Source organism: Saccopteryx bilineata, chromosome 2 (genome assembly GCF_036850765.1).
Source record: "Saccopteryx bilineata isolate mSacBil1 chromosome 2, mSacBil1_pri_phased_curated, whole genome shotgun sequence".
Classification (NCBI taxonomy): Eukaryota; Metazoa; Chordata; class Mammalia; order Chiroptera; family Emballonuridae; genus Saccopteryx; species Saccopteryx bilineata.
In genome coordinates, this window is record NC_089491.1 from 1,154,478 (window position 1) to 1,426,108 (window position 271,631).

The 271,631-nt window shown below is 60.7% G+C and overlaps 9 protein-coding genes and 2 non-coding genes across 21 annotated transcripts; 5 read left to right on the forward strand and 6 right to left on the reverse strand.

Moving 5' to 3' along the window:
- Window positions 1–3,520: 3,520 nt before the first annotated feature.
- LOC136322707 (lipocalin-1-like) lies at window positions 3,521–7,679 on the forward strand. The gene is made up of 7 exons (XM_066254599.1): window positions 3,521–3,658; window positions 4,019–4,149; window positions 4,489–4,559; window positions 5,957–6,067; window positions 6,645–6,746; window positions 6,907–6,933; window positions 7,554–7,679. Exons 1-6 carry the CDS (start codon window positions 3,575–3,577, stop codon window positions 6,930–6,932), a joined length of 525 nt encoding a protein of 174 aa, XP_066110696.1. The 5' UTR covers window positions 3,521–3,574; the 3' UTR covers window position 6,933; window positions 7,554–7,679.
- A 10,292-nt stretch (window positions 7,680–17,971) lies between these two features.
- PAEP (progestagen associated endometrial protein) lies at window positions 17,972–23,115 on the forward strand. 2 transcript variants are annotated; one of them, XM_066254600.1, is made up of 7 exons: window positions 17,972–18,089; window positions 18,880–19,019; window positions 19,643–19,716; window positions 20,628–20,738; window positions 22,196–22,300; window positions 22,517–22,561; window positions 22,962–23,115. In XM_066254600.1, exons 1-6 carry the CDS (start codon window positions 17,994–17,996, stop codon window positions 22,531–22,533), a joined length of 543 nt encoding a protein of 180 aa, XP_066110697.1. In that variant the 5' UTR covers window positions 17,972–17,993; the 3' UTR covers window positions 22,534–22,561; window positions 22,962–23,115. The 2 variants fall into 2 exon arrangements, with proteins under 2 accessions (XP_066110697.1, XP_066110698.1); XM_066254601.1 differs by having other exon boundaries at window positions 22,517–22,533.
- A 2,261-nt stretch (window positions 23,116–25,376) lies between these two features.
- Window positions 25,377–30,792, forward strand: LOC136322709 (uterocalin). Of its 2 annotated transcripts, none has more exons than XM_066254602.1 (6): window positions 25,377–25,763; window positions 26,769–26,902; window positions 27,671–27,744; window positions 27,962–28,078; window positions 28,817–28,862; window positions 29,724–30,792. In XM_066254602.1, the coding sequence occupies exons 1-6, from the start codon at window positions 25,653–25,655 to the stop codon at window positions 29,899–29,901; spliced, it is 660 nt and encodes a 219-aa protein (XP_066110699.1). In that variant the 5' UTR covers window positions 25,377–25,652; the 3' UTR covers window positions 29,902–30,792. The 2 variants fall into 2 exon arrangements, with proteins under 2 accessions (XP_066110699.1, XP_066110700.1); XM_066254603.1 differs by having other exon boundaries at window positions 28,817–28,912; window positions 29,724–29,887.
- Window positions 30,793–34,775: 3,983 nt separating this feature from the next.
- GLT6D1 (glycosyltransferase 6 domain containing 1) lies at window positions 34,776–43,076 on the reverse strand. The gene is given in 10 exon segments (XM_066259988.1): window positions 34,776–35,318; window positions 35,320–35,549; window positions 35,612–35,907; window positions 36,387–36,430; window positions 36,432–36,528; window positions 38,199–38,240; window positions 38,441–38,507; window positions 39,538–39,602; window positions 41,801–41,876; window positions 43,016–43,076. Coding segments are annotated over 10 exon segments (1,521 nt in total).
- Window positions 43,077–44,412: 1,336 nt separating this feature from the next.
- Window positions 44,413–47,097, forward strand: LCN9 (lipocalin 9). Of its 2 annotated transcripts, XM_066254604.1 has the most exons (7): window positions 44,413–44,545; window positions 44,843–44,979; window positions 45,211–45,284; window positions 45,653–45,763; window positions 46,182–46,283; window positions 46,422–46,472; window positions 46,962–47,097. In XM_066254604.1, exons 1-6 carry the CDS (start codon window positions 44,435–44,437, stop codon window positions 46,445–46,447), a joined length of 561 nt encoding a protein of 186 aa, XP_066110701.1. In that variant the 5' UTR covers window positions 44,413–44,434; the 3' UTR covers window positions 46,448–46,472; window positions 46,962–47,097. The 2 variants fall into 2 exon arrangements, with proteins under 2 accessions (XP_066110701.1, XP_066110702.1); XM_066254605.1 differs by lacking the exons at window positions 46,422–46,472; window positions 46,962–47,097 and having other exon boundaries at window positions 46,219–46,274.
- Window positions 47,098–55,500: 8,403 nt separating this feature from the next.
- On the reverse strand, window positions 55,501–55,576 carry TRNAG-GCC (transfer RNA glycine (anticodon GCC)). Its single transcript has one exon. It is a non-coding gene; the product is annotated as a tRNA-Gly (tRNA).
- Window positions 55,577–69,167: 13,591 nt separating this feature from the next.
- Window positions 69,168–75,068, reverse strand: SOHLH1 (spermatogenesis and oogenesis specific basic helix-loop-helix 1). Its single transcript, XM_066260163.1, has 9 exons — window positions 74,996–75,068; window positions 73,594–73,877; window positions 73,081–73,221; window positions 72,544–72,694; window positions 71,994–72,115; window positions 71,809–71,906; window positions 70,793–70,967; window positions 70,309–70,379; window positions 69,168–69,458 (listed from the first exon to the last, which is right to left on the reverse strand). The coding sequence occupies exons 2-9, from the start codon at window positions 73,728–73,730 to the stop codon at window positions 69,241–69,243; spliced, it is 1,113 nt and encodes a 370-aa protein (XP_066116260.1). The 5' UTR covers window positions 73,731–73,877; window positions 74,996–75,068; the 3' UTR covers window positions 69,168–69,240.
- On the forward strand, window positions 74,702–135,641 carry KCNT1 (potassium sodium-activated channel subfamily T member 1). 6 transcript variants are annotated; one of them, XM_066255697.1, is made up of 32 exons: window positions 74,702–74,848; window positions 86,567–86,725; window positions 109,640–109,719; window positions 110,262–110,361; window positions 112,428–112,484; window positions 113,226–113,274; window positions 113,372–113,431; window positions 113,588–113,662; window positions 113,734–113,817; window positions 114,239–114,333; window positions 115,390–115,570; window positions 116,750–116,914; window positions 117,305–117,441; window positions 118,137–118,200; window positions 118,275–118,383; window positions 119,116–119,224; window positions 120,344–120,493; window positions 120,872–121,104; window positions 121,455–121,680; window positions 122,253–122,358; window positions 123,717–123,889; window positions 124,266–124,337; window positions 124,464–124,598; window positions 125,076–125,187; window positions 127,877–127,978; window positions 128,417–128,500; window positions 128,637–128,765; window positions 129,249–129,269; window positions 129,970–130,318; window positions 131,695–131,757; window positions 134,416–134,500; window positions 134,615–135,641. In XM_066255697.1, the coding sequence occupies exons 1-32, from the start codon at window positions 74,727–74,729 to the stop codon at window positions 134,733–134,735; spliced, it is 3,807 nt and encodes a 1,268-aa protein (XP_066111794.1). In that variant the 5' UTR covers window positions 74,702–74,726; the 3' UTR covers window positions 134,736–135,641. The 6 variants fall into 6 exon arrangements, with proteins under 6 accessions (XP_066111794.1, XP_066111795.1, XP_066111799.1 ...); XM_066255700.1 differs by lacking the exon at window positions 74,702–74,848 and adding an exon at window positions 76,287–76,331; XM_066255698.1 differs by lacking the exon at window positions 131,695–131,757.
- Window positions 135,642–140,238: 4,597 nt separating this feature from the next.
- CAMSAP1 (calmodulin regulated spectrin associated protein 1) lies at window positions 140,239–203,313 on the reverse strand. Of its 3 annotated transcripts, none has more exons than XM_066255705.1 (18): window positions 203,129–203,313; window positions 175,520–175,782; window positions 173,272–173,433; window positions 166,886–166,966; window positions 166,009–166,041; window positions 163,502–163,643; window positions 156,871–157,010; window positions 156,687–156,783; window positions 153,306–153,483; window positions 152,771–152,862; window positions 152,325–152,409; window positions 149,263–151,579; window positions 148,422–148,558; window positions 147,967–148,175; window positions 147,585–147,687; window positions 146,270–146,385; window positions 145,694–145,812; window positions 140,239–141,936 (listed from the first exon to the last, which is right to left on the reverse strand). In XM_066255705.1, exons 2-18 carry the CDS (start codon window positions 175,577–175,579, stop codon window positions 141,634–141,636), a joined length of 4,374 nt encoding a protein of 1,457 aa, XP_066111802.1. In that variant the 5' UTR covers window positions 175,580–175,782; window positions 203,129–203,313; the 3' UTR covers window positions 140,239–141,633. The 3 variants fall into 3 exon arrangements, with proteins under 3 accessions (XP_066111802.1, XP_066111800.1, XP_066111801.1); XM_066255703.1 differs by lacking the exon at window positions 203,129–203,313 and adding an exon at window positions 202,791–203,116; XM_066255704.1 differs by lacking the exons at window positions 166,009–166,041; window positions 203,129–203,313 and adding an exon at window positions 202,791–203,116.
- A 7,355-nt stretch (window positions 203,314–210,668) lies between these two features.
- UBAC1 (UBA domain containing 1) lies at window positions 210,669–233,406 on the reverse strand. The gene is made up of 10 exons (XM_066255707.1): window positions 233,099–233,406; window positions 227,655–227,775; window positions 226,728–226,801; window positions 223,142–223,249; window positions 221,587–221,689; window positions 221,180–221,288; window positions 220,284–220,503; window positions 218,050–218,136; window positions 216,951–217,089; window positions 210,669–211,232 (listed from the first exon to the last, which is right to left on the reverse strand). Exons 1-10 carry the CDS (start codon window positions 233,234–233,236, stop codon window positions 211,117–211,119), a joined length of 1,215 nt encoding a protein of 404 aa, XP_066111804.1. The 5' UTR covers window positions 233,237–233,406; the 3' UTR covers window positions 210,669–211,116.
- On the reverse strand, window positions 218,821–218,896 carry TRNAI-GAU (transfer RNA isoleucine (anticodon GAU)). Its single transcript has one exon. It is a non-coding gene; the product is annotated as a tRNA-Ile (tRNA).
- Window positions 233,407–271,631: the final 38,225 nt, after the last annotated feature.

Here is a 271,631-nt window from a genome sequence, read left to right on the forward strand (position 1 = left end):
GGAGCTCCAGGAGAAGAAAGAGCCGGAACACAAACACGGCTCGACCTTTCCCGCATCAGCACCCCCCACCCCGCCTCCTGCCCCCAGACAGACAAGGCAAACAAGGCCTGTGGCCACTTCCGCAGTCAAGGGCAGGTCAGCTGGGTCTGTGATTGGGTTTCGCTGGCTAGGCTAAGGCTAAGGAGCCTTTGTGAGCCCTGCCCTGGCGGAGCCTCTGAGCCCAGGGGCAGCGGGGAGGTGGGGACCTGAGGACCCAGGGACAAAGGGCGAGGGCTCCTCCAGGGCACACGCCACCAGCTGTGACACTGGCCATGCAGGGAGGTGCGTGCAGCTGGCCCCTGTGGGCCGGGCCGGGCGGGCAGACCCCGCTCCCACCTGGAGGTGGCGGTTGTGCTGGGCTTGGAAGGACGCAGAGCCCGTGGGATGCTGGGGAGGGAGATGGAGGCACACGCCCAGCCCAGGCCAACTCGCTGAGGGCGTCAGGGGACAGGGAGGCTGGACAGGAGCAGAAGCAGTAACCATGACGGGTCCAACTTAGATATGAAAACACATGTTTGGAGAGAGAAAAATAATCGCAAAACTCATACAGGAAAAAGGCGCTCAGGACTCTCGAACAGCGCCAGATCCCGGGGAAACCGTGCGATGTGATTGGCTACTGCCGGGTACCCCCCCCCCCCAGTCCTCCCATTCTTAGTGGCCATTCTGATGGGTGTCTGCTTCCTCCGGGATGGACTTGTTACTACTGTATTTCCTGTTAAGAGGATACAAAGACAGTGGACCCTGCTTTACTCTGAGGGTCCAAACTCCTTGTCGTTACCGGCCGTGGGGGTGTCTGGGCGTGACTCCCGACAGACTGCTCAGGGTTTGTTAGTACCCCGACTCTCCTGTCTATGCGGGGTACGGCGTCTGTATTTCCATGACGACGGTGCCTTCAGACTCATGAACGCTGAATTTTATCGGTGGATCGCTCCTCGAATCACCTTTACGCTGGTTCCCTCTTCACCCCCACTGACGCTTTTTGCCTTAAATGATGTTTTCTCTCATTGGTTCTTTATTTGTTGTAAAAATGTCTGTATTGTACTCTTGCCCCAGCCCCCTTTCCCCATAACCCACTGTTCTCACGGGCTCAATGTGCGTTTTTCGTTTGTACAAACTCATGCAGATGGGTATAATTTTTTTTTATTTTATGTATTTAGTTTTCTTCAAATATCCACCGAAGACAGAACTTTCCTTCCCTCCTCATTTTGGAAGCGGGCGATCGTGTCGTTGCCCTCAGCAGGCCAGCAGCTTTGCCCGGCACACGTGAGCTGCCGTGCCCATGCCCGTCACAGCTGCGGGCATCTGTGCAGCCCTCTGGGTGCACGGCATTCCTGCCGCACTCCCTCCTGCCACAGTTCCGGCCGTGAGGGGTCGGTGAAGCCAACCCTCGCTTTCCCTGGGCCTGTGTCTGAGCTGTTCGTACGTTTCCCTCCGTGTTCTGTGACGAGGGCTCAGGTGTGCTTCCTGTCGCCTCCTTCTGCGACGCCTTCGCCCTCTGTCTCCGGGATCCGTGCTGCTGCTAAGGAGTCGGCCGTGGGTCTGTTTTCATCGACTTCCTCAGTGCTGTCTTCCAGTGCTTCGAGTTCTGACTTTACCTTCTCTTTGAAGTTATCTGTAGAGTTTTTAATGTACTATATTATTCACCTTCAGTATTTATAATTATTTCTCTTTCATATCTCCTTATGGTTTATGTCCTGGCTAGTTCTCATTTTATAATTTCCTGTTTTGTTTTGTTTTTTATTAAGTGAGAGGTGGGGAGGTAGGGAGACAGACTCCCACATGTGCCTGACCGGGATCCACCCAGCATGCTCACCAGGGGGCGATGCTCTGCCTATCTGGGGTGTTGCTCTGTTGCAACCAGAGACATCCTAGCACCTGAGGTGGAGGCCACGGAGCCATCCTCAGCACCCGGGCAAACTTTGCTCCAATGGAGCCTTGGCTGCGGGAGGGGAAGAGAGAGACAGAGAGGAAGGAGAGGAGGAGGGTGGAGAAGCAAATGGGTGCTCCTCCTGTGTGCCCTGGCCGGGAATCAAACCTGGGACTTCCTCACGCCAGGCCGATGCTCTACCACTGAGCCAACCGGCCAGGGCTAGTTTGCATTTTATCAATATAATCTCCTGTTCTTTTTCATCTTTAGGCATCTTCATCACACAATAGCACTTATAAAGCATTTGTCACAGTTGCCACTATCTGGAATATCTGGAAGAAGTCCCCACACTGATTATATTCACTTTTGATGTTTTTATTCAGATGACACTCTTGTGGACAATCTGGAACGCTGTGGCACTGGCTCATTTTCAGGCGAGGGAATGGAGCCGATGGGCTTTTGCCCTTCTCTGTCACTTTGCTGTCATCGCTCCCTGTCCTGAAGCTTTGTCATAGCCTCTGCCTCCCACCTCCCACCCCCACCCCATGCCCAGCTCTGTTCTGCTGAGACGTAGAGTGACCACAGGCAAAGTCATCTCGTTAGAGGGAGGCTTGTCTCCAGCCTGCCTCCACTTTCCCGGGTCAGGCTTCAGCCGTTCTCCAGGTGTATATGTGTGATGTATATATTATACGTATATATCCATCCATCCATCTTGGTTTCCCTTTGTTTTATCTGCTCTGTGTGTAGAGCAGGGGTCCCCAAACTGCGGCCCTCTGAGGCCGTTTATCCGGCCCCTGCCGCACTTCCAGAAGGGGCACCTCTTTCATTGGTGGTCAGTGAGAGGAGCACATTGACCATCTCATTAGCCAAAGGCAGGCCCATAGTTCCCACTGAAATACTGGTCAGTTTGATTTAAATTTACTTGTTCTTTATTTTAAATATTGTATTTGTTCCCATTTTGTTTTTTTACTTTAAAATAAGATATGTGCAGTGTGCACAGGGATTTGTTCATAGTTTTTTTTTATAGTCCGGCCCTCCAATGGTCTGAGGGACAGTGAACTGGCCCCCTGTGTAAAAAGTTTGGGGACCCCTGGTGTAGAGCAATGACAGGTTCTTACTGCAGCTCTTGTCCGGAGTGCAGACATCCTCTTCAAACACACTCACTGTTATGTTCACACTGTCAGTCTCTGCCCAGGGACACCAGAGGCTCAGTTGAGACCCCACCGAGCCCATGGCTGTCTGACCTGGCCTGCCCCCTCCCTGGCGGTGAGCCCAGCAGCCCAGCAGCCCAGCAGGGGGATGGGCGGGAGGGTGGCCCCTGGCACTCATTGTGCGTCTCCCCTCGGTGGCTTCCCTCCCGGGAGGCTCCTCTCCCCACGCTCAGTCTCTCCCCTCCCGGGTCCCCCCTGCGGACCTGTCCTCTGGACACGCGCTGCCCTGACGATCCTTCGTGGTCAGCGAGAGCTGTTCAGCGGCGTCCAACAATCACAGACATGACATTTAATCTGCTCCCTGCAGAATTGGACACGGTTGATGGCGGGAAGGCATTGGTGGATCATCTGGGCCAACTTCCCCAGGGGACCCTGGGCTGAGCGGTATAAAAGGGGCAGCTGTGTGAGGGGCCGCACAGCCTCTCTGCGCCCCAGCGAGTGACTGCAGACCCCCAAGATGAGGGCCCTGTTCCTGATGGTCAGCCTCGTTGCGGCCCTCCAGGCCCACGACCCCTCCGTCTCGGGCGAGGAGACTCTGGATGTGAGGCTCAGGGGGGTCAGGGTGGGCTGCTGGGGGCGCAGGAAGAGACAGACGTTCATCGTAGGGTCAGGCGTTAACCCCCGCCCTGCGGGAATGACCACACAGAGGGAAAAGGTGCAGAATGACCGCTGAGCCTGGTGCAGAAGGCCCAGGAGTGAGGGCGCCCAGGGTCCCTCCCAGCTGACCGGCAGGGGCCCGAGCCAGCGTCTGGGACCTGGGGGGGGTCTGGAGAGGGTGGTGGGCATGTGCGGGTGGAGTGAGCCCCACTCCAGCCCTGGGGTGGGGAAGCGTCTGGGGCTGAAGATGGGGAGGGGGTGCTGTGGGGTCAACCTGGGCCCTGACCGGCGGGACTTTCTCCAGGTGTCCGGTAAATGGTATTTGAAGGCCATGACCTCAGACCAGGAGGTGTCCAGGAAAGAGATGGAGGTGGCACATGCCATCGCTCTGAAGGTCCTGGAAGGGGGCGACCTGGAAGCCAAAACCACCGTGGTGTGAGTGTCGCTGTCGGGCGGCCTTGCCCTCCCCGCGCCCAGACCCAGGCAGCTTCGAGGGGACACCCCACGGAGGTGCCTCACTGGCTGGGGGGGCACCATGCCGGGAGGGGCCCCCGATGGGAGCCAGGGGCAGCGCTGGCTGGGTGTGGGAGACACAGGGAGCTGCCGCGATAACACCAGGGCCCCCATGGTGCCAGGGCATCCGGTGGAGGAAGCCTGTTTCCCCGTAGGCCCCCCGGGACCTCGGCCGCCATCCCAGGGCGCTGCTCCCCGGCCGCGAGGGGGGTGCCACCGGGGCTGGGCTGGGTTTCACCACACACGGCTTCTGTGTTTTAGGGTCAACGGTCAGTGTCGGGAGATGACCCTGGTCCTGCAGAAAACCAAGGAGCCTGGCAAATATGTGTCCTGTGAGTCCACTCCTTTGTGACCCTGTTAACGCCCACCCTCCCCTCCTGCTGAGAGCAGCTCGGCTGTGGGCGGGCGTGAAAAGCAGGCGCTGCAGGACTTAGGAAAACACACACAGGACACAACGCAGAGAAAAGGTGGGTCCAGGGGACTCCCGGCCTCCAGGACCGAGAGCCCAGATCTCTGCAGCCTCAGCGTGTTTATTCAGGTCTCTGCTCATCAAGCAGATTAGCAGAGCCCAGGGGTAGTCAACCTTTTTATGCCTACCGCCCACTTCTGTATCTCTGTCAGTAGTAAAATTTTCTAACTGCCTAGCGGTTCCACAGTCATGGTGATTTATAAAGTAGGGAAGTAACTTTACTTTATAAAATTGATAAAGCAGAGTTACAGCAAGTTAAAGCATATAATAACAATTACTTACCAAGTATTTTATGTCAGATTTTCGCTAAGTTTGGCAGAATAAATCTTTATAAAACACCTTACTATAGTTAAATCTATCTTTTTATTTATACTTTGGTTGCTGTGCTACCGCCCACTATGAAAGCTGGAACGCCCACTAGTGGGAGGTAGGGACTAGTTTGACTTCCACTGCAACAATCTTATCAGCCTGACCAGGTGGTGGCGCAGTGGATAGAGCGTCACACTGGGACACAGAGGACCCAGGTCTGAAACTCCGAGGTTGCCGGCTTGAACGCAGGCTCATCTGCCTTGAGCAAGGCTCACCAGCTGGACACACACACACACACACACACCCGCCCCCCCGCCCCGTCAACGCACATATGAGAAAGCAATCAATGAACAACTAAGGTGCCACAACAAAGAAGTGATGCTTCTCATCTCTCTCCCTTCCTGTCTGTCTGTCGTTATCTGTCCCTCTCTCTGTCTCTGTCTCAGTCACAAAGAAAAAAAAGCAACAATTTTATCAGTGTTGCCGGGCAGCGTTCTGCCCCCGCAGGACTTGGCTTCCAATGTCCGCACCAAAGACTTGTTTCAGGGCAGCATCTGATCTCCGGCCATTTTCCTACACCGTCCCACTGGTCAGTTTGCTTTAAAGATACGAACCCCTGAAACCAAGTACCAGGTGTGACAGATTTGTCCCGAGGGACCTGGGCTGGTCACCGCTGTGCCACGCCCGGGGGGGCGGGGCAGAGTTGTATTCGGTTGTCCGCGGAGCATCCCATGAGCTAACCTCTTGGAGCTTTTGTCCCAGGTCCCTTCTGTGACCCGCAGGCGGGCGTGTGAACACCTCTCCTGCATGGGGCTCTCGGTGCCTTGGGTCCTCGGGACGTGGGGGGTTGGGCCTGGGGGGCGGAGCTCTGGGCCGCGGGAGCCCGTGGGAGCTGAGGGACTGGGCGGGCTCCGTGGCTGATTCAGGACTCGTGTCGCCGTCTGTCCACAGCCGGGCTCAAGGATTCGATCCACTTCACGCAGTCGCATGTGCAGGACCACTACGTGCTCGACTGCGAGGGCGAGATCCACGGGGAGAAGGTCCGCATGATGAAGCTGATGGGTGAGGGTCCTGCGTCCCGCCCACGCTGCCACCGTCTCCCCCTCCCCCCGCCCCCCCCAGTCCCGGGGTCCCGCCCACGCCGCCGCCGCCGCCGTCTCCCCCTCCCCCCTCCGCCCCCCCAGTCCAGGAGCCGGGGTCCCGCCTGGGTCTCCGTGGCGGCGGCGGCAACACAGGGAGAGCAGAGACCGGCTGTGGGCTCAGGGATCCGAATGTCACAACGTCACCGGGCGGGCGGGCCACGCTTTCCCGGGGTGGGGGCAGCGCCGCTCCTTTGGGGTCTCCTGGGGTACAGGAGCGGTGTGTGCGTGGGACCCGCACGGGAGGGAATTCCAGCTCGGGGTCACGATTCTGGGGGGAGAGCCAGTACCCCCCTGCCTGAAGACAAGACCCCCGGGAAGATCTCCTGAGCCCAGGAGCTACGAATGCCGGTCCAGTGGGGACATCCTGGGACCCAGGGACGTCCAGGTCCCCAATGTGTTCCCACACGGTGCCGCAGCCCCTGCGCCCCCAGGCTGGGATGAAGACCCGGCCGCCTCCCGGTCCCCCTCACCCTTGTGTCCCCTGGTTTCACCGACAGGAAGGGACCCGGAGGAGAACCGGGAGGCCTTGGAGGATTTTAAGAACGCGGTGGAGGCTAGAGGGTTTGACCCCGAGAAGATCGTCATCCCCACGCAGACCGGTAGGAGGGACGGCTCTGCCTGGGTGCCCCCGGCAGGACAGTCAGCTGGGCGCCCGTGTCTCAGGGCGGCTTTGTCCTCTCTGGGGTCGTGTGACCTGTCGGCCCTGCTAGTGGGGGGGGAGGGGAGTCGTCTGAATCGTGTGTTTTCTTTTCTCTACAGAAGCCTGCTCTCTAGACACCGCCTAGGGTAAGCGAGCAGTCCTAGGGGGCACTTGGAACAGAGTCCTGGGGTCAGTGTGACCTCAAGAGGTTGCATGGTCTTCCCCCCGCCCCTGTTCCACCGGGCAGGAGACCCCACCTGGGCCAGGCCTGTGGAGTGTCTGCAGACTCTGTCTCGGTGTGAGTCCCCGGGCCACTGGGAAACCCTTGCTCAGAGAGCTCTCCGCGCTGGGGGACAGGGGGGACACGGTCTGTGCTCCGGTGTGCCTGCTCACCAGGCTGGGCTGAGCTCCCTCCTCACCCCAACCCAGTGCTCACGACTCTGTTTACCCAACGAGCAGCTTAACAGACTCAGAAACAGGAGCCCCGTGCGGCTCCTCCAGCTCTCGGGTCCCTCCCGGCCGTGTGCCCTTTTTGGGAACGGGAGTTTCTGCAGCTGGCCCAAGATCCCCTGCCCAGGTGTCGGCAGAGCCAGAACCCGGAGCAGCATGCCTGCTCCCTCGCCAGCCAGCGTTGGCCTGAAGTCACCCTGTCACACCTGCACACCCGTGGGAAGGTCCCCCTCTGTCTGCTCAGCTCCGCCTGTCTGCTGAGCCCCTTTCCACGATCCCCTGTCCCGGCCTCACCCACCCTCCCCTTCCTTTCCAGGGCAGGAGGCACCACACGCCACGGCGTCCTGGGGTGGTGCCCCCAGGAACCCTCTGTCTGGCAGGACGTGGAAGGACCCTGTGACTCGGACCTGTTCTCCGGCCCCTCCATCCTAGCTCCCCGTCGCCCCCAGCCCCGGATCCACCTCCTCACTCCCCACATAAAGAACTTCTGCAGTTCCTGGTGACTCTGCCTGTCTGTGGGGCCCCTCAACTAGGCTGGGAACGGGGAAGGGGAGAGGAGGGCAGGGTGGGGAGGACAGGGGACCCAGTGATGTCCCGGTTCTCCGTGGTGGGCATCACAGTCCCCCGGGCATGAGGGTCAGGGCAGAGGGCCGGGCGCGGCGTCTCTGCCCGAGGCCCTGGGGGGTGCTGTCTGCAGGTTCTGGGTGTCACGTGGTTGGGGATGTGAGATAACAGGGTTGGCTCGAGTCACGAGGTGAGGACATGTGTGCCGCTAGGTCACCTGGCCCCCTCTCTCGTTCTCCTTTGGCGGGGAGCCGTGGCGGGAGTGAGGGGGGAGCTTGCAGCTGGGGGTTCATCCCAGTGGGTGTGACTCTGCTCCTGCGGCCCCCCCCCTCCAGGCTTGGCTGGACACAGGCGCTGCCCCAGGGGAGGGAAGCACTTGGGAGTGACCATGTGGAAATCTTCCGGTGTCATCGCTCCAGTTTCCTAAACATGCCTTGGGGTTCTGCCCTGGGCGGCCTGACAACTGCCCGCTGGGGTCAGGGTCCCTTCCTCGTGGTGGTGGTGGTGGGGTGACCCCAGCCCAGCTTCCTGGAGACACGGGGCTTGGAGGCTTCCTCCTCGCAGAGTCTGTACAACTTCCCACATCCCAGGCCCATGGTCCCTGATGGGGCACGGACAGTACCCTCGGGCCTGGCCACGGATGGCCGGCCCCTGACCCATCAGGCGGCGCCAGGTTTTGGGGTACGTCGGCTTTCTGTAATGATAATCCTCCTTATCCCCATGGCCCCTGCCGTGGTGTGAGGCCGTCAAGCTGGGTGCCGGGCAGGAGGGCCCTGGTGGCCACCCCCTGGCCCGCAGGCCCCTGTCTCGAGGGCTCCCGGGCACCGTTTCTCTACTTGGTGCTGACCTGCCCCTGAGCAGTGGCTCCCTCTGACCGGGCTTCCCCAGGGGCTGCGCGGAGAAGGGGCTGTAAGCTGTCGGCCGAGTCCGTAAGGGTCAGGAAGCGAAGACGCAGGGAGGGTGCACTAAGAGCAGACAGGTGATGGCCCCGGCTGGGTGTCTGGGTGGATAGAGCGTCCTCCCAGTGCACCACGGTTGCGGGTTTGAGCCCCGGTGTCGGAGCACATCCCAGAAGTAGTCAACGAGTGCACAACGAGACGGAACAACTGAGTGAAACAATGAGTTGGTGCTTCTCTCTTCCCTCCCTCCCTCCCTCTCTCTCTCTCTCTCTCTCTCCCTCTCAAATCAATGGAAAAATTTCAAAAAACAAATCATACAGGTGACGATTCTGCCCCAGGAGTGCGGTGGGCAGAGCCAGGAAGTCCCCACGTTCAGCTCCTGGGATGTAACGGAGAGAGCCTGGTTTCGGGGTCTGTCTTCCTAAGGAGGGGGCAGCAGAAGACGCTGTCTTCTGTCGGGAATCCAGGCCGAGGGCCTTCCGCCAGCACCGTCCACTTCCCAACAATCCAGCCCTGCTGAAGGTTGTCCCGGGGCTGCTCTGTGCCGGACAGTGGCCTGCAGCGGACGGGGCGGGACCTGGACCCTGGAGGGCCTGCAGGATCCCATCCCACAGGAGTGTGTGTGTGTGTGTGTGTGGGGGGGGGTGCCCCGGCCATTCGGTCAACGAGGACACCGGTCATTACACATTCGCTCCATGTCAAGTCCAGAACCTTCACACGACTCCCCTTCTTCCTTCTTCCTTCCTCCGGGTGCAGCCAGCTGCCCCTCCCAGCCAGCCCTGGCCTCTGCCCCGCCCCTCCCTGCCCGCCCCCACACCCTGTCCCTGGGGCACCTTCAGGCCTTTAATGGGGGCTCCTCTCTACTTTGTCAGCTGCTCTGATTGTCCCCAGGGGCAAGTTGTCCAGTGACCTGCTCCCCCCACCCCTGTGATTCAATGGCTGCCCCCCCCCCCCGGCCCCATCCAGCAGAGGAATTTGTTTCCTAATCTTTTATTGTGGTCAAATTCACATCCCATAAAATTGACCATTTTCAAGTGAATACTTCAGGGGTATTTTTTGTACATTCAGGGGCATCGCAACCACCACCTCTATCTCATTCTGAATGTGACACACACATACACACATACACACACACACACACAGGGAACCCCCCCCCTCATTAGCGGTCTTGCTGTCCCCCCCCAGCTTCCCTGCATCTGCACGTGCTCTGAGGGGACCCAGCGCTGTGGCCTCTGTCCGGCTTCCCCCACTCAGCTGGTTTCCAGGCCACCCCACCGTAGCCTGTGGGCGGAGTGAGCACCCAGAGTCTCCTAACAGAACAAGGCAAGTGCCAAAGATGCCATTGAAAATCACCCGCCCCACCCAACCCGGGGAAAGCGTGATTTAAGGATGAAAAAAAAAAAATGAGCCAATAGCAAGATGCATCGATTGCTGGAGGGTTACCTGACCCGACAAGGATTTTACAGCAGGCTTCGTGAAAACGCTTCCGCCAGTCATGACAGCACTCTCTACACGCATGAAAACACCTCTGAGACTCTCAGCCGGGCATAAAAGTTATATAAAAGAGCCAAATGGGAATGTTAGAACTGAAAAATACAACAGCAGCTCAGAGTTTGTGGTAGAGCACAGAGGACAAGTTCAAAGACACAGGTAGATTGCAGGGAAAGGCTGGGAAGCTAATGCCAGGCCAACACTAGTGAGAAGGAAGCAGGAGTGGGTGTAACTTTTTTTTTTTGTATTTTTCTGAAGTTGGAAACGGGGAGACAGACAGACTCCCGCATGCGCCTGACCCGACTGGGATCCACCCAGCATGCCCACCAGGGGGCGATGCTCTGCCCATCTGGGGCGTCACTCTGTTGAGACCAGAGCCACTCTAGCGCCTGGGGCAGAGGCCACGGAGCCATCCTCAGCGCCCAGGCCAACTTTGCTCCAATGGAGCCTCAGCTGCAGGAGGGGAAGAGAGAGACAGAGAGGAAGGAGAGGGGGAGGGGTGGAGAAGCAGATGGGCGCTTCTCCTGTGTGCCCTGGCCGGGAATGACAGTGTCTTCTGCTGCCCCCTCCTTAGAAACACAGACCCCGAAACCAGGCTCGCTCTGTTACAGCCCAGGAGCTGAACGTGGGGACTTCCTGGCTCTGCCCACCGCTCTCCTGGGGCAGAATCGTTACCTGTATGATTTGGGTTCTGCTGGAGGCTTCCTTGCATAGTCGTAACCGACCAAATCACTGGCCATTGGTCACTGAACTCAGCCTCCAGCCCCTTTCCCCTCCTCAGAGGTGGGGGCGGGACAATCCTTTAATAGTAGGGTTTGCTCCCATAATAATCGACCCCCTGGCCCTGGCCGGTTGGCTCAGCAGTAGAGTGTCAGCCCGACGTGTAGAAGTCCCAGGTTCGATTCCAGGTCAGGGCACACAGGAGAAGTGACCATCTGCTTCTCTACTCCTTCTCTTTCTCTCTGTCTCTCTCCTGCTCCTGCAGCCATGGCTTGACTGGTTTGAGCAAGTGGCCCCAGGTGCTGAGGATGGCGCCATGGCCTCCCCTCAGGTGCTAAAATAGTTAGGTTGCTGAGCAATGGAGCAACAGCCCCAGACAGGGGTTGTCAGTGAATCCCAGTCAGGGCGTAAGCGGGGGTCTGTCTCTCTGCCTCTCCACCTCTCACTTAATAAAAAACAACAGAACCCCAACCAACCCCTTCCTTAGGGTCTTTCCATGTCACTCATTAACACAAGCCCACTGTGGTTAAGAGGGGCTCGTTAGGAATCCTTCTTATCCCTCAGGAAATGCCCACGGCTGCAGAATCTCTGTGCCAGGGATGGGAAGAAGCCCGTGGGCAAAAGTGGGGTTCCAGTTGTGAGTGTGCAAAACACTATACGAGCTTATTCTTGTGTCCCAGGTACCAATACTTACGGCATTACAACGCTCCCTGTCTGTTGCGGGTTTTCAGTTCCAGAACCCCCCCGCGACAGGCGAAAATCCGCGAAGTAGCGACCTGGTGTTTCTTTTATTCTATATATGATATTTTAAGGCTTTATAAACCCTCCCCACACTCCTACAGACCATTCCCACACTCTTATAAGCACTTCCTGTGTGTTTTCCACGAGCAAGCCTCTGTCCATTCACCTGCTGTACACTACGTGTTCTGTTTCGACTGAATATTCACATTTTCATGAATATTTTTATATTGTTTTCAATTTCTTTAGGCTAGAAAATGCTTATTTTACCGCAAAAAATAATTAAAAGGATAAATACATAAAAATTCCTATATCCTGCCAAATCCCGTGATCCGGCGAAACACCTGCGATAAGAAATTAGATACAAACAATTTAAAAATCCTCGATACTATGGTGAGGCCGCGAGGAGTGAACCGCGACACGGCGAGGGACGGCTGTACTTCTGCACGGACAGTGAACGGCCAGCCCACTTTAGTCCACGTCCTGTGTCCTTCTCCCTGCAAATCACAGCACCGTTTCCCTTGGTAGCTGCTCCCCTCCTCGGGCTCCCTGTTACATTCCTGGCTGGTCTTTGCTCCTCCCCAGCTGGGACCAGTGGCTGGGGTGTGTGTGTGTGTGTGTGACTGTGTGTGTGTATGTGTGAGACTGTGTGTGTGTGTGTGACTGTGTGTGTGTCTGTGTGAGTGTGTGTGAGACTGTGTGTGTGAGACTGTGTGAGTCTGTGTGTGAGACTGTGTATGTGTGTGACTGTGTGTGTGAGTGTGTGACTGTGTGTGAGTCTGTGTGTGTATGACTGTGTGTGACTGAGTGTGTGTGACTGTGTGTGTATGTGTGAGACTGTGTGTGAGTGTGTGACTGTGTGTGTCTGTGTGAGTGTGAGTGTGTGAGTGTGTGAGACTGTGTGTGTGTGAGTGTGAGACTGGATGAGAGTGTGTGTGAGACTGTGTGTGTGAGACTGTGTGAGTCTGTGTGTGAGACTGTGTATGAGTGTGTGTGAGACTATGTGTGTATGTGTGAGACTGAATGTGTGAGTGTGTGTGAGTGTGTGACTGTGTGTATGAGTGTGTGTGTGACTGTGTGTGTATGTGTGTGTGTGACTGTGTGTGTATGTGTGAGTGTGTGAGACTGTGTGTGTATGTGCGTGACTGTGTGAGTCTGTGTGAGTGTGAGTGTGTGAGTGTGTGAGACTGTGTGTGTGTGAGTGTGAGACTGTGTGTGAGACTGTGTGTATGAGTGTGTGTGTGACTGTATGTATGTGTGAGACTGTGTGTGTATGTGTGAGACTGTGTGAGAGTGTGTGTATGTGTGAGACTGTGTGTGTGTGTGACTGTGTGTGTATGTGTGAGTGTGTGTGAGACTGTGTGAGTCTGTGTGTGAGACTGTATGTGTGTGACTGTGTGTGTGAGTGTGTGACTGTGTGTGAGTCTGTGTGAGTGTGTATGACTGTGTGTGTGACTGTATGAGTGTGTGTGACTGTGTGTGTGTGTGTGTGAGTGTGTGAGTGTGTGAGACTGTGTGTGTGTGAGTGTGAGACTGTGGATGAGAGTGTGTGTGAGACTGTGTGTAAGTGTGTGAGTGTGAGACTGTGTGTGTATGAGAGTGTGTGTGTGTGACTGTGTGTGTGAGTGTGTGTGTGTGTGTGGCTTTGCCCTATTGTTCCCTGTACAGCTCACCCCTGCAAGACCAGGAAAAAAACCCAAATTGTTTCCAGCTGGTGTCACAGGGTCCCTGGACAAGGTCAATAATATCTATGGGGACGCAGTGCTTGTTATCCGGAACCCACGAAGGCTAGCTGACAACGTCCGGTGTCGCTGGAGGATTCCTGGGCACGGGCGGAGTGGCGAAAACACAGCCCTCCTGGACAGAGACCACCCACCCCACAGCCCGGAGGTCAGAACCTCCAAGCAGCAGCACCATAACCTTTGTTCCAACTTTAGTCCACATAAGTGGAGGCACAAAAAAACGAGCGAAAGACCCCACACCCAGAGGCTGGACATGGAAACGTCGACCTCTGTCTCCGAGGACCCGATTCCCCCAGGGACCTCGTGAAGGGGCGCCTGCAGAGTGGGTCCCTCTGTGACTGGCTTCCTTCCCTCAGCGCAGTGACTTCTGGGTTCAGCCACTGCGGGAGACGGCAAGTGGCAAAAAGCCTTTGTGAGTTCGAGGCTTAGCAAAAGGCTAAGTTCTCCCCCACACACACCTCCATATTGGCTGTGAAGCTGAGTATTTGCACTCATCCCATCCTCCCACTTTACTGGCTTGCTCAAGTTACTAGAAGCAACTTACACGCCCTTCCTCTTACCCTTTGTTCAGATGTTGGTTGATTTCAGTTATGCATGGTGGGGGATTCCTGTTTACGCCTTAAATGGATTCCTGTTTATGCCTTAAGATAAGGTGACCAACTTTTTTACAATGAAAAGGAGGACAAAAATAAATGGAAGAAAACAAAATCGTCAATAAAAGAAACATTTTATTAATTGCAACAATAATACACTATAATATGATAAAGGCATAATAAAAACATTTGTAATATATATATATTTTACAGGGACAGAGAGAGATTCAGAGAGAGGGATAGACAGACAGGAACAGAGAGAGATGAGAAGCATCAATCATCAGTTTTTTGTTGCGACACCTTAGTTGTTCATCGATTGCTTTCTCATATGTGCCTTGACCACTGGCTTTCAACAGACCGAGTAACCCCTTGCTCAAGCCAGCGACCTTGGGTCCAAGCTGGTGAGCTTTTTTTTTTTGCTCAAGCTAGATGAGCCTGCGCTCAAACTGGCGACCTAGGGGTCTCGAACCTGGGTCCTTTCGCATCCCAGTCTGATGCTCTATCCACTGTACCACCACCTGGTCAGGCCATGCCTATTAATTTTTTTTATTTTTTTATTTTTCTGAAGTTGGAAACGGGGAGGCAGTCAGACAGACTCCCGCATGCGCCTGACCGGGATCTACCCAGCATGCCCACCAGGGGGTGATGCTCTGCCCATCTGGGGCGTCGCTCTGTTGCAACCAGAGCCATTCTAGAGCCTGAGGCAGAGGCCACAGAGCCATCCTCAGCGCCTGGGCCAACTTTGCTCCAATGGAGCCTTGGCTGCGGGAGGGGAAGAGACAGACAGAGAGGAAGGAGAGGGGGAGGGGTGGAGAAGCAGATGAGCACTTCTCCTGTGTGCCCTGGCCAGGTATCAAACCTGGGACTCCTGCACGCCAGGCTGATGCTCTACCACTGAGCCAGCCGGCCAGGGCCCCTATTAATTTTTAATAATCATTGTAAGAGAAAAGTACACAAATTAGACACATCACATCACATGCAATGAATCGACTCTGCATCGATTGAATATGAACACTGACAGATCAGTCTCCCAGTATCAAAAAGGAGGACACTTTTCGAGGGAGGACAGAACTTGCAGAAGAAGGACTGTCCTCCCTAAAGTAGAACGATTGCTCACCTTACTTAAGAGAATTCCTGAGTTTGCCTCAGAAGTGTGACTTTGTATCGGAGACTTCCTTATTTGCATACGGCTCTGCACTAGATAATAAAGCAGACTGGGGGCTATTTCACTCTGTCTTGCCATCAGCTGGCAGAGGCCTCCCGCTCCCATCCTGTTTCTCTTTAGGCCTATTTTCTTCATTCTGCATCATTCTCCCCCAGGACCTGGAATTACTAGCTGCGCTGGTTCCGGGCACGCCACGTTGTGGCAGGTGGCAGGTGGCAGGGTCCCCTTCCTTTTTGAGGCTGAGGACAACGTCCATTGTGTGCATGGACCCCATCTGGTCTTCCCGCCCACCCATCGGTGGACACGGCGCTGTGCCCGCCTTTTGGCTTTTGTCAATAACGCTTCCACGAACGTGGGTGTGTGAGTGCCTCTTCCAGACCCGCCCTCAGTCCTTTGGGGTGCCCACCCCAGGGGTGGGGTTGCTGGGTCTCATGGTCATTCTGTTTGCTGTTTGGGGGAACGACCACCACCCCCCAGCTTCCTTGGCAGCAGGAACGTGGCAGAGAAGGGGCGCTCTGTTTGGAGGCGTCCTGGGGAGTGCTGGCACATCCACCTCTCATTCTGTTTGCAGCGATAGGGTGCTCCTGGGGCGTGGGGCGCAGTGTTGGCATGGGGAAGAGTTTGGGGATGATTTCCTGAGGGGGACAGAGCCCCCTCCCTGCTGGGGAGAAGTATGCTTCCTTGGTGGACAGTAACCGTGATGTTGCATGCTTGGGGGGCCCCTGGAGCTGGGGGCACACTGTCATGACCCCAAAACAGACTAGTACTCATGAACCCACACTGCCGCCCAGTGTCCTGGCCTCACGGCGGCAGAGAACAGGCCTGGGTGGACTGTCCCCGCTGAGTCAGCGCCCATTGAGGCATCCCAGCCCTAGAAGAGTAACTGCCCACTTCCGCAGTGACAAGCCGGGCTCCCACCCAGCTCTAAGGCGCGAGGGGTCCTGAGGGCGAGGGGACGGGTCCTGCGGGTGAGGGGACGGGTCCGTGTGCCCGCTGGGCCGGGGCTCCGCCCGGGTCCCCTCCCTGGGCCTGGACCTGGGGGAGGCCGTGTCCCCCGGGGCTCAGTGTCCCTTCTACGCCTCGTGACGCCCCAGGTCACTCGTTGTCCTTTGTTGCTCAGGTATTCTGTGGAATCGCCTTCCTGGAAATGGTGGCTGACAGCGTGCTGGCTCCGCGGGCACCGGGCACCGGGCACCAGGCAGCTGCCCAGCAGGACCTCTGAGAACACCTGCAGGAAGTGCCTGTCCTTGGGGACAGCCAGCACCTCCCAAGCTCACCAGGAACCAGGATGCCTTTTTTTTTTCCTGGCAGACACCCCTCTACCCCCTGCTCTGTGTGACCCTGCTGGGCAGTCTCAGGGTGTGGGGGGTCTCTGACAGCTGGCTCACTGTGGACGCTGTCTAGGAAGCCTGTGGTGGTATTCTGGGGTCACTGCGGCAAAGGACCACACCAGGGTAGGGGGTGGGCACTGCTGACAACAGGAAGTCATTCTCCCCTGGTTCTGAAGCCCAGAATCCACAGTCACGGTGTCCCAGGGCCGTGTGCTCCCTGCAGGCTCCGGGGGACAGTCCTTCCTGCCTCTCCAGCCTCTGGTGGTTTTTGGGCACTCTGGCTCACACCTCTACCTCACACCTCTGTCCCTGTTTTGTCTTAATAAGGACACCAGACGTTAGACCAGTGCCCACGCTCCTGCCGTGTGGCCTCCTCTGAATTAACAGCCACACCCTGAGGCCCCGGGTGGATGTGAGTTTTTGGGGGGACACCAGCCTGCAGTCTGTCCTCCGTAAACACGGAAACCGGGAAGACTGGGCTGAGACGAGACAGTGCGGATAGGGGACCCAGAGGGCCACCGTGTCCAGCACCTGCGGATAGCCGGCCCCTGCCGGGCGGCAAGTTCATCTCATCGGGTCATCTTAGATCTTCTGAGTGTCAAGTTCATCTCATCGGGTCATCTTAGATCTTCTGAGTGTCAGATAAGTTCACTTCCTCGTCCGCCCTCGCCCGGCCTGGCTTCCTCTTCCCGCAAAGTGTCACCCGACTCAGGGACGGCCTCCCTGGTGATTCTGTGACTGTCCCCGTCGCTGTTGACATCCTTATCATTACTCTTAGCAGCAAGCACATTCGGGGCGCTCACCTGCAGCTCACTTTCCCCTCCCCCCTCCGACTGTGGGTGGGGTGACCACCCAAGGCCACAGCCACACGGCCACACGTGCAGCAGCCCCCCCCCCCCCCGTGCCTGAGCAGGACAGAACAGCAGGAGGAGGAGGAGACTGAGAAGGGGCCACAGTCCTTCAAGGAGAGCCTTCTAGCTGGGCGGGAGGGGGGCAGGCAGATGGGTCCACCGACTAGACGGCCAGGGATTCTAGGGTCTGGCACGGGTCTCTTGAATCATGGGGCCCACCTTCCGGGACACAGCTGTCCTCGGTGCCGGTTCTGCGCTGCCCGACCCAGGAGGTGTTCCTGGCCCTGTCCAGAGCCCGACCCAGGAAGTGTTCGTGTTCCTGGCCCTGGTGGCCGGCCTGGGCCTGCACCCCCCACCCCCCGACCTTTCTCTTCTGGGTTGTACCAGGAACTTTCCTGGTGCCGGGACACAGACAGCCTTCTTGTTCTGACTCGGGGGAAGAAGGCCTCTGATTGTCCCAGTCCAGGAAGCCCCCCGGGGGCTGAGGATGCTGAGCCTCGGGGATTCGGGGATTCGGGGAACCGGTGGCAGGGGGCCCTCTGGCAGGGGGCCCTCACGGGGCCGCCCCGCAGGCCCTGGCCAGCCCTCTCATATAAGGCCCCGAGCCCGCTGCCTCGGCCTTCTCGCCCCTGTGCTCAGAAGTGTCTCCTACGGCTGCAGCCATGAAGTGTCTCCTGCTCGCCCTGAGCGTGGCCCTCGTGTGTGGCACCCAGGATGTCTTTGTCCGCCAGACTGGGGAGGACCTAGACATCCAAAAGGTTTGGGGACAGGGGGTGTTTCGCTGTGGGAGGGCTGGGGCGGGCAGGGCTGCTGGGGCCTAGGACAGAGAAGGCTGTGATGTCCGGGGTCCGCAACCAGGCACCGCGGTGGGTGGCGTCAACAGCAGACGTCCATTGTCTCGCGTCCTGGAGGCTGGAGGTCCGAGGTCCAGGGGTGGGCAGGTCCGGTTCCTCCTGAGGCCTCTCTCCTGGGCTGGCGGACGGCTGTCTTCTCTCTGTGTCCCTCACATGGCTTTTTCTCTGTTCCCACCTGGGTCCCCACCTCCTCCTCCTGTCAGGTCACCAGTCAGGGGGGATCAGGCTGCACCCCGGAGACCCCATGGTGACTTCCTCACCTCGTTAAAGACCCCGTTTCTATGCAGATAACTCTGGTCTCAGGTGCTGGGATCAGGACTTCAACGTGGGAGTTTTGGGTGGGGACACAGTTCAGCCTCTCACAAGTTACAGCCCCTCTGCTCCCACCTTTCCATCCTCTGACCACACGTCTCCCCAAGATTCAAGCCCTCCTCCCTCACTGGTGGAAAGGGGCTCTCTCCTCTAGGTCCTTCTCTGGGCTCAGATGAGTTTCGAAAGAACATCCCTCAGCTCAGCAGAGAGGGGTCCCATGGCTGGCCCAGGCAGGCAGGCAGGGAGTGCCCCCAGAACCCAGCCCCCTCCTCCCTCGGTGGCGTGAGGAGGAAGCCGGGAGCAGCTGGGACTCAGCCGGGCCTGGGTGGGGAAGGGTGTGGAGCGCCCAGCCCCAGAGCCCAGCTCCAGCCTCCTTCCCCAGATGGCTGGGACGTGGTTCTCCATGGCCATGGCGGCAGGAGACAGGGCCCCGCTGGAGGCCGCAGACGCACAGCTGAGAATGCACATCCGGGAGCTGAGGCCCACCCCCGAGGACGACCTGGAGATCACCATGCACAGACGGTGGGTGCGCCTCGGCTGCAGACCAGCGGGGACCCGGCCCCAGGCCGGGCTCCTGATGGCACCCAGCTTTCCCCGGGAGGCCGCCTGGAACCCCAGGGCAAGGGGCAGAGTTCAGAGGCTCCGGGTCTTTTTGGGGTCCCTGCCCAGGGCTCTGGGGCCTACAGGTGGACCACACAGAGGGGCCTCGAGGTCAGAAGAGGCTCATGGGCTGCTGGCCAGCTGCAGTTGGGGGTCAGGACCTGGGGGCACTTCTGCGATAGTCCTGTCTGCCTCTGAAGTGGAGGTGGGGATGCCAGAGAGCGGGGCGGGGGGGAGTGTGTGGAGATGAGACCCAGACCCTGTAACCACCAGCAAAACGCAGGTCAGTGCCCCCCCCCAGCCACAGCTGGTCCCCTGTGGCTGTCAGAGGTTAGAGTGAGTGCCACTCGGGCAGGCGACCGGCCTCAGGAGCCCATGCACCCTCTCCCTGGACGCCCTCGAGCCTGGGGTCTCTCCCTGGATGCCCTCGAGCCTGGGGTCTCTCCCTGGATGCCCTCGAGCCTGGGGTCTCTCCCTGTCCCTCGGCTCAGCTCTATCGCAGCAGTGGAGTCTGTGCAGGTGGCTCATGGGTCGCTGTCTTCCAGGGAGGACGACATGTGTGTTGAGAGGAAGATGACCGCAAGGAAAACTGGGAACCCCACTGAGTTCCAGATGGAAGGTATGTGCGGGCTCCGGCCGCTGCCCGGCAGACGGGACCGGGTCTCTCTCTCGAGATCAGCCTGGAAACCCCACTTCTCGGGTCGGGGTGGGACCTTCCGGAGTGATGACCGACCCCGAGTCCGGCAGGTGTCAGACGTCCCAGGCCCCCTGTACCCGGGACCACTCTAGAGGGAAAGACTGTGCTGTGTCAGGGTGTGGGAGCTGCTCCCTGGTCCGGTCCCAGCCTGGTGTGTGTATGTGTGTATGCGTGTGTGCGTGCGCATGTGTGCGTGTGTGTGTGTGCATGTGTGTGTGCGTGTGTGCGTGTGTGTGGTGTGTGTGCATGTGTGTGTATGTGTGCGTGTGTGTATGTGTGTGTGTGCATGTGTGTATATGTGTGCGTGTGTGCGTGTGTGTGTGCATGTGTGTGTGTGGTGTGTGTGCATGTGTGTGTGTGTGCATGTGTGTGTATGTGTGCGTGTGTGTATGTGTGTGTGTGCATGTGTGTATATGTATGCGTGTGTGCGTGCGCATGTGTGCGTGTGTGTGTGTGCATGTGTGTGTGTGCGTGTGTGTGCGCATGTGTGTGTGCGTGTGTGTGGTGTGTGTGCATGTGTGTGTATGTGTGCGTGTGTGTGTGTGCGTGTGTGTATGTGTGTGTGTGCATGTGTGTGTATGTGTGTGTGCATGTGTGTATGTGTGTGTGCATGTGTGTGTGCGTGTGTGTGGTGTGTGTGCATGTGTGTGTATGTGTGCGTGTGTGTGTGCATGTGTGTGTATGTGTGCGTGTGTGTGTGTGCATGTGTGTGTGTGTGCATGTGTGTGTATGTGTGTGTGTGTGTGTTTGGGGAGGGGGTGCCGACCAGCATTCTGCCCCCCGCGGGAGAGAAGAACCCAGACCTACCTTGTCCCGTCTGGTCCCTCTTCCAGACATGCAGGACATCAAGGTCCACGTGCTGGACACCGACTACGAGAATTACGCGTTCCTGTGCCTGGAGAACACCGCCAACGCCAAGCTGAGCCCGGCCTGCCAGTACCTGGGTGCGCGCCCGCCCCAGGCTCCCCGAGCGAGGACTGGAGGGCGGTCCTCACTCTGACGGGGACTGTGAGCCCCGAGGGGGGGAAGGGAAGGGCCCGGGGGTCCCATGGTGGGGGCTGTGAGCCCCGAGGGGGGAAGGGCCTGGGGTCCCATGATGGGGGCTGTAAGCCCCGGGGGGGGGAAGGGAAGGGCCCGGGGGTCCCATGATGGGGACTGTGAGCCCCGAGGGGGGGAAGGGCCCCAGGGTCCCATGACGGGGACTATGAGCCCTGGGGGGAAGGGAAGGGCCCGGGGGTCCCATGGTGGGGGCTGTGAGCCCCGAGGGGGGGAAGGGCCCGGGGGTCCCATGGGGAGAGGGCTGTCGAATGCAGGGGACGAGGGGTGGCTGGTGACGGGGACAGATGCGCAGGCTGGAGGACAGGTGGACGGCGAGCTCCTGTGATTGTCTTGGCCGACAGGAGTAGCCGACAGGTTACTATGGATCCTACGGGTCTTGGCTAACAGAGAGTTTCTCTGATTTCACCAAGTAAGAAGTCAGCTACAAAAATGTCTTTTTATAAAAAAAATTATTTATTCATTTTTAGAGAAGAGAGAGAGAGAGAGAGAGAAAGGGGGGGGAGGAACAGGAAGCATCAACTCCCATATGTGCCTTGACCAGGCAAACCCAGGGTTTTGAACCAGCGACCTCAGTATTCCAGGTCAACGCCTGATCCACTGCCAAAAATGTCTTTTTTTTTTTTTTTGTATTTTTCTGAAGCTGGAAGCGGGGAGAGACAGTCAGACAGACTCCGCATGCCCACCAGGGGGCGATGCTCTGCCCCTCCGGGGCGTCGCTCTGTTGCGACCAGAGCCACTCTAGCGCCTGGGGCAGAGGCCACAGAGCCATCCTCAGCACCCGGGCCAACTTTGCTCCAATGGAGCCTTGGCTGCGGGAGAGGAAGAGAGAGACAGAGAGGAAGGAGAAGGGGAGGGGTGGAGAAGCAGATGGGCGCTTCTCTTGTGTGCCCTGGCTGGGAATCAAACCCGGGACTCCTGCATGCCAGGCTGATGCTCTACCACTGAGCCAACCGGCCAGGGCCCAAAAATGTCTTTTAATCTATACTGTCCTGGAAAGAAATGCAAGGTGACGTTTTCACTGTCACAGAGGCTGTGGCCTTGGGCCTCCCAGGGCTCCCGAATTGAGCACGGGATCACAGGGGCTGTGGGCCGTTGCTGTCCTGTGACTGTGTAGACCCCCCCCCCCAGTACTGCCTGGGAGGAGGGGACTGAACCCAGAGGGGGCAGGACCTTGGAGGACAGGTGGGCTGAACTCTGGAGACTGCTCCTGGGAAGCTGGGCCAGGCCAAGCTCTGTTGACCTCAGGAGGTCGGCGTGTCCTTCCTGAGCAGGGTCTCTGGGGTCTGAGCTCTCATCAAAGCTCTCGCAGTCCAGGGACTGACCCTGTGCCTCCCCTCCACAGCCAGGACGCCGACCGTCGACGAGATGGCCGTGGAACAATTCAAAAGGGCCCTGAATGTGCTGTCCATACATGTCCAGATCATCTTTGCCCCCCGCCAGATGACAGGTGAGTGCCCCAGACCTCACGTCCGCACGCTCCCAGCCGGAAAGCCCCGTGCAGCTGGGAACATCTTTCACCCCCGGGGGGGGGGTCTTCCCCATTCCCCCCCCCAGGCCTCCCGGGACACCAGTGGGGGTGCTGAGCTCCGCAGGTGGGGCCCCCCCAGACCCTCTGGTACTGTGGCCGACCTGTGACCTCACTATCTTCCCCCTCCTCCGACAGAGAGGTGCTACGCCTAGGTGAGCTCCAGCAGCTCCGCCTCCCGGGGTAACGTACCAGCCCTGCCCCCCTGCTGTCCTACTCACGGGTACGGGAGTCTCAGAGGGCCCCAGACCGCCCCCACGGGACCTGGGGGTCTCAGGAATGGGGACTGGCCGCGTGTCCACTCTCTGGAATGGCTTTGAACTGCCGGGATGCCTTTCCTTGTGTCCGGGCCGCCCTGGCGTGCTCATGTCCCACTGCTCCTTCTGGACCCTGGTGTGGGCGGAAATGGGGGGCTGGGAAGGACTAGCGTGGGGGGCAGGCACTCAGCCTGAGGCAGGTGTGGGGCAGAGCTCCGTCCCCCCAATAGGAGGGGCCATCTGCAACCCCAGTGGGGGGGGGGGGCTGGCGAAGCTCCAGCCGACAGGGTCCCAGGACTCACAGAGGAGCCACTTGTCCCTTTCAGGAGCCTGGCCCCTCTGCAGAGACAATGCCACCCCTCCCACAGTGTCAGTGTCAGAAGACTCAGAGGCTGGACATTGCTCCTCCTGGGCCCCCCCAGGCACCTCTGGGCCCCAGCCTGGGACCCGCTGCTCTGAGCCTTCCCCCTTCAGCAATAAAGAAACTCACCAGCGAGCCTGTCGCCCGAGTCTTTCCTGGCGATGGTGTGGGAGGGGGTGACTCTGGGGCACAGGGCCTCGGGTCATTTGGGGTTGGCCCACATGACCGGCTCTTACGCTCTCAGGACCCGATGAGCCTCAGAGGCAGCTTTCCGGTTAATGCCGCACCCTGGCCAACACCAGGGCTTCACAGGGGACGAGGAAATACATACACGCTCACACAAAAACTTAATCTAAGCTGCTTGCAAATCAAACTCTGTGCTCTTTTAAAAATGCCGCCCCAGGGCCCTCAGGGCCACTGTTCAGACACACAAAGGCAAGCGCTCCGAGGGACACTTCATACCCAACTCCCTGCGCTTATAAACGCGTCAGTCTTTTCCGGGCTGAAAGGAAAAAAATGGGGTTTCCCCTGGATGGTGGAGGCCGGCACAAGAGGCCAGTGGCCATGACGCCTGGTCAGGAAGCTGCTCCCGCAGAAATCCTGCAGCCCAGCTTCTCGGCCGGGGACTGGGGGGCCGTGGCCGTGGAACATGTCGCTCCAGACGCCCCTTCCTGTGACTCTCAGACAGCCCTGTTGCTGCACCTTTCACGATCCTAAAAAAAATTTTAGCCTAGTGGCACAGTGGATAGAGTGTCGACCTGGGATGCTGAGGTCCGAGGTTCGAGACCCCAAGGTCGCTGGCTTGAGCAAGGGGACACTGGCTTGGCTGGAGCCCCCCCCCCCAGTCAAGGCACATATGAGAAAGCAATCAATGAACAGCTATGGTGTCACAACTATGAGTTGATGCTTCTCATCTCTCTCCCTCCCCCCCTCCCTCACTTGCTCACTGAAGAAAAAAAAAAGAAAAAGAAAAAAATAATTGAAGACTATTTTGTGTCTTAAAAGCTGCCCTGCGCTAGGGGCTGTCTCTGTGTCAGAACTTGGGGGCCGTGTGGCCCTGAACCTCCGTCTGGCGATGGCTCGATGTCTGGGGCCTTCCTAGTCGCGCCTGCTGGGGACAGGGCTCCCGCACGCTCTCCCCGTTGTTCCTGTCCCAGAACTCAGTGACGTATTAGAAGCCATCGGACACCCAGAGGGCACTGAAGAGACTGAGCTGATTGAAGCTTGTGCATAATCCCTGCTTTTGAACCCGGAGGGGAGGAGCCAGGTGATGGCCAGGCAGACCATCGGCCCCGTGGGCGGCCCCTCCGCAGCCCCGCAGGGCTCAGCTCACCCGCATCTGTCCCTACAGAAGGGAAAGGTCGTGGCTGCCCCCACACAGCACAGGGCGTCGAGGTCCCCAGGCTGGCCACTGGGTGGCCTCCGCGTCCTCTTGGGACGTGACACCACTGGGCTAAATGGTCCGACCTGTGTGGAGTTATCGGAAGAACAATCGACCCACGGGGCCGGCCAGCCTGCTGTCTCCTGTCTGCAGCTTAACCCAGGAAACTGGACTTGGAGGCGAGACTCGGGACCTCCGACCCGAAGGGCCATGTGGACTTTCACAAACGAATCTCAACAGCATCTGTGGGTGACCCCTGCAGTGGGGAGGGGGTGCTCACTCTCTGGTCAGTGAGGACATGTCAGCCACGTGTCTCACCCGCCAGAGCCTGCTGAGTTAGCCTCTGACATTGCAGTGACTGTGTTGGGTGTCCTGAGGCCGGGGGAGCAGAGGACCGTTGCGTGGGAGCCATGCAGGTGGAGCCCAGCTCAGAGTCACACCGTGCAGGCACCCGCCACACCTGTCCCTGTCACCAGGACCCACTGCCAAGACACTCAGACGCTGGACCCCTCCCAGGGCTGAGGAAGTCCCAGAGGCGAGGCGAGGGCTGTCGTCAGAGATCCCAGAATCCACCCTGGCCGCCCACAGGGACACCCCTGGTTGAAGGGCTCTGGTGACCTCTCTGTGGCCAGGCTCATCATGGGAGAATGTTTCTGGGAGTTGGTCTTCCCGCTACCACAGGTGATGTTGGGTCCCAGAAAGGCAAGGCCAGATGGCACTTTAGCTTTGGACACAGGTGGGCACTGTGATGACCTGGCATCCTGCCCCCCCCCAGGGGGAGTGGCTGGAGTCCCAGGGGCTTCCAGGGCAAGAGAGGTGGTGGCCATAGGAAGGGTGCCGGTGTGATGAGCTCCAGCCCAAGGGTGTGTGTCCCTCGTGACCTTAACCCCCTCCTCCTCCTGGGCAGCAGGAGGTGAGGAGGGAGCACAGGGTCCTCGCCTGGTGGCTTGGGAGAAGGGCTGGGTGCTCCCAGGAGGACCTCAGGCTGGGAGGCAGAAGCTGAGGTTGAGGGACAGGCAGGCACACCTCTCGTCCTCCGCTCCCTCCCCTGGCACCCGGGACAGACGCACAATGTGGCCCAACTGCCCCGACAGCATTCAGCGCCTCCGGCCAGCGACACCCTACACACCATTGAGACACAGGCTGGCAGCATTATTCCTGTGGGCATAATTCCGGAACCTTGAGGGAGTCCAGGCGGGACCAGTCGCTGCCGGAGGACTGTGTAAAGAGAGGACGCGAGCTGCCCGGCCTCTCCTCCCTCTGGGCCCTGCCATCATGGCCCTGGCGAGAGGGCCCCTCCTGCTGCTGACCCTCGGCCTGGGCCTGGCCAGCGCCCAGAGGACTCCAGAAGAGGTGCCCGTGCAGCCAGGCTTTGACGCCCGGAAGGTAACGGCGCTGGCTCAGGTCCCAGACTCGGCCCTAGGACGAGGACATGGGTGCCGTGTCTCCGGGAGGCCCCACTCGTGAGGCGCGGGCAGCTGGGTAAGAGCAGTGCAGGACACAGGGAGAGAGACGGGTTGAGGTCACGGGGCACTGCAGCCCAGACGTTGACCCCCTAGGTGCTCCTGGGGCAGCTGTCCCACCCAGGCCGGAGGGGTCTTCCTGCTGAGCCCACCGCTGGCTCTGGGCAGGGAGGGACCCCGACTCACTCCTGCCCTGTGTGACCCATCACTGTGGGGGGCATAGAAGGTGCTGGGGGGGTCAGTGAGAGCAAATTCAGGACTCGGCTGCTGATCCAGGGTGTCTCTCTCACTCTCTCTGGACTCGGTCAGGGTGTATGACCCAGCAGGGGACAGGGCCTGGACCAGAGAGAGGACAGGCTGAAGGAAAGAGCGGGAGGGAGAGAGAGCGGAAAGCGAGGGAATGGGGGGCAAAGTCCGCCTGAGAAAGGAGTGCTCACAGGAAGGAGGCCCCTGTGGCCCCTGCCCCCCTGCCCCCCGGCAGCGCTCAACGCGGGTATGGGGCCTGAGAGCCCAGCCTGGAGGCCCCGGGACCCCCACCCACCCCTGCGCCTGCACCCCCTGTCCCCCGGCAGTGCTCAATGCGGGTGTGGGGCCTGAGAGCCCAGCCTGGAGGCTCCGGGACCCCCACCCACCCCTGCGCCTGCACCCCCTGTCCCCCGGCAGTGCTCAATGCGGGTGTGGGGCCTGAGAGCCCAGCCTGGAGGCTCCGGGACCCCCACCCACCCCTGCGCCTGCACCCCCTGTCCCCCGGCAGTGCTCAACGCGGGTGTGGGGGCCTGAGAGCCCAGTCTGGAGGCCCCGGGACCCCCACCCACCCCTGCGCCTGCGCCCCCTGCTCCCCGGCAGTGCTCAACGCGGGTGTGGGGCCTGAGAGCCCAGTCTGGAGGCCCCGGGACCCCCACCCACCCCTGCGCCTGCACCCCCGCAGGTGGAGGGACGCTGGCTGACCGCCCAGCTGGCCGCGAGCCAGGCACGCCTGGTCTCCCCAGCCGACCCCTTGAGGATGGCTCTCCACTCCATCAGGACCCGGGACGGCGACCTGGAGTTCGTGTTGTTCTGGAGGTAAGCGCAGACCGGCAGGTCTTGGCGGGGTGCCCGTGCTCTGCTCAACGGTCCCCTGAGGGACGGTGACCAGCGGTCGGAACCAGAGGACCCATGGCCCTGACCCGGGGCAGGAGATGCTGCCCTTGAGACGTCTGGAATGTCACTTGGGCTCCAGAGCTTTGAGACAAAGGGTGGCTAGAGGAATGACACATCCACCCGTTGCTCACAGCTCAGCCCCCTCCCTGCCCATTAGCCCGGGTCCAGTGTGGGCTGTGACCGGGAGGAAGATGTGGTGACAAGTTCGGCTGACTCAGTGATACTTACACAGTCTGCACGGCGGGGTCAAAGACAGTGATGGCCACATCCTTGCCAGGTTCAGCTACAGACACTACAGTCTGTTGGCATACAGCCCCCCACCCCACCGTGAGAAACTGAAGACCCAGGACGAGGGACATGGGGTAGGGGCCAAAAGGCATGGTTTGTGATGAAGCCCAGGTGATCAGGGAAACCAGAACTGGTCCCCCACGGACACACTGGGTCCAACTCCTCCCAGGCGGTCTGGTTCCATTCTTCACTGCAGCCTTCCAGCCCCTCGAGCGCCCCAGGGGATGGCCTTCCTGTCCTGGCTGGGTGACCCTCTGAAGGCTGCCCAGGGAGCCAAGAGCCTCAGGTGGACGCTGGGGCCTGAGCAGGGGGCAAAGTCTGAGCTGGCACCATGCTGGGGGTGCCGGGGGACAGGGACAGACAAGAGGGCCATCACCTGTAAGTTCCTTTCTTTTCTCCCAGGGGAGAGGGGGTGTGCAAGGGAGTCAATGTCACCGTCCACCCAGCTGGGCTCCAAGGCCAGTACCAAGGCTCCTGTGAGTAGCCCAGCCCTCTGTCCTGGGTCGCACTGTGGGGGGAGGGGATGCCCGATGCCCTAACGCGGCCGTGGGGGACATGCCGGTGCTGGAAGGAGACGTCCCTGTCCTCCCTCTTCCTCCCTGTGTGGATGCGCTGCCCCCAGGGCGGGTTCAGGCCTGGAGGGAGCGGAGGAGAGAGGCATCCTCTGTCACGGGCAGGGGTCTGTCCCCACAGTGGAGGGCGGTGGCCGCATTCTCGTCCACATCGTCAGCACGGACTACAGCAGCCTCATTCTTTACGTCCGCGTGGAGGACGGCGGCGGCGAGGTCACCAACCTGTGGGCGCTGCTGGGTAGGTGGGGTCTCTCCCCAGCGCCAGGCACTGCCCAAGACATGTGTTTAGTGCCTGCCCAAGACACGTGTTTAGTGCCTGTCCCTGTGAGGGTGCACGTGCCAGCCCGAGCTGCTCAGTGACACACGCTCGTGCCCCTCCGCCGGCTGGGTAGCCGGGCCCCGCCCACCCGTCCACGCCCATCCGTCCATCACAGCTGTGCTGCGTGCTGGGCGTGTCCTGGGCCCTCCCTATCCTCCCAGGGGGGCACGGGGGAGACAGTCACACCCCTGAACACAGCAGTCCCTCAGTCACGTGGGGGAGGAGACAGAGGAGGGGGCACATGGTCCTGAAAGACTAGACACAGAAGTGAGGGAGGGGCTGGGGCACATCAGGGGTGGGGGCCCCATTACCAGGGGCCCCCGCGGGCTGGGATGGGTCAGCGGGGTGGGGTGGGGTGCCAGGTCACAGGGCAGTGGCCTTGTGTGTGCAGGGAGGATCTCTGGTTGTCCTCGCCCGCCCACCAGGCCTCCCGAGGGGATAGGGGCTGACCTGCCCCTTCCAGGGGCGCGGAGCGTACTCTGTTTCTGGGGGCTCAGGCAGAGCAGGGGGCGGAGAAGGCATGAGGGCTGTGGCCAGGGCACCAATCTGGCTGACGGGCAGCCGGCTGGGGCCTGGCAGGGAACCGGGGGACGGACCACGTCTGTGCAAAGCCGCTGGGTTTCCGGGGCCCCTTGCCACCAGCGCCTCTGATTTCAGCCAGAAGAATGCCCGGGGACCCTGAATGGCTGGGGAGATACCTGAGGTACGTGAGGGAGTTTCATCTGCAGACGGCGCCCGTCTTTAACCTAGATGGTACGTGCTGCTCCCCTCCCCTCTCCCGTTCTCCCCCCCCCCCCACCTGGCGGGGTCTGGGGCCTCATCTCCGGGGCCTGGGACCCCACTAGCAGTAACAAGCGCAGGACCAGAGCAATCAGAGATGTGGCTAGCCTCTATGGGCACCGATGTGGTCAGGCCCTGTGCTGGGCACCTGAGCTCACGGAGCCCCTGTAATGTAGTGACAAGGGCACCAATGTGTCTCCATCCAACGGGTCTGGACACTGAGGCTCAAGAAGGTTCAGAGACAATGCCAAGGTCACACAGCCAGGAGGAGGAGCCAGGGGTGCCACCTTTTCCCTGCACCCCCTTCCTTGGAGAACATTCAATTGATCAACAAACACACAGGCCAGGCCGGGTTATGGGAGCTTGGGATGCCTGTGGAACGAGACAGACACATTCTCCAGCCCTTGTGCAGGTCACAGACAGGGGCGATAACTCTGTCATTAATTCGTTAGAGACCAGTGCTTCAGGCGTGAGGGTGTAGGGGGACCACAGCTGTGCTGCAGGGTCAGGAGATGAGACAAGGGAGCAGGCAAGGGGGGCTGCCTGGAGGAGGAAACTGTGGGCTTGTGGCAGCAGCAGAGGGACCAGGGAGGGAGGGTCTTGGAGGTCATCAAGAGGGCACAGGGGCTGTGACAGGACAGGGTGCCTCAGGGACAAATGGCAAGGTGGCCTCAGGGAGGGACAGTGGCCGAGTGCTGTGTGCATGATGGATTGACTGACTGATTGATTTCAAGATGGATGAAGGACGACCACTGAATGCCCACCTGTTCTTTTCCCTCCACAGCCCAGTGCCCCCCGCCCAAAGCCTAGGGCAGGGCCGCCCCCAAGTCTTCCTGCCTCCCGCCCCCCCTTGCCCAGGTGCCTTCCAACCCAACCCCTCTACCACCCAGGAGCCCTCTCAGCCGGGGCACACCCACCTTCTTTGTCCCTTTCCTGGCCTCTCCCTCACTGTGGGTCACTAGGTCCTGCCAGCCGATGACAGGGGAGGCGCACAGCCTCTCCCAGCCCGGCCCACGGGCTTGAGGACACTCTGGGTGGGGAGGAGAGGCTGGTGGCCTGGAGCATAGCATTGCAGTCTGGGGAATGGAGCCATGGGGACCCCGCGAGGGGCCGGGTTGGCACTCCTCTGCCCTGTCTCCACCGGTCCCTGCTCTGGGACAGTCCCTGCATGGGTCAGAGGGGCACTTAGTTACCTGACCATGCTCCCCGGAAGGGCGAGGGGAACAGAAGCCCACACACCTGCACACAGGTGAGCCGAGACAGCTGGCCCGCCCTCTCCGGAGAGTCAGGGGACCTATGACAGTGGAGCCCGGATGAAGGGCACCCACCTCTCTGCTCGGGAGGGAGAGCCAGGGTCCACCCACCAGCCGGGAAGGCTCTTAGGAAACTGGGTCAGGACCTCAATACTTATGTCTGGGAAGGCCGGGGAAACAGGTAGGACCAGCTCCTGCCCCAGAAACGCCCTCAGCAGGTCCAGGCCCCCTCAGGAGGTCAGCAGGGCGGCCACCTGCCTGGGTTCTGCCCTCGCTGACGTCCAGCTGTGGTGAGCAGCGGCTGGAAGCACAGCACCGTCCCCTGAACCGGCAGACCCACGAGGAACAGCGTGACGGACACACGGATGCACAAAGGACAGGCTCAGACGCTTAGCTAAAGATCTGCAGAAGTTTCACGGAAGAGTTTTGTAAATCCTGCCTCTGGGACACAAGAAACACGCCTTGAATACGTAGGTGTGTGACATCCCTGCGCCGTCTTCAGCATCCTAAATATTTAATAGTCCTCGTGTTGACCTGTCCATGTGATGCAATCCTAGCCACAGTCTAAGGGGATGTCTCCCCCAAAAGGGCAAACCTGAATCTGAGGTCCACATGAAGGAATAAAAATTTTGAAGTGCTTTAGAGGGGAGTCATGCCTGCGGATCTGTTGCCAGCCGTTAGGCATGAGCGGAGCGGGAACTGTGGACCAGGTGCGCGGGGCCGCCGGGGGCGAGAGCCCTGGGTGCCTAGCAACCGGCAGGACTCCAAGTCCTTCCGCAGCCATTAACCCCTGGAGATGACAGCCGGGTTTCGGCTCCAGACCCCGCGAGGCCACGAGGCCAGGGGAGCCAAGCCCAGGGCTGACATCAGAGCCCACTGCAATGACTAACGACCACGGTGCTGACCAGTCAGTGGAGGCCACGACCCTGAAGGGCCACCAGCCCCGGCAAGCTGGTCAGTAGTCTACGGAGATCCTCCCTGAGACCTGCGGATGGAGCCCCGAATAAGGGGGACCTTGTGCGGCTCTCTCTGTACGGAGCACCCCCCCGGGCTTCCCCATCCCCTTCCTTTCCCGGGGGGCTCCCCACCACGCCTCTTCCAGAGCCCACCCAAACCTCTCCTTCCCCTTTCGTCTCTCTAACCTGTTTCCTGAGCCCGTTTCTTCGACGGCTCACTTCTCCTGCCTCTGTGACTTTTTCTTTTATTTTCTTTTCATTTTTCTTTTTGTTGTGTGTGGCTTTCTAACTAAACTTTCTCTTATAGCTGGAGTCTTGCCTCTGAGTTCTTTCCTCGGCCAGAACTCCAGTACCGAGGTCACTGAACTGAGGACCGACACCTGGGTCCGTCTCTGCCTCCAACAGACCCCCCCCCCCCCCCCCCCCCCCCCCGTTCCCAAGTCTTAGCATCACACAACAGAGATTAAAAGGGCGTGGCATTGGCTCAGGGACAGAAAGGGCGGTCACAGACACAAGGTGTTGTACCGGAACAGCGAGACAAGACGTCTTGCCACACAATCAATCAATTAGCCAAAGTAAGAAATTAAGGAGTCTTTAACTAACCGCTACGTGACCGCATGGAGACCCAAGTCGTTCAAATCAGTGCAGCGGGGAACACAGTTTGGAATTAGGTTTTATAGGCAGAATTACATACTTGCCGGGGTCCAGCCCCGGGGGGAATCCAGGGGTCCCACAGGAAGAGACGGCGTCGGCATGAATCGAGTGAGAGAGCCGAATTCTTTTCTTTCTCTTTATTCTCTAGTTAGCATTTACTGCCAGGCATCTCTCTCAATTGCTGGTCTAGCTTTCCTTTTATGCACACACACTAAGTTACAATCACATGGTATTCAGAATACATTGATTAATCATTGTTTTTGTTTCACTATGGTTACATTTTCTAGGTAACAGTTAATTCATTTCTATAAATTGTAAGTCATTCAAAGTACAATTATACAATAACTTGAACAGCAATAACAATATTGATACAAACTTCCAAAAGGTCAGTACTGATTAATAACTCTACCTTGTCTAGGATACTATTGTCTAGTCAAATTTTATTTATTACTATATTCATACACTAATTAAGTTCTAACTTTACTTTTCTCAGAGTGTTCCACCACCTGCAGGTCAGGTATGCAAGAAGAATGGAAAGTTTCTTTACCACATGAGAAGGCTAGGGAGGAAAAGTGATGAATTAAGTGAAGGCTGAAAGGTGCTCTGTGTATAGTTACTGTTTCCTACCTATTCATAAGTCACAATCTATTCTTTCTAACACGATTAATAAGAAGAAGTTCTCCTACCAACTTAACCCTTTATGAGGGATATCATAGCCAGCCTCTTATGTCTATGAGCCCAGTTCAAGGGGCTTACAGGCTTTTCTGTGGAACTCTCACCCTCTGTCTCATTTCCAAAGATATTACTACGAATCTACAGGGAAAGTACGGTACTATTATCCCTGTGCCATAAATGATAGCACACACCCTGAAAAGGGGGGATATAAGGCCAGATTAATTCAAAAAGGTCAAAAGGGGGAAGTATCATTGTGCCTTTCCTTTGCAGTGACTTTGTCAACCCGCAGCTGTTAGTCTTCACTGAGGTGACTTTATTAATCAGCAGCCATAGGTCTTCTTCTGCTGTGACTTTGTCAACCAGCAGTTGTGGATCTTCTTCTGCTGTGACCTTGTTAGCCAGCACTAGTGGATCGGCTCCCGACACATACTGTCAGAGGAATGAGGAGGCGAGGGAGCATAGCAGTAAAACAAAGCAGTGACACAAACTTTCTTACAATGTTTATCTATTGAGTTAATTCCGGGAGAAACATTCTGAGAACACCTGCAACTTTGCAAAGCTAGCCCAAGGCCACAGTCTGGGAAGCCAGCCTCCAGGCCAAGAATAGGGAGTCTATTCAAAAAAAGGAAGTTCTGCTAAAAATCTCTTTGTTTCAAAGAAAGTTTTGCCAAAAAGTATTCATGTTAAGAGCCTCTTTTCCCCAAGGCATAAACAGGAATCCCCCCCACCATGCATAAGTGAAATCAACCAACATCTGAACAAACAAAGAGTAAGAGGAAGGGCATGTAAATTGCTTCCAGCAACTTAAGGAAGCAAGTGAAGTGGGTGCAAATCCTCAGCATCACAGCCAATATGGAGGTGGAGGGGGGAGAACTTAGCCTTTTGCTAAGCCTCGAATCGACAAAGGCTTTTTGCCATTTACGGTCCACAACACGTATATAAGTTATAGGACACAGATGGCCCATCTTTAAAAAGCATTATTTATTCAATAATAGTGTTCAGGGAAATAGCCAAGATATATGGAGGGGAAAAAAAATGAGGTTAGACATCTAACTCTGCACATTATCTTAAAATTAATTCCTGATTAATTCTGAATCAAAAGAAATCTTAAAAGCCCACACTATCCCTAACTGGCAATGGGTTTCCTAGGCCATGGATGTAAATATCAAGATGGCGAATCAGGTAATTTTGAAACTTGAAGCTTTGGCACCATCAAAAACGTCACCAACAACACTGAGATACCAACAACAGCTTGAAATGAATGTTCGCAACAAGTTTGGCAAAGGGTCCCTGTCCCATCTAGGAACACACAGAGTAAGTCCTCAATTAATATCGTGGGTAGGTCACGTGACCCGACGTACAACCGCCTCGGGTGACCGTGGGCTGGTGGCTGTGAACAAGAGTGGGTCCTGACATCATGTCATCGGCGCTATAAGGGGGCGACGCTGAAGGAATCGTTCCCCGAGGACGTGCCGTGTGGCAAAGCGCGTCGAAGCACAGGAGGGAGCACGTTAGAAAAACAGACAAAAGACAGGTCCTTCACACACACACACACACACACACACACACACACACGTGTGTCAAAGGCTGATGGTAGTTTAAAAGAAGGTTCAACCTTGTAAGTAATGTTTCATGACTGAGCTCATCATTGTTTTTCTTTTCTTTTTATTTATTTTTATTAAGTGAGAGGTGGGGACGTAGGGAAGCAGAAAGACAGACTCCCACATGCCCCCCAACTGGGATCCACCCAGCAAGCCCCCTACAGGGCGATGCATCTGGGGCTGCTGTTCTGTTACTCGAGCTATTTTAGCGCCTCAGGCGAGGCCACAGAGCCATCCTCAGTGCCTTGGGCCAACTTGCTCAAACCATTCGAGCCGTGGCTGCGGGAGGAGAAGAGGGAAAGAGTGAGGGTGGAGGGGTGGAGAAGTAAATGGTCACTTCTCCTGTGTGCCCTGGCCGGGAATTCAACCTGGGTCGGTGCTCTACCAGTGAGCTAACAGGCCAGGGCCAACTTTTTCTTTTATATATCATCGTTTGTCCTTTGTGTATATGTATGCATATTTCTAAACTAGAGTCTCCGTGAAAAAATAAGTTTATGTTACGCCTCCAAAATTATTTCCAGGCTATCCATGTAGAACATCAGATATTGCATTAAACATGAAATAATCATGCTTTTTTACTCTTGACCCAGCTTCTGGCCGCATTGCGCCCCAAAGAGGGAGGTTTCTGTTAGACAGGCGTGCATCTGTCTGCCCGAGGACTGGACGGTCAGTGGAGTCCCGTGTGAGGGGCTGAGGGTCACAGGCCCCTTCGGGTGAGCCGCAGCACCTTGAACATTCCGGACTGCAGGGGCGGGTGGGGCGCGGCATCCCAGTTGTATTCCGGCGACAGCAGCTTGGTGGGCTTATGCAGGAAGAAGTATCTGTTCAGGTGCCTTTCGTGGGTGCTGTACAGCTCGTGTCTCATGTCATGGATCACACCCCTCAGATACGCTTTGGCCAGGTTCAAGACCTGCTGGGGCGTGCCCCCCAGAAAGGCGCCGTCGTAGAAGAAATCCCCCTCTCCAAACGGGATGAAGGCTGCGGACCCGGGACTCTGCTCGTAAGGGAAATTCCTATGGTCTTGAAAGTACCACCGGGCGTGGAGCTGAGCCACAGCCGTGCCCCCGGCCTCCGCCCCGACCTCGCTCCGGAAGACCTAGTCCATGCTCATGCTGAAGAGAAAGTCCACTTCCCCCTGGATGCGACTGACCATGAATTTGCCCAAGTCCTTCATGCGCGAGAGGTGATGATCGGGCCACCAGGTGTCCCGTCTGACGATCAAGACCCTGAACGTGCGAAGGAGGCCCGGGCTCCAGGGGCAGCAGCTGGTACCAGTCGGGCACCATGATGTAGGTGACCACCCGGTACCCGGTCATGAAGTGTTTATTAGCCGATTTTAAGAAGAGCTCCAGGTCGGCGGTCTTGTAAAACGGGAGACGCGCAGTAAGACCCACTGTCCGGAGCACCTGCGCTGCCACGCGGGTTGTCTGCGTGCGCATGCGCGAGCCATTGGCGCTCGGGAGCACCCGCACTGCCACGCGAGTTGTCTGCCGTGCGCATGTGCGAGCCGTTGGCGCTTGGGAGCACCCGCACTGCCGCGCGGGTTGTCTGCCGTGCGCATGCGCGAGCCGTCGGCGATCGGGAGCACCCGCACTGCCACGCGGGTTGTCTGCCGTGCGCATGCGCGAGCCGTCGGCGCTCGGGAGCACCCGCACTGCCGCGCGGGTTGTCTGCCGTGCGCATGCGCGAGCCGTCGGCGCTCGGGAGCACCCGCACTGCCACGCGGGTTGTCTGCCGTGCGCATGCGCGAGCCATCGGCGATCGGGAGCACCCGCACTGCCACGCGGGTTGTCTGCCGTGCGCGCACACGCCATCGGCGCTCCGGCACCCTGGGGAGGTATGGGTGGAGAGGGTGGGAGAGGAGGGCGAGTCTCAGCTGCAGGCGAGTGAAGGGGCCTGCCGCCCGGGGCCGGGGCCTGAGAAAGGCCTTCAGAGCTCGGGGACAACAGTTGCAGAGAGAGAAAGATCGAGTGCTACGTGGAGGTTAGTGACACGTTGGTGACCCAGCGAAGGAAGGGGACCCGGGTGGCCAGGACCGCCGGAAACTGGTGACAGGTGCAGCTCTGTGCCTCCCGACCAGAGGAGGCCCGGGTCCGCGGCCTGGGTCCCTTTCGGAGAGGGGGGCTTCTTTTTTTACAGCAACGGCGGCGCCTCTGTGGGGGGCACGTCCTTGCAGATTCCCTGGTCAGGAGCACCGCCAGAAACAGTGGCTCTGGGCACGAGGAGCAGCTCTTTGGAGGCCAGCGGGCCGTGGGTGCTTCGCTGGATGTTTTGCAACGTGGAAAAGGGAACGGTGAGGGGCCCCTACCCGCCGGTGGCAAAGACAGCCAGGCCCACGGTGAGGTTCTTTCTGCCTCCTGTGGCGTCTCCGCAGGACCGCCCTGTCGAAAGTGCCTTCCCAGATGACGGGGGCCTGCCAGTCCGTGGTCGTCACGAGGTCGGGCCATTTCCTGGGAGACGGGGGAGGTGGGGGCGCAGGTCCCGCACGTGGGGTCACCGCAGCAGCGGAGGCCGCCAAGTCCAACGGCAAAGGCGTGCCACGCTCCATACCCTCCACCGGGCCCTGCACATCCAGTCTCGCTGTGCCCACTGCAGTGGGCACCATCGCGATCCTTGCTCTGCACGTGGGGAAACTGAGGCACAGATTGGCCCGGTGACTCGCCGGAGCTATTCCCTGCGAGTCAGGATGGGAAGACCCGGCCAGTCTGTGCCTTTGCCACCGCCCCACCTGCCCTTGGAGCCCAGGGCCCAGCTTCTTTGAGCTCTGGTTGGCTGTTTGGAAGCGGAACATTCTCGGATCATTGCTGGAAGCCGGCACCGTGAGCATCGCCACTGCCTCCCCTGCCCATCTACGTGCTGTTCCTCCCCTTCTCCTACGAGGCCAGGGAGGCCCCCCTTTTTTTTAACCTTCCCCACATGTATTAGGTCCGTCTGCAACGCAGCAGAAATGAACCAATCATTCCAAAAAGGGAGAGAGACATTCGATTTGCTTTCTTTTCTTTCCTCCCATCTTCCTTCCTTCCTTCCTCCCTCCCTCCCTCCCTTTTTCTTTTCTTTTCTTTTCTTTTCTTTTCTTTTCTTTTCTTTTCTTTTCTTTCTTCTTCCTCTCTCTCTCTCTCTTTCTCTCTCTCTCTCTCAGACAGGAACATTGACCTGCTCCTGTATGTGCCCTGACTGGGGAATCGAACCGGCGACCTCTGTGCTCGATTTGCTTTTAAAAACAAAATAACAGGATCTAAGATACATAAAACTAGGCTCTGGCCGGTTGGCCCGGTGATAGAGTGTCGGCCCAGTGTGTGAAAGTTCTGGGTTCGATTCCTGGTCAGGGCACACAGGAGAAGCGCCCATCTGCTTCTCCACCCTTCTCCCTCCCCTTCTCTTTCTCTCTCTCTCTCACCCCCCCTCTCCTGCAGCCATGATTCAATTGGTTTGAGCGAGTTGGCCTTGGGCACTGAGGATGGCTCTGTGGCCTTCACCTCAAGCGCTGGGGAAAAAAATAAATGCCTTGGTTGCTGAGCAACAAAACTGGCTCCAGATGGGCAGAGCTTCGCCCCCTGGTGGGCATGCCGGGTGGATCCCAGTTGGGGTGCATGTGGGAGTCTGTCTCTCTGTCTCCCCTTCTCTCAATAATAAAAAAAAGATAAAGCTGTTGCGACATTTGAAACCCCAAACTCCCATCCTAGGTCCATGTCAACTGGCACAGAAAAAAAAAATGCATTATACAAAGTCCAACACCCATTCATGTTAAAAAAAAAAAAAAAAAGGATAAACTCTCAGAAATACAGGAATTGAGGGGAATCACCTTCCCTTGGTATCTATCCTGCAGCCAGAGTCCCGCTCAAGGATGAACGACGGAATGCTTCTCCCTGCGATGGGGCACAAGGCAGGTGCCCGCTCTCACCAACCCACACTCGGCACAGAGTGTGATCTCCATGCCAATAAGACGAGAAAAGGGACCCTCGGGCATCTGACTGGAAAGGAGAAAAGTACCCCTGCCCCCCGTGTACGGACGACCCGATTGTCTACAGAGAGAATCCTAAGCCCTGGGCGGAGGTGGGGGGGCCGTCACCCCAAACCGAGCTGCGTCGTGTGTGTGCCCGTGCAGAGGTTTCCTTCTCACCTGGGATTAAACCCGTCCGAGAGCCGAAGTTCCTCCTGGTTCCTGGATGCGAAGAAAGAAACCAAGTCAGCCCGTAATCCATTTGTTCAGCACATGTTTGCCGGGGGAGGGGGGGGCGTGGCCTGGTGGGCTGTGCGCCCCCGTTTTTACAGAAGTCCCCTGCCCTGGGACGCCGGTGGCATGGAGGAGCCCAAATGGCCCCCGAGGTAGGTGCTCACGGGACAGGGGCGCTGGGAACCTACATGGCCACATTCCACCCAGATTTGGGGACCGGGGAAGCCACTTTGGAGGGGAGGTAGCCCCCCTGGTCTGGAAGGGAACAGGTGGTCAGGGAAGGGTTAGGGTGAGGAGGGGACAGCCAGAGGCCAGAGGGCAAGAGGGGGCGTGCTGGAAGGATTAAAACCCCCTAACTGGCAGCAGGGTCTGTGTCCAGACAAAATGCGGACTTGATTCACTCATTTGTCACCCGTGAGTGCTTTGTTATGTGTCCACCTGAAGGTGGTGTTAATTTTCATCTAAATACCAGATTCAAGCTGGAGTGTTATTGTGCCAGTAAGTTAATTATTCAATCAGCAAGCTCCTCAGGCAACTTCCTCCCATAAACCTGAGTTAGTTTGCAAATAGGAGAAGTAACTCAGAGGGGCCAGCGTTCTGGCAGTATCAGCAGTGTCCTCAGTCACCGTCAGATTCTCCAGGATGAGACTGTCAAAATCCGAATTGCAGCCCTGGCCGGTTGGTTCAGTGGTAGAGCGTTGGCCTGGCTTGTGGATGTCCCAGGTTCAATTCCCAGTCAGGGCACACAAGTGACCATCTGCTTTTCCTCTCCTCCCTTTCCCCCTTCTCTTTTTCTTCCCCTCCAGCAGCCATGGTTTGATTGGTTTGAATGCATTGGCCCCAGGCGCTGAGGATGGCTCCATTGAGCCTCTACCTCGGGCACTAAAAATAGCTCAGTTGTGAGCATCAGCCCCAGACGGGGTTTCCTGGATGGACCCCTGTCAGGGCACATGTGGGAGTCTGTCTATCTTCCCTCCTCTCCTTTGGAAAAGAAAAAATAAAATCTGAATTCCCCAACATTAATGTCCCTAAAAACATGAAGTGACAAGAGGAAAGCTTACTAAAAAGTCATCTGTTTTTAGAACTGTTGGGGTCCCACAAAAGGACGAATGGGAAGAATCATGGTTGGAGAAAGGGGGGTGCTGACCTAACGAGACATTAAACCACAGGAGAGTCAGCCTGGTCCTGGGTAAGGGTGGGGGGCCAGGCTAGAGAGACCAGAGGGGGACTGGCCCCCACAGGCCCATGCTGTCCATGGCTTCCATACTGTTCACGCCCCTCTCACCTGCCACAGGTCCGATTCTAAGCCCTAAACCACATTCTGAGATGTCCAGCGGCTTCCAGTCGGACCTAGTGAGTGAGAGGTCAGCTGCTTCACACAAAACTTTCCCTACATGGGCTCACCATGAGCCGTCCCCCTTTGAAGCTCTGACCCACAGCCAACCCCCTAACTGCTTGTGACATCAACCAGACCGGCAGGCAGCCCCGTCCGCCCTGTCTCCAGGGGGTGTGGTGGGGGTGGGGAGGTCTGCTATTCATTACAGCTTGGGCAATGCTGCCCTCTCGTGTCCTGTCTTTTCCCTGCTACACGGGCACACACAGACAGGGACACACACTTTGCACGCGTGCCTGACCTACTAGGTATGGACACGTGTAGACTCCCTGACCCACAGGCAGGAAGCCAACGCTGGGTGTCCCTGGGGTTCTGCCTTGACTTTTCGGTCCTTCCTGTTCCGTCCCCCCCGGAAACTATGCAAGTCCAACAGTTTTGCTTCCCGGCTGTGGGGCTTCACAGCACTGATTCCTGTAGAGACGGGACTCTGCTGGGGTGAGGATGGCCAGACACCACGGGAATCCCGTTCCTTGTGGGGTTAGGATAAGTGCATGTCGTGTCTCAGCCTGAGGATGTCCCGAACGGTGCCAGGCCATCGCTGCCTAAGAGGAGTCTCTGTTCATCGAAATTCAGCTGTAACTCAGCACTCTGTAGTTTTGGGACAGAGACAGAGAGAGACAGAGAGAGGGACAGATAGGGACAGGCAGACAGGAAGGGAGAGAGATGAGAAGCATCCATTCTTTGTTGTGGCACCTTAGTTGTTCGTGGATTGTTTTCTCATATGTGCCTTGACCGTGGGGCTACAGCAGAGTGACCCCTTGCTCAAGCGGGCGACCTCAGGTTCAAGCTGATGAGCTGTGCTCAAACCAGATGAGCCTGCACTCAAGCCAGTGACCTCGGGGTCTTGAACCTGGGTCCTCCAGGTCCCAGTCTGACGCTCTATCCACTGCGCCACCGCCTGGTCAGGCAGCATTCTACAGTCTTATTTGCTAAATTTGTCAACCCTGTCAGGAATGACATCCTTTACATGAGAAGCCATTTATGTCTTGATCTTGAACACGACCTATTGTAATTTGAATCACAAAAGTTCTAGAATTCAGTTTTATTTATTTATTTTTCAAGCCAATGATCAATGAGCAGCTCCACAGACCGGGAGGGGTGTTACCGGGTGGGCACATGACAGCCCGTCCCAGGGCTGCGTGTGGTCCAGGGCCGCCTTTCTGCTGGGGAGAGACCGTCACTGTCATTGAAGAGGTGACCTCAGCCCTGCCACAGCACAACCCCCCTCCTTTGGGTGAGGTCCCCAAGGGGAGATGGCAGCCTGTGACTCAGGCTGCTGAAGCTGCGAGGTCAGCATTTGCTTCTGTGATTTTGCATTACTAACTTATTTTACTTTCTTTCCCTTTTTTTTTTTAACACAGTTTATATTTAGAGAAATTTTACAGAAAAAAAAACCAACTGTAAAAATGGTCCCTGCCCTGGTCGGTTTACTCAATGGTAGCGTGTCTGCCAGGCATGTGGAAGTCCCGGGTTCGATTCCCGGCCAGGGCACACAGGAGAAGCGCCCATCTGCTTCTCCACCCCTCTCCCTCTTCTTCCTCTCTGTCTCTCTCTTCTCCTCCCACAGCCATGGCTCTATTGGAGCGAGTTGGCTCTGGGCACTGAGGATGGCTCCATGGCCTCCGTCTCAGGCTCTAAGAAGAGCTCAGTTGCTGAGCAACAGAGCAACGTCCCAGATGGGCAGAGCATACCCCCTAGTGGGCTTTCCAGGTGGAGCCTGGTCAGGCACATGTGGGAGTCTGTCTTTCAGTCTCTTCTCCTCTCACTGGAAAAAAAAAAAAAAAAAAAAAGACGGTCCCTGGCACGTCGGCGCCTGTTCCCACATAACCAACCATGTGTCTGACACGTGTCAGTCAACAAAGCACCAATGACAGCTGATGCAGGTCCAGCTCCCGGTGCCCCAGCCGACCCCTTTCCCGGGATCCTGTCTGGGACCCATCTGACGTTTAGTGACGGGGGTTTCCCTCGTCACCCGGACTAGAGCCTGGCACCTGGACAGCGCTCGCTGAGTAACTGTGGCCCGTTTACAAACGAGAGAATTCACGTTCGCGTGCTCTGTCCCAGAGAGAAGGTAACGTCTCGCCAAGGTCAAGAGTATTGCTAACATCTGCGGACAGAAGTCAGCGGCTAGAGCGTGCCGGCCCATCGGACAGACCATCGGTGTTTCCCGAGCAGGAGCGTGAGCAGGACCAAGAGCCACAGCAGCAGTTTTCTCTGAGACGCCTTCTCGTCTGGAGGGAGAGGAGAGAGCAGTCGGCCTCACCCAGCGAGGAGGGGCAGTCCTGCCGCCTTCTGACCAAGGGACTCTCCTGCAGGTGCTGCTGTCTGCTCCCCGACGCTCTGCCTGGGGGTCCGCCTCCTTACACAGAAGAAATGGAACGAATCTGTCTGTTGTACGGTGGGGGGGGCACGCCACGGGCTCACGACGAGGGTCCTCCTGAGTGTGTGTGTGTGTGTGTGACTGACCCCCAAGCTGGAGGGTCAACCCTTCCACCCTTCTATCATCTGACCCAGGACCACGTTGTCTGAGCACCTGTGGGTTCTCGGGAGGAGCTGCTTGCACCACTGGGCGTTAGTGTCTGAAGTCGGAGGCGTTACATTGTGTCACTGACTGGGTCCGGCCGGGCCCCTGCCTTGGGGGTTTTCCGTGGGCTCCTGATCCCAGGGGTGCAGGGACCAGGCCACAGGGTGGCCTGTGTGAGCTCCAGGCGGCTCACACCCCAGCACTCCGGTGACCAGAGAACTTCTTCCCTTTGTGCCCACCAGCCGCGGTGGCCACGGTGCGGCAGGCAGGGCTGCGCTGACCTGAGCCGCACTCCCGTCTATAACTTCACAGTGGTCAGTATGGAAACAGTGTGTCTGGATCTGCTGAACTAAACACAAACATAGTATGGAAATTAATTTGCCTGCTTTGTTTTTGTTTTTTGGGTTTTTTTTTGTTTTTAAGTGAGAGGAGGGGAGACAGTGAGGCTGACTCCCACCTGTGCCCGGACCACACGATCCCCCTGACAGCCCCCATCTGCTGCTGGTGCTCGAGTATGGGAGCTATTTTTATCTTCTGAGGCTGATAAACTCGGACCAACAGAGCTATCCTCAGTGCCTGAGCCACACTCAAACCAATCGAGCCACTGGCTGGGGAAGAGGAAGAGAGAGAGAGAGAAGGGGGAGAGGGAGGGGTGGAGAAGCAGATGAGCGCTTCTTCTGTGTGCCTTGACCAGGAATTGAACCCGGGACATCCACATGCCGGGCTGACGCTCTAGCCACAGAGGGAACCAGCCAGGGCTTTCTTTGTTATTTAAACCTCTTGTAAGGTGGCTCCTATGGAAAACGGGACATTATGAATGTGGCTCTTGTTATGATTCTACTGGACAGCTCTCGGACACGGCCACCTGGGCCAGCTTCCCCTGGGCAGTGCTCACACCCAGCAACATGAAGTTGAAGAGAAAGAACAGGCGTGGGGAAAGATGGGGTCTCTCCAGCAGCGTGGCTCAGTGAGATCACCCAGACTTCCCACATCCCTCTGACGGGCCCCTCTGCCTTGGTTAGAGTGACGCAGGAGACCCCCAATGAGGTCGTATGGGGACAGGCATTTCCGAGTGCTCTGTGTTTGGGTCCCACTGACCCCCGCTTCCGGGGTGGCTGGACCTTCTGCGGGCGGGTGTGTGTGTGTGTGTGTCAGCAGGCACGAGAAAGTCCGTCACAATGACGGCCAGCCAACAGGGGCTTCTTCTCCTGGTTGCCTGACAGCAGCCTTTGGCCATTTGAATAATTCAAGGATACTGTAAATGCTGTGTTTCCTCTGCTGTCCACCTGCTCCCTGGTGCCCGACCACCCCTGGCTCCCAGGGAGAAGTCATGCGTGGGGTGTGTTTGCGCACACGGCAGCCAGCCCGGGGCGGCGGCCTCCTGTCTCCGTCCCCCAGACAACGTCCAGTTTGCCCCCGGAGAGCACACCCCTCCTGCTTTTTAGAACGTCTTTTATATCCTCTCTCTCTGGTTATAGAAATAACACGCTGTGCGTTGAGACCTGTCAGATGCGTCAAGGCGGGTTCCCCCAGCCCTGGGGCGGGCGGGGGGTCCTCCGGTGGGTGTTGGAGGCTCAAATAAGTTGCAGGGAGAACTGAAGTCCCCCCAAGGGCCGGAGTGCCAACATCCCTGCAACTGGTGTTCCCACAAGCAGACTGTATCCCTCACGGGGGGGCCCGGGTCCCCAGTGAGTAAAGCGGGCTTCCAGTGAAGACGTGTCCCCCAGGAGCCGCTCTGGACATTGTCCCCGTCCCAACCGGACCCTCTGTAATGACAGAATTACCCGAGACCCAGCCCGAAGACAAGGCCGCCGTCTCAGGGAGGGGGTCCCGCTGCCTGGGGGTCCTGCACACGTGGCTTCACGGGGTGCTGAAATGCTCTCAAATGGGCACTCCCTGGCTGGGCAGGGCTGGAAGAGGCTGGATGGAGCCCCTGGGGGAGGGGGCTGTCCGTCCACTTGGAGAGGCCAGTGGGGCCGCAGAGTCATCCAGGACCTCAGCAATGGGGAAGGGGCTTGCCCTGCCTGTCTGTCCCCACTTCCCTTTGGGGCTTCTGACCCAGTCGGAGGCTCGGTCAAATGGGTCCCAGAGCGAGCCTGTTGCTGGCTGGACGTTGGCAAGTGGTGGGCGTGGCCCCCTGGCCTTTGGCTGTGTTCCCAGGGTGCGGAGGACGTGTGAGAGGCCAGGCAGAGCTGTGGACGCCAGGACCGGAAACCGCAGGGCAGAGGCATAAAGGGGCGGCTGGGTGAAGCACCCGCAGGGGAGATGGCACTGCTGCTGCTGCTGCCGCTGCTGCCCGGCCTGGGGCCCAGCCTGGTCTCCGCCCAGGAGCTCAACCTGCGGTCAGTGGTGCGCAGGAACTACAACATGGCCAAGGTGGGTCTGTGTCTGGGGGCCGGCCTCTGAGGGTGCCGGGGGGGGCACACCTGTGTTCTCTCGGCCTGGGTCTCTAACCTGTGACGAGGCGCTGTTCTCACGGGGGAGCCCACTTCTCCTTCCCCAGCTGGGAGCAGCAGCCTGGAAGGGTGGGCGGGGTCTCTGGAGGACGGAGTGTGGCCCCCCAGGAGGCCTGGCCCCCCCAGGAGGGAGGCACTGAGGAATCCCAGAGCCACCCTGCCTGCCCCCCACCCCGCCACACCCACCCCGCCACACCCACGACGCCTCTGCCGGCAGCTTTCGGGGGCCTGGTATTCCATCTCGATGGCTTCGGATGACATGAAGCGGATCGAAGAACACGGGGACCTGAGGGTCTTCATCCAAAACATAAAAAGCGTCAGTGACGGCAGCCTGGAGTTCTTCCTCCGGTTCCTGTGAGTGCGCCCAGATCTGCCCGGACGGGGGACACCGGGGCCCCCGCACCCCAGGGACACTGGTGATGTCCTTGGACTCCACCTCACTCACTGCAGACGCGTGCAGCCTCCTGGGGCCAGCGCCTGACCGGGTGCACTGCAGGGGGAGACCCGGGGGGGGGCGGGGACAGGAGAAGGGGTGCGGGCCGGGGGGGCGCAGGGCCAGCTCACCCAGCCCCAGCCGGTGTGCAGGCTGCAGGGGGAGTGCGCGGACGTGGCCATCGTCTGCGAGAAGACGGAGAAAGAGGGAGAATACACCCTGGTCTGTAAGTGGACGCCCCCTACCCTGGGGCCTCGGCCATTTCCCAGTGAGCTCGGAGTCCAGGCCTTTTATGGGGCCCCTGGAGGAGTTGAGTCTAAATGATATACGACCCAGCCTAGCACACCACAACTTCAGGACGCTTCAAGAGCCTCTCTGCTTGGGAAAGCCGCTGGCTCAGTCTTCTGGGGGGGCCGGTGAACACTTGCAGACTCCTGAGTGGGTAGTGTGTGCTCAAGCAGCCCCCCTCCTGCCATGACCCACCCGGCCCACCCTGTGCCCCCTCGGCCACACACAACACCCCAGCAGCTAACCGGTGGGTGCCAGCCGTGGTGTGGGCTGGGCCCGGCTGCTCTGAGCCTCACCTCCACACAGACGAGGGGGACAACAGGGTCCTGCTCCTGGAGACCGACTACAACCTGTACTCCACCTTCTACCTGCGCAACATCAGGAACGGCACCGAGACCCAAGTGCTCGCTCTTTATGGTACCGCCTCACCGGGGCCTCCGCCTGGGAGTGGCAGGGGGGTGCCTGAGGTCCTCTCCCCTGAAGACAGGGCTCGTCCTGTCGGGGCGGAGAGAGGGGGTCCACCACACCCCGAGGTTCCCACCACCCGTCTCCCCACAATCAAGTCCCATGCTGGGGTGAAGGAGGGTGGCCCGGGCCCAGGTGGCCACGCCCCTCCACCTCGGAGCTGCAGAGGGCACCGCCCCGGGGTTCCCACCACCCGTCTCCCCACAATCAAGTCCCATCCTGGGGTGAGGGGGGGTGGCCCCGGGCCCAGGTGGCCACGCCCTCAGCCTCAGAGCTGCAGAGCCCCCCCCCCGGGGGGGGGACCCTCCCCACACCTCCTCCCAAATGACCCATGAGGGAGGGACCCGCAGCCTGGCCGTGCTGCCCTCAGGACGGATAGCGGAACTGACGCCCAGCTTCCTGGAGAGGTTTGAGAGAGTCTGCAGAAAATACAGACTTGGTCAGCAGAACATCATCAACCTGAGCAGACAAGGTCGGGCCCGCGGCTTCCTTCCGGGGAGGAGCTCTGGGGGACAGCTGGTTCCGTGTGGCCCGGCACAAGGAGCTGCCCGAGGGTCTGGGGGTGGAGGCCCCAGAGAGGCCTGTCTGAGAGCCAGCGCTGTCTCCCCAGACCCATGCCTCCAGGACAAGAGGTAGAGGAGACCCCAGCTGCCGGCCGCTGGTGCGTGAGTTTGCTGGGGATGCAGGGCCCTAGGACAGCGGGAAGGCTGGTGGGACAGTTGGGGACACTTCTCCCAGCCCAGCCCTCACTGGACCTGCGTGGGTTTCCTGTGGGTGGCAGGGTCTGAGCAAACGGGAGACCTGCCCGGTATCATCACCGTCCTGGGGCTGCTGTCGCGAACGACCACACTCTGGGTGACTTAGAACAACAGACTTGTTCTCCCGCAGAGCTGGGCCCTACAATCCTGACATCAAGGTGTCCCAGGGCCACGTTCCCTCCGGAGTCTCGGGGGGGGGGAGGGTCCTTCCTGGTCTCTCTCAGCTTCTGGTGGCTCCAGGCGTCCCTGGGCCTGTGGCCACATCCCCCTGGTCTCTGCTTCTGGTGGCTCCAGGCGTCCCTGGGCCTGTGGCCACATCCCCCTGGTCTCTGCTTCTGGCTGACACGCCCTCTCCTCTGTGTCTGTGTCTCTCCCCTTCTCTCTCCCACAAGGACACTGGTCGCTGACGGAGGGCTGGATAACCCAGAATGGCCTCACCACCCTCCCCTTACATCTGCGAAGACCCTTTCCAGAGAGAGCCCCCTTCACAGATCGCCACGTTGAGTTTGGAGAGCGGACGCATCTGGGGGCCCCGTGCGGATGCCAGCACGGGGGGGGGGGGCGGGGATGGGGAGCTGGGGGACCTCTCTGTGTTAGTCCACACAACCTCGGGTGAGCTACTGTTATTTCCAAATACAAGGTGACGTGGAAAGTGTGTGTCCTTCCTTTGGGGTCCACCCAGGACGTGCTGACGGGCCACCTCCCTGTCACCCCTCCTGTCCCGTGCAACAGGGAGCTTCCCCGCGGGCTCTGGCCTCGCCACGGCCACCGACACAGGCTCGGGCTCAGTGCCCACCGCCACCGACACAGGCTCGGGCTCAGTGCCCACCGCCACTGACACAGGCTCGGGCTCAGTGCCCACCGCCACCGACACAGGCTCGGGCTCAGTGCCAACCGCCACCGACACAGGCTCGGGCTCAATGCCCACCGCCACCGACAGTGCCCTGCCTCCCGAAGCCTGGGTCGCCACCCAGGGTCGCCACCCAGGGTCCCCGCCACCTGCCCCCTTCCCTCAGAACAGGGACTAGACTTCCGCTCGAGCTCCCGCGCTCAGGGCCGGGCAGCCGGGCAGGGCAAGGAGGGGGCTCTGCTGTCCCTGGGCACCCCCCGTCCGAGGGGCAGCGGGCCCTGCCGGCCTCTCCCTCCACAGGTGGCACAGCCTGAGACCCTCCCTATGGTGTCTCCGGCATGGAGACACGGGCAAACAGCCTTGGCAGGGGTCAGCGCCAACCCCCAGGGGCTTCTCCCTCAGGGTTCACGCTCTCAGGGTGCTGAGGGGAACTTGCCCCCGCCCCCCAGCACCAGGGTCAGCTTGTCACCGCCGAGCCGGGCAGTGTTAGGACAAGGGCTCCAGGTACCAGTCCCCTCCCTTTGGGCTCTGGGCTCTGGGCGGTGGAGGGCTTTGTGTCCCTTCCAAAGGGGCCAGGTGCCAGGACAGAGCCTTTCATGTGGACAGGCCGGGGGCAGCAGGCACCCCCACAGGCAGCCCAGCCTCCAGCTCGTTGTCCGGATCCTCTGTCCAGCCAGCTGGGCTGTGGCAGGCACTGGAGGAAGCTGCCCACTCACCCGGGGCCCGCCGGTGCAGAAAGCTGGCTTCCGAGGGAGGGGGCAGAACGGGCCTGCCCAGGAGGGTGCCGGGGAGGAGCCGCCAACAGTGACCCCCGGGACCATGGCGATGCACTGTCCCCGCCCGCGAGGAAGTGCAGAGGGGAGCTGAGCCCAGAGCTGGGGTGGGGTGAGGGGGCCGGGGTGCCAGGCTGTGGAGCTCAGTGTGGGGCTGCGGCTGGCCTGAGGGCTCCTGCAGCCCAACCCAACCAGAGATCCCCTGGCGGACGGGTACCCGTGGTGGCAGGCAGGGGAGCTGGGCCCCCAGGGTCCGAGGCTCAGGACAGAACGAGACTGCAGTGGGCGTGAGGGGGGCGCCCAGACACTGCACTGCGCCCAGACCGCCCGTCTGTGTCATCCAAACCGAGAGCGCTCGCTTGAGCACAGGAAGTGGGAACGACACCCCGTGGGCACAGGGGGCCAGTGTGCGCGGTCACCGGTCACGCTCCAGTCCACCCCCCGTCTAACCTCACCCCCCCGTCTAACCCCCCCCGTCTAACCTCACCCCCCCGTCTAACCTCACCCCCCGTCTAACCTCCCCCCGTCTAACCTCACCCCCATCTAACCTCACCCCCCCATCTAAAACACCCCCCGTCTAACCTCACCCCCCCATCCACCCCCTGTCTAACCCCCCCACCGTCTAACCTCACCCCCGTCTAACCTCACCCCCCCATCCACCCCCTGTCTAACCCCCCCACCGTCTAACCTCACCCCCATCTAACCTCACCCCCCCATCTAAAACACCCCCCGTCTAACCTCACCCCCCCATCCACCTCCCGTCTAACCTCACCCCCCCACCATCTAACCTCACCCCCCCCCGTCTAACCTCAGCCCCCCCGGTCTAACCTCACCCCCCCATCCACCCCCCGTCTAACCTCACCCCCCCACCATCTAACCTCACCCCCCCCCGTCTAACCTCAGCCCCCCCCCCCCCGTCTAACCTCACCCTCCCTGCCACGATGAAAAACGATTGTATTGTCAGGTAAAGGAGGTACCGGGCACCCTAACAACCATGGCACATGCCACCCACCGGCTCTGTTCCTGTCGCTGCCATTTGATCAGGACGCACGGGGGGGGGGGGAGAGGGGGGGCGGGCAGGCTGTGGTGTGCCCGGGCACGGGCAAGGTGCCTCTGCTGAGGAAGCCAGGTCGAGCTGGGCACTGGGGGTCCAGCTGGCAGCGGTGGGGGCTTCGAGGTCTAAATTCCCGGCTGACCTAAGAGTGGGTCTTAGAAGGGGTCCCCAGGACCCCACCTCAGTGGCGTGAGTCTCCCCTGGGCCGGATCCCACCGGTCTAGCCAGAGCGTGGGAAGCCCAGGGGAAGGATGGGCCACTGCCTCCCGCCCTAGCCGGGCTAGAGGGCCAGAGAGCATGCGGGCGGGAGGCGTCCATGCATGCAGCGGCTTCCTCCCAGAAGGTGCTGCCTTCTCTCTTGGCCTCGGAGGACAGAGGGCAGGAGGAGGGCCCCTGATGGGTTTTATCCGGAAGAGTGACATGCGTGGGGACCCACTGGTGCATTCCCTTCTCCCCCAGGAGGCCTGGGCCGGAGACGGGTTCCGCTTTAGCAGGGGGGGTGTCTGAGAGCAGAGACTCCGTCCAGGCCAGCAGCCTGCCCACCAGTGGCACATCCTTCCTGTCACATGAAGCCCTGTGCGGGGATGGCCCAGTGCAGCCAGCGCCGAGGCGTGCGGACCCTGCTGCTGCCACATCTGCACAGGATGCTTGGCCACGGCCACGTGGGAGGGAAGCACGGGCCTGGCCGCAGACCCCACGGGCCAGCAAGGCATGTCCAGGGGAGCGGGTTCAGGAACAAGAAGAACCAAGAAGAGGAGTCTTGCAAGGCCCACACCTGCCGTGCATGGCACGGCCATTTTTTGTCCAGCTAAACCAAGCCGGCAGCACAGGGAGCTTGTCTGGGGAGGGGAGGGGAGGATGGGAGGCGTCTGGGCAAGGACGGCTCACCCGTAGGTCTCATCCTGTACCAGCCAGTGTCACCCCGGCCTGGCGCTGTCTCTACTCGAGGCAGGCTTCCGGGTTTCAGAGTTTGGGTGCAATATCCAGACCCTGGGGGACACTCAGAGCCCTGCAGACCTCCCTGAGTCCAGCCTCGGGAAACGCAGCCTACCCCTGCACCTGTGCACACCAGTACCTGTGCACACCTGTACACGCCTGAGCCTGTGCATCCTGAGCTTGTGCACACCTGCGCCTGTCCACACCTGAGCCTGTGCACACCTGAGCTTGTGCACACCTGAGCCTGTGCACCCTGCGCCTGTGCACACCTGAGCCTGTGCACCCTGCGCCTGTCCACACCTGAGCCTGTGCACACCTGCGCCTGTGCACCCTGCGCCTGTGCACCCTGCGCCTGTGCACACCTGAGCCTGTGCACCCTGAGCTTGTGCACACCTGCGCCTGTGCACCCTGCGCCTGTCCACACCTGAGCCTGTGCACACCTGCGCCTGTCCACACCTGAGCCTGTCCACACCTGCGCCTGTCCACACCTGCGCCTGTGCACCCTGCGCCTGTCCACACCTGAGCCTGTGCACACCTGCGCCTGTCCACACCTGAGCCTGTCCACACCTGCGCCTGTGCACCCCTGCGCCTGTCCACACCTGAGCCTGTGCACCCTGCGCCTGTCCACACCTGAGCCTGTGCACCCCTGCGCCTGTGCACCCTGCGCCTGTCCACACCTGAGCCTGTGCACCCTGCGCCTGTCCACACCTGAGCCTGTCCACACCTGCGCCTGTGCACCCCTGCGCCTGTCCATACCTGAGCCTGTGCACCCTGCGCCTGTCCACACCTGAGCCTGTCCACACCTGCGCCTGTGCACCCCTGCGCCTGTCCACACCTGAGCCTGTGCACCCTGCGCCTGTCCACACCTGAGCCTGTGCACACCTGAGCCTGTGCATCCTGAGCTTGTGCACACCTGCGCCTGTGCACCCTGCGCCTGTCCACACCTGAGCCTGTGCACCCTGCGCCTGTCCACACCTGAGCCTGTCCACACCTGCGCCTGTGCACGCCTGCGCCTGTCCACACCTGAGCCTGTGCACCCTGCGCCTGTCCACACCTGAGCCTGTGCACCCTGAGCCTGTGCACACCTGCGCCTGTGCACCCTGCGCCTGTCCACACCTGAGCCTGTCCACACCTGAGCCTGTGCACCCTGCGCCTGTGCACCCCTGCGCCTGTCCACACCTGAGCCTGTGCACACCTGCGCCTGTGCACGCCTGCGCCTGTCCACACCTGAGCCTGTGCACACCTGCGCCTGTGCACGCCTGAGCCTGTGCACGCCTGCGCCTGTCCACGCCTGAGCCTGTGCACGCCTGCGCCTGTCCACGCCTGAGCCTGTGCACGCCTGCGCCTGTCCACGCCTGAGCCTGTGCCTTTGTACGCCTGCGCCTGTCCACGCCTGAGCCTGTGCACGCCTGCGCCTGTCCACGCCTGAGCCTGTGCACGCCTGCGCCTGTCCACGCCTGAGCCTGTGCCTTTGCACGCCTGCGCCTGTCCACGCCTGAGCCTGTGCACACCTGCGCCTGTCCACGCCTGAGCCTGTGCACGCCTGCGCCTGTCCACGCCTGAGCCTGTGCACGCCTGCGCCTGTCCACGCCTGAACCTGTGCCTTTGCACGCCTGCGCCTGTCCACATCTGTCCACGTCTGAGCCTGTGCACGCCTGAGCCTGTGCACGTCTGAGCCTGTGCACGCCTGAGCCTGTGCACGCCTGAGCCTGTCCACACCAGTCCCCTGTGCTCACCTGGCTGTGACACCGGTGAGCCCCACTGTTTCCTCCTCTGGCAGCTGTCCCTTCAGACCCATTGCCCATTTTTTTAGTTTGTTTTCTCCCCCCCCCCACTTTGCACATCAATTCAACTCCTCCCCTTCCCCCATTGCAGATGTCCCCCCATCACACATCCCTCCTGTCACCCCCACAGGCTGGTCCCGGTGCACCTGTCACTCAGCCCCAGGCAGCCAGGCTCCCTGACTCACGGCAGCCTCTGCCCATAGGTGTCACCGAGCCTGCGATGGACCGGTGACCCCTGAGCTGCTGACATTGGGAAAACGCCCCGGGAGGAGGCGCCATGGGAAGAGGGGCTGTGGGAGGAGGGGCCATGGGAGGAGGGGCTGTGGGAGGAGGGGTCCTGGGAGGAGGGGTCATGGGAGGAGAGGGCCTGGGAGGAGGGGCTGTGGGAGAAGGGGTAGTGGGAGGAGGGGGCCGTGGGAGGAGGGGGCCATGGGAGGAGGGGGCCTGGGAGGAGGGCCATGGGAAGAGGGGGCCGTGGGAGGAGGGGGCATGGGAGGAGGGGCCGTGGGAGGAGGGGGCCGTGGGAGGAGGGGCATGGGAGGAGGGGGCCGTGGGAGGAGGGGGCCGTGGGAGGAGGGGCCGTGGGAGGAGGGGCAGTGGGAGAAGGGGCCGTGGGAGGAGGGGGCCGTGGGAGGAGGGGGCCGTGGGAGGAGGGGCATGGGAGGAGGGGCATGGGAGGAGGGGCCGTGGGAGGAGGGCCGTGGGAGGAGGGGGCCGTGGGAGGAGGGGCATGGGAGGAGGGGCCGTGGGAGGAGGGGGCTGTGAGAGGGGGGGCATGGGAGGAGGGGGCCGTGGGAGGAGGGGGCCGTGGGAGGAGGGGCATGGGAGGAGGGGGCCGTGGGAGGAGGGGCCGTGGGAGGAGGGGCCGTGGGAGGAGGGGCAGTGGGAGGAGGGGGCCATGGGAGGAGGGGCCATGGGAGGAGTCCCGGGAGGAGGGGCCCTGGCCACATTGCTCAGACCCCCACTTGGCTTGAAATGAGACTGAGGGCTCCCCTGAGTGTGCCTAAGTGATCCTAGGAACCCTGACCTGCACCTAGGGCATCAGGCCTCATAGGATGGACAGACGTGGGCGGGTTCCGTGCTCGTGAGCCCAGCAGTGGGTTTCCGAGCTCCAGGGGGGGGCAGGCTTGGCAAGTCAGCTGTGGGTGTCCCCTGTCCCACCAGGAGGCTGACAGCCGGGCTCACCTCATGACTGGGGGTCATGGGCAGGGGCCCAGCTCCAGGGAGAGGCCTGGCAACAAGTCTCCTCCACAGTGGGGACTCAGATTCACAGAGACAGGAAGTAGATGGTGGGGGGTGGGGCTGGGGGAGGGGACGGGAGTGTTTTACGGGGACGGAGGGTCAGTTTGGGAAGATGAGAAGGTCCAGAGAGGACGGTGGCGGCGGCCGCACAACAGTCTGAATGTGCCTCACGCTGCTAGCTGTGCGCTCAGACAGGGTAAGGGTGGTCAGTTGTGTTAGGTATGTTTCATCACTATAAAAACTAAAGTAATTGGCCCTGGCCAGTTGGCTCAGTGGTAGAGCGTCAGCCTGGAGTGCGGGAGTCCTGGGTTTGATTCCCGGCCAGGGCACACAGGAGAAGCGCCCATCTGCTTCTCCACCCCTCCCCCTCTCCTTCCTCTCTGTCTGTCTCTTCCCCTCCTGCAGCCAAGGCTCCATTGGAGCAAAGTTGGCCTGGGCGCTGAGGATGGCTCTGTGGCCTCTGCCTCAGGCGCTAGAATGACTCTGATTGTGGCAGAGCGACGCCCCAGATGGGCAGAGCGTCGCCCCTGGTGGGCGTGCCGGGTGGATCCCAGTCGGGCGCATGCGGGAGTCTGTCTGACTGCCTCCCCGTTTCCAACTTCGGAAAAATACAAAACAAAACAAAACAAAAAAAAAAACTAAAGTAATTTAAAAACTGACACAGGACCCTGGCCGGTTGGCTCAGCGGTAGAGCGTTGGCCTAGCGTGCGGAGGACCCGGGTTCGATTCCCGGCCAGGGCACACAGGAGAAGCGCCCATTTGCTTCTCCACCCCTCCGCCGCGCTTTCCCTCTCTGTCTCTCTCTTCCCCTCCCGCAGCCAAGGCTCCATTGGAGCAAAGATGGCCCGGGCGCTGGGCATGGCTCTGTGGCCTCTGCCCCAGGCGCTAGAGTGGCTCTGGTCGCAACATGGTGACGCCCAGGATGGGCAGAGCGTCGCCCCTGGTGGGCGTGCCGGGTGGATCCTGGTCGGGCGCATGCGGGAGCCTGTCTGACTGTCTCTCCCTGTTTCCAGCTTCAGAAAAATGAAAAAAATGAAAGAAAAAAAAAACAAAAAAAAAAAGCAAAAAACAAACTGACACGGATGGATCGTACAAACATATGGAATGGATAAAAGCTAGACACGAAAGGATATGCCCTGTAGGACAGCATTTATATAAACTTCAAAAACGGGCAGGGAGGTGCGGTGGTCAGACTAAGAATGAGGTGGTTTACAGTAAAGGTTATGTCCCGGGGGTTGTGATGGAGGTCAAGGACTTCTGGGCTGGTGATTCCAGACCAGCTTCAACCTGACCCCCAGTCCCAGGGTGGACTGGTCACTGAGTGACCACCAACCCCAGGTGTGGACCGGTCATTGTGTGGCCACCAGCCACAGGTGTGGACAATACCCAGAGGTGGACCAGCCTCAGCCTGACCACCAGCCCCAGGTGTGGACCAGTTGCTGAGTGACCACCAGCCCCAGGGGTGGACAGTACCCAGAGATGGACCAGCCTCAACCTGACCACCAGCCCCAGGTGTGGACCGGTCATTGTGTGACCACCAGCCCCAGGTGTGGACCAGTTGCTGAGTGACCACCAGCCCCAGGGGTGGACAATACCCAGAGGTGGACCAGCCTCAGCCTGACCACCAGTCCCAGGTGTGGACTGGTCGCTGAGTGACCACCAGTCCCAGATGTGGCTGCTTGCCACTGCAGAGCCGTGCTGTGGCCTCAGTAGCTGCTGACCGCCCCATGTGTTCGGTCCTGCCCTGACACGCGTGATCCCCAAGGAGGCTGGAAGGTAATGGAGCGAATGGACCACGTTGACACATAATTCACAGCAAGTGTCCACAGTTGGTTGAGGTCATCAGGGCCCGGGAACAAAGATGAGGACGTCAGTCCCCATGCAGGCCACCAGGGCAGGGCACACAGGCATGTGAGTTCTGGCCCCCGGCCAGAGGCCTTGGGGGGGAGGCTAGCTTTTCCAGGAAAGGGTGCCACTACCGCCGCCTTTGTTTTATTTTTTTTAATTTTTTCTGAAGCTGGAAATGGGGAGAGACAGACAGACTCCCGCATGCGCCTGACCAGGATCCACCGGGCACGCCCACCAGGGGCGATGCTCTGCCCACCAGGGGGCGATGCTCTGCCCCTCCGGGGCGTCGCTCTGCCAGAGCCACTCTAGCGCCTGGGACAAAGGCCAAGGAGCCATCCCCAGCGCCCGGGCCATCTTTGCTCCAATGGAGCCTTGGCTGCGGGAGGGGAAGAGAGAGACAGAGAGGAAGGGGGGGTGGAGAAGCAAATGGGCGCCTCTCCTATGTGCCCTGGCCGGGAATCGAACCCGGATCCCCCGCACGGCAGGCCGACGCTCTACCGCTGAGCCAACCGGCCAGGGCCCCGCCTTTGTTTTTGAAAACGCCATCTCAGGATACACTGTACTGTGGCTGCTACCTGGAGTCCTGGGTGATGGTCATTGCTGGGAGGTCGCTGAGGAAGGACCCATTCTGGGGGGCAGAGCACTCATGTGGGGTCCCCCATGAGGACAGCACCCGTGGACAGACTCAGGCAACTGGATGTTGGGGCTGTGCCATGCCACCTCTGAGAAGGGGGAAGTGTCCACACCCTCCTCGGGGGCCTTGTCAGTGGAGCACGAGACCTGGTCCGGAGATCTGCCCAGGAATGAGCCTGAAACAGAGGCTAGCTGCATCCCGGGGAGCCTCGGGTGACCGCAGCCCCTGGCCGCCTCCCAGGGGCGGGGGTGGGGAGGAGAGCTAAGCCAGGACCACATCCCTCCGACCCCTGCCTCCGCCATCACGTGGCTTACTCCCGTGTGCCTGTGTCTCCCTTTGTCTCATGAGGACATCCGCCATTGGATACAAAACCCACCTAATCCAGCGGGACCTCATCTCACCTTAACTATATCTGCAAAGACCTTTATTCCAAATACGGTCACAGGCTGAGGCTCTGGGTGGACGTGAACTGGCAGGTGAGTGTGTGTGGAGGGGATGGTGTGTGTGTGTGCGTGTGTGTGTGCGTGCGCGCGCGCGCGGGTGAGTGTGTGTGGAGGGATGGTGTGTGTGTGTGTGTGTGTGTGATGGTGTGTGAGTGTGTGTGGGGGGGGATGGTGTGTGTGTGTGTGAGTGTGTGTGTGTGGGGATGATGTGTGTGTGCACGCGCGCGGGTGAGTGTGTGTGGGGGGGATGGTGTGTGTGTGTGTGATGGTGTGTGAGTGTGTGTGTGTGGGGGGATGTGGTGTGTGTGTGTGGGGGATGTGGTGTGTGTGTGTGTGTGATGGTGTGTGAGTGTGTATGAGTGGGGAGATGGTGTGTGGTGTGTGTGTGTGGGGATGGTGTGTGTGTGTGTGGGGGATGGTGTGTGTGTGTGTGTGTGTGTGTGTCTATTCAGCCCACACCACCAGGAGATGCCGCCCTGTGGCGGCAGCAGGAAGGGCCAGTGCTCACCGGACAGGACCTGTGTTCTGGAGCCCGGGGTCCAGCACGGCACTCTGCCCGTGACCAGCAGCACACAGCTCTTCGCTGGGCTGACACTCACTCTTGCTCCTGGAGCTGTAGAAGTTCTAGGACCCAACCTGTGCCAGGAGGGGAGGAAGAACGGCCAAGAGGGGGCCCCACCCGCCACCTCCGCCGGGATCCCAGGGAGCACGAGAGAGGAGCTAACAGACGGCCCGGAGACCCTGGGCAGCCACTCCACGGGGTCTTCACACCCCAAGAAGGGAGGGGCCTGAAGGCACCAGCCATATCTTGCAAGAACGGGCCCCTAAAAAATGCTTTTCGCATTGAAACACAGAACCCAGGGCCCCGGACTTGCACACTCTTGACACCCTGAGCCTGTGGCCCTGTCTCCACAGCAAGCACCCCGGCCCCACCGTCTCCAGCTCTGGGTTCCAGGGTCCCCAGGTCACCCTGTGCAGGTGACATGCCCCGGCCCACTCAGTGGGAGCACGGGCACCACCAGGCAGAAGCCGGGGGTCCAAACGCGTACCACCATTCTCTCCTCTGCCACCACACCAGCTGGGTTCGGGGTGGCCGGGTCTCGGGACCGAGACCAGGAAGCAGGGTCCCCCGGTCCCCTGGCCAACAGCTATCTGTCCCCTGGATTTATTCCTAGTCACTTGATTTTTTTTTTCTTCTTCACTGAATTGCACGTGATGTCCCCTGGGATTGTACTTCCTCATCACGCATCGCTCGCTCACACACAGAAGCCGTTCATGTCTGTGTGCAGATCCCGTGAACTCAGCGACCCGGATACACGCCTCTGCGGGTGAACTTGGGGCCCTCTGCTTCACACACGCTCACTCACCCGTGCGCCTCTCCGACATACGCCGCCTGGCAGGTATCCCTCTACCTTCCCCTCCTTCACGCCCCCTACCGGAAGGACCCGTGCCCCCATCGACGGCAGAGGCGACAGTGGGCGCCTTGTTCCCAACCCTGCGGTGACGGTGACGACGGCTCTCGGCGGTTTTGTGACACCCTCAGTCAGATGGAGAAAAGCTGCCTTCTGTCGCTAGGGTGCTGTGGGAGACTGCACGCTGGCAAAGCCCTCGTAGTTTGAGGGTTCAGCCAAAGGCTAAGTTCTCCCCCCCCCCCACACCTCCGTATTGGCTGTGAAGCTGAGTATTTGCACTCGTCCCATCCCCCCACCTCACCTGCTTGATTAAGTTGCTAGAAGCAACTTACCGGCCCTTCCTCTCACCCTTTGTTTGTTCAGATGTTGGTTGATTTCAGTTATGTAGGGTGGGGGGATTCCTGCTTACGCCTTAAATGGATTCCTGTTTATGCCTTAAGATAAGGTGACCAACTTTTTTTACAATGAAAAAGAGGACAAAAATAAATGGGAGGAAACAATATCATCACTAAAAGAAACATTTTATTCATTGCAACAATAATGCACTCTAACATGATAAAGGCATAATAAAAACGTGTAATATTTTATAATGTCACTATGCTTACATGCCTATTCATTTTTAATAATTACTTGTAAGAGAAAAGTACTCATTTAATAAAACTAAATATGAAACAAAACCACTAATTTGGAGTGATAGTCGGGTGTATATATCATTTTCTAATTAAAAAAGGTTTTATGCAACTATTTAATCAAAGTGCATTATTATAGATATGGTTTGAGGTTAGATTTCCACTTTAAAACTCGAATTTCGGTGTTGGGCAGATAAAATATATTATGCTCACTTTGTAAAAGATAACGTTGCCCACGTGGAGGCTGTCGCCCAGGTGATATTAATGTGTGTTGGGGGCAGGCAGAATCGTTGTAGCCTGGGGCTTGGTTTTGGGATTAAGCCTTTCCTACCCTATTTTGATGTGGGGTGGTACAATCCAATCATGCCTCAGAGAAGTGACTTTGTATTAGAGACTTCCCTATTTTGTATATTGGATTAAGAGTTTGGATTTCTACACTATAAAATGGGGACGGAGCGGGAGCTTGCTCTCTTGGTTCCTGGGATGATTAGCATGAGGGAGCAGAGGGAGCAGAGCAGAGAGCAGAAAGAGGCCATGTGGCCAGGAGAAGCAGTCAAGATGGTGGAGTGCTGAGTGAGATGCCAGTTTGGGCAGAGTTTGTATCTGGGATAAGGAAGGAGATGGGGAACAGAGGTGAATAAGTCTGGTGAGCTAGAAACCTTTGATTCTAGGAAACTCGGATAAGTCAGTGGCTTTGTGAGCACTGAATGTGAGTGGGTTTTGGAGCCCAGTGTGTGTTTTTACTTGCCCGCCGGGTGCAAGCTAGAATTAAAGACTATGGTCCACCAGTTTGTGGCTCTGTTGTTTCTTTACCAACTGTCCGAATCCAATGCGAACCTGCATGGGCCAGAAGGCTGCTGTGATAGTGGCCGTGGCCATGGCTGCTGGCTTTACATTCGGGAAAATACTTGTAAACAAAATTATACATATTTGGAAATTATTAAATAGATAATGAATGAATAAAACGTGAGTTGTGCTTACCTGTCTATGATTGAGTATTCACTGAGAAAGAAATAATCGTGAGTCTACAATGTCGTATGTGCCGGGTCGTGTTTAAGTAAGAAGTACACAAAGCCGTTTGCACGCTCGGTATATCGTGCGCTCTCTCAAGGTCCCCCGTGCGGAGCGCATGTGTCTCATAATAACCTCTCACCGCACTGTACTGATCCTTGACGAATCATCATGTCAAATACAAATACGTCCCATCACACGCAATGGATCGACTCTGCATCGATTGGATATGGACATTTACAGATGAGTCTTCCAGTATCAAAAAGGAGGATGTGTAGCCTGACCTGTGGTGGCGCAATGGATAAAGAATCAACCTGGAAACGCTGAGGTCGCCAGTTCAAAACCCTGGGCTTGCCTGGTCAAGGCACATATGGGAGTTGATACTTCCAGCTTATCCCCCCCCTTCCCTCTATAATGAATAAATTTTTTTAAAAAGGAGGATGTGTAGGAGGACACTTTTCCAGGGAGGACAGAACTTATAAAAGAAGGACTGTCCTTCCTTAAAGGAGGACGACTGGTTACCTTATTTACACGTCTTTCCTCTCACCCTTTGTTTGTTCTGACCTTGGTTGATTTCAGTTACGCAGGGTGGGGCGGATGTCTGTTTCAGCCTCAGAAGTGTGACATTGTATCGGAGACTTCATTTGCATAGGGCTCTGCACTAGATAATAAAGCAGACCGGGGGCTTTGCTTTCTCCCTTGCAAGCTATTCTGAGACCTTTCGATGCAGTTTTTTCTCTCTGAGTTTATTTCTTCATTCTGCACGGTTCTCACTCTGGACCGGGACCATTACTAGCCGCACGCGTCCGCGGCAGGCCTCTGTCGTGAAGAGATGTCGAATGTCACCAGAGGCTTTTTCTGCGGCGAACACGGTAAGCGTAGGTTTTTCTCCACGCTTCCCGTGATAAAAAGCCTTCGATTGGCTCCCAGCTGCTGCCCTGGACGGGCGTTTCTGGATCAAGTCCCACTGGGTGGTCAGGTGTCACTCTTCCCTGTGTAGCTGCGTTCCTATCGTCCCGTTTACCTGGGTCTCTGCACCCCTCTGTTCACAGGTGCGTGTGACTTGTCAGGTTTCTTCCATCTTTCTCAGGTTCTGACTTCAGTGGGGCCACTGTGATGGGGATGGACCGTCAGAGGCAGGGGTGCCGGTGACAGGAAAGATGAAGAGAGCGCACACGCGTACACACACACACACACACACACACACACACACGGTCACGGATCAGGGGAGGGCGGGGCCGATGGCGACCCCCCCCCACCTGCCCCCGTGGGCACCTGCAAGGAGTCTTCCAGCTGGAAAATGGGCAGCAGTGGACAAGTGGGTAGAGGGGTCACTGCCATATTCCAGGTCAGAACCTGAGGACACGCTGCCCCCCGCCTGTGGGTCTCTGCAGCATGAGGAGGAATCAGAACTCAGCCCAGTTCCCATCAGCTGCAGGGCAGAGCGGGCACCCCTGCCCCCATCCTCACTCTCCCTTGCTCTGCCCAGATGAGGGGGCTCCAGGAGAGGCATGCGGGCAGCGTGGCCGTGGCCCGGTCCACCCCCCAGAGCCCTCGCCTGGGCCTGGGGCACTGAGCCTGCCAGCTCCCCTGTGGCCGCCGGCCAAGCCCCTGGACACCGGCCACGACTAAGCAAACACATGGGTGGCTGTCAGTCAGGACAGAGGCCCCGAGGCCGCCCGTGCGGGCCACGTCAGCAGGGAGCTTGGTGACCCGGTCATCAGAGGTCTGCGCTCGGTGAGAGCAGGAGGCCCCAGGAGGCAGCCTGGGTGTCCCGGCCTGTTGTTCTGGGAGACGGCGTGACCGCCGGCTCAGGGTCTCACAGACAGTGGTGAAACGGCCATGGTTGGCCGCAGCCTCGACAAATAAGAGGGTCATTAAGGGTGACTCCGAGGGGAGCAGTGACAGCCCGCCGCTGGCTGTGGACAAGAGGCCACCACCACAGGCTCCGGACACTTGTCTGAGGTGCCATCAATGGTCACCCCTCCGCCGCTCCTGCCTCGCCATGACCCTGCTGCTGCTGACCCTGGGTCTGGCTCTGCCTGGTGGCCCCCAGGCCTGCCCGTCGGCCCACCGGACCCCAGCTTCAGTGACACGGGTAGTCAGCCGCGGGTGTCCGGAGTGGGAGGAGAAGGCGGCGGAGGCAGCGGGCAACAGAAACAGGACGGTCCCCTAGCCGCGGCTGCGCCCTCGCTCCGCAGGTCAGCAGCCACTGGTTCCCGATGGCCGTGGCCTCCAACAGAATGAAAACCATCGGGGAAGAGGGACAGACACGAGGCTGCTCGTCCACACCGTCCAGGGCCCCTCGCTCTCGCTTGACCTCCACGGAAAGTGAGTCTGCCGTCGGCCGTCCCCTGTCCTCTCCTGCCTCACAGCCTTCCTCCCGGGCGGGCACCGGAGGGTGAGGCGGGCGGTGCCCAGGCCAGAGGCGATGTGGGCAGGGGTGTGTCTGAGGTCCGGCACGGCTGAGCCCCACCCGGTGCCATGGAGGGGCTTCGTGGGGACACCCGGTTCCACGGCATCTTGTCGCCCCCTTCCCAGGATGGGGGGTCTGTCTGTGTGCCCACCCGTGCTGATGGCAGAGTAAGAAACAGGTTTCCGTACACGCTAACCTGTGAGTATAACTGGTCAGCGTGGGCCAGCCTGGCCGTGGGGACCCCTGGGGGCGTGGGGGGAAAAGTAGAGCCAGGACATCTGCCTCACACGAGAGCCCCTGGCACCCGGCGGGCACTGTGCAGTGGGACGAGCTGGTGGAGACGTCTGGGAAGGGTGGGGGCCTGCCCCTCCCCTGGGCCTGACTGACTGGTCATTAGGAGCCAGTAGTCAACCGCTCGTGAATGGACAGGAGGTGCCCAGAACCTGGTTCTGGCCTGGTGGAGAATTCTGCATGCCCCACCCCGACCTTCCGGTTCACAGATTTTGGCCAAGACACCATCTTCCTGGAGAAGGTGGAGCCCAGCAAGTTCATCGTGTTCTGCATACATGACGAGAGAGCTGGGAAGGAGATAGATGGTGGTGGTCCCCCTCCTTGGTGAGTATCCCTTCCAGAGACCCCGCCCACACAGGGCAGCAGGGGACAGCAGGGGACAGCAGGGACCTCAGCCGCCTCACGGCCACTGGGGGACCGGACAATCACACACGAGGTAAACGGAGCAGCCACACGCCCCCGTCAGGGATGTGCTCACTGGATGAGCTCATCTTCATTTCAAAAACATTCAACATTAAGGGGCATTTTGAGGAAAACTCACAATTGCACCAACTCCCAGCAGCACCTCTGGAGGCTGCTGTCCACCCACTACAGGGGCCACGGGTCCCCAGCAAATAAGAAAAGCGGATACAGTTGAAGACCTATGTGTGTTACATGTGACATCTGTCCCTCCGTCACCAGAGCTGCCGGGGTCCTGGTTCGGGGAACTAAGTGTCCTTTCTCTGGGAAATGGCAGACTGCGGACATGCTGGTCTGTTTGTATGTTTGTGCTCAGGGGAGGCACAGGCTGGTGGCCTCGCCCTGTGCCCCCAAAGCTTCAGGGCTGTGGGCTGCCTTTCACTGAGAACCGAGGTGTCCCTGGCAGGGCTGGTTCTGCCTCGGCTCCGGTGGGGGCTCCGGGCGAGGGTCCGTCTGGCTGCGGTTGTGTGCACACCTCCAAGCTCTGACTCCGTCCGTGTGCATGGAGCTTGGAGCTTCTGTGTGCATCTCACACCTCCTTCCCTTTTCCCTAAAAGGGCACTGTCGTTAGACTTGACCCCTTCACCAAACCCAGACCTGTAACTTCTTTTTTTTAATTCAGCGAGAGGAGGGGAGGCAGAGAGACAGACCCCCACATGGCTACGGGAGGGGAAGAGAGAGATAGAGAGAAAAGAGAGGGAGAAGGGGTGGAGAAGCAGATGGGCGCTTCTCCTGTGTGCCCTGGCCGGGAACCAAACCCGGGACGTTCACACTCTGGGCCGACGCTCTGCCAGGGCCCCAGGCCCGTGACTTAATCACACCTGCAAAGCCTGCTTCCTGATAGGGTCTCACCCAGGTTGTGGGGGTAAGGACGGGGACACATCTTTTCAGGGGACCCAATTCAACTCTGTCTCATGATCCTGATGAGGGACGGTCCAGGTGGAGACTGCACAGGGTCCAAGCCTGCAGGGTTGGCTGGGCGGTTTGTACTGGCCCATGAGGCCCAGACGTCCCCAGGAACCACTGTCCCTATGCAGGCCTTGACCTCTGGCTCAGGGGGACGACCTCGCGGGTCATCACAAGCACGTGACCGATGCCTGCGGTGCTGCCATCAAGGCAGATTGTTCAGGGAGGGGAGGCCGATGGCCGTCTGGGCGGCCCCTGCTCGGTGGCCACCTGGCAGCCCTGGGCCCCCAGCTCTGTGCTTCTGCTTCCTGGGGGCTTAAGGGCTGGGTCACCGCTGCACGGGTTGTCACGTGTGTTCCTAACTGTCACCACGGTGCCTCCCCAAACAGCTGTGTCAGTTTGCTTGACTTGAAACAAGCGCGTCAGGGACCCGGACACCCGCAGACACTCCTTGGGTCCACCCTTGACTCCACCATGGAGGAGGCGAACCAGTAAATGCTCGGACAGCAGTGACCGGGACTCAGAGAAGAGGCCCAGCCCTCCCTGAACCCTGAGCGTAGCTCTGGAGGAGGGGCTGGGGGCGTCCTCGCCTCCTCTCTGGAGGAGGGGCTGGGGGCGTCCTCGCCTCCTCTCTGGAGGAGGGGCTGGGGGGGGGTCCTCGCCTCCTCTCTGGAGGAGGGGCTGGGGGGGGGTCCTCGCCTCCTCTCTGACCTGGCCTGGGGTCGTCCGGGCACAGCCCTCCCTGAACACTGAGCGTAGCTCTGGAGGAGGGGCTGGGGGGGTCTTTGCCTCCTCTCTGGAGGAGGGGCTGGGGGGGTCCTTGCCTCCTCTCTGACCTGGCATGGGGCCGTCCGGGCACAGCCCTCCCTGAACCCTGAGCGTAGCTCTGGAGGAGGGGCTGGGGGGGGGGTCCTCGCCTCCTCTCTGACCTGGCATGGGGCCGTCTGGGCACAGCCCTCCCTGAACACTGAACGTAGCTCTGGAGGAGGGGCTGGGGGCGTCCTCGCCTCCTCTCTGGAGGAGGGGCTGGGGGGGGTCCTCGCCTCCTCTCTGGAGGAGGGGCTGGGGGGGTCCTCGCCTCCTCTCTGGAGGAGGGGCTGGGGGGGGTCCTCGCCTCCTCTCTGGAGGAGGGGCTGGGGGGGGTCCTCGCCTCCTCTCTGGAGGAGGGGCTGGGGGGGTCCTTGCCTCCTCTCTGGAGGAGGGGCTGGAGGGGCCCTCGCCTCCTCTCTGACCTGGCATGGGGCCGTCGGGCACAGCCCTCCCACCCTGGTCACAGCGGCTCCTGTCCCCATGATGATGCCTGCGCCCTGAAAATCGGGGTTCTTCTCTAGGCTCCCAGAACTCCACTGTCTGTGGCCCCAATGACCGGCGAGAGAGAGACAGCCACACCTCTCTGTCCACAGCCCGGTCTTCCGTCACCAGCCTGGATGTCCTGCTGGTGTTTCAGGATTACAGCAAAAGCCACAGGACCAGCCACCAAAGTCAGTAGGTGCTGTCCCTCCCCTGGCCTCCACAGGCTGCACGGATGAGGCTGGGACCCGCGCAGCGCACCCTGCCCCCCACCCACCCATCACTGTGTGCTGTCCTGACGCAGGGAAGCCACTGAGCCCAGGTGGGTAACCTTGGACCCTGTGAGGGCTGTGCCAGGCGGGCCCAAGGGCGGCGGGTGGTGTGTGTGTGTGTGTGGTAACTGCAGGTGCCACGCTTCACGGGAGCACCCACCATGCCAGCCCAGGGCACAGCCAGGCCAGTGGGAGCTGATGGCCACTAGCCAGCAGACCTAAGGCAGGGACGGCCGTGAGTCCCGGCTGATGGATGTGGTCAGGGAAGCCGGGGGAAGCTGGCGGCTTCGGGAGCAGGGACAGGCTCAGGGTGGGTCTGTGGAAAGAGGGGTGTGGGAGAGTGGACTGGGGGGACAGGGTCCTCCTGCACAGTGACAGGCACTCCTGCCCGGCGCGTGGGGAGGCCCTGGGCAGCGGGGCAGTGGCCCCATCCCTCCCGCCGACCTGCCTCCTCCCTCCCCACCCCCAGGGACGTCTCCCAGGGGTCCCGCCACCCCCTCTGAAGGACCAGGCAGTCACAGTCGACCCCAGACACCCTTCAGCTGCTCCCCCCAGACCTTGCCCAGTGTGTCTAATAAACAACTGTCCCCTGCACTGCGTTCTCTACGGCGATGGGGCTGCACTTGGGACCTCCAGCCTGGCGGAGACCAGGCTCACTGGCGGTGGGGGCCCTCCTGCTGAGACCAAGTGGAAGCGGCTCATGTCCACACAGTCTGGGTTCCCGGGTCCCATTCAGAGGGAAAAGTGGGAGCTGGTGTAAGGAGGGGGTGTGGCCGGGCCCAGGCCACCCCTCCCTCGGGCCTGCAGGCAGAGGGGGTCCCGGGACACCACGTGGTGGGGAGGACAGGACTCTCACTGCATCAGGACCAGCTGGGGTCCAGTCAGCGGGCCAGGCTGCACCAGGCTGAGGGGCCCCTTCTGGCCGCACACTGCAGTCTCCCCTGAAGGATGTGCAGGCCTGGTCACTGGGCGGCAGCAGGGACACTGCCCACCACGTCTCACCCCATACCTCCCACGGTTACCAGAGCTCGCCAGGCACCGGCCCACAGCCCCCCACAGTGGACACAGTGAGTTGCAGGGCTCCCGCCACCCCAGGCCGGAGCCCAGCCCGCTGGGGGCAAGTCTGTGACCCGAAGTCCTGGCTCCCAGGGCAGGTGGGCCTGTCCTCTGCACCGGTCAGACTGCATGCTGGCCCATGAGGGGAACAGCGTGGCTGCTCCGGGGAGGGTCTGGGGAGCGTGGACAAGAAAAGGGGCCCCATGCCGAACCGGACAAGCTCAGGGGAGGCCGGCCTGGCCGCCTCGCACACTGACCCGCAGTCACCACCCAGGATGGTCTGGAACGAAAACTTCTTCCCGAAAAGTGAGTCTCCGCAGGCAGGCAGTCACGTCCCGGGCCTGGTATTTCTTCCTGACAAAGGTCAACGTTTCCTTAACTGGTCCTGCCTGTTGTCTCTCTGCATCTAAGACAACATGCCTGATAACATACCTCTGAAATGTAAGAGTCCTCCTCTGTTCCTGACCCCTCAGGGCCCAACCTCGCTGTCCCGGAGCAGAGACCCCGAGTCCCCGTTGTTACTGTTGTTGTGCTGACCGTCCCCTGCCCGGTGCCCGCCCAGGTGAGCAGGTGTCTGTTTCTTTCGGACCAATCCCAGGGGTTTCCGCGATTCGCTCTCTCTCGTCCCCCTCCTCTCTCGGCAGCAGGGGTCCCGGGGCCCCTCCCGTCCCCCTCCTCTCTCGGCAGTGGGGGTCCCGGGGCCCCTCCCATCCCCCTCCTCTCTCGGCCGTGGGGGTCCTGGGACCCCTCCCATCTTCCCCTCTGATTCTGACGCATCAGATAAAGGCCAGAGCTGCCATTTTCCGCAGCAATTTTCTCAACCCGTGGAGATTCTGCTTACTGGTGGTCAGCAGTCTGGCTCGAATCAACTCATAAAAGAATTCTCACAGGTTTGGACGTTTCTTACGTTGACAGGAGGCTCTCCTCTCACTGGGGACCTGGGGTGGGAAATGGATGGGTGGGCCTGTCCCTGGTGGTAGGGGAGGGGCCCCATGACTGCGCCCCCCCCCCCTGCAGTGGTCCGGGACCTGCTACAGGGAGAGGGGGATTCTCAGCCGTGCCAGCTCCAGGGCAGGGTCTCCGTGACCGAGTGCCTCTGCCAATGCGTGGTGACTCATGGTGGCCAGGAAGTCCAAGGAGCAAGGTGGACAGGGGAGGGTGGACAAAGGGTGGTGGACGGAGCAGTTGGTCGTCTCCCAGCCTGAGGCTATCTCCAAGGCCCAGGCAAAAAAGACACTGTTCCACCAGAATGTCCCAGCTGAGGGGGTGGCCTGCCAGTGCCCATGGTCCTACTGGGGGCCCTTTGTCTCTTGTCCTGCTCCTAGGCAACCAAGACGCCCCGGTGCGGCAGGAGGCGGCAGGGGAACAGGTCAGCACAAGCAGGGGAGGAGGCTGGGCTGAAGCTCCTAGCCTAACTGGATTCTCAAAAAGCAGCCAGCGACCCCCAGCTTCCGGGCCGGCTGAACCGCCCTCCACAGGAAACTGCAGCCAGGAAGGGCTGTAATTTGAGTCACAAAAGGGCCAGAGGAGAGGAGGGGGCGGAAGAAAGCTGTTCCGGGGACCCCTATGGACTCCTTTCAGCTCCAGCCTGGTGCAGCCAAGCCGCCCACAGACCCTGCCCCCTGCAGCCCAGCTGGGGGGGCTTCTGCTTCTCCTCCGGGTCACAGCCGAGGAAGGAGACCGGGTCTGGCAGCTGGCCCACGGCGGGGGTCCCACAGTTCCAGGGGGGCTGTCCCAGGCACCTGCGCTGGGCTCGAGGCAGCCCACGTGAGCTCTGCGGCCACTCAAGTCGGGGGCTTGTCCCTACCCTTTACGGAGAGCCTGAGGAGTAAGATGGGATGCTCCCCTCTCTCTGCCCCCTTGGGGCCTCAGTCAGGGCTCTGAACAAACTGAAGTCCCAGCTTCTCGACCTCCTTCCCCGGGTGCGGGAAGGTGAGGTCAGCACGTTGGGGCACAGGGCAGGGCTCCTCCAGGGCAGCCTGACCAGACACACTATCCTCCGGGGCCTCTGGCGGTCAGGGCCTTGCAGCTGACCCCACCTGAAGCAGGCCTCCCCCCAGGTAACTGCCCTGGGTCCCTCCTGGCTCACAGAACCCAAGCTCACAGTGCAGGGCCAGGTGCTGCCTCAGCAGCAGCCAGCAGGGTTCCCCACGCCAGGCACGTGGCCACCGCCCACCGGCTCGTGCCCTGAGCGGTGTCATGGGACCTGCAGCGTCCCACCCACAGGGGAAGCACTGGCCTCTACTCGGCACACGTGTTGTATGAGCCCGCAGCAGTGCATGTGCACAGGGACATGTGGTCTTCCAGGAGACATTCTCCAAGGCAGGGGCTGTGGGAGCAGGAACCAGCAAAGGGCAGCCTGACCACAGGGCCAGACCGGTGCTCTCGGGGTCTGGGATGTTTCTGGATCGCTGGCAGCCAGACCCGGGGAGGCCCTTTCAGAGACCGGGGCTCCAGGCCAGGGGCTGCTGCCCACTGGTCATAGCTCTGCTCACGATCTTCCGGAAGCCTGGGGGATATGCAGATTGTTGGAGCTGGGCGGGTGTGTGGGCGGGTGTGTGGGCGTGTGTGTGATGGCGTCCTCTCTGCTACACCTCGCTCTGCTGCTGCTCCTCACCTTGTCTCAATGACTCATGCAGGGAATGAATGGAACTTTCCGCCTTGGGGGTGGAGGGGTATGCAGGCTTGGGGTGGGGTGGGGTCACAGGGAGCCTGGAGCCCAATGTCTCTGCATGGGGCGGAGCAGTGTAAGCCCCTGGCGGGCAGGTGTCTAGGAGCCCTGAGAGACCAGCTTCGCTGTGGCTGAAAGCGATGGGACTTGGGGCAGAGTGACCCACCCCTTTCTCCAATCCTGGGGGAGGGGTGGTCACGACCAGCTGGGACTCAAGCTGTGACCCAAATGTGGAAGCCCTGGGCAGGTGCCCGGCCTGGACAGAGGCAGCCACAGCCTCCCGGATGGACCTTCTGGGGTCAGACCAGCTTCCCCAGCAAGAGGAGTGGGTCCCAGGTCCATCTCTCTGGCCAGCGGGCGGGAACACAGAGCGCTCCCTCCGTGGGCTCCAAGCCAAGCTCCAGCGCTGGGTTATTCTGGGTCCCACAAGGCCAGGGCGGCACAGAAACAAAGGCCCCAAAACAGGCAGTGCCGGCTCCCCGAATGGAAGTGGAGCCATCTGCCCAGTGAATCGCAGTAATTGCACCAGAGAAGTTCGCTTCCCCCAGGAAAACTACTCTTCCCTTTTAATGTTCGGCCTCTGCGCGTCACAACCCTGCAGTCTCGCTTGAATTAAGAGCACAGATGCAACCCAAACCCAAAATAAAATGCCCAAACGTGCACAGGCTGCTCCCAAGACCCAGGTTCCGGCCGCCTAGTAGGCAAAGAAGTCGGGGAAGATGTTGTCCGGCTCATCCCGAAGGGCCAGGTTGGTACAGCCCGTGTCCCACCCCCAGGGCTCCATGGGGCTGTCCGGGAGCTCCTGGTAGCTGGGGTCCGGGTCCCCCAGAAAGCCCGGCTCCGTCCTGTCCAGCAGGCTGCTCCTGGCTGGGGCCTGAGAGGCGGCACTGCTACCTTTGCCCTCCAGGGGCCCTGGAAGTAAACAGGACACATCAGCAGAGAGGTACTCTGGGGGCTCAGCAGGCAGGGTGGGTCAAGGTACAGAGAAGGGCCACTGATGCCTGTTCCCCCAACACACACACGTGTACACGCACATATGTGTACACACATGTACACATACATAAACACACACTCGCAGCTGCAAGCCCTTTGCTCATCTGTGAGATGGGAGACTGCCAGCCCTGCTGGACACACACACACACACACACACACACTCATACTCAGAAGCCACACAACACACACACACATGTATATGTACACACACTCTCAGAAGCCCTTTGCTTGTCTGTGATGGGACCACGCCTGCCAGCCCTGCTTGGACACAGACACACACACACACACACTCATACTCAGAAGCCACACACACAACACACACACACACGTGTATATGTACACACACTCTCAGAAGCCCTTTGCTTGTCTGTGACGGGACCACGCCTGCCACCCCTGCTCGGCACCCAGGAGGTGTTTTCTACACTCGACTCGGCACACATCAAGATGCCCTGTGGAGACACAATCTCGACCAGGGCACCGAGGTTGAATCACAGGTGGCACACACCCAGCCCCTCACACCACACTCACAGACACCCCAGCTCGTCACCTTCCACTGCCCTCCCTCCCCAGTGACGGCTCCAGCACAGAGGAAGAAGGAGCTCAGAGACAGACACCAGGACCCGAGTGTCACACAGCAAGCTGGGCCTGGTCAGATCTCCCCACAGTCCCAGCCCCGTGTCAAGACAGCTGAGGCCCATAAGCCTGTCCCTCAATCGGGGCGGGAGGGAAGTGGGGGGCAGGATGCCTTGGCTGAGTATCCCCCACTCACCCAGCCACCAGTCAGGATTGGCAGTCAGCAGGAAGGACGGCCCGTCTTCCGCATCACATCCCGACCCGGACCTGGCCAGGCAAGAAGACTGACCCTGAACGCTCCCAGGTAGACCTTGTCCTCGGTGCTCAGAGAAATCCGAGACCCGGAGAGGCGGCTCAGGTTCAGGGAGAGGGGCGGCTCCTGCCCTGCTGCTCGGAGCGCCCAGAACGCACACTCCCCGTGGTTCCCGTCCGCTCCCAGCTCCCTTCCCACACCCCAGCTGGTGCTCACCCAGCACCGGCTCCTTCACCACCAGCCAAAACAAGGCAACTATGGGGACACAAGTGTTTCCAAACACACACGTAAGAAAGCCACATGCCCGAGTCCAGGCCTGGGCGGTGCCCACGCACAGGAAGGGAGTGAGGGGCAGGACCTTCCGGGCAGACAGCGATGGAAGTGACACGCGTCCAGGCACACACGCACATGCCCGCTGGGGACCCACCTGGTGCCCGGCATCACAGCCTGGTCAGGCTCCTCGGCTGGAGGCCCAGCCTGGCTCATGTAGCTCTGAGCCTCTTCGCTCACTAGTGGGGAGGGTGGCTGTCCAGGGCAGGCAGGCCAGGCTGCGGGTGGCCTCAGGCTCGGGTCTGGGGTCCAGGCCACCAGACTGGAAGGCCCTATGAAACAAGGGAGGTGTGGGTTAGCCTTCCTTCCCGGAGAGTGGCCCTCCATTGAAGACCTCAGCCAGCCCCCATCCTCTGAGCCCCGTGCGGGACACACGGAGCTCAGAAACACAGGCAGTCAGGTCACCAGCAGAAGGCGAACACCCAGAGGCGAGGGGCCTGACACCTAGGGCCAGGAAGGCTTCCTGGAGACGGTGTCCAACTTGGCCTCAGGTCAGCCTGTGGGGCTCAGACATGGAGATCCTTACGCCTCCTCCCTTCTTGTGCCCGCAAGCAGCAGCCTTTGAGCACCACCCTCAGGCCAGCTCAGCTCCCTGCTGTGTGCCCTCTGCGTCCTCATGTCCTGAAGTTCCCGGGTGGCCCCAGTCTGTCCTCAGCAAAAGCAGCCCCCTCCTCGGTGGGTACACTTCGGGAGTGGGAAGGCACAGCCTCACCTCCCGTGGCACACGGCAGGCACACGGAGGTGGCTTACGTGCTGTCACCAGCAGCCACAATCCACAGAGTGACAAACAGCTGGGCCGGGGCCCGGCATCAGGGGGACGCAGGCATCAGAAGCGCCCTGTGGACGTGGCTGGGGGCGGCATCAGGGAAGAAAGCGCCCCATGTAGGGGCCCCGGTTCCGTGACTCACCCAACTACAGAACAGAAAAGCCAGCCTCTCTGCCACCAAGGAGTAGGCGGAGAAACCGCTGCACGGGGTGGGGGCTGCCCTTGGACAGCCGGACACAGCAGCAGCGGCAGCCTGGGCGAGGAGGGCAGAGGACAGAACAATTCCTTCTATGTCCCCACACCTCCTGGGGAGCCTGAGGTACACACTCATATCCAGTCACACTTACCAGGGAAGGCCACTGGCCCGTCCAGCACCTGGGCCACCCCCGCGGGGGCCTCAGCCTGGTCTGCACCTATGGCCGCACAGCATACGGGATCCTGTTCCCTGGATGATGCAGACACAAAGAAGGGGGAGCTCTGAGCGGTCTGCATGCACACCCTGTGGGTCCCCGACCCAGCAAGGGACACTAACATCGTCATGGATGCTTCCGTCCTCGGGTCTGGTACACCTGCTGGAGTCTCACTCACTGGGGCCACCTGCCACTGATTCTTGTGCCACTTGTACCGCCACGCCTCCTTGGAGGGAGCGTGAGCCTGCAAGGGAAATGCGTGTGAATGTCGGACACGGTCACTGGGAAACCGACAGAAGAAGAGGGCTGTGGTCCGTCCCTGGCTGCCCTGCCCGGGGTCCCGGAGATGCACCTGGACACAGACCCGGGTCCTCTGGACTGGGGGCCGGGAGGGTGAATGAAGGCTGTGCCCGCCCAGGACCTCGTGGCAACAGGGTTCTTGTCCCGTGCTGACCCCGTGGGTGGAAGAACTCGGGGCTGGAGGTGGAGGCCACAAGGTCACTCCCACAGAGAGTGTGAGTATGGCAGGACTTGCACAAGTGGAGAAGTCCTCTGCTGGGAAAACACAGCCAGCCCTGGCTGTGTGGGGGGTGGGGGTAGGGGTGGGGTGGAAGAAGCCACGGAGCTGCCCCCCACCCCGTCGCGGGCTGACCAGGGCCCGTGCACACTCACAGCGTGCTGCTGCTCCCCACTGGGTACCATGGTGCCCACGAACTGGAGGAACTGCACGGACATCTCCAGGACGGAGGCCATGTCCTCTCGCCGGCCACTGAACTTGGGCAGAAGGGCCCGCAGGCGCTCACAGCTCACCGAGATCCGCTTCCTGCTTCCAGACAAGCGACAAGTGTCCGTGAGACTGTTAGACCTCGGCCAGGAGGAAGGGCTGCAGCCACCTGAACCCCCTCAGAGCAGCCCCAGGGGGTTACTTAGATAGAAGGACCCCAGGCCAAGGCCCCTGGTCAGCTGAGTCCTTCAGAGATCACATCAGGACAAAGCCCACCCCCCCACTAGCCACAGCTGCCCAGACAAGGACCATCACCGCTTGGGGGTGTGGAGAGGAGGTAGGAACCAGCTGAGGTTGGGGTCTACTCTAGAGGACCCAAACGCATTCACTTCAAGATACCCAAAGCTTTAGGTCAAAGAAAGGACTACAGTGGGGGTCCTTGCCCGCCCCCCGCGCCTGTCCACCCTCCTCCCACCGGTGCCCACCTGCGCTCCCGCTCGGCCAGCACGTTCCGAGAGAGGTAGGAGGCGGGACCCTCCGCTACTGCAGGGTTCTTGACCCGGTCCGAGCTCCTCCCAGCAGGGTCCTCGCAGTGCAACTGGGCGCCAGTCGGGGAAGAGCTGCCGCTGAGAAAAGTCAACAGTACCAGGCTCCGTGAACCCCCGAGAAGATCACCGGAGCCCAGATGCAGTAATGGGTGTCTTTGGGGGGGGCAGCTACAAGGGGTCCAAGACAGGGCCTGGGTGGCCCAAGCACATGGCATACCACCCCTTTTCTCCCCCTTCCACCCCCGCCTGGGGTCAGTGGTGGGGGCGCTCTGCCATAGGTAAGCCACGCTGGGTGTGTGCCGGCCGGGCTGGGCCGGGAACTTGGTAACTTTGAATTGGGCGGAAGCACGTGGGCGGGGGGCGGGAAATCCCGCACCCACCCCACCCCCCCGGGCAGAGACAGGCCTTCCGCCTCCCTCCCTCTGGTGCCTCCAACCCCCAATTCCTCACCGGCATCCTTTGGAGACGGGAACATGGGGAGCCCCCGCGCTGGGCTGCGGGTTTTGAGACTCCATGACTACACAGCTGCGGGAGGCGGCAACCAGGCCTGGGACCACGTGCGCCTGGCCCAGGCATGCTCCGCCCATTCACGTGCGCAGGGCCCGCCCCACGTGCTTCCCACCGGGCTGGCACCTGGCGGACTGCTGCTGGCGGGCGGCGGACTCGCGCCTGCGCGTGCGCACCACGCAGTGCGCTGCTTGTGGCCGCGTGGCCCGTGTGAAGCCAAGTTCTTCCTGCAGGGAAGTTGCCAGAAAATGGGGTTGGGTCTGCCCACTGGGAGCGGTCAGCGGTGTGCTGGGGCGGCGTGGGGGGGCCTGTGTGGTCACCGCAGCTCCCATTGGGCGGCGTCCCCCCTCACCTACCCGCCATGGGTACCCCTGGGTGGTAGCCCCAAACGGGGTGCTGACTTATTCGGAAGCGGGAACCCTGTCTGGAACGAATTTCTAGGCTGTGGAGGGTGGGGACAGGAACCAGTGTCCTCAGGGTGACATGGTGACATCCAGGACCGAGCTGGGCAGCCGTGTACCAAGCTGAAAGCACACCAATGAGCCCATGACCAGTCCCCCCAGACTGGCACGTATGTGAGCCTGGTGTCCAGGGGCCCGGGGGTGGGCAGGTAAGACCCTCTTTTTTGGGAGGGGGAAGGAATTGGTCTTACCTAGAGGGGGTGCTACAGGTGTGGGAGGAGATGGAGATTTCTAGGAGCTTGTGAGGCAGGTGGGAGTGGGGACAAGGTAGGTTGGAAATGCAGAGGAGTGGGTAGGCTGGTTAGAGAGCTGTGTGTGGCCGCGGTGTCCGGGGCTCAGGGGCCGGGGAGCTGGGTCGGGGTCGAGGGTGCCCACACCGGACTCCGCCCCATCGCGGCCCGGCTCGACGCCGCCGCTATTTCCGGCGCGGCCGGCAGGGGGCGCGCCCGGACAGGCGCCCGAACCCCGACCCCGGAACACGCTTCCCCCCACCCCTTAATCGGAGAAAGAAGGGTTGTATCTCGGGGCCAAGCGAGGGGAGGAGAAGCCGTCTGTCTCTCCCGACCCGCTTCTCCTTTGGCCCCCGGGTCCGTGCCGCCGCCGCCGCCAGTCCGCATGCCGCTCCCCGACAGGGCGCGCAGCCCGAGGGGTGTCCCCAGGGGGGCGCGGGCGGGGGAGCGCGGCGGGGGCCACACCAACCGGACCTTCGTGTTCGATGACGGCCGATGCGCCCCCAGGTACAGTCGGCTGCGTCCTTCCCCCACGCGGAGGGGCCCGGGTCTGGGCCAGCGCCACCCCCAGACCCCTCCCACCCCCAGGGGCTCCCCATCCCCAAGAGCCCCACTTCCAGGGGTCCAGACCGGCGAGCGCCCTACCCCGGCTACCTTGGGGAACGAGCGCCCCTTAGGACCCGGCTAGGGCCCCGCGGAGTGGCCCTTGCCAGCAGGTGCCCCGGCGGCGTCCGTCTGTCTGCGTCCCTAACGCGAAGGTGGCCGGAGCGCGGCCATGTTTGGATGCGTCTCCAGGGTGCGCGGAGGTGGGGACCCGGCGGCGCCGGAGCGCGGGCTGCCCTCGCGGGACTCTCCGCCCTCCTGGGGCAGAGCCTGGGAAGGGCCATCGGGGTGCTTCCGCGTGGGGGGTGGCAGGGCTGTGCCCCAAAGGGCACGGGGCAAGGATACCCCACGTGGAAGCGGGCTTTCAAGGGCCTCTTCCCAGGAAGAGCCCCGGACTGGGGTGTGGGTCTGCTGTCAGGGGAGGGGCGAAATCCTGGCTTCCAGCTGCACCTTTTCATCTGGTCACTTTCTTTTCTCTGGTCTCCGTTTGCCCATCCTTGTGAGGAGGGGTTCCACGAACAAGGGCTTCCGGGTGGTGTGGGAGCCAGCCATAGTTGACCATTCTTCTTTCACTGTGCAGTGTCCCAGAATGGCACAGGAATCCTGCCCGTCCAGGTGACAGGACCGGAAGAGCACAGCACTGTGGAGGGGCCCAGGAAGAGGGGTGACCGTGTGGCCGGGGGTTGGTTCTCTCCCTTGTCTGGTCAGCCCCAGAGGACAGGCACATACATATGTCTGCTCCTCACCCTGTGCCGGGAGCCAGATTCCAGGTGACCCACAGCCTGCCCCTGCCCTGTGTGGCTGTCCCCAGCTAGAGCGGAGCCCTGTCCTCTGGGTCCTGCATGGTTGGGCTGTTCTGAGGCCAGAGAGGGGTGGACAGGGATCCCTGAGAGGTGGGACTTTTCTGCCACCAGCCCTTTCTGCTGTGGGACTCGGTCTGTCCATAGGTGAAATGAGGGTGGAGCGGTGGTCACTTAAGGGTCATTGCCGGTGGGGGACCAGGTTCGGGAGGGCACGTTTCCAGCCACCTGTCGGGGGTCAGGTGGTCTTCCACGGGTGCACTGTCCTGGGACCTGTGGGCGTCGAGTGGGTACAGCTTGGGGGAGGAGCGTATGCTCTGGAGGCAGGCCATTCCTGTAGTGTGTCCTTGGGAAGCAGAGTTAAGCCTGTGAAGTGGGTACAGCCTGGACCTCCCTTGGGTCACTCTGAGAGGTTGACCAGGTCATGTTCGTCAGGCACAGAGTGGCCCCAAGAAAGCTCTTGTGGTTTCTGTCACCTTTGTAGTCTGGCTGTCTCTCTGCCCATCTCCCTTCTTGGCCAGGTGTCACCCTTAACCTGGTGATTCATCTCCCAAGTTCACCTGCCCCGGCCTGACCGCCTGCTCCAGGTGAGGCACGAGATTTATGTCCTCAGGGTCTGGGCCTGGTGGGCTCCTTCCCCCCCAAACACCTCCATCTGTCCCCTGTACCACCTGTCCACTGGAGACAGTCCCTGCTCCCCACTGGTCAGAGCTAGCCTTTGTCCCTACACTTTCACACGTCTGAGTGAGGATCCCCTACACACACACACACACACACACACATGAAGGTCAGGTGGCTCAGGGATGGGGCTTCAGCTGGAGAAGGAAGACCTTTCCTGGCCAAGTGTGGGTCCAGCTGGGGGGAGTTTTTCGGGGCAGCGTCCCCCACTGAGCTTCAAGATGGGGGCAGTCCTGGGATTCAGTGTCCCTCCCGGACCATGGGCGGGCCTCTGTCCTTGAAGGTGCTGGACGGTGTTAGCCATAGTACTGTGGTCGCGGCCCAGGGGGCGGGAGGGACACGCCGTCTCACCCTCAGTGTCTGCCATGGCCCTACCCTGGGGGTGTGAGGCCAGGCAGTGGGGGTCCCAGGAGACTTGCCCGGTGCCTGTCCCCATGCACTGTGGGGCGCCAGGCCTCAGCTCTCTCCTACAGTCAGTGGACACATCCCTTGTGCCGGGCTCCTTCGCCGGGTCCACGTGCCTCTGTCCTGAAGGTAACAGCTGTGTAGGGAGGCCCCTGGCAAGACCTTGGCTGCCCCAGGGCCCACCAGTGCCACTTCCTGCCCGGTGGCCTTCCCGTCAGAGACCTCTGGCCAGGCCTTTGCCGGAACTGTCAGTTCCCAGAGTCCCTGCCCCCCAGGGCCGTGGGACCCTCCTGGTCCTGATGGCAGAGGGCGTAGACATCAGGGACTGGCACCCTTCCAGGGTATGTGCCTGCCTGGCTGGAGGTCCCCGCGGGCCTTCCACGTCCATATTAGGGAGTCGTTCCTGCAGGGCAGCAGGAAGTGGCCTGGCCCCGTGAGAAAGGTTCTCAGGCCAAAGGTACAGCCCAGCCCTGGCCGGCAGGAGGGACGCTTCCTCAGCTGGGGGGCCGGAGGGCATGCAGGGGTCTGCCTGTGGCCCGGGGTGCCTGCAGCAGCAGCGGCTCAGATGGGAAGTAAGTGAAGAGGGGACGTGGGTGTCGGTCGTGTCCTTGTGCCCACGCCGGCACAGCCTCCCAGGGAACGGGTCTGTCCAGCGGCCACAGGGGTGGCCTGTCTGATTAAACAGTCCTGACGCTGTCGTCACGGTATCTCCTCTTCTGGGAGCCCTTGGGCGAGTTTCCCCTGAGGCTCCCCCTCTGCCCACCCCCCACAAGGAGTGGGGAGCTTGCAGCCTGTGCTCCAGGTTGGCCGGCGCTCGGGTTCCTGTGCAATGGCCGAGTCCGCCTGAGCACGTGGGGACCCTCGTGGTGGGGCGTCCTGACGGGTCGGGGGGTGTGCACACACCTTTGTCCGTGGACCTTGGCCCCCAACACACACGGCTGGGGATGCACCTGCAGGTGTGCACACATGTGCTTTCCACGTGGGAGACCCCCCAGAGTGGGGGTGCTGCCCCACCGGGCGCTGGGGTGGGTTGGGAGCAGTGTATGTGCACAGGGTCTCCGGGTGGGGCCCCGGGGTGGGTGCAGGCCCAGGACCACCCCCTGATGCCACGGGTGTTCCTCAGGGTGTCCTGGGAACCCTCTGGGCTGTGAGTGTGCACGAGGCCCCCACGTTCACCCACAGCCTCTTCCTCCCACGGAACCTGGGGGTGTGCCGGGGGCCTGCCCTGGGAAGTGAGCGCGGCTCTGGCAGGTGGACGCGGAAGCAGAGGGGCCTGGAAAGGCCTTTCCCCACAGATCTGCTCCCTTGTCGGGACCTCCCACAGGGGGAGGGGCATTCCGGGATGCTTTGTGGCCAAGCCGTCCTGTCCTGCATGGGGCAGTGAGGCCCAGAGGCAGGAGGACCTAGGGGCCACCGTGCAGCAGCAGCAGCCTCACCCAGGCTAGCCCGGGATCGGCCCTCGCTGGCCTGCGATACAATGACAGTGACACAACCAGAGGCTCCACGCTGGGGACCTTGGTGGCACTGGTCTCGGTCCCCTGCTTCTGCCGTGGGAGGGCAGCCACCGCTTCCTGGCCGGCAGAGGGGTCCAGGAGCCCCTGGGGACGGTGCTGCAGCTGGCTGGCACTAACCAGGCCTGTGGCGGTGGGCAGGCTCTCCGTGCTGGCAGGTGGCGCCCCCCGCCCGACCCTCCTGCTGGCCTGGGCCCCAGCTGAGGGCCTCAAATTGTCATCTGTCACAGGGGACAGAGCATGACTGCAGCCTGAAGTCACGTTTCTCTCCTGGCGGCAGGCAGGAAGCCGGGGCGGAGAGCAGGTTGGGCTGTGTGGCGTCGGTGACGACTGCTCAGGAGGAAGGAGGGCCGTGGGCACAGATTGGGCTCCCGGCACCAGCGGCCGAGGGCCCGAGGGGACCTGCTGGCCTACGGGCTTCCCCCCCACGCTGCCCAGGACACCCCGACCCCGTGTATGCTGGGGGCAGCGAGGCCTTGGGAGGTCGAATGACTTCCCAGCCAGGTGGCTCCCCGGCCCCCTGCCCCCTGCCCAGCGGGGGTCTCTGGCCACCACTTGGGGTCTTGCACCGGCTGCCACAGCTCCAGGCAGACACAGGTTCAGAGCCCGGACTGACCAGCAGCCTGGCATGGAGCCCTTGAGGGACCGTCCGGGCACTGTGGCTGTGGCCTGGACCGCAGGCGTCTGTGACCTTGGGGATGAAGTGCTTATCGGAAGCAGAGATGGTGGCTCTCCAGGCCTCGGAAGCAGCAGCCTCTGCCCTTCAGCAGGGTCACCCCTCCTCTGGGGACAGGCCCCTCTGTCCATGGGGCAGCTTGCTTCTACGGGTGCGGCCCACGCCCTGCTGTGGAGAGGGGATGCTGGGTCCCCACCTCCTGCTCAGTCCTGGCGGGCTCTGGGGTCAGCACTGCCCCCCAGCAGCTGGGCTTAGGCTTGTGTTCAGTCACGAGGCACCTCGGAGGCCTGACCATGTGTGTTGTCGGGGGGGATGGGCACTCAGGGGTGACGTCAGCCAGAGGACAGGACTGAACGAGGGTTCTGGGCACCCAGGGGTGAGTGCTGGACCCTGTGATCTGGACATGGGCCTGGCCCTGAGTGACCCAGCGGGCTGTGTCTCTCTCGGGCGTGTGGTAGGGGGCTCTGCACAGAGGCTGGCTTGGGCGAGACGGGGGTGGCAGGCAGGCAGGCAGGCCGGCCTGGGGGCTCCAGGAGGGTCCGTGGTGGTTATGCGGCTCCCACGCCCACACTGAGGGAGCCCTGTGCCCACACTGCTGCCGGCCCCTCCTCCCTGGCCTCTGGGCTCGGCTGGTGCTTGGAGGAAGCTGCTAGAAGCACTGGTTTTGATGACTCCGGTTGGAATCCGGCTCGATGACACGTCTGAGCGTCCCCTGGGCACCTGTTGCATCTCTGAGCTGGTGTGAGTGCCAAAGCCCTTCCCCAGAGAGCCCCTCACCCCAGCTGTGGCTTTTTAATTACTGTAGAAAGGAAGTGCCTCGCTCTCTGTCATGGTCAGAGGAACATCGGGCAGCTTTCTGCTTGCTGGGCACCGAGCCCAGTGCCTGACTGCCCCGCCCTGGTGACACCACCGTGTCCACAGGACTCTGCTGGATGCTGGGCAGGGACGGGCAAGCTGTGCACACGTGTACATAGATACACATGTGTGTGCATGTGTGCATAACCACACGCAGAGTGCACACACACGTGCGCGCGCACACACCCATGTGCAAGTACTCCCACACACATGTGCACACATGTGTATGACGTGCACGCACCCCATCCCCAGCCCCTCTGTCAGTTCCTTGGAAAATCTGATCTGATTGTAAACGATTGGAGAATGCATCTTAGGAGAGGGACTGAGCCCTCAGCTGAAGGGGGTGTCCCTCAGTCACACTCAGCCCTGGATGTACGGTCTGCCCATGACACACAATCTGGGCTGCTCCAGGAGCCTGGGCGGGGGCATTTTCTCAGGATATCCCGTGCTGGGGAGCAGGCCTCTTCCCCAAGGCCCGCCCAGGGACAGGTGACACTTGGGGGCAGGAAGCGAGGGGTCCTCTGGTTTTTCTCACATCCGATAACACAGGTCACACACCCCCAGTCTCCTCATGCAGCACTGTGGATGAGACACGGCCTTTAACCTGAACCCCGCCTGCCCCCGGAACTGAGGTCACCAGGTGGTGGGGACAGCCTGTGTGCTGTCTGCAGGCTGGGTCGCCCAGAGAGAGCCCCCCCCCCATCCTGGCGTTCCTTTAGAGCAGAGTTGTGTTGGCTGTCTCACATCGGTCGTTTCTGGTGGGCAGGGCCGTGTCCACATGGGCCACGGGGAGGGACCTGCTGGTTCACAGCATGGCACTGTCCTGAGTTAACGGCCATCTCGGTGAGGAGTGTGGCGTCCCCACGGGGCTGTGGCAGGGGATCCCTGCGCCCAGAGCAGCTGTGGGCCGCAGAGTGGGGGCCGCACACCTGCCCCGGGTGTGGCGGCCAGGTGGCTCTGCTCCTCCTGGGCCAGCGAGGCTGGAAGCCCGTCACATAAGTGGTGGTGTGTGTTTCTTCTCTCTCCTGAGCGTGACGGGTGGGTGTTGTGGGGCCCCGGCCGTGACTGCCGTCGCAGACACATCTACCGGCCATCCTTGTGCGTTCCTCGGGTCCATGTGTCTTGACGTGGACGGGAGTGTCTTGTTCGAGAGGGCGCACTGCAGCTCTGTTCTCTCCGCGTCCGGTTTAGTGTGTTAGTTATCTAACACGTCTAACCAGGAAACGTCTCAACGCCAGGCGTGCACTGCTCACAGAAACGAGGGGACCGGGGGACGTGCAGACAGACACCCCAATGAAATAGAAGTTGGTTTTGTATCTCATTTGCACAACCGAACAACTTTCTTTGGCTGGTCGGTTTGCTTTTCTGATGTTCTGGTTTAATAATAATTTTTTAAAAAATCGAATGCTGCTTTTTCTTTATTGCTTCATCTTCATTTTGAAATACCCCCTGATTTTTGTGAGCAGGATATTTCCTGTATTCTCTGCAGGTCTAGTCCCCAGTTTGGGGCTGTGGTTAGGGTCTCATTTTAGCTGACACAAGGCACGCCTGGTCCCAGTGCTGCCTGCCGAGATCAGGCCGGTCACGTGTGGGTCACATCCCTCTCTGTGCCTCTGATTCCCCGTCCGCAAAATGGGGGCATGGTCCCCACCGTTGGGGCGTCGGGAGCCCCCGTGAGTCAGCCCGCAGGCAGGTTCCCCCACTGCCTCTTCTCACGCCCTAAATTAGGCCCTTCCGGGCGCCCTCTCTTGGGTCTCAGCCCGGTGTCCGCTGCTGTGGCCACAGGTCTCCCCAGAGCAAGGCCAGCCCCGCCTCTGCCCAGCTGCACGGGGTCTCACCTCCTTACTGCAGCGTGAGTTCTGGAAAGAGTTGGTCAGGCTCTGAGAAAACGGCCGTGGGTGCTGATGGGCGCTGATGAGTTAGTTCTGTCCGCAGCCCCTGGGAACAGGCTCCACCTCTCCCGCTGGTGGCGCTCCCAGCCCAGGCGGAGGGACGGTGGTCTGCGGGCTCTGGCTCTGCAGCACCGCCGCACACGGGTCCCTCCCCAGGGCCTGCTGCGCAGTCGGGTGGTCACGGCCTTCGCTGCGGGTCTGAACGAGGCTCTGGGCTCAGCTGCGATGTCAGTCGCCCTCGTTTCTCCTAATGGTCTGTCAGTGCGTCCTCTTGGGACTGACGTTTGCCCCGGTGTCGGGTTGGTTCCTGTTGTCGTCGTGAATCAGGTTAAAAACGTTTTTCTCTGTATTTAGCTTCATTCATGGGTTTTGAATCTTTTTTAAAAAAAATTTTTTTTCCCCCATTGGTTTGGGGTGAGGGAGAGAGAAGCATCTAGTGTGCACCGCTGCTAACTGCTCGTTCCCTAGCTTCAGTGCGCGCCCGTGTGGGGGTCAAGCCCGTGGTCTCGGTGCCGGGATGCTGTTCTGGGTGCCGAGCCCCCGGCCAGGGCCTGGACCTGGACCTGGACCTGCAGGCGGTGATGAGTCTTGTTTCCGTGTCTACCCATCACTTGGGTTTCCTTCTTTCATTTCAGCGGAAGGAAGCACCAGGACTCTCTCCAGACAGACGCTGTTCGGTTTCGGGGCGCGGTGCTGTGTTCCTCCGCGCTGGGCTCCGTCCGCTCGCCGCTTCCGTGGGCTTTCCGCCCGAGCGCCATCGGGGGGACTGCCCGATGTCCACTCCAGTCTGTCGGCGGCGTGTGGTCGGCGGTGGGCGGGGTCACCGGCCTCGGAGGAGGAGCAGAGTGGTTTCTTTCATTGTTTTGACTAAAGGGGCCGAACTTGGGCTTTACAACCGTCAGGCCCGGCGCCCTTGACCACTCTCCCTTCCTCGGTCCCGCTGACTGCTTGACCGCCAGGGGGCAGGTGTGTGGGTGTGTGTGTGGGGGTGGATGGGGGCACAGGGAAGCAGAGAGACCCCCTGCCCTCGGAGGGCTTCCTGGGCGGACCGAGGTGGCGCAGCCGTGAGCTTCGGTGTCCAGCTGCCTGGCGACCACCCAGCAGGCTCCGCTGCGGGACCTCGGTGCACTCTCTGGGGCTGTGACCAGACAGGTCCTCTTTGCATCAGAACGGGTCCTGGCTGCACTCCACCGCCCTCAGTGGCATGCAGAGCCTTGCGCTCCGCTGGTGCTCAGTGCACCCCTGAGGCGCTCCCTCCCGTGGGGTTGGGGGGTCCGGTCACGTGTGCATGCTGCTGAGGTGACTTCCTGTCCTGGGGTGCCCACGTGGGAGGTCTCACTCTTCCCTGGCCTCCCTGGCTGAACTCCATGGGTGCATTTGCGGTGTCCTCCCGCTGACCCAGTGAGGGCGTGGTAGGGAGCTGGCTGTCCCAGGACACTGATGCTCAGGGTCAGGGCCTTTGTCCTCTCAAACTTGGCCCCAAATTAAACCCTGACATGGATGCAGTGTTCACGCGCCAGGGACGGCACTGAGCACCCTGCACTGACGCTCCCATTGCTTTCTTCCCAGTTCCTATGAGGACTACAGCCTAAGGACCTTCAATATAGATGGGTACATGGGCTCAGAGAGGTGGAGTGACTTCCCCAGGGCAGCCCAGCATGCACCGATGGGGCAGGACTGAGCCATGCTCCAGGCGTCAGGACCCTCACCTGCCCCCTGGCCCTGGTGGGTTTGTGCCAACAGCTATGCGGGTCCTCAAGAGGAGCAGGGGCTCCCCGGCCTCGCCAGGGAGGGGGGCTGCTCTGTCCACATAGCTCTGCTCTGGCTCCAAGGCAGAGTGAGTCACACAGCTGAAGCTCTACCCCTCATCCTGTGGGCGAGTGAGGGCCAGGGAGGTGGCTGCCTTCCCAAGCCACCAAAGCAGAGGGGTTTTTTTGTTTGTTTTTTGTATCTTTCAGAAGCTAAAAGTGGTGAGGCAGTTAGACTCCCACATGCATCCGACCGGGATCCACCCGGCATGCCCACTAGGGGGTGATGCTCTGCCCATCTGGGGCGTAGCTCGGTTGCAACCAGAGCCATTCTAGTGCCTGAGGCAGAGGCCATGGAGCCATCCTCAGCGCCCGGGCCAACTTTGCTCTAATGGAGCCTTGGCTGCAGGAGGGGAAGAGACAGAGAGGAAGGAGAGGGGGAGGGGTGGAGAAGCAGATGGGTGCTTCTCCTGTGAGCCCTGGCCGGGAATCGAACCCGGGACTTCCACATGCCAGGCTGACACTCGACTGCTCAGCCAACTGTCCACAGTGGTCCTTCGGTGTGGCCACCACACAGAGGATGAGACCCCCTCTGGAACCTTTAGTTGTGCAGGCAGGAGGGAGTGGGAAGGGAGGTGAACGGGCGTAGACTGCGAGCCGACCCCGGTGTCTGGGATGCTGAGCCAGGGTCGTGTTCTGGTACCACCCAGCCCATCTCGGCTTCTGCAGGGACAGACCCCTCCCCAACTTTTGAGTGAAGCTCTCATTGATACAGGCCCTTGGGCTTGGGGAGACGCCTCAACCAGACCCTGGTGAGGTGGCCAGTGGCTGCTCACGGCCCTCCCGCCACGGGCACCTCTCCAGGAGAACCCGGGGGCCTCGCCCCGCAGCCAGCACGACAGACTGTCAGGTTCATGTGAGGGTGCAGCTGTGCTGGGGGACGGGGCAGGACCCAGGAGGCCTGTGCGGCATCAGTTTCCACGGTGAGCTCAGTCAGAGAGGGTCAGTGTCACAGTCACGCTGTTGAGGGCAGAGGCACAGTGTACTGTGGTCACCTCCTCAGGCCACATTCCAGGGGTGGGGGCCAGGCCTCTGCCACCCAGAGCCCTTCCTTCCCCGTGCCCCCCTGAAGCAAACAGAGGTCCCACCCACACACTCTGAGGTCTCCCCAGCCTGGCCATGTCGGGGCCTTCAAACTTCGAGAGAAAACCCCATGCCCTCCAGTGTGGGGTGGGGGCAGGGCCTGCGGGCTCTGCTATTGAAGGGGCTTTCAGCAAGAAAGGGACAAAGCCAAGAAAACACTGCCCCTCCTTCTGGCCATGAGGCCCCCCACGGTCCAGCCAGCTTGTGACTAAGGAAAAACACCAAGGCCCGCTGATGCAATTAGAAAAATGTTATTGTTCAAATGCTGCCAGCTCCTCAGGGCTGGACCTGTGTGACCCGGGGAAGCAGCTCTGGGGACTGGGACGTGCCTTGAGCAGCTCCCAACGGTCGGATGGGGGTGCCGGGACCCGCGTGCAGCTCGTCGGGGGGGCAGGGGTCATCGCACAGGCACAGGCCCTGGGTGGGGGCTCAGGGGGTGTGCCCGCCCCTCCCGGCCTGAAGGGAGAGGAAGGTTTGTAAGAGCCCGCCTGGCCGTGTGGACCTTGTGCTTCAGGTGAGTGGCCGTCACTCCTGACCTCTGGGCACAGCCTGCCCGAGCGCTGAGTGTGGTGGTCAGTGGGTTTCTGCACCTGCTGGGAGGCTGAGGCTGCTGCTCCGTCTTCCTGCTGCCCCCAGCCTTGGGGGGATGGGCCTGACGGGGTGGAGGACCCCTCTCTGGAGGGACTGAGAGGGTCACCGACACTGAAGAGTCACAGCTGACATGCTTCCCTCCCAAGGGTCCTGCCTCTTCAAAGCTCCGGCTGGGGCTCTTTGAGGGGTAGCACCAAGGGGTGGCCTGGAGCTGGGCTCCCCTGGGTAGTCAGCTGATCCCAGAGGACCAGGAGTCTAGAGTGCTGGGTGGGGTCAGGAGCCCTGGGGTCTGCCTGAGGCTCCCACCTGCCAATGGCGCAGGCCTCCATCTGCTCGTCTGTGCCACAGACATGAGTGCCCCCACGGCATCCGGTGCCTGAGCGCGCAGCCGCGGTAACATCAGGTGCCACCATGCTGTGACGGGCTTGTAGCGATCCTCTGATTTGGGGAGAAGAGGTCCTTGATGTCCAGAAGGCTTTGGGGGCTGGGAGCTGGCTAGCTCTGCTGGCCCCTGTCCCCACCTGCTGCGTGTGGGTAACTGTAGCCCAAGCTCGCTCTGATGTGGGAACCGGGGCAGGAAAGGTGCAGGAGTCCTGCAAGACAGAGGCTTGGACCCCAACAGGCTGCAGACCACAAGGACCCGCCTGGGACCTGGTCTGCTACCCCCTTGCCTCACCACTGCCAGATCTCAACTCAGGTGATGGAGGCAGAGTCCTGGGACGCCAGCCCAGAGGAATCCACCCTCCCCCACTGACGGCTTCTCCCGGGTTCTGATCTGATCCGGGCTGCCTGGCCCCAGGGAGGCCACAGACAAGTGCATCCAGCCTCCTGGTCACTCCCAACCCCCAGCAGCCTGAGGGTCAGAGAGAGGTCTTTGGGGCTGAGGTGTTCTGGCCCCTGAGAAAGGCTGCGTGGGCAGCTTGACCAAGGCGGTGTTGTGTGTAGGGGCAGAAGGCTGGGAGGGCTTACGTGGCTTGGTGGGGGGTGAGGGGCAGTGTGAGCTCCTGCCCGTGAGTGGGTGGTGACAGACCTCACCCAGTCCCTGGAGGCACCTTGAAATGAGCCCAGCAGGGGCGGTGGGCACGATGGCCAGGGCAGTGGTGTGGCCTGGAGAGCTGCACTACTTGGTCAGTCCGGCAGGTGGGGTGGGGGGCGAGCTATGAAGGGGTGACCTGCGCGGGCAGCCGGCAGAGGAGGCGGGGAGGCTGCTTGGGTGGGCAGGTTGTCCGCGTGCAGCGGGCCGGGGGGCCGCGGAGCGGGCGGGCTGCGAGCGCGCGGGCACGGCGCAGCACGAGCTGAGGGAGCGCTGGCGTGTGCCCGCAGGCAGCCCGGCGCCGGGGACGGCAGCCGCGGGGACGGCGTGCTCCTGGACACCACCAGCCTCAAGATGAGCGACCTGGACTCGGAGGTGCTGCCCTTGCCGCCGCGGTACCGCTTCCGGGACCTGCTGCTGGGCGACCAGTCCTTCCAGAACGACGACAGGTAGGCGCGCGGGGCTGCGCGCGGAGCTGTCCGCGGTGCTGAAAGGCCGGCCGGGCTCTCCAACTTTTCCCGGGCTTCGGGGCCGAGAGAAGTTTCCGATGGGGGCGCGGGTGGGGGGAGCCTGGGGAAGGGACTGGGACGGGGCGCTCTGTGCTGGGGGCGTCTCCCTCCCCGGGTCTGCCCCCAGCTCCCCGAGCCGCCGCCGATCAGCACATTTGGGAAACAAGCCAGGGCCGGAGGACCATGGTGGCTGAGACTAGCAGTCCAGCGGAGGGCGAGCTGGTGTTCACTTATTATTCCTTGCGGGATCGTGTCCATCTGCTCATGCGGTGGTCTCTTACCGCGGGTGACAGCATTCCCTCGTCTCAAATCCTCCCGAATGTACTTGAGGTTTGGGGTGCAGGTCCCCAGACTCGGCCCGTGGGAATGCTTCCTGTGCGGAGGGGGCTGGCGGCCAGCTGGGAGAAATACTGCTTCTCTCTGCCTTTTCCCCAAATAGCTGTTTCGGGTAAACACCTAGCACTCTGGCGCTGCGACTCCTGCCAGGAAAGGCAGTGCTGAGCACTCCCACGGGGCTGGCGCCTGCGGGGTTTGGACCGAAACACTTTCCTCGTGGAGTGTTGGGGGCGGAGGCACGGTGCCTGCACCCCGGGCCGGGCTGGCCGGTTGGCTGGGCCGGGGTGGCTGGGCCAGGCGTGTCCACCACAGTCCCCCCACAGGGCAGTTAGTCAAGTGAGAGCACGGAGTGCCTGGGGTTGAGGACCCTCAGGATGCAAGCTGACCTCTCAGAATGGTCCCGGGCTGCCAGCACTGCAGCTGGGAAAACATGTCAGTGGGGAAGGTCAGCCCGGGAGGACCGGGCTGCACACAAGGAGCTGCTGGAGCTGTGGAGGCGGGAGACCTCACATGACAAGCAGTCACGTTCTCCAAGTAGGTCAGGAGGGGAGAGCGGGGAGCCCGAGTCTTCACCACTGAGAGTCAAGGAATTCTGCTCCAAGGAGGGGCTTTTGGAGCTCGGCGCTTCATCTTATTGGGCTGAGCTCTGCAGTCATAAATAGACCGACCCGGGAACATGTGACCCAGAGGAGAGTTTAGTTTGACTCTCCCACGTGGGGACAGGCAGCGGTGGCCAGGCCAGGCCGGTCCTGGCATGGTGGACGTGGCTGCGGTCTCCTCTGCCCTTCTGGGACCCAGGGCAGGACTGGGGCTCCCCTGAGCCGGGCCATGTGCCCAGTACCTTTCCTGAGTCAGCGCCAGCCCCTCCCTCCGTGCCTGCTCCTCTGGGGACTCGGTTCCTGAAAACAAGAGCCCAGAGGTTTTGCTAGTGTCAGGCAGGGCACAATGGCTGCCTCCCCACGTGGGGGCCGAGGCCTCCGGGAACCTTGCAGAATGCCAGCGACTGCGGCCGATGTGATTGGAGGGACACAAGGCCTCCGTTTTCAGGAGTGGGTAGCAGAGGTCCCTGCCGACAGCCACAGGGTGACGTGTGTCTCCCTGGAGGGAACTGCCCTGACCCTGGGGCACAGGACGCTGGCATTAAATTCTCCACCCCCACCCCCCCCGTCCCTGGGGCTTAGGATTTTATTATTGTGGTGGTGGTGGTAAAATACTTAAAAGATGAACTAGACCTCGAGGGACACTTAGCACTTTCACAGCCTCATGCACCGTCACCACTGTCTAGTTCCAGAGTATGCCATCACCCCAGAAGGAAACCCCATACCCACTGGTGGTCATTCCCGCTTCCCCCAGCCCCGCCCGGACTTGGGCCCATGGGGCCTGGCGGAGGGCGGAGGTCGGGGGTAAGGGGGCCTGGCGGAGGTCGGAGGTCGGGGGCAAGGGGGCCTGGCGGAGGTCGGGGGTACGGGGGCCTGGCGGAGGTCGGGGGCAAGGGGGCCTGGCGGAGGTCGGAGGTCGGGGGTACGGGGGCCTGGCGGGAGCTGTGGGGCTCGGTGGGGACCTCCCCTTTGCTCGCTGTGCGGGAAGCCCCATGGCGAGTGTATCTCTTTTCTCAACCCCACTTTGCCCAGTGGTGGCCACTGTGGCGTCCACGGCAGGGCTGGCCAGTCTGGTCTGGTCCCTCTCGTGAACCCCTTGTCTTCTTGTGTTCTAAACTGTTCTCTCAGGGCAGGAAGTCAGGATGGGGCTCCCCGGGGCTCCTGAGACCACCTGAGCCCCAGCCGTAAGGACACAGGTGTAGGCTCCAGCCGGGCTTTGAGCTGACACCCCAGCCTCAGGGGGTGGAGGGCAGGAGGGGCATCCTCAGTCTTACCCCCTCATTCCTGCTCATCCTCCGTCCTCGATGGCTGGGCCTCCATCCCCTGAGGATGGGGGTGCGGCGCCCCCTGGCCTGTCCGGACCCCTCTGTGTGCAGGGAGAGGTGGCGAGGATGTGACCCTGGGGAGAGGGGCAGGAGGGGCCTGCGAGGGGAGAGGCTGAGACCTGCCTGCTCCCCCAGTGGGCCCCAGGCTCACTTCGGAGGGGGGGGGCTCAGTGGGCTTGGACACGTCCTGAAAGTCTTACAGAGCCCGTGGGGGGGGCGGGGGGAGGGAGCTGGGATGGCGTCCTGGGCTGCAGCGGGAAGAGCCTGTGTGACCAGGACCAAGCCCTTGCTGCAGAGCATCGCTGGTCAGAGACGAGCTTGTCCTCCCTGTTCCCTCCGGCACGGGGCTGACCCTGCCTCTGCACGCCCTCCCCAGCCTTCTCTGCCTGAGTGTTTCCTTCCCGGTTCTGTACCCCCTGCTCACCTCCCCAGGGCAGGCCCTGTCGGGGTGCAGGGGTGGGGATGAGGGTGCGCCTCCAGACCGCCAGCTCAGCAGGCTGTGAACGGGCAGGCAGGGCTGTGGGCTTGCTGTCCCCCAGGGAAATAAAGCCACCGCCATGAGTCACCCCAGCTTCTCAGGCATGGCCTTGCGGGGAGGAAGGGCTCCGCAAGCGTGGGCGGGAGAGGCTGTACTGCGGCTCCTCGTGGAGCCGGGCGGGGTGGTGGGCGGAGCCGGGCGGGGTGGTGGGCGGAGCCAGGCGGGGTGGTGGGCGGAGCCAGAGCCCGTGCACCTTGCATGGCAGCCCTGTGGGTCAGGTCTCGGGGTGCCCCGTCCAGACACCTCACTGCCCTTCCACCCAGGAGCCAAGGAGCAGCGCAGCTCAGGGAGACCCTGGCCCTTCTGGTCAAGTGCTGACGCTCCCCTGCGCGTGGAAATCAGGGCACGTGGCACATCATGGCCCTGGGGACCAGCTCGGGGGTCAGAGGGCCTCTTCCGCAGCCCAGGGTCTGCAGACCCAGCCAGGCTGTGAAACCTTCTGCAGCGGTGGGTGACGACAGCCTGCGTCCCCAAACAGGGCAGCTGTGATGAGGCAGTGACAGAGAGCGTGGGAAAGGGCTCTGGTCATTGTGTCTCCTGGCCCCTCTCTGGTCTGCAACATGGGCACAGGGCTGCAGCCCTGCCCCAGAGGCTCAGGAAGACGCCAAGGGGAGCAGGGTGGGCTCTGGGTGGTGGGGTGCAGGGACGTGGCTGCCACGCCACCAGCTCACCCCCCACAAGGACTAGAATGGCCAGAAGGCTGGGGTGCGGGAGCCACAGGTGAGGAGAGAGGGCCTGCCAGCTGGCGGCCTCCCGGCTGGCCGGCACACCTTGACCCACTGCCTCCACAGCTGCCTGCCCGGCCAGCAGCCAGCCCAGCTGTCCCGAAGGTCCCAAAGCCACAACCGGAGGAGGCCACTTCAGGGTCCGTGGCCCCCCTCACTCCCAGGCCGGGCTTGTAGGCAAGTGGTGGTGGGAAGTGTCCAGAGGCCAAGGCTTCAGGCTTTGCGGAGGCTTGAGGGGGGACGACCCTGCTGCAGGAAGGACACGGTGTCCCAAGGGTCCCCTTCGCCTGTGTCTCTGCGGCTCTCTGACAACACTGGTTGACGCGTTTCTCTGGAGTTGAGCAACACCCAATGTTGTTTCACACAACAAGCCGAGAAGCAGGAGGACAGGCAGTCCCCACGATGCCAGGAGCATGGCAGGGGGCGGGGGGGGGGGACAGGCTCCTCCCCGTTCTGGCCCAGCAGGGAGCGCCTAGACAGGGGCTTCTCCTGACCTCCTGGTCCCCCCAGCGGCCTGGGAGGAGTAACGGCCAGAGTCTCCGCGGGAGGTGTGCCCCTCTCCTGCAGCCCCTTCCGCTGAGCGCTGAGCAGAAGCAGATCCGGTTGCCCCTGGATTCCAGGCGGTTGGGGGACCAACCTGGCTCCTCCCATAGGACGAAGGAGGGGGTGGCATCTCTCTCCAGGAACAGCCTGTGCCCAGAGCCACTCACCTGCAGTTGTTAATAGCGGAACGTCACTGCTCTGGGTTGGAGAGCAGTGCCAGCCCCAGAATGGTTAGCGATTAGCGGGGAGTTAGAACCACCCCCGGTCTGGAAGCGTGGTGGCTTGCCCCCTCCTTCCTGCCCAGCCCTCAGGCCCACGCCTGCCCGCTCAGGGCCGACCTGGGTTTGTCCTCCCTGTCCCAGCACCTTCCACATCTTCCTCCCCACCTGGGGCTGCCTGGAGATAGTGGGAGGGGCCAGTACCTGAATTCTGAGGTGGGGGACACTGTTGTCTGCTCACTGGGGCAGGGCCCAGGACCTTCCCCAGGGCCAGAAAGTGCAAGGCCTCATGGGGGAGGGGGTCTCTCAGCTGGGACGGGGCATTGAGTGAGGAGCTGGGGCTGTGGAGGGAGCTGGGGACCCTGGGCTTGTGTGCTCGCCACCTCTAAGCCTGCATCCCGGGGACTCGTGTTCATGACTCAAGATTAAATCCCTCCTGAGTTACTTACTGCAAAGCAGAACCCAGATGCCCAGAGCGGGGGTGGTCAGCGCCCTGCCGTGTCACGACAACCACAAGCCGTTCTGGGTTCGAATCCCGATCCCCTTCTCTCCCAGCCTCCTCCACCGGGCTGGGCTGTTGCATCTGCATCACTCAGCCTGGCCCACCTGCACTGGATGGGGGAGGTGACAGGGCTCAGTGGAACACAACCCCACCACCCAGGGGCTCAAACTGCAGGCGTCACTTCTCACCGTCTGGGGCCTGCACGATTGAGATGGGGGGGCAGCATGTCCTGGTGAAGAGGCTCCTCTGTGTTAGTAGATGCTCTCTGGCTGTGTCTTCCCGGGGCGGGGGGGGGGCGGGGACCGAGAGAGCTCCAGTTTTCTCATAAGGATGCTGAGCCAATCACAGGCCCACCCCCATGACCTCATCTAACCCTGATCACCTTCTGAGGCACCAGCTCCTCACACCATCACACAGCGGGAGGCAGGGGTGTGAGGGCTTCCTAGGTGTGTGAATTTAGGGGGCATGGACATTTAGTCCCTGGGCGGCTGGGGCATAAAGTTGGCACACGATCTGAGGCACCATGGTTGGCTTTAAGGACAGAAGGGCCATGGAACCAAGGAATGAGGGTGGCCTTCGCCAGCGAGGAGGTGGGGGCAGGACCTCAGTCCTACAACCACAAGGAGCTGAATCCTGCCAATGACTGGTGAGCTTGAGCCCGTCCTCCTCTGAGCTGCAGGTGGGAGTCCGCCCTGCTGACGCTGATCGGGCCTCGTGTCTCGCTAAACAAAAGACCAAGCTAAGCTGTGCCTGGATTTCTAACCCACAGCCCCGCGAGGTTGCACACGGCAAGTGGCTTTAAGCTGCGAAGCTGGGGACCTTTTGTTACGCAGCAAAGACGGCAAATACACAGGCCGCTTGTGTTACAGGAGGACCTGCCGTCTCCTTGTGTCTGCGTGCCTGGGGGGGGGTTCACTTGCCCCTGTGCCTACACTTATCCTTGTAAACCGGATGAGGGCCTGAGGGCCTGGAGGGCGCAGCCTGGATGATTTAGGCAAGAGAACGTTTCCAGTCTACCCCCCCCCCCCCCGTGTGCCTGTATTATCCTGCTCATCCCTCTGTGGGAGATGGCCAGGTGGAGCCCTGGGTTAGCGGGGGCAGCACAGTTCTTCCACTGGACGGTTATGCCCCTGGGTCACCTCAAGGGGACCCGTCGTCTGTGAACATCGGTTCCCACCCCGTTGCACCAGAGGGTCATGGCCTCCCTGGAGCATCTTCACCGAGCCTCCGCTTGCTGCGGCTGGGGACGTCCGTCTCTCCTGCTCTTGTCCCCTCTCTGTGTGGGCATCAGCCACCTTCTACAAGGGTGCTGCCTCCGTCGATGGAACCTGGCATGGACCGGCGTGGAACATGCTCCATCCATTCTTTTCAAGTACCAGGTTTTTTTTGTATTTTTCTGAAGTTGGAAACGGGGAGGCAGTCAGACAGACTCCTGCATGTGCCCGACCGGGATCCACCCGGCATGCCCACCAGGGGCGATGCTCTGCCCATCTGGGGCGATGCTCTGTTGCAATCAGAGCCATTCTAGCACCTGAGGCGGAGGTCATGGAGCCATCCCCAGCGCCTGGGCCAACTTTGCTCCAATGGAGCCTTGGCTGTGGGAGGGGAAGAGAGAGACAGAGGAAGGAGAGGGGGAGGGGTGGAGAAGCAGATGGGCGCTTCTCCAGTGTGCCCTGGCCGGGAATTGAACCCGGGACTCCAACCCGGGACTCCTGCACGCCAGGCCGATGCTCTACCACTGAGCCAACTGGCCAGGGCCTCAAGTACCAGTTTTCAAAGTGAGGAAGAAGCCTCAGGTCGTGACAACCAAGGGTGTCTCTTTCTGGGTTCCACTTTACGGGGAACCTGGGCTGACCCATGGAGCTACATGGCTCACCATGTGTGGTGGGCCGAGATGTGCCCTGCCCCTAAATATGTTCACGTCCAAACCTCGACCTCCGGACTTTGCAGATGTGATGAAGGCTCTTGAGATGGGAGATGGCCCCAGATCGACTGGGTGGGGACCCATAATCTCAGGGGTCCTCAGAGAGGACGGAAGGGCCAGAGCCAGGGAAGAGTGGACGTGAGCAAGGCTCAGCCTCGCAGGACCATGTAGGAGCCTCCAGAAGCCGGGAGAGCAGGAACCAGTCTCCCTGGAGCCCCGCCCACACTTGGAGTGTAGGACTCTCACCTCCAGAACTGGGAGGAATCACGTCCGGGCGTTAGACACCACTGAATCCGTGGTAATTGGTCAGCGTAGCCAGAGGAAGGTCACACGCCATGTTCTCATCACCATCCTTCTGACCCTCTGCTGTCACTACTTGGGCCAGGGGAAGCACTTCCAGCCGGATTCTGTACCCTTTCTTACCAATTTTTAAAAACTTAGTGGATTTTTTAGACAGGAAGAGAGAGAGAGACAAACATCAAATTTTTATTTTATTTTTTATTTTTCTGAAGTGAGAAGCGAGGAGGCAGAGACAGACTCCTGCATGCGCCCGACTGGGATCCACCCGGCATGCCCACCAGGGGGTGATGCTCTGCCCATCTGGGGCGTTGTTTTTGCTGCAATCGGAGCCATTCTAGTGCCTGAGGTGGAGGCCACGGAGGCATCCTCAGCGCCCGGGCCAACTTTGCTCCAATGGAGCCTTGGCTGCGGGAGGGGAAGAGAGAGAGAGGAAGGAGAGGGGGAGGGGTGGAGAAGCAGATGGATGCTTCTCCTGTGTGCGCTGGCTGGGAATCAAACCCAGGACTTCTACATGCTGGGCCGATGCTCTACCGCCGAGCCAACCTGCCAGGGCCAGAAACATCTATTTCTTTTTCGACTTCCTCGTGCATTCATTGGTTGATTCCTGTATGTGCCCTGACTGGGGGGGATCGAACCTGCGACCTTGGAATGTCAGGATGATCCTGTGACCAGCTGAGCTGCCCAGGGCAAGGCCTCTTCCCGATTTCTCTTATTGTAGAAGAGTACACATCCCGCTGACCACCTCCACCACGTCAGCGATGTTAGGTACCTTGCCCGGTTGTGTGGCTGCCGTCACCGTCCTCTCCAGAACTTTCCATCTTCCCATACGGACCCTCTGCCCCCCATGAAACACTCCCACCCGCTCCCCCAGCCCTTGGTCTCTGCGGATCTGACTCCTCCAGGGACCTCCTGAGTGGGACCCTAAGTAGGTGTCCTTCTGTGCCTGGCTTCTTTCACTGAGCACCATGTCCTCTGGGTCCGTCTGTGCGGTCGCCGGTGTCAGGATCTCCTTCCCCTTCAAGGCTGAAGCATGGTTCCCTGGGCCCACTCTCACGGTCTGCAGGGCACTCTGAGAATGTATTTCATCCCTCATTGGCTTCCCCCCCCAACGCCCCCATCCCCATCTCAATTTTGGGGTGCCACCGCCTACCCACTTCCTCACCCTTATCCCCTCCCTGCCCCCATCCAGTCCCCTGCCCCTCCATCAGCGGCTGGCAGTCCCACTCAGCAGAGATGCGGCAGAATGAGGACCCCACCCTCCCCACAGCGGACAGCTGTGTAATGGGAAGCATTTACGAGGCAGCATTTGCGGAGGCTTAAGTGCTTGAGAAATGGGCGATGTGCTGGCTGCCGCACCCGGAGCCCATCCAGGGAGTTCGAGGTTGTCCCAGCTCTGCAGAGCAGACAGTGCCTGGTCACCTCGGGGCCTGCGCCGGGAGCCACTGCAGGACATGCCTCACCGTGCCCCAAGACCAGGGACCGTGGAGTCTTGCAGGAGGCCTGCCTCCCCCTTCCCCCCAACAGGAAACAGCTGATGTTCTATGACAAAGCGGAGATCGTTTTCAAAATCAATCAAACCTTCAGGACATGGTGCAGCAGCCGCCTGCAAAGCCCCCGTCCCCAGACCTAGCTCACGCCGGCAGTTGGCTGGTGTCCGGTGTCCTGCCAGTTTTCACGAGGTCACTCCACACAAAATGCTGGGCACCCTGCCCTGTCACCTGACTCTGACCTAGACCCTGCCAGACGCCAGGGGACACCTCAGCCCGGATAGCTCTCTCAGAAACCAGGAAGGGAAAAGACAGCAGCACTCGTGGCAGACAGACCCGATGCCGCACCGTTCTGCGGATGGATATGACCACGCACAGTCCTGCGGATGGATACGACCACGTAGCCACCCCCGTGCTCTTGTGGGTGTCACTGCCATTGCTCTGTGAAGCCCGGGTCCCCAGGAGTCCTGCCTGCCGCCCCAGACCCCCTCTGGCCACTTCCTGCACCTCCTGGGGTGCACGGTGAGCACGCCTGCCACCCAGCCCTCTTCCTGGGCATTGATTGACAAGACATTCCTGATGGGCCTCTGCGTTGCCCCAGTGCACAGCGCCCCCCTGTGGTTGTGCAGGGTGTGTTCCTGCCCACTTTGTGTCACCAGCTCCCCCACCCCCTTCCCCAGACAGTTCCAGCTCCCTGTCTTTGCAGCTGCTGCTCTGTGCCGATCCACAGGGAGGGCCGACATTGCTGCCCCTCCATCTCCCCAGGGGCAGGAAGGGACCTGGCTGGTGCAAACACCTCATTCCTCTGGGGCAGATACAGGGTGTGAGACAGAGACAGGTACGTTTGCTGAGACCGCACCACGGATTCACACAATGTTCCCGGCTCCCCCACATCTGGGGAGGGGGGCCAGGTAGGGTCTGGGCGTCCTGAGGCCTCGCTTCCTCCCACAAACCTTCCACAAGCACCGGGCCCTGGTGGGTGTCCGGGTGATGAGTGGGGAAAAGAAACAGGCAGGCCGGGCAAGCTGGAGCCTCTGGGCTGGTGAGTCAGGAGGGCACGGCCCTCCCAGCACCAACACCTGACGGCTGTTACCTGGGCCAGTCCTCTCACCTGCCGGCCTCTGTCAAATGGAAGGAACTGGGCAGAAAGGCCGCATAATGGGGCGGCAGAGAGCGGAGGCTCCGTCAGCCAGAAGTCCTGCCTCTCCTTCCTGTCTCCATCCCCTGGAGAAGCGGCTTCCTCCCTCAGGGCCCCAGCTTCCCCGCTTGGCAAAACGGACAGAAATCCGCACTGCGTGTGGGCGTTTGTGTTCACTGAGCCGGTCAGGGCTGGTCCCCGCAGGGCGCTGGGCATCCAGAAAGCAGCTGCTGTGTCCACTGCTGGGGCCTCATGCCAACACCGAGCAGAGCCTGGGGTTTGGGCACCAGTAAGTGAGTGCCCCCCATGGAAGCCCTGGTAGCTTTGGGGGTAGGAAATGGGCGAAGGCGGACCTGACCAGGTGGTGGCGCAGTGGACAGAGCATGGACCTGGGATGCAAGGTCACTGGCTCGAGCAAGGGGTCACTGGCTTGGTTGGAGCCCCCCAGTCAAGGCACAAATGAGAAGCAATTAATGAACAGCTCAAGTGCCACAACTAGGAGTTGATGCTTCTCATCCCTCTTCCTTCCTGTCTCTGTCTCTCTTGCTAAAAGAACTGTGGGAGGTTGGGACCCTGCCTGATTGCGGCAGGGAGGACAGGCAGACAGCAATTTCTCACGAGGCTGGAGGGATGGACCCACCTGGAAGGTGAGCAGGGCTCTGGGCAGGCAAGCCTCAGAACCACGGGGTCTCCAGGACTCAGGCGGCTGTGCGTTGGGCACCTGTCCCAGCACCCGTGGCTCCCTCCCCTCTCCACCAGTCCTGCTTGTGGAGGTGAGTGGCCAAGAGCCACCAGCTGTCACCGCGCCACTTCCCTTCCCCCAGCGCTGTGACTGTCATCCTGATTACTGCTACTATTCCCGTTATAAGGCAGCCCCCAGCCGCCGCAGGGTTCTGAGTCCCTCCCACGGGAGCGTCCTTGGCGCACGGGGGCCTCTGGGGTGGGAGAGAGCAAGGAGCCTAGGCTTTCCACCTTCCACCCCGGGTAGTGGGGGGTGCGTCCCCTCAGCTTCCCACCCCACCTCCCCCGGGCCGTTCCACTGCGGCAAGGCGCAGGGAGGACGCGGGGCGGTGCCGAGATGGTAGCTCCCAGCGCCGCCCCCGCCGCCCGCCGCCGCCGCCGCTGCCGCCGTGCGCTCCCGCAGGATGGCGCGGGCCAAGCTGCCGCGCTCGCCGTCCGAGGGCAAGGCGGGTCCCGGGGGCGCCCCGGCCAGCTCCTCGGCCCCCGAGGAACCTCACGGGCTCAGTCCGCTGTTGCCGTCCCGTGGCGGGGGCTCCGTGGGCAGCGACGTGGGTCAGAGGTAGGGGCGTGGGCCCAGGACCCCCGCGCCGCCGCCGCCGCCACTGGGAGGGGCTTTGCATCTTGGCCGCTTGCATCCTGCATGAGCTCCGCTGGGCTGCACGTTGCCTGAAGCCGTGGGAAGGGGGGACAGACTGCCTGGGTCTCCCCTGATATCCCCACTCAAGCGCTGCGACCACTCAGTGTGTCTCCAGCCCGCCTCGGGGGTCCCTGTGGGACGCGCCCTCTCCTGCTCTTAGAGGCTAGCACTCTGGATCTGCCCTTAAGGCTGAGGGGAGAGGCGCTGTGGGGACCTAGGCCTTGTGCCAGGTAGCTCAGTGACCCCAGCTGGTTGGAGCTTCCTCCACGGGAGACCACACTCGCGTTCATTCCAGTGGCCACTTGGGGGAGGCAGGGCCGGCATCTGTGTCCCGACTTCAGCGCTGAGCAGCGCGAGGCAGAGGGAGACCAGGAGGCTGGGGGAAGGCTGCACAGCTGATTGGAGTTGAACCAGGGGCTCTGGCAGCCAGGGTGCAGGAAGCCAGTTCTCTGGGGAGGGAACATGGCTGAGCAGGGGGACTGCTGACCTCTCCTAGGTCCCTCTGTGACTGCCCGCCGGCGGAGCACAGCACCCCCATTTTACAGATGAGGACACTGAGGCTCGGTCTGCGGCACTCACTCCAGCCAGCACCTCCCTTGTGCCCAGAGCCCTTCCGGATCTTGTGGGGGGGAACGGAGATGAATCAGAGCCGCCCGGTGTGGGCACGTATCGTGGGCACGGAAGCCTGTGCCCGGCCGGGAGGTGCAGGCTGGGCCGGGGCAAGGGGAGCGTGGCTTCCTGGGCACTGGCACTTCAGGAGGAGCACAGGGAGCAGGGCAGGGCCCTTCTGGGCAGAGGGGGCAGGTGTGACCAAGGCCTGGGGAGGGATGCCAGGCTGTGTCAGGGCTGGGATGGTGAGGGGGCGTTGGCAGAGACTCGGCCTGGCAGATGGCAGAACCAGGGGTGCCTGGAGCCTCTCCCCTCCCCCTCCTGCCTGGCCACACGCTGTCCGGGCCTCCCTGTCCTCATACCAGTCCCTGCCCCTCAAAGCCCCTAGGGGGGAAGGCTGCCACCCAGTGTGTGCCCACTGGCCAAGGAGACAGCTGAGCCGGGGGAGGGAGTGATTCTAGCAAGTCTCGGAGCAACCGGCGGGCGGCCCCTGGGCAGGAGGGAGGCGAGTGCTGACCGAGGCCCTGGGGACCAGGCTCCTGTCTTCTCCATCTTCCTGGATGCCATGGGGGCAGTGATTCCAGAGGCTCCGGTGACAGCCAGCGTGGCCCCTTAAGGGTTTGGCTCCTTGCACAGTCCCATTGTTGCAGGGACAGCCGGTGCCCAGGCTGCGTCTTAGCCCACAGGGCAGCATGGGAACTGCAGCTGTGGGCCACCTCCTCCAGGAAGCCCCCCCCATACACACACATACGCCCACCCCTGCCATTCCCCATCCTCTGCTGACCCTTCGCATGGGCAGCCTCACCGGCCCAGTCCCCCAGCAGGGTCCTTATCTGCCCGCTTCTGCAGAGCAGAGAGGTGGAAGCTGTCCGCAGCCTCCTGTGCCTGGTGACCTGCAGCTCCCTCTCCCCAGGTGTTGGGTGCCTACTACAGACAGGAGCAGCAGGGAGCCACAGCCGGTTCCGGAGTACAGGAGGGGTTGCAGGGTGTGTGCCTTAGGGACATGGATCTGATGGAGCTTCCACTGTGACCTGAGTAGGCCGTTGGGTGCTCTCTGTCACAGGGAGTTGGTGGCCGTAGCTCCTGCAGCTGCCTCCGCTCTTGGGGCCTTCTGCAGCCAGCCAGGGACACAGTTCACTGGGCCTCAAGGTCCCCAGGGCAGCCCCAAGCCTCCAGGAGGCCTCACCGCTGGTGGGAAAGCAGAGGGACTGAGCCACAGGGAGATAGATGCCTGCTGCTGTCACGGTGCCCAAGCCCCCAGCTCATCCTGTCTTCTGGATGTGTGGGCCAGCGAGTCCCTTCTCGGCCCCTCCAGCCTGGGCTACCATGGGCCTCTCCTTCCTTCTCTGCTGCCCGTCCCCCCAGCGTGAGGAGAGAGGGAGAAAGAGAGAGAGAGAAAGAGAGAGAGGAGGCTGGTTGCAAAGTGTCACCTGAGGTGACAGGAGCGAAGGACCATTATTTGAGAGCTTTTTGAGCAAAAGAGCCTAGTGAGGGAGAGGCTGGCCGGGTGGCGAACACCCGGAGTGGGTCAGGGCTGGGCTGGACCCCTTCATGCCCCCCACAACTCTCGAGCTGGTGGCCCTGGCCCTCCAGGGGGCTGCAGCACAGCGTCGCACCTGCTGGGCCTCGGTGCCAAGTGCACTGACCTGGAAGGGAGGACTAGGGGGAGGGGAGGGGAGGTGATGCTGGAGAGAAAGGCCTGGCTCCCCTGTCACCCCCTCCGGCTGCGGTTCAGCCCCAAGGGAGGGGCTCCCCGATGTATTGCTGGGAGGACACCTTGTGGCGGCTGGGAGGCATGGCGGGGGCCTCGGCGGGGTCTGAGCATGGGGAGTCGCGGCCGGTACGGGAGCGTTCTGGGGTACCTGTGGAGTTTGGGGTACCAGGAAGGCACCACGGGACGAGCTGCAGAGACAGGGAGGGCCCAGGCCAGGTGGTGGGGACCCCTGTGTGGGTGTGCAGGGCCCCGAAGGCCAGGTCGGAGCTCTGAGCTCCCACTTGAGGCTGAGGGCTGAGTTCAGGGGAGGGGGCTCTACAGGCAGGAGGAGGAAGGTGGGTGGGTGGGTGCGGCGGAAGGTGAGGCCAGTGAGCTGCTCCGTCAGGAGGTCTGAGCGGGGCCGCCCTCCCCTCTTCCAGAGGTGGGGCACGCTGAGCCAGGACCCTCACCCGGAGGGGGCTTTCCGGGGGCTGCAGGGGGAAGGGAGGAATCTAGGCCCAGAGGTCTCTCCAGTGTGCAGCCTGGGGAGGGGGCCTGGTGGAGGTGGGGCAAGGCTGGAAGGAGCGGAGCCCCGAGGGGGAGGGGCCGCCAGGCTGCAGAGTGGCCACTGGGCCGCCTGTCCCTCCAGGACCTGGCCTTCCCTGCAGATCCACACCTGCACACGGCCAGTTCCCTCCAGGGAGCCGGACCCTCCACTCCCCAAGTCTTCTCACCCGCCCACCCCCTCAGCCCCTCGCCCGCCTGCCCCCCTCAGCCCCTCGCCCGCCCGCCCCCCTCAGCCCCTCACAGCTCCTGGTGAGCTCCTGGTCCTGCTGCCGGGCACCTGCCACCCCCCTGGTGCAGCTGTTGCCCAAGCTCAGAGCTGTGGCACCACCAGGGCCAGCGACAGGGAACCTGAGCCCAGACAGACGCACAGAATCTGCCAGGAACTCCCAGTGACCCTGGGCTCTGGCCTCGTCCAGCCCTGGTTCCCTGCCCTGTGCCCAGTGCTGCGCCTCACCCTGCCAAGACCCACCCACCCAGATACCAGGGCGGGCACCGCAGGGGAGCCTGCCCACCCAGGGGGCCCTGCAGAGGCGGGTGGGTGTGTGCCTGTGACCCCTACCCCTGCAGGCCGGCCCCTTTTTCGGTGCTGTGGCCTTTTCAGGAGGGTGGTGGTCCTCTGTGAACCTTGGTTTCTTTTTCTGCAACATGGTTGCTTTGAGGACTAAGAGGGGGCCCTGGAGTTCTCTGCAGGAGCTGATGCCATGGGTGTATCTTCTTCAAAGAGCGGGCCCTGCCCCCTGCCCCCTGCCCAGCGCCAACCCAGGGCAGCCAGCTGAGCCCCAGGCCGCCCCCAGCCTCCCCCTTCCGGTGCAGGCCACACCCAGTCAGACGGGGGCTGGAGGGAAGGTCAGTAGGCTTGAAGACGGAGCCCCGGCCGCGTCAGCGTCCCTGTGCCCTCGCTGTCTCGTCCAGTCGGGTGGCCCTTCCTGGGACTGCCCCTGGCTGCCGCCAGTTTCCTGGGTGTGAGGAGAGGCCGCTGGTGCTCTTTCCCGGACGGATGGACGCAGGGGTCGCTTGGTGCTGGCAGGCTTGGGGAGGAGCAGGAGAGGGGTGGGTCCCTGCCCGCATGGCTGGGGACGGGTGGTCCAGTGTGGTGTCCTCTCAGGGGTGGTCGGCAGCCCGTCGGCCGGGAGCCGGTGCATGTGCTGGGCCCCTGTGCATGGAGCTGCCTTTCTCCTGCACCGCGGGGCCGGGCTGGGCCGGAGCCCCCGCCACAGGGGGTATGTGTGTGCGTGGGCACGGCGCCCCTGCCCCCGGGGCCCCGCCTGCACCCTCCCTGCTGGTCCGTTCCCCTGGCTGGTCCAGGAGCCCAGGCCCTCCGTCCACCCGTCTGTCTTCCCGTGTTGATGTGTCGTCCGCTCCGTGTCTGTCCTCAGGCTTCATGTGGAAGATTTCAGCCTGGACTCTTCCCTGGCTCAGTAAGTGTTCTGGGGGGGGGGGGGGGGCTTCAGCAGGGACAGACAAGTGTCCCCCTGCCCCGGCAGAGCTGGGAGGAGGGCGGCTCCGGCCGGCGTCAGCCCGGTGGGCCTGCAGGGGCAGGGTGTGGTGGTGAGCACCTCCCGGCGTGTGTTGCTGGCTCTGAGGCTGAGGCCGAGGGCTGGACGGTTCGTGGTCCCCTGGGGAGGAGCTCAGGAGCAGGACATGGAGCTCTCCAGAGGCAGACCCCCCAGGACCCCCACGGTGCTTATATGGGGGCAGGCAGGCCAATGACTGCTGGGACCCCCGGCCTCCGCCCACCTGGACGTGCCTCTGCCTGTCCAGGCCCTCGGGTGTGGGCTGGGCTTCCCCGTGGGGGAATCGTTCCTGATTCAGGGGCGATTCAGTCAAGCAGAGGATAGTGTTAAGGCTGGGGGACCAGAGCCCCTCAGAAGAACAGGCAGGTCCCGCCGCCGTCCCGGGCCAGAGCCCGACCTGCTCAGACCCGTGGTGTTCGCTGTGGCCCCCGAGTGGGGACCGGGTATGAGGGTCATCAGTCAGCGTTGTCTGTGGCCGCGTGCTTCCGGCCCGACTCCACTGGCCGTTGCCTCCCTGCAGCCCACCCGGACTCGGAGGCCGGGATACATCCTGGGCCTCGGTCTCCCCGGCCTGGTCCGCTGTGCCCTGCGTGGCAGTGGAGATGAAGGTGCCTCCCCGGGAGTGGGTCTGAGCCTGTGGGAGGGGCAGACGGTCTGCAGCCACGGGGGGGGGGGGGCAGGCTCTGGGCTCTGCCGGCTCAGGGTTCCTGCTGGTAGAACCGAGGGTTTCGGGTCCCCGGAAACCCTGGGACACCCCTCTGCCAGGAGTGTGAGGACGAGGACCTGCGGGGACTTGGTGTGGTGGGTCCCCGGTGGGGCTGCCTCCTGGGGGAGGCACAGGCCAGGTCATTTTTCATCTTGAGAAGCCACTGGCCCCCTTGAGCCCCCCCATCCCTATTTCCCAGGTGCTGAGGAGGGTGGCTCCCTATGGGGGGTGGGCTAAGCTGGAACTGAGGGGACCACGGGAGCCAGCCTGCAGCCGTGGGCCAGGGTCCTGGGTGGGAGATGGGGGGAAGGGAGACGTCCCCAGCTGACATCTCCACCAACCCCCAGAGGCGAGGCCCCAGGCTGGGGCCGACTGTGGTAGGTGGGCCGACTGTGGTGGGCAGAGCCGCCTTCACGCTCTGCCGCTGGCCCCGTGCCCGCTCCCGCAGGCAGCCTCTCCCCTCTGTGTCCCTGGCCCCAGGTCTGCTGACCCACCTGTGGGACTTAGGGCTATGTGGGAGGAGGGGGGATCAGGCCATGTGTCTGTCCTGGTCCAGCTGGGCTGGTCACAAGTTCTGCCCGTTCTCAGAATAGCCAGCCTCGGGTTGGTGGCTGGGACTGGGCCCTGCTGGTCAGCAGGGCCCCCGGGCACCTGCCGGAGAGCCCCCAGCTGCAGCGACAGACCCAGTGAGGGAGGCAGTCTGACCCCAGCCCCATGTGAGTGCACACTGCCATGGTCTGGAGGGTGGGCTTGCCCATGCCCTGTGCCCACTGCCTGGCCCTGTGTTTGGAACTTCCTGGCATGGGCCTTCTGTGCCACAGCCACCTGCCAGGAGTCCCTGGACAGCCTGCCACTCAGCCTGCCAGCCGGAGAGCTGAGTCCCCGGCAGGTCCCAGGTTCCGTCCTGCTGTGGGGTGGGCGCATGGGGTCTGCCTCAGATCTACAGGGTGTGGGTGAGACCCTGGGCACAGGCAGGCAGCAGGCCCGGGCTGCACACCAGCCTGGGCCCACTCGAGTGTGAGCTGCATGAGCATGGGGCAGAGCTGACCCCTCAGCCCCTGAACATCGGGAGGCCCATGCCCCACGGGTGACAGGGCCAGGCTCAGGCCTCGGTGGGCCTACTCCCTGCCTGTAGGGATGGGCTGCCCGGCGTCCTCTGAGGGGTCCTGCTCATGGCAGGGCTCAGGGCCATGGTTCTTAGGTCTGCCCAGCCCCTACCCCTGTCCTCACCAGCCTGAGAGCTGCTCACCTCAGAGGACAGAGGGGTCAGCAGGGCTGAGGGCTGTCTCGGGGTTAGGGGTATGGGTTTGGCCTGTCCAGTGCTTAGGGGCCACCTTAGGTCAGGCTCCCCATAGCCTCTGGCCCCATGACCAGGTCTGCCCATGACACACATGCTCTAGACCAGGGGTCCCCAAACTACAGCCCGCGGGCCACATGCGGCCCCCTGAGGCCATTTATCCGGCCCCCACTGCACTTCCAGAAGAGGCACCTCTTCCTCTTTCATTGGTGGTCAGTGAGAGGAGCATAGTTCCCATTGAAATACTGGTCAGTTTGTTGATTTAAATTTACTTGTTCTTTATTTTAAATATTGTATTTGTTCCCGTTTTGTTTTTTTACTTTAAAATAAGATATGTGCAGTGTGCATAGGGATTTGTTCATAGTTTTTTTTTATAGTCCGGCCCTCCAATGGTCTGAGGGACAGTGAACTGGCCCCCTATGTAAAAAGTTTGGGGACCCCTGCTCTAGACCTTCCTGGGCCCCTGGCAGCGGGCAGCGGTGGCCCCTCCTATGTGCCCAGCCCCCTCCCCCCAGGCCTCCGAATGAATGAATGAATGAATGAGTGAGTGAGAACAGGCTCACAGGAAGGAGCCCCTCGCCCTTGCCCGAGGCCCCAGCCTGTGTGCAGGCGGCTCCAAGTCCAGCGCCAGGGCCACTCGGCGTGTGGTATCTCTGAACCCTGGCTCCCTGGCCAGCCCTTGTCCAGCTCCAGAGAGCAGCTTCCCGTGAGCTTGGTCACTGGCTGCACCACAGGGCCCCGGGTGGGCGTCAGTGGTGTGCGCCCTTCAGCCACACGCCTGGGTTTATGACTCAGGGACCGTCTCCGCTGGGTGATGGGAACAGTAGGTGCCGGCCAGCATGCGTCAGGACACAGGACAAGATGGGCCCAGGGCTGGCACCGTCCTTCGGGTCTGATGGGTGCAGGCCCCCAGCCAGGCTGCTCGAGAGTTCTCTCATTGAATCCTGCGCCCAGAAACAAACGTTGCTCCGGACCTCACGGGGGAGGAGCCTGAGACACAGGGAGCCTTGCACTTCTCTGTAGTCAGTTGAGCGCCCCTGCCACACGGGGAAGGTGCTGAGCAGGCCGGACGGGCAGGGCCGTCGAGCAGCCGGGCAGGTGAGGGGCAGGCCCGTGTCTGTGCGGTAAAACCCTGGGATGTGGGGTCTGGACACTCCCCACAGGGTTCTTGTGGGAGCCAGCTTGGCACCCCAGTCAGAATTGCGAGAAATTGTACGGCGGCCTGAAGCATGCTTCAGGGTAAGTGGATACTTTGTAATTTAGTTTTTGCCGCGGTGCTGGAGGAAACAGCCGCTCATGAAATATTGAAAGTGAAGGAAGAGGGTTGGTGAACGTCGCTGGCCCCGTCTGTGCCCCAGGCTTCTGCCCCCTCCCCCGCTGTGTGGAGAGGCCTCTGTGCGTTTGTAGGTGGATACTGTCGCTCAGGCCTGGGGGGTCTGCCACCCCTGGCAAGGGGTCAAGGGCCGGCCAGCACCGGCCCCACGGAGGGGGACTTGGGGTTCCAGCTCTGTGGGCACGGGGAGGGGTTAGGGGATCCGGGAGTGAGCACGTCCGGGCATGGCGAGTCCCGGGTCCGCTGTCCTGAGCCCGCGTGGCCTGGCGGGGACTCCAGTGGGCCGTGGGGGTGCTACCGGGAGGCACACACAGTGGGGTGTGAGGTGGTTTGGGGGTGTGGGGGTTGGGGTCCCTGGGGAGGGCCTGGCAGAAGGCAGGAGTTGCTGGCCAGAGCAGCTTCCTGGCCTTTGCCTCAGTTTCCCAGTTCTGGGCCCAGTCGGGAGTGCAGGGTAACAGTATGGAGGGTAGAGATGGGGGGTGGCATGGGGGGGCCCAGAGGGGCCCCAACAGGCCCTGTGGGGGGCAGGAGGAGTGGAGGACCCCTCCTCCGAGGCTTGGCTATGACGGGGCAGGGGCGTGTGGGGGACAATGTGTTGAGCTGGGTGCCTTGGGGCCACCTGGGGTTTGGCCGTGGGGCACTGAGTCCTGACCTCATTCAGAGAGAAGGGCATATGACCAACTCCCCAGAGAGACCCTGGGGGCCTCTTCTGACCCAGCTCTGCGCAGCACCTCCAGAAGAGGGTGGGGTTCAGGGGTTCAGTGGTGAGCTGAGAGGCAGGAGGGAAGAGTGCAGTGGGGGCAGTGACCATTGGCTCTGAGCTTAGACTCTTGCTGGTCTGTTGAGGACCTGCTCTACTGTCCGGCCCCAGGAGTCCAGAGTGTGGTCAGGTGACCACGTCGTACCAGGACCTGACAGTCTCTGTGGGGAAGGGCCCATGCCACCCGTGTGTCCTCCCAGACCCTTCTTGAGCCCTGGGACGGGCAGAGGCTGCTGTGGCCCAGGCTCAGCCTCCAGGGACCCTCCGGGCGGCACGGCTGTGCCTTCACGGTGCTCAGTGCCTCTGCTCCGGGGTCATGACCATGGCGTAGGACTGAGCTGCGGCCCCTGGACGGGCTGGTCCCACCCCCAGGGGCGCTGGGCCGCCTCCACCCGGCACCTGTGTGAGGTGAGGCAGGCGCATGGCCTTTCAGACCGCGGCTGCCAGGTTGCCGGTGCCTCTGTCTTGTCATGAGGTGAGTCTGGCTCCCGGGGGTGCCCGTGGGCTGGCCTTGCGGGATGGGGGCGGACGCAGGCCGCGACAGAGGGTGCGGAGGTCGTGTGTGTGTGTGTGTGTGTGTGTACATGTGTATATGTATGATGTATATATGTGTATGTATGTGTATGTGTGTATATATGTGTGTATGTATGTGCATGTGTGTATGTGTATGTATATGTGTGTATATGTATGTGTGTATATGTGTATGTATGTGTGTATGTGTGTATATGTGTGTGTATGCACGAGCGTGTGTGTGTATGCATATGTGTATGTATATGTGTATATGTATGTGTATATGTATGTATGTATATGTATGTGTGTATATGTGTGTATGTGTATATGTATGTGTGTATATGTGTGTATGTATGTATGTGTGTGTATATATGTGTATATGTGTGTATGTGTGTGTGTGTGTGTGTGTGTTGAGAGGAGTGGCTGATGCCAACCCAAAGCAAGTTGCCCACCCAACACCCCAAGTCATGGGCCTCCTGGAGGGCGTGTGCTCCCGTCTTGGAGGGAAACAGTGTGAGGCCACCGTGCCTACTTGGGGCTCTGGCTCACAGCACCTGCTCTGTCTGTCCTGCCTTCTGTCAACACCGAGCTGTCCCTCCTGTGGAGGGGGCACCTCCACACCGAGCACTGCCCCCACACATTTGACACACTCCTGTGGGAGGGCACCTCCACACTGAGCACTGCCCCCACACATTTGACACACTCCTGTGGGGGGGGGCACCTCCACACCGAGCACTGCCCCCACTCATTTGACACACTCCTGTGGAGGGGGCACCTCCACACCGAGCACTGCCCCCACACATTTGACACACTCCTGTGGGGGGGCACCTCCACACTGAGCACTGCCCCCACACATTTGACACACTCCTGTGGGGGGGGCACCTCCACACCGAGCACTGCCCCCACTCATTTGACACACTCCTGTGGAGGGGGCACCTCCACACCGAGCACTGCCCCCACACATTTGACACACTCCTGTGGGGGGGCACCTCCACACCGAGCACTGCCCCCACACATTTGACACACTCCTGTGGGGGGGGCGCCTCCACACCGAGCACTGCCCCCACACATTTGACACACTCCTGTGGGGGGGCACCTCCACACCGAGCACTGCCCGCACACATTTGACACACTCCTGTGGAGGGGGCACCTCCACACCGAGCACTGCCCCCACATATTTGACACACTCCTGTGGAGGGGGCACCTCCACACCGAGCACTGCCCCCACACATTTGACACACTCCTGTGGGGGGGCACCTCCACACCGAGCACTGCCCGCACACATTTGACACACTCCTGTGGGGGGGCACCTCCACACCGAGCACTGCCCCCACACATTTGACACACTCCTGTGGGGGGGGCACCTCCACACCGAGCACTGCCCGCACACATTTGACACACTCCTGTGGGGGGGGCACCTCCACACCGAGCACTACCCCCACTCATTTGACACACTCCTGTGGGGGGGGCACCTCCACACCGAGCACTGCCCCCACACATTTGACACACTCCTGTGGGGGGGGCACCTCCACACCGAGCACTGCCCGCACACATTTGACACACTCCTGTGGGGGGGCACCTCCACACCGAGCACTGCCCGCACACATTTGACACACTCCTGTGGGGGGCACCTCCACACTGAGCACTGCCCCCACTCATTTGACACACTCCTGTGGAGGGGGCACCTCCACACCGAGCACTGCCCGCACACATTTGACACACTGCTGTGGGGGGGGGCACCTCCACACCGAGCACTGCCCCCACTCATTTGACACACTCCTGTGGAGGGGGCACCTCCACACCGAGCACTGCCCGCACACATTTGACACACTCCTGTGGGGGGGCACCTCCACACTGAGCACTGCCCCCACACATTTGACACACTCCTGTGGGGGGGGCACCTCCACACCGAGCACTGCCCGCACACATTTGACACACTCCTGTGGGGGGGCACCTCCACACCGAGCACTGCCCCCACACATTTGACACACTCCTGTGGGGGGGGCACCTCCACACCGAGCACTGCCCGCACACATTTGACACACTCCTGTGGGGGGGCACCTCCACACTGAGCACTGCCCCCACACATTTGACACACTCCTGTGGGGGGGGCACCTCCACACCGAGCACTGCCCGCACACATTTGACACACTCCTGTGGGGGGGCACCTCCACACCGAGCACTGCCCCCACACATTTGACACACTCCTGTGGGGGGGTACCTCCACACCGAGCACTGCCCCCACACATTTGACATACTCCTGTGGGGGGGTGCAGGGTCTGCTCCCAGATCGCTGGGAGCCTAGGAGGGGCTCAAGGTGTCTGGGGATTGGCCGGGAGTGCAGGTGCATCTGAGGGAGGGGGACCCATCTCCCCAACATTCCTGCAGGCGCTGCAAGCCTCCAAGCATAGCCAGCAGGGGCCACCAGATAAAGCAGTTGACCACAGCATCTAGAACATTCTGTATAGGTGATAAAATGTGTTTTGAGCCCCATGCCAAGGGCCACACAGGGCGTGTTTAATCCTAGTGGTTGGCTGTGACAGTCGAGGCTGGGGGCCCAGCAACATTGGCCTTTGGGGAGCCTGGAGGACCCCCAGGTGTGCCAGTGGCTTTGGAAGGTCCAGCAGTCAGGTCTGCTGGAGGCTCATGGCTGTGCTGGGCACTGGGGGACCCCCATCCAAGGGGGAAGTGTTGACACGGCTGCTGTCCATCTGTCTGTCTTCTGGGCTCCAACGGTGTGGGAGAAGCCAGTCCCACCTGGGGCTGTGGGCCGGCCCCCAGCCAAGCCTGCTGGCCACCAGCTGGCCGAGCCTGCTGGCCCAGAGCGCCCACGCCCCTCTCCGGCTCCCCAGGGTCCAGGTGGAGTTCTACGTCAATGAGAACACCTTCAAGGAGCGGCTCAAGCTGTTCTTCATCAAGAACCAAAGATCCAGTGAGTGAGGGCTGGGGGAGGGGGCTTCCCTGGGACGGGCCCAGCTGTGCACAGGGCTGCAGGTGGGTGGTGGGCGCAGGGGGCGTGGGCAGTGCCCCCTCCCCGCAGCTTCACGCCACCTTCCACCCAGCAGCAGGAGATGGGACTGGGACCTGTGGGGACCCTGCTGGAAACCGGGTTGGGCCATGGCCATTGTGGGCACTACCGGCTCAGCCTCCTCCCCTGTGGCCCCTCCCTCCCTCCCTTCCTTCCTCCCCCTGGGGGGCTTTCTGGCTCCTCAGTGCGTCTCTGGCCCCTCCTGGCAGCCTCTGTCCACTGCCTTCCCAGCAGAAGCTTGTCCCATTGGAGCCCTCCTGGGGTGCCATATGGGGCACAGAGGTCATGCCCCAGTCCCAGCAGGGGTGGGCTCTCCAGACCCCTACCCGTCCTGCCCGAGGAGGGAGCAGCATGGGAACCTCTGCTCCTCTGGGGGTGGTCAGGGAGTCCAGGGTGCAGGGGGAGGAGCCCTGACGCCCCCCCACCCTACCCCGCCCCCCTTGCAGGCCTGAGGATCCGGTTGTTCAACTTCTCCCTGAAGCTGCTCACCTGCCTGCTCTACATTGTCCGTGTCCTGCTCGATGACCCAGCCCAGGGGATCGGATGGTGCGTGCCCCGGGAGCTGGGGCTGCAGGGCCTGGGGCCCCCTTCCCCCTCTGGCTGCGTCATCCCCCGGTGGGCCGTGGTGGCCAAGGCCGGGATAAGGTGCCACTGACACTGGGTCCCAGTGTGAGCCCCGTTTCTTCCCGGGATGCCGGTGGGTCCGCTGTGCCCCCTTCTCATTGCCTTTGTGGCCTCGGGGAACACTGAGCGGGGTCCAGGCAGGGCCAGGCTGTCCTGGATGAAGTCTTTGAAGGTCACCTCCCCAGCCCCAAGCAGTTTGGATTCCCTGAAATTCGCGCATGGGATCCTGGGCGGACCCTGGCATTTCTTGTTCTGTCTCCGACGTTCTGTCTTTTGCTCTTTCTGGGGGAGTTCCTTGATCTTCAGCTCCTCGGTTGAGTTTCTCATTTACCCGGCCCTGTCCCCAGTTCCCGGACCTCTTCCTGTCCAGGTGACAGTTCTTGCTGTGGAGGTGGCCCTGACTCCCTGCCTCTCAGGACAGATCACCCTTCTTCTCTTACCTTTTCCTCATCCGCTGGGTCCCTGCTCGACCCGAGCTCACGTTGAGGGCACCTCCTCAAGTGTCCGGCACCGTGGGTGCCCCTGCACTGGGGCGGGCGCCCCAATGCCGAAGGCCTTGCAGCCAGGGCGTGTGGCCTGGTCATCATGGTCTTCTCGGTGAACTGGCCACTTCACTGGCTGGCTCTTCAGAGAGGATTCTTCCCACCTCTTCCCTGGAGGGTGAAGCCAGGCCGCTGGGCTCCCGGGGCAGAGCCGGGAAGGAGGCCTTTCACCCTCTCCTGAGAACAAGCCCCCCATCTTCATCCCAGTGGGAAGGGCATGTCTCACCGCGGCTTTTAGAAAGAACACTGGGGTTCAAACTGACTCTTGCACCTGGGTTCATCCCACTCCCGGAGGCTCCTGGGCATCTGGTACCACATCCTCATGAGGACCAGGCCACTGTAGTCATTGCACAGCACCTGGCACGGGGTGGGTGGGAGGTGAGCGCACTGGTGAGGGGACAGCTGGATGTGTGGTGGATGGGTGGGTGGATGGATGGATGATGGATGGTGGATGAGTAGGTGGGTGGATGGTGAGTGGATCGTGGATGGACGGATGGTAGACGGGAGGGTGGATGGATGGGTGGATGATGGATGGTGGATGGGTAGGTGGGTGGATGGTGAGTGGATTGTGGATGAATAGATGGTAGATGGGAGGGTGGATGGATGGGTAGGTGGGTGGATGGTGGATTGTGGATGGATAGATGGTAGATGGGAGGGTGGATGGGTAGGTGGGTGGATGGTGAGTGGATTGTGGATGGATAGATGGTAGATGGGAGGGTGGGTGGATGGTGGATGGATAGATGGATGGATGATGGATGGTGGATGAGTAGGTGGGTGGATGGTGAGTGGTTCGTGGATGGATGGATGGATGGATGGATAGATGGTAGGTGGGTGGATGGTGGATGGGTGGATGGTGGATGGATGGATAATGGATGAATGGCCATTCACAATGGCCACAGTAAGGTTTAAGGGGAAGCAGATCATTTGAGAGCCACCGTGGGCTCTGTGATAGTGAGGCCCCTGGGTCAGCACCTGGCATTAGTTAGGGTGGTCTGGGGCAGAACTAGCATGTCTGCTGTGCCTGCTACATCTCAACCCAGCGGACGTCCAGGTGAGGCCTGTCTTCAGGATGTGCTTCTTAGAGTTGGCACCGTGGTGGGAGCTGCTTCTCTCCCCACTTCATGGGCATGGCCCAGCCTTGTCCATGGCATCTCTGCCTCCGGGAGGCCCCGTGTGCTGCAGGGTCCCTCTGTGGCCCTGCGCAGCCCTTCCCCAGGTAGAACCCCGGTTCTCTGTGGGCGCACCCTCCCATCCCAGAGGGGGTGTGTCCCCCCAGTGTTGCCTGCCTGCCTCCGTTAGAGACCCACCCAAGGTGCCTCAGACGCCCTTCTGAAGTGCAGGAGGTTGGCCCAAGGTGGCGGGGGAGAGTGCCCCCAGTGCCCCCTGAGCCCCCGGCAGCCCTGGGAAGGGTCCCTCCAGGGCTGGGCCAGCTCTGTCTCTCCACAGCTGGGGCTGCCCGAAGCAGAAGTTCACCTTCAACGAGTCGTCCTCCGAGATCAACTGGTGCGTTCACAGCCGGCTCTCGGGGAGGCCTCCGCCCACGAGCCCTGGGCTCCCTGAGGATGTGGGCAGTGGGCAGGACGGGTGGGGGTTGTTCCGGCAGGGCACTGTGAGGACTCCAGGAGCAGTTAAGAGCTAGAGAGTCACCACAAGCCAGAGAGGACGACCTCTAAGATGCTCACAGACCCTTAGGGGGGGAGGTGCTGGGCGACCCCTCCCTCCCACGAGTTAGTGGTCTCTTCTCCAGTTCACGACATTTTTAGCCAAGGGAAGCCGGTGCCCCAGTCCAGTAGTGGGAAGTGACCCCTGAGCGGTCAGGGCCGCCCAATCCAGAGGATAAGATGCGTCCCTGGGGTTTGGTCACGTCCCAGTGGGGTGCTTCTTGCTGTCATTCTCCAACACCCCCTTGGCACCCCCCCCAAGCCTGGCAGAGCAGCCCTGGTCCTTCCATTCTGACGACCACCAGTGTCGCGAGGACACCCCTCCCCATGTCACTTGACTTCACAGTAGTTCTGCAGGGAAGTCGAGGTCAGCACCTCCCCCCAGGGACATGCATAGGAGCCCCGTCCCCAGGGCTTGGGAGAGAAAGAGGCTGTGGGGGCCACCTGGGTCCTTGGAGCCCAAGGCCCTGCCCCACCTCTGTCCGGGCAGCAGCTCAGCTCAGGGGCCCTGGGGGCAGCACCTCACCTCCCTGGGGGCCTCTCCTTCCCTCCACGGGGGAGGCTCACCTCCCTCTCTCCTCAGGGCACCCATCCTGTGGGTGGAGAGGAAGATGGCTCTGTGGGCAATTCAGGTGAGTGGGTGGGTGGGACTCACCTGGGACCCGCCCTCCCCCAGGTCTCCTCCTGACCCCTCTAAGGCCTCTGCCCTCCCCCTCCCCCTCCCCTCAGGTCATCGTGGCCATAATAAGTTTCCTGGAGACCATGCTGCTCATTTACCTCAGCTACAAAGTGAGTGCCCCAGCCGGCCTGGCCCCTGCCCCACAGCCCCGCCCCCCTCCCCGCTGACCACCCCCTGCCAGCCCCCGGGTCCCCCCCCCCCCCCCCCCCCCCCCCGGCCTGACCCTGGGCTGCTCTCTCCCCCACCCCCGCCCGCTTGGCTCCCAGGGCAACATCTGGGAGCAGATCTTCCGTGTGTCCTTCGTCCTGGAGATGATCAACACGCTGCCGTTCATCATCACGGTGGGTGCGCCGACCGCGGCCAAGGAGCGGGCCGCCCGGACCCCCAGCCCCCTGACCCGTCTCCCCCGCAGATATTCTGGGCGCCGCTGCGGAACCTGTTCATCCCCGTGTTCCTGAACTGCTGGCTGGCCAAGCACGCGCTGGAGAATATGATCGTGAGCCCATCCCATCCCTCCCCGCCTCACCTCTGCCTGCCTCCCCCTGACCCCCCCACGGGGGGGGGGACACACACACCTGTCACTGTGAGGAGACCACCCTTCTCCTGATCCTGAGGAGGAGTGGCTGGGGCAGGATGAGGGTGAACGGAACCACACGGCTGGGACCACGGGGCCTGGGCCACGGCAAACTCGCTGCTGAGTGTCTAAGCTGGTCCACGTGGCAGAAATGGCAGCGGGGCCTGTGCCCGCCCCCACCCCACGCTAACTGTGGAGTGGGTAGAGCGCTCAGGTCGCAGCCTCGGGCTGTGCCAGGGCCTGCCAATCACGCCCTTGGCCCTCACGCCCCGCCCCCGTTGTGGGAGGGGCCCTGGGCTCCGAGGCGCCGCAGCCTCCGCCACTGATGCGCCTGGTCCCACAGAACGACTTCCACCGCGCCATCCTGCGGACGCAGTCGGCCATGTTCAACCAGGTGTTGATCCTCTTCTGCACCCTGCTGTGCCTGGTCTTCACGGGGTGAGTGCCGCTGCCCCGGGAGGCCCTCCTCGGGCAGGGCCGGGCGCCGTGACCAGGAGTTCACGTCAGGGTGGCTGACGGTGGGTGGCAGTTCAGAGCCCACGTCCCCAGGCTCCTCTGGGGCCCAGGGAGACTGTGGTCTGGCTTCCTGGCTGGGGACTGGCCCCTGGCTGGGTGGGGACCCTCTGGCTTGAGGTTCAACTGGGAGCAAGGTCTTGGCGCAGCCAGAGTGCAAGGTGAGGTGCCTGGCACCCCACATCTGCCTCTGCTTCTGCGAAGGCACCAGCCCTGCCCGCTGCTGGTGCGGCTGGTCACTGCTTCCTATCCCCCCAAAGGTCGAGGAATGGGCACCAAGGTCTAGGAAGACTGTGTACTCCCTGACTCCCCACTCTCCTGCACACACAGACCTCAGGGGAGCCGGACCAGGTGTCCACAGGGTGGGTTCAACCCACTGCCTCCCAGCAGCCAGTCCCTGCACACCCCAGTGGGGAGGGGGGTCCCTGAGCATCGCTGCATGTTACCCCATGGTGTGTGCCGTGACACCCCCCCCAGGCCCTGCCGCCGACCCCTCCCAGGCTGTGGACGGGGACTCGAGGTGGGGCACGGGAAGTACTGTCCAGCTCTGTGCTGTACGGGGGCTGACCACCTCACACGCTCTTTGACCTCCTGGGTGATACCCAGGCTTTGAGAGGTGGGGTGGCCGGCGGGGCTCCCAGCCGGGGGTCATGCTGCCTCCACTGACCCCAGACCCACACCCAACCTGCACAGTTCTGTGTCCACGCTCCCAAGGAATTATGCAAGGGCCTCAAAGGAACCATCATGCAGGGGGTGCGGTTGGGGGAGACCTTTCCGTGCCGCTCCAGCCGGAAGCACTGGCTGAGCTGGTCCAGGTGTCGGCGTGTTGGGCCTGGGGCTCGGCCCTATGTCCTTGGTGACCCAGTAACATAGCACTGAGTGTCTGGGTGACGCGAGACCCTGTGGGCAGACAGAGGTTCGCCCGAGGAGCTCAGAGGTAGCCGAGTTCCTGCCGCAGCCCCTGACCACCGGGACTTGCAGGACCTGCGGCATCCAGCACCTGGAGCGCGCAGGCGAGAACCTGTCCCTCCTGACCTCGTTCTACTTCTGCATCGTCACCTTCTCCACGGTGGGCTATGGTGACGTGACGCCCAAGATCTGGCCGTCCCAGCTGCTGGTGGTCATCATGATCTGCGTGGCCCTGGTGGTGCTCCCACTGCAGGTGGGCCCGCCTCCATCCTTGTGAGAGGGTCCAGGAGAGGGAGGGCTGACCCGGTGGGCCCGCCCCCATCCCTGTGGGAGGGGCCAGGAGAGGGAGGGCTGACCTGGTGGGCCTGCCTCCATCCCTGTGGGAGGGGCCAGGAGAGGGAGGGCTGACCCAGTGGGCCTGCCCCCATCCCTGTGGGAGGGGCCAGGAGAGGGAGGGCTGACCCGGTGGGCCCGCCCCCATCCCTGTGGGAGGGGCCAGGAGAGGGAGGGCTGACCCGGTGGGCCCGCCTCCATCCCAGTGGGAGGGGTCTGCCTCCATCCCCATGGGAGGCGCCAGGAGAGGGAAGGCTGACCCGGTGGGCCTGCCTCCATCCCCATGGGAGGGGCCAGGAGAGGGAGGGTCGACCCGGTGGGCCCGCCTCCATCCCCATGGGAGGGGCCAGGAGAGGGAGAGCTGACCCGGTGGGCCCGCCCCCATCCCCGTGGGAGGGGCCAGGAGAGGGAGGGCCAACCTGGTGGGCCCTCCTCCATCCCCGTGGGAGGGGCCAGGAGAGGAAAGGCTGACCCGTCCTCAGTGGACCCTGCTGGAGGCTACAGGGGCCCTGGTAACTGAAACCCTGCAGTGAGGGAGGGGCGCCATGTGCCGGCTCCCCTCCAGGACCCACGCAGAGCACAGAGTGGGGGCCAGGAGGGGCTAACAGGGTGTCCTGAGTCAGGGTCCCTCAGCCCGGGCAGCAGCAGCTACCAGGACCACGTGGGGAATAGCTGCCGGCCACCCCTAGCTTTCCCTGTCACCTGTCACCTGTCACCTATCACCAAGGCCAGTCTGCTGGCTGAGCCGTGGGAAGGGGGGCAAGAACCTAGCCCCTACTTGTGCTTTGGTACGAAAACCCGGAGAGGAGGCCAGTTGGTTAACACTCAGGACGTGGAAAAATGTGGGAGGGGCACCTAACTGCAGCCGGAACAAGGCCTGTCCACCCAGGGGGTCCTCTGCTGACCGGCAGCTTGCCCAGCCCCCTGCCCCACCTTGCAGCTCAGAGCCCTTAGCCCCAGCTGGCCCCTCCTGCCCTGGTACCCCCCCCACGGGTGCCAGCTGCCTGCCCACTCTGTGCCGTCTGGAGCTCCCCTATCTGCCGCTGCCTCCAGGGAAAGGGCCCCTCTCTGACGTCGCCACCCCCTTCCCTCCCCGCAGTTTGAGGAGCTGGTCTTCCTGTGGATGGAGCGGCAGAAGTCGGGGGGCAACTACAGCCGCCACCGGGCCCAGACGGAGAAGCACGTGATCCTGTGCGTCACCTCCCTCAAGATCGACCTGCTCATGGACTTCCTCAACGAGTTCTACGCCCACCCCCGGCTCCAGGTGGGGCGCGGCCCAGCTGGCCCCCACACTGTGGGGGCGGGTGTGAGAGCCCACCGTGGGGCGGGTGTGAGAGCCCACCATGAGGAGGGTGTGAGAGCCCACACCGTGGGGCGGGTGTGAGAGCCCACCATGAGGAGGGTGTGAGAGCCCACACCGTGGGGCGGGTGGGAGAGCCCACCATGAGGAGGGTGTGAGAGCCCACACCGTGGGGCGGGTGGGAGAGCCCACCATGAGGAGGGTGTGAGAGCCCACACCGTGGGGCGGGTGGGAGAGCCCACACCGTGGGGCGGGTGTGAGAGCCCACACCGTGGGGCGGGTGGGAGAGCCCACACCGTGGGGCGGGTGGGAGAGCCCAGGCTGACCCCCCCTCGCCCCACCTCCCGCCTGCAGGACTATTACGTGGTCATCCTGTGCCCTACGGAGATGGACATCCAGGTTCGCAGGGTCCTGCAGATCCCCCTGTGGTCCCAGCGGGTCATCTACCTCCAGGGCTCCGCACTCAAGGACCAGGACCTCATGAGAGCCAAGTGAGCCCCGCAGCCACCCACCGGCCAGCCAGCCTTCCAGAATGCCCCCTCCCCCCTCCCCCCCCCCCCCCGGGCATCTGGGTGGGGTCCTGGGAGAGGCTCAAGCCCAGAGGGGATGCGGCTGTGGGCGGCTTTCTTTCAAAGACAAGCTGCCGGGGTGACATGAGGTAAGAAGGTTGAGTTCTTAAGTGGAGGTGATGTTAGCCAGGGACCCAGCCTCTCGAGTGACCCACCGCTCGGCTCTGGGTCCAAGGAGTAGAGAGACAGTGACCTCCAGGGCAAGGACAGGCTGGGGACTGCAGGGTTCAGGGTGATGTGGGGAAGCTGGGCCTCCGTCCTCCCCCATCCTGGGTGTGAGTGAGCAGTGTCTGCAACACCCCTTCTGCAGCCAGGGGTCCTCAGGGGCGGGATGGCAGTGGAACTGGTCACAGGTCCCCAGACCTTGGGCAGTCCATCCCAGGAGGGGACAGGCTGGCAGTCTCTGCCAAGTGTTCCCCTTCCTTCCGATGCCCCGTCTCTGCCCAGGTTAGTGGGGACGTGGAGGGTAGACACCTGTAGTGTGAGCACAGAGAGGTGGGGGGTCTCAGTGGGGCCCACCCCTTCCAGCCTCTGCCCCTGAAGGTTGAGACCAGAGTGCGGCCGGGTCCAGGAGACGGACAGTGGGTCCAGGCCATGCTCAGATCTGTGCTTTGCAGGATGGACAACGGGGAGGCCTGCTTCATCCTCAGCAGCCGCAACGAGGTGGATCGCACGGCGGCGGTACGTGCTGAAGCCCCCGCCCTGGAGCCCACCTGCTGCCACCCCGGCACTGACCATGCCCTCCCCGCCCCCAGGACCACCAGACCATTCTGCGCGCCTGGGCCGTGAAGGACTTTGCCCCCAACTGCCCCCTCTACGTGCAGATCCTCAAGCCTGAGAACAAGTTTCACGTCAAGTTTGCAGGTACGCACGTTTGGGGGCCACGTGTGCACACAGGTGTGGGGTGCTCCTCCCGGGGTTGGGGGGCTGGAGCATCACAGGGCTGGGGGGTGCTCAGAGCCACAGCCAGGGGACAGCGGGCACGCCATCCTCACCAAGGGTGGGTGGAGGGGACCCGTGCAGGTCCAGCTGTTGAAGACGCTGGCCCTGCACCTGGGAGCCAGGGGTCAGTGAGGGCAGGGGAGGGCAGGTGCATCCGCTGAGCACCCACGAGGGTGCCTGAGCCGTGGGGCCGGGGGGCAGGTGAGCAGGGGTGTGCAGAGCAGAGGGGCTGGGGGGTGCGCAGAGCAGAGGGGCTGGGGGTGCGCAGAGCAGAGGGGCTGGGGGGTGCGCAGAGCAGAGGGGCTGGGGGGTGTGCAGAGCAGAGGGGCAGGTGAGCAGGGGTGCGCAGAGCAGAGGGGCTGGGGGGTGCGCAGAGCAGAGGGGCTGGGGGGTGCGCAGAGCAGAGGGGCTGGGGGGTGCAGAGCAGAGGGGCTGGGGGGTGCAGAGCAGAGGGGCTGGGGGGTGCGCAGAGCAGAGGGGCTGGGGGGTGCGCAGAGCAGAGGGGCTGGGGGGTGCAGAGCAGAGGGGCTGGGGGGTGCGCAGAGCAGAGGGGCTGGGGGGTGCGCAGAGCAGAGGGGCTGGGGGGTGCAGAGCAGAGCAGACGGGCTGGGGGGTGTCCGTCCTGGGGTTGGCCGCTGACCATCCTACCCGCAGACCACGTGGTGTGTGAGGAGGAGTGCAAGTACGCCATGCTGGCCTTGAACTGCATCTGCCCGGCCACGTCCACCCTCATCACCCTGCTGGTGCACACCTCCCGCGGCCAGTGAGTGCCTGCCCACCCTGTGCCAGGCCGGGGAGAGGAGGGGCGACAGGGAGACCTGTGACGGGGAGGGGAGGGGTGACGGAGACCTGTGACGGGGAGGGGTGGGGCTTGTGCAGTGGGCAGAGGTCCCACCTGGGGAGGTGGGTGTGGACCAGCTAGGACGTCAGGCCCACTCAGCAAGCAGGTGCTGCTGGGAGTTGTGGGTATGGTCCACCTAGAGCAGTGGTGGTCAGCCTGGTCCCTACCGCCCCCTAGTGGTGGTCAGCCTGGTCCCTACCGCCCCCTAGTGGTGGTCAGCCTGGTCCCTACCGCCCACTAGGGGGCGTTCCAGCTTTCATGGTGGGCAGTAGCGGAGCCACCAAAGTATAAATAAAAAGATAGATGTAACTATAGTAAGTTGTTTCATAAAGATTTATTCTGCCAAACTTAGCGAAAATCCGACATAAAGTACTTGATAAATAATTATTATTATATGCTTTAACTTGCTATAACTCTGCTTAATAGATTTTATAAAGTAAAGTGACTTCCCTACTTTATAAATCACCGTTACTGTGGAACCGGTGGGCAGTTAGAAAATCTTACTACTAACAGAGATACAGAAGTGGGCGGTAGGTATAAAAAGGTTGACTACCCCTGACCGAGAGTGACGGGGTGCAGTGGCTAGGAGAGCCACAGCCTGGACCCAGCACCAGCTGGTGGGGCTTGGTTTCAGGGAAAAGGTGTATTTGATTCAGAGTACCTGGGTGGGGACACCTGGGTGGGGCCCCAGGAGAGAGCAGGGTGGTGTTCCCCCCCCACCCTGACAGGGATGGTTGGCTCCTTGTGGGACATGTGCAGCCCCTGGGGAGGGACCAGGCAGCAGAGGGGGACGCTGGTTTGAAACCACATACAGGCTGTGGGGGCCAGCCTGGACCCCGATACCTTTTGGTGTCCCCTAAAAGTCAGACCTTTGTGTTAACGGCTTTTTAAAAACTGGCCAAGTGAACCCTCAGTCCACCCCCCAATGCTTGGCCAGACAGAGAGGGGTCAGGGTCCAGGTGGCCATGTTGGCCTCCACCCAGCGGCAAGCTGAACTGGGTGGGGCAGCAGCCCACTGTGGTGACGTCCCCGCCTGCTCAGGGAAGGCCAGGAGTCCCCCGAGCAGTGGCAGCGCATGTACGGACGCTGCTCCGGCAACGAGGTGTACCACGTGCGCATGGGCGACAGCAAGTTCTTCTGCGAGTACCAGGGCAAGAGCTTCACCTACGCCGCCTTCCACGCGCACAAGAAGTAGGCGCCCTGCCCGCAGGGTGTGGGGCGCGGCTGTCCCCTGACCCAGGCCGTGGGGTGGGACGTCAGAGTCTGCGTTTGACTCGGGTGTGCGTTTGAAACGCGGGCTCCCCTTTCCGACCTTGGGTCTTCCGGTCAAGTGGGAAGGGGAGACCGAGACCCGAGGGGTGGTCTGAGCCAAGGGCCTTACCGCAAGCGAGCGAGGGGGCCCCAAACCCAGGCATCCTGGGGAGGCTGGTCCCGCGGAGCAGAGCAGAGCAGAGGCTGCTCCTGGGTGGGGCCCCACAGGGCCACGCCCATGCAGGTTGTAGGTGGGGCACAATGAGCCACGCCCAGGTGTGGCGTGGTTGGGGACTGCTGAGCCACGCCCCTCCCCAGGTACGGCGTGTGCCTCATCGGGCTGAAGCGCGAGGAGAACAGGAGCATCCTGCTGAACCCGGGGCCGCGGCACACGCTGGCCGCCTCCGACACCTGCTTCTACATTAACATCACCAAGGAGGAGAACTCGGCCTTCACCTTCAAGCAGGAGGAGACGCGGCGGGGCCTCAAAGGGCCAGGCCGGGGCCAGGGCTCCTCCCGCCTACCCGTGCACAGCATCATCGCCTCCGTGGGTGAGTGCTCCCGGGCTGACGGCTCTGGGCGCCGGTGGGAGGGCCAGGAGACCCCGCCCCTGGCCCAGCTCCTCCTCCGCCCCTGGCCCAGCTCCTCCCGGCCTCGGGCCTCGGCGTGTATGTGTGACCAGTGGGGCATTCCCGCGTCTGTGTCTGCTGGGCTGAGGCTACTGCGTTCGAGTCATTAGCCCCATTGTACTGGGGGGGAAACCGAGGCCCAGGTGCCAGACCCCCTAGGATGGGGCGGCCAGATGTGACCCCAGGTCTTAGGAGCAGGTTGTGTCCACCAAACCGCTGCCCCTGGAGAGGCTGGGGGAGGGCTTGCCAGCCAAGTCTCCACTCTGTCCCAGGGACAGTGGCTATGGACCTCCAGAACACAGAGTGCCAGCCAGCACAGGGCGGCGGGGGCAGCAAGCTGGCACTGCCCACGGAGAACGGCTCGGGCAGCCGGCGGCCCAGCATCGCGCCCGTGCTGGAGCTGGCCGACAGCTCGGCCCTGCTGCCCTGCGACCTGCTGAGTGACCAGTCAGAGGACGAGATGACGCCCTCGGAGGACGAGGGGCTGTCAGTGGTGGAGTGAGTGTCCCCCTGGGCAAGGAGGGTGGGCTGTGGCGGAACTGGAGAGAGGAGTGTCCTCTGAGGGCCGGGCACCCAGGAGGAGGCGGGCGTTGGCACTGGCTCCGGTGGGCAGCGTTCCCGGCTCGCGCCCATGCTCTGAACCGTGGCTCGCAAACAGCCTCAAGGGAGACCCCGTTTGGCAAATGGAATCTTCCCGGCTCCCTCGGCGGTGGCTGTCCTCAGTGTGGTCTGCAGAGGTCACAGACAGGGGAGCCCTGGGAGACGTGCTGTCCAGACCTGGGGCTTGGGGCAGGGTCTTCTTGCTGTCCTTCCTGTTACCTTGTCTGTCCTCAGCAACTCTTGGCCACATGGCCTCTGGTGGGATAGACAGCTTCCCTTCCTTCCAGCTGGGCACCCACATGGCCACTCAAGCCGGAGGCTTCAGGGAAGGGTGACCAGGCTATCAGGCAGGTCACCCGTGGGGTCTGGCGCCCCCGTGTGGTCACTCCTGCTAGGCTGGAGGACGCAGTGAGGCTGACGACCCCCCACACACCCCACGCTGAGGCTCCGTGTCCCCTCTCCCACCCCAGGTACGTCAAGGGCTACCCCCCCAACTCGCCCTACATTGGCAGCTCCCCGACCCTGTGCCACCTGCTGCCCGTGAAGGCCCCCTTCTGCTGCCTGCGGCTGGACAAGGTGGGTCACATGCCAGCCGTGCTCTGGGCGGCTGCACTCTGGCATGACTGCAGGGACACAAGGACGAGGAAGTCCTTGACCCGTCACGCTGACTCGGGGCGTGGCTCTCTCGCCCGCCCGCCCGCTCGCCCGTCCTCCCTGGACGCCTGTCCATTTCAGAGGCTTGGCTTTCCTCAGAGGTTCCTCTCGTAATGGGTCACCCACCAACGTGGGGACACGCGTGTCTGACCCACGGGCCGTTCTCCACAAGGTGCTGCCGTCTCCACAGCCCTTGTCCTTCATGGGGACGCTCTCCCAGCCACGCCCTGCGTGTCGCTGTCCTCCTCCCTCAGTCTGGAACGTTCCCCGCCTGCCTCGGGGCTCCCGGGCTTGGCGATTTTCAGAGCACAGGCGGGTTTGCAAAGGTTTTCTTGTCAGAAGACTCAGCATTTGGGGCCGGACGCCTGAGGTGACTGGCTGGACAGGGTGTCCTGCAGGCGTCCGCGGTGATGCCAGCTCGGACCAGGTGACCCCTGGGGGGTTCGGCCAGGTCGTCTGCCGTGGAAAGCACTCTGGTTTCACCTTTGCAGTTAGTGGGCCACTGCGGAGAGGCGTGGGGACTAGGGAACTCACTGCCCCTCCGCGGGCCACGTCAGGTTGCTGGCCCACTGATCCGAGACCCCCTCGTGCCCGCCTGTGACTTTCTGCTGTGTGAAGCCCCCCTGCCCGGCGGCTGTCAGTGTGGGCTCCTGGGTTCCTTCCTACTCGGGTGATGACCCACTGCTGCTTGTCGAGTGTTTTCACTTGTCACGGTTGCCACTGACGATGACACTCTGACTTCCCCGGTTGTGCCAGTGGGGCCCGTCAGGCTGGCGTCCGGGTCCTTCCGAAAGGGCCGTCACCCTGGGGACATGCATGCTGCCCACCCCACGATGTCCCCGTCCACCTTGTACTTGTCCTGCTCTCGTCCTGGAACCAACTCTCCTTCAAGGAGCCTGACTCCTAGTGGAAGTTACATCAGAGACCAAGATCTGGTCACTTAGGGTGTCATGGCGCCTGGGCCTGCCACAGGGCAGCTAGGAAACCTGTGCACACACACGTATGTGCACCACACGTATGTGCTCGTGTCTGCGTCTGCTGAAACCACGGGTCCACACAGACACGTCCCTCCCGGACGTGACGGTCCCCGCCCGCTCTGCGTGGTGGGCTGACGTGGAGCCGTCACATCCAGGAGACAGATGGGGCTCCGATGGCACGTGAGGCCCCCACGGGGTGAGGGGCTGGCGACCAGCATCCTGGGCTCCGTCCCACGGGGCTCCCGGGAGCCTGGCCTCACCGTAGTGTCCGGTCCGGCGTGGCTTCCGGCACCTTCCCCACAGGGTTGCAAGCACAACAGCTACGAGGACGCCAAGGCCTACGGCTTCAAGAACAAGCTGATCATCGTTTCTGCGGAGATGGCGGGGAACGGGCTGTACAACTTCATCGTGCCGCTGCGGGCCTACTACCGGTCCCGCAGGGAGCTGAACCCCATCGTGCTGCTGCTGGACAACAAGTGAGCGCACCCCCCGACCTTCGGGGTCCCCACCAGCTCCAGCTCCCACCTCTGTCCCTGGTAGCTGTCCGTTTTCCTCCCTCGTGGCACCCAGACCCCTGACCCCACCATGACCCCTGTGCACCCCCCACTAACAGCTGTGCGCCTGGGGCTTCCCCAGAGGCCTGGCAGCCCAGAGCCCAAGTCCAGTCCAGGCTGTGTGGCCTGGGCAAGTTCCAGCCCCCTGGGGCCTCCGTTTCCCCTGAGAGACATGCAGACCAGCTCTCTGACCTGTAAAGGCCCCCCAGCTCTGCTCGCCCCACCCAGCCCTGTTCGCCCAGGAAGGAGCGGGTGTCGGGGCAGGAGCGGCACCCCAGGCCCTGCTGTCCCCCCACAGGCCCGACCACCACTTCCTGGAGGCCATCTGCTGCTTCCCCATGGTCTACTACATGGAGGGCTCCGTGGACAAGTAAGGCCCGGGTGGCCGGCCCTGCCCGCTCCCAAGCAGGACCCTGCCCTCTCCCCTCCCCCCTGGGGTGGGGGGAGGCCAGGGGGGGGGGCTCCAGGACCCCCGGCCACACGGCTCTCTCGCCAGCCTGGACAGCCTGCTGCAGTGCGGCATCATCTACGCGGACAACCTGGTGGTGGTGGACAAGGAGAGCACCATGAGCGCCGAGGAGGACTACATGGCCGACGCCAAGACCATCGTCAACGTGCAGACCATGTTCCGGTGAGCTGCTCGGAGCCCCGCATACCCGGGACCCCGGGACGCCCCGACCCCTGACCCCACCGTGACCCCAGCACCCACCCCTATCCATGACCCCGGGACGCCCCAACCCCTGACCCCACCATGACCTCAGCACCCACCCCTATCCATGATCCCAGGATGCCCCGACCCCTGACCCCACAGTGACCCCAGACACCCCTCCACAGCACTCACCCCTATCCATGACCCCGGGACGCCCCAACCCCTGACCCTACTGTGACCCCAGATGCACCTCCACAGCACTCACCCCTATCCATGACCCCGGGACGCCCGAACCCCTAACCCCACCGTGACCCCAGCATCCACCCCTATCCATGACCCCGGGATGCCCCGACCCCTGACCCCACCGTGACCGAGCCCCACCCCTACCCATGACCCCAGGACGCCCCAACCCCTGACCCCACCATGACCGAGCCCCACCTGGGGCCACTGCCCCCACAGGCTCTTCCCCAGCCTCAGCATCACCACGGAGCTCACCCACCCATCCAACATGCGCTTCATGCAGTTCCGCGCCAAGGACAGCTACTCCCTGGCTCTTTCCAAACTGGAGAAGGTGAGCCCCCCCCCCCCCCCATGCTCTCAGGTTCAGAGCCCGGACGGGCTGGGCTGAGGGGCCACAAGAGGCCCAGCACTGCCCTCCCGTGGCCGGGGGCTCTGGAGACCAGAGACAGGGCTCAGCTCCCCGTGAGGGGCTGGCTATGCCTCCCTGAGTCGTAGGGGCCGGGGCCAGGAGCAGACACCACCCCTCCCTGTCCTGTCAGCGGCCCTAACACAGGTGACACTGAGACTCATGTCCTCTACCAGACCTGGTCCCAGAGCCTGACATGTGTCCATCTGTCAGCCACCCAGGAGGTGCACGAGGTCACCTCAGGACAGACCAGGGACGGATCAGACTTGGGGGGACCTGCCTGAGATCACACACAGAAGTGCAGAGCGGGGTCAGCTTTCTGCTGCTCAGGGCTCCCTCCTTGAGGCAGCAGCCTGGCCGGGTGTGGCGCCCAGGGGCACAGGGACCGGCCACCAGGGACACAGGCCCCAGCCCCGGTCCACTCACTGGCCCCAGTCCCTCCTCAGGCTCCTGCTCAGGCCAGTGGCAGCCCCGCCCTCCACAGTGAGGGTCAGGGTCGCGTGGCAGGGTGAGGATGGCACTCCACCATGCTGGGAGCACATTCCTTCCAGCCCGAGCTCCCCAGCTGACCTGTGCCACACACGGGTGACCCTGTAGCTTCCGCCCTCCCAAGCCAGGCCTGCCCATCAACAGCAGATGGAGGGACAAGCCCTGAAGCGTCAGCCGCCCTGAGCCGGGACGGGTAACTCCCGCCTTGCCCATCCCTGACCCTGAGGGCCAGGGCTTTGCCATTGCCACCGGAGTGGACAGACACTGGGCAGGTGGCCCCCCAACTCAGCGGCCAGCATGGCCCCTGCCCCCCAGGCCCATCCAGGACAGCCGCCATCGCTCGGAGCTGGCTTGTGTGTGTGGCTGGGCTGGCTTCCGGGTCCGAGGAGGGTTCCTGGGTCTCCCCTGAGCAGGACGGCGCTGGCACGGACTTGGGCTCGAGGCTGGCGGTAGCCTGGCCTTCCTCGCCGCCTCCCCTCAAGCTGACCGAGGTCCTCGCAGGCCTTGCACCCCCCTGTCCGTGGGCTGGCAGGGGTCAGCTCCACACGGGTCTGCTTCCTGGTCCTTCTTGGGGACAGCAGGAAGCTTGCCACATGTGGCCATGGGAGGTGGCTTCAGGAAGCAGCTGTTGCTCCGCCTACTGACGTGGGGCCGAGGTCCCGTGGGAGGGACGCTCTGGGGCGTGGGCACCGAGGGGACAGAGGACCAACAGAGCCACAGGACACCGCCCACGCCAGGGGGATGGTTGGAGCCAACGTCACACCACCACCAGCGAGTGTGGGGCCCAGTGCTCAGAGGAGCCCCTGTCGTCTCAGGCCCTGCCCGGACATGGCCTGGGGTCCCCGGGGGGTCTCTGCCACCCCAGGCACATCTCAGCTCCAGACTCTTCAGACAGCTTCCCCAGGGAGCAGCTGGGGATGTTTCTTGATTTTCATAAAGGGTGCAAGTTTGTCATAAACGTGTCTTCTACTTCGAGGAGCAGCGAGAAGTGTGAAGAAGACAGTAAAAACCAAAGGTCGCGCAGGTCACGGCGGTGCCTCCGGGTGCAGGGGCAACTTGGGAGAACTCTGCCGGAGGGACCAGGTGGGCTGGGCACCGCTGGAGGGCCTGCTGTTTGCCCCAAGTGAAGCCTAATAGAGTAGAAGACGCAGCCGCCAGAGGGCGTCTCCCGGAGGCCATGCTCAGGGAGATCTCTGAGAACTGGACCCGAGATGCGGCCACCCCACCTCTATCTGTCCTGGTCCCCAGGGCTCCTTGGTGGTGTCCCTGTTCTGACCGTGGCTGCACAAGGCTCCCAGCTTCTCAGGGACGCTCTTCCAGGCGCGTCCTGCTCCTGCCTGGCACGTGTAACCCTGAAGTTCTGGGTGAAGCCCCCGGGTCCCCCAGGGCTGTGCAGAGTGAAGCGTGGGCCCTTGTCCCAGAGGCAGGACAAGTTCTGCAGGCGGCACCAGCGTATGGAGCCCCTTCCTCCTGTAGCCGGCCGCCTCGTTCCTGGACTTGTTCTGAGCAAAGGAGACGGATGTTTTAACCATTGCACTCTCGTCGTGTGCTGTGCGGGTTCTACACGCCATATGCACGGTCACATGGATCTCCTCGGGAGGCACAGTGACCCGCACCCCAGACTCACCCAGGTGCCCGCCTGCCCCGTCGAGTCGCTCCCAACAAGGGATGTCACCACAGGAAGAGGAAGTCCACGAGGGGCTCCATGGCCTCACCCATACCTTCCCGTGTTTGAAGCGAGAGCTGGTCCCAGGAGGCGCAGGAAACTCACGCGTGTCCATGGACTCTGCCCTCGTGCATCTCTCCGAGTTCAGGACAAAGTCACTGAGATGACTGAGAATTGCAGGGTGGCCACAGCAGAGCATTAAGCCAAGCCTGGGGGCCTGTGTGATGGTGCGGGCCCCACTTCTCACCAGAGCACCGAATTCTGGCTCCCGAGCTCAGGCCCCAGTGTGACTAGGGGGGACATGCAGCTGGGTACTCAGGTCTGTGCTCAGCTCTCTGCTGGTACATGCCACACATGGACCACACACACATGTACACACGCACCACATGTGCCTGCACACGCAAGTGCCCCCCGCCCCCCAGCCATGGCCCCAGCCAGACGGAGCCTCCTTTCCCGCAGAGGGAGCGGGAGAACGGCTCCAACCTGGCCTTCATGTTCCGCCTGCCGTTTGCCGCCGGCCGCGTCTTCAGCATCAGCATGTTGGACACGCTGCTGTACCAGGTCAGCGGGTGCGAGGCAGGGAGGCCCACAATGGCCCGGGACCCACCCCAGCCACTCTCGTCGCGGCTGACGTCCAGCCCCAGTCTGAGTGACGTGCCTCCCTCTGGGCATCCCTCCCGGGGTCCTGGGTAGGCCCACCGGCCCTGAGGGGCCCTGAGCCCCATCCCTGCCCGACGGCAGGGACTCACCTCTAAATGTCCCCAGTCCTCCCAGAAGATACTGCCCAGGTCTCTTCTGACCTAAGTGGCCACATGAATTAATGGCGGAGGCCAGGGAAGGCTTCCCAGCTCTGTCTGTGGGTTGAGTTGCGCTGGGGACAGGCGAGCAGGTGGCTTGGGGCATCTGGAGAGCGTGTCTGGCGGACAAGGTGGCCCTGGGGTGCGGGTGCAGACTGGGGCCACCGTGCGGCAGGCTCACTGCGGCCTCCCTCCCGGCCAGTCCTTCGTGAAGGACTACATGATCTCCATCACCAGGCTGCTGCTGGGTCTGGACACCACGCCGGGCTCTGGCTACCTCTGCGCCGTAAGTGACCTGGCAGGGCCGGGGAGTGTGGGCTCTTCTCAGGGAGGCTGCGGGTCACCGGCCCCTGGTCAGCACAGGGGTGCGGGCACCACCTGCCCTTGCAGCTGGCCCCGCTCAGCGCACCTGCACATTCCAGATGAAGATCACCGAGGGTGACCTGTGGATCGGCACCTACGGCCGCCTCTTCCAGAAGCTCTGCTCCTCCAGCGCCGAGATCCCCATCGGCATCTACAGGACCCAGAGCCATGTCTTCTCCACCTCGGAGGTGCGCGGATGGGCGGGGCTCCTGGGACTGGGCGGGACTGGATGGGCGGGGCTCCTGGGACTGGACAGGCCCGGGTGGGCGGGGCTCCGGGAGCTGGGCTCTGGGGAGCTAGGTGGGGCTCCAGGAGCTGGGCGGGGCCCTGGTAGGCGGGTCTCCTGGGACTGGGCGGGATGATGGGCGGGGCTCTGGGAGCTGGGCGGGGCCTTAAGAGTTGGGCGGTCCGCACGTTTCTGAGTGACTCGAGGCCATCCCAGTTTGTAGAGTTGGGGTCTGGTCCATGTGCCCCACATGTGAGGTGTCTTGTTGGACAGCTGTGACCCCCGAGTAAGAGGGGGAAAGCGCAAGAGCACAGTGGGGCCTTTGCACCTCCCTGGAACCAGAATGGGTGGCCTGCCCTGCTGGTGCCCACAGGGGTTCAGGCAGTGCTGGAGGCAGGGCAGAAGCACCCCCAGGGATCCAGGATGCCCCTGGTTTCCTTTGCAGCCTCACGACCTTAAAGCCCAGGTGAGCGGCCCCTTCAAGCTTACCACCAAGTTGACCATGGCCATGGTGGGTGCAGGGCCCCGGGGCAAGCACAGGGAGCTGGCATCAGGGCGCGAGTCCCGGGCTGTGTTGGCCACGGAGCAACTCGGAGAGGGTTCATGGCCTTACCCTGTCATACAGCTGGGGAAACTGAGGTGCACGTGAGGAGCCCAGGGCCCCATCATGGCGAGTACTTGCCTCTCCCTGCTGGTTGGTCTGGCCCAACCTCCATGTCCCCAGCCTCTGTGCCTCTTGAGGTGCTGCCCCTGTGGGGTCCCCACATCACCCCCAGAGCCCCACACACCCACTGAGCCACACAGAGGAGCTGGTGCTTCCCAGTCCACCGTGCACCGCCCCGCCCTCCAACTTCTGCCCAACAAAATGGGGAAACTGAGGCACAGAGAGGCGGTGACCCTCCATGACAAAATCAGGACACAAAAGGCACTAACAAGACTCACTGACCCCAGGGCCCAGAGGTGACGGAGCTGCCTCACCCCCAGCAGATTGCAGACAGACCCACAGCCTGAAACCCCCTCCCCAGATAGAGACCGAGGCACTCGCATTCCTAGGCCCTACGGGGGTCCAGGGGGGCCCCTCAGGAGGCTGGGGCTGTCCTCTTCCATCAGCTGCCCCCTCCCCTGGGCATCTTGCCCTCTGGCCCTCAGCCCTCTGCCCTGGCCAGTCCCAGATCTCAGTGAGCATGGAGGATTGCGAGGACACGCGGGAAGTGAAGGGACCCTGGGGCACACGGGCGGGGACCGGCGGAGGCGGCGGAGGCGGCGGCGGCGGCGGCAGCATGCATGGCCGGCACGCAGCTGGCGGCGACCCGGCCGAGCACCCGCTGCTGCGGCGCAAGAGCCTACAGTGGGCCCGGCGGCTGAGCCGCAAGAGCTCCAAGCACGCGGAGAAGGCGGCGGCCGAATGGATCAGTCAGCAGCGGCTCAGCCTGTACCAGCGCTCCGAGCGGCAGGAGCTGTCCGAGCTGGTCAGGAACCGCATGAAGCATCTGGGGCTGCCCACCACCGGCTATGGTAAGCACCGGGCAGCGCCACCCACTGCGCTGGACACGGACAGGGATCACAGTGTCCCGGGCCCCCATGGGCCACAGCCTCCTGTCTATCCATCCCTCTGCCTGCAGGGCCAGCTCCAGGTGCCACCAAAGGCTGGTCAGAGGCCTCTGGCATGGGGAGGGTGCGGGACCTCCCAGAATGGGTGCCAGAGCCGATGAAGGGCTCACCCCTGCTACCCTGGGACCTCAGTTTCCCATCTGTAAAAAATGGGGGGCTGGCTGGCCTGGGGTGCAGACGAGGACTGTGGGGAGGGCCGGCCAGGCCAGGCCCCCTGAGAGCACAGCCACAGGTTCTGGCTGGGCACAGACTGGCCGTCAGAGAGCCCACTGTGCTCTCGTGAACAGGGGCGCAGCAGGGAGCCCCCGGGCCACCCTCCCCAGCCCTCCCAGCACCCGGAGCGTGGGGCTGTGTCGGGCAGCTGGGCAGAGGGCACCAGGACACTCGCCGTTGGCCTCGTGGGACCCACGGTTCCCGTGACACAGCCACTGCCACCGGCTGCTTCTGGGTGACCGTCATCTTTGTCAGCAGCTTCAGGCCACGCCTCCTCTTGTGGCTTGTTCGGGGAGTTTGTGAGCTGAGTGGCCAGCTGACCGAGAGAGCAGCTCACCCCTCTCACTCTGGGGACGCCGCCTCTGTGGATGGGGCCACGGGGACCCCAGCTCCCCACCGCTGCCCGGCCATGTCCAACTCCCGGGCTAGGTCGAGGCTCTGGCCAGCGTTGGGGTCCAGCCGGGCCCTGTATTGCTGCTTCCACCACGTTTCCTGTCGACTCCTGGGTCGGGGCCCATGCGTCCCCTTCCAAGTAAATCAGCTGGGTCAGGGCTCGTCCGGAAGCGGCCCAGGGGTCACTTGGGTCGGGCTGTCCCTGGCTGTGCAACCCTGGGCCAGTGGGGAACTCAAAGATCAGGGTTTGGGGGACAGGAGACCCCTGAGGGCCATCCCAGCCATACCCTCCACACCCTGGCTGCATAATTCACTTTTGTTCCTCTGGTGTCCTGCCTGGGTGGGTACTGTCACCCCCTTCTCCAGAGGAAACACTGATGCTGAGGCTGCAAGTGGGGTGGCCAGCGTTCACAGTGTCCACGATGGGCAGGGGGAAGTTCCGGCCCGCTGACCCCCAGACCTGGCAGAGGAGGAACCGGGTCCCCTTAGCTTAGACTCGCTTCCAGGCAGCTGGTGCTGGCCGGTGCTGGCCTCTGCGGGCCCCGTGCGGACGGCCTCCCACCTGCAGCTGGCTGACCACCCCCCCCACCCCCCGCTGAGCCGGCTGCCTGCTGCTTGCTGACCTCTCTCTCTCTCTCTGTTTCTGTCTGTTCCTCTTCCTGTGTGTTCCGTAGAGGATGTAGCAAATTTAACAGCCAGTGATGTCATGAATCGGGTTAACCTGGGATATTTGCAAGGTAATTCTGCTCAGGCATCGGGCAGCTTAGTGCCCGCCCCACCCCGGCGTGCAGGCGCACAGGACGCCAGGGAGGTCCCTGCAGGCAGGGCCTCGGTTCTCCCAGACACCCACTGCCGGAACCTTGACAGCCCTCCTCCTCATGGCTGCTGCTGACCGGACTGGCCCGGAGGGGGTGTGGTCAGTGCCTGTCCCCGGACGGTCCCTGTGCAGCTCGGGGCCACCCAGTGCTTCCTCTCCTGTTCGTTGTCTAAGATAAGCCCTGTGTCACGCCTACCCTGACACATGGGCTGGCCACCAGGCCTGCAGCTGCTCCCTGGACACCTGAGGACCCCAAGTCCCCACAGCTGTCCCTCAGGAAGCGTCCTGAAGGATGGTTCACCCCCACCCCTCGTGGCGAATGGGCAGGCCTGGGGGCAGGGTCTCTTCTGCCCCGAGATGTTGTGGGCTGTCTGACGTCCTGCCCTGAGACCCAGCCGAGTCCAGGCCACAGGCTTTGCTGCTCAGACCCCCTCCTCTCTGGGGGCTCCTCACGGCCCTGGGAGCTGTCAGGCCGACCCAGGCCCAGCGAGAGAACCTCTGTAGCTCACAGCCCGGGGGCTGGCACGGGCTTCTCCTGGGCTCTCATGCTTTTACTTACACAACCCACAGTGGTGGTCCGGCAAAGCCGACGCCAGCTGGCATCTGGCAGCCTCCCTACGTGGTGGCTTTGTTGACCCCATCCTGCTTCCTGCGGGGGCTCCCGGTGGGGGTGGCTTCCCCACAGGGTCACCAGGCCTCACTGGGTGCTGTTTTCTGAGCACCCACCATGAGCGGAAGTTGAGGGGTTCCTGGGCTAGGACGTAAAGCCAGAAGAAAGGCGTGATTGTGGTGGGGTGACCCAGTCAGCGAGGGTGGCAGAGAGGTGGCCCCCCAGACAGGGTCTTGTCATTGGGCTTCTCTACCCTGCAGAGCGCCTGGCTGCACCCCCGCCCCTTCCTGACAGCCACTCTGGGAGTTACCCCCAATTGTACAGAAGGCGGTGGGCGGGGCAGGAGGCGAGAGTGGGGTGGAGGCCCGGAGAGCAGGGTGGGGTGGCACCATGGTCAGTCATTGACCAGGAAAGGCACGGCCAGCCCTCTGACCCCCAGCCCAGGCCCTCACTGGAACACATCAGTGGTGCATCTGGCCTGGCCTAGGGAAACCCCAGCCAGGGCCCTGGAACTGGACACACGCACAGCCCCTCTCTGGTGCCCTGCAGCCCCGCACCCCCTCAAGGACAGCCAGGATGGGAGGGCCCAGTGAGGCCGGCGGTGGTGTGCAGGAGACGGGCTCCCAGCCCTCGGTGGGCAGCAGCCCAGACCCCAGCTTCCCTTCTCATTATTCCAACTGGGTGTGGGTGTCAGCACAGGCTGTGCTCTGCAGTGCGGGGTCCCGGGAAACGCCTTGCTCCTCTGCCTGTTTCACCCCACAGCTGCATGCGCCTATCCCCACACTCTGCTCCAGAAACGCGCGAGCACTGGGGGTCCAGGAGGGGCCTCCCCTGCAGGCCCCAGCGGGAACCACCTGCTCCGCGCCCGGCAAGGGTCTGGGGAGGAGCATAGACAGCCGTGGCCGTTGGGCAGGGAATGTGGAGGCTGGCTCCTGGTGACCGCCCAAGGGTCTGTGGGTCCATCAGCCCCAAGGTCACCACCTGTGTGTGCCCCCGCCCGCCTGCCTGGAAGCTTGCAGCCTGCCACCGGCCGCGGGGGCAGGGGTGGGAGGTGGGGGAGGGGATTCGGCTCGAATGCTCCGCCCCCTGGCCCGCCTGGCCAGCGGTGCCTGCCCCGCTTTGTAGAGAATTCTGACCGTTGTCAGGGGCCCCAGCCTGTAGACTCCTGCCACGTCGGGAGGAGCAGGGCCGAGACCGCCCAGGGCAGACCCTTCTGGAGGGCCGTCCTTTCGGTGGCTGGCCTGGGTCCAGAGGTGCCCTCACACCACCAGGCTGTGAGCCTTTGTCTCCCTGACCCGAGCACTTGGCCACTAGGCAGGACAGGGGCCGACGCTCGCCCTGTACTTGGCTGGACGGAGACCTGCGAGATGCCCGGGTCTCTCCAGACCTGTCCCCACCCCTGCAGGTCACACCCCACAGCCCTGCATGCGACCGCGGGGTCTCTGGGGGACAGTCATCAGAGCAGGTTTGGGGGAACAGATGACGGGTTCAAGGAGGAAGGTTGAGCGAGCGGAGCAGAGGTGGCGTGCCCGGTCAGGGACGCAGCCCTGGGGGTGGGGGCTGGGTCGGGTGTGTGCAGGTTGTGCCCGTTGGTTGTGTTTGTGGGTACAGCTGTGCACAGGTGTCTGCCGGTTTGTGTGGTGGGCAGGTGTCTCCAGGTGTGCTCGGAATCTCTGTTCTGGGCGGCCACATCCGTGAGATGTTGGCTGCTAGGGCTGAGCAAGCTGCCTGGGGGGGGGGGGGGTTGCAGCCAGTGCCCGCTGTGGGGCCGGGGGCAGGTGCCCATCAGGGAGGACCCGTCAGTCTCGGCTCAGCTGCCAGGTCGCGGGGCTTAGGCAGGATGGCCAGAAAGGCTGGGTGGGAAATTTCTGCAGTTGGACCGAAGCCTCCGGCCTCTCCTGGCCAGGCAGAGCGGAGGAGGGCCGGGGCTGGGTGGTGACAGTGGACCGCGGCCCTGTCTCCTTGCAGACGAGATGAACGACCACCAGAACACCCTCTCCTATGTCCTCATCAACCCCCCGCCGGACACGAGGCTGGAGCCCAATGACATCGTGTAAGTACCACGTCCCTTCTCACCGCTGTGGTCAGGATCCGGTGCTGCGTGCGAGCTGGGCAGTCGTGAGGGGGCGGCGCTGACACCCAGGCCCCGCCCCCGCCCTGCCCGCAGGTATCTCATTCGCTGCGACCCCCTGGCCCACGTGGCCAGCAGCTCTCAGAGCCGCAAGAGCAGCTGCAGCAACAAGCTAGCCTCCTGCAACCCTGAGACGCGCGACGAGACGCAGCTCTGAGCCAGCTCTGCACGGCCGGGCCCGGTCGGCATGCGGCGCAGTGCATGAGCCTGCAGGGACCTGGCCGCCACGCCAGAACACCCAGGCTGCCCCCCGAAACGTGACAGAGACTTCACGCGGCGTGAGGGGAGACCACAGGCGGGAAGCCTTTTTTAACCTATTTTTACGAGTCCGTACCAGCTGTGTATCCCGCACAAACATACTACGACTTGTGACCGGGCAGCTGGGCACCGGACAGGAGCCGGAACCGGATGCTCACTGCCCCTTGGGCACAGATACCGCCCACCAGACAGGTCCGCTGTGCCACGCTGCCCACGCGTGTGCGCTCTCCGCCCTATGGGTCCCAGCTTGGGGTCTGGACACAGGATTGTGGGGGTCTGGGCCACAGCCAGGTGCTAGAGGCTCCCCTACCAGTGGGTGCTCCGGTACTGGGCAGCAGGTGAGCCGGGGAGCCCTCTCCGGAAGAGTAAAAGCTCAGGAGGGTCCGGCGGCCGGGCAGGGAGCGCAAGGGTCGGCGGAGGGTTCTGGAGCGCTGGCAGCGCAGGCGCATGAGGACGGAGGCGGGGCCGCCGGGACGCTCGCCAACGGGGCCCTGGACACACGGGCGGAGGCAAGTGAGAAGGCGTTCTCCTGCATGTCACCCTGAACTCGCGGCCACAGCGTGTGGGCACCGGGTGGACACTGCTTGGACGGTGCCTTCCTGTGGCCTGCTGGACGCCCTTTTAACACCCAACCTGAACGAAGCACAATACAGCCGCTGGGCTGCTGGCGATGCCCTGGGGGTCAAAGGGCTTCTCCTTGGGATAGAAGGAGGGCTCTGGGCAATGCCGCCGTGTTCCCTGGGGACTGGAACGGGTTTTGCACGGTCCGTGCTGGAACCTTCTATTAAACAGATGCTTTCTGCAAGCGTGGGCATGGTCGTGGCATCCCCCCAACAGCTGCCCTGTTTGTAAGCCCTAGAGGGGGAGGTGCTGGGGGTCAACGGCAGGAAGGGGCTGCGACTGCGAGGGAAAACCCGAGCCCTTGATGGAGTGAGGGGTTAGGGCGTGGCGCCTGAGGGCCAGGGCCGGCCCAGTGGGGTGTCCGCTGCTCCTGAGGGCATCACCGGCCACAGGCCCTCGCCCCACTGTCCTGGCACACCTGCTCCAGCTCCCTCAAGGAAGGGGACCCCTGTGGGGAAGGGGACCCCGCCTGGTCACTGGACGGGGCTGCGTCTGCTGCGGCCGCTCATAGAACCACGTGCTGGGAAGACACCATCCTGGGGAGTCACCTGACTCAAGGTTGGGAGGGTGGGGTAGGGGTTCCCCTCCAGGTGGGGACCGAGCACCTTCACACCAGGTGCCCAGTGAGGACACAATGTCCCACAGGGGGAGGGGTAAGAAGTGGACACCAGGCCCGGCCAGCGCCTAGAGTGGCCAAGAGAAGGCGACTGACCCCCCGTTTCGTGGTCAAAGTTCTCATCACAGAAAGGGTGAGAAACCACCGTTTTCTTCACTCCTAACCTAATGGAAGGCTGTCGGCCCCAAGTAGCAGAGCCGGCACCGTGGTGGGTGACTCGCTTTGGTGAAGGGGTGACAGGGTGTGTGCAGCCCCAGGCTCCCGTGGCAAGTACCCACATGCCCCACAGAGCACTGTCACATGGACGAGCCTGCGTGTACGCCACAAACACCTCACACTCTCAACAGGCAGCACAGCTGAGAGGCGGGGAGAGCAGGGCCTGGGGTCAGGGAAGGCCGACTGAAACCAGGGATGGGGGCAGGAAGGAGGGACAAGCAGGTGCCCCACCGAGGACGGAGCACGCTGGTCGGAAGGCCGTCCCACAGAGCGGGTGGGAAATGAGGCCCCAGAGGGAGGAGCCTGGCCGGTGTGCCCCACCCACGGTCGGAACTACAGCCAGGCGTTCCGGAAGCCTCCACAGAACCACGGAGGCAGGTAACCCCCCCCAACCCCGCATCCTCCAAACTCGTCTTTACCCCAATAGCCTCAAAGGTGCCTTTTCCTTTGGGGGGGCTCAAGTGTGAGTCAGGAGTCTTACACGCTACACGTACTGTGACCGGAGCCGTGGTGCTTTCTTGACTTTGGCGAGCCACGTGCCGGAGTGCTGGGCGGGGCGGGCTCAACAGTCCTGCAGGGTCCACAGCGCACGGCGGTCCGAGGTCCAGGGCGGCGGCGTGGGGCCTCCAAGGGCTAGGCTGGGTGGGGGGAACACCTCCCGGCACTCCAGGCCCCCAGGGCAGCTGGCTGGCGGGCACCACCTTCATTCCCAGTGAGGTCAGCAGGGCTTTTGGGGACTCAGGCACACCCCCGGCGGGGCCTCTGTCCTGAGCCTGTCCACTGGCGGGCCAGGCCGGGCCCTGCAATGTTTCCACGTGAGCACAGTGTTACCGGCAACTTCCACCTTGCCCTGGCTGCCCAGTGCTGACCTGAGGACACTATCAGGTCTGGACAGGCAGCGCCGGGCCTGGTCCGGGGCCCAGAGGCCTCAAGGACGGCTATCCCTGTCCACGGGGCCCTGCAGGGGCAGCCACCTGGGCGGGGCGGCCTCCCGAGCCACAGGACGGCAGCCCCCCACGCTCTGAGGTCCTCCCACCGCAGAGGACGTCCGGCCCAGCCCTGCAGGGGCAGCCACCTGGGCGGGGCGGCCTCCCGAGCCACAGGACGGCAGCCCCCCACGCTCCGTGGTCCTCCCACCGCAGAGGACGTCCGGCCCAGCCCTGCAGGGGCAGCCACCTGGGCGGGGCGGCCTCCCGAGCCACAGGACGGCAGCCCCCCACGCTCTGAGGTCCTCCCACCGCAGAGGACGTCCGGCCCAGCCCTGCAGGGGCAGCCACCTGGACGGGGCGGCCTCCCGAGCCACACGGCAGCCCCACACGCTCTGAGGTCCTCCCACCGCAGAGGACGTCCGGGCCCCACCGGGCACATCCCTGCAGGGGCAGCCACGTGGACGGGCGGCCTCCCGAGCCACCGGACGGCAGCCCCCCACGCTCCGAGGTCCTCCCACCACAGAGGACGTCTGGCCTGGCCCTGCAGGGGCAGCCACCTGGACGGGGCAGCCTCCCAAGCCACAGGACGGCAGCCCCCCACGCTCTGAGGTCCTCCCACCACAGAGGACGTCCGGCCCAGCCCTGCAGGGGCAGCCACCTGGACGGGGCGGCCTCCCAAGCCACACGGCAGCCCCACACGCTCTGAGGTCCTCCCACCGCAGAGGACGTCCGGGCCCCACCGGGCACATCCCTGCAGGGGCAGCCACCTGGACGGGCGGCCTCCCGAGCCACCGGACGGCAGCCCCCCACGCTCCGAGGTCCTCCCACCACAGAGGACGTCCGGGCCCCACCAGGCACATCCCTGCAGGGGCAGCCACCTGGACGGGTGGCCTCCCGAGCCACCGGACGGCAGCCCCCCACGCTCCGAGGTCCTCCCACCACAGAGGACGTCTGGCCTGGCCCTGCAGGGGCAGCCACCTGGACGGGGCGGCCTCCCAAGCCACACGGCAGCCCCCCACGCTCTGAGGTCCTCCACGGCAGAGGATGTCCGGCCCCCACCGGGCACATCCCTGCAGGCCCGGGCAGCAGCCCTGCTCCATGGAGGGACGGCCTCACCACTGTGGTTACAAGCCCAGCAGGCTCAGGGGTCCCACGGGGTCACTGCCAGGACAGGGCCTCTCCCTGGTCAGCACCGGGGGACTGGCCTTGGGCCCCTCCCTGGAAGAGCTGCGGCAGCAGAACTGAGACAGAGTCCTTTCAGGGAGGGTCCTCGGATGTGACGTCACCAGACACAGATGGAGCCCAGTGCGCGACAGGCTGGCTCCCCTCGGGGCTGGAGAGGGGCTGGGGCCGCATGGTTGGGGGGAACGTGTGCGACCCCAGCAGCTGTCTCAAGCCTGACCCGGGACAGCTGCACCCAGCCGGCCTCCACCCGGCCCGCAGAGGCTGGCCACGCACAGACTGGGCCGCCGCCCGAGGACCAGCCCCAAGGCGGGCTGCGTCCAGAGCAACGGCATCTTGTCTACAAGTCAAGACACCCACCCCCGGCTGAAAAAACAGGCCCAGAGAAGTGCCCGAGGGGCCTGGCTCGTTAGCCTCTGACCTTCACCCTCCTTGTGGCCTGGACGTCCCTGTCGTGGGAACCCTGGTTCTGAAGGAAGGACAGACAGAGAGAGAGGATACGGAGCCTGAGGGACCTGTCAGGGCAAGCGCTGCCCTCCGAGACCTCAGCCGCCACAGCCCGGCCTTCAGATGTGCTGTTACCGCCAGAGGTGGCCCTGGCCGCGAGGGAGGCGCCCGTCCTGTGGGCAGAGCCCCGGCGCTGTCTGGGCCACAGCCAGGCACCCCCGGACCCTCAGGGAAGGCCCGGCGTGGGAGGCTGCCCTAAGCCCCGCTTGCCCGGTGATGCGGGGAGACGCGGTGTCCCCCGTGTGCACAGCTCTGACAGGGCAGCCGGGGACGTGCCTGCAGGGGCTGCTTAGAGATCTGGCCACTTCCCAGGAGCTGGACCCCGTCCATCAGACAAACCAGTGCCGGTTACACACGGCTGTCCCGGCGCACGTTAACTGTAAGCCCCCCCATCACTAGTCTCAGGAGCCAAGCTGAGCCTTCACTCCCTGGAGAATTGCTCTCCCTCCCCCTCTGGCTGGCGTGAGGACTCCAGCCGGGCCTGCAGGCCTGCCCAGACCACCCGGGGCTCGCTTGCCCGGTGTGGGGGTGCAGGACACCTGTGAGGGGGCCGATCGGAGCGTGCGTGCACGCTCACATCCAGGTCTGCGCACACGTGCGTGTGGTAACAGACGTGCCTGCAGTTGGGTAAGACAACTGCCCTCGCTCACCGTCAGCACCCACCCTCTCGGGGCCCCTGCAGCACATCGTCGCCGCCGGGGACACCCGGTATCACCGTGCCATCCGTCACCTGGCTGACACTTTCTTTACAAAGTTAGGTGACCGAGCAGACGAGCTGCCCATGTGACGGGACAGGGTCTGGGAGGCAGGGAGACGCTCCCGTCCAGCATCGGACACCTGCGTGGGACACCAGGTGGCTGCTTGGGAGACGCGTACCGACTTCCACAGTAACAGAGAAGGCGGGGGACACGGCTAGCGGCCACTCAGCGAGCACCGGCCTGGACACAGGACATCAGAGTGGCAGCTGCCTGTCCGTGCTTCTTGACAGAACAGGGGCGCTCTCGCCGGCTAACAGGCAGCCCCTAGGATGTTCCGTGTGTTGACTGATCACATCAGGAAAACCTAGGGTTGTGTGGGCACCAGAAGCACCCCTAAATCTTCACTGAAAAACCCCAGACCCGCTGACACCCACAGGGCTGTGCTGCCGCCCACGTGGCCCCACAGAGTGAGAGGCCGGGAAGCCTCAGTGCTGCAGATGGCAGAGCAGGGTGGCTTCCGGAGGAAAGGGCTCCTGGTTGACAGAGACAGAGGGGAAGTCCTCCGGGCAGGGAGCCAGAACACGGACCACGGACCAAGAAAACGAGCCGCGACCACATCACACACACACGTGCTTCATGAAAAGCAAGTTAACCCTTTATTACAGTTTAGTGCTTTCTTAAATAAATATCAGAGTATCAAACAGTGAGGAGCGAGGCACTCCTGTGCAGAGCATGTGACAGGGCCACAAGCGCCGACACCACCCACCCCCTCCCGCCACGTGTGACACCGGCGTCCCTCGGCGCAGGGGAGACCGAGGACCTGTGTCCCTTCTCGGGTTCGTACCGTCTCCCCGCCCCCCTGCCTAGCCCTGCGGGACAGGGACACTCGTCCGGCAGCCTCTTCTGACCTCCCGTCTGCTCTGCAGTCCAGACAGTTTCAAGTAACACTCCCCAGAAACCATGTGCAAAACCAACTCGAGTGACCCGGAGTCTTCCGGTGGCCGGAGCAGCTGGGCCGTGCAGGTGGGGAGGCCGCGCTGGCACCCAGGGAATGTCACTCTGGAGAAGCGCGGGGCCGTGAGACCGGAAGGGCGTGGGCCGTCCCGCTTATTTGGAGCTCCGGGAAAACCGCACATGACATCATGACGGTGTTAAGTCTGTGGCCTAACTCAGTGGCCAGGGCGGACTGAGGCCGCTGCTCTGCCAGAAGCAGGAACCAAGACGGGACGAGTCAGGACAACAGAGACACCAAAAGAACTGTCAGCCCAAGTGCATCACCTCTGAAGAGAAACATGCTGAGTGAAAAATATTCTACTTTACCAAAACCTGTCTTTATTAAAGTGAACACATCGTCAGACACTGCCCAAACTCGGTGAGTGAGCTGAGGCTGCTTCCGCGCCCGTCCTCCGCGGGCAGCGAGCCCGCCGCCCGGCCCTGGGCACAGCTGCAGCGGAGGCCGGCCGTGTGTCTCAGTGCGTGGAGTGACTGGCATCTTCAGTAAACTTTTTCTGAGCAGCAAGGAGCAAGAACTGTTTCCAGAAATCTTAGAATTGGATATAAACATTGGCAGTAGACACAATCAATAAATATCATATCATTTCCCAAACGAACAAGATGCCCCGGTACGAGGGCCTTTCCTGAAGACATTCAAACACCCCGACCGAGAGCTGGTGGGTCCTGCAGCCTCACAGGAGCGCAGCGCCTGCGGGGGGCCAGGCCGTGTGCAAGGTGTGAGGCCGGGGAGCAGAGCACGTCACTTCTCATTATAACGAACTTCAAGTAAAAGGAATCCTGCTGCACACACACCCCTCGTCGGCAGCCCTGGGGACAGCGGGACCACAGCAGCCCGGCCCGGCCTGGCACGCGCCCTCTGTCCCCGCTGAGCCTGGTGTCCTGCGTGTGGGGAGTACGGGACGGTTTTCCTCTGCCGTCTAGAGGTCTCTTCGAAAAAGGTCTGTGACTTTGCACCTTTGTACCCAAATGGCTGAGAAGTAAACACCGCCCCAGGGCGCCCGCCCCGCCCGGCCATCACTTCCGCGTCTGGTTCTTCTTTGGCACCGCGGGCCGCTTGGGCTGCCACAGGTGGTTGTGGATGGTGAGCGCGTCCACGCTGACGGACATGGTTTTGGCGGGGATGAGGTTGAACTGTTTGCGGTCTGAGCTGTATTTGTACAGCTTGTCAATCATCTTCCTGGTGATGCTCTTGGGCCCCGTGCCGGTGAGCTTGTAGATTTCCTCCGTGTCCGGGTAGTAGCAGTAAAGGGCCCTGAACTGGCAGCCGGCGTCGCGGAACAGGATGATGTAGTGGTTGGCGTCACACTTCTCCAGCTCCTGCGTGGAGGGAGGAGAGGAGACAGGAGAGCCTCAGAGGGGTCCCGCCCGCCACCCAGGAGGCAGGCCGGTGGGAGCTCGCCAACACCGCCAGCCGTCCTGCTGACACCGGTCACCCAGCAGGGGAGCACCAGGCACCACTGAGATTTTGCTTTAAAAACACTTTTCAAATTAAGTGAACACACATGGAAAGAGGCTCAACATCACTAGCCAGCTGGGAAGTGCAAGTGAGAACCACCGTGGCCCTCACGCTCCTGCACTCGTCAGACACGCTGACCGCGGCCTCGGCAGCTCTTCCTGAGGCTGAAACGCCCACACGGCCGCACACAAGTGTTCAGAGCAGCAGTGCTCATGACAGTGGGACGGACACCACCCACCGTCCCTCAGCAGTCGGCACACGGACGTGCTCCATGCACGCGGAGGACCACGCCGGGCCGTGAGGGAACGGGGCTGACACGGGCGCGCCGTGTGGACTCGGCTGCAGGGAGGCGCCCTCCATGCGACGTCCAGAGACGGGCAGCAGGGGGTCCCGGGGCCGGGCGGGGGGTCGCAGGGGAGTGGAACCACATCCAGGGCTCCTTCTGAGGCCGAGTACCTGGGACCGGACGGGGCGCCCACCGCACCGCACCCCCCGCTGGCTGGGACGGGCACAGAGGACCTGCCTCCCGGGACAGTGTCTGCCGTGCCCGGTTCTGAACTCGGAACTGCTCTGCGCCCACACTCCTTACAACGTCACCTGCTGACGGAGATGCCTGGATGAACTGCCACCCCAGCAGCTCTGAAAGCGGGCCCAGGGCTTCCCGAGACCTGCTCGGGGGGCCCCGAGGTCAAGCCCACGAACTGCTACCTGCCTGTCTCTCTCAGCGTCCCGGGGGCTCTTGCGACAGTGGTCTCGCAACCGAGCAGAGGTGAGGGAGGACAAGGACCCAGCTGTCCTCCACAAACCAGAGTCAGAGGGTTTGTTAGGTTGTAAAAATGATGCCAGTCTTCTCATTATTTTTGTTTTAGAAAAGTTATTTTTCACAAATACATTGTTTCTGTCAATAGTAATGGAGCTGTTATTTTACATAAACTCAGAATTAAATACACATTTTAATACATTAAATGGAGAAATCAAAATAAACTGTATGTATCTAAAATACTAGCTTGGACTACCTACAAGCTGTGATCGGGCCTGAAGAGTCAGAGACAGACACACAGCCCCCCCGCCCTCAGAGACAGACACAGAGCACCCACCCCCGTCCTCAGAAACAGACACACAGCACCCCCCCGTCCTCAGAAACAGACACACAGCACCCCCCCGTCCTCAGAGACAGACACACAGCACCCCCCCGTCCTCAGAGGCAGACACACAGCACCCCCCCGTCCTCAGAGGCAGACACACAGCACCCCCCCGTCCTCAGAGACAGACACACAGCACCCCCCCGTCCTCAGAGACAGACACACAGCACCCCCCCCGTCCTCAGAGACAGACACACAGCACCCCCCGTCCTCAGAGACAGACACACAGCACCCCCCCCGTCCTCAGAGGCAGACACACAGCACCCCCCCCGTCCTCAGAGGCAGACACACAGCACCCCCCCCTGCCCTCAGAGACAGACACACAGCCCCTCCCGTCCTCAGAGGCAGACACACAGCACCCCCCCGTCCTCAGAGGCAGACACACAGCCCCTCCCGTCCTCAGAGACAGACACACAGCACCCCCCGTCCTCAGAGACAGACACACAGCACCCCCCCCTGCCCTCAGAGGCAGACACACAGCACCCCCCCCTGCCCTCAGAGGCAGACACACAGCCCCCTCCGTCCTCAGAGACAGACACACAGCACCCCCCCCTGCCCTCAGAGGCAGACACACAGCACCCCCCCCTGCCCTCAGAGGCAGACACACAGCCCCTCCCGTCCTCAGAGACAGACACACAGCCCCCCCCCGTCCTCAGAGACAGACACACAGCACCCCCCCCTGCCCTCAGAGACAGACACACAGCCCCTCCCGTCCTCAGAGGCAGACACACAGCACCCCCCCGTCCTCAGAGGCAGACACACAGCACCCCCCCGTCCTCAGAGGCAGACACACAGCACCCCCCCGTCCTCAGAGGCAGACACACAGCACCCCCCCGTCCTCAGAGGCAGACACACAGCACCCCCCCGTCCTCAGAGACAGACACACAGCACCCCCCCGTCCTCAGAGACAGACACACAGCACCCCCCCGTCCTCAGAGACAGACACACAGCACCCCCCCGTCCTCAGAGGCAGACACACAGCACCCCCGTCCTCAGAGGCAGACACACAGTACCCCCCGTCCTCAGAGGCAGACACACAGCACCCCCCCATCCTCAGAGACAGACACACAGCACCCCCCCGTCCTCAGAGGCAGACACACAGCACCCCCCGTCCTCAGAGGCAGACACACAGCACCCCCCACACTGTCCTCTCCTCACGTTTGTTCTCTGGCCACAGCGTGGACACTGGAGTCAGTCCACACCCCCTGCCCACAGCTGCATTCGCCACCTCATGCAAAGCACCCTGAACCCCCCCACTGGCGGAGGCTCTGTGACCTCTGACCCCCAGCTCCTGGCTTGCCCACTGCACCCCAAACCTCCTCCAGCTGCCTGGAGCTTCCTTCCCCATCTGAGCTAATGGCCATTAAGCTCAGTGAGCGCACCCCGACCAGCGCCCCGCAGCACCCCCAGCCCGCCTGCTCCCACTTCAGTTTTCCCGGGGAATGCATCCCTCACACTTGCCGCTCGAGGCACCTGTTCTGTAAACACAATTTTATGGGGACCAAGCCTCACGGTCTGTTCACGCAGCCTGTGGCAGGTTTTCACGCGGACAACACCCGAGTCGAGTGACAAGCCATGGCCCGGAAGCTGGACCTTCCCTGCTGCTCCCTGTGGGGACCCTGCGTGGGGCAGCCGCTCACCCAGCTCATCTGCTCCGCGGCCCAGGCTGCTGGCTCTGCGCCCAGCCCAGTGTGAGGACACTCGGTGAAGGGGCGTGCCCTCCCCTCACACAGGGGGACGTCGTCACACGCCCCAGACGGGGACCCCCCACCAGGCAAGTCCTAACTCTGACCAGGAAGGGATAGGACCTGACAGTTCCCACAGCGCTGTGACAGTGCGGCCCTCAGGGAGAGAAGTCAACACAGCAAAACAAACACGACCCAACCCCTACGAACTTCCTCTTCTCCGGGAATCCAGGCTCAAAGCCGGAGCCACTGCCGAGAGCCCCCCCACAGCTCCTCCTGTCCCCACCTGGACACACGTGGCCATCCTCACAAGCACAGTCATTCCAGTCTGCTCCGCCTGCAGACACCACACCACGCCCAGGAGCTCCTCATGAAGTCCTCCCCCACCCCGCCTGCACCGGAAGGCTTCCCGCTGGCCCAGGCGCAGACCCCAGCTCCGGGTCAGGCTTCCCGCTGGCCCAGGCGCAGACCCCAGCTCCGGGTCAGGCTTCCCGCTGGCCCACGCGCAGAACCCAGCTCCGGGTCAGGCTTCCCGCTGGCCCAGGCGCAGACCCCAGCTCCGGGTCAGGCTTCCCGCTGGCCCAGGCGCAGAACCCAGCTCCGGGTCAGGCGCGGCCGGGCCTGTGTGCCTCCCGCCCTTCCGCAAAGCCGTCACACGTCGTGGTACAGACACGCGCACGCTCTCGCCCGCCTGCACGGACACAGTGACGACCTGTGTGAGTCATCAGGACATTCTCTGGGACGACCCCTCACTAGCAAACACCTGATTTCACGTGAAACTGGACACTTGCCTCTAATATGGAGTTCTTGTGGGGCTCGTTCACCTTCCCGGCCAGGCAGCAGTGGGACACGGCGTTGTGGATGATGGGCTTGTTGGACTTGCTGCTGGGCTCCTTGAAGAGCTTGGGGCCTGCGGAAGCCGAGGGCGCAGTCAACGCTCCGGGCAGGACACACCCCTTCCTCTGCCCAGGCCCTCAGGCGAGATGAGGGATGTTTGTGACTTCTCTTTTTTTTTTTTTTTTTTTTTTTTTGGTTTGTGACTTCTTAAAAATGGAAGATCCACTTCAAATTTACTTGAAATAACTCGTTATAAACGTCATTAATTTATTCTTTCTAAATTATAAAGTTTAAGTAAACTAAGAAAAAGGCTAAGTTGTTAATAATTTATCCCCTAATTTCAGTTTCTTTGACAAAAGAACAACAAAACAAAACCAAAAAATGCCTTTACAGAGTGTCCGGTGGCCAGGAGCCCAGGACACACGGCTGGGGCGGGGCTGTGCACAGGGCAGGGCTGCCCCGTCACCAAGGCGCCCGCCCGCAGCCTCCCCACGGACGCGGACGTGCCCCCACAGGAGCAGGGCTGTCACCTGTGTACTCGGCCACCGAGGCGAGGGAGGACGCGGCGGACGCCGTCTCCCAGTCCCTGTCCGTGCTCCTGCTGGGGTTGCGGCTCAGCACGGGCAAGGCCTCCAGCGACTCAACTCTGCAGAGGGACAGGGGGCGGGGCGGTCACAGGCACGTCCTCTCACCTGCTGGCCACCAGCTGGTCGACTCCCACCCTGAACACGACCAGGCTACCCCTCGTGCGAGAAGGACCCGCAGCAGCAGGAGGAGAGGACAGCCCGGGGCAGACGTGTCCGTCTGCTCCCCACGGCCGCGATGGTGAACCCCACTGCCTCGCAGGCCTCTGGCGGGGCGGCGGGACTCGGCCCTGCTGCCCGGGGACGCTGGGCTGTCTGTGCTGCTGGCAAACCAGGGACCAGGCCCCGGAAGAAGGGAGGGGACACAGCTGGCCGAGTCCAGAGCCCGGGAGGGTCTCCAGGGCTCTGCGGGTCCTGCAGGCAGTCTGCACTGATCACAACAGCGTCCAGGGCGCAGCTGGACAGAGCTGTTCGTCCAGGGGCAGGGCTGAAGCTGGAGTCCAGCTTGGGTGACCTGCCCCTGAACGGAAATACAGCCGGCACCGAGTCCCTGACAGGCACCCTCCACGAAACCCAGGCCATGAGAGGCCACCAGACACATGAAGAGGTGGGACAGTGGCTGTGGCCACAGGATACACACACAGTAAGGGACGGGTGGGGGCTGGGGGACCCCCGCCAGAGGAGGCCGACAATACACATCGGGCTACCAAGGCCCCAGCTCTCCTCCAAACCACTCACCGATCCAAGGGAACTCTTTCAGGGCCACTGGAAAGGCCTACCTTCAACAGCCCACGTCAGCGTGTCAGGCCCGCTGAGGACACATCCCCCCTGGCTGTTCCCACCACACACACAGCCTGGCCCTGTGCATGGGGACCCACACTGAGGCGCGAAGGGCACTCCACAAACAACTGGTCTGTCCGTGTGAAGAGTGTGAAGGTCAAGAAAGACAAACGGATGAGGAACTGCTGTGGCCTAGAGACACCGGGCACAGGTGGTCCTGAGTAGGACCCTTCACCGTGGACACACAGCTCTCAGGGACACTATGGAACACCCAGGACAATGAATGTGGACTGTGGAGCCAACAGTGCTGATCAACTGTGGTTACACAAGAAATGTCCCCGTCCACAGGAAACACGCCTAAGTTCTTCAGGCCAGAGCACATCGCCTCCAACTCAGCAGTGAGAAGGCAAGTGCGTGCAGGGGGAGGGGCCAAGCCACAAGCCCACATCTCAGAGCCAGCGCCACCTCCCAGTGTCCTTACCGCTGGGCAGGTGTGCCCCCCGAGTGAACGCTCTCAGGCTCCGTCGTTGCTGCAGAGGCCAGGGACAGGCTGGAGCCCGACTGCGCCCGGCTGAGGCTATCAGCTGCCAGAGACAAGGACCGCGTTCCTAAGACATGGGTTTCCTGAGACACCCCCACGTTTGTGCAGCACTAAAACCAGGGACCAGCGGCCACCTGAGTGACCCCGGGGCTCTGCAGCCTGATCTCCCTGCCCTGGGAGAGGGCCCACACCCCCCCGCTTCGTGTCCCCAGAGGAAGCCTGCACCCCCACATCCGTATCCCCAGGGGGGCCGCACCCCCACATCCATGTCCCCAGGGAAGCTGGCCGCACCCCACATCCGTGTCCTGGGGGCCCCGCTTACGGGTGGAGGAGCACTTGGTGCCCGAGTCGCTGCGCGGCTCTTCCCGGTGGACGGACTTGGGCCGGGGCTTCCTGGGCTTGGACTTGGAGCTGCCCAGGCCCTGCTCCTCTAGGATCTGCTGCTGCTTCCTCCGCAAGTACTCCTGCTTGATGAGCTCCCGCCGGGCCTTCTCCTCTTCCTTCCGGATCCGGTCTTCCTCGGCTTTACGCCTGGGAGGGAACGTCCAGGAGGACCCGCTCAGAGGGACGTGCCCGGAGTCGGCCGGCGCAGCCCCCTGCGGCGGTGCCTGTGGACTGAGGACCGGCCCAGGGCACAGCCACACCACGCCCAGGGCACACGCCTCCCGGGCTGGGCGGAGACTCAGGAGACAGCTCCGGGAAGGGCTCAGGGCCTGGGACAGGTCACCGAGACACACGGGGGCTCCAGCCTCCCCCTCCAGCCCCGCCCCACCTTACCGGGCCTCGTCCCTCTTGAGCTCAACCTCCGCCTCCAGCTGCTGCTTGCGCACGCGGGCCTCCTCGGCCTTGCGCTGCTGCTTCAGGAGGAAGGCCGCCCGCTTCTTGGCGAGTTCATCCTCCGCCTTCTGCTCGTCCTGCAGAACAGACCCTGTGAGCCCACGCACCGCCCGGCCCAGAGCCCAGCGCAGTCCTGAGACCTGCCTCTTTCTGACTGAGCAGCGGCCGTCTCTGAGGCTAAAACACAAGTGGAAAAGATGCCAACGTTCAAAAAGCGTTGGCGAAGCCTGTCGATCCCCCGAGGTCCAGCCGGCATGCCGTCTGCCTTACACCACCACGTGCGCTTCCACAGCAGGAGCCCTTGTCCACTCGGCCCTCACGGATCCCACTCTGACACCCTGCCCTTTCCACAGCCCTGCAGCGCCCCCTTCAGAGCTGCCCAGAGGGAAAGAGACGCTGGGGCTGCTCCTAACCCGTCTCTCCCTTCCTCAGAAGAGCAACAGGCAAGGCAGAGAAACAACACGTGCCCACAGCATCAAGATGCTGCCACAGGCCCAACACCTGTTTCTGTGCAGCCCATGAGCTAACAGTTTCCACTTCAAAGTGACTGGGAAGCCAGCAAAAGGAGCCAGGTCGTGCCGTGTGAAACCAGGACCACGGTTAAGGCTCCGTCCCCTCGTTCAAGCCCCTCCCTCAAGCGGCGCTGCAGGTTGTGCTGCTGCCGGCAGACTGCGGGGCCTCAAAATGCACGTCTCCCCGGGCCCTGCTCTTCCTGACACCCTGACACTAAGACAGACTGGCCACGTCTGGCCAGCCCCACACAGTGCTGCTGGCCGTTTACCTTGAAGAAGAAGCCAACCCCCGGCTTCTGGTCGCCCTCGCTGCCGAGGTCCACCGAGCTCTCGGGGCCTTCCGTCTGCCCGTCCTCCTCGGGGGCCCTCAGGTCTGACAGGTCCACCTCGATGAGGCTGGCCTTGCTCCTGGGGGGCCCCTCTGCGGGGACGCCCTCCTGTCCTGAGACCGGGGGAGCGCCGAGGCCCGCCTCCTTCCCAGGGAGACCCGGGGCCTCCCCGGGGCGCGTGCGCCTGGACAGCAGGTCGGGGTCCTTGGACGGGACGCCCGCCCGCTGGTTGCTCTCGTCGTGCAGCCGGCGGCTGTCGAAGACGAAGTTCTCGGGCGGGTCACTCCCGGGGTCGGAGGGCGTCCGAGGCGGGGCGGGCCGCAGGTGCGGGAGGGCCTCCACGCTGGGCGTTGGGGTCTTGCTCCGGGAGCCCTGCGGCCTGTCCTTCATGACCTTCAGCTCAGCTGGTCTTCCCGAGCGGGAATTCCGACCCTGCCCGAGACGGGGAGGTTTGCGGTGACTGGTCATTCCAGTCGGAGAGAGAGGCTCGACGAAGTGGATGGACGCCTTGACCTTGGGCTCCTGGGAGTTGTTCCTGGGGCCGGGAAGGGGAGCCGCGGGGGACTTCATCAGCAGCTGCTCCTGCTGCTGGGAGATCTTCAGGATGGCCTGCTGCAGCGTGCTGATGGTCTCGTTGAGCTTCTCGATGGAGAGGTCGCACTCGCCCACGTCCGCCCCGTCCACCGCCTCCTCCAGCAGAGCGGCGGACAGCGCCCTGCTCCTCGCCAGCTCCCGCAGCGCGGCCGGGTCCTTCTGCCTGTGCTGCTGCAGCAGGGCCAGCTGCTCCTTGTCCACGTCCTGACACTCCCCCAGGTCGCTCCTGCCCTGGGCCCTAACCAGCAGCTCTTCCGTCTTGGACACAGCAGCATCCAAGTCCTCCCCGTTGTGCTGAGAACACTCCCGAGCCAGGTGCTCCGGCTTCAGCGGCTGGGGGCCGGCCTCAGCCTTGCCCTTCTTGACCACGTGCAGGAAGGCCGCCTTCCCCAGCTTCAGCCGCTGCCGGGCGGACAGCGCCTCCACCTTCCTCTTCTGGGTCTCGATGGCCCTGCGCTTCTCCTCCAGCTGCATGTGCAGCTGCACCAGCTCGGAGGCCAGCAGGCTGGCGTGGTCCCCGCCCAGCCGGCCGGGGCTCTGCTCCCTCCTCTGCTTCCAGGTGGTCAGCGGGGCGGGGCAGCTCTCGGAGGCGTCGGGCGTGGTCTTCTGGGAGCTGCTGGAGCTGGACTTGGTCTCACAGCTGTTGAGCCTCTGGAACTTCCTCTCGGCGAAGCTGGTCATCCTTGCGCTGCCGCTGGCCAGGGAGACGCTGCTGACCTGGGAGACGGTGCTCAGGCAGGGGCTGGAGCGGCCGCTGGCGTCGTCCTTGTCCTCGTGCTCCCGCACCTGCATGTCCTCCCGCAGCTTCGCCGACTCCTCCTCGCCTGCGTACGCGGCCGTCAGCGCGGGGTGATCCTCCCCGAGGAACGCGTGCTCCACGTCCTCCAGGTCCGCGGCGTCCGAGTCCGAGTCCTGCCTCGGGGCCGCCCAAGACTCCAGGTCGTGGGGGCTCCTCACGCAGCTGCCATGGAGCCTGAGCTCCGCGTCCTCGTCGACTCCAGTCACGTGAAGGAAGAAGCCGTCGGCAGACTGTCCCTGAGACAACGGATCGTAACTACCACTGGCCAGAGGCCCGTCGCGGGCTTCCCCGGCCGGCAGCCCCACCTCAGTGCGCAGTTCCGAGCAGAAGATGGGGGTGAAAGTCCTATTCAAGTCATGACTGACGTGGCTGCCAGGCACCTTCCTCCGTCCCAGGGGCGGGTGGCCCTCCCCAGGCCGCCTGGCCGCCTGGCCCCTCGGCCGCCCTTCCCCGCATTCATCCTCCTTGGCGACCACCTGCTTCTCCTTGGCAGGCCGGAGCACGGCCGGCATCAGTGGCTCCAAGAAGAAACTGTCAGGCTTACTCTCCAAGGCGCCCAGCAGCCTGTGGGGAGACCTGGCCCCTGCGGCCGGGCCCGGCTCAGCCCCCTGGGGGGCCCCGTCCACTCTGATGACGGCCACGAGCTCCTCGTCCTCGTCCTCCAGGTCGACGTTGTTCAGGAGGCCCCTCCCGCTGGCCCTGGGGGCGGGGGGGTGTGGCTGGTTTTGGGGGGTCAGGGTGATGATGTTGGACGCCAGGCTGTCCTTGCTGATGGAGCGGGCCAGGCTGATGCTGTCGCCGGAGCCAGGGTCCGCGTCGCACGCCGCGTGGTGGAGAGCGAAGGGTGCTGGCTGGGACGTGGGCCTGCAGCGTGGGGAAGAAGCCCGTTGGGCACGCCACTGTCACCCAGAGCTGATTCCATCGTGAGTGACGACACCACCAGTTATGAAAAGACAACACAAACCTCAGCTGTGGACTCCCAGGACCCCTTTACACCTTTAAAGACTACTGAGGTGCCTGCCCTGTGGTGGCGCAGTGGACAGACCGTCAACCTGGAATGCTGAGGTTGCTGGTTCAAAACCCCGGCTTGCCTGGTCAAGGCACAGACAAGAAGCAACAACTAAGAATTGATGCATCCCACTCCTCCCCCCTCCTCTCTCTAAAAAATAAAAATCTATAAAAAAAAAAGAGAGACTAAGGAGGACCCCCAAAGAGCTTTTACTTACTATATTTATTGTTATTCAGTATTCATCATACTAGAAATCAGAGCTAAACATTTATTTTTGATTAAAAATTGCAACAAAAAGCCCATTACTTGAAAAATGAACATTTTCTAAAACCAACAAGTTAACAGTGTGAAGACTGGCACGGTCTCCCAGGTCACACCCCTGTGCTGCCTGGCAGGGCCCTCACACCTGGCTCTGACCCAGTCCGCTGGGACACCACTTCCCGGTGCCCGCGCTCAGGAGGAAGAGGGGCCGGGGGAGACAGCCCGGTGTCGCTCTGCCCACGGGTGCCCTGGCAGGACCTCGGCGTGCCACAGCGGAAGCCTGCTGTTAGCCTAGCACGTGCTTCACACGAAAACTAATTTGAAATGTAGACAGTTCACCTGGTTTTTTTTTCTGGCCACGCCACTGCTGCTCCCCGTGGCTGCCTGTCCACTTGGGTCAAGGAGTTGGACCGGTGGCGCTGGTCTGCAGGGCGGAGGAAGCGGTCAGTGTGCTCAGCAGGAAGGGACCAACTTTGTGTCATTTGAAACTATTTCAGCACAATAACCACTGTTCACCCCACACTGCTCAAGGGAAGCAGATGGGCACAACAACGCAGCTTCTAGTAGTCAACAGCACAGCACTGCTCCACACACTCCACACGGCCCATCAGCTGCTAATGGTACTTCCCCAAAGAAGACAATAAGTGACCAAGTACATCAGTACAAACTGAACTCTATTCTGCCCCAGTCTTCACTGAGCTGACTCCTGCGTAACAGGAGTATCTGACTTGGAGGACTGCTATCTCAGCAACCACCATGAGGAAGGGAGAAAAGGGTGTTCTCACCGGGGGGGTCCTCTCCCTGCACAGGCTTCTGCTGCTTCTGCCTCAGGGGCAACAGAGGGTGCGACGGGCTGAACGCGGAAGCCCCCTTCCCCCTAAATGTAGGAAAAGGAACGGAGAGAAAAGTGTCTGGCTTAGCCATCTGCAAGTTCAAAAGCAAATGTAGACGGAACTACAGATACCTTTGTGAAGTCACACCATCTGTGAGAAATTTACTGAATCTTTGGGAAAAGTTATTTTAAAATATGAACCAAAAGAGTACCTGGAACTTTAATCCTGGGATAAATAACCCCAAACTGCAACTGAGGACATACTGACTGACTGCTGGGTATAGTCTGAGAGAAACTGAGTTTCCAATTTTCACAGCCAAGTTCAAGCTGCATTCCAGTTCCCCTCCAACCTCTGGGGCGGGGCCAGGGAGGGGCGGGGCCAGGCTCTCGCTGCCTACTCCCTGGTGCTGCTCTAATCACTCCGCATGAACAGTAACAGGAAAAGGGAGCCAGGAAGGTCACTGAACTCTGGGAGCAGACAGACTTACAGGTGGTCCGGCTCCTCGGTGTGAAGGAGGTGCTTGTGACAACCCTCGGCCAGCAGCTGAGTCGGGGGCAGAGGCTCGGCCGGGCTTGCTACTGCGGGGCTGCCCAGAAAGCTGCGCTTGGTGGCGTTGGAAATAGGAACAGGGGGCCGACTGCTTTTTTGGTGCGATACTATTTTTGCTGCAGAAATAAAAATTTTATAAAAATGGTCATGTTATTTACTTACATTAGCAAGAAGCAACTAAAAAAACACTTGCAGCTTTTATAAGAACCAGAAATAACACTACTTTTACTTAAAACCAAACTTCTCCAAAAAAACTGGCTTCAAGTTTAACAAAAGCATTCTGTACGAATGACTGCTACAACTCCACTACAACTCCGTACACAGCACAGACCAGAACAGGAAAGGGTAAAATGGGCCGCTGCATCTCTGACCACCAACAAGCAGCCTCCAGCAAGTGCCCAGCCACCCCAGTGGTCACTTCAGCCCCAGTCCTACAGGAACCCCATCTCTAAGGCTGCTCCAGAGAGCTGGCCCGAGACAGTGGTGCCAGAGCTCGTCCAAGGTGGCAGAAGCTGGACGCAGGGGCTGGACCCCTCCCTGGCCAGGTGGCAACAAGGACCTCCCATCACGGCAAGGGGAGCCAAGACAGCCCTGGCAAGGGCAGTGGTCCACAGCGGGCGGCCAGCAGGGGGACAGAGGCTGAGGAGATGTGAACCTGGGGAGGAAGCACCCAGAACAATGGGGCTGGCGGCAGGCCTGCGCCCCCTGCCGCGTGAGGCGACAGCAACAGGAGAACAGGAGGGGCGCGCGAGGGCCAGCGACACAGTGCGCTCCTCTGCAGCCGGGATTGGTGGGCCCGGGGGCAGCTGCCAGGAGCTGCCACACGGATGCTGCCATGTGGGACAGGGACTCTGGGCACTGGAACTGAACGCCCAACTCCCTGGACCTGGAGTGCCTGCAGCAGAGGGTGACTTCCCAGTGGAGAGTCAGCAGCTCCCGCCCCACCCTGTGCTCAGAGACCGGCAGATGCCTCTGGCAGGATGGCACAGCGCCCTGCAGGACCTGCCCCCGGCCTCCCTCCAACCACCAGGCTTACCAGCCTAGACTGAGCCTGGTAGGGGTGGGAGGAAGAGGTCACACAGACACACAGAAGTCAGCAGGGGAGGGGCCACAGCCAGGGGCAGGGCAGCAGCCTGGGCGGAGCAGCAGCAGGGGCGGGGCGACAGGGCGGCAGCCAGGGGCGGGGCGGCAGCAGCCAGGGGCGGAGCAGCAGCAGGGGCGGGGCGGCAGCAGCCAGGGGCGGAGCAGCAGCAGGGGCGGGGCGGCAGCCAGGGGCGGAGCGGCAGCCAGGGGCGGAGCGGCAGCAGGGGCGGGGCGGCAGCCAGGGGCGGAGCGGCAGCCAGGGGCGGAGCAACAAGGGGTAGGGGTAGGGGGGGGCAGCAGGGGAGGTGCGGCAGCAGAGGCGGGGCAGCAGCAGGGGCAGGGCGACAAGGGGGGTAGGGGGGCAGCAGGGGCAGGGCGGGGGGGGGGCAGCAGGGGCAGGGCGGCAGCCAGGGGCGGGGCAGCAGCAGGGGCAGGGCGACAAGGGGGGGTAGGGGGGCAGCAGGGGCAGGGCGGGGGGGCAGCAGGGGCAGGGCGGGGGGGGGGGGCAGCAGGAGCAGGGCGGCAGCCAGGGGCGGGCCTGGCTCAGGAGCGCGATGATTTGGGAGGGCTCCGGAGATTCACGTGCAGCAGCAACCTGGTGAGCAGTGTGCATGGACTAATCGCACAGCCCATGCTGAGTGAGTGGAGTGACCAGGACTGCTGTGCACTATAGAAGGCCAGACAGACACCCCGACACTCAGAGATGTGAGGGCCCCACAACAGCACACCAGGCTGCCCACAACTGCTGCCCCTGGGCAGCCAGGCAGCTGTGTGACCGCAGGAGCCACGTGGACACAATCACTCTCAAGAACCCCAGGGCAGAAGGGGCAGCCACTGAGCCTGGTGACGGTCCTGGGAATGAGGTCAGAACATGGCTCCCCAGGAGCAGAGAGACGGGTAGCCAAGCAAGGGTGGATGAGGGGCGCTGAGGGCAGCCACTCTCATGGCCGTCGCTAATCTGAGCCCGTCTCTGAGCCCGAGCCCGGGTTTGAGCCTGAAACCAACTGCGTGGAGAGTCCACAGGAGCAAGCGCTGCAACCCTAAGCAAGACACCCTTGTCCCCCATGAGACAGACAGCCCTGAGCAAGGAAAAGGGACACCTAGCACGGCACCAAACTGTTAGACGCGGGTCTGAGTCAGCACTGATACTGAGACCAAGCATCCCGGCAGCCCATCCAGATGGGGAAGTGGGTGGAGACCCGCCCAGGGACACCCCCATCTCCAGATGTGCGCTGGGCATGAACGTATTTGGTAGCTGGTGCACCAGCCACACTGGGCCTTGGGCAGGCTGAGGGGAGCCCTAGAAAATTCCCCTGTCCCCAGCCAATAGCATGCAAGTAAGGACCAGTAATGACACCATCGGGGGTGGAGGAAATCAGTGCCCCAGAAGGACCTAAGGGACACTTTGGCACGGTCCCCACATCTCAGAAGGCCACAAGTGTAGCTGTCCTGCCAGAGACACATCAGCCAGCTCCGACCTCCAGGAGCAGAGAGAGAGCCCTGTGTCCGGCAGAGAAACAGGATCTCAATCCTGTAACTGCCAACAACAGGCCTGGGAACAGCCCCCAGACAAGAACTAGACGCAGACAACACCTTGGTTCTCCTCTGAGGCCCTAAGCAGAGACCTGGCCACACTATGCCTGGCACCGGTCCTCCAGGAGCTGCCCAGCACTTGGTGGCCCGTCAGCCACATGACTCTGGGAGGGCAGCATTCGCTCCGGTCAGACAGATGCAGACGCTGTTCGGAATGCTTACCCACGGCTGAGAGAGCAGGTCACCCGGCCACGGCACGCAGCGGACGGGAGCACGCCCTCGAGAAGGAGCTGCACCCGTCTCACCTCCTGGGGCTCAACTGCAAGGCTGGCGGGGATCCTACCCTGGTGGACGTGGGGGTGCTCTGCCTTGTTGGCGGGGCACACACGAGACTGCGCAGGGAGGGGACAGTCGGCAGGCTCGAGCAGCTACAGCTGCAGCCCTACCAGGCGCTCATCCGAACTCCCCGGCTCCCCCGGCTCCAGCACTGAGCCAAGGGTGGGCCCGGCACTGCACCCCAAGGACACACGGGAAGGCACCAGACAGGCAGTGAGGACAGCGCACAGGCCTCACTCCCAACGCCATTTCAACTCACACACCATTGTTGTACAAGAAGTGAGGAAGCCCTCAGAGACACCTTCCAAGTCCTGAATGAAAGTCCCTCAGAGGAAGTGGCTATCAACTAACCGCAGTCCTCACTCACCATCCTTCAGCTCCTGAACATCCCTGGGCTGAACAAAATCCGGCCTGACGTTCTCAAACCACCAGAAGAGCTCGGCGATAAACACCATGACGTTCGGCTGCGAGAAAAGCACAGAAAAGCAAGGACACAGTGAGCAGCTTACTCCCACGGGGCTTTAAAAATGTGCGTGCAGTAACTCCGTTACCTTCAGCACTAGGGGGGCATACAGCATGTCTTCTAAGGTGAGGTAAAAACACTTGTTAAGGTATTCATTGGAGAATTCCCTCAGGAGCCGAATGTTGTACAGACTGTCAGCCATCGACGTTACCTCCTTCAGGCATATGTCTAACAGGTAGAAAGAAAACTGCAGTTTATTACAAGGATATTCTTCACATGTATCTGTATACGTTAAAAAACTCTGAACTGAAAAACGTTCTCAACGAAAGCAGTGACGATATTTAAAAGGTTACAACTTTAGCCTGACCTGGTGGTGGCACAGTGGATAGAGTGTCAGACTGAGATGCGGAAGGACCCAGGTTCGAGACCCCGAGGTCGCCAGCTTGAGTGCGGGCTCATCTGGTTTGAGCGAAGCTCACCAGCTTGGACCCAAGGTCGCTGGCTCCAGCAAGGGGTTGCTCGGTCTACTGAAGGCCCGCGGTCAAGGCACATGTGAGAAAGCAATCAATGGACAACTAAGGTGTTGCAACAAAAAACTGATGATTGATGCTTCTCATCTCTCTCCGTTCCTGTCTGTCCCTGTCTATCCTTCTCTCTGACTCACTCTCTGTCTCTGTAAAAAATAAAATAAATAAATAAAATTTAAAAGGTTACAACTTTAAGAGATTTAAACAGCCCAATGTTAGAAGTAACACAACAGAGAGAAAACACTCGACAGAAGACCTGGGAAATCGCCAGTATCTGACCTGAACTGGGACGCCTGGAATGTGTAGAAGTAACTTGAGACTTTAAGATCGCGCTTCCGAAACAGGGACCATCCCCACTCAGTCTGTAAAGGATGTGTACAGAGCTGGCTCAGGTCTAACCCTGCGGGCACCTCCCGGGCGTTAGCTCCATGGTGGGTGCCTAACGTGGGAGACGCCAGGCCTGTCCCCGCAGTGCTACAGAAGTGCTCCTCGTCACAGGATTCAGGAGGCTGTGGAGGAGTCTGCTCCGTGAACAGGTGGGGGACAGTGGCTATCAGCGCCTGGGCAGGACAGTTTTCCATTCTCGGCTGTGCTGCAGGGTGCCGTGAAAGCGGCCGGGCACTGGTCCCTGCGTGAGTGCTCTGGGGGACGGGGTGCCCTCAGACCAGAACCACAGCCACAGCTGGACACAGCTCACGACTAAGGTACAAGCAGCTGTGCTGATGACCTAAGGGACCTGTACCTGTGAACAGTAAGTGACAGAGGGATCTGAGAAACACAACTAAAGGACCTGACTCCTCAGAAGTCATTTCCACACACAGTAGACCCAAGTGCCCCGGATTCCCGTGACTTCTGTCCCAGATGACGCCCGCACTGGGCGCCCTCAGAGAAACCAGCTCTAAGCTGAGTGACTGCGCACAATTCTGGGCTAAGAGACGTTTCTTTGGATTCTGATTATGAAACGTTACAAACGTGCACAGGAGCCCTCAGGTACCCTGAACCGTCACACGCCGTATCTGACTCGGACCTGTTCTCCCTCAGTTATGAACCCACAGACACTGTTGCTGCCCAACTCCCCATGCAGCTGCCCCCCAAGGCTACAAGCCCCCCACAGGCCATCAGGGCTGCCATCACACCCACCAAGTCCAGAAGTAACGCGCCCTATGCGGCCCACTGCTGACTCGGCATTCTTGCACTCACGTGCGTGACAACAGCGTGCCCAGCACCTCGCAGCCCGTCTGTCCCTCGACTCGGCACAGGGACGTGAGTGGACGTCAGCACTCCTCTTAACAGCCTCACAGAACTGCTCAGTTCTCACTAATGCGAAAAGGCTATGAAAACCAGTCCTGTGCGCCCTGTATGCCCTGACTGGGGACCAAACTCACAACCTTGTCGTCTCAGGACAATGCTCTAACCGACGGAGCTAACCGGCGAGGCCACCATACTGAATTTCTACATAGTTACATACAAGAATCATTTCTGCACCCTGGCCGGTAGCACAGCTGGTGAGAGTTTCATCCCCAACACCAAGGCTTTGGGTTCGATCCCTGGACAGGGTACACACAAAAATCTCTCCCCTTTCCTCTCTCTCCAAAATCAATAAATATGACTAACTGAATAAATAAACCAAAAATGTGAGCCACCTGGATTCTGGTCCTAAAAAAAAATTCTTTTCTATTCCTTTTTTTTATTATTCAAACACTCCATTCCAATACCAATGTATTTTCCTGCATTTTCTTTTGAAGTTCTTACATTTGGCTTTTCAGGGTTAGGGCCTCCATCCAAGGCAGGAGGGTTTCTGCCCCGTGTGGGGAGGCCTCACTGCAGTTCCCCATACAGACGGCCGTTTGTCTCACACTCTGAACTGGCCAGCCACCCTCTCCCCAGGGGTGGGGGGCCGCCCAGGAGAGCCACACAGCCACTCCTGAGTCCAAGTCACACTGATTTAGCTGATGTGAAGTTTAACAGCAAGTGCCCCACATTTGTATTCTTCAGAATCAACCACCTGAAACCTGGGACAATCTAAGCAACAGACGGGGAACACGACAGGGTGGAAGCGCCCGATACCCGAGCACGTGGGCAAGCAGGGCCCAGCGGGAGAGGCCCCCTGTGGCAGGCCGCCAGGGGGCTCGTACAGGAGCGGGCACAGGAAACCACCTGGGTGACACCACCAGTGCTGCCAGGAGGAACAGGACACCAATGGCCCCCAAAAGACTTCCCCAAATCACTAATTACAAAGCACAAGCAACCACCTCGGAGTGGAGAAATCCATCGTACGCCACCTGAACCAAGTGGCCGAAGCTGGTGCCATCGACAGGGCACACCAGCACCATGTCCCACATCGGACGCAAAGTGAAGACACATCGCGGAGACGCTGGACAAACCCAAACAAGGGACATCCCACACACCGCAGGACCCGTGGCCTCCAAACACGTCCCACACACCGCAGGACCCGTGGCCTCCAAACACGTCCCACACACCGCAGGACCCGTGGCCTCCAAACACGTCCCATACACCGCAGGACCCGTGGCCTCCAAACACGTCCCACACACCGCAGGGCCCGTGGCCTCCAAACACGTCCCACACACCGCAGGACCCGTGGCCTCCAAACACGTCCCACACACCGCAGGACCCGTGGTCTCCAAACACGTCCCACACACCGCAGGACCCGTGGTCTCCAAACACGTCCCACTCACCGCAGGACCCGTGGTCTCCAAACACGTCCCACACACCGCAGGACCCGTGGTCTCTAAACACGTCCCACACACCGCAGGACCCGTGGCCTCCAAACACGTCACGGGGAAGACAAAGGACTGGGCCTGAGCTCCGGACCGAGGGAGACCACCGAGTGCGGGGCAGGGACAGCTGACAAAACCAGAGCCAGACCAGGGCAGTGCTGCGTCGCCGCTGACCTTCCAGACACCTGCTGTGTGAGGGGAACACCGGCTCTCCAGCCCCGTCCGTCCGGTCAGGGAGCGAGAACAGACAGGACACTGGGGGGGAGTGTGCGGAGCTCCTGGTGAGCTCCTTGACGACCGATTCAACTGGTACCACCACAAAATCCCTTTGGCTTTTACTCTTCCACAGGGATTTGTAGATTACCTTGTCAATTTTTTTTTTTAAATTTTTATTTACTGATTTTAACAAGAGAGGGAGAGAAAGAGACAGGAACACAGAGCTGTTCCTGTATGTGCCCTGACTGGGGATTAAACCGGCAACCTCTGTGCTTCGGCACAATGCTCTTCTAACCAATCGAGTTACCTGGCCAGGGCTTTTGTCAGTTTTTATAAAATACAAATTATTGGACTGGCAATAAATTCATGAACAAGCTGGGAAAATGGCAATTTTTATAATTCTTGGCATCTCTACAAAAAGTGTATGATCTCTTCCAGGGGGTCTTCCACCCTTTCTGTTGAATCGAGTCCCAAGCATCACTGACAGCTCACCTGTCCACAACGTTTGACACAAGCTGACCCTAAGTGCAGGGCAGGGAGACGGGGATGGCCACAGGAATAAGCCCTGCCCCCCCAGCCACCCCCAGCCTCACCCTGCAAAGAACCTGCCCCCCAGCCCCGCCCAGCTGGGCTCTTCTCTCCATTTTCCGTTTTGCTTTTTAGAGCTCCTCTCTGGGGGACTTCTGCAGGCCTGTCCCCTAGCATGCAGCTGGTTCTCCACCTCTGCAGTCGTGTGCTATGTCGGGCCATTCCCGACAAGGTGTCCCGCACACACCTACCGAGCACGCCCCGCGTCCTCTGCCCACGCTAACTGCGGACGCTGCCGCCTGCTCGCCGGCCGGCCTGTCCCGCTGGTTCCTCATCCTGAGTGCAGAGCAAGGCGCTACGTGGGCCTGGCAGCAGGGGACCGGCGGGGGCCGGCCGAGCAGCGGAGCACAGAGGCAGCGGCTGTGCTTCTCCGACAGGAGGGACCGCCCAGCTCACAGGTGAGGCAGGGGACAGAGGCGGGTGAGCAGGGAGGACAACCAGCCTCACCTTCCAGGGTGAAGAATGTTCCACAAAGCCCTGATTTCCACGCACGACCTGGTCCCTGCCGCGCCTGTGCCCGAGGTCTGGGTCGGTTTACCCCGAGAGCACAGCGCCCCTCCCGAGGGCATGGGAAGGCGCCATCGCTGCAGACAGAGGAAGGGCCCGGCTCGGCCGCATGGGCTGGCTCCTGCTCCCTCGTCTGCACCCTCCCGGCCGTGCTCAGAGCCAGCGGGGCCTCGGTCCCTCCACAGGGCCCCTGCGTCTCTGCCTGGTGCAGGATGGCCTCTGACTGGAGGACGACCCCGGAGCCGACTCTTCCTTTCCCCCCTCCAGCCTTCTCTGGGCTGTGTCCACGTCCTTCACTAATGCACCGAGGTCACGCACTCCATTAATTAAAAAAACTCCTTCTTTTCCAAAACATGCATGGTGGCAGCCATGCCCTCAGCTGGACCTGACTCTGAGCTGCGAACCACAAGCCTGGTACGGCCGCTGCTCACTCCTTCATTCACAATTCCCCACCAAGTTGCCCAAACGCAATTTTAGACGGCTGGGATAGACCACTGGACGATAGGCAGCAAGCCCTGTCCTTGCAGAGCTCAACTAGAAAATCCCACCGTGGTCCCACTGTGACCAGGAGGCGCCTTCCTGACCGCTTGTGTTGGCGACGTCCGAGAGCCACAGGAGAGCTGCTCCTCGTCACTGGCCCGTTCCCTGCACTGGGGGGAGACTGTCAGTTCTCTGCAGCCCGCTGAGGGTGCTCCTGTGGCCTTCTGCAAGTCCCTTTTCTGTAACCATGTCCACATGCACTTCCGAAGGCGCACCTCCCGCCCAGGCTGGTGCTCTGGGGCCGCACCGCCCCTGGCCTGACACCTCGTCGGATGCGCATTAGTGACACCACGCTCTGTGCGCGCTGACCGAGGCTCCGCACTGGATGTGACGCGCCCGCCCTGCCCTGTCCCCGCGGTCTTCACGCCACGACTAGCAACGCTTCTGTGACCCCAGCAGACCAGACAGCAGCGAGGCCAGCGTGACGGGCGTGAGCTGGAGGCGGCCTGGGGGGGGGGGCGTGGAGGGGAGGGGCAGGGACACGCGGAGCTGAGGATGGGGCACGCCCAGCGCACGGCCAGACGCCTGCGCCTGCCATTCCTGCGGGCACCATCTCCCCTCTGACGTCTCAGTCACGGTAACCGTGCTCTTGCTCAGGTGTGCTGCTGCCGACGTCTGCCCGCGGTCCCTGCTGGCTCCGGGGAGGGCGCGTCCCCGCCCAGCACAGCCTGCTCTCTGCCGCAGGACCGCTGCTCGACAAGTCACAAGGTGTCCACTCACCCTCACACGCGCTCTCGCAGGCCCCCGGGGAGTGTGCACCCACGCTGCCCACCCACGAGGAGCCCGTGGCCCCATTTCCTCAGAAACCACCCCCACGCCCACCCCGAGGCCCCGGGGGTGACAGGCTCCACAGGTGAAGCTTTCCTGGTCGTCTTCAGGGTCCAGGTCACACCTCCCAACCACACACAGCCCCATGGCCAGACGAGCACCACAGGCCCAGCAGACCCAGATGACCAGGTGTCAATTTGGGGGTTTTCACTCAAAGATAAAGACCCTCTCCCGGCCCCCAAGACTCTCCCTCTCTCTCCAGCTCAGCTGTGTTTTCAGCACTGCTCTCTCTGCACCCACACCACCCAGCGCTCCTGCACCGTCGGCACACGCCTGTGCTGGAACCAGCCCACGCACACCAAGCGTGGGCACACCTGCGCACTCCCCCCGCAGAGAGACGGTGCTCAGAAGACCTGAGGAGGCCCCTGTCCGCCCACGGTCTGCTCACAGTGCCCCCTGCAGGAGCAGGACGCCCGCATCCTGGACGCGCAGAAGGCCACTCGCCGCGGTCTGTGAACAGACCCACCCCGACTTGTTTCCACCCCACGCCACATTCCGCGTGTTTCAACTCACTGCAGCCGGGCTGGCGGACCCTGCCCCTGCAGAGACACAGGCAGCCTCAGCAGCTCGCTCCTGCCCCGGCTCCCACGCTCCACGTCCTCGGCAGGCACAGGGCAGGGCAGGGTGAGCACAGCCTCCTTGTGTTTCCAGGCACACGCCCCCCGCCCGGCGGCACTAAGGGCTCAGAGGTGTGGTGCTCTCGGGCTGTCACCGCTCAGGCCAGCGTGCTCTGGTGCTCGAGCCCCTGGGCGTGCCGGGTGCCCTCTCCACTCACCGTCCAGCTTCATGTGCTCCGGGCAGTAGTAGTGGACCACGGCCAGGAGGGCAGCCCCGTCGCTGCCGTCCCTCATCAGATCCTCCAGCAGCGGGAAGCACGGCGGCTGCCGCGCGGACAGGTGCTCTCGGCGGTAGCGCACCTGCAGTGGACACAAGAAGGACGGTCCCTGCACACGAGGTGCCTTCACTACCGCCACGTCACCGCAGACCGGGAAACTGACAATGAATGTGAAGCCCGCTGGACAACGCTTACAAACAAGGCAGTCGTATGAAAAAAGCTCAAAATGTCTGCGTCACATACTCTGCCTAGAACTCACACGTCAAGACCCAGGGAACTGAGCTCCCGGCTGCACTGGGTGAGTGATTCGCTGCTAAGGACAGCGGGGCTGTCTCACCGAGTGTGCAGCAGACGGCAGGAGGCAGGAGGTGCGTCTACACTACCAGAGCCGCACACCAACGGAGGAGAAACAAGTTAAGTGTGAGTGAACACCCGAACACCGGGGAGCCCGAGCTGCTGTCACTTGTCTCAGCATGAGCAGCAGTCACCTCATTAGGCCGTTAAGACACAAAGTGGCACTGATACATAGTTTGAGAACTTGGTGAGACCAGGTGAGACCGAGTCCTGTCACTGGGTCAGGACGTGCACCGAGCCGCAGGAGGCTGACAGCGCCGCGTGCAGGCACCACGCACAGCTCGTGCTGCTCAGGGGCTCCACCACCTCCAGGGGGCTGTGCGCCGTGGTCCGGCCGCCCCAGCCGCCATCACCGAGGGGCAGGGGAGGAGCACAGACCAGGCCGAGGGTGGATGTGGGCACAGGCAGGTCCCACATATGCTGCTGTCCCCCGTTTTCCACACCAATGTTCACAAAACAGCGGTGAGACAGGGCACACCCGCAGCCGTGTTTTCTGCAGAGGAGGAGGAAGGGGCAGACGCTGGAGGAAGCGCGGCAGCCCACACGGGGCCCTGGGGCCCTCGGCGGTGCACAGGTCCCGAGGGCCGGGGCTCTCAGCGCTGGAGCACACCAGCTGCTTTCTCAGTAAGTGTGGACCCTTCACCACTGACCCTGAGGGGAAAGTGTTTGTAGCACGTCCTTCTGAAATCAGGACCAAGGCCTCTCTGGGTCACTCGGTCTGTTTCACCACAGACTTAACTTGTTTCTCGGCCGCAGTGCAGGTGAGATGCAGGCAGGTCCTGGCTCCAGCATGCAGACAGGGCATGCTCCAGGCCAGCGCCCGCATGGACAGACAGACAGCACACACGGTGACCGACCACAGCATGCAGTGAAGCAAATGGTTTCTCGACTGAAGATGGATGGAGTGGACTTAAAATCAGGGAAAACACCTGTATAACCACTGCCGCCCGGTCGCGTCTGTTAGGTGCCAGGGCGTGGAGTGACAAGGGAGCCTTGGGACCTGCACTGTGACCAGGCCTTTCCACACGCACCTCGTCACCCTGTCTGCTGGGCACGTGGCCCCACACGCACGGTGAGCAGCCGGGACAGGAAGCTGGAGTGTCATGGCTCTTGGTACATAGTTCAGTTCCTATAAAACTCTCATCGGAAACCTTCCTTCCTAGAGGACAGCTGAAATTCTGACTAAGTCCTCACTAAACCATGTAACAACTGTTTTAACACTTTGCTCTTCGGTTTTCAGAATTCAAAAAACTAAAAGATAGTCATAAATATATTTCAGGAAGAGTACAATTATCAGCTACAAAGACCACATCACCGCTCACACAAACCCATCTGCCAGGTCGCGTCCAGGGTACCTCCTGGGTGACACAATCCTAAGGCTCAGTGAGCCCGAAGTGACAGGGAGGGACAGCAGCTAACAGAGCCTGCGGACCCTGTGTCCCAGCACTGCCCTTCCACATGCAGGCTCTCTTCCTGCAGGGAGGGCACCACGGGAGCGCAGTGAGGAACGGAGAGCCAACCACTGCCTTTCGCTTTCTTGCTACAGGAAAACTCACAGTACTGGGGTTCTAGAAACCGCTTCCTGGGAGGGAGGGGCAGCCCCTGACCCATGCGGGTGGCTGCAGGAGAAGGCCTTTCACCTGGTGACCACTGTTTCCAGACGGTCCGTGCTATGGGCACTAAGACGTAGCATGTCACCATGAGGAACAGTCACATCAGAGAGGACAAAACAAAGAGCCCCTGGGGTCTGTCCGTCCTCCTCAGAAAAGAGAGCAGATCCTGTCCCTACATCTACGCTCACCACGTAGAGTGTAGCTCAGTGTCCATGAGCAGAAACGCAGACACTGCACAGTCGCCCCAGGACATGGCAGAGCCGCCCGCGCTGTCTGAACGCGACTGACAACTCCGAGCGCCCGCTGTGGCCAAAATGAAGCCTGTCCATCCCAGAGTCAGGCCCCTGCTCACACTGCACAAAGTGAGACACCACCAGGGACAGTCAGACACAAAACAGGGGTGCTGCGAGCGACCAGGGATGGAAGCAGGTGACTGCGACAGGATGGCGTCTGATGGCAGCGGTGCGCAGAGTCACTTACGGGCACCAGCTTCCAGTACCACTTGGAGGGAGACTGCTCGGGAAGCAGGGAGGAAGAAGGCAGGAGAGGAGGGTCAGTGGGCCAGGCCGCGCATGGACGGACATCATACAGATGTGGACACAGCATGAAAAGGGGGGGGTCAGTGCCGTGGTCTCGAGGCGAAGGTCGCAGGCCCCTACAACACGCAGCCTCCGCGGGAGCAAGGGCACCCGGAAACTCGGTAGAGCTGAGGCACCAAGGACAGATACCGACTGTGCCTCGGGAGGGTGCAGTGCATGTCTGTCATTTGGAAACGGGAGGAACAGAAGTGGGCACGTGTGTGACCACGCATCCCCACATCCCAGAGTGAGGAGGGTGAGGGGAGGCGGGCAGACTGCAGACACGGCTGGGCCACGTCATACATGTATCTGATGGATGCGGGTCAGTCACACATGTGCTCGAAAAAAAATATCGGTGTCAGAAGGAAGGACAGAAATACTGGACTGCACAAACCCCATCTGGGCCGCTTCACCAGACACGTCACACGGCCCTGCCCAATGCCCACGCAGTCCAGCCTCCCAGGACCTCGCAGACGGTGCAGGGAGCTGCGAGGTGCTGCCGGCAGGAGGCGGTGCTCTCCTCCCTGCTGACTTCTAGAAGCCAACTCCCAGAACCTCACACCACCCAGCACCCTCTTCACCTCAGGCTCCACACGAGACCCCTGCAGGGAGGGAGGGGGCAGGCCTGGCGCCCACTGCCGTGAGGAACCAGAGCCAGCCTGTGGGCGCAGCAGACTCGGGGCTGCCCCGTGAGGACAGACGGGAGGAGCCGTGGGGGGCCCGACGCGGCCCCAGGACAGGGCGGCGTGCCCGCACCCCAGACAGCTCGGGCCCTGTACCTTCTGGTGCGCTGGACTCTCCAGGAGCTGCTGCTTCAGTCTCACCTCCCTCTCCGCTATCTCTCTCAGCTTCAGGTTGACCTAAAGGAGAAGAAAAGTGCATTAAATGGGCAACTGCTTTCCAACGCTGGTGTCCGTCTCTCACCCAGGACCTCAGCTCCCTTGTCCGACCCTGAGCAGAGGTGTCAGCGGGACGACGGCACACACACAGAAGCCTGGGACTCCGCGTGACCAGGGACAGCTGCTCAGAGGTGCCCCCTCACGTCCAGGGTGTGCGCACGGCCCCGTCCTCACATTGACAGAGGCCTGCAGTGGTGCAGTGGGTAAAGGGTCCACCTGGAGCACTGAGCTCGCTGGTCTGAAGCCCTGGGCTTGCCCAGTCAGGGCGCATACGACAAGCCAGCAATGAACGACTAAAGTGAAGCAGCTATGAGCTCACACTTCTCACTCCCCGACCCTTCTCTCTCTGTAAAATCAATAAATAAAATCGTTTTTAAAAATTGGAAAAATATGTGAACACCTAACAAAAGAATGTATACAAACGCCCTCAGTCTTGATGAAAACGCTGATTACAGCACAGACTCCTGGGCACATCCACTCAGCTCACACAGAGACCAGACCCAGCAGGCTGGCAAAGGGGGCCCTGGGATCCTCTTCTCTTATTAGAGGGACCCAGAATGTTGCAGTCCCTTTGGGAAGTATCCTGGCGGGTTCTTCCCAAGGTAAATACACAGTTACTATGTGACAGGGCTACTCCACTCCCAAGTATTTACTCAAAGAAGCGAAACTGCATCTGTACACTGAGACTGCACACACGTTCCTAGCAGCACGCCTGGAAGCTCCCCGTCCATCCACAGGGGACTGACCACACAAACGGGGTCTACAGTGTGGAAGAACCGACCCACGCACAACAGGTACCACAGCACGACTCCATTCAAACGTGCTCAGTGACAGAAGCCAGACACAGAAAGCGTTCATCACCGCACAGTTCCATTTTCATCAAACCCTGGAAGAGGCAGCCTCACCTAGTGGAGAAAGCCGGCCAGCAGGACCGTGGGCCAGGAGGGAGTGGACAGTGAGGAGCAGGAGGGGCTGTTTCAGGAGGGTGGGGATGTTACCTTGAGTGTGAACATTCAACAAACTCACCTGCCAAATAATTAAGAAATGACGTACCTTTACTGCATGTAAAATCTATCAGTAAAACTGGGATTTGGGGTTTTTTAAAGACTAAAACAACTGGCTGAGCATCAAAAGTAACGAGCCACAGCAAAGCTGGCTCACGGGCAACTCCAGACCTGGCACGGAGCACAGATCAGTCCTCCACACAGGACGGGGTCAGCAGTCAGCGTGCCCCCAGTCAGACTCTCCTGAGAACGGAGGAGAGGCTGTTCAGAAGCAAACATGTGGAGAGGTGCAACTCAGGCCCTTCCTGAGCAGGTCAGAGCACCCCTCCTGAGCAAGGGCTGGAGTGCAACGCAGACCACTCCCCACACACGCACAGGTCTTCAGAGAGACAGGTGGGCGGCCCAGTGCAGAGGGGAAGGGGTGCCCAAGGTGCTGAAGGCAACACCCAGGGACAGGTGCCCAGCAGGCATTAGTAGCCAGCATCCCACCTGGGGCCCAGAACAGCCCGGAAGGGATGCCATACACAGAGACGCAGAGGTCACCTGATTCCCGAGTCGCTGGACGGGACGAGACCCCCCTCCCCCCAGGCACAGAAACATGGAAAAGAAGCAACCCACACAAGTATCTTCATAAGTGAGAATAGGTCAGGGCACCCGTGAGAGCTCAGACCTGCACCTGGCGACAGGCCCCCAGCAGGAACTCCAGACTGGCTTTGACGGGCACCACAGAACGGGTGCTGGAGAAGCCTCACGGCACACCTCCCCCCCCCAGAGAGCCAGCCTCACAGACAGGGAGCGGCTTTCTGTGGAGAGGACCCTCGGCAGAGGGAACCTCAGGGAGGCAGCAGGAGTCCACAGGGAAACCAGGCATGCAGCAGCGGGAAAGGCTGGCCAAGCTCGCTGGAGAGCCGGAAGACCCTCCAATGCCAGTGTGGTGCCCCCCTCCGGCACCACAGTCCATAGCTCAAGGAGCCCATGAAGGCAGTGAGCATGGGACACTGCCCCAGGGGGCCAGAGAACCCCCCATCTGACACCTGAGACTCTGCAATGGACGTCAGATTTGACCAAAGCAGTCCACGCTGCCATGCAGAAGGGTGGGGACGGTCACAGGAAGAGAGGGGATGGTCACAGGAGCTGAGTCAACAGGTCTTGTCACAGTGAGCCGGAAGACACTACCTGTCTGCAATGGACCAGAGTCAGAGAGGCATTTCTTTAACACACGGAGGTAAACACCAGAAAACTCCAGAAGGAAGGCAGCAGCGACACAACCGAACACGACCATCACCTACACACAGCCAAGCACAGGCACAGAGGCAGCAAGAACCTGGGGAAACACTGATTAAAATACGACACGGGCCCTGGCCGGTTGGCTCAGTGGTACAGCGTCGGCCTGGCGTGCAGGAGTCCCGGGTTCGATTCCCGGCCAGGGTACACAGGAAAGGCGCCCATCTGCTTCTCCACCCCTCCCCCTCTCCTTCCTCTCTGTCTCTCTCTTCCCCTCCCGCAGTCAAGGCTCCATTGGAGCAAAGATGGCCCGGGCGCTGGGGATGGCTCCTTGGCCTCTGCCTCAGGGGCTAGAATGGCTCTGGTCGCAAAAGAGCAAGGCCCCGGAAGGGCAGAGTGTCGCCCCCTGGTGGGCAGAGCGTCTCCCCTGGTGGGCATGCCGGGTGGATCCCGGTCGGGCGCATGCAAGAGTCTGTCTGACTGTCTCTCCCCGTTTCCAGCTTCAGAAAAATACAAAAAAAAAAAAAAAAGAAATAAGAGAACACACTATTTTCACACTATTTTTTACCTTGTTTCAAATTGCCAAGTTATTTTTTTTTTAATTTAGTAAGAGTGAGAGAGAGAGAGAGAGAGAGAGAGAGAGGAACAGACAGAGACAGACAGACAGGAAGGGAGAGAGATGAGAAGCATCAATTCTTCATTACTGCTCCTTAGTCTCCTTAGTTGTTCCTTGATTGCTTCTCATATGTGCCTTGAGAGGGGGGCGCTCCAGCTGAGCCAGTGACCCGTTGCTCAAGTCAGCAACCTTGGGCGTCAAGCCAGTGACCATGGGGTCATGTGTATGATCCCATGCTCAAGCCAGCAACCTCAGAGTTTCAAACCTGGGTCCTCGCCTGGCCTGTGGTGGCACAGTGGATAAAATGTTGACCTGGAACGCTGAGGTTCCCAGTTCAAAACCCTGAGCTTCTCTGGTCAAGGCACATATGGGAGTTGATGCTTCCTGCTCCTCCCCCTTGCTCTCTCTCTCTCCTCTCTACAATGAATAAACCTGGGTCCTCAGCATCCCAGGTTAACGTTCTATCCACTGCACCACCACCTGGTCAGGCAAACTGTCAAGTATTTTTAAAATACTATCCAATATGGCCCTGGCCAGTTAGCTCAGTGGCAGAGTGCTGGCCCAGTGTGTGGAAGTCGTGGGTTTAAATCCCAGCCAGGAAACATAGGAGAAGCACCCATCTGCTTCTCCACCCTTCCTCCTCTCCTTCCTCTCTGTCTCTCTCTTCCCCTCCCGCAGCCAAGGCTCCATTGGAGCAAAGTTGGCCTGGGCACTGAGGATGGCTCTGTGGCCTCTGCCCCAGGCGCTAGAATGGCTCTAGTTGCAATGGAGTGATGCCCCAGATAGGCAGAGCATCGTCCCCTGGTGGGCGTGCTGGGTGCATCCCGTCAGACACATGTGGGAGTCTGTCTCTCTGCCTCCCTGCTTCTCACTTCAGAAAAAAATACCAAAAGAAAAAAAAGAAAGAAAATAATATCTAGTATATGGGAGACATGCAGAAAAAGACACCTCCATGAACTAATGGTATGAGAAATACAGTATAATCTTCATGATCATATATTTGACAAAAACCAATCAAAAGTCTCTAAAAATGAATCTCAGCTAAACTGCAACCACTACCCATCAGGAATGTGCGGGAGGGAGACTGTGATGACCATACACAGAGAGGACTGACAGGCAGCCCCCTCCCACACCACCTGAGGGCGTGGCCTCACCACAACTGCCCAAGACAAACGTCAGCTTACAGCTGAATGTGTGGGAAGACCCTAACTGTCTGTAAGTCTTTATATCACATACAAATAAATAAAAGGTATGAGGATTTATATCAAACACTGTATCTATAGGAGATAAGCTTATGGGAAATATACATTTTGTTCTATTTCTAAATTTTCTATAATAAAATTAAGTGATACACCATTTAATAAAAAACAATAAAATTTGTTAAAGAAAAAAGACGAGTTAGAACAGGGGTAGTCAACCTTTTATACCTACCGCCCACTTTTGTATCTGTTTGTAGTAAAATTTTCTAACCGCCCACTGGTTCCACAGTCATGGTGATTTATAAAGTAGGGAAGTCACTTTACTTTATAAAATCTATAAAGCAGAGCTACAACAAGTTAAAGCATATAATAATAATTACTTACCAAGTACTTTATGTCGAATTTTCGCTAAGTTTGGCAGAATAAATCTTTATAAAACAACTTACTATAATTAAATCTATCTTTTTATTTATACTTTGGTTGCTGCGCTACCGCCCACCATGAAAGCTGGAGCGCCCCCTCGAGGGCGGCAGGGACCAGGCTGACCACCACTGAGCTAGAACGTGAACTTTCGGCCACAGGAAGCTCAGCTGGGATCACAGACACAGCCCCAAGGCTCAGTCTCCTGGGGCCTGAAGACCAATTTCACCCAGCTCTGCAGTGCCTCCCACACACAGGTGTACACATGCCAGGGACATGGAAGGCTGGTGCCCACCGTCAAAGGACAACCTTACAGCACTGCCGACTTCCAAGTCCACAGCAGGACCCAGTGGTCCCTCAACTCCACTGCGTGTCCGTCTGCCCGTCCACGTGAGTCCCCAAAGCCACATCTGGGTAGCAGACTAGGCCTGGCGGGGCCACGCTCTCAACTAATCCCAGGGCTGCTGATTTTTATCTCACCTCTTACGAAACTCTCACATTATAAAGAAACGTGTGCACCTGGCCGGTGGTGGCACAGCAGAGAGAGCACTGAACAGGGACGCGAGGTCCCAGGTTCGAAATCCCAACGTTGCCGACTTGAGCGCAGCCTCACCAGCTTGAATGAGGAGTTGCCGGCTTGAGCATGGGATCATAGACATGGTTGCTGGCTTGAGTCTAAGATCATTGGCCTAAGTCCAAAGGTCACTGGCTTGGCTGGAGCCCCCCACACCGTCAAATACACATGAGAAACAATCAATGAACAACTAAAGCGCCATAACTACAAGTTGATGCTTCTCATCTTTCTCCCTCCCCATTCCTACCTCCTCGCTCTTGCTTTAAATAAAATGTGCACATCACATCATGCACCGATTTTAAATTTCTTGCATACAACTTTACAATGAGCTACTCAATCTTCTGTTTCCTTTGCTTCAGTAGCAAAGCGTCACCACTTGAATACCTTTTTGCAAATAAACTTAATAACCAAAAGGCTTTGGTAAGGTAATCCTATAACTAACCATATGCTACTAAAAGTAACCATTCTTCACTTCACATATGTGTATAGAAATGACATTAGAAGCGTCTAAGTATAAGAGGAAAATACAGCATATAAAGACATTTTTCTCTTAATCAAAATGCCATCTAATAGCCCTGGCTGGTTGGCTCAGCGGTAGAGCGTCGGCCTGGCGTGCGGGGGACCCGGGTTCGATTCCCGGCCAGGGCACACAGGAGAAGCGCCCATTTGCTTCTCAACCCCCCCCCCCTTCCTCTCTGTCTCTCTTTTCCCCTCCCGCAGCCAAGGCTCCATTGGAGCAAAGATGGCCCGGATGCTGGGGATGGCTCCTTGGCCTCTGCCCCAGGCGCTAGAGTGGCTCTGGTCACGGCAGAGCGACGCCCTGAAGGGGCAGAGCATCGCCCCCTGGTGGGCAGAGCGTCCGCCCCTGGTGGGCGTGCCGGGTGGATCCCGGTTGGGCGCATGCGGGAGTCTGACTGTCTCTCCCCGTTTCCAGCTTCAGAAAAATACAAAAAAAAAAAAATATGCCATCTAAGATGGAACACCCTTTAATGCACACAGGTACTCGAGATAAAAATAAAAGGAGCGTGTTAATTAGACCACTAACATGCCTGCATTTTCTACCATACACTCGCCCTGCTCTGGGCACGCCCCGCCTTCCTGTGCTCAAAAGAAACACCTGCCTGTTGGTTCTGTTCCGACGAGAGCAGGCATTTCTGGACGTAGCACGCCTGGCCCTTGGGCCTGGCCTCAATATGACACACTAGGAGCAGCCACCTAGATGCACTCACCTTGTTGACCCAGAACACCATGGCGTCCTCAAGGTCGTAGGGAAGCTCTTTCGAGGCACTGAACGTTGAGAAGCGTTTGACGCTGGCCACCACCTTCTCAATGCTGATCATCTCCACCGTGTAGGCCATCATGAGGGCGTCCACCATGGCCATGTGGGGGCTCTGCAAACAGGGGCGACAGTGAGCACCCAGCCCGCCTCCGCCACCAGCTCCACAGACCCCGCTCCGACTGGGACCCGCCCGAGCCCACTCCTCTCTTCTCCACGGAAGGAGACGGTGAGGCTGCACCTGCCCACTCCCCTTCCTCAGGGTCAGCCAGCTTGGCCCCCTGCGGGGGGGGGGGGGCGTCGTTCTCCTGCCTCATCTCTCTGACAACGCTGGGGAGTGGGCGGTCCTTACTTCATGGGCTGTGCGTAAAGGTACAGAGGGCGGAGAGAAGGCACAGAGGGCGGAGGGAAGGCACAGAGGGCGGAGAGAAGGCGCAGAGGGCGGAGGGAAGGCACAGAGGGCGGAGAGAAGGCGCAGAGGGCGGAGAGAAGGCGCAGGGGGCGGAGAGGAGGCGCAGGGGGCGGAGAGGAGGCGCAGGGGGCGGAGAGGAGGCGCAGGGGGCGGAGAGGAGGCGCAGGGGGCGGAGAGGAGGCGCAGGGGGCGGAGAGAAGGCACAGGGGGCGGAGGGAAGGCGCAGGGGGCGGAGAGGAGGCGCAGGGGGCGGAGAGGAGGCGCAGGGGGCGGAGAGAAGGCGCAGGGGGCGGAGGGGCGTGTCTGAGGACACGAGGACCGAGGCTCTGGGCGCTGTCAGGAGCTCTGCACACTAAGCACATGCTGCCTTCACTCTGCTTCTTCCCAAAACCTAAGCAGCACCTCTGGACCCACAGCACCTCAGCCACCAGTCCAGGAGTAAAGAGCCACAGCACCTAAAGCGCCAGCGAATGGCCTAACCCAGGGAGTCAACCTTGTTATACCTCCCGCCCACTTCTGTGTCTGTTAGTAGTAAGATTTTCTAACCACCCACGGTTCCACAGTCATGGTGATTTATAAAGTAGGGAAGTCACTTTACTTTATAAAATTTGTAAAGTGGGCCCTGGCCGGTTGGCTCAGTGGTAGAGCATCGGCCTGGCGTGCAGGAGTCCTAGGTTTGATTCCCGGCCAGGGCACACAGGAGAAGCGCCCATCTGCTTCTCCACCCCTCCCCCTCTCCTTCCTCTCTGTCTCTCTCTTCCCCTCCTGCAGCCAAGGCTCCACTGGAGCAAAGTTGGCCCGGACGCTGAGGATGGCTCTGTGGCCTCTGCCTCAGGTGCTAGAGTGGCTCTAGTTACAACAGAGCAACGCCCCAGATGGGCAGAGCATCACCCCCTGGTGGGCATGCCGGGTGGATCCTGGTTGGGCGCATGTGGGAGTCTGTCTGACTGCCTCCCCATTTCCAACCTCAGAAAAATTTAAAAAAAAAAATTGTAAAGCGGAGTTACAGCAAGTTAAAGCATATAATAATAATTACCGAGCACTTTATGTTGGATTTTCGCTAAGTTTGGCAGAATAAATCTTTATAGAACAACTTACTATAGTTAAATCTTTTTATTTATACTTTGGTTGCTCCACGACCGCCCACCATGGAAGCTGGAGCGCCCACTAGTGGGAGTAGGGACCAGGTTGACGACCACTAGTGGGCGTAGGGACCAGGTTGACCACCACTAGTGGGCGTAGGGACCAGGTTGACCACCACTGGCCTAAACGCACGCAGGAGACACCCAGGAAAACTACACCGAAAACAGTCTGGGGAAGTCACGTCAGTGGTATGGCTCTCAGAGAGCAGGGAGGGGATGCTTAGGGGAGAAAACAGGCACCTATTTCTTTATTTTGGCGTAAAGATACTTACAAGATATACATGAAACAGCCAAACAGCATGGGCTCAACACCTGCACACCCCCACGCCTGCAGGAAGTTTGCCTGGCGTTCAGGGCACGCAGCAGGAGGGAGCTGCCCTACCCCGTGCCCCAGAACCAGCTCGTGAACACAGGTGGCCGCCACACGCAGACCTCGGCCAGCTGCAGGACACTCGTGGGCATCGTTATGTGCCTCACGTTTGGGGAAAGTTCCCCTCATCCACGCAGCTGAGCTGCAGAGGAACAGCTGGTGACAAGACAGGCTGGTCCCCACGAGTGCCCACGGCACCAGAGCTGTCACCCGCCCCCACAGATGCACACACACAGGGGAGGGGTGGGGAGTGAGGGGCAGTGTGCAGGCCACTCACCATCTTTATGGGGACATGGCTGAGGTCGGGGTCCGTTACAGGGGTGTCGTCGCTCTCCATCACATAGATCCCTTTCCGGGACAGGGCCTGGATGACAGACTGGTGTCCCTGCAAGGCGGCCGCCTGGTCCCCTTTCAGGATGAGGCTGCAGACACGGCAGTACAGCTCGCTGGACAGCAGGAGCTTGATGACAGGCGGCTTGATGTGCTCCTGCTCATACTGGTCGATGTAGAAGGGGTCCCTGAGGTCCTCGGGGATGTTATCTGAGCCAAGAAAAAGATGACCCTATGAGCGTGACGTGCACATTCAAAATGCCCAGAGAACAGAGGGGCCGTTAATAACGATGGGCGACTAACAGCATAAAAAGATGCCAGCTGACCCGTCACGCCCACCTTCTCCACTGGAGAACCAGCTACTCACACCACCCAGGGGACGTGGGCCACGACTGCACTGCCACAGCCTCACGGAGCAGCTCTCCAGACACAGAACAGCGAGGAACAGGGGAGTAGGGCCTGAGGGGTCCCTGGAGCCACAGGGACACCAAGATGCAGTCAGGCTGGGCTGCACGCGCCTGGTCACACAGTGGGACAGCGTGCAGCACTGCCAGCGCAGCCCTGGGGGGGAGCCACGCGCAGCGTCCTCTGATGGCACAGCAGGGAGACGGGAGGCCACACCATGGTCTCCACGGAGGGAGTGCCAGGCCGGCTGCTGCTGTGACGGAGACAGAGCCACAGCAGGTGGCATTCAACTCCACATGAACCGTGTCACCCGAGCATCACCACAACTCTTTCAAATCAAGACTTCTGTCCCTATGGTACAAATAAGGAAACTGAGGCACAGAGTAAGTAAACAATGTGTCCAAGGTTACAGGAGGCGGAAACCAGCATGAGCCCGCAGTCTGGTCCACAGTATTCACACCACTTTCCACACAGCGCACCAGCCACGTGTCCACGGCTGGGGATGCCCTCCCAGCAGTGTCTCTCAAGCCTGCTCTGCAAGATGCCCATCGCTGTCCCCCAAAGGGGACACTGGGAGACACGTGCACACAGGCTGATTCCCGTCCACGAGGACCCGAGACACCCCCGAGGCGATCCGGAGCAGCCCCCGCTCAGGAGGTGCTCAGACAGCCCAGCACACGGTGCCCTGTGACCGTGGCTCAGTCACCACTGTCAACAGTGGTCCAAAAATATTACATGAAAATTCCAGAAGTAACTCCCAAGCTTTAAGCTGTGCGCCACCCTGAGCAGCATGCTGAGAGCTCGTGCTGCCTGTCCTGCTGTCCCACCCGCGAGGCGGGTCCTTCGTCCGGCGTCTCCGCACTGCGCACTCCCCGCCCCTCAGTCACTGAGGAGCTGTCTGTTAGCAGAGCGATTGTTGTGGTAGCTCAGTGCTTGTGTCCACGTCCACCCGACTGCACTTCCTAACGGCCCCACAGTGCAGGACGGGGCAGCACGAGGGAGACCACATTCACAGAACCCGTCACAGGGCCGTGCGGCATAACTGTCCTGCTGACCAGGGACTTCTGTCCACCTCTTGCGGTGCCAGCTTTATAATGAGACTTTGTCACAGGGCTGTATGCGCAGGAGAAGGCACAGGATGTAGAGGACTTGGAACAACCTGATCTCAAGCCTCCAGTGGGGTCTTAGGACCCGTGCCAGGCGCGTGGGACAACTGTCTGCAAGAACACCTGTGGGGGAACCCCAACCCTGACGCTGAGACACGCAGCCCACTGAAGACACGCCTCGGACGCCCGCCGTCCTCCCCACACACGCACGAGCGAGAAGGACGCCCACTCCTCACAGACACCACTCTCGGGTCAATGAGGGCGGCTCCCTCGTCTCCTGCACTTCCACCTGCTCTTACTTCTCACAGCGGTGCGAACACCTGAGCTCTCAAGCACCACTGTGCCCACCTCACTGGAGCGAGCACCTCACAGTCCTGCCGGGCTGCAGGGCACACCCCTGGCGTAGGGGGCACCTGTGGACCAGAGCCGGGCCCACCGGAAACCATCTGGACTTCCGAAAGAGCACAGAGGGCTCAGGACAGAGCCCAGCGCACGGGCAGAGAGCCGGGCCTGGGACTAGACGGCAGCCTCGGAGGACACACAGAGGACACAGGGCCTGGCTCTGGACGGGGCAGGAGTCAGGGGAGGACAACGAGCCAGGGAGTCCCCGGATTCTGTTACATTTTCAAAGTCCACGCCAGAGGCTGGGGGAAGAACGCAACAAGAGTCAGCCAGGATCCTGTGACTCTGTCAGGACACTCCTCCTCCCTCAATTCCTGCCCCACCTCCATGCCCTATGCTGGTTCTCACTCTTTTCTTCAAATCCTGGAAGGGCACTTCCTGCTTCGCTGCCCAGATGACCTCAGTCAGTCTCATGGCTAAGGGGCGTGTGGGTGGACATACCCACTGGACCTCCCAGCCCCGGCCGCTTCCCTGAGCTCCCTCCTCCTCTGCCCTGGGGGTGGCCCCTCTGGGGCCGAATGCCCGGCGTGAGCTCCCCACGGCCCACGCGGCCTCTCCTGGGCTTCGTCTCCAGGGGAGCTGCTCAGACCAGAGGCTCCATGTCTCCACTCTTCCCTTCCTGCCAACCGACTGGCAATCCAGCTGACTTCCCCTTTGAAATGTACCAGGAAACGACAGCTTCCCATCCGCCAGAGCCCCCTGTGCACACCGCCTCCCCTGGTCCACACCCCCCTCACTGGGACCACTGAGGGACTCCCCTCGAGGAGGGTGGAGACCTGCATGACCAGGAGACAAAGCCCCTTCAGGCCAGGGCTCTGGAGGATGGCGGGCACAGGCAGAGCAGAGGGCGGGCCCGGGAAGGAAGGAGTGCACACACAGGTGCAGAGACACACGACCACAGGCCAGGGCTCTGGAGGACGGCGGGCACAGGCAGAGCAGAGGGTGGGCCCGGGAAGGACAGGGGTGCACACACAGGTGCAGAGACACACGACCACAGGCCAGGGCTCTGAAGGATGGCGGGCACAGGCAGAGCAGAGGGCAGGCCCGGGAAGGAAGGAGTGCACACACAGGTGCAGAGACACACGACCACAGGCCAGGGCTCTGGAGGACAGCGGGCACAGGCAGAGCAGAGGGTGGGCCCGGGAAGGACAGGGGTGCACACACAGGTGCAGAGACACACGACCACAGGCCAGGGCTCTGGAGGACGGCGGGCACAGGCAGAGCAGAGGGCGGGCCCGGGAAGGACAGGGGTGCACACACAGGTGCACAGAGACACAGGCCACCTGACCACGGACCTGACGAGGCCGCAGAGCAGCAGCCGTGGCTCTGAAGCAGGACTTCTCTTCCACAGACCGAGCTGAAGTGTTTTCCATCAGGTGGTCTACTTACCAGAAGACAGATCCACATAAGTAATTCTAAACTGTCATGAGCATAAATACACAAATCGAATGACATCAATTTCAGATTCAAGCTAGGAGGGTCAGGAGAAAAGGATGCACCCACTCAAGACAAACGCTGGGACTTTCACCAGCGCTCCTACACACAGGGCCCCCGGAAGCCCCCGGAAGCCCCCCGGTCTGGTGCAGCATCCTCCCCCGCCCATGGGGGCTCCTCACTGCCTGACTCACTTCTGTGAAGTACCAGGACTTTGTGCGCACAGCTCTGAACCTTGTAAATTCTTGAACCTCTTTACAGGGGCTTAGTTTTCATCCCCCACAGACCAAGATGGCTGGCGAGGGTGACTCATTGTTGAGCCGCTCTGACCAAGCACCTGCTGCAGCCAGACACACACCAGCCCTGTTGTCAGGATGAGGGGGCACTGCTCTCGGGGGTGGGGCCTTGCCAGACAACTGAAAAGTCACTCATTCCCACACAACGTGTTGGGCGTGGGGAGCTCTAGGGGCAGATGAGCCACGTGGACCCAGCACCATGGGGCAGAGGAGGCAGGCAGGGACCCCAGGACATGACCTCCGTGAGCAGCCCCCAGGAGATGGTGTGGCTTGGTGTCACAGAGCAGCCCTGGTGTGTCCCTCAGCAGACCCTCAGCCAGGCACCTGTCAGGCGCCCATACAGGCGGGACTGGGGACACCAGTGCATAAGGTAGGCTGAGGTGCTCTGAGGGCCCGTACCCACAGACAGGACCAGCCCGGGGCGGGGTCACCCCCAGGGCAGAGGAGGAAGGGAGCCTGGAAACGTTGGAGGGTCACTAGATACTCCCTGCCGGGGCCCCCGGGCACAGGGTGGGAGACAAGACTGTAGAGCCAGGAGGAGCCATGTCTCCTTGGCTGTGACAGCAGGAGAAGAAGGATGGAGAAGCAAGCAGCAAGTGACGGGTGGCAGTGGCTCCAAGCTGAGGGAATTCCACCCACCAGAGCACTCCTGGAGAGGACTGCCTGCCAGCCAGGGCGGGGCGCAAGGTGGCCGGACATCGCCTCAGGAAAGGTCTGAGGGTCAGTGTCCGAGGAGCAGCAGCCTGAAGCGATACAAGTCTGTTGTTCTCCAAAAACCAGGAGGCCAACCCAGCGCACTCCCTGAGGCTGGCTGGAGGTCCCGGAGGAGATGCAGGTCCTGACAGGAGGGCAGGATGGAGGCCCGAGGGTCCTGACCAGCTGTAGTCACCATGGGGCCAAAGTCCAGCGCAGGAGAGGGAGAAGGGCAGCAGGGGCCGGGGGAGCAGAGGCCACAGCAGGAGGCAGGCAGTGTGCAGGCTGAGAGCAGGACTGACTCCGGGGACCTCGGCCCCAAGCGTAAGTGACGGACCCCACAGCGCGTGTCCTGGGGCTGGGCGAGCACTCAGTCCGGCTCGTCTGGAGGTCACTGCACTGAGTGCAGAGCATGGAGCTCAGGAACACTGGTTCCTACGCTACTGTCACTGCTGTCGTGAAGTTAAGACGTCATGGGGAAGCGCTCTTCCTGTGGCTGTCGGGCACACCACGGCCACGTCATGGCGCCACCACAGGCACCTAGGGCAAGGCCAGGACCCGGGGCAGGTGCTGCCACTGCGGCCACCCAACCAGTGTCCTGACACATCAACCAGCTCCAACGCAGTCTCAGGGGACGAGTGGATAAAAAGCTGTGGACATGCTCACAACGGAATACTACCCAGCCACGGGAGAGAAGGAAATCTCACCTCTTGCGATGTCATGGATGGACCTAGAGTGCAGGTGTTGGGCTGAGTGAAGTAAGCCAGGCAGAGACAAACAGCGTGTGCTCTCACTTACATGTGGAATCTGACGCACACAATAAACTGAGGAACAGGCCCTGGCCGGTTGGCTCAGCGGTAGAGCGTCGGCCTGGCGTGTGTCTTAGATGGAGAAGCGCCCATCTGCTTCTCCACCCCTCCCCCTCTCCTTCCTCTCTGTCTCTCTCTTCCCCTCCCGCAGCCAAGGCTCCATTGGAGCAAAGATGGCCTGGGCGCTAGGGATGGCTCCTTGGCCTCTGCCCCAGACGCTAGAGTGGCTCTGGTAGCGGCAGAGTGACGCCCTGGAGGGGCAGAGCATTGCCCCCTGGTGGGCAGAGCATCGCCCCTGATGGGCATGCTGGGTGGATCCTGGTCGGGCGCATGCGGGAGTCTGTCTGACTGTCTCTCCCCATTTCCAGCTTCAGAAAAATACAAAAATAAATAAATAAATAATAATAAAAATAAATAAACTGAGGAACAGAACAGAAACAGAGGCGGGGTCACAGGGAGCAGACGGAAGCTGGTGGGGGGGCCCAATCGAAGACGGGGAAGTGATTAGTCAAACTATATACACAGAACACACAGATAAGGAAAACTGCAACAGCTAGAGGGAGAGGGTGGACGCAGGGGGCAGAGAGGGGAGCTGGGGGTGAACAGAGACTTGCATGGCGCATGGGGGGCATGACGCAGGGTATAAAGGGTGTTATACTAAGTGGGATACTTGCGACCATGCCAACACAATAAATTAAAAATGAAAATGAAAAGAAAAAACCGTTCTCTAGATTTCAGCAGGACCTAGAGTCTTCCATGTAAAAGTTAGAATACCCACCTACCTTGTCAGCACAGTGGATAAGGCCTCAACTTGGAACGCTGAGGTCGCTGGTTCAAGACCCCGGGCTTGCCCAGTCAAGGCACATACCAGAAGCAACTACAAGCTGGTACTTCCCGCTCCTCCCCCCCCTTGCCTTTCTCTCTCTCTCAAATCAATAAATTAAAAAATCATTAAAAAAAAGAATGTCTAAGACACAACGCAAATTTACTCAGCAGAGGAAACGTACTGGTATCGGGGAAAGGCCACCCACAGACCTGCCACTCCTGAGGACCCAAGTATCGGAATTATCTCACAGAGACGACAGCAGGCTTCACAACCACGCTCCAAGAAGAGAAAGCAAGTGTTCTGCTCATTTCCTAAATGAACTCTGAGAAACTAGGGGAAAGAGAGGTCCTGGGAGGGAGGGACCTGAGACAGCGGAAGAGGCCGACCTGGTGGGGGTGGGCCAGCAGGACACCTCTCGCACAGGGGGTGGCCTCCGTGGACCCACCTCACCTCGAAGCACAGAGGCAGCAGCACTGGTCTGACAGCACCACACCATGGAACCCGCTCGAGTGGGCAGCGGGTCAATCGACCCTCGACACCCCCCACCTGCATTACAAGGTCCCACGTACAACTCGGAACAGCTCTTACCAAGGACAGCTCCTGGGAGAGAGACGGACTTCCCAGAGGCAGAACCAGTTACTGGGAAGGTGACAAGGGACCCTGGGGCCTCTCTCCAGCCTGAGGACAGGCTCTCCTCACTCATACCTCAAAGACTCCCAGGAAGGGACGACTTCAGGTCCTCTCCCCAGACAAGTGTCCCCACACACTGACACCCCAGGCTCCAATGCCGGTGCTCAGGAGCACCACCAGAGTAACCCACCCCTGGCAAGGAGGACTCCTGACCACACAGAAGGGCATGCCAGTGCTCAGGGGCACCACCAGGGTAACCCACCCCTGGCAAGGAGGACTCCTGACCACACAGAAGGGCATGCCAGTGCTCAGGGGCACCACCAGCATAACCCACCCCTGGCAGGGAGGACTCCTGACCACACAGAAGGGCATGCCAGTGCTCAGGAGCACCACCAGGGTAACCCACCCCTGGCAGGGAGGACTCCTGACCTCACAGAAGGGCATGCCAGTGCTCAGGGGCACCACCAGGGTAACCCACCCCTGGCAGGGAGGACTCCTGACCACACAGAAGGGCATGCCAGTGCTCAGGGGCACCACCAGGGTAACCCACCCCTGGCAGGGAGGACTCCTGACCTCACAGAAGGGCAAACAGACAGAGTGAGGAGTGACTGTTCTCCCAGGGACGGTAGGTGGCAAACTTCACATCAGCCCTCCCAGTGCAGACACCGGAGGGGCAGGGAGACTGGGCCAGCTGACAGGACACTGAGAGGAGGGGTCAGCAGGCCAAGGTCGGGGGAAGGCCGCAATCCCCGAGAGCTCAACATCCCGACAGGATCACCTGAGGGTGTGGTCCAGCCGCCCAGAAGCACCTGTCCATTCCAGAGGAGGCAGGAACAGAGGGCAAGCTGCACTCGCACACCTCTCAAGTCACAAGGACAAAATCTGGACTCCAGGGCCTGACAGAGAGAAAGGGACCCTGGCAACCTCCCACGCTCTCTGGGCTGAGACTGCAGGCATGACCCTGACATAGAGCAGTCCTCAAAAGCATGCCGCTGCTCCTGGCCAGGTAGTTCAGTGGGTTAGAGCATTGTCCTGAAGCACAGAGGTTGCGGGGTGATCCGTGGCCAGGGCACATAGAGGAACAGAGCAAGCTATGTTCCTGTCTTTCCCTCTCTCTCCCCCTCCACCTCTCTCACTAAAATCAATTAAAAAGAAACAAATAAATAATCAATGAGTGCATAAGTGGATGGAACAACAAACTGATGTTTCTCTCTCTCTCCAATCCTCTTTAAAAATCAGTAAGTAAAAATTTTAAGCCCTGGCCGGTTGGCTCAGTGGTAGAACACCAGCCCGGCGTGTGGAAGTCCCGGGTTCGATTCCCGGCCAGGGCACACAGGAGAAGCGCCCATCTGCTTCTCCACCCCTCCCCCTCTCCTTCCTCTCTGTCTCTCTCTTCTCCTCCCACAGCGGAGGCTCCATTGGAGCAAAGTTGGCCCAGGCGCTGAGGATGGCTCTGTGGCCTCTGCCTCAGGCACTAGAATGGCTCTGGTTGCAACAGAGCGACGCCCCAGATGGGCAGAGCATCGCCCTCGGGTGGGCATGCTGGGTGGATCCCGGTCGGGTGCATGCAGGAGTCTGTCTCTCTGCCTCCCCACTTTTCACTTCAGAAAAATACAAAAAAAAAATTTTTTTAAACTAATACTAAAATTGTCAAGAAGAAAAGCACTACCCCTGGGCTCAGAGTAACCCAGTCTATGACCTGGAGGCAAGGGGACTACCCACTGCTAGTGTCTGGAAGGAAATGTAACTTCTTCCTGGAGGAAGTAACATCTTAGGCCTCAACTGATGTCTACAATCTTTCAAATACTAGATAAATTCAGCGCAAATGAAAAGTAAGCAGGTAGGGACAGTGACCAGGCGTCCTGAACCAGAGCCAGCAGGAACAGCAGGGGACAGCAGCACACCCACAGGCCTGCAGCGCAGGCGGTCCAGCCAGGCCCCCCCTCTGAGAGCAGCTCCCAGGGAATTCCAACCACTAGCAGGCAACTTGGGGAGGAGGGGCAGAACCTGCAGAAGCCTCAGTACAAGCGGCCCAGCTCTGTTCCCCCTTCTCTCCTGGCTTTGACCAGAGGGCAGCCGGTCTCAGCACTGCGGTGAACACAGGCCAAAATGCTAAGAAACCCCAACTTTCTGGGCACAGGAGCAGAGAGAGGGCCCTGCGTGCTGAAGGGCAGGAGGTGCCTGAGCTTAACCGACCTTTTCTCAGCAAGCGGTCAGTCACAGAACTGCAGTAACAGCGACAGCCAAACACAGAGAGAAACTCATCTGAGCCCAGGGGAGCCAGGAGCTCCAGCGGTCTGGAGAAGGTGAGGAGTGCACCCCCTTTTCCTGTCTCTGTCACCACCGTGCACCCAGTGGTCCCAGGCAAACCCTGTCTTCTTCTAGCCAGAGGGTAGGGAGAAGGGGCTCCCTCAAGCCACAAAGTATGGGGGAACTTCAGGAAAGGGAACCCCTACTTCCATGTATGAACCCACACAACGCTGGGCTCCCCCCGAGCTGTGTGCGTGCAGGACAGACCCAGAGAACTGAACTGACTTGGGAACCACGGCCCACTAACGGCACGGCAGGCTGTGGTCTGAACCAACCCAGGTTTATGGCAACCCAGCTGCAAAACAAACCAGAAACATCAATATCACCTAAGAGATTTCAGCAAGACCCAGAACTGGGCAACAATGTCACATGCAAAATGTCCAGGACACGACTCGTAATTACTCAACATACGAAGAGCCAGGAAAACGGGACCGATTCTCAAGGGAAAGACAATGGATAAACGCCAACCTTAAGAGGACCCAGACGGCAGACTCATCAAAGACCCTGAAGCATCTATGGTAACCAGCTCCTCATCAAAGACCCTGAAGCATCTATGGTAACCAGCTCCTCATCAAAGACCCTGAAGCATCTATGGTAACCAGCTCCTCATCAAAGACCCTGAAGCATCTATCGTAACCAGCTCCTCATCAAAGACCCTGAAGCATCTATGGTAACCAGCTCCTCATCAAAGACCCTGAAGCATCTATCGTAACCAGCTCCTCATCAAAGACCCTGAAGCATCTATGGTAACCAGCTCCTCATCAAAGACCCTGAAGCATCTATCGTAACCAGCTCCTCATCAAAGACCCTGAAGCATCTATCGTAACCAGCTCCTCATCAAAGACCCTGAAGCATCTATGGTAACCAGCTCCTCATCAAAGACCCTGAAGCATCTATCGTAACCAGCTCCTCATCAAAGACCCTGAAGCATCTATGGTAACCAGCTCCTCATCAAAGACCCTGAAGCATCTATGGTAACCAGCTCCTCATCAAAGACCCTGAAGCATCTATCGTAACCAGCTCCTCATCAAAGACCCTGAAGCATCTATCGTAACCAGCTCCTCATCAAAGACCCTGAAGCATCTATGGTAACCAGCTCCTCATCACAGACCCTGAAGCATCTATCGTAACCAGCTCCTCATCAAAGACCCTGAAGCATCTATCGTAACCAGCTCCTCATCACAGACCCTGAAGCATCTATCGTAACCAGCTCCTCATCAAAGACCCTGAAGCATCTATGGTAACCAGCTCCTCATCAAAGACCCTGAAGCATCTATGGTAACCAGCTCCTCATCAAAGACCCTGAAGCATCTATCGTAACCAGCTCCTCATCAAAGACCCTGAAGCATCTATGGTAACCAGCTCCTCATCAAAGACCCTGAAGCATCTATCGTAACCAGCTCCTCATCAAAGACCCTGAAGCATCTATCGTAACCAGCTCCTCATCAAAGACCCTGAAGCATCTATGGTAACCAGCTCCTCATCACAGACCCTGAAGCATCTATGGTAACCAGCTCCTCATCAAAGACCCTGAAGCATCTATGGTAACCAGCTCCTCATCAAAGACCCTGAAGCATCTATGGTAACCAGCTCCTCATCACAGACCCTGAAGCATCTATCGTAACCAGCTCCTCATCAAAGACCCTGAAGCATCTATGGTAACCAGCTCCTCATCAAAGACCCTGAAGCATCTATCGTAACCAGCTCCTCATCAAAGACCCTGAAGCATCTATCGTAACCAGCTCCTCATCAAAGACCCTGAAGCATCTATGGTAACCAGCTCCTCATCAAAGACCCTGAAGCATCTATGGTAACCAGCTCCTCATCAAAGACCCTGAAGCATCTATCGTAACCAGCTCCATGAAGAAAACATGAAGCACTCCTGAAGTAAATGGGAACACAGACATTCTCGGCAAAGAAATAAAAACCACTACATAATAAGAACCACCACCACACCTCACACCTGTCAAGTGGTTATCATCAGTAAATTAACAAACAAGTGTTGACAAGGGTGTGGAGGAAAGGGAGCCCTTGTGCACTGTTGGTGGGAATGCAGGTCGGTGCAGCCACTGTAAAACGCAGTATGGAGCTACCTCAAAAAACTAAAAATGGAAAAATTTATTTTTTAATAGAACTGCCTCATGACCCAGCAATTCCATTTCTGGGAAGAAATCCAAAGAAACCCAAAACAAAGATCTGAAAGAACCCCCACGCTCACTGCAGCGTTATTTATACCGCCCAGGACCTGGAAGCAGCCCAGGTGCCTGTCAGATGAGCGGAGAGAAGAGCAGTGTGCATACACACGGTGGACTGCTACACAGCCATAAAAAGGAAATCTGACCCTTTGCAGCTGCAGAAATAGACCTGGAGAACATTACGCTAAGTGAAACAAGCCAGTCAGAGAGAGAAGCACCAAATGATCACACTTATGTGTGGGATCCAATGAAAATAAACTAACAAAATAGAGACTGACTCAGAGACAAAAACCAGACGGACAGCTGTCAGAGCAGAGGGTGCTGGAGGGCCGGGTGAAAGGTAAACGATCACACACACACACACACACACACACACACAGGCAGACACACACACACACACACAGGCAGACACACACACACAGGCAGACACACACACACACACACAGGCAGACACACACACACACACTCACACACACACACACACACACACACAAGCAGGCAGACACACACACACAGGCAGACACACACACACACACACAGGCAGACACACACACACACACTCACACACACACACACACACACACACACACACACACACGGGCAGACACAGCCGGCAGCATGGTGACGGCCTGAGGGAGAGGGGGCAGGGTGAGGGTGGGAGACAGCCAAGGGGGGGTCAACAGGGACAGAGAGCGCCTCTGCCTGGGGTGATGGGCCCACCATGCAGGGTGCAGGTGATGTTTTACTGAGCTGTACACTTGACCCCTGGGTGGGTTTATTAACTGTCACCCCAAGAGATTCAATAAAAATATAGGTGCAGGCCCTGGCCAGTTGGCTCAGCGGTGGAGCGTTGGCCTGGCGTGCGGGGGACCCGGGTTCGATTCCCGGCCAGGGTACATAGGGGAAGCGCCCATTTGCTTCTCCACCCCCACCCCCACCCCCTCCTTCCTCTCTGTCTCTCTCTTCCCCTCCCGCAGCCAAGGCTCCATTGGAGCAAAGATGGCCCGGGCGCTGGGGATGGCCCCTTGGCCTCTGCCCCAGGCGCTAGAGTGGCTCTGGTCGCGACAGAGCAACGCCCCGGAGGGGCAGAGCATCGCCCCCTGGTGGGCAGAGCGTGGCCCCTGGTGGGCGTGCCAGGTGGATCCCGGTCGGGCGCATGCGGGAGTCTGTCTGACTGTCTCTCCCCGTTTCCAGCTTCAGAAAAATACAAAAAAAAAAAAAAATATATATATATATATATAGGTGCATATTTTGTTAACCATGAACAGGTGAAAAAGAGATTTGTAACATAAAGAAAAAGGAATTTTGTGAACCTATGAGTTTTTAATTCTAAAATGTTATAATTTCTCTGAGAATAAGCCAGTGGTGGAAATAATCTTTTAGACATTAAATGTTTGTTTCCTCTTTAAAAAGAAACACTAAAACTTCAGAACTAAACACTCGAGCTTCACCAGAAGAGGGAAGAGGACAGGAGACAGTGACCCTGGAGAAGGGCGGAGGGGCAGGACCGACAGCTGGGGGCCGGGGGCCGAGGCCGACATCCGTGCTCTGCAGAGACGAGTGCGGAAACAGCACCTGAAGAAAGAAAGGTCAGAATCTCCCCGTATTTGTTGACAGACACCAATTTACAGGCCGAGGGAGCTCAGCAAACCCAGGCAGAACCAATCTGAAGAAAACTGTGCCAACGCTTCATAATCAGACTGTGGCGACCCGAGGACGAGTAAGAGGCCTCGGCCGCCAGGTGGGCATCAGCCACGGGCAGACACTGATGACTGTGTGTAAAAGAAAAAAAAGGCAAGATTAAGGATTTTGGCAGAAAACTGGAAATTGTTTTTGAAAAGGAAAGAAAAAAGAACTTGGCAAATTAGAAAAAGAACCAAATAAAATTAAATTCTAGAACAGAAATATAGTAACTAAACTTAAAGAAAAAAGAGCAAATATGGGCCAAAAACAGTGCTTTAACAGAAAATGGACAAGAATTTTCCAAAACCTATGAAATTCATGAAACCCAGCATAAAAAAAGGAAATTTAAAAGCCAAAGAACAGGCCCTGGCTGGTTGGCTCAGCAGTAGAGCGTCGGCCTGGCGTGCGGGGGACCGGGTTCGATTTCTGGCCAGGGCACACAGGAGAAGCGCCCATTTGTTTCTCCACCCCTCCCTCCTTCCTCTCTGTCTCTCTCTTCCCCTCCCGCAGCCAAGGCTCCATTGGAGCAAAGATGGCCCGGGCGCTGGGGATGGCTCCTTGGCCTCTGCCCCAGGCGCTAGAGTGGCTCTGGTCTCTGCAGAGTGACCCCCCCAGAGGGGCAGAGCATCACCCCCTGGTGGGCAGAGCATCGCCCCTGGTGGGCGTGCCGGGTGGATCCCGGTCGGGCGTATGCGGGAGTCTGTCTGACTGTCTCTCCCCGTTTCCAGCTTCAGAAAAATACAAAAAAAAAAAAAAAAAAGCCAAAGAACATGCTAGTAACACCGATGAAACCCAAAGGCGGGGGGGGGGGGGGGCCTCTGGCCGGAGGCGAGGACACAGGCCGTCTCTCCCCGCCCCTCCCACCAGGCACAGCTGCACACCCTGCAAATGCAAGACAAGCACAGGAGACGCAACCCCTGAGACAAGCAGGCATCTCAAGACCCCACCCAGCAGGTGATCCAGGCCTGCTCCTTCCTGACAGCAGGACTAGAACAGAAGGAGGTTTACTCCGGCTCCAGGCGGAAGGGAGTCCCTGCTACACCAGGCCAGCCTGGCAGAACCAGCAGAGAATGGACAGGAGCCCCAATAATAAGCACCTCAACACAGCACCCGGCTTGGAAGTGCTCTCCTCCCCCTTCATGCCTGAGACACCACCCCCAGACATCAATGGAGTCCAGCAGTAGGACCCCAGGAAGCCCTCCTGCCTCTTAAAGAAATGCCTGCAGGGGCAGGGGGAGCCCCAGCAGCAACACACCAGGCAAACCAAACAAAAGAGCAGCACAGAGGCTCTGAGCACTGCACTGTCCCCGGAGCACAGGCCATGAGCACAGCCCTGTCCCCTGGAGCACAGGTCATGAGCACTGCACTGTCCCCGGAGCACAGGCTATGAGCACTGCACAGTCCCCCGAGCACAGGCTATGAGCACTGCACTGTCCCCCGAGCACAGGCCATGAGCACTGCACTGTCCCCGGAGCACAGGCCATGAGCACTGCACTGTCCCCCGAGCACAGGCCATGAGCACTGCACTGTCCCCGGAGCACAGGCCATGAGCACTGCACTGTCCCCCGAGCACAGGCCATGAGCACTGCACTGTCCCCGGAGCACAGGCCATGAGCACTGCACTGTCCCCCGAGCACAGGCCATGAGCACTGCACTGTCCCCCGAGCACAGGCCATGAGCACTGCACTGTCCCCGGAGCACAGGCCATGAGCACTGCACTGTCCCCCGAGCACAGGCCATGAGCACTGCACTGTCCCCGGAGCACAGGCCATGAGCACTGCGCTGTCCCCGGAGCACAGGCCATGAGCACTGCACTGTCCCCCGAGCACAGGCCATGAGCACTGCGCTGTCCCCGGAGCACAGGCCATGAGTACTGCACTGTCCCCGGAGCACAGGCCATGAGCACTGCGCTGTCCCCGGAGCACAGGCCATGAGCACTGCACTGTCCCCCGAGCACAGGCCATGAGCACTGCGCTGTCCCCGGAGCACAGGCCATGAGTACTGCACTGTCCCCGGAGCACAGGCCACAGAAGCCAGCCAGGACCTGCGTGCCGACTGCCAGTGACAACAGAACACTCAAACAGCACCCAGAGTCTCCTAACACAACAGGCACTAACACAAGGACGCCACTGAAAATCACCCATGGCCTGGCCTGTGCCAGCACAGTGGACAGAGCATCAACCTGGAATGCTGAGGTCGCTGGTTCAAAACCCTGGGCCTGCTGGTCAAGGCACAAATGACAGCAATCAATTAAAAACTAACGTGAAGCAACTGTGAGTTGATACTTCTTGTCCTTCCTACCCTGTAAAATCAATAAATAAAATCTTAAAAGAGAAAGAAAATGCCTGACCAGGCGGTGGCGCAGTGGATAGAGCGTCGGACTGGGATGTGGAAGACCCAGATTCGAGACCCCAAGGTCACCAGCTTGAGCACGGGCTCATCTGGTTTGAGCAAAAGCTCACCAGCTTGAACCCAAGGTCGCTGGCTCCAGCAAGGGATTACTTGGTCTGCTGAAGGCCCACAGTCAAGGCACATATGAGAAAGCAATCAATGAACAACTAAGGTGTCGCAATGTGCAATGAAAAACTAATGATTGATGCTTCTCATCTCTCCGTTCTTGTCTGTCTATCCCTATCTCTCTCTCTGACTCTCTCTGTCTCTGTAAAAGAATAAAAGAAAGAAAGAAAGAAAGAAAGAAAGAAAGAAAGAAAGAAAGAAAGAAAGAGAAAAAAGAAAACCACCCACCACACCCAGAACCCAGTCAAGCACGACTTAATGACAAAGGACAGTCACCAACACTAACAGAAAGAGGGTCAGAGTGGACTCACCTAACAAGGATTTTGAAGCAATTACAAATTCTCTTGAAACAAATGAAATAGAAAAAAGTTCAGCAAAGCAAAAGTCGTTATAAAAAGAACTGAATATAGACCTAAAAATAAAAGTAAACAAATGTAAATAAAACTCCCTGGACGGGCTTGGCAGTGAGGTGGAGACAGCAGTGGACAGACCAGTGACCGTGAGGAACAGGAGACAGAGTCACCCCATCTGAGCAGATTGAAAACAGAAAACAAAATACACAATACCTGTATTACTGGAGTCCCAGAAGAGAACATGGCGGGGCTGAAAGAGTATTTGAGGAAATGTCTGAAAATGTCCCAAATATGGCAAAATCCCCCAGATTCCAAGAAACTAAGTAACCCCCAAATAGAGTAAGTCCACGTCAAGACACATCGCAACCACAGTTCTGAGAAGTGAAGAGAGCCACTCTGCAGCAGTGAGAGGGAATCGACACGTGGGCAGGGCAGCCCTGACCCGACAGAGGGGGCTTCTCCTCGGAGCCGCAGAGGCCAGAGGCACGCGGGACCCTTTTCCAAGTGCTGAAGGAAGGAAAAGAGCCGTCCACCGCAAACGCCGTATCTGGTGAAGACGCCCTTCATAAATGAAGGAGGCTGAAGTCCCAGGTTCAAAACCTGAGGTTTGCCAGCTTGAGCCTGAGCTCATCAACGTGATCCCATGGTCATAATCCCAGGGTCACTGGCTTGAACAGGTGTCCACGGCTCAGCCTGAGGCCCCCAGTCAAGGCATGTATGAGGAGCAATCAATGAACAACTAAACTGACACAATTACGAGTTGGTGCTTCTCATTTCTCTCCCTTTTAAAAAAAAGCACTCATCACGCCGGCTGGATGGCTCAGTTAGTTAGTGTCATCCTGATATGCCAGGGTTGTGGGTTTGATCCCCAATCAGGGCACATACAAGAATCACTCGATGAATGCATGGATGGGTGAAGCAACAAATCGATGTTTCTCTCTCTCTCCCCATCTCCTTTTTAAAATTTTTTTATTTATTTACTTTTTTAGATTTTATTTATTCACTTTTATTAGAGAGAGAGAGAGCGGAGAGATACAGAGAGAACAGGGGGAGGAGCAGGAAGCATCAACTCCCATATGTGCCTTGACCAGGCAAGCCTTGGGTTTTGAACCGGCGACCTCAGCATTTCCAGGTCGACGCTTTATCCACTGTGCCACCACAGGTCAGGCCTCCCCATCTCCTTTTTAAAAAATTTTATTTGATTCATTTTAGAGGAAGGGGGAGGAGGGAGGAAGGGGGGGAGGGAGGGAGGGAGGGAGGGGAGAGAGAGGGAGAGAGAGAGAGAGGGAGGGAGAGAGACAGAGAGAGGGAGATATCAATGTGTTGTTCCACTTATCCACGCATTCATTAGTCAATTCTTGTATGTGCCCTGACTGGGGATCAAACCCACAACCCTGGCATATCTGGATGATGCTCTAACCAGTGGTCGGCAAACTCATTAGTCAACAGAGCCAAATATCAACAGTACAATGATTGAAATTTCTTTTGAGAGCCAAATTTTTTAAAACTTAAACTATATAGGTAGGTACATTCCTTATCGAGGTAGCGCCCGCACGTGGTATTTTGTGGAAGAGCCACACTCAAGGGGCCAAAAAGTGCATGTAGCTCACGAGCCGCAGTTTGCCGATCAGGGATCTAACCAACTGAGCTACCCTACCGGGGCACTCTTCCCCTCCCTCTTTAACCCTGACCTGCAGTGGCGCAGTGGATAAAGCTCCCACCTGGAACACTGAGGCTGCCAGAACCCTGGGTTTGCCTGGTCAGGGCACCTATGGGAATTGATGCTTCCTGCTCCTCCTCCCCCTTCTCTCTCTCTCTCCTCTAAAAATGAATAAAATTGCCTGACCTGTGGTGGTGCAGTGGATAAAGCGTCGACCTGGAAATGCTGAGGTCGCCGGTTCGAAAAAAAACCTGGGCTTGCCGGTCAAGGCACATATGGGAGTTGATGCTTCCTGCTTCTCCCCCCCCCCTTCTCTCTCTCTGTCTCTCTCTCTCTTCTCTCTCTCTTTCTAAAATGAATAAATAAAATAAAATAAATTTTTTTGGCCCTGGCCGGTTCGCTCAGCGGTAGAGCGTCGGCCTGGCGTGCGGGGGACCCGGGTTCGATTCCCGGCCAGGGCACACAGGAGAAGCGCCCATTTGCTTCTCCACCCCTCCGCCGCGCTTTCCTCTCTGTCTCTCTCTTCCCCTCCGGCAGCCAAGGCTCCATTGGAGCAAAGATGGCCCGGGCGCTGGGGATGGCTCCTTGGCCTCTGCCCCAGGCGCTGGAGTGGCTCTGGTGGCGGCAGAGCAACGCCCGGAGGGGCAGAGCGTCGCCCCCTGGTGGGCGTGCCAGGTGGATCCCGGTCGGGCGCATGCGGGAGTCTGTCTGTCTCTCGTTTCCAGCTTCAGAAAAATACAAAAAATAAATAAATAAATAAATAAATAAATAAAAATGAATAAAATCTTCAAAAACAAAAAACCTGATCCATACTGAAAAAAACAAAACAAAAAATCAGAGGTGCTCCTCATCATTAGTCATCAGGGAAATAATACCCAAACCCGTCCACTCTGAATGGCTAAAATTAGGAAGGCGGACGATGCCACATGCTAGCGAGGGGGCACAGCAGCCGCCCTCTCTCGCTGCCCGTGGAAACAGTGACACAGCCACTCCGGCAAACACCGGGAGGGAACACTCTCGTATGACCCAGCAAGTCCATGCCCAGCTACTTACTCAAGACGCGTGAAAACCTGCGTCCACACAGGATGTTCTGGTAACAGAGAGTGGAAGCGTCCGAGCACTGCTAACGAGTGAGTGAGTGATGTGGGCACCACCAGTGAAGACTCCACTGCCCTCAGCAGCAGGCTGGACACTGAATCTCCAGCAGAACACTCTGTGAGGGACGCCAGACCCACGCTGCCTCCTCTGCCCTGTGCCTGGAGACGGGCACCCCGAGCGACCCACCTGCGACAGGTGCCCACCAGCGAGGCTCCGGCCCGGGGCTGAGGGAGGGGCTCAGGATGCCTGGTGGTGATGACGGGACTCTGCCTGGACTGTGGTCAGCTCATCACACTGGACTCTTCAGATGTCCACAGGCTCTATGTGGAGCAGACCTCGATCCAGGGTCCAAAATTAGTCTTCACTGTGTCTCCAACAATGGGCACCCCCCCTACAGACCCCTGACCCCCGGCTTCCACGCGGCTCTTCCCTCCTCAGAGTCCTTCAGCGGCCCCTGTTCACACACAACGACACACCGACTTGTCGATCAGCCACTCACGGCATCTTTTCCCATCTCTGGTCACCGTCCCACTCTGTAGCAGCCACACCTCCTTCCAGCCCAGCCACAGCGCTGGCCCTGCCTTAGCATGAAGGATGCTGAACCCTCGCTGCCCCCTTGTCCTGGGCCCCGGGGGTTCCCTTCCTTCCACCTAAGCCACAAAGAACATTCCGGATCCCCTGGGGGAGCCGCTCTCCCTCCACTGCCGGTTCTGCCATAGCATCTGCTCCTCAGGCACCTGTCTCCCTGGCCTGCCTCACGGTGTCTGTGTGCACGGCCGTGCCCCGCACTGAGAGCCCTCAGAAGCATGCCGACGACCCCACAGCTCACAGCATAATGCTCAGTGAGTCTGAAGAGCCGCGGACAGTCGCTGAGGGACACTAAGGTGAACCAGTGCTCATGAACAATCAGAAAACCAGGACAGGCACAAGCACAGGAAAGAAGTCAGAACAAATACAAGTTCAAAGATGGCGCTTCTGGACGTGACAACAAGCCACGAAAGCAGCAGAGGGCCGTGAAATCGAGATCAGACCCGTTCCTGCCTGGGGCTCGCTGCCTCTTCCTCCAGCTTGCCCACCTTCCGACTCTGCCGCCCCAACATCGGCTGGCTCACCCCCCTTCTCATCCCACTGCAGACAAATGAGGCGAGGCCTTGGCACTTCAAGCCAAATGACATCAGCTCCACTGTGAACTCCACGCGTGTCCCCCCAAAATTCAGATACTGAAACCTGAGCCCCAAGGGGAAGGGCGAGGGGGTGGGGCCTCTGGAAGTGAGCAGGCAGTGCGGGTGCAGCCCCCGTGAACGAGGCTCCAGAGAGCCCCCTGGCCCCTGGCCCAGTAAGGACACAGCGAGAAGACGGCCACCCGCGAACCAGACACCAGATCTGCCAGCACCAGGACCTGGGACTTGCAGCCTCCAGACGGGGAAGTAATGTCTGTTGTCCCCAAGACCCCCTGGGCCACAGCAGCCCGAGGACCGAGACAGACCCCAGATATTCCACCAGACCTGCGAGGAGGGGACTCTACCCACTCCATCCTGCGAGACAGATCTTGCCAGGCTCTCACCCACCACCCCCTGAATGAAAACATCCCGCACACATTGTGAAGAGAGCCCTAGCCAGCTTGGAGCACAGTAAACAATCTGGCCCAGACTCCTTTCCAAACTAATCACCTACTATTTCAGTCCACAAATCCTGTCACAGCGAGGCTAATCAACTCAGTGCCCACTCACGCACGCAACACAGCCTGATGCCTGCCCTCTACTCCTGGGGGGGGGCACCCACACCGTACCCCTCTTTGAAAGCCTTCACTCATGAAGCCACCCTGTACACCCCTCCCACAGGGACCCTGGCCTCATCTGCCCACCTGACAGCTTCTGTACAGATGTCAGGCTGCCAATTTCCAGGCCTTGCATTACTTCACATCCTTTGTACGTGTCAATGATTTATATGAACTTTAAGCAACTGAGGAGATGGCACCATTGAACTCCTTCCCTTGTGGCTCCATCTGGACCAACTTCAGATTCGATGAAAAATGATAGCAATCTGACTTTTTCAATAGTTCAGTTAAAAAGCAAAAAAGGGCCTGACCTGTGGTGGCGCAGTGGATAAACGTCAACCTGGAAACGCTGAGGTTGCTGGTTCAAAACCCTGGGCTTGCCTGGTCAAGGCACATATGGGAGTTGATGCTTCCTGTTCCTCCCCCCTTCTCTCTCTCTCTCTCTCCCCCCCCTCTCTATAATGAATAAATAATAAATCTTAAAAAAAAAAAGTAAAAAAGGCCTGACCAGGCAGTGGAGCAGTGGATAGAGCATCGAACTAGGACATGGAGAACCCAGGTTCAAAACCCCGAGGTTTGAGCAAGGCTCACCAGCTTGAGCCCAAGCTCACTGGCTTGAGCAAGGGGTCATTGGGTCTGCTGCAGCCCCCCCCCCCATCAAGGCACATATGAGAAAGCAATCAATGAATTACTAAGGAGCCACAACAAAGAATAGATGCTTCTCATCTCTCTCCCCTCCTGTCTGTCTGTCCCTATCTGTCACTCTGTCAGAAAAAAACAAAAACAAAACAAGAATATATATATATATATATATATATATTTAAAAAGTACAAAAGAACACAGGTACATGTAACATCATGTAATAAAACCACAGATAGTCAACAGCAGGAGAAGCCTCTGAGCTATTAGGAGGATAAAGGTAATTCGGAGAAGAAAGTATTAACGGCTTTTGACATCCTGAAGCACAACAGTCACTGAAATTTAAAGGACTGGGACAGTCTGAACTTACAGATGGACTTATGTTCTTTGGTTAGTGTTTAACCTGTGGCACCAGGTCAGGTAGCAGAACATGAAACACTGGTCCATCCATCTTCACAGACACACATCCACCCGTGTCTGGCTACCAGGTCAGAATCAAAGCACATCTTTCTACTCCTGGTCCAAGGGTTTTTCTGGCTCCTCTGCACATCTGACCAGCAGGTGAGCACTCGCTGTCCTGCAGACAAGGCACACGCAGGACAGCCACGACCCCTCACCTCAAGACCCAGACGTCTGCAGCAGCCCAATCAGAGGGACAGGCATTCAAGGAGACCAGCCAGCAACCTGACCCCACAGGCTTGAGTGCCGCCCAACACAGGCACTAGCTTGCTCTGTGACCTCCTATCTCAGAAGCACCATCTCTCTTGCTAAGAACAAAACACACTTTAAAAAAAAAAAAGTATTGATTTTAAAGAGAGGGAAGGAGAGGAAAATGAGGGGGAGGGGGGGAGGGGGCAGATAGGAGGAGAGAAGAGGGGGGAGAGGAGAGGGAAGGAGAGAAACTGATTTGCTCCACTTATTTATGCATTCACTGATTGATTCTCCTGTGGGCCCTGATCAGGGATCAAACCCGCAACCTTAGGGCAGTGGTCCCCAACCTTTTTTGGGCCACGGACCGGTTTAATGTCAGAAAATATTTTCAGGGACCAGCCTTTAGGGTGGGACGGATAAAAGCACAAAATAAAATTATGCGACCGGTATAAAAACGGTGGTATTTTTAAATATAAATATAATTGAGCCCTGGCCGGTTGGCTCAATGGTAGAGCATCGGCCTGGCGTGCAGGAGTCCCGGGTTCGATTCCCAGCCAGGGCACACAGGAGAGGCGCCCATCTGCTTCTCCATCCCTCCCCTTCTCCTTCTTCTCTGTCTCTCTCTTCCCCTCCCGCAGCCAAGGCTCCATTGGAGCAAAGTTGGCCCAGGCGCTGAGGATGGCTCTGTGGCCTCTGCCTCAGGCACTAGAATGGCTCTGGTTGCAACAGAGCGACGCCCCAGATGGGCAGAGCATCACCCCCTGGTGGGCGTGCCAGGTGGATCCCAGTCGGGCGCATGCGGGAGTCTGTCTGATTGCCTCCCCGTTTCCAGCTCCAGAAAAATACCTAAATAAATAAATAAATAAATAAATAAAATAAATAAATATAATTGTCGAACTTACGAGACAAGCATCAAGAGTAGGTCTTAGACAGATGTAACAGAGGGAATCTGGTCATTTTAAAAAAATAAAACATCATCCAGACTTAAATATAAATAAAATAGAAATAATTTAAGTTATTTATTCTTTCTCTGAGGACGAGTACCAAATGGCCCAAGGACCGGTACCGGTTCACGGCCCGGGGGTTGGGGACCACTGCCTTAGGGTATTGGACAATGCTCTACCCAACTGAGCTCCCTGGCCAGGGCCCGAGAACAAAAGACTATTAAAAAACACAATCTAAACTCAAACCAATAACCTGTGCAAACTGTCACATATAAAAAGTGATGAGCCGCCTGACCAGGTGGTGGCGCAGTGGATAGAGCGTCAGACCGGGATGCGGAGGACCCAGGTTCAAGACCCCAAGGTCGCCAGCTTGAGCATGGGCTCATCTGCTTTGAGCAAAAGCTCACCAGCTTGGCCCAAGGTCGCTGGCATGAGCAAGGGGTTACTCGGTCTGCTGAAGGCCCACGGTCATGGTACATATATATGAGAAAGCAATCAATGAACAACTAAGGTGTCGCAACAAAAAACTGATGATTGATGCTTCTCATCTCTCTCTGTTCCTATCTGCCTGTCCCTATCTGTCCTTCTCTCTATTTCTTTAAAAAAAAAAAAAAAGTGATGAGGCCCTGGCCGGCTAGCTCAGTGGTAGAGTGTCAGCCCAGCGTGTGCAAGTCCCGGGTTCGATTCCTGGCCAGGGCACACAGGAGAAGCGCCCATCTGCTTCTCCACCCCTCCCCCTCTCCTTCCTCTCTGTCTCTTTCTTCTCCTCCCGCAGCCAAGGCTCCACTGGAGCAAAGCTGGCCCGGGCGCTGAAGATGGTTCCACGACCTCCACCTCAGGCGCTACAATGGCTCCGATTGCAATGGAGCAACGCCCCAGATGGGCAGAGCATCACCCCTGGTGGGCACGCAGGGTGGATCCCAGTCAAGCATATGTGGAAGTCTGTCTTTCTGCCTCCCCGCTTCTCAGAAAAACACACACACACAAAAGTGACAACACGCTATGAATGAGGCCTCCCCTGAGTCACAGTGACTATGCTCTGGCAGCCAAGGGACCGGACCAGCAGTCAGCTTTCAATTCCAGTTTGGGGCCCACACAAGGGTTCTGAGCCTGCATGTCACTTAGACCACGTCACCACAACAAAATCAAGTGGTGACCTCCTGGAGTTGACAAGGAAGGAATTTTGCTCCTAATATCAACTAGGCAAACAGGCCCCTAGCTATTCGCGTGGTCAGTGTGAGAAAGTAGCATAGCTCAGTCACAGACACCTCGCCAACAGTACAGACGCCCAGACGCCCGTGCAGGGACTCCCCACCCCACAGCCGTTTCCAGGCCAGCAGTTAACTACGCTGATGAGTGAGGACGAGTGAGGACGAGCCCTCACCAGCAGCAGGCTCAGGCAGCCCGTGGCCTCTCCACCCCAGTCTGCTGCCAGGAGAATGAGAAGGGTGGCCTTGGTGGCTCCTGAGGTCCTGCCCTCTTCAGGATGGCTCAGCTCCACAGAGAGCTGTGGTGAGTCTCAACTGGTTTCCCGGGCTCCTCAGCGTGAAATCACCACCACTGTGCACATAGCAACATGCCTGCAAACAGCTGACTGCCTTCTAAGACTTTCCCTGGGTTGTTTTCTCAACACTGTTCTTGAAAGGTAACAAAAGCCATTACTCCAAACCTAAAAGGAAGGTATCTTTAAGTTTCATAGGTCATGGAGGAAAATCAAAAACCAGTCCAGTGCTCCATTCTATGAAATAGGGCAGGGGTAGTCAACCTTTTTATACCTACCGCCCACTTCTGTATCTCTGTCAGTAGTAAAATTTTCTAACCGCCCACCGGTTCCACAGTAATGGTGATTTATAAAGTAGGGAAGTAACTTTATAAAATTTATAAAGCAGAGTTACAGCAAGTTAAAGCATATTAATAATTACTTACCAAGTACTTTATGTTGGATTTTCGCTAAGTTTGGCAGAATAAATCTTTATAAAACAACTTACTATAGTTAAATCTATCTTTTTATTTATACTTTGCTGCACTACCACCCACCATGAAAGCTGAAACACCCACTAGTGGGCATAGGGACTAGGTTGACTACCACTGAAATAGGGTTTCAAGTCACCTCTTTAAACTTTAACAATTTATGACAACTTTCACCCCTCAAAAAATCACAAAATACTCTGGCTAAGCAGGTGTTCCTCTTTCTTACAGACGCTTTTAAATGAGGAAGGTTCAACGTGTCCAACACGTTACTTCTAGAAAAATTATTAAAACACTGTCAATGAGCCTGACCTGCGGTGGCGCAGTGGTTAAAGCGTCGACCTGGGAAGCTGAGGTTGCCTGTTCAAAAACCTGGGCTTCCCTGGTCAAGGCACCTATGGGAGTTGATGCTTCCTGCTCCTCCCCCCCCCCCTCTCTCTCTCTGTCCCCTCTCTCTAAATGAATAAATAAAATAATTTTTAAAAATTCAAAAAAAATAAAATAAAACATTGTCAATGAAACAAGGGTTACTCCCAAAAAGGAGGGGCAGATTCTAAGAAAATCAGTGTAAGCTGGCCCACAGTTCCTGGCTGTGGCCGGAGACGGGAAGGTGGGAGGAAACATTCTGCACAGCCACTGCACCTCAGGCCTGGCCCCGCGTGAGCTCCCCACTTACTACCAATGGCGAATGGCAGCCTGCGGCCCCAGGGGCTCGAGTCCCGAAAGGCAGGTGCGGAAGGCAGGTGCGGAAGGCAGGTGCGGAAGGCAGGTGCGGAAGGCAGGTGCGGAAGGCAGGCAGAGCACCTGCCCCAGCGACCGTGTGCCTCCCATTCCTGCACAACCGGAAAGGCCGTAGGGTCCCAGTGAGCTACCTTTTGAGCAGTTTGTATAACAAGGAAAACACTGAAGTCCCTTGACCACCACACCCACCAAAACTGACCTCCCATCCACAGGAACAGTCTGAAGGAACCATGTCTCCCTCACTGACCACTAAGGTGGACAGGACACGGAGCCGTCCAGAGAGAGGTACAAAGAATGACCCCTGGATTAGAAAAAAGAGTTGAGAGGCAAAAATCTCTGTCCCTACCTAAGTCCTTCCCCAACCCAGGTGTGATCCCTCGCCAACCGGAGCAGATGGACTCCCTTCGGCAGCCGAGGCAAGTTGTCCTTGGTCATCTGAACGGGGCATCTCCCAAGTTTGTAAATTTAAAGAGATTCTCTACTAGAAAAAAAAAATGTACATCTGCTCCTCTTCCAGAAGCAAGGTACAGGATGGGAAAGCAAAAATGAACAGAGGCCAGACCTCTAAAATCAGCGCGTGGGCACGCACCCGGCAGCTGAGGGTGGTGATGGGCGCACCGGTTTCCACCCTGGGGCGTCTCCTGCAGCTCCCGCACACCTTGCTCTACAAGCCCCGCCTCCAATTCCATCAACACCGAGAGCCTGTTTCAATCGCAGCTTTGTTCGTATCAGCTGAGTCAACAGGTACGGGAGCGACCAGCACCGGGAATAACAGTACTGACCCCAACGCTAACAACTGAGGAGGGTCCCTGCACGTGCTGGGTGCCAGAGCCCAGGGATGGGGCAGGAATGCGGCCCCGGCCCTGGGGCTAAAGCAGCCAGAGGGCAGGGCGGGAGAGGGGCTGCAGCCGCTACCTGCAGCCAGAGCCCAGACTTCCCACGTGCAGAGCCCTCACACACAGAAGGTGACCCAGAACAGGCTGCACTGGGAGTGGAGCCCAGGCGGGAGGTGAGGGCACAGGCTGGGGAGGATGGAGGGGCACAGATGCAGTGCCCAGGTCTCGGAAAACCCACGGGGAAAGGCACTGCACGATCACCCTGCGCGACACAGGTGCCTGATGAATGGATAAGGAAAGGCAACAGCGCCGGAAACCAGGCCTGAGTGGGTGTGAGGGGAGGTCGTCAGGGTAGCCGCTGGTGTCACTCCTTGCACCTGTCATGTCTCACTCCCACAAGTCCGTACTTTAACTGATTCCACCTTTGCTCCCCCAATCACGCACGTGGCAGCGCCTCCCGCCTCCCCACCCCCCACATAAGGACACAGAACGCGGTTTCTGTGGGGCTGGAAACAGAACTGGACAACTGAAAACGGGGAAGGAAGGGTGACCTCTCCTCGCCGGACTGCGGTTCCGTGTCCCCTGCCCGGGTCCGGGGACGCCCAGGCCGTTCCAACCGGCCAACGCTTGCTCAACACGTGTCCAAACTCTGCGGAAGGGTGGCCGCCCCTCACCCGGGCTACATCCACGGGGGGACGGGGTGTCCTCCCCAGCCCGGAGAAAGACAACTTCACAAACCGCTTCCAGAGAAAAGAAGAAGAAAGAGACTGACACGGTAGGAACGCGACTCGGCACCTGACACAAAGCACCTGAGACGAGCAAGGGTGATCGTGGGGACCGCCTGGTTCCGCGAACGCCGAGCCCGCCCGAGCGGCGGCGGGACCGCGGAGCTCCGCCCGGCCGGAGGGAACGGACCGCACGACCAGGCAGCGCGTCACCCACGCGGGGGATGGTGGCCCCGGTGAGCCCCAGGAAAGAAGAGGTCTCAACGGCGAGCACCGTGCCGCCACCAGCCGCTCCCCGCCGGGAAGCTGCACGGCCGAGGTGGGCCCCGCGAACACCCGGCACGGCGGGGCGTCGCGCGCGGCCCTGGCCTCGCGCCCCGCGCCCGCCCGGCCCGGGAGCTGCCGGAGGCCCGGGGGCTGCCGGAGGCCCGGCCCGCGCCCCACGCCAGCCCCGCGCGCCCACCCCGCGTCCCGCACAAAGGCGCCCCGCCCGCCGCCGCCGCCCCCGCGCGCGGCCCACCTCGGCCGTAGGCCTTGGCGCAGATCCACTGCAGGTTGGCGGCGATCTTGGCGCGCGCCGGGTCGTAGCGGTCCAGCGGCACGATGTCCGCGGCGCCGTCGGGCGCGGCCTCCATCCTCCTCCAGCCGTCCGCCGCCGGGCGGCCGCCGGCGTCCACCATCGGCACGTTCGCGGGCGCTGCGCCGGGCGCCCGGCAACAAAGGGCGCCGCCGCGCGGGGCCGCGTGGGGCCGCGCGTGGGGCCGGGGCTGGACACACACGGACGGGCACGACCGCGCCGCCGCGCGGGGCCCGCAGGCCGCCCCGCCCCCGCCGCCCGGCCCGCCCCGTCCGCCTCACCTCAGAGCCGCCGCCGTCGCCGCCGCCGCGGGTGCTGCTGCTGCTGCATGCTGCGGGGCCGAGCCGGATCGCCCGGGAGGCCGGGAAGGCGGCGGGCGGCGGGCGCGTGCGCGGTCCTGGGGGCGGCGGGGTCGGCGGCGGCGGAGGAGACGGCTGAGGAGGTGACCAACCGGCGGGAGCGCGCGCACCGCCCAGGCCTTGCGCAGGCGCAGTGGATGCGAGCCGCCGCCCCGCCCTCGGCCAGCGCTCGTTCGGCCCCTTTCCGCAGGCGCAGTGGGCACCGCCCTAAGCCACGCCCCCGTCCCGCGCTCGCCCCGCCCTTTCTCGCAGGCGCAGTGGGCGCTACCCGAAGCTCCGCCCCTTCCCGCGGGTGCCGGGCGCGGGGTCGCGCGGCGCGGGCGGTGCTGGCGGGCAGGCCCCGGAGGGTTCCGTAGCATCCCTTTGTCTGGGCCGCGCCTACTCCTCCCCGGCACTGGTTCGTCCGGATCGAAGGCCCCAGCCGCCGCCCGATGAACTCGAGCCCCTGGCGAAGGCCGCCGCCCCCCTGGGGGACCGCGCGCAGGCCCAGCCCTAGCGCAGGCCCACGGCGACCCTCCACCCACAGCGGCCCCGGTGTTTCCTCCTCCTGGTCAGCAGCGATGGCTGCCAGGGGACGTCCCCTCCCGCAGCGGGTCTAAGAGCCCTGGGAGCAGCCCGGGGATGTCTCCCCCCGCCCCCAGAGCAGCCCTGGGAGCCACGGGACGCCTCCCCCCATAGCGGCCCTCGGTGCCAAGGGATCCCTTCCCCGAAGTAGACCTGGGAGCAGTCCCTGGGATGTTCTCCCTTCCCCACCCCGCAGAAGCAGTGCTGGGAGCCGGGGGACGCCCCTTCCCACAGACGAGCCCGGAGACCCCGCCCCAGAGCAGCTTCCAGAATCCTTCCCCACCCCCACAGCAGCACTGGCAGCTGGGAAACACCCCTAAGGAGGAGCATCCCGTTCCCCTCCCCAGAGCTCAGAGCCTGGGGGTTCCGTAGGGTCTGCCAGGAGCATGCTGTCTGTGCCTGGGAGCGCCCCAGGTGGTCACTAACCACGGTCTCCAAGGCACACAGTCCAGGGGAGGTGCGTGGAGACACATTGCATTGTCCTCACTCCAGCTCAGCGGTAGGTACAGGCCTCACACATACCCCGTGCAAGGGCTGGCTTCGAATAGAGTCAAGATCAGAGGGGCCTGCATTCAGCTTGTAGTATCTTGAAACCTAGTGTGTACCTACGTGGTGCTTATCTGAGGACCTCATAGCCAAACAGAAAGGGCCCCTGGCTTCTGTGCCATCCACCAGGGTCCAGAAATACAGGCCTTGAGGAAAGCAAGAAAAAAAAAACAGCTTCCTCTGAGTCAGGGGTCCTGGGAGTGAAGTTCAGGCGGGCTCCCACCCTCCAGGGCTTTTTAAGGTGCTACCAACCTCCCCTTCACTGAGCTAACCTAAGCCAGAAAGAAGACCCAGGTTATAAAGTGATGTAAGCTCAGAGGGCCCAGCCAGTCAACAAACGCATTCCTGTGCAGGCATGGGCCTCACTGACTCACAACAGAATGAAACACAAACCCCTGCGCTCCCGCCCTCGCAAAGCTGAGGTCCAGTGAGGGGAGAACCCGATGCTGGCTGCACCCTGTGGCAGAGGGAGACCGGAGTCCTGGAGGTGGGCGGGTAGAGAAACTGAGGTGCATTGCAGCACAGGCCTACAGGAAGTGAGGGCCTGTGTGGGCGTATGGGGGGCGGTGTTGTGGGCAGAGGGGTATGGCGTACACAGAACCCTGACACAGGAGTGTCCAGTATGCAGTGAGTCAGGAACCCAGGAGGGAGAGGCATTGGTAGGAAAGGGGGCGGTGATGGAGGGGGGCACAGATCTGGCACAGGAAGAACTCTGACCTCTGAGTGAGCCAGGAAGCCATAGAGGAATAGATGGAAATCTGTGCACTCGATTTTCTATAAACCTAAAACTGCTCTAAAAATATATAGCCTATTGCCCTGGCCAGAGACCCCGGTGGGTTAGAGCATTGTCCCCAAGTGCAGAGGTTGCCAGTTTGATCCCTGGTCAGGGCACATACAGGAACAGATTGATGTTTCTCTCTCCCTCTCTCTCTCTCTCTCTCTCTTTCTCTCTCCCCTTTTCTTCTCTTGCTAAAATCTATAAATACAAATTGTTTTAAATATGTATATAACCTATTAATTAAAAGAACAAAGCAAACCTGGGACCCACGTACCCAGCTATAGCTTCAAGACCAGCCTCCAGCCCGGCCAACTCTCTGCAGCTCCACTTCTCAGAGAAGAAGTCATGGGCTGGAGGAGCCCTGGGCTCAGCCCGCTGAGCTAGCTCTACCCCCCATCTGCCCAGCTCTCCCAGGAACTCAGTCCTGTCCTCCCTTCTGCTGGCCTGGCCATGTACTCCTCCCTCTGAGACCAATGGCTGAGGTCCCTGTGGGTCACAGTCTAGGTGCTGGACTCTGTCCAGTGTTTGTGAGTAACCCCTGAGCAGGTGCAGTGGGATGGGCACACTGTTCACTGTGGCTGGGCACAAGAAGGTGCACCGCCAGCTCCTTGGTATAGACCTGGCATAGAGACCCAGCCAGTAAGGGCTCCATCCCCAAAGTTACCGTGGACCCAACAATGCCGCAGCTAACCAACCCCTGGGAGAAACCCATGGGCACTTCTAGTGAAAAATGTGTCACTCTGAATGCATGCAGTGGGGACGCCTGTTCCTAACTCAAACCTAACCAAACACCTAATACTACGGTACCCTGACGTTTGGCCCAAGATGTTCCCGGGGGGCCAGGAAGGGGGAGAGGCTCAGCCTCTCAACCTTTCCTTCATTTACCATTCCCCACCCCCTGAGAGAAAAATGCTAATTTGATTTAAACCTAATTGGATTAATTAATTAGAATTTAATTTTCCGTTGGGAGAGAAGTTAAACAGAGGGGTGGGTGACTTGTTAGGTAGGTTAAGCTCTGAAGGACCTCCAACCACTCTAATTCTTCACATTTCTTTTGCCTCCACTAGGCCAGGGAGAAGGGATTTTCGCCCCCTGGGGACAGTATCATCCCCAAATGATACAAGGGCTTGGGGGCACCTCACCTGGAGACTACATAGGCTTGGGCAGCCCACAGGTTAGGAGAGGTGGGGTTGGCAGCACTTAAGTGGGCCCAGAAGCTGGTCCCAGCCCTTCCCTGAGATGCACAGCTCCCTCACGGCCTTGGGAACTGCCACATGTTGTGCAAAGCCAGTCACAGGCTTTCTGTGCAACCCTGGAATCCTTCCTGGTAAGCCTGCACAAAAGCTGCCCCTGTGCCTGGCCAACACCAAGCACTTCCTCACCCTTCCCGGGAGCAGGAGTCCTCTTCCAGAGGGCACTCTGGAGGAGGTGTGTTTTAAGGCACTTCATTTCATACTTTTTAAAAAAAATTTTTTACTTTTTGTGGCAGAGACAGAGAGAGAGAGAGAGAGTCAGAGAGAGGGACAGATAGTTATAGACAGGAAGGGAGAAAGATGAGGAACATCAATTCTTCGTTGTGGTTCCTTAGTTATTCATTGATTGACTTCTCATATGTGCCTTGACCGTGAGGCTACAGCAGACCGAGTGACCCCTTGCTCAAGCCAGCGACCTTGGTCTCAAGCTGTCACCAGCCTTGCTCAAACCAGATGAACCCGCGCTCAAACTGGCAACGCCGGGGTCTTGAACCTGGGTCCTCTGCATCCCAGTCCGATGCTCTATCCACTGCACCACCACCTGGTCAGGCCAGGCCATACTTTTTTTTAAAGATTTTTTTTTTTAAACCCTGACCACATGGCACAGTGGATCGAGTGCTGACCTGGGACTCTGAGGACCCAGGTTTGAAATCCCAAGGTTGCCAGCTTGAGTGCGAGCTCATCCACTTGAGTGTGAGGTCCTCGATGTGAGCCCATGGTGGCTGGCTTGGGCAAGGGGTCACTGGCTCAGCTGGAGACCCCCGGGTCAAGGCACATATAAGAAGCACTCAATGGGCCCTGGCCGTTTGGCTCAGTGGTAGAGCGTCGGCCTGGCGTGTGGAGGATCCGGGTTCGATTCCCGGCCAGGGCACATAGGAGAAGCGCCCATCTGCTTCTCCACCCCTCCCCCTTCTCCTTCCTCTCTGTCTCTCTTCCCCTCCCGCAGCCAAGGCTCCATTGGAGCAAAGATGGCCCGGGCGCTGGGGATGGCTCCTTGGCCTCTGCCCCAGACGCTAGAGTGGCTCTGGTCGGGGCTGAGCGACGCCCAGGATGGGCAGAGCATCGCCCCCTGGTGGGGAGAGCGTCGTCCCTGGTGGGCGTGCCGGGTGGATCCCGGTCGGGCGCATGCGGGAGTCTGTCTGACTGTCTCTCCCTGTTTCCAGCTTCAGAAAAATCAAAAAAAAAAAAAAAAAAAAAAAAAGCACTCAATGAACAACTAAGGTGCTGCAGCAAGTTGATGTTTCTCATCTCTCTCCCTTTATCTCACTTTTTGTTGTTTATTTTTATTGATTTATTGATTTTAGAGAAAGCAGGAGAGAGAAAAAGATTGATTTGCTCCTGTATGAGCCCTGACTGGGGATCAAACAGTTTCCTAACCAACCAGGCTATCTGATGCTATCCTGCCAGGGCCACTTTGCACGTGTCAAAGGTGCAAATTACACACCTCTTGGGGATTTATAAATGAGTCGTTTTTCCTGTTTTGGGGTTGAATCCTCTGCATAATGGGAAGGGCCACCAAAGTCACCAGAGGTCAGCCATTATTCCTTTTAATGGAAGGGGAATGGGAGGCTGCAGGGTATCACATACTTGTCAGAGAGAGGCACCCTGAGGGTACAGTTGTGAACACAACTTCCTGCCCTACCGGCTGGCAGGAGCACCAACAGCACTGCTTCCAGGGCTGCCCGTGCCTTGGGCGGAGGGCAAGAGAGAGAGGTTGGTTAGTTCTCAGGGTTGCTGGAACTTGTTAAGTAACAAATGTCCTCTCCCTGCGGGTCCAGGAGTCCGAGATTAGGTGTGGGGAGGTCCCTCCTGCGGCTGAGGGAGACTCCAGGCCTCTCCCAGCTCCTGAGGTGTCAGGGTCAGTCCTGGCATTCCTTAGTGTTAGGGCACTGCTCCAGGCTCCGCCTCCACCCACACACCACCTTCCCTGGTGTCTGCACCCCCTTACCAGGCCTGTGGGGTCAGCGCCCCATCCTCACAACCTTGCTTTAACTTACCTCTTTAAAAGCCCCATCTCCAAATGCAGTCACATTCTGAATTCCTGGGCTTCTTGGATTTGAGCATCTTTTCAGAGGGACCCAATTCAACCCTGACAGTTACCAAGTGTGTGAGGGCTCTCTGCGCAGATGACATGGGACACACAGGGTCACCGTCCAGGGCTCTGATACCCCGATACACTTACACCCATCACGCCTGGTGGTGGCTCACATGTCTGTCCCTTGACCTTCAATCAGGGTTCCAGGAGCCAAGAGCATCACCGGACATGAGGTCTGTCCCCTTGCTGTCACCACCCAAGAACTTGGTCCCTGCTGGAAATGATCATTACACATGCTCTCACTGAAGAGACGGACATGCCGCCTCCCCCTTCCCATGCATGTATTGGGGGGTGGACTGGCTGTTTGGCTCCTCCGTGCTCCAGACAACCTCCCAGATGAACCAGTCCCCTCAGGCTTCCGGGGACAGGTAACCCCAGGACTTCCCTGTGCCTCCTGAATGGCCCTCCAGGCTGCCCGGCCCTCACGCTGCACACTTCCCACCGAGTGGCTGGCGACTGGGCAATGGAACTGCTTCCTGCCAGAGCCCCGTGCTGGCCCTGGACCCCAGCCCTCGTGGCAGGACGGGGTGGGTGGGCAGGGTGCCTTGGCATGGATGTCAGCATGTGTGCCAAGTCCCCGTCACCCCAAGCCCAATGCTGGGGTCTCCCAGCCCTGTGGTCAGGGCCAGTACTTTCTGGAACACCGACTCTGGCCAGATTACCACGTCTCTCACACTAAGCTGCCCTGGAACACAAGTGACCAGGGCAGAATTGCTTGCTACAGCCCTTTGTTTGGGACCATCTGAATTTTGGAGGCAAAATGCTCTCGAAAAGGATGAATTCTGCAGATACACCCATGGGGGCTGTATCTCTGTCGACTGCAGCAGATGCTCCCCACTTCTTTGGGGCCCATACGACCCTAACTAGCCCCTCAGTTCTCATGGGGACAGGGTATGTAGGGAGGGCCACTCGGGGGGACATTCCGACGGCCACCAGGCCTCAAACCCCGCTGTCACCCACTGCCACTTCGAGTATGGCAGATGGCAACATGGAGGCGACAGGGAGTGGATCCAGGTCTGAGTGCCAACTGGCGGCTCCCGTTGGCGCTGGCCCAGCACCAGAAGTGGGGGGCTGCTGGGGGGCCGTCTGGAGGGGGGCTGGCCACCAAGGCCAGAAACTTCTGCTCCGTGTCCAGGTGTGTGAGAGGTACGGGAGTTCTTCAGCCAAAGACAACAGCTGCTCCGACAGTGTCATATGAGAGCCGAGGTCGGCCATCTCGCTGAGACCAGGCCAGCCCCTGCGTCCGCACGCTGCCCCGCCCCCCACCAGCCTCGCTTCTCTCTGAGTCTGAGAGACGCTCAGCCCCTCAGGCCCCCCTCACCCCCCAGGCCTTTGGGGAGTGGCGCACCCCAGCAGGGCAGGGCCCTGAAGAAGACACGCAAAGAAACAAGCAGATAACAGCGTCCAGATTACCACGGCCTCATAGGAGATGGGAGAGTCATGACCTTTAAAAATTATTTCAGTATCTCTGTCGGAAGTTTTCCATTTGAATCTCAAGAACAATGGAAGAAAGTTATCAGTGAAAAGAACATCTTCCTCCCAATCCTCCTTCAGCTGAGATGGCGAGACTCAGGCTCCCTGTGGTCCCCACACCTGCTCACGGCCCAGCAAGCCCAGGCGCGGGTCAGGCAGGGTGGGGCTGCTTCCAGAGAGAAGTTTATTTATTCATTTTTTTTTTTTTTTTTTTAGAGGAGAGAGAGGAGAGAAAACAGAGAGAGAGAAGGGGGGGGGAGGAGCCGGAAGCATCAACTCCCATATGTGCCTTGACCAGGCAAGCCCAGGGTTTTGAACCAGCGACCTCAGCATTTCCAGGTCGATGCTTTATCCACTGCGCCACCACAGGTCAGGCCAGAGAGAAGTTTAAAAAAAAAAAAAAAAATACATGTCTAACAACCAACTGCTTTAAGTGATAATGAGCAGAGTTCAAAAAAAAAAAAGAGACTTGCTTTCTCATTCTACATTACATTCTGGGTAGCTTTTTTTAAACTGCAGCCAGAGGCAGGGCGGGGCAGCCTGGTGGTGCTCCAGCCCTGCCATTGGAGACCCGGGATGGTGCACCCGGCTCCAGTGACCGCTGGTCCCTCAGCGCCAACGAAAACACGAGATTCTGCCAACCCAACATTGAAGAGGCGCGGCCAGTGGCCCAGGGAGTGGTGTGCTGCTAACTTTACCAAGAACGCAAACATGCTGCTTTGCTGGCGCTAGAATCATCACAGCGCCAGAGGAGACAGGAAAGGGGTTTATTCTGGAAGCAGAGTTGTCTCCGAGTCCTCTATTTGAGTGTGCTTGAGGTGGACGCTGTGGACTGCAGCATGCCCTCCGCCCAACAGCAGGTGATTCTACAAGCAGTGCCTATGTCCGTTCAAGTAGCATCGCAAGAGCCCAGAGAACCGCTGGGGGGCGGCCCTCCCCACACCACCTGTTTGTAAACACTGGTGAGGCTGGGCCGTGGCGCACCGTGGCACAGGAGAGTCTAAGCAGTAAGACCGAAGCAGGACAATCGGGGCCGGGCTAACGGGTGGGCTCCAGGCTGGGTCCCCTCCCGCCCCGGCCCCTGTCCCCTCCTCAGCCCAGCGGAGCCGGGTGTCTTCATGCTGGCTGAGAATTAAGAGGGCCCATCCAGGACGGCCCCCTCCCGGCTGGCCGCCGGGGCAGTGGAGAGGGCAGGAGCCGCCTACGTGCGGTTCAGGGTCTGGAAGATCCTGGAGATCTGCAGCATGACCGGCCCCGTCTCCGGGTCATTCATCCACTGGGTGCTGTTCAGTGGGTTCTCGAGCATGTCCTCAAACGCTGGAGGGAGAGCAGAGCAGGTGCCTGAGCAACGGCACCCCCGTGCACTTGCACAGATCACACACATGCACGTGCACACGCACACCACACGTGTATGCACACCGCTTGCGGAAAGGAATCTGGCAACAGCTATCGGGAATCTTAAAAATAGTCAGGGCGGCCCTGGCTGGCTGGCTCGGCTGGTTACTGGTCAGAGCGCCACCCTCATATGCAAAGGCTGACAGTCTGACTCTGGGTCAGGACACGAACAGAACAAACAGAAGCAAATCAGTGTTTCTGTCTCTGTCCCTTCCTTTCTCTCTAAAGTCAACTAATAAATTTTAAAAAAGAAAAAGAAAAGCCAGGCCAGCCCCAGCAGGGTGGCTCAGTGGGTAGAATGTCGACCTGACATGCCAGAGGTCACCGGTTCGACCTCCTGTCAGGACATGTACAAGAAACCACCAATGAGCGCACAACTAAATGGAACTACTAAACGAAACAACAAATGGCTGCTTCTCTCTCCCCCCTCTCCTTCCCTGAACAATTGAAAATAAAAAGCAGGGCCTGTGACGTCGTCATTCCACTTCCAATCCCGCCTGACAAAGTAATGAGATGTGGAAAAGCCTAACATATAAAGATATTGCCGCAAATACATCTAATAGGAAAACTCAAATTGCTCTTAAGAGCATGACTTTAAGGACAAAGCACACAGCCTGGCCTGTGGTGGTGCAGTGGATAGAGTGTCGACCTGGAATGCTGAGGTTGCTGGTTTGAAACCCCAAGGCACCTACAAGAAGCAATCAGTGAATTACTAAAGTGAAGCAACTATGATCTCGTTTCCTCGTTCTCTCTCTCTCAAATCAATAAATAAAACCTTTAAAAAAAAACAGCACATTAAAAATGTAACTGGGCAGCTCTTTAAAATGAAAACCCTGGTTTTCTGAACTTGTTTTCCCAAAAACCACCCATGGCAGCGCTGGCTAACAGGACGGTTGGGTCTCCCAGATGCCGTCGCTCAGCACACGCCCCACCGCCCAGGGCCTAGGGCCCCTGTTCACAGGCCCCATGGGAGGCATGTCCTCAAGAAGTTCCCAGATGGTCAGGGTCTCATGGGACCGCGGCCCCTTCTGCTTATGACCTGAGAACCCTCCCAGCCTGAGAACAATCAGCCGGGGTTCTCCTGATGAAAGCTCCCTGGAAACCGGTTGAAAGTATCAGCTAGCTAGAGGACCTAGAGAGACAGTGTGGCACCAGGAGAGTGCCGTATAAAGAGTGGCAACAGGCCCTGGCCGGTTGGCTCAGAGGTAGAGCGTCGGCCTGGCGTGCAGAAGTCCTGGGTTCGATTCCTGACCAGGGCACATAGGAGAAGCGCCCATTTGCTTCTCCACCCCTCCGCCGCGCCTTCCTCTCTGTCTCTCTCTTCCCCTCCCGCAGCCAAGGCTCCATTGGAGCAAAGATGGCCCGGGCGCTGGGGATGGCTCCTTGGCCTCTGCCCCAGGCGCTAGAGTGGCTCTGGTCGCAACATGGCGACGCCCAGGATGGGCAGAGCGTCGCCCCCTGGTGGGTGTGCCGGGTGGATCCCGGTCGGGCGCATGTGGGAGTCTGTCTGTATCTCCCTGTTTCCAGCTTCAGAAAAAAAAAAAAAAAAAAAAGAGTGGCGACAGCGCGGACACTGCGAGGTGAGAGGCCAGCTCCGGACTCGGCCGGAACGAGTCCCACTTGCTCCAGCAAACAGCAGAAGAGGCCCAGGCAGGGAGAGAGCTGAGCAGAAAGACAGAACAGATCAACGTGAAAAACCACAGGGGTGAGCCTTCGCCCGAGGAAGGGCTTCCTCTGCGCGCCGTATGTTGTGGATTTCAAGAACGCGCCACACACATTCAGAGTGCAAATCTAGAGTCTGCACCTGTGACAGAGGAGACATTCATTCACACAGTAGGCCCGGTATGACCGAGGCATATAGGCAGGTATGACCGAGAAGTGCCAGCGGCCACCCTGGTGGGTCCTCTGTGCCCTCTCCCCTCTGCCCACCACCTGGCCTCTGCCCACAGCCTCTTCGGAAGGCTTGTCCTTGGGCGCTCTGCCACGGAGGTTGTGACAGCTGTCGGTCTGTTTTAATTCTGAAGACGTGTTTGGTCCCTTGAGGAAGTTCCCTTTCCCTGCAGTGTGGCCGCTGGGTGTTGAGTCCTGACTGTGCGTCACCATGACTGCTCTTCCGTCCAAGGCTGTCCCTTTGTGGGCTCCGTGTCAGTGGACCTGAGCCACTCTTCACAGTGGCCAGCACAGACGTACTCGACTTGCTGTGACAAGGACAGCAGGACATGCCATGTGGCACGAGGACAGAATGCTGTGGGGGTCCTCAGGGCACACGATGCTCGCACCCACTGCAAACTCCTGCTTTCAGAGCGGTGAGGACCGGGGAGAGGCACCAACGTGCTGGGAACAGAAGCATCGTGAGCACTGGGCTGTGCTGCCCCTGAACACGGGCCACACAGACCTCGGGACCCGGCAGGGCAGAGGCTGTGTCTCCTTGCGGCCTTGCTCTTTCCGGCATTTCCAAATTTCCTATTGTGAACATTTCACTTCATTTAAAATGATAATGGTCACTTTAACAAGGTATCAGACGAGTCTGGGCAGGAGCTGGAGGGAAATGTGTGACCTCAGAGCAGACCTTCTCACTGGGGGTTCCGAGACCACAGGGGGTGTGGGCGGGGGGGGGGGGGCTGACGCAGGCAGCCCTCCAGGAGGTGACAGCCACAGGCCTGGAAGGCCCTGCTGTGCCACCACAGGTGACAAAGCCCTGGCTCAGGTCCACTGACGCAGAGCCCCACAAAGCGATAGCCTCGGATGGGAAGCGCAGTAACAAGACTCAGAACGCAGCGGCCACACTGCAGGGAAAGGGAACTTCCTCAAGGGACCAAACACGTCTTCAGAATTAAAACAGACCGACAGCTGTCACAGCCTCCGTGACAGAGCGCCCAAGGACAAGCCTTCCGAAGAGGCTGTGGGCAGAGCCCAGGCGGTGGTCAGAGAGGAGAGGGCACGGAGGACCCGCCAGTGGGACAGGGGCCAGCACAGAGCAGGAAGTGCACTCAGCAGCAGACACATGCTGAGTGAAAGAGGCCCCGGCCTCACTGCCTGCCCCTGGGACACACACACCGTCCTGCCCCTGGGACACACGCTCCGTCCTGCCCCTGGGAACACACACGCACCGTCCTGCCCCTGGGACCCACACGCACCGTCCTGCCCCTGGGACACACACACCGTCCTGCCCCTGGGACACACACACCGTCCTGCCCCTGGGACACACGCACCGTCCTGCCCCTGGGAACACACGCTCCGTCCTGCCCCTGGGACACACGCTCCGTCCTGCCCCTGGGACACACGCTCCGTCCTGCCCCTGGGACACACGCTCCGTCCTGCCCCTGGGACACACGCTCCGTCCTGCCCCTGGGACACACGCTCCGTCCTGCCCCTGGGAACACACACGCACCGTCCTGCCCCTGGGACACACACGCACCGTCCTGCCCCTGGGACACACACGCACCGTCCTGCCCCTGGGACACACGCACCGTCCTGCCCCTGGGACACACGCACCGTCCTGCCCCTGGGAACACACACGCACCGTCCTGCCCCTGGGAACACACACGCACCGTCCTGCCCCTGGGACACACACGCACCGTCCTGCCCCTGGGACACACGCACCGTCCTGCCCCTGGGACACACGCACCGTCCTGCCCCTGGGAACACACACGCACCGTCCTGCCCCTGGGACACACGCACCGTCCTGCCCCTGGGAACACACACGCACCGTCCTGCCCCTGGGAACACACACGCACCGTCCTGCCCCTGGGACACACGCACCGTCCTGCCCTTGGGACACGCGCGCCGTCCTGACCCCTGGGACACACGCGCCGTCCTGACCCCTGGGACACGCGCGCCGTTCTGCCCCTGGGACACGCGCGCCGTCCTGCCCCCTGGGACACGCACGCCGTCCTGCCCCTGGGACACGCACGCCGTTCTGCCCCTGGGACACACACGCACCGTCCTGCCCCTGGGACGGCAGGGTTTCCACTGCAGGGTCCGTGTGATAAACAAGACACAGGACTTCTGCCCACTGAGTTGAGAGGTCAGAGGCTGGCACCGTACTCACAGTGCAGACACGGGGAAGGAGCCGCGTGCCCCGCACGAGGGGGAGGGGCTCACTGAACGAGGGAGGACAACAGCCTGATGGAGGCGAGGCTGCAAGACGAGCCGAAGGTCTTCCAGAGCTGAGGTCCTGGAGCTCTGAAGCCCGGAGATGGCAGAGACACACACCCCTGCACCTGCCAAGCAGCGCGTGCCCTCACCCACGTGCCAGGGCTGCCGCCTGGCAGAGGCAGGGCTCTGAGCGCCTCCTCTCCCCTCCCAGAACACAGGCCGCACAGACCCGCCTGGCCCTGCGGCCCTGCGGCCCTGCTCGACGCGACCCGCGTGTGTGCCCAGGGGCGGGCGTGAGGGCCACCAAGCCCCAGTGAGTGTGAGGGAGCAGCGTGAGCGCCCCGGCCAGTGGCACAGCGCGGCCAGGGCGCAGCTGCTCGGGGAGGCCTTCCCAGCACGCTGGAGGGAGGCAAACGGTCACAGGGCCTGCCAGACGGGGCTCTCCTCAGACAGAGAGGACCTGCATGGGGCAACACCCCCAGGACAGAGAGGAAGAGGGACACTCGGGATCTGGGCACTGTGGAGAGAGGACGGTCAGGGCGCCAGAAGCTCCGGAGGGCCTGGAATGGTCCTGGCTTTTTAAAGTAGTTCCATTTGTACACCAATGGTAGGTGCATGCTTGTAAGTTTTACTATTATTCCTTCAAGTTATCAAAACTGTACATACATTATATACTTCTGTACGTATATTTTGCAAGCAAAAAAATGCCAAAGTGGCTCTGGCCAGTTTGCTCAGTGGTAGAGCGTCAGCCTGGCGTGCAGGAGTCCCAGGTTCGATTCCCGGCCAGGGCACACAGGAGAAGCGCCCATCTGCTTCTCCACCCCTCCCCCTCTCCTTCCTCTCTGTCTCTCTCTTCCCCTCCCACAGCCAAGGCTCCATTGAAGCAAGGTTGGCCAGGACGCTGGGGATGGCTCTGTGGCCTCTGCCTCAGGCGCTAGAATGGCTCTGGTCGCAACAGAGCAATGTCCCAGATGGGCAGAGCATCGCCCCAGATGGGCAGAGCATTGCCCCTTGGTGGGCATGCCAGGTGGATCCCAGTCGGGCGCATGCGGGAGTCTGACTGCCTCTCTGTTTCCAACTTCAGAAAAATACAAAAAAAAAAAAAAAAAATGCCAAAGTCCCTCACTGTCAGGAAAAGCCGACTCAAAAAAGCCTCCAGTGACGGGTGTGGCCCGTGGGGTGTGGCCGCAGGGTGTGGCCAGCCCGTTACCCGACTAACCCCTCTATCTGGTTTTTCAGAGCGCGTGGATCCCTGCGCAGGAGCCCGCCCTTCGCCAGCAGACACATACCCAAGAATCATAATCTTTGCCAGCAGAACCTGACTTCCAGCCCTGCAGGGACTCGGGCAGGAGCCCCGCGGAGGAGGCTCAAGGGCACAGAGTCGGCTGGGCTCGCAGGCAGCAGGCGTGCGCCAGCGCCTATCGCTCTGGGACAGCACGCTCTCCGGGCAGCCCGCCCCGCCCCGCCCCGCCTCCCCTCGCCCCGCCCCGCCTCCCCTCGCCCCGCCCCGCCCCGCCCCCAGCAGGAAGCAGGCTCAGGTACCTAGTAGTGTCTTGGGGTTGGTGAGGCCCAGCTGCACGATGGGGTTATCCAGGATGGCTTGGAAGAGGGGGCTGTCGGGGTCGATGCCCTTGTCCAGCTCCTCTGGGGAGGGCTTCCGGTCCCCCAGCAGCCACTCACACTGCAAGGCACGAACAGGCGCCGTCAGCTGCTCTGGACCCACCACCACCACCTAATGCAGCACCGCGCTACCGGGGAGCGACCTCTACGTGACGGCAAGCCGGCAGACAGGCTGCGCGACAGGACAGGCCGCTGAGGAAGCAAATGCCCCCTGGCCTCCCAGTCTGTGGCTCAGCTGCAGCTGCGCGGGCACCCCAGGGGTTCAGTGACCCCGGGGTGCCCGTGCAGCCGCCCAGAGTGCTGGGAGTCTGGGAAGTAAGAAACACATGGGCCACTGGCTTTGTCCAGGGATGCAGCCCTGGCGCGAGAGGGCCATGCAGCTCACCAGTGAGTCCACACAGGTCTGAAGCAAAGCCACACGGTCTTATTCGTGTGACCGCCAGCTCTTGTCACCCAGAAGGGACGTCACCGGCCCTCCACTGAGCACAGCCCCCAGGTAGTGCCAACAGCAGCCGGTGTGCGGGGTCACAGAACAGGACTGGACCTCAGAACTCGTCTGATGCAGCAATTCTTAAACATGTGCCACAGAAAGTGCTAAAACGTGCAGTATTTAACTGGGGGCACTGACCTCTTTTCCCTTAGATTGTCCAATGGAAAATGGTGACAGACAACACAGTAATAGCCATCCAGTGTGAAGGAATCAAAACTATATCTTTTTTTATCAGATCAGCAAAAAGGTCTCTATTCTGTCACGCCGTAGAATTTTAGTAACTAGTTTACGTGTGCCATGAGACAGGGAGGCTGACCATCGCTGGTCACACTCGGAGAACACGCACTTTTTTAGGAAGGCAGAGCCCTGAATCCCCTCAGTATTTCAAGTTTTATACAACTTGAACCCTCTACCCTGTGTTTTGCTTCAAAAGCAATACCACAGCCGCCTGTGCGTCACCCTCAGAGACGGCCACCCACCACGGGGCAGGCACAGCGTGGCGGTCCAGGCGGCGGCCTGCTTGGTACTCACAGCGGCATTCTGCTGGTTGTTGTTCACTTTCAGGGCGTCTATGACCTCCTTCTCGTCAAACCCCATCTCCATCAGAGAAATGACAGCCTGGAGGAGAAAGCACAGGCTCCCTGACGCCGGGCTGGGACCCGAGAGCCAGCCCGCACCCCAGGGGGACCTATCTCAGTCTCCTCACGGGCGTCAGGACCGCGCAGGGACTACAGCCAGGGAGGTGCAGGGCGTCTGCCCCGGGCAGGACCAGACCAGCGAGGACGGGGCAGGGACGCTGCTCACCATGGGGCCAGAGGCAGCCAGACGCCTTCCCATCCCCGAGGCCGTGCGGACAGACCTTCTCCACGGCCTGCACAGCTCACCCAGGGCCTGCCGTCCAGCAGGGGCAATACTAGTGAAAGGTCACGTGAGCAAACCCAACGTTGGTGCAGACAAAACGGCATAGTAACTTGTGGAAAATAGGGGATTTCTTCACGTTTTTCCTGGGGTTTTTTTGTTTGTTTTTTTCTGAAGCTGGAAACGGAGGCAGTCAGACAGACTCCCGCATGTGCCCAACCGGTATCCACCCAGCATGCCACCAGGGGGCGATGCTCTGCCCATCTGGGGTGTTGCTCCATTGCAACCCTAGCCATTCTAGTGCCTGAGGCAGAGGCCACAGAGCCATCCTCAGGGCCCAGGCCAACTTTGCTCCAATGGAGCCTTGGCTGCAGGAGGGGAAGAGAGAGACAGAGAGGAGGGAGAGGGGGAGGGGTAGAGAAGCAGATGGGCGCTTCTCCTGTGTGCCCTGGCTGGGAATCGAACCCAGGACTCCTGCACATCAGGCCGACACTCTACCACTGAGCCAACTGGCCAGGGCCCTGTTTTTCCTGTCTTTAAACTCACATACGTGGCACCTTGAGATACGAACAGACCAACATACGAATTTTTTAAGATACGAGCTGCGACTCGGTCCATATTTTTGTTCAAGATCTGAGCAAAATTCCAAGATACGAGTCATGATTCAGGAAGTTGCTGCTAGTTGGCGCGTTGGCGCACGGGTCCAGTATCAGCAGTTTGATATACAAGTTGACTGACTTACGAGCTCGGTTACAAAACAGATGAAATTTGTATCTCAAGGTACCACTGTATTTTAAAAGATTTATTGATTTTAGACAGAGGGAAAGAGAGGAAGGTCGGGGAAGGGGCAGGAAGCATCAACTCGTAGTTGCTTTTTGTATGTGCCTTGACCGGGCAAGCCCAGCGTTTCAAAACAGCGACCTCTACGTTCCAGGTTGGCGCTCTATCCACTGCGTTGACACGGGCCACGCCATGTTTTATTTTTTATTTTATTTTATTAGTGAGTGGGGGGGGCAGACAGGTACAGACAGACAGGAAGAGAGAGAAAGAGAAGAGAAGCATCAACTCGCAGTTGCTGCTCCTTAGTTCATTGATTGCTTTCTCTGAGATCAGATGAGTTCGGGCACATTCAGGGTGGTATGGCCATAGACCATTGATTACTTTCTCGTACGTGCCTTGACCAGGGGGCTCCAGCTGAGCTAGTGGGAGGGAAGAGGAGCTGGACACAGCATGTGCCTCTGCAGGGGAGAGGCCGCCCCAGAGCAGGGGCCAGATCACATTGTGATCCAGGGGCCCCGCCCGGAAGACCTGTATGAACAAGCGGGCCATGCGGGACTCCCACAGAAACACAAGCCACAGGCGGACTGCAGTGGAGCCTCACAGGGCTGCTCCCAGCAGGGCTGGACTCGAGGACAGGAGCTGACACCCACCGTGTGAGAGGAGCCAGGCTTCAGGGGCCCAGTGCCCGGGGAGAACAGAAGCCTCAGAAAGAAGCAGGGCCGGGAACAACAGGAGGAGCACAAGAGCGTTAGAAATGGGGTGACAGCAAGAGCTGCCACGCACAGCCAGACGGGTCCTGGACCTCAGGGCCATCCTGCAGCAGACCCCGCGCCCGCCCCCCACGAGGCAATCCCACGCAGTGTGGGATCCCGGCCTCGCCCATCAACCTCCACGGCTCTCGGGCACCTGTAACACAAGAATCTACGAGGCCTTCAGATGTGTGACCAACTGCTCAGAGCAAACTAAGCCACCTGGATTCGAGCGAGAGGAACCCCCAGGCCTGACCCAGCTTTACCTTCTCCAGAGCTGGCCGGTTCAGCTCAGGGTCAGTGACGTGGCCCGGGCACTGCAGCCGCCGTGGGGAAACAGCGGGCCTACCTGGCAGGACCCACGCCCGTGACACGTACCCGAGAGTCGGCCCGGAACTCCCTTTTCCTCCGGATCTTCTTGAAGATCTCCGTCAGCTCGTCTCTGGCCTCCTCGTCACCTTCGCTGGAGCCAGCAGCCGCCTCGGCAGAAGCCTCGGCACCCCCCACGTCCACCGAAGGCTGACCGGGAAGCGGTGTGTCTATGGTGGGGTCGTCTGCGTGCTCAATCAGCCACTCCATGGCCTGAGGCACTGACATGCTGAAAGGTAACGAGAGATGTTCCAGCACCCCCAGGCCATCACCAAGGGCCTTTTATTCCCGACACCCCCAGAAAAGCCCCTGCAATTTTAATGGATTCTCTAGCATGAGCGGTTGACCCCGCACATGGCTGCATATGACACTCTGGCCCTTGCCCCAAACTTCCCCAAGGCCAGGGCCAGAACACAGAAACTCACTTCCTCACAAAGGGAACGACAGCAAGGGACACGTGAGAGTTCAGGACCAACGCAAAACAGAACGTGGCCGTTGCCCACCTTCGGCCGACAGGCGGTCTCTGGTCTGAACGTCGTCACAGAGACGAGTAACTAACACAGGAGGCTGTTACGAGAACATGCGCCCACCTCTGGGCGTCAGCACCCCTGCTAGGAACGGGCTTCATTCCGAGTCTCGCAGAGCAGCAGCCTGCAAGAATGTGCACGGCCAGCACTCCATCCCGCCCCAGCCAGAGCCAGCCGATCTCAGTGTCCTGGACACTGAGCTGCCTGGTCCGGTTACGGCCGGGACTTGAATTACAAGCATCCCTTTAAGATTACTGACACACCACAAACTGCCCAGCAAGGGGACGTGGGGTGGAGGGACGTGACTGTGGTAGTGGGGAGAGGGACCCCGGAGCCCAGCCCCAGGGCCTGCACCGGGGCAGGAGGTGGCCGACGTACTGGTTCAGCCGCAGTGCCTTCACGGCCCTGGTCTCGGGGAAGCCCATCTCCGTGAGCTGCCGCAGGGCTGTCTCATCCACGCGCTCCTCCTCGTCCTCGTCCAGCATCGCTGCGGGGGAGACAAGGGCTGCTGAGGCCCCCACAGGCCCCTGCGCGGTGCTTCCCGGGCCCCTGGCAGCTCCGGGGCCTCGTCTGAGCACCAAACGCTTGTGGTGACCGCTGAACCCCAGAAACTCTGAGGCACGGCCGTCAGCTCTCACGAACAGGAAACAGGGTAACAGCTCGCTCGCTGCATCAACTGAGCGCAGAGACACACAGCCTGGACTGTTCCGGGTTAGGGCCGCGGAGGGTGGACACCCAGACACGGGGGGCGGGATCCTGCCACTCCCAGGCTCATGCACGCGTACCATTGGCCTTCGTGAACAACTCCACAGCGCCGGGACTCAGGGCTAACAGCTTCTGGGCCACCTCGATGAGGGACAGCAGGATCTTCCGGAGCTCCGTCTGGAACTGCAGGGAAGGAGAAAGGGCCTCACGTCACAAATGCCCAGTAAGGCCACTGGCACTTGCAGCCACACCCCCCTTTCGGCCCCAAATCTGCGAGTCCAATTGTGCTGCTCTTCACTCAGGGACGTCAGGAGCGACCGAGGATGACGCAGGCGAGAGGGGGCGAGAGGGGGCGAGAGGGCACAAACACACCGCTCAGGAAAGGAGGGGAAGGGGCGTGGGCACAGGGCTGGTGACACAGAACACGGGGGACATCCCTCAGCCTGGCTGAGGAGGCGGACAGCTGAAGATGACAGGCTGACCACGGGCTCCAGACAGTCTCTCCTTCTCGCTGGCTGCAGGGTGACCAATACAAGCACTGTCCCTGCAGCCAGTCCAGCTTCTTGACATGGGAGGAGAGGCTGCTGGGGACGAAGTCAGAACAGCCCTGGACTGGCCCCGTACCGTGCAGGAGACTGGGAGTCAGCTGCCCGTCGCACCACCAGCCTCGGCCGCCGTGGGAGACACCACGCGAGCAGACGTACAGGCCAGAGCTCAGGGCCTGCTCTGCACGCAGCTCTCTGGAGAGACCCCGAGAGAGGCCCGCTGCTCCCCGGGAGCGTCCGTGGCTCTCAGACTAGGTGGGGATCGACAAAGGTGGGCACCCCCTCTCTGGCGGGTCCCTGGGGCACGGGAACCTCTGCTCCACACTGACAACTCTGCACAGCTGGGCAAGGCGGGTCCCTGGGCACGGGAACCTCTGCTCCACACTGACAACTCTGCACAGCTGGGCAACCGAGACCCCGTCAGGCCTCCACCCACGGTTCTGCCCAACTCAGGAGAGAACGCAGGCGTTTCCGGAAGCACCTACCCTTCCAGTCCTGCCTTCACGGTCTTTTATTTACATATATATAGATATATCTATATATCTATATATATTTCTCCCCCCTGAAATTGGAAACGGGGAGGCAGTCAGACAGACTCCCACATGCGCCCGACCGGGATCCACCCGGCACGCCCACCAGGGGGCGATGCTCTGCCCACGAGGGGCGTCGCTCTGTCGTGACCAGAGCCATTCTAGCGCCTGAGGCAGAGGCCATGGAGCCATCCCCAGCGCCCAGGCCAACTTTGCTCCAATGGAGCCTTGGCTGCGGGAGGGGAAGAGAGAGACAGAGAGAAAGGAGAGGGGGGAGAAGCAGATGGGTGCTTCTCCTGTGTGCCCTGGCCAGGAATCAAACCCGGGACTCCTGCATGCCAGGCTGACGCTCTACCACTGAGCCAACCGGCCAGGGCCTATATTTTTTTACTTAAAAAACAACTTGAGATTTAAAGTTGCAGAAAGGACAGGGTTCCAGCACCTCTTTCACCGAGCCTCCCCAGTGCCTGTGAGAACCTCTGCCCATCCCCTCTGGGGACAGCCCCACACAGTGCCCCCACCACAGTGCCGGCCGCAGCGGGGCCTCCGGCCACACTCACGTCTCTCATGCTGGTCTGTACCACGGCCCGGTCCATGTTGCACGAGGGCAGGCTGGCGGTGGCTCGGACTATGGCGTCTCTGTCCGGGGCTTTCTGTTCTTGTTTCCTCTACGTAGAAACGTAACCAGTCAGAAGGGAACAAGGGAGCACAGATGGCAGGACCTGTCAGAGGGCTGACCCAGGACCAAGTCATTCTCTCTGGGAGCTGCGTGCACGGGGAGGGCTCTGTGCACGCCCGGAGGAACAGGAGACGTGAGCAGGACGGACCCATGTCACACAGCACAGCCCGCTCCGAGTAGAGGTGCCTCTGGCTGGGCCTGTCTTGACCACACTGGCCCTCCTGGCAGAGGGACTCACACAGGAGGTTCTGCTGCCAGCCCTGCAGGTCCAGGGGCCACGTGGCAAGGGGCACGGCCGCTCCAGAAAGAGTCCAGACCTCAGCCCACAACTGTGGGAACCACGTTCTGCCAACCACCTGGAAAAGCCCAAGTAGACCCTTCCTGGAGCCTCCAGGGAGGACCGCTGACCTGCTGACCCCGGACCTGTACTCTGGGGACCCCGAGTGGAGGCCAGTGAGCCACCCAGACTGCTGACCTAGCACCTGGGAGCCGTGCTGTTTCAGCCAGGAAGCCTGTGGCAAGGTGGGGTGCACGGACCTAGAGGACACAGCGCCCTGGTGCGCGGACCTGGAGGACACAGCGCCCTGGTGCGCGGACCTGGAGGACACAGCGCCCTGGTGCGCGGACCTGGAGGACACAGTGCCCTGGTGCAGACCTAGAGGACACAGCGCCCTGGTGCACAGACCTGGGGGACACAGCGCCCTGGTGCACGGACCTAGAGGACACAGCGCCCTGGTGCACGGACCTGGAGGACACAGCGCCCTGGTGCACAGCACCCTGGTGCACAGACCTGGAGGACACAGCGCCCTGGTGCGCGGACCTGGAGGACACAGCGCCCTGGTGCGCGGACCTGGAGGACACAGCGCCCTGGTGCGCGGACCTGGAGGACACAGCGCCCTGGTGCAGACCTAGAGGACACAGCGCCCTGGTGCACACACCTGGAGGACACAGCGCCCTGGTGCACGGACCTGGAGGACACAGCGCCCTGGTGCAGACCTAGAGGACACAGCGCCCTGGTGCACGGACCTGGAGGACACAGCGCCCTGGTGCACGGACCTGGAGGACACAGCGCCCTGGTGCACGGACCTGGAGGACACAGCGCCCTGGTGCACGGACCTGGAGGACACAGCGCCCTGGCACTGGAGCGGTTTGGGGCAGGGAGGACCGCTGACCTGCTGACCCCGGACCTGTACTCCGGGGACCCCGAGTGGTGGCCAGTGAGCCACCCAGACTGCTGACCTAGCACCTGGGAGCCGTGCTGTTTCAGCCAGGAAGCCTGTGGCAAGGTGGGATGCACGGACCTAGAGGACACAGCGCTCTGGCACCAGAGCGGTTCGGGGCAGGGAGCCCGGGCTGCACAGCAGGTCTGGACGCTCCTGGAGCAGATGGACCTGCAGGGTGTGTCCGGGAAGTGGGGACTGGCAGGGCCTTGTGCCTGGGACCCCGTTTTCAGAGGGGTTTATCCATTGTGGCAGAGAATTTGAAAAAAATCAGTGATAAGCTTATAGAAACCAAACAAAACAATGAGGCAACTTCTGACTCTAGGAAGAGAGGGAGTTGTGCACCCTGCTCAGGCAGTTTGGTTGTCTAGACTCTAGAGCACTGGCCCAAAGTGCAGAGGTTGCTGGTTCAATCCCTGGTCAGGGCACATGCAGGAACAGATGTTCCTCTTTTTCTCTTTCCCTTCCTCTTTCTAAAATCAATAAGTAAAAAGTTGAAAAAAGTAAGATACAAAAACGATAATCTTAGCAGGCTTTACTCAGAGCAGGAAACAAGACTTACACAATAACACCGATGGAACGCTCAACTTTTCTTCAGCCAACATCACATCTAACACTGGTGGCGGGGGGGGGGGGGTACCCAGATCGTCAGAAAGGCTAGTGTGACACCGATCTTCGGTCTTCCAAGAAACGACAAACGTTCAGAAACCAGGAACAGAGATATTTAAGAAACAGCTAAAAGGCCTGAGAGGGTGCCTGCCCACAGGGTACGAGGCTCTGGTGGGATGGAGGCCACCCGCTCTCCTAGGAGAGTGACAATACCAGCCGAGTCTCGAAGGACACGTGTCAGCCCTGGCTGGTGGTGCAGTGCACACAGCGTCGTCCCCGAGTGCCGAGGTCACTGGTGGGAGCCCGGTCATGTATGAGGAGCAACCAGTAGATGCACAACTAAGTGGAATAAGTTGATGCTTCTCTTTCTCTCTCTCCCTTCTCAAAAAAAATTAATTAAACGCGTGTCCTTTCAGTTAAAATTAATAAAAATTCACAAAACTAGACACTGACCTCTCACCACATTCACTCTGCATGTCTGCGCGGGGAAAAGGGGGCCGCGAGGGACAGAGAGCCCAGTGGAGGCCGAGAGCAGCCTCCTGGAAGCTCCCCAGAGCGGCCCCTGGGGCAGGCCGAGGCAGGGCCAGGTCTGCCTTCAGAGATGGGCTCCGCCCCTGCGCTGGGGCCAGCTGGGGCCGCAGATAAGAGGGCAGCAGAAGCCCAAAGGTGCCCCTCCCTCACCGCCTCCCATCCCCAGACTCTGAGCAGCGCCCCGCCCACTAGGCCCAAGGCCCCGCCCAGTCGGGCCTGCCTTCTCTGGGTGAATGCTCCCCCTGGCACTTCAGAGCAGGAGTAGGAAACTTTGCACCTGAAGATCAGGAAGGAAAAGTGAAATGAATGTGGCTGCCCCTTTAAGACAGACCTGTGTGCCCCTCGCTGTCCCCGCACACCCACTCCTTGTTCTGTGAGGCGGCTCTGAGCGACACCCTGAGCTTTCTGCCAGCACAGGCTCGGGACACGACAGGCAGACCCGACCAGAACGCCCGTGCTCCTCTCTGCTCCAGCCCTAGACAGAGCCTGGTTTCCCAAGAGTGGCCATGTGACCAGAACCAGGACAGGCCTCGGTCGCCCAGCTGGGCCCAGACAGAAAACCCCCCGTGCCCACATTGCCTGGTCTGTGAACAACTAGCACAGAGATTGCTTGTCTCTGAAAATCTTAAATGGGGGAGACTTTTACCAACAAAGATCTCCAATTCCTTGGCCCTGGCCGGTTGGCTCAGCGGTAAAGCATCGGCCTGGCGTGCGGGGGGACCCGGGTTCGATTCCCGGCCAGGGCGCATAGGAGAAGCGCCCATTTGCTTCTCCACCCCCCCCCCTTCCTCTCTGTCTCTCTCTTCCCCTCCCGCAGCCGAGGCTCCATTGGAGCAAAGATGGCCCGGGCGCTGGGGATGGCTCCTTGGCCTCTGCCCCAGGCGCTAGAGTGGCACTGGTCTCGGCAGAGCGACGCCCCGGAGGGGCAGAGCATCGCCCCCTGGTGGGCAGAGCGTCGCCCCTGGTGGGCGTGCCGGGTGGATCCCTGTCGGGCGCATGCGGGAGTCTGTCTGACTGTCTCTCCCCGTTTCCAGCTTCAGAAAAATACAAAAAAAACAACAACAAAAAAACCCCAAAAGACCTCCAATTCCAAACTTTGAGACTCACCTTCTCTTCTGCTGAGACATCAGCCATCTTAGGGAGTGGAGATGGAGCACGCTTTTTTATCAACAACAAGACATCTAGAAAAAAATATGTCCCCCAACCTGGTTAATGTTTTATGTCCACAAAATAGCCGATGGCCCAAGGACAGGAAGGCTGGGGCTCCCTCGGGGTGCCTCCGAAACGGGGCGTCTGTGCACACCCTCCTTCCCTGTTCTCACGTCTGCATGCCCCTGGCTCACGTCTAGGCTTCAGGCACGGCGAGAACCCTCTGCAGGTCACCACGGTGACCGGTGGCCCAGGAGGCCCACCCAGCCCAGCTGTGACTGCCATGCAGAAACTGGTGGAAATCCTGCATGATGTTCTCATGTCCGTGGACCACTTGGAAGGCTGTGAGGCTGGAGGTGTGTTTAGCCACAGCCCACAGCAGGGGTCAGCTCCCACCTGGTTCTGAGCATGATCATCACACTCAGTGGAGGCCTGTAAACACGTCCAGTGTTTTCAAAACAGATTACGTAAGGGAATCCAGAATCAAAACTACCCTCTGAATGAGAGAGAATACCAAGGTTCCCTCCCCAAATGCCTCCGGACAGAAAGTAGAGACTGACTGGAGGGACGCCTGTGCAGGAAGAGGCCTTCCCGGACGCCCAGACAGCCGTCAGCACTGCCCGCAGCCTGACACGGGACCTGCCTTCTGCTCTGGACAGAACTACAGACAGTCCACGTCTGTCTGCTGAGCCGGACGCTGCCGTGCCTGGGCCCGTGACTGCGGTCCTCACAGATGCTCTTGTTGCACACGCTGGGCTTCAGCCCGGGCAGGAGGGCCCGGCCCTGTGCTCGCACCCCAGGAGCACACTGACCGCACAGTGACCGCACGGGCGCCTGGCCTCTGTGCTGGCCGCTCCCACCGCCACCTGCCCGCGAGGCTCTCACCATGGTCCTGGACGTTCTCTTCCAGGATGGTCTTGGTGTCGCTCAGCACCCTTTCTGAAGCAGCGTGGATTAGTTTGTGATGGGTGACGCTTTTGGGGTCTTCTAAGCTCCCAGGAGCACACTGGGGAAAAAAAATCAAACATTTTGAGATAGAAAATAAGTAAATGGTAACATTACTGATAGAGAGCCTGGCACCCAAGCCACAGCAGGAATTTAATGGCTCTTACTACCTAAGAAATGAAGTAATAAATGAACTCAAAGAATCCCAGCCAATGACAGAAGCCAGATGAAAACGCCGCAGCCCAGTCCCCCTGACCAGCGATCTGTCCAGCAGCCCCTGAGGACTCCTGAGCTAGGGCTGCAGCTTGACAGGAAACACCCTGCTGGTAATTAGTGGCAACCCGATTTGCTTCCCTCTTGTCTGGAAAAATCTGAAGAGTAATTTAAAAATGAAAATAGCAGGTCCCTTGTGTCCTGAAAACCTGAAGATCTAAGTATGATCTGTCCTTGTTTCTCTTTCCGGCACAGGAAGGGAGCGAGAGAGGGCAGGGAGAGAGGGCTGGTCCACAGGGAGCGCGCTCCAGGGGACGGGCCTCTGAGAGGCAGCAGAACCCCACAGCCCGGAGTCCGCTCATCCCTGGCTCACCAAGCAAGAGCCAGAGACCCCAACGCCACCAGTGCCACTGGGGCGCTCTCCGTGAGCTGAGAGTGGACACACAGGGCGTCTCACTGACCAGGGCCCCGGAACACAGTGGAGGGCCGGGACAGGGTGGAGCCTCACCCACAGGTCTGAGCATGAGTGGGAAAGAGCCAGCAGCACGTTCCTGACACACACCCTCCAGCCAGCACCCAGGTCCCTGCCATCCCCCGCGGGACCCTGCTCATCACCCCCATGGGGCCTCCTGTGACACAGCCGCGCTGTCTGCGTGACATGCGTCCACACCGTCCCTGAGTGACGGGCTTTGGCTCTGACTGCCCAGCCGTTCAGCCTTCTGTGAGGAGCGAGCCAACGCTGAGAGCCAGGCATGGAGACGGTGGAGCACGCTGTGTGGACGACACGTCCACACATGAGCAGCACCCACCTGGCCACCAGAGCCTGGGCTGAGCGGAGTGGGCACACCTGAACTCTCCAGGTAAGACCCACAGAGGTTTCCGCAGCCCAGGCCCACACCCCTTGGCTCCTACCACGGAGGGAGTGTCTCCCTGCTGCTTCCCTGGTCAGACGGTGCAAGAGGCTCAGGAAACAGCCACGCCCCACTCCCCGGGCTCTGAGCACCTGGCGGCTGCAGCCGAGGAGGGGAGCCCTGTCCAGGCTGCAGGGCAACTGCAGCAACATCAGGGAGGCGCCCCAGCCCCAGGGTCCTCACGGCAACACCCAGGATGCACTGCAGCCCTGCGGTCCTGGCGCCCTTCCCTACAGGAAGGGTCCTCGCCAGCCACCTCGGCCGTGCAGAGGCTCAGAGCGCAGCACACACAACCGCTTACCAGGAAAGAAGAAAACCTGAGCATGTGCCTCACCTCTCAGCCCTGGCATTTAAAGAACTAGAATTTCCAGTTACCTAACGCTGAAACAGGCCGAGGATCATGGAGGCTTCACGTCATACGTGCCCATACAACTGGCTGGCGGGGGGGGGTCAGCCCGGAGTAAGACACAGTCCAACATCGCAACAGCACAGAGACCGCCGCCCCTTCCCTAGAACTCGACAATGGCTCTGCTCCCAGAAACACTGGGTGTGCTTCCTCTCATTCCCAATGTGCAGGCTTGTGATTTGACAAGTTCAGAAGACAGTTGATGAGGCACAATTCTCCAAAATGATCCTCAGACTGGCTCCTGAAAAAAAACCATGCTCTGCAGCACGTCCCCAGCGTGCCCGGAGCAAACGTGCCCGCGTGAGTCCCCACACGACCTCCGGCAGTTGCATCTGCTCTGTTCTCGGCGGGAGCAGGAGCAGGAGCGGGGAGCAAACCTGGTACAGCCACAGGTGCCCCACCAGGCCCAGGGCTGGGGCAGGGAAGCCCGGTCACCTACTGAGCCAGCTTCTCCCCTTGAACGGAGTTGGAGTTTCTCTGACGCTTCGTGTAACTGGTCATTTGAAGGTACACCCTCACGTGACCTAAGACACGCCCCCAGCCGTACTCTCCGGCACCAGTCACCTGCTGCAATGCCATGGAAGTTCACCAGACACAGAAACACCGCAGCGGTGTCACTTTCTTAAAACCATGACGGTCCTGTGAACCGCAAACAAGACGACTGTCTTTGTCCCTTCCTGTCCTCCCAGGTGACAGAAGCTAGAGACCACCATGGCGATGGCCCATTTGTGTAAAACCAGAGGTATTGGCCACAACAGCGTTAATCTTTCAGAGTGAAGAGATGAACCCTCCTTAATAAAGCAATGTAGCCAGGAGAGGGGCGGGAGGAGGAAAAGGGGACACCAGCTTGCGAGCACCCGGGACCCCTGGGAGGAGGACCAGGAGCTCAGACACCCGGTCTCACTCCTGCATCAGGATAACATTCAAGTGCACAAGGTGAGAATTCCCTTCGCTACCCAAGGCCTCTGGCGGGTAGGCGGGCAGAAATACTTTCTGACGGCTCAGTTCCAGGACTCTGGTTTATGTCAGCTCTGTGGGTGTGAAACTCCCCTGGAAAGGGCGTTTCCTCTACACCTGGAGAGACTTCGAGCAGAAGAAAGTCTCTATTTAAAGTTAGGATACTGCCCCCAAATCCCAAATGATACATCTCAATACTGGCTGGAATACCAAATATCAGATACAAAATAATTACCTTACCGAGATGGGCTGTCTAATTAACCCCATCTGTGGATCAATCACTTTTCATTTCCTGTTCCCCGTCATAAGATAACATTATAACAGTCACATAAATCAGTTAGAATAAATGCCACAGGGACAGACTCCCCTGTCTGCCTGGCAGGTGGCACGCATGTCCCTGCAGTTCTTCTGCACTGCCAATCTAGTTCCATTGTATTCCATTAAAACCACAGGTTTCTCTGGAGCCCACTGGGAGCCTGCCGGGCCATGTGGTTGAAAAGCCACCCTCAGAAAGCTTCCTTACTTGGGGGGGACGGGACACACAGCATCTAGGTGCTTGGCTCTCACAGTCCAGGGGCCCACGGAGCCCCCAGCCTTCTAGCCTAGGGCTGTCCAGCGGTGATCAAGAGGGTGGAACTGCACCGACTGGATCAGAGGAAAACCAAAAGTGGCCGAAACGTCCCCGCCTCTCGGGCATGAGCCCCTCCTGGATGTGTGACTCCTCCGCGGAGGCCAAGACAGAGAGCACTGTTGCTCGCGTCCCCTGACAGCGACAGAACACAAGAGCCGTCCTCATGAAAGCGACTCTTCCAAAAGCATCTCTGGGTAGTGACCACAACTGCAAGTTTATCCCTAGAGAGAATGCTTAGTATCATTTTAACAAAACACCTGTCACAAGCACCCATGTCTCACTTGTCACACGGAATCCCCACTGGAAGCCTGAGGCCTCCTTTCACTGAGCCTCTGACAAGGAAACAAGACAACCAGCTAAGGTGTAGAGTTTCTTTATGGCAGCCAGAGCCACAGACAGATGTCACCTCACCTTACTGGGTGGAGAGGCTTACGGAGATAAAGCCACCAAGAACCGGCGCCCACATGAGCAACCGAAGGAACCAAGCGTCCAGGGAGTTATTTCCCGTGAATCAACTTCAACAACGGTGGCTCCCTCGGCCTGGAGATACCTTCTCCCTGGACCGGTGACCCCTCTTCATCCACTTATAAAGGCCAGAGGAAAGCAGGGCACTATTTTAAGTGGTTCCAGCCTCAGAGGCACAGGTGGCCGGGCCAGGTCCCCAAGCCTGCGTGCCCGCGCGCCCGCGCGCCAGCCAGCACAGGAAACTGCTCCAAGAGGGCCGGCTCCGCAAGGGGGACGGACTGGACGAGCAAGTGACCTCCCCAAAACCCGGCAGGTCCCTTCTTCCTCCCGGGCCCATTCCCAGCTCTTGGGGGTGGGGGTGGGGGGCTGCTGATAAAAAAAAAAAGAAATCAGGAACCTCACCCCCCAACAGCAAAGAAAGCACCCACGCTGGAAAAGCAGGCGGCCCCGCTGCCCGCGGCGACGGCGCCTCTCCGAGCCTGTTTCCCGATCTGCTCCTCCCTTCCCCGGGGTGTGTGAGTTACAGGACACGGCGGGCAGGCGGAGCGCTCGGCCCCGGGGTCCAGGGGTCCAGGGGTCCAGGGCGGGCAGGAGCGTCTAGAAGGTGCTGGGGGGGATCGGGGAGGGAGGTGGCAGAGAAAAGCGGCGGGAGGCGCTGCTCCAAGCCGGGCGGAGGGATGGAGGGACGGAGGGAGAGACGGAGGAAAGGAGGGACGGACGGTGGGACGGAGGGATGGACGGAGGGACGGTGGGACAGAGGGATGGACGGAGAGACGGAGAGACGGAGAAACGGAGGGACGGAGAGACGGAGGGACGGAGGAACGGAGGGACGGACGGAGAGACGGAGAGACGGAGGGACGGAGGGACGGTGGGATGGAGGGACGGACGGAGACGGAGGGACGGAGGGACGGAGAGACGGAGGGAGGAACGAAGGGACGGAGGAACGGAGGGACGGAGGGACGGAGGGACGGAGAGACGGAGGGACGGAGGGACGGACGGAGAGACGGAGGGATGGACGGAGAGACGGAGGGACGGACGGAGAGACGGAGGGACGGAGAGACGGAGGGAGGAACGAAGGGACGGTGGGACGGAGGGATGGACGGAGAGACGGAGGGACGGAGGAACGGAGGGACGGAGGAACGGAGGGACGGACGGAGAGACGGAGGGACGGAGGGACGGAGGGACGGAGGAACGGAGGGACGGACGGAGAGACGGAGGGACGGAGGGATGGACGGAGAGACGGAGGGACGGAGGAACGGAGGGACGGACGGAGAGACGGAGGTACGGACGGAGAGACGGAGAGACGGAGAGACGGAGGGACGGACGGAGAGACGGAGGGACGGAGGAACGGAGGGACGGACGGAGAGACGGAGAGACGGAGGGACGGACGGAGAGACGGAGAGACGGAGGGATGGACGGAGAGACGGAGGGACGGACGGAGAGACGGAGGGACGGACGGAGAGACGGAGAGACGGAGGTACGGACGGAGAGACGGAGAGACGGAGAGACGGAGGGACGGACGGAGAGACGGAGAGACGGAGGTACGGACGGAGAGACGGAGAGACGGAGGGACGGACGGAGAGACGGAGAGACGGAGGGACGGACGGAGAGACGGAGGGATGGACGGAGAGACGGAGAGACGGAGGGATGGACGGAGAGACGGAGGGACGGAGGTACGGACGGAGAGACGGAGAGACGGAGGGACGGACGGAGAGACGGAGAGACGGAGGGACGGACGGAGAGACGGAGGGACGGAGGGACGGACGGAGAGACGGAGAGACGGAGGGACGGACGGCCTTACGTGCTTGAGGCAGCGCTCCTTGAGCTGCTCCACGGAGGTGTCCTCGGTCGCCTCCTCCAGCCACTCGGCGCCGTCGGACGCGCAGAGGTGCAGCCGCAGCACCTTGCCCGCGAAGATCTTCTCCTCCTGCACGAACATCGCGCCGCCGCCGCCGCCGCCGCCCGGGCCTGCGCCCGCCGCCCGGGCCCTGAAGGTCACCGGGCGGGGCGGGCGGGGCGGGGCGGGAGCCGGGGCGGGGGCGGGGCCAGGCCGCCCCCGCGCTCGCTCACTCGCTCGCTCTCAAGCCGCCGCCGCCGCCGCCGCCGCCGCCCCGCCCCGGCTCCGTCACCCGGCCGGCCGCCTGTCACTCGCAGCCGGCTGATCTGCCGTCTCGCTCCGCCGCCGCCCAGCCGCCGGGGGCGCGCTGTCGCCGCTGCGCCGGAAGTGCGTCAGAGCGCGCTCGGGCAGGCCGGGACGTGTGGTTCTCCGAGGGCGGCCTGGTTCCCGCCGCCGCCACGCCGGAAGTGCGTCAGAGTGTGCGCCCCGGAGCTTGCCGGGAGGTGTAGTTCTTTTGCCATGCCCCTTCTTTCCCGCACCTGTCTACCCGCGCTTTGCAACTCAGGGCTTGTACTAGGCATGCGGAACCGTTGAGCTTGCTGGCTGGCCCGTTTTGAGATGGGCTGTAAGTGTAACATACACACCAGATCGCTGAGAGTTAGCAGGAAAAAAAAATGTAAAATAACATTTTTTATATTGACTACATGTCGAAATAATAGTTTGGGGGTATTGGGTTAAGTAAAATATACTGAAACTAATGTCACCTGTTTTTTTTTACACTTTGTCAAGGGCTAGCTCCTAGAAAATTTTAAATTGTATATGTGGCTGCTACTGTGTGTTTTGGGGGAGGCCCTGCTCTTGAGCAGGGCCTCCCCCAAAATGGGGTTCCCCAGCACTGGCCAGGTAGTTCGGTTGGTTAGAGCGTTGTCCAATATGCCAAGGTTGCAGGTTCAATCCCCAGTAAGGGCACATACAAAAATCAACCAATGAATGTGTAAATAAGTAGAACAACAAATTGATGTTTTCTCTCCTTCTCTCCCTTCTGCTCCCTCTAAAATCAATCCATAAGCCTGGCCTGTGGTGGTACAGTGGATAAAGGGTTGATCTGGAATGCTGAGGTCACCTGTTCAAAACCCCTGGCTTGCCTGGTCAAGGCACATATGAGAAGCAGTCAATGAACAACTAAGGTGCTGCAACTGTGAGTTGATGCTTCTCATCTCTCTCCCTTCCTGTCTGTCTGTCTTTCTGTCTGCCTCTCTCTCGTGCATGCATACTAAAAATAATAACAATAAAAAAAATAAATACTGCGAGAAAATATCTTTAAAAAATCAACCCATAAAAAAAAATCAACCCATAAATAAAAGATATTTTTTAAAAAAGGTGGGTTCCCCACACAACCAGCAGCAGCAGCTGCAGCACCTGGAAATGTATGACTTACACTCAGGGCAGCCTGTGGGCACATACAGGAAAGGAAGCTACCTAGGGACTCAGCGCACTTGCTTCCTGTGGGGCAACAGATATCAGTGCTGAAGTTTGGGCCAGACCCTGATCGGGTGACTGACCCACAGTCACTCATTTTATCATTTAAAAAAACTTGACTGAGCAGAGGCCCCCTGGCCAGTTGGCTCAGTAGTAGAGTGTTGGCCCCAGCATGTGGAAATCCTGGGTTCGATTCCCGGCCAGGGCACACAGGAGAAGCGCCCATCTGCTTCTCCACCCCTCCCCCTCTCCTTCCTCTCTGTCTCTCTCTTCCCCTCCCGCAGCTGAGGCTCCATTGGAGCAAAGTTGGCCTGGACGCTGAGGATGGCTCCATGGCCTCTGCCTCAGGCGCTAGAGTGGCTCTGGTTGCAACAGAGCGACGCCCCAGATGGGCAGAGCATCGCCCCCTGGTGGGCATGCCGGGTGGATCCCAGTCAGGTGCATGTGGGAGTCTGTCTGACTGCCTCCCCACTTCTCAGTAAAAATAAGAAAAAAATAATAATAATAAATAAATAAATAAATAAATAAATAAACTTGACTGAGCAAAGATGAATGTGACACAGGTCCTGTTCTCGGAGGCTGGCCGTCTAGACCAGCGGTTCTCAACCTGTGGGTCGCGACCCCAGCGGGGGTCGAACAACCAAAACACAGGGGTCGCCTAAAGCCATCGAATGGTTGCGAACCGCTGGTCTAGATAGATGGGGAGCCTATCCCAGCACCTGTCACCTGCAGGCATTTACTCTTCACACCGGTTTGTACAGCTGTCCTCAGTTTCCCCAGATGATCATTGGGGCCACATCCAAATTCAGTTTGTTCAGTCCAGCATTTACTATACTGCTCACAAAAATTAGGGGATATTTCAATAGCTTCGTGGTCAATTTGAAATATTCCCTAATTTCTGTGAGCAGTATAACTGCTGCCGTGAGCCAGACCCCGTCACTCACTGAAAACGTAGGTGACCAGGAGACTGTCCTGGGAATGGGGCTCTCTATGCAGGAGATAGAAGTGCTGACCGTTACACAGTCTTAGGACAGAAGAGACCCTGGGCCAGCAGGGTGTGGGGTGGGGTGAGATAAATAAGAACAAAACCACAGAAGCGCTCCCAGCTTAGGTGACAGGGCACACAGCTCTGCCACCGCTGGAAGGAGGAGGAGAAGGTGAGGGTGGGAAGCATGTTGAGCCCAGCCCGGCACGTGGTTACTTGGGTGGGCGGAGGGACATCCAAGTGGACGTAGCCAGGAGGCGCTTGTCAACGTAAGTCATGTCCAAAACCTTGTAAGAATTCTTAGGAGTTTATTTGAGCCAAAGTGGCAACTGCCAGGAAGCGAAATCTCAACGGATTTCCAGAGGAGATGCTCTGGAAAGCGGTGGTTTCACCCCTTATTTTATATCGGAACCAAAGGGGAAGACGTAAGGAGGTCACATGACATCCGTGGGCGATAGATTAGGGAGGTGGGAGAAGGCAAGGAGGGGGGGTCTCTGGGATTGGCTAGAAAGTAAAACGTATAGACACAGACTTCTTTCACCTAGGCGGGTAGGATAGTTAATTGTTAACAATGAACATGAATGATAATAACAAGGAGAGGACTTGTGGTTTCTGCTCTGGGCGGGTGGCTGGACCCTGAGGGGCAGGAGAAGAAGACTGCTCTCCCGTTTCAGAGGTATGTTGTCAGGTGTGTTGTGCAAAAAGATAACAGACAGTCTCCCTGAAGATCGGCACAGACCTTTGTTAGAGAAGACCACCCTGGGACAGGACTCCCTGACCTGAACTGCTTTCGGTTATCCAGTTTCACTTTCAGACCATCCTGTGTGGTTGTTTTAGGTCCCTGAGTCTGCAGGGCCACCAGGCAGCTCCTCCCCCACCCCCCACCCCGAGTGTGTCAGGTTCAGCATGTGGCCCGTTTTTTCATCGACACACTTAAATTAAATGCCCAGGGCTGAGTCCAGGAGAGATGGCAGGACCCACCCTGGCTCTCACCGGGTACCTGCCCACGGTCTCTGGGAAGAGCCTCAGCTGCCCTGGGTGGTGGCAGCCAAGGAGGTGACTGAGAAGGTTGGGGAGGGTCTCCCAGCCAAGGGGACTCTAAGTCGGGCCCCGTGGGCACACACCCTGGTGGTTTTCCTCACCACGGAGCGTCCTAACCCTCAGGGGCCGAAACTCTCCAACAGCAGCTGCTAGCGGTTCCTCCCGGTGGCCACGAGGGGGCGGTGGCGAGCCGCGGACCTGCCGCAGTGGGCGGGGAAGCTCGGCTCCAGAGCACCTGCTGGGGGCCTGGCAGCAGGTGTGTGCGCGGAATTCCTGACCCAGCAGCTCCGTCGGCGCCCCAAGGGCAGTGAAGGATGACTAGGAGCCCACCAGGCACCAAGAAGGAGGGGAGGGGAGGGGGGGACTAAGGCCCTCCAACAAGAGGCAGCAGCCCCGCCTGACCAGGCGGTGGAGCATGGATAGAGCGTCGGACTGGGATGGGGAGGACCCAGGTTTGAGACCCCGAGGTCGCTGGCTTGAGCGCGGGCTCATCTGGTTTGACCGTGGGGGTCACCGGCTGGAGCCAAGGTCACTGGCTTGTACAAGGGGTCACTCAGTCTGCTGTAGCCCCCCAGTCAAGGCACATATGAGAAAGCAATCAATGAACAACTAAGGTGTCGCAACAAAGAATTGATGCTTTTCATCTCTCTCCCTTCCTGTCTGTCTGTCCCTATCTGTCCCTCTCTCTGTCTCTGTCTCTGACACACACACACACACATACACACACACACCCACAAAACAGGAAGCAGCCCCACCAACCCTGAGGGTGCACCGGGGAACCCAGTTTGAAAAGCAGGGCTGGGCTCCACCTCCTCCTGCTCTGGGAGAACCCAGGCTCAGAGAGAGTTCCCAGTAAAAGCCAGCACCAGGCCCCACTGCCAGGTCCTGGCCCCCCGCCCTACCCCCATGTCCCCCCTTATCGGGCTTCCAGCACTACCTTCCAACTGCCACCAAATGTCCCGGGGTGGCCGGAACGCTCACACCGACCAGGGGGCCCCGAGCAACAGGAACTGACTCTCTGCTGGGTCTGGAGGTCACAGGTCTGAGGTGGAGGGGCCAGCAGGGCTGGTTCCCTGGGAGGCTGTGCGGGAGGACCTGTCCCAGGCCTCTCCCAGCTCCTGGTGTCACCAGACACCCTGGGTGACCCTTGGCCTGCCCTCCCTGTCCTCCTTGACCTTCTCCATATGTTCCAATCTCCTTCTTAGTGCTTCTGTCCTCTCTTCTTCTTAGAGGACGCCTGTCATTGGATTGAGAGCCGGTCTAATCCAGGATGACCTTATCTGGAGATCCCTAACTAAGTTGTGGCAGGCCGTTAGACCTGAGCAGAGCAAGGATGATTGGCCAGGCACAGAGGGTCACCAGGACAGAAAGCCCCAGGGGCCTAGCAACTGGCAAAACTGGGGGAACACGAACCTGGCCTTCCAGGGTGACCTCCCCCCCCAGCTGGTCATGTGTTTAGACCCCTGATTTCATATCGCTGGTCATGAGGTTCGGACCCTCCCTGGACCTTCCCTCTCCTGGCACATCACTGTTGATGTGGCTTTAGACCCCCTTAGAGGAGGAACAAACAAGGAAGCCAGCCCTGGCCGCTGGCTCAGCAGTAAAGCGTCAGCCCGGTGTGTGAAAGTCCCTGGTTCGATTCCTGGCCAGGGCACACAGGAGAAGCGCCCATCTGCTTCTCCACCCCTCCCCCTCTCCTTCCTCTCTGTCTCTCTCTTCCCCTCCCGCAGCCAAGGCTCCATTGGAGCAAAGTTGGCCCGGGCGCTGAGGATGCCTCCATGGCCTCTGCCTCAGGCGCTAGAATGGCTCTGGATGCAACAGAGCAATGTTCCAGATGGGCAGAGCATCGCCCCCTGGTGGGCATGCCAGGTGGATCCTGGTCGGACGCATGCAGGAGTCTGTCTCTGACTCCCTGTTTCTCACTTCAGAAAAATACAAAAAAAAACCCAAACAAACAAAAAAACCCAAAACAAAAACAAAACAAAACAAAACAAGGAGGCCAGAGAATAGGCCTTAAGCATTAATCCTTGGGATAACATCTTGACCTCAGTTGTGTTTCAGCTTCAGGCCCAGAAAATCAGCAGAACCAGAGAAGCAAAGCCATGGCTGACTCAGGACCAGCTGCAGTGACTGATGACCTCCTGCTCTGGTGCTGACCAATCAGAGGACCAGCTGCAGTGACTGATGACCTCCTGCTCTGGTGCTGACCAGTCAGAGGACCAGCTGCAGTGACTGATGACCTCCTGCTCTGGTGCTGACCAATCAGAGGACCAGCTGCAGTGACTGATGACCTCCTGCTCTGGTGCTGACCAATCAGAGGACCAGCTGCAGTGACTGATGACCTCCTGCTCTGGTGCTGACCAGTCAGAGGAGACCAGGACCCTGGAAGAACACGCCTGGAGAGCTGATGCACATTCTATCAGACCCTCCCCTGAGACCTCCCCTAAATCCCCATCCTTCAATCCCTCAAGACAGAGGTCCCAGCGAGCAGCCCCCCCATTCTCTCCCTTAACACAGCCTGCCTGCCCCTTCCCTCCCCATCTTCCCCCCCAGGCTCACTTTCCTTTCCTTTTTTTTTTTTTGTATTTTTCTGAAATTAGAAGCGGAGAGGCAGAGAGACAGACTCCCGCATGCGCCCAACCGGGATCCACCCAGCATGCCCACCAGGGGGCGATGCTCTGTCCATCTGGGGTGTTGCTCTGTTGCAACCAGAGCCATTCTAGCACCTGAGGCAGAGGCCATGGAACCATCCTCAGCACCCGGGCCAACTTTGCTCCAATGGAGCCTTGGCTGCGGGAGGGGAAGAGAGAGACAGAGAGGAAGGAGAGGGGGAGGGGTGGAGAAGCAGATGGGCGCTTCTCCTGTGTGCCCTGGCCGGGAATCGAACCCGGACTTCCACACACCGGGCTGACGCTCTACTGCTGAGCCAGCGGCCAGGGCTTAGGCACACTTCCTTGGCCCTCCTCTTTCTCCTAAGCTCTAAGGGACCCCACGGCGCTTACAACCAGGGGAGCAGCGGGCAGCGGCAGCTGCTCACCCCCTGAACCTGTGTCCCAGGTCCCCTTCTCTGACTTTCTTCCTGCCCAGCTGATAAATTCTTCCTTTACTTGCTGTCGTTTGTCTCTTGATTGAATTCTCTCTCTCAAGAATAACCGAGGTCTCAGAGCTCGCCCCGTACCAGACTACGTCTGCAAAGACCTGGTTTTCACATCAAGTTGTTCTGAGGTCCCAGGTGCACTTGAGTTTGGGGGGCACTCCTACCCAATCCCCAACTGAGAGAGGTCTTGGGCATTTACTAGGACAGGGTGTGGTCCCTTGCACTGGCCAGGTGAGTCTCCCTTCAGCTCTCCACACACCCTCTGGGCTCCGGGGGTGGTCACTATGGTTCCGGCACACGCACCGGGGCTGGGACAGGAAGGGGCCAGGCAGCAGGAACCCGGGAAGTGCGCGCGGCCTCAAGGTTAATTAATTATTACATGAAATGCACCAGTTAAGGCCCTGCAAACAGGAAAGTATTAATCACCCATTTCCTCGGAGTGACAGGTCCATTTCCCTAAATTCCTTCTCTGCTGACTTAACCAAATGATAATCTGCCCGCTGCCTCCGCTGCTTCCCGCCAAGTCACAGCTCATGAATATTCCGGCGTCGCAATTGGCTCTTTAAAAGAACAGACTTATTATTTCATTTTTAACTTTGCTGTCGTGAATTTTCCAGGCCCCCCCCCACAAAAAAAATAATGGCAGGGCGGTGAGTGTTCCGGCCAGTCAGACGGTTCCGGGGAGCCCATCCTGCCCTGCAGGGGGACGGGGTGGGGATGCCAGGCCTTCCTGCCAGGACCCACAGGAACAGGGCTGGCTGGCTGGCTGGCTGGCTGGCCGGCTGAGGGGGCTGCCTGGGCGCCCTAGCCCAGCCCTGGGCACTCTGGGCTGTGAGCAGGTCCACCCTGGGCTCCTGCATCTCTGCAGCCCCTCCTTCCGAGGGCTGGTTTTACAACAGAGTCACCATCTCAGCAGAAGCCCCACCACCTCCACCGACAAGCCCACCCAGCCGCCCCTGCGCCAGGTTTGAGTTCAGGGTCCTCTTGGTGCCCCCCCCCAACCCCGACTGAGGCCCCCAGGGTCAGAGCCCAAGCTTCCTGTCCCCACGTGTTTACTCCGGCCCCTCCCTCCTTGACACCAGTCGCTGGTACAGGGCTCAGGAGAGCAGTCAACCGCTACTTTTTTGGTTGCTATGAATGAATAAAGGAATAGATGGATGGATGGATGAATGAAAAACTGACACTGGAGGAGCGTGACTCAGGTTCACCCGGGAGCGTGGTCCCGGGGAATTCCTCCCCTCACTGCTCCCTCCCTGTCCAGGGTAAATAAAGGTGGGAATGTGGACGTCCCGGGGGGGGGGGGACCACAACACAGCCCTCCTTCTGGGGTTGGGTGCTTCTGGGCGCCCAGAAGTCCTCCCTGGACCCTCCCCACAGGAAGCGCGTGCCAGCGTGGGTAAGCGCGTGCCTGGCCGCAACCTCGAGGGGCAGCCGTGAGGCACCCGTGACCCCGGGTGAAAACTACTGACTCAGGACAGGAAGGGGTTTGACTGGAACGGGCGTCTGTCTCTGACCTCCCCTGGCACTGGGCGTGGAGAACCCCGGGTGGCCGCGGCCTCCTGAGGCTCGGGTTCTGGAAGGCTGCGTGCTCTGCTGAGACGGCGTTTGTGGAACTTGAAGCGATTTGTCATGGAGACACCACCAGCCCTCGGAGCTGGGCGGGTGCACGCCCCCTTGCTGCCCTGTGACAAGGACAATGAGCTCCCCCAGGAGCTGGGGAGGGGGGCACCCCACCCTACCCCAGGAGAATGTGGTGTAAGGGGGGGTGTCTCAGACAGGAGGACACAGAGAGGAAACCAGACCAGCCCTCCCCCTCTGACCCTTTGAGCTGGTGTTACCTGTACCCCTTGCCTCGGACACAAACGGTCACCTTGCCTCCAAGAAGACCCAGGATCTATGGGTGGAGTCAAGAGGCCCAGAGTATTATAGGATTGCACACTTGAATCTATATAATTTTATTTACCAATGCCACCCCAATAAACTCAATAAAAAAAATTTTTTTTTTAAAGGAGGCCCAGGGACCGGCAGGAACCTTCCCAAGGTCTTGGAGGGAGGGGTCAGTGCAGGGAAGCAGGAGTCGGACCCCTGAGGGCCTTTATAACATCCCTTCCCCTCGCTGTATGGGATGGGGTGGCCCTTAGTCGCAGCCTCAGGAAGGAACAGCCCCCCCCCATTCCCAGGGGAGCCTTGCAAAGCCAGACGTGTAAAGCCCTGGCAGGTCCCAGCAAGCGGCTGCTTGCTTCTCTGACCCGGTCCCCGCCGCCCTGCCCTCCCCACAGAGCGAGGAGCCCGCGGACTTCAGAGAGGCCCCGCCCCGCCGGCTCCTGCCCCCCACCAGGTGCCGCCGAGTCTCTCTCCGAGGTCCTGAAACTCTCCCCGGGCCCCTGTCCACCCTCCTGGCCGGCCTCGTCCCTCCCACCACAGGCGGCCTGTCTCGCCGTTTCCCTCTTGGCCTGCACGCTATACCCTTCTTTCATCTTCTTTTTTTATGTTTAAAATTGTGGTGTGCCTGACCTGTGGTGGCGCAGTGGATGGGGCGTCGACCTGGAAATGCTGAGGTCGCCGGTTCGGGACCCTGGGCTTGCCTGGTCAAAGCACATATGGGAGTTGATGCTTCCAGCTCCTCCCCCCTTCTCTCTCTCTTTCTCTCTCTCCCTCTCTCTCTCCTCTTCTCCTCTCTGAAAATGAATAAATAAAATTAAAATAAATAAATAAATACATAAAATTGTGGTGTATCCTCTGCCTTTTCCTCTGTCCTACTCTCTCCTTTCTCCTTATTCTCCCTACCTCCCTTTTTCTGTCCCTAAAAAAAATGAGGTGCAATTACATAACACAGAATTTACCAGCATAACCACATCCGAGCGCACGGCTCAGCGGCGGCAGGGACATGCACACCGTTGGGCGGCCGCCATGCTCTCCGGGAACTTCTCCTCTTTCCCCAGCTGAGACTGGTCCCCCCTCCGGGACACCCACTCCCACTCCTCCCCCCAGGCCCTGCTCCCCACTGTCTACGTCCTGTCTCGGTGACCTGAGTCCTCCAGGCACCTCGCCGGTGGGGTCCCACAGGGCCGTTCTCCTGGGAGGACGTTTCTGGCCCCTCCCGTGTTGAAGCAGCCGTCAGGGTTTCCTCGCCTTCCGAGGCTGAGCGATATCTCCCCGTGCGGGTGGATCACGCGTAGCTCATCCGTCCCTCCGTCAGTGGACACACGGGTCATTCCCACCTTGGGCTTTGTGACCAAGCCCCCGTGGACATGCCGTGTGCATGTCTCTTCAAGACCTCCCTTCAGTTCTTCGGGAGGTGGACTCGGAAGCGGAGCAGCGGGGTCGTGCGGTCACCTCCAGGTTTCGGTGTTTTGGGGACGGCCACACCGCTTTCCACGGCGGCGGCCCCACTGTCCCTTCCCACTGCCGCACGGGCTGTCCGGCCTCTCCGCGTCCCCTCCGACCCCCGCCGTGTCCGGCCTCTCCGCGTCCCCTCCGACCCCCGCCGTGTCCGGCCTCTCCGCGTCCCCTCCGACCCCCGCCGTGTCCGGCCTCTCCGCGTCCCCTCCGACCCCCGCCGTGTCCGGCCTCTCCGCGTCCCCTCCGACCTCCGCTGTGTGCGGTCTGCTTTACGGTAGCATTCCCGTGGGCGTGGCCATCTTCGTCTTCTGTGCCCAGGGGTCTTGTATTTTGCGTTATCCTGGGTCTGTTTAGAGGTGGCTGAGATCCCACCGGCCTGGGTCCGAGTCCTCCCTCGAGGCTCACCAGCCACACAACCGTGAGCCCGTCAGGACGAAGTGACCAAGCCCCATCGAGGAGTGCGGCCACGCGAGCAGGGCAGCTCGTGCACTGGCATCACGGCTGATGAAAGGGTGGCACCTTTGAGGGGGCCTGGCATGCGGAGATCACTCACACAGGTGACTGGAGAGCCAGGGGGCCCCGAGAGGGGCGGTGCCAGTGACCCTCCCATCTGCCCGCCGTCCCCTGGGGACAGCACACGGGGCCCAGGCGCACATGGGCCACCTGTGGGAGCCAGAACCACGGGGAACGGCTGGCACGGGAGGGGCGGGGAGGACATTGACTCGGCTCCACGGGAGGGTGGTGGTGGGCGCTGCCTGGGGCCACCTCTGTGCCCTCACCCCTGTCGCCCACCCCACGCGAGGCTGCCGTCCGAGGCGATGAGCTCATGCTGCCAGTCCTGAGATAATGGCCCTGCGGATGCAACAGAAGAGCCCACGTTCGGGCGCCCGACGCAGGAAGCGCTCAGCACCGTTTCTGGGAACACAAGATGTTGAAACGACTTCCTTGCTGAATATTTCATGATTTACATTAATGGCTTTCTGGTGTTTTTTTCATAACAAAACTCTCCACATTACGACGGGTTAAAATGCGGTTTGTTCCAGCCGCCCCCGCTCCGAATGCCTGCTCGGCCCGGGCGCCCACAGGACCCACGTGTCCTGCCTGGACCAGGCTCTCCTCCTCCGGGCCGGGCGACACGCACCCGTCCACCCGGGTGGTCCTGCAGACGCAGAGATCGGGGGCTCGTACAATGGCTCTGGGCCACAAGAGGGCGGGGAGCAGGGGTCTGGGACTGGAAGAACCCACACAGGCCCTGGGCCAGGCGTCCAGGCACAAGGCTGTGACTCGCCCACAGTCACCTCTAACCCAAGAGCTGCCTGGCACCCCCCGCTGGGAATATAGATATTTTATACCTATTATAAAGTTCACACGTTATTCAGATTTCCTCAGTGTCCGCCTAGTGTCCTTCTCTGTCCCAGGACTCAGAACCCCCCTCCCATGACAGCCAGTCGTCCTGTCTCCTGGCTCCTCTGTGACCGTCTCTCAGACCTGTTCTTTGCTTCAGACGACCTTGACAGTTCAGAGGACGAGTGATTGGGACGTTCTGTCGAATGTCCCTCTGTCGGGGCCCATCCGCTGTGTTTCTCACAGTGAGCCGGGCGGGTTTGGAGGAGGATGACCACAGAGGTCACCTTCCTCTCAAGGGTGCATGCTGTCCCCTGACTCGTCGCCGCTGGTGTTGACCTTGGTCACTGGAGGAGGCCTGTGTGTCGGGCTTCTCCCCTGTGAGGTCAGTGAGGTCACTCATTCCTCTCTCCGTATGTTACTCTCTGGAAGGAAGCCATGTGCTCCCCTGCCTTTTATTTATTTTTTTGTATTTTTCTGAAGTTGGAAACGGGGAGGCAGTCAGACAGACTCCTGCATGCACTCGACCGGGACCCCCCCCGGCACGCCCACCAGGGGGCGATGCTCTGCCCATCTGGGGCAATGCTCTGTTGCAACCAGAGCCGTTCTAGCACCTGAGGCAGAGGCCATGGAGCCATCCTCAGCACTGGGGCCAACTTTGCTCCAATGGAGCCCTGGCTGCGGGAGGGGAAGAGAGAGACAGAGAGGAAGGAGAGGGGGAGGGGTGGAGAAGCAGATGGGCGCTTCTCCTGTGTGCCCTGGCCCTGAAACAAACCCGGGACTTCCACATGCTGGGCTAACACTCTACCACTGAGCCAACCAGCCAAGGCCACTTCCCTGCCTTTTGAAAGGCAAATACCTCCAATAATTTTATTTTTTAATTTTTTTTGTGTGACAGAGACAGAGGGACCGATAGGGACAGACAGACAAGAAGGGAGAGAGGTGAGAAGCATTAATTCTTTGTTGCTGCATCTTAGTTGTTCATTGACTGCTTTCTCATATGTGCCTTGACTATGGGGCTCCAGTAGAGTGAGTGACTCCTTGCTCGAGCCAGCGACCTTGGGCTCAAGCTGGTGAGCTGTGTTCAAACCAGATGAGCCTGCGCTCAGGCTGGCGACCTCGGGGTCTCGAACCTGGGTCCTCCGCGTCCCAGTCCGACACTCTGTCCACTGCGCCACCGCCTGGTCAGGCCCCCCCAAGAATTCTTTGAGTGAGCTTGTATTGACCGCCTCAGACACAGGAGGGTGCCTACTCTTTGAGGAGGTGAGCCCCCCCACACACACACATACCAGACGCTGTCCCAGGCCCTCGGATCCACCTCGAGTGCATTTGTCCACACACAGCTGTCGTGGGCTCAGCACAGGCTCTGCTCTCCCTGCCCACTGTCCCTCCCCCGGGGCCTCAGGCCCCTGCCCTGTCCCCTCCGGACTCCCAGGACCTGGCACATGGGAGCACCCAGGCTGCCCGCGGCCCCTCTGGGGACACATGTGACTTCAGGCCGTCTTCACTTCCTTCCTGGGCTCTGAGTGCGGCCGGGCTCACAGGGCCTCCCGTCAGCTCTGGGGCCAAGCATTGCACCCCCTTTTCAGATCAAGGACAGAGACTCCTTCTCGGTCACGTGACCCTCCTGCCCCCAGGGCACCCCGGCTCTGGGGCCAAGCATTGCACCCCCTTTTCAGATCGAGGACAGAGAGTCCTTCCCGGTCACATGACCCTCCTGCCCCCAGGGCATCCCGGCTCTGGGGCAGCCCAGCCAAGGTGGGGGGGACACTGGGGAAGCTGAAGGCGGGGACCCACCTGGCCACATCTGCCCCCCACCCCGGTCTCTCATGTGGTCACCACGCCCGCCCTGGGGGACAAGGCCGACTGAGAGGTGGGGAAACGAAGGCACAGAGATGAGTGGTGACCGTCCTGGGTGGTGGCCGTCCTGGGTGGTGGCCGTCCTGGGCGGCTCCCCTCTCCCACCCCTACCCCAACAAGACCAGAACTCTCAGGGAGGGGGCAGGATTCCAAGCGACTCCGCCTCATTCAGCCTATGTTGCCATGGAGGGGCCTCCCCAGACGGCCACAGGACTCAGGTGGGGGTGCAGCGGGGAGGCCCACAGGCCTCCCCCCTTCTCCCCTCCCCTCCCCGAGCCTAGCATCGCTGGACTCAGCCCTGGGCCTGGCACAGGCACACTGCATTCAGATCGGGTCCCTGCCGAGGAGGGGGTGGGAACACAGCGTTCCCTTGGTGCCCGGCCAGACGGCTGCCCGCCCCCCGCCCCCTCCGAGGGCACTTTCGGCGGCAGCAGCTGAGTTCTTGGGCACTGTCCCCCTAGTCACACACTGTCCTCAGCCCGGCCCCCTTGGGTCCCCCAACTGGCCTGTAAGCAAAGAGAATGGCGAAGACGGGTCCCACCTTCCTTGGACGCTGGGGGGGGTGGTGCCAGGGGCCCCGCAGGGCATAAGCCTGGCCCTCCTGGACCTGCCTGCCCTGCACTGGGTCTTGGCAGTGTCTGGTCACCACCCCACCTACCAGGTCCTGCCAGACTCTGGTCTCAGGCCTGACCCAGGTGTGTTTTTTTATGGCTTTTTTTTTACAGAGACAGAGAGTCAGAGAGAGGGATAGACAGACAGGAACGGAGAGATGAGAAGCATCAATCATTAGTTTTTCGTTGCATATTGCGACACCTTAGTTGTTCATTGATTGCTTTCTCATATGTGCCTTGACCGTGGGCCTTCAGCAGACTGAGTAACTCCTTGCTTGAGCCAGCGACCTTGGGTCCAAGCTGGTGAGCTTTTGCTCAAAGCAGATGAGCCTGCGCTCAAGCTGGAGACCTCAGGGTCTCAAACCTGGGTCTTCCGCATCCCAGTCCGATGCTCTATCCCGGGGGTCCCCAAACTACGGCCCACGGGCCACATGCAGCCCCCTGAGGCCATTTATCCGGTCCTTGCTACACTCCCGGAAGGGGCACCTCTTTCATTGGTGGTCAGTGAGAGGAGCATAGTTCCCATTGAAATGCTGGTCAGTTTGTTGATTTAAATTTACTTGTTCTTTATTTTAAATATTATATTTGTTCCCATTTTGTTTTTTTTACTTTAAAATAAGATATGTGCAGTGTGCATAGGGATTTGTTCATAGTTTTTTTTTATAGTCCGGCCCTCCAGCGATCTGAGGGACAGTGAACTGGCCCCCTGTGTAAAAAGTTTGGGGACCCCCCTGTTCTATCCACTGCGCCACCGCCCGGTCAGGACTGACCCAGGTTTGATACTGGCTCTGCCCCCTTCTCCACCTCACGGGGACACACACCCATCACTTCGAATGCCCCCTGCTGAGCACTGTCACATGTCTGTCTCCAGGCAGTTCTTAAGAGCGCCCCCGTGCTTGTTCCCCCAGCACAGGGAGCTGAGTGGCACCCTGCTGGGGTAGCCATGCTGGCTCAGAGGCTGGGCACTGGGCACGCCCCTGCCCCAGCACCGCCCTCCTCTTTGTTCCCCGCCCCCCCCCCCCCCCCCCCCCCCCGCACATCTAGACTTCTTCCTTCCCCAGCCCTGCCTCACACTGGACACACGGCCTTCTTCAGAGCCCCCCTCCCCAGAAAGCCTCCCAGACTGCTCCTCCAGCACCTCCTGGCCGAGGTGCACCTGGTGACCTTTCAGGGCCTGGGGGCCACACTTACTAGGAGCCAGGCCAGAGGTGGGCATGAAGGACATGGAGTGGAGCTTGTCTGAGGGCACCAGATGCTGGCTGACCCAAGCCTCACTGGGGTCCTGCAAGTGGGGGGTCTGTGGGTCCCACCTCTGTAGGAAGGATGCAGGGGGGGGGATTGGAGCCTGAGCTTGCCAAAGGGGACCCGGGGGAAGGACCTTGTCATTCACAGGGCAGGATGGGAGGTGAGGGGGTGAGGGCCTGGACTGGAAGGGGTGGGTGCTGGAGGCGAGGGTCGATGCTGTGTCTAGGCTGCACGGAGTGTGAAATGTTCCGTGAATAATGGCACAACTACCTGAACTCACCACTGTCCACTGATTGGCTGCCTTGCAATGTCCCCGGAGCCATTTGAACTCCCGGGACTAGCCACCCACCCCTCACAGACAGTCCGTGAGCTGGGGAGGCTGCCATCTATACCCACCCGAGGGCAAACATCCCAGGACCAGCAGGTGACCCCGCCACTCACCAAGCTGTCATTAGAGGCTGAGCAGCCCCCCAGGCAGCACTGACACACACCCCACACCCACCCCACTGCAGGCCCGAAGGACTCCGGGAGGGGGAGGGAGGACCAGGGGGCTGTGTGCAGCTGGGGCCCAAGGGACGGCCATCTCCTACACCCCCCAGGGAGGTGGCCCTCTCAGCTCTGGGGTGGGTTCACACAGCGGCTTGAAAGACACCTTCCGTCAAGAAACTGTCCCCACTGGTGTGATCCCAGCCTGTCCTCCCTCCCTCACCCTTGTGTCCCCACCATGACAAGAGGACAGTCAGGCTCACGCAGTCCCCCACCCCAGGGAAGAGGAGCCGGCCAGAGCTGGTCCCCTGTCCTCCCTGCTCCTTGCTCCCCATAGGGCCCCACCCTAGCTGTCCCACCCCAGAACCAGGGTCCTCAGGACACCTGACCCCGGGCCTGTCTTCCACGGTCACACCCCAGTGGCCGCTGTGGTCTCTCAGGCCCCAAACACTCACCGGGTGCTGCTCAGATGTCCCCAGCCCCCAGTGTGCCCACAGGGGCCACGTGTAGCAGCCGGCTCCTGCGAGGGACCCCAGATGGTCATTTCAAACTACCTAGAGCCCAGAACGGGTCTGCGGGAACCATTTCCCAAATCGCTCAGGTTTCACAGAATTAATACCCCATTCATGGCCCTGGCCGGTTGGCTCAGCGGTAGAGCGTTGGCCTGGCGTGCGGGAGACCCGGGTTCGATTCCCGGCCAGGGCACATAGGAGAAGCTCCCATTTGCTTCTCCACCCCCCACCCCCTCCTTCCTCTCTGTCTCTCTCTTCCCCTCCCGCAGCCGAGGCTCCATTGGAGCAAAGTTGGCCCGGGCACTGGGGATGGCTCCTTGGCCTCTGCCCCAGGCGCTAGAGTGGCTCTGGTCACGACACAGCGACGCCCCGGAGGGGCAGAGCATCACCCCCTGGTGGGCAGAGCTTCGCCCCTGGTGGGCGTGCCGGGTGGATCCCGGTCGGAGGCATGCGGGAGTCTGTCTGACTGTCTCTCCCCGTTTCCAGCTTCAGAAAAATACAAAAAAAAATAAAATAAAAAAATACCCCATTCGTGCCACTTGAGCCAAGGGCTCATGGCCTTACGACACTCTGGAAGCCTGTCCTGGGGTGGGCTGGGCCACCCGAACCGGGCCACCTGGCGGCGGAGGGCCGCTCAGCGAGACGGCCAGGCGGCGCAGGACAGTTTACCCGCGCGCACGCCTCGGAGTGCGCGGGATTAATACAAATATTTAATATCGAATCAGGGTGCTTTGCCTGTAACGCAGAGAACCACATTGCCTATATTTTTATTACTGGGAAATCAGGAGCGGGAAGAAACAATGATATAAGCTACTGTATAAATGACAAAAACACCCATTCCGGTTCTGCGCCCCGCGCTCGCCGCGCCGTCCCGCTCGGGGCCCCATAAACATAATCTATTCGTCCGCCTCTCTCGCGATTCCCGAGTCGGCTCCGCGCGCGGGGAGTTTCACATCGCCGGCTCTCAACGGCACAGGGAAGTGATTACATAAGAAATAAATTCGGCTGTCATTGCGTTTAAAATCAAATCAGGGGCCATTTGTTACCCCAAATGAACCGGCTCCCCTTCTCTGCCCATAAGTAGGCTGCTGTTCGCTGAACCATTTAGAAATGTATATATAGTCAGCTTTGCGCATAATGGCTTGTACCATAATATCGTCTTTATGGGGCTGCCGCGCGGAGCTGCTGGAGAACCCATAAACACGCATGGCTTTTTAATTTAAAGTTATAGGTGTGAGACTGTGAGGCCCTGTCTCGGATCCACTCGGGTCTCGCTGGCGGAGGCCACAGCAAGATGGGGAGGGGTGTGTCTCCACTTGTCCTCAGAGGCAGGAGGGGCCACACAGGCCCCCCCGTGACCCCTCCACCCTGGACCCTAAGTTCACCCCACTGGGCAGGAGTGGCCGGGACGCAGAAAAAGCAGGGCCCCGGAGGAGGCAGCCCCGGCCCCAGGCCTTGCGGTTGGACCTCCAGGAGGAAGGGGCAGAGAGACATGAGGGGCCCAGGGCCCACCCGGCCCTCTGCGGTTTCCTGACCTTGAGTTTAGCGTCTCCAGGCTCCAGCGCCCATCCCAAGCCGGGCGGGCGGAGGCTGAGAAGCAGAAAAGGCGGGAGGAGACACAGGGAGGGACGGAGGAGCCCGGGGCTCTGGTCTGCACTCTCACGATAGCCTGTCCACCACCGCTTCCACAGTGCTCAGGGGGCCCTCTTTAGAAAGCAGGGCACCCAAGTACCCGACAGAAATGGTTTAACAGGGTTTAGCACTTCAAGGGGTCAAGTTCCAGGGAAGGCACTCCTCCACACCTTGGCCTTCCGACCCGGACTCCACTGGAGACGAGCCCCAACGCTCCCATTCTCTGGGGCAGCCCTGCCTCCCAGGTCCCTGCCGAGAACTTGCCCAAAGCCCGGTGGAAGCAGGCCTAGCCGCTCACCCTCACCCGGCAAGCCCTGGGCTGTCCTCTTTGTCCTCGTGTCCCTTGGGCCAGCCTGCAGGGCCTGCATCAGACTCCTCAACTCGGGTGGTGGGATCTGAGATGCCACCCCAGCGGGTCTGTCTTGTGCCTTTGTTGGCTGGCCAGAGGCTGCTGAAAGCCGTCTGGGAAATGCTGAATCATGCTTGTTCTCCTCGGCCACCTCGGCCCTTGAAGAGGGAACTGCGGGGATGGTGAGGGGTGGCCGGGCCTGGGGAAGTCCTGTGTGGCCCCACCTCCGGCCCCAGGGTCCCCCTCAGAGCTGTGGTTGGACCAGCATCCTCCCTGCCTGAGCAGATGCCAGAAAGGGTCAGGACCAGTGAAGGACTGAGGGACACCTGACCAAGTCAGTTGCCTCCACGTGGGGAAGACTGATGGCCATGGGGAGGTGGGAGTGTTGGCTTCAGGGTCAGACTGGTCTGGAGCAAACGCTGGCCCTGCCACTGTGACCGTGAGCTCATCCCAGCGTCCTGACTTCTGAGTTCTCCCCTGCAAACTGAGGCTGCTGGGAGGAAGAACTTGAGCCACTGCCCTGGGCCCGCAGGGGACATGGGACAGACATTAGCTGAGCAGGGTCCTGGGGCCTAGACTGGGCGAAAGCACCACCTAGGACAGCCATCGGCCTTCCGATGTCCAGCGCATCCCGTGCCAGCTTCTAGGACAGCAGGGCTGTCAGAGCCCCGGGTCACTGACCACCAGGCTTTGGCAGAGGCCAGCCCTGTCTCTGACCTCCAACTCTGGTTCCACACAGCCCTGACCGCTGCCCCACCCCAGACTGAAGCTCACATTCCATTGGACCGTCCCCTGTGGCTACTGAGCTGTGGACACGCAGTCACGGGGGGGAGGGGGGGTCTACGCAGCCCACGCCGCCTCTGTCCCTCCTCAGGGTGGATGGACACCACCCACCACCCAGAGCTCAGGCCCCCGCTTCTCCCGGAACGGACACGGCGTGAAGCCCCTCTGCTGTGGCCGTCCAGCACGTGTCCCCGAGTGTCCGTGAAGCCCCTCTGCTCTGCCGTGGCCGTCCAGCAAGTGTCCCCGAGTGTCCGTGAAGCCCCTCTGCCGTGGCCGTCCAGCACGTGTCCCCGCGTGTCCGTGAAGCCCCTCTGCTCTGCCGTGGCCGTCCAGCACGTGTCCTCGAGTGTCCGTGAAGCCCCTCTGCCGTGGCCGTCCAGCACGTGTCCCCGAGTGTCCGTGAAGCCCCTCTGCTCTGCCGTGGCCGTCCAGCATGTGTCCCCGCGTGTCCGTGAAGCCCCTCTGCTCTGCCGTGGCCGTCCAGCACGTGTCCCCGAGTGTCCGCGGCTGTGGCCCGGTCCGTGAAGGTTAGTGTCGCACCTCGTTAACGGCCAGCTGTGCTGTCGTGTGCGAGACGAACTCAGAATCGCAGTACCTCACCTTTGGAAGTGTTTTTTGCTGTTCCCGGAAGGAAATACGGCTCATAACCATCATTTTAAAGTCAATGCGTATTAGAAGATTAGGCTTGACCAAAATTCCTTTTGTTAGCTCACAATTTCCCATTTTCTCCTCCCTCACAAAAAACCTTTTCCTAGGCGTGTTCGGGCGCTCGTGGCTTCCATGCTCAAAGGAAAATGGATTATGCTCCGCCCGGGGCTCTAGCTGCGGGGATGGGGGGGACACGGCCGCGTGGTCACGACCCCCTACCCTGAACAGCTCCTGTCCAGCATGACGCAGGGTGAGCGTGGGTCCCAGCGGGCTCAGACCCCTGCAGGCCTCAGGGAGCTCCCGTCCTCTGTTCCACCCGTCGCTGGGCTCTGTCTGCCCCAGGAGACAGGGGAGGGGGCAGGTCATCACCCCTTTCTGTAGTCGGAGAAACTGAGGTCCGCTGAGACTCCTCATGGAAGAACAAGGCGGCTCTTTCCCCAGCCCTGGAGCGCGGCCATAGGCTCCAACGTGGCATGTTCACGTGTGGGCACGTGCGTGTGCATGTGTGTGTGTGTGGGAGGGGACACGGCATCCAGGAACCGTTCACACTCTGTCTCTGAGACCCTCAGCCAGAAGCCAGCCCAGGGACCAGGCCGCCCCCCACCCTGTCTGGCAGCCCCCAAATGCAGATAGGAAGACCCCAGGCCATCTCCCGGCACCCAGGGTGTCTGAAAAGAAAGCCGAGGTGGAGGGTTGCTGCCCCAGTGGGGTGCGGGCCCTTCGCCTGGGCTCCGGGCTCCGGCGGCAGGTGCTCCTCCCGGAGGAAGCAGTTTGGCTTTTTACTGCCGGAGAACAAATCACTCTCTGACAATAATCAGGTTGAAGAGACACTTAATTATGAAGCCGCAAAGCGACACAATTATTAATTTTCAGTTGTGCAACCCGGTCTTGGAAGGCCGGGCCTGGGAGCACTCTCGGCACCAGGACCAGGGGGGCTCCTGGTGGGGTTGCGGGGGTTTACGTCTCCCTCCCACCAGCCGAGGGCCCCGGGAGGCCCGGCCTGCAGAGCCCGGCCTGGTCTGGGCTGCAGTGGAGGACCATGGAGCTCTGGCCCCCTCAGGGGGCTGCCCTGCCCTCTGCCCCAGGGCCTGCCTGGGGTCTCGCTGAGCTGAGGCCTCACGCCCACAGAGGCCAGTCCAGGGGTGCCAACACCCTCCCTGAAGGGACTTGTGACCCTGAATAGTCACTAGGGGCTAGGACCTCAAGGGCCGACCAGGGCGCGGGCCCAGTGCTGACCTCCAGAGGTCGCCTGTCCCCGGGGCTCCGTGACACTGTTCCCTCTTGGGGCTCCTCAACTCTCTCCCCAAAGCACCAACTCCCCAGAGTTCTGTGATCCCCGCCCTCAGAGGTGTCTGGAACTGCTTGGGGGTTCTGATTTCTCCTGGGTCCCCAGGGGCTTTCGCAGCCGCAGAGGCCCTTGAGGGGAGAGGGCTGGGGCTGGCGAGGGCTGCGCGTCCCAGGGCACGTGGGGACAGCGGCTCAGAGGGAGGCCTCCAGCAGCACCGTGCCAGGCCGGCAGCTTGCGCGAGGCCCGCGAGCCAAGCTGGTGGCGGCACTTGGCAGGCGGCAGCAGAGCGGGAAGGGATGTTTGCAGACTGCTGGTGACAGCTTCCCAGCTGAAACCTGCCGGCTAAACAGAAGAAGTGAGCATCGGGGCGACAGTGAGCATCGGAGCAGCAGAGAGGAAGCAGGGGAGACGCAGAGGGGCCCCTCCCAACCTCCCCACCCCTTCCACGGCTCCCAACTCAGTCCTGCGCCCGCCCGGCCTGGGGCGCCCTCCCTTCTCCCTCTTCCTCTCCCACCTCTGGGGACAGTCAGCACCACGGGTGCGGGGACAGATCAGGGGTCGCGCCTTGGACCCCTCTGAAGGGGTTTCTTCTGCATCCCTCCTCCCTGGGGGCTGCCAGGCTACGCTGTGAAGAAATGTGGGCAAACCCTTCTCGGCCTTTTGTCAGCCTGGCACTGTTCTCCGCGGACGCCCCCATCACACCGTGCATGCGTGTGTGTGCAGCAGGTGAGTGCCCGCTGCCCGCCTGTCTCCCGCAGAGCGGAGGGCCTGGCCTGGGTGCCTCCCTCTCCCTGAGTGAGCTGACAAATGTGGGCACTGAGCCGCGGGGGGCCTCTGCCACCCCCAGCCCGCCTGGGGCGCAGGAGCCCGTCTGGGCACAGGCCTCTTACCGTGGGAGAGGACAGTGAGAGAGCAGCACAGGCAGCCGGAGGGCGGGGTAGCTGGGGGCGGGGTGGGGGTGGGGGGTGCAGCGGGCAGAGGGAGGGAGGGAGAGAGAAACAGGAAGGAGGCCCCTGGACACCAACCCGGCTTTAGGTTCCTAATCCGCAAGCAGTGGCCGTGACCCAGCGTCCCCTCTGCTCCTGAGAAGGAAGCCTGCAGGGTGACTCACCCCTGCCCCAGGTCCTACGACAGGCTGGGGCGTGACTGAACCCCCACAGCCTGGAGACACCCGGGGGGCCCCAGGTCCTACGACAGGCAGGCCAGGGGCTGGGGCATGACTGAACCCCCACAGCCTGGAGACACCCGAGAGGCCCCAGGTCCTACGACAGGCAGGGGCTGGGGTGTGACTGAACCCCCACAGCCTGGAGACACCCGGGGGGCCCCAGGTCCTACAACAGGCAGGCCAGGCGCTGGGGCGTGACTGAACCCCCACAGCCTGGAGACACCCGGGGGGCCCCAGGTCCTACGACAGGCAGGCCAGGTGCTGGGGTGTGACTGAACCCCCACAGCCTGGAGACACCCGGGGGACCCAGGTCCTACGACAGGCGGGCCAGGGGCTGGGGCATGACTGAACCCCCACAGCCTGGAGACACCCGGGGGGCCCCAGGTCCTACAACAGGCAGGCCAGGCGCTGGGGCGTGACTGAACCCCCACAGCCTGGAGACACCCGGGGGGCCCCAGGTCCTACGACAGGCAGGCCAGGCGCTGGGGTGTGACTGAACCCCCACAGCCTGGAGACACCCGGGGGGCCCCAGGTCCTACGACAGGCAGGGGCTGGGGTGTGACTGAACCCCCACAGCCTGGAGACACCCGGGGGGCCCCAGGTCCTACGACAGGCAGGCGCTGGGGTGTGACTGAACCCCCACAGCCTGGAGACACCCGGGGGACCCAGGTCCTACGACAGGCAGGCCAGGGGCTGGGGCATGACTGAACCCCCACAGCCTGGAGACACCCGGGAGGCCCCAGGTCCTACGACAGGCAGGCCAGGGGCTGGGGCATGACTGAACCCCCACAGCCTGGAGACACCCGAGAGGCCCCAGGTCCTACGACAGGCAGGGGCTGGGGTGTGACTGAACCCCCACAGCCTGGAGACACCCGGGGGGCCCCAGGTCCTACAACAGGCAGGCCAGGCGCTGGGGCGTGACTGAACCCCCACAGCCTGGAGACACCCGGGGGGCCCCAGGTCCTACGACAGGCAGGCCAGGCGCTGGGGTGTGACTGAACCCCCACAGCCTGGAGACACCCGGGGGGCCCCAGGTCCTACGACAGGCAGGGGCTGGGGCGTGACTGAACCCCCACAGCCTGGAGACACCCGGGGGGCCCCAGGTCCTACGACAGGCAGGGGCTGGGGCGTGACTGAACCCCCACAGCCTCGAGACACCCGGGGGGCAGTGAAGAGCTCTGGGCAGGTAGCCCCTCAGGGAGGGCTGGGGAGCCCCTGGGTGAGGTGGAAGCCCTGGGGGTGGGGGTGGGGAGCCCTTCCAAGCAGGGAGGTGCTGTGGATCACTGGGAGGATGAATTACGTTAAAGCACCAGCTTCCGCACACAGTGAGCACTGTTATTATTAGCGGTCGTTCTTATTTTTTTGATTTAGGAAAAACAAGGAAATCGTAGCTGTGAGGTGTTCCTTTGCAGAGTAAACCGGCCTTGGCCTTGGAGGGGGAGGGAGTGAGGTCCAAAGTGTCCAGCCCTGTAGCCTCGTCGGGGGGCGGGCAGACAGCTCTCCCCTTCCCCCCTCTAATGTCAGATCTTTGGGTCCCTGCCCTGTCCAATCCTCCCAGCAGCTCAGAGAGGGAACATGTTGACCCCTGCCCTACTCCAGTTTCGGGGTACCCCCTCTATGTGTATCTAACTGGAGGCAGAGCCCCCCCCACACACACACTCTGAGCTCCCAAAGGCCCCAACAGCTTTCCTGGGCTGCCAGCAGCCTTGACCATTAGCCTCCGTCCTGCACTTCTACTGTAGGGGGGGGGAGGCGGAGGGCGGGGTGCAGGGGACTGGGGCCCCTGTGGGTCCCCCGTTTCCACTGGGCTCTCCTGGGTCTCTCCTCCCGTCTCTTCTATGACTCTGTGGGTCTTCAGTGTCTCCTGAGAAAAGCAGGTGCTGTCACCAGGTGGACACTGTCCCCCCTCTTGACAAATGAGGAAACAGAGGACCAGTCCGTGGCCTTGACTGGCAGGCTGACTGAACCCCCCGGGGATGGGGCAGGCAGGGGCCGAGCTCCAGGCCAGCGGAGAGCACGGAGGTCCAGTCTGTGTTTCCGTGTAACCTTACGAAACCCTTGGAGAAGGGATGGTGTCACCAGCTGGGATGTGACCACTGCCCTTCCCCTCGGAGGCTGCCCCAGGGAGTGACCCTGAGCCTGGCCTGGGGGTGGGATGGGGATTCTGTTCGGTAGACCACCTCTCTCCTGGCCCACTGCCTCCTTCAGCCCAGGTCCTCCCCTGGGGGTGACAAACAGCGAGGGGGGGGCAAGGCCCCAAGCAAACCAGCACCTTCTGTGGAGGACATGGGTGGGTGGGTGGCAGGCGGCCCCTGTCCCTGGGGGCCGGCTCCAGGCCTCAGGCAGCCGGCCCCCACCCGGCCAGCTGCCCCGGCAGATCCAGGGCCTCAGCCCCCAGTCCGGCCTGCAGCAGGGCGGTCAGCGCTCAGAGCCCAGTCCGGCCTGAGCAGGGCGGTCAGCGCTCAGCCCCCAGTCCGGCCTGAGCAGGGCGGTCAGCGCTCAGCCCCCAGTCCGGCCTGCAGCAGGGCGGTCAGCGCTCAGAGCCCAGTCCGGCCTGAGCAGGGCGGTCAGCGCTCAGAGCCCAGTCCGGCCTGCAGCAGGGCGGTCAGCGCTCAGAGCCCAGTCCGGCCTGCAGCAGGGCGGTCAGCGCTCAGACCCCAGTCCGGCCTGCAGCAGGGCGGTCAGCGCTCAGAGCCCAGTCCGGCCTGCAGCAGGGCGGTCAGCGCTCAGCCCCCAGTCCGACCTGAGCAGGGCGGTCAGCGCTCAGCCCCCAGTCCGGCCTGAGCAGGGCGGTCAGCGCTCAGAGCCCAGTCCGGCCTGAGCAGGGCGGTCAGCGCTCAGAGCCCAGTCCGGCCTGCAGCAGGGCGGTCAGCGCTCAGCCCTCAGTCCGGCCTGCAGCAGGGCGGTCAGCGCTCAGCCCTCAGTCCGGCCTGCAGCAGGGCGGTCAGCGCTCAGAGCCCAGTCCGGCCTGCAGCAGGGCGGTCAGCGCTCAGAGCCCAGTCCGGCCTGAGCAGGGCGGTCAGCGCTCAGAGCCCAGTCCGGCCTGCAGCAGGGCGGTCAGCGCTCAGACCCCAGTCCGGCCTGCAGCAGGGCGGTCAGCGCTCAGAGCCCAGTCCGGCCTGAGCAGGGCGGTCAGCGCTCAGCCCCCAGTCCGGCCTGCAGCAGGGCGGTCAGCGCTCAGCCCCCAGTCCGACCTGAGCAGGGCGGTCAGCGCTCAGCCCCCAGTCCGGCCTGAGCAGGGCGGTCAGCGCTCAGAGCCCAGTCCGGCCTGCAGCAGGGCGGTCAGTGCTCAGAGCCCAGTCCGGCCTGAGCAGGGCGGTCAGCGCTCAGCCCCCAGTCCGGCCTGAGCAGCAGGGCGGTCAGCGCTCAGCCCCCAGTCCGGCCTGAGCAGCAGGGCGGTCAGCGCTCAGCCCCCAGCGGGCCAGGCCTCCCCAGGAAGCAGGTGATGACGTCTGCTCTTAGGGGTCAGACAGACTGATGACTCCTGGTGCGCCTGCCAGTTACAGGAACAGAGCAGGGGCCTTGCCGGGTTCTGGAGGGTCTGCTCCAGTCTGGAGACCCAGGGCCCTGCCCTTCTGTCTCGGGAGGGACAGAGTGAGGACAGAGTGACCACATCTATTGCGGCAACAAGAGATCTTTGGCACGTACCAGCTGCCAGACCCCTGGTTTGAGGGGATGTGGGGTGGGGCCCTGTGCTGGGGGGTGGGGCGGGGCTGAAGTGGGCGGACTGGCTGCCCCCTCCCCACCTCTGCCGAGTGGGCAGGTCTGTCCGGGAGGAGAGGAGGGACCTTGAACGGAAGGACTGAGGCCCAGAAGTGCTCCTCCGCCATCTTCCCTTGCTAAGCAAGGCTTTTGTCACCAGGCTCCTTGTCCAGAGGGTATTCCCCCTCCTCCCAGGCTCTCCCCCCGGGCCTGGCCTCCTCCCTGCCACTGTCCCCTAGTCCCCCCCCCTTTCCTCAGATCAGCCATCTCCGCCTGGCACCCAACTCCGAGTGATCTCAACCAAGTCTCTTCCCCTGTCTGAGCCTCGGTTTCCCTTTCCTGCAAAATGGAGTCAGAGTGGCCCCCGGGAGGGTGGCAGGACACACCCGGCCCCCGTGGGGCCCTCCCAGGAGCTGCCGTGTGCCGGGAGTGAGGGAGGGGGCCCAGTGACAGGCCTGGGGAAACAGAAGGTCCCACCAGGCAGGCAGGCAGCCAGCCGTGGTGGGGGCCCCGCTGGGAGGGCCAACAACCCCGCCCCTCCGTGCGGTTAATGCAATGGGAAGGGATTGGACTTCGGCACTTGAGAAGTCGTCGATGGGTCCCTAATTTCCATACAGTAACTGTCTTATTAAATCTAAATTTAAAGTGCTTTTGGAATACTTAATTTAAAGTGTGACTGCACCCACCATCTGCTCCACTCTCTAAATATGAATGCCGGGAGCACGTGAGTCAGAGCAGCGCAGGAAGCCCAGGCCCTGGCTGACGAACCAGTCCAGCGGGAGAGGGGGGACGGGGTCCAGCAGGCCGGGCCTCCCCTCCCGGGCGGCCGGGGCTCCCGTCCTGCCAGGCCTGAGCCCCACCCCGGCCGGCCGGTGCAGAGCAGTGCTGGTCCTGGGAGCCCCATCCTGGTCCGGGCTGTGCCTCTCTGCCCGGACGTCCTCTGGGGAGCCTGCTCTGAGCACCTCCAGCAGGAAGCCTTTCCTTCCTGGACCCCTGACCACAGCCCAGAGCGCCCACGGACCCTCTGCCGCCTCCCTCACTCAACACGGCCCCAGGCCTCGTCCCATGAACGGACTCATCACGATGCCCATGGGCCCCACAACGCGCCCACCCTGGACCTTGGACGCAGAGCCCTGGGGCAGCCACGGGCTTTTCCCTTCTTCAGGTGCCAGACCCACCTGGGTAGCTGGCTCCCCACTCCCACCCCAGGGCCTGGGCCCAGATTCTGCTGCGGGGGTGGGGGACCCTCCACCGGGAAAAGGCAACAGGGGGCAGAGCCAGCTTCCATGGGGGAGGGGTGTGTGCGGAGGCTGCAGGGTCAGACTCACCACATTCCTGCTCTCAGCAGAGGGGGACCAGCGGGGAGGCCACCGTGGCCACGGTCCTGCAGGGTGCCGGGTGCCTGCGGACCTCCTCCCTCCTCCCTCCACAGCTGCGAAGTGGGAGTTACTGCTCCGTTTGTAGAGGACGAGACTGAGGTTCAGAGTGGCCAGGCCCAGGAGCACTGGATAGATGAAAGCCCTGGTCCCTGCCTTCCCCGGGCTTGTCCCTATCCGCCCGCCTCCTCACCTCCCAGGTGATTGACTGGATCCAGCTGTCCCTGGGTTCTCCGTACCACCTGCTGAGCTGTTACCTTGCTCTGGAGCAGAACCCACCGACCTGGCCCACCTTCGCTGACTGTACACTGTGCCCCAGGCACCAGCGTGCCTTTATAAACACGGACCCTTCCGGGTCTCCCCAAATCCCGACAGGCGGCAGCCACCACCAGCACGAGCCCATTCTGCGGAGGAGAAAACCGAGGCCAAGAGAAGCGAAGCGCGTGCCAAGGCCACACAGGGACCACGTGGCAGGTCCTCCATCACAGCTCCCACCCTGGGGCGCTCTGGGGGCGGCCGGGCCCCCTCCGTCCTCCACCTCCACCCCCCTCCCAGCGGGCATCTCCTCTCGGCAAGTTTCAGTGTTTCGCGGAGCTGGTTTCCTTCCGCGCAGGGATCCACCGGGTCCTCGCGGTAACTGACTGCTCTCTAATCAGATTGATTTCCGTCCCTGCAGCCGCCTCAGTTCCAGGAGCGTGTATCTCAGCACAGATGTACCGTCCGAGGGGTAAACGCAGAGGCCACGCGGGCCCCTCTGCCCATCGACTAGACGGGGGACAGCGGGGGACAGCGGAGCCCTCGCCCCCACCGCGCCGGCATCCCGCGGGGGCGGGGCTTCCTCGTGGGCGCCTCGGAGCTCCAGGTCCCCAGTGATCTAATTTGCTCCCGGGCCAGGCCTCCTGGCTGCCGGTCTGCTCCGCTCAGACTGCCAGGGAGGGGCTGTGTCTGGGGGGAGGGGGTGCGCCCTGGGGGAGGGCGCCCCTTTGGACCCAGCGCAGGGCTGTCCACTCCCCTGGGGTGGACCTGAAACCTCGGGACCCCCTCCCCCCCAGGGCTGAAGCCAGGGCACCCAGCTAGAGGGTCTGCACGCGCCCTGGCCTGGGCGTTTCATCCAAGGGGCAGGGAAGCCGTTTGACTGACCAGGGCCAGTGTGGAGACAGGCGCCCAGCCCGTTGTTGGCTCTGTGCCCCTCTGCAGCCCCCGCAGTGCCTCCTGGCTGGTGAGGGGCTGGGGGTGGGGGCTGGCGTTAATTCCCTCCTCTGCCTTCCACCTCCCACATCTTCATCCTGCCCTGGCCCATGGCCCTCAGGGTGGTCAGCTGGACCTCATTTTTCACCCTGCGAGGTAGACACAGAAGGGAGCAGCCACTCCCAGGCCAAGGGCCTGTCCCGCCCGAGGGCCATCCCTACTGTCCAGTTCTCTACCCCAGTGCCCTGACCTGGTGGGGGGTGTGTCCTTGGGGGGCACTCCAGGGTTTCTGCAGGGACAGGACAGGGGTCAAGGGCTGACGGCTGTGTGGGGAGTGTGGTGGCCACAGGCGATGGCCGCCTTATGAGGGGTGGGGAGAGGGGCGCCTCGTGGAGTTGAGGACCCCCTGGATCTGATGGGGGGCCACGGGGGGTGAGGGGCTGGGGTCTCGGGCCCCCCTCCAGCCCCTGCCCCTCAGCGGGAGCTCTCAGTTGCCCCCCTGGTTTTGTAACAGATGCAGTGTCACCTGCAGAGCGTCACCGCTCCCCAGTCACTCCAGCTGACCCTCGGCCGAGGCCCCCGGCCCCACTCTGGGGGCTCAGCTCTCACAGCCTCAAGGCTCTGATCCCCAATTATGCACCTGAAACCCGTATACTTTTATTAACCAATGTCACCCCAGTAAATTCAATAAAAATTTTAAAAAAGAAAACTACTTGCCCTGGCCAGTTGGCTCAGCGGTAGAGCGTCGGCCTAGCGTGCGGAGGACCCGGGTTCGATTCCCGGCCAGGGCACACAGGAGAAGCGCCCATTTGCTTCTCCACCCCTCCCCCTCTCCTTCCTCTCTGTCTCTCTCTTCCCCTCCCGCAGCCAAGGCTCCATCGGAGCAAAGATGGCCCGGGCGCTGGGGATGGCTCTGTGGCCTCTGCCTCAGGCGCTAGAGTGGCTCTGGTCGCAACATGGCAACGCCCAGGATGGGCAGAGCATCGCCCCCTGGTGGGCAGAGCGTCGCCCCTGGTGGGCGTGCCGGGTGGATCCCGGTCGGGCGCATGCGGGAGTCTGTCTGACTGTCTCTCCCTGTTTCCAGCTTCAGAAAGAAAAAAAAAAAAAAAAAAAGAAAACTACTTTGATCGCAGAGCTGAAGGCAGACGAGGGTCAGGTGCCTGTGGGGGCCACAGTTGAGACACAGCTGTCGGGGACCCCAGGAAGGGGGGACGTGCCTTCTGGTCCCAGGCCCTCAGCCCTGACCCTGCTGGGCCTGTCCTGGGTGTGCAGGTGGCTCCTGTCCGCCCTTGGTGACTCAGCCTGCGGTGACACGAAGGCGGGTCCCAGGGAACGGCGGTCACAGCCCGGGCCACGGGCTCCGTGCCAGCCAGCCCCACAGCGATCCCGCTCCTCACGCTCAGCTTCCGGGTGCCTGGTCCTCAGCCCCCCCAAGGGGCCCCGGACTGGCCCTCTGCCCCCCAAGGGGCCCCGAGCTCAGTGGGCTGAGAAGGCTGGAGGGCACGGCTAGGAGCTCACCGCACAGGCTCCTTTCTGCCGCCCCGGGTCGGGCAGGACCGCCAGGCCAGTGAGGCAAAAACTCAAACAGCGCAGAAGACACTGAGCCACCCGCGGCCTCTGCGCAGAGGGCTCCTCCGTGCGGGGGCGGGGTCCACGCGGTCAGGAAACAGCAAGGACGTGCCGGGTGCTTCACTGGGCGGGATGGTCGACAGCTGGACAGTTGAGAAGGTGGACGAGAGTGTTTTTTGGCCTGCCCCACTGGAGAAAGCTGGACCATCACACGCCCCAGTGTGGGTAAGAGCGGTGGACACCTTCCTCCACGCTCCTGAGAGCCCGGCCCAGGGGAGCCGGGCAAAGCTGTGTGGACGGCAGCAAGTCTGCACGGGCCCCCGCCACTCGGGGACGCGTGGTGCACGTGGGGGCCGTTCTGCCCGGCAGGGTGGACCCGTGGAGGGCGCGGAGCGGTCCACCACCCATGGCGGCGTCCAAGGGCCGCCGTCTGTGGGTGCTGTGCGTGCGGCTCTCCCCTGTGTGGCGCAAGTCTGCGCCTGCGCGGCAGCCGTGGCTGAGGTCCCCCGCCGTCAGCACGCAGAATGAGTGCCTCGCTCACCCGGACCCGCAGAACCAGAGCCTGCGTTCTCCACGAGGTCCAGGGCACGGCCGACACAGAAGAGTTTGAGAAGCGTGATCCGGTTCAACCCGCCTGGCTGAACATGCGGGGAAACTGAGGCACAAAAAAAGGTGGCCCCAGCCTGACCAGGTGGTGGCGCAGTGGATAGAGCGTCAGACTGGGATGCAGAGGATCCAGGTTCGAGAACCTGAGGTCGCCAGCTTGAGCGCGGGCTCATCTGGTTTGAGCAAAAAGCCCGCCAGCTTGAACCCAAGGTTGCTGGCTCCAGCGGGGGGTTACGCGGTCTGCTGAAAAAAGGTGGCCCCAGACAGGTGTCTCAACCTTCAGTTTGGGGGGCCCCCCCACGACAGCAGGCTGTGTCTCCGAGAGAGAGGAGCTGCAGTGTGTGTGTGTGGGCATCAGAGGTGGGAGCGGGGCACCTGGGAAGCCCCAGGGGGGCGGGGCAGGACTCCGGAGAGCTGACCAGGCCGGCTGGCATGTGGCCCCCCCCACTGGGAAAATGTCAGGGTCTCTGGGGTGTGGGGGATCCACCCTGGGTGGGACAGGAGGGTCTACCCTCCCTCTGAACCCGAACCCACCTACCAATGCTGTCTAGAAGGGGGCAAGGCACAGAAGCTTCCAGAAAAGGGGGAGCTTGGTGCTTCCCTCGGCCGCCGTGTACAGCCAGGAGGCTCCCTGACCACTCAGGTACCCGCTGGCCAGCCCTGGCTGTCCTGGGCCTGCTCCGTCCCCCACGGAGGCCGGTCTGGCTTCTACGGTCACAGCCAAGGCCTCCGGACCCCCCGCCAGCTGTGTGCAGGCCGAATCTCGCCGGCTCCTTGGGGTTGCGGGGCGTGGTCGGGCCGGCCTGCCGAGGGCCCCTCCACGCAGACCGAGTGCCTGTGGCTGTGCATGTGGGTTTATCTAGCACCCGTCGTGGACACTGCGGCGTGAACGTGGCGTGACGCCGCTCTTCAGGGCCCCTCTCCTGCCCCCTCTCTGCAGACTCTGATGGGGAGAAACTCGATCCAACGTGGGGGCAGCTTTGTCCAGAGTCCCTGTGCGGCCCTGTCATCAGCACCCAGCCTCAGGGTGCTGTGAGCCCCTGCAGACCCCCAGTGTGGGCCCAGGCAGGGCCCCACACCCCACTGGTGGCCCAGCTGCTCTCACCTTCCTCAAAGAGCCCCTCAAGTCACCCGCAGAACAAGTCAGGTGCATCCTCAGGAGGAGGGCTGCGGCCGTCCCTTGAGGAGGGGACAGGAGCAGTCCACACACTGGTCCAGCCAGCAGGTGGATGGACAGGTGGCACCTGGTGGTAGGAGGAGCTGGACCACTCCTCTGCTGGCCCTGCTTAAATTAACCCATCTAACCTGCCGACCTGGGGGTGCCCACTCCCCTCGGTCAGGGGCACTGCTCAGGGACCAGGTCAGTGAGGGCAGCTGGCCCTGCTTAACCCATCTAACCTGCCGACCTGGGGGTGCCCACTCCCCTCGGCCAGGGGCACTGCTCAGGGACCAGGTCAGTGAGGGCAGCGCCATGAAGGGACGGGGTTCAAATTCTGACTCTGGCCCTGGCCAGTTGGCTCAGTGGTAGAGCATCAGCTTGGTGTGTGGAAGTCCCAGGTTCAATTCCTGGTCAGGGCACACAGGAGAGGTGACCATCTGTTTCTCCATCCCTCCCCCTGCCCCTTCTCTTTCTCTCTCTCTCTCTTTCTCTCTCTTTTCCTCCACCTCCCACAGCCATGGCTTGATTGGCTCGAGCAAGCTGGCCATGGGCACTGAGAATGGCTCCATGACCTCCACCTCAGGTGCTAAAATGGCTCTGGTTGCAACAGAGAGACGTCCCAGATGGGCAGAGCATCAATCACCCCCTGGTGGGCATGCCGGGTGGATCCTGGTCAGGGTGCATGCGGGAGTCTGTCTGTCTCCACTCTCCTTAAAAACATTTTTTAAAAATCTTGACTTTGCCACCTCCGGCTGTGAACAGACTTCCTAAACTCCTGAGCCTTAGCCTCCTTGTCTGGAAAATGGGGCTGTCATTGAATCACCTCACAGGGTCACGGTGGGACCTCAGGGAGGCCCTGCACAGACAGGGGGCTGCCAGAGATCAGAGGTAATGCTGCCTCCAGCGCAGGGACCAGAAGTCACACGGATGGGGGTGAAAGGCAGGGCTGCCCCCTGCTCCCCAACCTCCCCCGCCCCGGGGACCCCAATGTGGGGTCCTGGCCATCTCTGCATTCCGTGTTTCTGTGGGTGTTGTTATTAATGTCATTCCCCCATGGCCAAGGCAGTTCCTCCACAGGCTCCTAGGTCCCCTCCCAGTGCCAGCCCCCAGGGCTGGCCACACACCCCAGGGGAGCCGAGAAGCTGGGCCCAAGGCCGAGATGGCCCCCTGCTCCTCCCTGGTCACGGGAACCTAGGCTGGGCCTCTGTAAACTCCCCCCACCCACTGTCACAGTGTCACCATCTACCTCCTGCTCATCCCCCCAGGTGCTCAGGGCAGACAGGGGCCTTGGAGCCAGGGGTCTCCCGGCAGGTGGCTTATGGGCAGCCCCGCCCCCCACTCCCTCCTGACCCAGGGCCCTAGCCTGCTGGCCCCTGCCCACAGCTCTCCTCCCTTCCCTGATGAAGACCCCACAGTGGTCCGTTGAGAAGTGCCCGGGTCCACTTCTGAGTAGACCCTCCTGCCTGCCTCCTGGGGCCACCTGACAGACGGGAGCACACAGAGCCACGGCCAGGTCAGGGTGCCCTCCCAGCTGGGCTGTCCAGCAGGGCACCGGGGACTCCCCTGCCCCAGGCCCTGTCCCCTCCTCTAGGGAGCAGGGGGGTGCCTGACAGTGGGGGGTCGTGGAAGACACACCCCTCACAGCTCGTCCATCACAATGGTGATGGCAGAGAGGTGGTCAGTGAGGCCTCAGACCCCGCCCTCTCCCCCTGCTCCGGCCAGGCCTAGGCCCCAGCGGCCTCTGGGGGGGGGAGGCGGGGGACAGCCAGCGCCTTTCCCCTGCCCGCTCAGGACCCACCCCACCCGCAGGGGCTCCCACCCTCTGTGCAGCCGGACAAAGGCCTCTGGGCAGAGGCTGTAAGTCCTGCTGACTCAGCAGCCTCCTCCACAAAGGGTGGGGGAGGGGAGGCCCTGCGCGGAGCAGAGGGTTCTGATGTTCTGATGCCTCAGCCAGTTTCCGTCCGAGGCCGCAAGGGCAGGGAGGCCGCTGAAGGACGAGGCCAGAGGGCACACGGCACGAGCTGGCAGGTGCCCGCTGCCCTCCTAGACCCTGGCCAAGACGATTCTCACACACACCGCCCTCCAGACACACACACACCATGGGCCTCCGATGTCCGCACTGCAGAAAGGCTTGAGTCTGCCTGGGTCTGGAGACTCGTCAGGGGGTCTTAGGGCCTTCCAGATTGTGGGGCCCATGACTCAAAGGCTGGGTGTCTCCCTGAGCCTGGGGGGGTGACCATCGGCTTTGAGGCCTGAGGAGAAGGGGCTTGCACACGGCCAATGGGTGCTGGGGAGCCGGGCTGGGCGGTGGGGCAGTGGGAACCGCCCTACAGACAAGACCTGAAGCAGGAAGCTGAGATTCAGGGCTCCTCACCCCGTGCCCAGAGCCGGGCTGGGCAGTGGGGGGCACAGGCTCCTCCAGCGACCCCAGGAGAGGCGTGTGACGCAGCACCTCCTGCAGGGGGGAGCGGCGTAGGACGCCCCCGGACCAGCAGACCCATTACTACGGGGGCCGCCTGTGCGGAGGGGCCTTTTGGAAACCATGTCCGTGTAGGTCGGGGGACAGCACCACAAAGCCGACCTACAGACAGACCCCTGCCTGAGAAACAAGCGGGCCAGCAAACTGTCGCTCAGACAGAGCCGGTGCTACGAAGCCCGGAAAAGGGGGAGAGGCCAGGGCCGCGCTGGACCCCTGCCTGCGGGTGGTCACGGGTGGAGGCCAGTGCGAGGGCCAGAGGCTGCGTCCACAGAACGCCTCGCGGCCCGGAGCCCGGGCCGGTACGCGTCAGGGGGGACGGCTGGGAGACAAGTCCCCCTGGCTCCAGGGACTCCCAGGGGCCAGACTTGGTCCACCCGCTTGCAGTTCCCTCTCTGTCCACCCGAGGGCAGGCTAGGTCCAGCAGGAGGCTGGGGCAGGGGAGGGAGGCATCAGTAAGTTCACCTGTCCCCCGACAGGCAGGGAAGACAGGTGAGGCGGCCCTCCCAGGAAAGGAGAGGCCCTTACTGAAAGCCCATGACCCCCAGGACATCCTGCCCAGCAGCCCTAGTCCCTCGTCCCTGGTGAGACATTGGGGGAGGGAGGGGGAGCGGGCCAGGTGTGGACAAGTGGGCAGCGAGCTTGGCGATGGCCCCCTCCCCTACCGGGAGCTTCCCGGGTCCTGAGGGCATCCTAGGGCAGTTGGTTGGTCACCCTGCCCCTTAACAGAATCCCCCCCCACACACACCCCACCCCTCCCCTGGCTTCTCAACGCCTCCCCCCTCCCGTCCAAGCAGAGCGCAGGCACCTTGGGTTTGAACTGACTTTATTATTCTGTAAATGTGAATTTTACAAAGCGCTTTACAATGAATGATCGCGTCCTGGCGTCTGTCGGTCCCGGACACCCACCCAATGACGCGGGCTCTGAGCACGCGAGGGAGCCCTGTCCCACGGTCGTGGTGGCCCGTGGGCGTTTCTGTTGGGCTGAGTGACGGATACAGTGTCAGCCGTGGCCCAGAAAGCAACCGTCTTGACTCTGCTGGCGCGTCACAGCCCAGAGACTGAGACACCGGCAAGAACGAAGGTGTCTTCCTCTTTCCAAAAAAAACCCCAAAACAACAAAACAAAGCAAAACAAAACAAGACAACTACAACAAAACAATCAACACAAAAGGCTAGCATCTTCTGTGGCTGAAGTCGAACACAGTGGTACGTGAAACCAACCGTTGTGTACAGCGCAGGAACGGTTTAACGTTACTTTATTTGTTTTTAACAGTCGTGAGTTACAGTACCTAACCTAAACCCCCACCCTCACCAGACTTCGCAACAACCGCCGCCTTTGAAAAGTCTTTCTCCCAAACATCCCGTCCGGCCCTCCGGAGGGACGAACCGCTCTGTTTGCTCCTCCAAACGTTCAAGTCAAAAATATTGATACATTTTGATACTTAGTTCTTTTTTTCTTTTCTTTTCTTTTTTTTTTTTTTTATTGTCTACTAAAAATAGTATTGCAACTTTTGGCTTCTGTGGACACATAAAAATGACAAGTCATGTGCAAAACGCTAACGACAAAGCGACCAATCAGAACTCGAGCAGGTCTGTCCGAGCTGAATGCTTTCGATTCTGCGTCATTCTACATTAAAAAAAAAAAATTTATTTTTTCTCCAAAGAAACACAACAAACAAATAAAGAAAGAAAGAAAGAAAAAAAAACCCAAACAAACCCCAAAACCATTGCCATGTTAGAAACACCTTGGGACCAAGCCCCTCATGGTGTGGGGTCTCCGTGGTGAGGCGCTCGGAGCCTCCAGCGGGCGAGATAAGATTTAGGCGGCAGCGGCATTCTGAAATCTGAAAACGGTGGTGAAAGCTCAAGGCAGCTAAGAGCTCCCCAATGCTGCAGGCCAGTGTGGGTGGGGGTGGGGAGTGGGGAGGGGGGAGGGAGGTGTTGGGGGAGGGTGTTACAGCCGGCAGATGCAAACAGGCTTCCTCCGAGTTTTCAGTTGGTTAATGGGTAATTGGCCTTTTTTTCTACTGCAGCAAAGAGATTTCCATAAAAAATAACCCGTCCAAAGGGGAATCTGAGCAGTGACTGGCTGGGGGTGGCCACACCCGGGGTGGGGGGGCAGGGGCGGCACTGGGACCTTCCCACCGGCCTGCCGCACAATGTGCCACGCGATCAGGGCCCGTGTGCCACCAGAATCGCCGCCGTGTGCCAGCCTCCCCAGCCTGGCCTTCCTCCGCCCCCCCCCCCCCAGCTCCGAACACAAACGCAGAACAAATCTTCCCTTAGGAGAACCACTAGGCCAGGCGGGTGGAAACCCCCTCCATGCCCCCCACGCTGCCCACCCCGGGATGCCGGGAAGGGGCTGCATGCTGGCACCCACCCCGATGTCTCTCCCCCCGCCCCCTGGTGGCTGGTCCACCGCTGGCGTCTATAGTCAGGGCAAGGTAAGACAACCGAATCCGACGTCAGGTTCAGTGACCACAGAGAACTCTGGGCGAGGCCAGACACAGTGCAGAAAACAAGACAGAATTCAAGTACCCAGGCACGCCGGCCAGGCGGGCCGGCCCCACCCAGCCAAGCTCACAGTAACTGTCACATCTCTGGTCCCTTCTGCAGGACCTTTCGCACTCCATCCCAGCCGCCTCGTGCAGGGGGGGAGTGCGGGCGGCTAGACCCCCCCCCCCCAGGACAGCCGCTTCCTCAGCGAACACGCCGCCAGTCCCTCCTCTCGTCCTTGACAAGGCGCCGCTACGGCCTAGCTCTATAATAGACTCTATGTAGTAATAATATGTGTATTGCTCTAGTCAAGCTTAGGGATCAAGGTGCACACGTCTCTTAAATACTGAGTGGCTCATCTCCTACAGGGTCTGTGGGGAGGGGGGGGGGTCAGGGTCAGGGGCACGCTGACAGGACAGGAATCAGTCATCTTGTAAACAGAGGAGGGGGGAGGGTCCGGTTTTCGTAATTGGTTTTCCTTGGGAAAAAAAAAAATGATCAAAAGAAGCTAAGGCACTCTGGAAGGCCCCCCCACCCCCGAGCGGGGCCGCCGCCCGCCCCGTGGAACGTTCGGGACTCGGAGGGGCACCCCGGCACAGTACAATCATCAGCCATGCCCGTCTGCAAACGCTTGCTCCGGACCCACGTCCACCGCGGGACACATTAGTGCAAAACGCTCGGCCCGGCCCGCCCTGGAGCGGGGCCCGGCCCGGAGGTGAGCTCAGAACCCACTCACATCGAATGATTCAAGTTTCACCTAGAACTCTGCCTTCCTTACCCAGAACAACAGAACAGACGGCGAGTATAAACAATGAGGGGGCAGAGGTCACGGGACATTGTGCTGGCCTGAGCCACGGTCAGGCCTTCTCTGTGCGGCCACCACAGCCTCCTTTGCCGGGCCCGCGGCACCCTTCCCTGCCCTGGGCCCCGGGTGGGCAGCCCTGCCCACTTCGGAGTGGAGGAGGAGAGAGAGGAGGAGACAGAGTGAGCCCTTCAGTCACCAGCCCGGACAGGTGGGCCCGGCTCCCAAGGGTCCCCAGGGATGGTCAAATTAAAGTGCAAATTTGGGCGTGTGTGTGTGTGTGTGTGTGGGGAAGATTTATGGATAAAGGAAACTCCAGAGGGGAGATGGGTGGGGTCAACCTCACCCACCATGACCTCTACTGCCCTGAGGCCGCCTGAGGGTGCTAGGGAGAATGGCCTCCTCATTCCAGGAGGACTCAGCTCTGGTCCCCAGTGGCTGTGGGCCCCGGGCCCCAGACAGAGGGAGGAAGAGGCAGAGAGGCCCACTGCTGGGCCAGGCGGCCGGTGCCAAGTCCCAGCCTCGTTAGGCACAGGACCACAGGGCTTGGACCTCCCTGCCCCCGGGCAGGGAGGAGTGGTAGAGGGGGGCTGAGATTATTAGCTCCCTGGTGCCCACTGACCCGGGGTCACCCCACCCCTGTAGGGAAGCTGTCAGATCTTTCTGGAGGTCAGGTGCACATCTGGCCAGGCTGGACAGGGCCAGGAGGCTGCGTGCCGGGTGGGAAAGAGCCCCCCACTCCCAACAGTCTCCCCTCCATCAGCAGGAGTGAGTGGGAAAGAGCTTAACACCCCCCCACGCTGGGCTGCCCCACGCTGGGCCCTCCATGTGGCCCTGAGGCTGGGTGGGGGGCTCAGCCGTGTGGGCCCTGAGTGGGGCGAAGCCTGGCCCGCCCGGCTGTGCGCACGCACGCACGGGCCCAGAGGCGGGGGGACACTGCGCTGGGGACAAGAGGCACCGAGCAGGAGACCCCTTCCAGTCTGGGAAGGGAGGGGGTGTCCCTGGCCATGTCTGGGGGCTGCCGGGGACTTAGGAAGAAGGCAGCACCTGGACAAGGACACAGAGCCGCCCCTGGGCCAGTGGCTGCAGGAACATTTCGGACAACCCGTGTCCCTCCCCTGACAAGAAAACAGCGATTCAACTTCAGAGGGAACATCCCAGCCTCAAACAACACCAACAGCTTCTATGGGCCCTTCCTCATTGCCCCTCCTTGGGCCTTCCAGGGACCTGCTGCCCTGGGTGTCCCCCACAAAC

What these genes read in the sequence shown, in the direction of transcription:
- LCN9 (XM_066254604.1), top strand. Translation starts at nt 44,435, where the DNA reads ATGGCACTGCTGCTGCTGCTGCCGCTGCTGCCCGGCCTGGGGCCCAGC. An exon ending in GAGTTCTTCCTCCGGTTCCT is followed by an intron (nt 44,980 to 45,210) that starts GTGAGTGCGCCC and finishes GCCGGTGTGCAG; the next exon opens with GCTGCAGGGGGAGTGCGCGG. An exon ending in GGGAGAATACACCCTGGTCT is followed by an intron (nt 45,285 to 45,652) that starts GTAAGTGGACGC and finishes ACCTCCACACAG; the next exon opens with ACGAGGGGGACAACAGGGTC.
- LOC136322707 (XM_066254599.1), top strand. Translation starts at nt 3,575, where the DNA reads ATGAGGGCCCTGTTCCTGATGGTCAGCCTCGTTGCGGCCCTCCAGGCC. An exon ending in GAAGCCAAAACCACCGTGGT is followed by an intron (nt 4,150 to 4,488) that starts GTGAGTGTCGCT and finishes TCTGTGTTTTAG; the next exon opens with GGTCAACGGTCAGTGTCGGG. An exon ending in GCCTGGCAAATATGTGTCCT is followed by an intron (nt 4,560 to 5,956) that starts GTGAGTCCACTC and finishes GTCTGTCCACAG; the next exon opens with CCGGGCTCAAGGATTCGATC.
- UBAC1 (XM_066255707.1), bottom strand. Translation starts at nt 233,236, where the DNA reads ATGTTCGTGCAGGAGGAGAAGATCTTCGCGGGCAAGGTGCTGCGGCTG. An exon ending in GTTGTTCACGAAGGCCAATG is followed by an intron (nt 221,289 to 221,586) that starts GTACGCGTGCAT and finishes TCTCCCCCGCAG; the next exon opens with CGATGCTGGACGAGGACGAG. An exon ending in CAACCCCAAGACACTACTAG is followed by an intron (nt 211,233 to 216,950) that starts GTACCTGAGCCT and finishes CTCTCCCTCCAG; the next exon opens with CGTTTGAGGACATGCTCGAG.
- LOC136322709 (XM_066254602.1), top strand. Translation starts at nt 25,653, where the DNA reads ATGGCCCTGGCGAGAGGGCCCCTCCTGCTGCTGACCCTCGGCCTGGGC. An exon ending in CAGGCTTTGACGCCCGGAAG is followed by an intron (nt 25,764 to 26,768) that starts GTAACGGCGCTG and finishes GCACCCCCGCAG; the next exon opens with GTGGAGGGACGCTGGCTGAC. An exon ending in CAACCTGTGGGCGCTGCTGG is followed by an intron (nt 28,079 to 28,816) that starts GTAGGTGGGGTC and finishes CTCTGATTTCAG; the next exon opens with CCAGAAGAATGCCCGGGGAC.
- PAEP (XM_066254600.1), top strand. Translation starts at nt 17,994, where the DNA reads ATGAAGTGTCTCCTGCTCGCCCTGAGCGTGGCCCTCGTGTGTGGCACC. An exon ending in GAGATCACCATGCACAGACG is followed by an intron (nt 19,020 to 19,642) that starts GTGGGTGCGCCT and finishes GCTGTCTTCCAG; the next exon opens with GGAGGACGACATGTGTGTTG. An exon ending in CACTGAGTTCCAGATGGAAG is followed by an intron (nt 19,717 to 20,627) that starts GTATGTGCGGGC and finishes TCCCTCTTCCAG; the next exon opens with ACATGCAGGACATCAAGGTC.
- KCNT1 (XM_066255697.1), top strand. Translation starts at nt 74,727, where the DNA reads ATGCCGCTCCCCGACAGGGCGCGCAGCCCGAGGGGTGTCCCCAGGGGG. An exon ending in CCAGCCCAGGGGATCGGATG is followed by an intron (nt 110,362 to 112,427) that starts GTGCGTGCCCCG and finishes GTCTCTCCACAG; the next exon opens with CTGGGGCTGCCCGAAGCAGA. An exon ending in CAGGACCTCATGAGAGCCAA is followed by an intron (nt 117,442 to 118,136) that starts GTGAGCCCCGCA and finishes TGTGCTTTGCAG; the next exon opens with GATGGACAACGGGGAGGCCT.
- SOHLH1 (XM_066260163.1), bottom strand. Translation starts at nt 73,730, where the DNA reads ATGGGCGGAGCATGCCTGGGCCAGGCGCACGTGGTCCCAGGCCTGGTT. An exon ending in GTGGGGAGCAGCAGCACGCT is followed by an intron (nt 72,116 to 72,543) that starts GTGAGTGTGCAC and finishes TTTCCCTTGCAG; the next exon opens with GCTCACGCTCCCTCCAAGGA. An exon ending in ACGGAAGCATCCATGACGAT is followed by an intron (nt 71,907 to 71,993) that starts GTTAGTGTCCCT and finishes TGCATCATCCAG; the next exon opens with GGAACAGGATCCCGTATGCT.
- CAMSAP1 (XM_066255703.1), bottom strand. Translation starts at nt 202,950, where the DNA reads ATGGTGGACGCCGGCGGCCGCCCGGCGGCGGACGGCTGGAGGAGGATG. An exon ending in CTCGGTGGCCGAGTACACAG is followed by an intron (nt 145,813 to 146,269) that starts GTGACAGCCCTG and finishes CGGCTTCCGCAG; the next exon opens with GCCCCAAGCTCTTCAAGGAG. An exon ending in ACAAGAACTCCATATTAGAG is followed by an intron (nt 141,937 to 145,693) that starts GCAAGTGTCCAG and finishes CCCTCCACGCAG; the next exon opens with GAGCTGGAGAAGTGTGACGC.